This window comes from Oncorhynchus mykiss, chromosome 6 (assembly GCF_057628025.1).
Source record: "Oncorhynchus mykiss isolate SJ-2025 chromosome 6, ASM5762802v1, whole genome shotgun sequence".
Lineage (NCBI taxonomy): Eukaryota > Metazoa > Chordata > Actinopteri > Salmoniformes > Salmonidae > Oncorhynchus > Oncorhynchus mykiss.
Window position 1 is genome coordinate 52,340,238 of NC_143027.1, and position 247,549 is coordinate 52,587,786.

The 247,549-nt window shown below is 42.0% G+C and overlaps 2 protein-coding genes across 3 annotated transcripts; both read left to right on the forward strand.

The window, feature by feature from the left end:
- Nucleotides 1–125,288: 125,288 nt before the first annotated feature.
- On the forward strand, nucleotides 125,289–243,440 carry mapk8ip1b (mitogen-activated protein kinase 8 interacting protein 1b). Of its 2 annotated transcripts, XM_021606791.3 has the most exons (13): nucleotides 125,289–125,879; nucleotides 147,639–147,700; nucleotides 170,899–171,010; nucleotides 184,734–184,988; nucleotides 213,967–214,048; nucleotides 215,356–216,450; nucleotides 221,458–221,533; nucleotides 224,121–224,293; nucleotides 231,034–231,137; nucleotides 232,978–233,094; nucleotides 234,023–234,093; nucleotides 234,357–234,455; nucleotides 239,196–243,440. In XM_021606791.3, exons 1-13 carry the CDS (start codon nucleotides 125,760–125,762, stop codon nucleotides 239,266–239,268), a joined length of 2,439 nt encoding a protein of 812 aa, XP_021462466.1. In that variant the 5' UTR covers nucleotides 125,289–125,759; the 3' UTR covers nucleotides 239,269–243,440. The 2 variants fall into 2 exon arrangements, with proteins under 2 accessions (XP_021462466.1, XP_021462468.1); XM_021606793.3 differs by lacking the exon at nucleotides 147,639–147,700.
- LOC110502468 (uncharacterized) lies at nucleotides 161,187–163,661 on the forward strand. Its single transcript, XM_036980420.2, has 3 exons — nucleotides 161,187–161,344; nucleotides 161,946–162,955; nucleotides 163,091–163,661. The coding sequence occupies exons 2-3, from the start codon at nucleotides 162,031–162,033 to the stop codon at nucleotides 163,333–163,335; spliced, it is 1,170 nt and encodes a 389-aa protein (XP_036836315.1). The 5' UTR covers nucleotides 161,187–161,344; nucleotides 161,946–162,030; the 3' UTR covers nucleotides 163,336–163,661.
- Nucleotides 243,441–247,549: the final 4,109 nt, after the last annotated feature.

The following is a 247,549-nucleotide window of genomic DNA, read 5'->3' on the forward strand; positions in this document are numbered from 1 at the left end:
AATTTCTGGAGCATTTGTAAAGATGTAATCAATACATGTTGATGATTTCATTCCTGTGCTGTTTGTAACTACCCTGGTAGGTTGACTGAGAACTTAAACAAGGTAGCAGGCACAGGTCACACTTTGACACTTTTTCTTGAGTAGACAGCTTGATGAAAGCCATTCAATATATAAATCACCCAGAAAATATACCTCTCTGTTAATATCACATACATTATCAAGCATTTCACAAATGTTACCCAGATACTGACTGTTAGCACTTGGGTGGTCTATAGCAGCTTTCCACAAGAATGGGCTTTAGGTGAGGCAGATGAGCCTGTAGCCATATTACTTAAACACTATTTCAATTAAGATGAGATCCTCTCTAATCTTTACAGGAATGTGGTTCTGAATATGAACAGCAACACCTAATGGTATTTTCTGTAAAGGTTATAACCTTGTATTGCTACCACTGTATCAAAGATTTTATCTAAGTGAGTTTCAGAGATAGTCAGAATATGAATGTCATCTGTTACTAGCAAATTATTGATTTCATGAACCTTGTTTCTTAAACTACAAATGTTAATGTGGTCTACTTGTAGCACTTTTCTGATATGAGTATTTGTTTTCATTGCTTTACTGGGAAGCTAGCAGAAGTAGATGTTTTCATGTCATTTTTGTTAGTGCAGGGTGAGCTGCACACAGTAGACTTCCTACTAGGGTACACCACCTCAGTGCTAACAATATAAATCCGGTTCATAGGCACATGATTACTGCATACAATAGTAGTAGGATCAGCAGAGACATTCAGGTCAGTGAGAGTGACATAAATTAGGTTACTTACATTGTGTCTACCAACACCCCTGGGATAATGTACATTTGCTGAAGCATTTTGAAAACAGCGTCACAATGGTAGGGATTAACTGAGCTGGGCTTGGGTCATTGATAAGTCATTGTCTCAACGCTGCCTTATAATGCTGTGAAAGGATCCAGGAACCCAAATGATTTGGGTGGATCCCATCCTCCTTATAAAACGTGTTTTGTTCTCAAAGGTATCAAAATTGTCAACAAAAGTTAATACATTGAGCTGCAATAATCGCGTAGCAAGTTGTGAAGAGAAAGAATCATTCTAAAGTGTTCAATGCCATGATTCAGAGAGGGCACAGGGCCAGATATTATGCGTCTTTTGTTAGTGTCTAGCAGAGAGTCAATCAGCTCTTTAAAACCCAGTTTCAACTGTTCAGAGCTGCCCTTCATAATGTCATTAAAACCCACATGGACTACGATAGAATCGATTTCAATGTCCTGACATAGTACATCCGGGTGCAGCTTAGTAATGTCATTTACTCGAGCTCTGGGATAGGACATTGTTTTTGCACCAAGAACGGTCACATTTCTTACCATGGAGCTGCCTAAAATCACAGCTGGTGAGAAGGATGAGGAAATCCGCCCACTCACACGCTTCACAAGATTCAGAGAACCCTTTATGGATGGGCGCGAGCCCGTTGCTCCCAATGCCTGGTGCAGGCCTCCGACAGATGGAGAAACCCCCCTCAAGCCAGAGCAGGGATGGAAGGTTGCCGATGTCGACTTTGTAATTGTAGGAGTAGGCACTGCGGCCGCAGACACAGGTACCCCCAGTGACAAAGGTGCAGGAAGATCACTCTCAAGGATGGCAAAACTATTAGTTGTTTCTATCCACTCTGGGCCTCTTTTTGGGAGTGTAGACAGCTTTGTGGGCGACCACTGTCTTCGGCTTCCAAGGCTCGTGATATGCGGCCATCGATGACTGCCATGCTCCTCTTGCTGTGCTCCATCAACTACTCTATCAGATGGGGGAGCTCCATGTAACACTGGCTAGTTGGATAACGACAAACCACATGGCGGAGATGCATCCAACAAGCGTGAACGCCATCCAGCCACTGGTGTAGAAAAGGTAAACATTCCACTCTGTGTTTTCCCCAGTTTCTTATGTAGGCTGGCGACCTGCGTGATCAAGGAAGCCAACTGAAGGCTTTAATCCTCGGCAAGCAAACAATTGCCACATTGGAACTCTGAGTGATCCGGTTTGTCCCAAAAGAAAGCATAGTAGATACAGCTCCTACAGCCCTGGAACCATTGATTTATTTCTCCAGACAATGAGGGCTCCATTGCAAACCTCATCTGGGACTAACTTCACTAGCTTGATGGCTAGCAGCTTAGCGGCTCAGTCAAGCAGGCTTCAACCTGTCTGTTAAGCGGGATTCCGGGACAAGAAATAGCGGTCCTAGCTGTTAAAAGCTAACTGCGTCGTGGAATCCATGCAAAAACAAGTTTGGTATTTATATTTTACAAATACTGGTTATGTTTTAGTAAAAAATAATAAACCAAGTGTTTCCAGCATACAGTGTTCAGTTACACTCTGACGTCACTTGTGTCATTCAATGATTTGTTTTACTGCTCTTAAATCCAGTGTGCTAAATTTGATTTAGTCTAAACTAGTTCAAATTCAAATGTAAATTAATTGTTTTAACCTTTTAGACCCCAGTAGAATTCTAGAATGCTGCTGTAGATTAGTTTTATCTTGACAAATTCTCAGTGATTTCCTCACACATTTCAAACAAACAGACTCAAAACAAAGAACAAATTACAATTACAAGTTAACTCAGTTTTAAAAAGCACAAACTCTTCTTTAATATGATACCACATTCATTTCAATAGGAATAACCCTATTTGTTTCCCATTGGGTAAAGACACTCAATATAAAAAAAAAAGATTAACAATCTGTAATGGATTACATTTACTTTGTGCATCTTCTCTTTGGTGTCATAAACAATCTTTGGTTCCTGTCTATCTGATCGAGAGAGGAGAGGGAGGGCCCCCTCCGGAGGAACATCTGGCAGAATGCCCAGAATATGTTCTTTAAGTCAAGATAGACGGAGCCAGTCACATGTGTGAACCGGTCCAATGAATCATGTTGATGTAGGTTTAGATAGCAGTATATAAAGCTCTATGTAAGGAACACCCTTTTAGAGCGCACTTCAGACCGGTACTTATGCATATAAGTTTGACTGTGACCTCTCCAGCTTGCTGACAATAAAGAGTGATTCATTTAATATTGACTTTGAGTGTCCTATGTAAGAATTTCCATACACAACAAACAACTTTAGTATTTAAGTATTTAAATTGTAGTACATTTCACCAAATTACTCAATCAAAATGTACCAACTACAATATATTATACTTATAAATATTATTTACATATACTGTACATATTCAAATAATATATATCAAAAAGTTGACCAGGGGACAATATTTAGAAATGTTTTCAAAACCCACACAAAGTACTCTATTGAATTGTCAGAGATTATTGTTACAATGTTAAAATGGAAACAACATTTCAAAATGTAGGCAACCTCTCCCAATACCATTTATTAGAAACCAGGCCTGACACAAAATGTAGAAATAGTACTTAGACAACAATTTTGTGAATGCAACTAGTATTACATAGAGAAAGATTCAGATAAAAAGCACACAATTTCCCTAAAAGATTTGTAGTAAAAAGGAACGTCACACAGTCACACGAGTGTTTGCAATTAGCCTACAACATGTCATGGAACTTGTTGAAGCATGGCCCCATTCTACAAAGTGGCACAACATTTTTAAGTAATACCAACAACAATTCAGTAAATGCAACAAGTATTAGAGACAGATAAAGAGAGAAGGTAAAAAACACAAAATGTTTTTTTTTTTTTTAGTTCAGATTTTCATTGTTCATATTTCACATTGTCACTTTAGTGTTTGAATTTAGCCTACAACATGTTTTGGAGCTTCTGGAAGCACGGCCCCATCTTGCAAAGTGGGATAGAACACAGAGAACCCAAAGGATTCTACACATCTCCCACTCTTTGCTCAGCGTTCACTCCGGAGGCACACCTTCAAACTTCACCAGGGAGTGGCCTGCTTTCATCATGAGTTACAACTCGATCCACACCCCCTGGTGTCACACTCTTGGCTCCCACTTCCTGCCACTGTATCCATCACAAAGCGAATGCACAAGTTGCATTTTGAATGCCTTCAGGGACACACACTTGCGGTTTCTGGGAAGGGGCCTTTGCAGGGTCCCCCACACAATGTAAGCATTGATAAATGCAATGTTGATTATCCCCCAAAACACATACTTCCAATATTTCCTTCCTGTGCATCCAACATTACAGTAGCCCCTAAATTGGCCAAGATGGCCATTTTCTTGTTGTAATCCAGGACCAGCTCTGGAACATATATGAGTTCGTTCTGCCTGTATTTTGATACTGGTTTTAGGGTGTCATTCCCTGATCTGTTAGAACATAGAATGTACGCATCTCGTTTGTCCCTCAAGTGGCACGCCATAACATTATCCGCAGACCATTTTAGACTCTGACCTCTGTGGCACTTGCCCTCCATAATGATCTCCGGGAAATTCTTCCTATTGGGATTTAATGTGTCACAATAGTTGTGTGTCAGTGTGTGTCAGCAATAGTGTGTGTCAGTGTGTGACAACTCTGTAGGCTAAGGGCAGGCACACTCCACGGAAACGTAGGCTGGGCTGTTGTCCCCATAGATACCCCTCTCTGGTGTGCTCTCCTTCCTCCTCCACTCCCCCCTCTAATCATCTCCAACTCCTCCTCCCTGCCATCTGGTGCTGATCCCTGACTCTTCCCATCTCTCCTGTCACACACAGAGAGAGAGAGAGGCGGAGCAAATATGATATAACTGTGGTCAAGAACATCATCTTTCTCTCTCTCTTCTTCCTCTCTCTTTTTTCTCAACCATACACATACTCTCTTCCTAACAATCACATCTTAGGGATTTCTGTAAACAATTGTGTGGTACAGTTACGCCTCCCATTCCACTCACTCACTCAAAACAGTATCATCATGATACTATACACTCACACACACGCACAGTAAACAGTATCATCATTATGCTATACAGCACTTTCAATCAACATTATTTTATGAACCCCTTAGTGGCCAAATTGTTTCTCAGTTCATGGTGTGCACATGTACTATATGTCAGACTTACGGATAACGAGACAGGATAGAGTACACAAAAATACATTAATGAATACAGTATGTTCATGGAGGTCCAGCGGGGTCAGATTATAACCGTAAAGGCTATACAGTATAGGGTACACACACTTCAAGACCAATGGTCAGTTGGCTTTTTATAGATGGTAGGAGTATGTGGCACAAAGTACTTGGCACAACTGTCAAAGTATTTATGTGGCACAACTGTTTACAGATTCAACGCATCATCAACTATTGTTTATTTATTTAGGATTTTGAAAGTAAAAGATTACAAAGATGACACTATGTGCCATTTAGCCAAACAGGTTAAGAATAACTCTTCATGTATTTAAATGGGCAAAGTTAGCCGGATGTCTAGGGAGGGAGTGAGACTATGAAGAGACAGCGTCACTAGCAAAGCACAATTTTTGCCTCCAGTCAGCTCTTGTTTTCTTGACTAACAGACTAACTACAGGGTTCGCCAATATTAGCTGATTAGTTACGAAGCTGGGACAGTTTCCAAATGAATAGCATCCGTAGAAACAGGACAAAACAAGCAACTTGTCAGCTTACTGTGCAAACAAATATCACTGCAACTCAATATCATATGAGCTCCACTGTGCAGGCTTCTACCATAACACGACAGCTAAGATGTCAAATTATAGGAAAATTAGGCAATGTATAGCCTATGAATATCTGTACCTAGCAAATATGACAAACCTTAGCCTAAGCCCAACAGCATAAATTGTCAATCAAATGTACATTTTGGCAGCTAGTTAGCTGGTTTTCTGCTTGAAAGTTACAGCTGAGGTTGACGATTTGTAGGCCCAGCCCAAATGTACCACCACAAACTTTTCTGACCTGACAGATAAACTAGCTAGCTAGCTAGCTATAGCATTCAGCTTGGGCCATTTCCATAGTAATTACATTGGTAATCAGTTGACTATATAAAGCTAAACACTACAACTATTTCCATGAGACAGAGAGCAATCATCCGAGCTCCACCGTTGATGTGTTCGCCTTTACCAACCAAGCGATCATGACAGGATTTGCTAATCTGAGCACTATTCCCCAAGTTTCACAGCATCAAACATCGACAACACCAAACATGTATCTGCTATTTACTTATTTCACTCACCTCCAAATCATCATCACTTTCAAAGTCCAAGGACGTGTCCGAATCTGTTTCACCAAGCAATACAATACCAAATACAAATACCAAATACAGCCTCTTCCAAAGTGAAGTCATGAGTGCTTCCGTTCAAATGATGGCATACCCTGCTTCCGGTTTCTAGTTGAAGACAACAGCCATGCGAATATGACAACAGGTTATTAGCAAGTTCATTTTGCGATACCATTTGCAGCCACTTACGTCATTTCAAGAAAGGCCGTCAACTGCTTCTATGGGTTCTAAAGGAATATTCTTAATTTAAAGAAGTTCTTGTTTTAACCCTATCCAAAACCTAAACCTGCAACTTCGAAATTTGAAGTTTGGAGAAACCTGGATAAATGTCTAATTCTGCATTGAAACTGTGAGAGCATGTTGCATAATTTCCTGTTCGTTTCAAGTGATTCACTTTGCTCCATATCATTGCAGACAGTACATTTAAAAAAAGTTTTTGCTGATACTCAATCACTCCCCTATATTCACAGTTCTTAGGCCTTTCAGAACATTATGCATTATATAATTTCAACATAATTATTGTCAGTCGTATTGTATCATATCGTAAATGATTGAAATAAAATTGCTATTATATACTTACCATGGTATTTATCCACTTGAACCCATGAGCTCTGTTCCAATATCCACAGCAGGGTGGGGCTCAACTGAAATGGAAGGCAGTCAATTCAGGAAATAAACTACAATTACAATTCAATAATGCTGTGGGACTATTTAAGATACTCTTTGAAGAGCTAGGGTTTCAGATGTTTTCAGAAGATGGGCAGGGACTCTGCTGTCCTAGCTTCAGGGGGAAGCTGGTTCCACCACCCTTACAAAAATGAAATTGTTGCTGCAAACTTCCCGCAAGTTTGTGCACATTTTCTGCAAACTAAATAGTGCGCAAACAAAATGTTGCTAGAAGTTTGCAAATGTTTGCCACTAGTGATGAATCTGCGGGCAAAAATATTTATTTCCACTAGTGGCATATGGTTTTCCAGAAGCCGTTTCTGGTGAACACTTGAGTTCCAAGACCAGTAACTGTTGATGACCAATCAAGGGGATTAGAAACATCTGTTGTAAAATGGAAACCAAGCTATGTAGCTAGCTACTGTACCTACCTAAGTTGTCTGGTGAGTGTATAACTTATTAATTAAACTTCCTAATAAACTTTAACATTGTTTAATTTAATTAAATGATGCCTAGTTAGCAAGGTCATGTTTTATGGGAGAGAGTGAAACACATTTTCTTGATATCAGTTTCAATATGTCAATGCCACTGACTGGCTAGCAACTAGCTAGATAACATTAGCTATCATATTTTTGCACAATTCATGTGACAGGTAGCTAGCTAACAAATTATTTGCCTAATCACACATTTTTAGGTGAATATGTTTTTTAATATCAATATGCTAGTGTCACAGTTCAGTAGCAGTTGACCAAGTGTGATGTCATACATTTTTTTGATATATCTATGTAAAGGTTAAGTTGTCTATTGTTTAAAAAAAAAGAGGTAATGTGTGCTTTACTACAGATCGCTCAGGACTTCCACATTTTACACCTGAGTGTATTGTCTTCAAGATTGATAAGGTAAGTAAATGCATGTTTTATCCTCGTAAATATAGTCCATACATTAATTCTTTGTAACAATTATATATTTCACTGCTTTAAACTATTAGCTAGCTCATCTTGATCATGTGTTGTTCATTCTCTCTTTCTAGAAGAAATCAGTTACAAGACAAAAATACAGATTGAGGCCTTCAATATAAGTGATGACAGAGAAATATGTTAGCTGGCTAGCCATTTTCTGTGCTAATATCTTTGGCTGTGGTAACACTAGCTAGCTATGCTTGTGATGCTAGCTTACTGAAGTGATTTTGCAGAATTGAACTCAATGTATATTTTTTGTCAACATTTGGCTAGCTAGCTAGCTAACTATGTCAATGTCTGTAATGATAGCTAGGTTAAAGTTAGCTAGCTAGCTACCTTAGCTAGCTTAGTCTGACACTTCTTCTGGACTCTCTCGGACACTGTTTCACTTGTTAGCTAATCTTGGCCAAATTGGCTGTCTGGTTAAATTACCATAGCTAGATTAGATTTAGTCTCCATTTGGGTTAATTTAACCAAGCTGGATGGATGCAAATTGGATGGATGCAAATTGTGTTAGTTAGCTAACATTAGAGTTTACCTTAACTTTGATGTAGTCAAGTTAGTTTAGCTAGCTAGCTATGTTTCTAACATTTCTTTATTTCTGTACTTAAATGTAGAGGTCAATTCCAATGAATAGACAGCTTTGTAAAGATACACTGGAAACTTGAAAGACTTAACTTCACCAGAGCCACTTTAAACCATGCAGCCACTTTGGGACTAGATACATTACATGGACAGGGAAAAATAGATTGTCTGGCCTTCATTTGACCATACTTGCTTTATTGGTCATTTGCACAGATATTCTCACAGTGACTAACCTGACAGAGAACACACACATCACAGGCAAAGATGCACACTTAGGGGTAAAGTGCCTTGCTCAAGGGCACAACAGCAGTAGGTAGTATACAGAGATATTGTAGCTGGTAACCCTCTGGCTGACGGATAACTCCCTACAGATTTCCCCGCAGGCAGCTTGGGGATTCGAATATTGGCCTGCATTTCTAACCTCGAAGCTACTGCCGCCCCTATTCATTTAGCTCTTTCTTCACTCCTTTGCCTTTGTTCAACCATTTGACCTGGCTTATCAACCCTTCCTTCAAAGTATTTAATAAAATAAAATAAAATGTGAATGAAAATATCAAATTAAATCAAGCTTTATTTATTCAACACATTTCAGACATAGAATGCAACACAATGTGCTTCACAGGAAAAAACGAATAAAAACAATGAAAATAAAATGAATTTATTTACTGCACAACAGAAGAGGACACAATAACAACTGAACGACTAAAAAGCACCCTAAAACGGAACCCAAACCGGCTGTCCCCCCACAACAGACGCAATCATGACATGCAGGTTAAAATATTCAGATCTCAACCCCATAGAAAATCTTTGGAGGGAGTTGAAAGTCCGTGCTGCCCAGCAACAGCCCCAAAACATCACTGCTCTAGAGGAGATCTGCATGGAGGAATGGGCCAAAATACCAGCAACAGTGTGTGAAAACCTTGTGAAGACTTACAGAAAACGTTTGACCTCTGTCATTGCCAACAAAGGGTATATAACAAAGTATTGAGATAAACTTTTGTTATTGACCAAATACTTATTTTCCACCATAATTTGCAAATAAATTCATTAACAATCCTACAATGTGATTTTCTGGATTTTTTTCCCTCATTTTGTCTGTCATAGTTGAAGTGTACCTATCAACCACACATAGAACGGTCAACCAATTGTTTCTAGTCATCTCTCCTCCTTCCAGGCTTTTTCATCTTTGAACTTATATGGTGACTGGCATCTAAACTTTCATTGTATTTCCACGATGACCGGCAAAACAGTTCATCTTTCAATCACCCACGTGGGTATAACCAATGAGGAGATGGGAGAGGCAGGACTTTCAGCACGATCTGTGTCAGAAATAGGAATTACTTCTATTTTAGCCCTTGGCAATGCAGACTCTCGTTGGCGCGCGTGCAAAATTTGAATAACATGGATTTCTACATTTATTTTGCAACACTCGCGCACGCGACGTGTCCGTTCTGATCAGCATGTAAGGGAAAGCATAGCTAAAATGTGTTTTAAGATATTTTTTTAATACAGTATATCCACAGTTTTGGCCCCCCTCAGGTTCTCTGGCTGGCCATTCCAGAGGCTGGGGGCATAATAACTAAAGGCTGCCTCACCCTGAAAGAGCTGACCAAGTAGGCCACACAAGCTCACAGAATGGGACTGCCAAGTGCAGAAGCGCATAGAGCGTAAATATCATCTGTCCTCGATTACAACACCCACTACCAAGCTCCAAACTGCCTCTGGAATCAAAATCAGCACAAAAACTGTTCGTCAGGAGCTTCATGAAATGGGTTTCCATGGCCGAGCAGCCGCACAAAAGCCTACTATCACCATGCACAATGCCAAGTCCCGGCTGGAGTGATGTACAGCTCGCCGCTATTGGACTCTAGAGCAGTGGAAATGCCTTTTCTGGAGATGAATCACGCTTCACCATCTGGCGGTCTGACAGACTAATCTGGGTTTGGTGGATGCCAGCAGAACACTACCTGCCCCAATGCATAGTGCCAACTATAAAGTTTAGTGGAGGAGGAATAATGGTCTGGGGCTGTTTTTCATGGGTAGGGCTAGGCCCCTTAGTTCCAGTGAAGGGAAATCTTACTATAGTATACAATGGCATTCTAGACAATTATGTGCTTTCAACTTTGTGCCAGCAGTTTGGGAAAGGCCTTTTCCTGTTTCAGCATGACTATGCCGCCATGCACAAAATGAGGTCCATACAGAAATGGTTTCTCGAGATCAGTGTGGAAGAACTTGACTGGCCTGCACAGAGCCCTGACCTAAACTCCATCGAATACCTTTGGGATGAATTGGAACGCCGAGCCAGGCCTAATCGCCCAACATCAGTGCCTGACCTCACTAATGCTCTTGTGGCTGAATGAAAGCAAGTCCCTGCAGCAATGTTCCAACATCTAAGTGGGAAGTCTTCAGAGAAGGGTGGAGGCTGTTATAGCAGCAAAGAGGGGACCAAATCAATATTAATGGAATGAGATATTCGACAAGCAGGTGTCCACATACTTTTAGTGTAATGCAAAAGCATGTCTGACATGTATTGGGGTGCACAATTGTGGATTACTTTAAATGCCAACAAGTAAAAGCAAAGCCCCTTCCTTATTGACACATTGTGCTGACAACATCAGAGTCATTCCAGACTCTGAATAGTTTGAGAATTATGTGTTAGCCAGACCAGTGATTAACTGCAATGGAAAATGAATTGTTTGTCTAGCTACAACATATAATTTCAAGTCATATGTGGCAGTCTCACAAGCATTAGAAACCAAATTGTGTGTGGGAACATGAGGATCTGACAAAGTGTGATGTCATATATTTTGGGGGGATATCTATGTAAATGTTATGTTGTCTATTGTTTTTCTCAATCTATGTTTTATTTTACAAAAAGTAAAATAAAATATTCCAGAAAAGGTCATTGTCTGCTTTACTACAGATTGCTCATCACTTCCACATTTTAAACCCAGACTGCTCGGTGAAACTCACTGGACCACGGTCTTCAAAGACAAATAAACTTTGCTTCGCCAGCCCAGAGAGAAGCAGGCCCAAGATCTTCTCTTCGAAGTGCAGGTATAGTTTGAAATTACCCTGCTGGTGGTGCCTCAGATGCTCATTTATTTTTAGCCTGAAACAATCAAGTTATTCACAAAACATTCTTCTCTCCAGATACACAAGCTGATTTGTCTTTAAGAATTCTGCCAGTGGTTCTCCCAACACCAGTCTACAAGATAGGCAGGAAGACATTCTGACCCAGCTTCAATGAGACCAGAAAGTCCTTCATTGATTTGCAGACTGTAAGTTTAATAAATAGTGGATAGGCTTAGGGAGATAGATAGGGAAATTAAATGATGGCAATTTGTAAACCTTGAATGAAGGGATCAGCATTCCAATATCAATTATGCATAACTGCACACTCCAAGACATTAGAGAAGGTTTCCATCCAATTTGCAACAGATTTTCATGTGAATATTCTAAAATCTGCATAAAACATTATGCTCATTTTCCCACTGGAGATGTTTCCACCAAATCTACCAAAATTACAAAAATTATGTGTGATGACGTAGTGCAAATAAAAAATGCACATACAGTGGGGGTAGGCTATCTACATTATGAGATTATTATAGATAAGAGCGATATTATTTGTATTTGTCAAACGGCAGCCAAGCATCGATCACCAAGTTTCTATGTGACTCCAGGTTTACTTCGATATGATGGTTATTATATCAACATTTGTGCATAAAGGAGTTTCCACTCGCATATTACATTTTATTAATGACAAAAAAAGATCCCACCATTGTTACACAAACAAATTGTCTGTCGGCATTTATAAAATTGTACCATAATTTTGTTTCCATCAGCCGGGTCTAAGCTTTTTTCATACATCAGGTAATTCATCCTGTCATATCTACTCCAGCTCCTCCCCTCCAGCGTTCAACGTCACCGGTCTACTAACCACCAGTCCTGGCAACTCATCTTCACGCACACCTGTCAACTACCATTACTCACAGCTGCATCTCATCATCAGTCACACCAGGACTTCATTACTCCCTGATTACTTACCCTTCATAGAGCACTCTTTTGTTACTAGTCATAAGGTTTGTGTTTCCATGTCAGACGCTTCTCTTGTTTGGTATCGTTCCATGTTTGTTGTTGTTAAACCCACTAACTGCACCTGCTTCCTGACACCCTGTGTCTATGTTACAGAACACTACCTCACCAAATGGAAGCAGCAGTTAATCACGGCATCTCCCAGATGGTCAGTGAACAGAGACACCTACTTCACCAACACCACAAACAACTGGGGACGGCTATGGAAGAGGTCCTCCGCGTTCTTCAACGTCTCAACATTCCGAGAGGGGCGTCGACTCCAACAAGCTGAGGATTCTCCACCACAAGTCGACCCAGCACCCCAGCCCACCCAACAGTTCACCCAGGTCAGCGATGCCCGTTTGTTCCTCTCTGACAAATATGACAGGTCTCCATCAAAATTCTGTGGCTTCCTAATCCAGTGCTCCCTCTATTTCCCTCATCGGATTGGAGCCCCCACCACCGAGAGATCCAAGGTAGCCACGGTTATTTCATTGCTGACCAAACGGGTGTTGGAGTGGGTTACGGCTGTCTGGAGAGAGAGGAGAGGTGGAGCTGGTTTCCTATGAGGGGTTTATGGCTCTGGTCAGGGGAGTCTTTGACCATTCTCTGGAGGGCAGAGAGGGGATTAGCTCCTACTCCAACTTCGGCAGGATGGCCAGACTGCGGCGGAGTACGCGCTCAGATTTCGCACTCTGCACCCTATTCAGAAGACAATTGCAAGAAATTGTCCAGACTGAGTTGGCGCGCCGAGATAACAATCTAACCTTTAACTCATTCATAATGATGGCCATGCATCTGGATAACCTTATTCAGGCGTGTTGGCCCCCCCATCGCCTCTCTCCCTCCTTCGTTGACCGTTCTGAATAAGAGCCTGAACCCATGGATGTAGGGGTCACCATGGCAGAGCGGTGTCGCCAGAGACAGCTGGGGCTCTGTCCCTATTGCGGCAAGGAGGGGCATCAGCTTCAGTGGTGTCCGGTATTCCCTAACCTGGGTTCCACTAGAGCAGAGGGGCCGGCCCCGTGACCTTCCATATCCCAGGGTAGGCACCAGTATCCCATTTTAATCGTTTTCCACCACCACCCTTTATGGTTCCTATTTCACTGGCTGGCTGTTCCGCAAGTGTTGTCTCTACAGCTCTAGTGGACTTCGGTGGTGCTCGGAACTTCATCGACCAGGCTCTCACCTCCTCCCTGAACTTAATTTCATACCCACTCTCCTCTCCTTTTCCTATCCAAGCTTTGGTCACATGACTATTGAGATCCGATACAGTGACGTACATCAATCACCACACCACTCAGCCTCACCTTGGGACCCATACACCAGGGTAGCCTTCACTTCTTAATCACCTCTGCACCTGTACACAAGGAAATCCTCGGCCTCCTGTGGCTCCAACGTCACAATCGCACATCACATGGTTGAGTATGAAAATAACCGCCTAGGGACCGGGATGTCGGAGGACCAGCTTTCCCATACCCTGTGGTTCCACGTCGGTTGAGGGCCCTGTGAGTGTCCACCAACCCATCAATCGGTCCTGCCGTGTGTTGGGATGTAGATGTGGACATCCGCCATGCTCTTGTGCCGGAACCTGCTCCTGCCCTCCAGAGTGCATCTATGTTCCCACAGGGATGAGAGATTCACAGTTGACCTGTGCACACACATTCCTCGCCACTGGACACCCAGGTTAAACCCACACCATCAAATCCCTTTCTGATAAATACTGGTGGCCCACTTTGGCACAGGACATAGCCCACCATGTCAATTCATGTTCGGTTGGTACTCAATCCAAATGCCCTGGAACGCTCCAGCAGAAAAACTCCTTCACGTGTCTCAGCGTCCCTGGTCCCATCTGTCTATCAACTTTGTCACTGATATCCCCTCTTCTGATGGTTTTACCACCATTTTGGTGATAGTGGACAGATTCTCTAAATCATGCCATTTCATCCCTCTCTCTGGGCTCCTTACCACTCTCCAGGTCGCTGAGGCACTGTTCTATCAGGTCTTTTGGCCTTATGGCCTTCCGGAGGATATGTGCTCAGACCGTCACAACCGATTCACGTCACAGGTATGGAAACCTTCATGGAGAAGCTGGGATCATGGTCAGCCTCATTTCCAGGGACTGGCCTCAGTCTAACGGGCAGGTGGAGAGGATGAACCAGTTGCTGAGGAGTCACTGTCTTCCTTAGGTGGAATATGCCCAAAATTCATTGCGTCTTTCCTCCTGCGGGCTGACCCAGTGTGTTCTGGGTTACTAGCCAGCCCTGGCTCCGTGGACTCCAAGCCAGACCGAAGCTCCTGCAGTGGACGAGTGGTTCAGGCGCACAGAAGAGATGTGGAACAATGCTCACGTGAGGCTCCAGTGCTCCGTCCACGTCAGAAGGAACTGTCACGTCTACTTCCGCTCCTCGAGTCTTGGGGTATACCGAGATGACCAGTTTACAGAGGAGTATAGAGTGCAGTGTTGTGTCCTACAAGGAGCATTGGTGGCAAATCTGATGGCTGAATGGTAAAGTACATCTAGTCACTAAAGCACCATTATCTGCCGATCTATAAATTATGTCTCCGTAATCTAGCATGGGCAGGATGGTCATCTGAATCAGGGTTTGTTTGGCAGCTGGGGTGAAAGAGGAGCGATTATGATAGAGGAAACAAAGTCTAGAATTAACCTGTAGCTTGGATATGTACTGAGAGAAGGACAGTGTATCATCTAGCCATACTCCCAAGTACTTGTATGAGGTGACTACCTCAAGCTCTAAACCCTCAGAGGTAGAAATCTCAGCAGTTGGGAGGGGCATTCTTCTTACTGAACCACAAAACCTTGTTGTTTTGAAGGTGTTCAGAGCAAGGTTAAGAGCAGAGAATGCTTGGACACTAAGAAATCTTTGTTGTAGAGCATTTGACACAAAATCCAGGTAGTGGTCAACTGAGTATAACACTGTATCATCTGCATATACATGGACGAGAGGGCTTCCTTCTGCTTGAGCTATGTTGTTGATGTAAATTGAGAAGAGCATGGGGCCTAAGATCGAGCCTTGGGGTACTCCCTTGGTGACAGGCAGTGGCTGAGAAAGCAGATGATCTGACTTTATACGCTGCACTCTTTGAGATAGGTAGTTAGCAAACCAGGCCAAAGACCCCTCAGAGACACCAATACTTCTTAGCCGGCCCACAAGAATGGATGTCTACCGCAGGCCTGGGCAATTCCAGTCCTCGGCGGCCTGATTGGTGTCACATTTTTCCCCATCCCTAGAAAACACAGCTGATTTAACTTGTTATGGCAGCAATCCAACTAACGGGATAAGTGTCATCAACAGCCGCTGAATAGCATAGCGCTACATTCAATAAATATTACTAAAAATATTTATATTGATGAAATCACAAGTGCAATATAGGAAAACACAGCTTAGCCTTTTGTTAATCCACCTGCCGTCTCAGATTTTGAAATGATGCTTTATGATGATGCAGGTTTATCGATCACACGACAAAACATTAAGTACACTTAGCATCAGGTAGCTTGGTCATGAAGATCAGAAAAGCAATGAAATTAATTGTTTACCTTTGATCTTCGGATGTTTTCACTCACGAGACTCCCAGTTACAAAACAAATGTTTATTTTGTTCCATAAAGATTATTCTTATATCCAAAATACCTCCGTTTGTTTGGCTCGTTATGTTCAGAAATCCACAGGAAAGAGCGGTCACGACAACGCAGACGAAAATTCCAAATAGTTTCCATAATGTCCACAGAAACATGTCAAAAGTTTTTTATAATCAATCCTCAGGTTGTTTTTAAAATATATAATTGCTAATATATCAACCGCAAATGTCTTTCACAGTAGGAGAGGGAAAAGCAATACCTATCCAAGCTCTGTTGCGTGAGCAAAGCTCATGTGACCACTTGACGCGATGTTATCGTTCTGGCTCATTTTTCAAAATAAAAGCCTGAAACTATGTCTGAAGACTGTTGACACCTTGAGGAAGCGATAGGAAAAGGAATCTGGTTCATATCCCTTTAAATCCAGCAAAGGGAGGCTATGGAACATGGAGTTTTCCAAATAGTAGCCACTTCCTGGTTTGATTTTCCTCAGGGTTTCGCCTGCAATATCAGTTCTGTTATACTCACAGACAAAATTTGGACAGTTTTGAAACTTTAGAGTTTTCTATCCTAATCTGTCAATTATATGCACAGTCTAGCATCTGGTCCTGAGAAATAGGCCATTTACTTTGGGAACGTTATTTTTCCAAACATAAAAATAGTGCCCCCTAGCTTCAAGAGGTTTTAATGTGCAGAAAACCCAGGCTTTTACGAGAGCAGAAATCAGTGAAGCAGAAATCAGAGCACAAGTCAGAATTGGGGCTAGCAACAGTAGATCAGCCAGGTTGTACATGCACATTTCCCGATATCATCAGCAGTAATACAATCAGGGCACAGCAGAGGACAGAGAGCTCTGCAGTGCAGATTTTTTTATGACATTTGAATGTGCATCAGATGGTAACAAGATCATATTGTACAGCAATTTCATCACGTAACATACATATGAAGCCGGCGAGAGGTGGTTAGAATAGGATGGGAAGCCAAGCGTCTGTGTAACTAAGAGAGAGTCAGAGTCACAAGTGTGGGAACAAACATTGTCTGTTCTATGGTAGGGTAAACGAGTAAGTTCATAGTCAACATAGCACGCAGGAGTCATGGGGCAAAGCACAAGAAAAAATGTTTATGACTTGGGGCTAGCCATTGTAAGTTCAAAGAGTCACTCGCCTCAACAAGAGGTACTATCTGAAGTTCTATCTATGAGTCCAGTAGGCCTACACTAGGTAATTAAAGTGTTTCTGAGGAAACTCACATAATAAGCGTCACAAGTTAATTAGCCTACATAAAATTCTGATCAGTCCAAAGTCTGTGGTGTGTATATGTGCATGTGTGCTGGAGGCGAGCGAAAGCTCGGGAGAGAGGGGGAGTGTGGAGGGGTACCTGTACCAGACAGGGGGAGACAGGCCAGGGCAGACGGGGAACAGAACGCCAGGTGGGATCAGCAGTATTTGTTTTTATTATGGATCCCCATTTGCTGCTGCTAAAGCAGCAGCTACTCTTCTTGGGGTCCAGCAAAATTAAGGCAGCAGGCAATGGGATTAGGTGTCACACCCGCTTGGGATAAGCTTTATTCGGGAGGCTGAGTAGGAGAGGAAGCATTCAAACTTACCCGACAGGTGCATGGTAGAGCAGATAAAAATGTTCAAAAAGAAAAGCTTGTTGAAAAACCGTGGTAAAATTGGCATGACTTTCAGGCCATTAAATATCAATAGCTCGCAAACGATTTCCTGAGATGTGAACATACTACATGCAATAGACCGGAAGGTGTATCAGACCCAGTAGAGGGTCTCCACATCTATTTATTTTAAATACAAATGTTACATTGTGGGGGTTGTGAAAAGTGCTTTATGAATGAAATACAGTTATTAAGAAATTAGTTATTAGTCCATGTCCTTAATAGAGTGACCTTCAAATATTTTACACTTCTTTACACAATGTTTTAACTCGACCCAAATGTAGACTATTATTGTATGGCAAAACAGCATGGTATGTGTATGTGTGTGTGTGCTGTCACCTAAGATAGCCGAAGTGTGCAGTGAATGTGAATATATATTGATTAGCTCTGGCACTATCTGAAAGACACATCTATGGTAATACCGCGTTTGACAGACAGTGTCACACGCACAGATGCTTTGTTTTTCTGAGATTGCAATTTGAGTGTGCACATCAAGTTCAACTGGTTTTAGTCTGTTTGGACTGTTTGGTTCATATGAATACATTCTAATAATCAATCATATCTAATGAAATCTTACCTTGTGAAATAATACATATGTAAACAATAGGGTTTTGTTTCAAAATGCTACTTAAAAATATGTTTTCTTGTACATTCTCTGACGTCATGTACAGTACCAGTCAAAAGTTTGGAAACACCTACTCATTCCAGGGTTTTTCTTTATTTTTTACTATTTTCTACATTGTAGAAGAATAGTGAAGACATCAAAACTATTAAATAACACATATGGAATCATGTAGTAACCAAAATAGTGTTAAAAAAATGAATATATATTATACATTTTAGATTCTTCAAAGTAGCCACCCTTTGCCTTGATGACAGCTTTGCACACCTTTGGCATTATCTCAACCAGCTTCACCTGGAATGCTTTTCCAACAGTTTTGAAGGAGTTTCCACATATCCTGAACACTTGTTGGCTGCTTTTCTGCAGTCTAACTCATCCCTAACCATCTCAATTGGGTTGAGGTTGGGTGATTGTAGAGGCCAGGTCATCTGATGCAGCACTCCATTATTGGTCAAATAGCCCTTACACAGCCTGGAGGTGTGTTGGGTCATTGTACTGTTGAAAACAAATGATAGTCCCACTAAACGCAAACCAAATGGGATGGCGTGTCACTGCATAATTCTGTGGTTGTGATGCTGGTTAACTTCTTATGGCTGGTAGGCAGTATTGAGTAGCTTGGATGTATAAGTTGGCCAAAGTAAATGGCCTGCTCCTCAGTCTCAGTTGCTAATATATGCATATTATTGTTAGTAATGGATAGAAAACACACAAAATCCTGAAGAGAAATCAAAACAGGAAGTGAGAAATCTGAGCTTGGTATGTATTCACCAAGGTTCCCATTGAAATACCCTTGAGATATTAATGATGTTGCACTTCCTAGGGCTTCCACTAGATGTCAACCGTCTATAGAAATTTTAATGAAACTTCTACTGTGTTGTGGGACTGAATGAGAGCCGAATATATCAGGTGACTGGCAGTCAGCCATTTTCTGATCACGCGCATTCCCACTTGCGTTCCATTGCTCATCAAGACATAAAGGAATACTCCGGTTGGAACTTTTATTGAAGCTATATGTTAAAAACATCCTAATGATTGATTCTGTACTTAGTTTGAAATGTTTCTTCGACCTGTAATATAACCTTTTGAAGTTTTTGTCCGATCTAACGCTGACCAGAATGAGCGTTTGGAAATGTATACCAAACGCGCTAACAAATGGAGGTATTTGGACATAAATAACGGACATTATCGAACAAAACAAACATTTATTGTGGACCTGGGATTCCTGGAGTGCTTTCTGATGAAGATCATCAAAGGTAAGGGAATGTTTATCATGTAATTTTTTGTTTATGTTGACGCCAACATGGCGGCAATTGTGACTATTTCTTCTGAGCGCTGTCTCAGATTATTGCATGGTTTGCTTATTCCATAAAGTTTTTTTGAAATCAGACACAGCGGTTGCATTAAAGAGAGGTATATCTATAATTCCATGTGTATAATTTGTATTATCATCTACATTTATGATGAGTATTTCTGTTGAATGATGTGGCTATGCAAAATCACTGGATTTTTTTGGAACTAGTGAATGTAATGCGCCAATGTAAACTCATATTTTGATAAATATGTACTTTATCAAACAAAACATACATGTATTGTGTAACATGAAGTCCTATGAATGACATCTGATGAAGATCATCAAAGGTTAGTGATTCATTTTATCTCTATTTGTGCTTTTTGTGACTCCTCTTTTGCTAGGAAAATGGCTGTGTTTTTATTGTGGTTTGGTGGTCACCTAACATAATCGTTTGTGGTGCTTTCGCCGTAAAGCCTATTTGAAATCGGACACTGTGGTGGGATTGACAATGAGACTACCTTTAAAGCGGTATAAGATACATGTATGTTTGAACACTTTTAATTATTTGAATTAATTCTTTGAATTTGGCGCCCTGTACTTTCACTGGCTGTTGTCATATCATCCCGTTAACGGGATTGCAGCCATAATAAGTTGTTTAAGTGTGCCTTGAATTCTAAATAAATCACTGACAGTGTCACCAACAAAGCACCCCATACCATCACACCTCCTCTTCCATGTTGTACGGAGGGAACCACACATGCGGAGATCATCCATTCACCTACTCTGTGTTTCACAAACACATGGCGGTTGGAACAAAAAATCTCACATTTGGACTCATCAGACCAAAGGACAGAATTCCACCAGTCTAATGTCCATTGCTCTTGTTTCTTTGCCCAAGCAAGTCTCTTTTTATTATTGGTGTCCTTTAATAGTGGTTTCTTTGCAGCAATTCAACCATGAAGGCCGAGTCAAGCAGTCTCCTCTGAATGGTTGATTTTGAAATGTCTGTTACTTGAACTCTGTGAAGAATTTATTTGGGCTGATATTTCTGAGGTGCAGGTAACTCTAATGAACTTAACCTCTGCAGCAGAAGGAACTCTGGGTATTAATTGTCTGTGGTGGTCCTCATGAGAGACAGTTTCATCATAGCGCTTCATGTTTTTTGTGGCTGCACTTGAAGAAACGTTCAAAGTTCTTGACATTTTCCGTATTGACTGACCTTCATGTTTTAAAGTAATGATGGACTGTCATTTTTCTTATTTGAGCTGGTATTTTGCAAAATAAGGCTAGCTTCTGTATACCAACCCTACCTTGTCACAACAAAACTGATTTCAAACGCATTAAAATGGAAAGAAGTTCCACAAATTAACTTAATGCATACCTGTTAATTGAAATGAATTCCAGTTGACTACCTCATGTCAAGAGTGTTCAAAGCTGTCATCAAGGAAAAGGGTGGCTACTTTGAAGAATCTAAAGTATAATATAATATATATTTGTTTAACACTTTTTTGGTTACTACATGATTCCATATGTTTTAGTTCATAGTTTTGATGTCTTCACTATTATTCTACAATGTAGAAAATAATAAAAATAATGAGTAGGTGTGTCCGAACTTTTGACTGGTACTGTATATGCAGACTGTTTAGTGACACAAATAAAGGGTTAAATACATGTTTAAAATAAGTTTCCAGATCATTCTTCCTGATCATTATTATATCTCTCAGATAAAGGATAGACACTTAAGAAAAAACTTATTTTAGATTTATTTCTATTGGGACTATCTGTTGTTCCATGTAGTGAATCTGTTATTCAATGCGTTTGTATAGGCTAATAAGCCAAATATAATTTTTAACATCTACAGGATCGGTGTGCCCGAGCGGGACGGTTGAGCTAACGAAGGCAAATGTGATTAGCATGAGGTTGTAAGTAACAAGAAAATGTCCCAGTACATAGACATGCCTGATACGGGCAGAAAGTGTCACGGTTTTCTGTATGTGAAGCAGAGTCGGACCAAAATGCGGCGTGTAGATTGCGATCCATGTTTAATAAACAAACGTAAAACACGAATCGATACAAACACTACAAAACAAAGAACGTAACGAAAACCGAAACAGCCCTTTCTGGTGAAAACACAGAGACAGGAACAATCACCCACAAACACACAGTGAAACCCAGGCTACCTAAATATGGTTCCCAATCAGAGACAATGACTAACACCTGCCTCTGATTGAGAACCATATCAGGCCAGACATAGAAATAGACAAACTAGACAATGAAACATAGAATGCCCACGCAGCTCACACCCTGACCAACCAAAACATAGAAATATACAAAGTAAACTATGGTCAGGGTGTGACAGAAAGCCTACATTATTGTTCATCTAACTGCACTGTCCAATTTACAGTAGCTATTACAGTGAAAGAATATCGTGTAATTGTTTGAGAAGAGTGCAGTTATGAACTTGAACATTTATTCATAAACCAATAAGCACGTTTGGGCAGTCTTGATACAACATTTGGAACAGAAATGCAATGGTTCATTGAATAAATCAAAAACTTTGCACATACACTGCTGCCATCTAGTGGTCAAAATCTAAATTGTCTAAATTCCTAAGTCATAAACTCAGCAAAAAAAGAAACGTCCCTTTTTTCAGGACCCTATCTTTCGAAGACAATTTGTAAAATTCCAAATAACTTCACAGATCTTCATTGTAAAGGGTTGAAACACTGTTTCCCAAGACTCCGGGATGCTGGCCTTCTAGGCAGAGTTCCTCTGTCCAGTGTCTGTGTTCTTTTGCCAATCTTAAACTTTTATTTGCCAGTCTGAGTTGTGGCTTTTTCTTTGCAGCTGTCTAGAAGGGCAGCATCCCAGAGTCACCTCTTCACTGTTGACATAGAGAATTTAATGAAGCTGCAAGTTGAGGACTTGTGCGGCATCTGTTTCTCAAACTAGACACTGATGTACTTGTCCTTTTGCTCGGTTGTGCACCGGAACCTCCTACTCCTCTTTCTATTCTGGTTAGAGACAGTATGCGCAGTTCTGTGAAGGGAGTTGTATACAGCGTTACACCAGATCTTCAGTTTCTTGGCAATTTCTCGCATGGAATAGCCTTCATTTCTCAGAACAAGAATAGACTGAAGAGGTTCAGAATAAAGTTCTTTGTTTCTGGCCATTTTGAGCCTGTAATCGAACCCACAAATGCTAATGCTCCAGATACTCAACTAGTCTATAGAAGGCCAGTTTTTATTGCCTCTTTAATCAGCATGACAGTTTTCAGCTGTGCTAACATAATTGCAAAAGGGTTTTCAATTGATCAATTAGCCATTTAAAAGGATAAACTTGGATTAGCTAAACAACATGCCATTAGAACATACAGTACTGGTGATGGTTGCTGAATGGGCCTCTGTACGCCTACGTAGATATTCCATTAAATCAGACGTTTCCAGCAACAATAGTCATTTACAACATTAACAATGTCTACATTATATTTCTGATCAATTTGATGTTATTTTAATGGACAAAAAAATTGCTTTTCTTTCAAAAACAAGGACATTTCTAAGTGGCCCCAAACCTTTGAACGGTAGTGTATATTTGTTATACTTGAAAGAGTCTTAATTATAAATCAAATTGCAAATGGATCATTGGTGTGACCATTTTAAAACAATTCCATATAGTTCAGTCGTACTTTGAAAACATTCACGTCAAACAAGTGTACACTTTAAATTACACAACATACATGAAATTTACCTAAAGCAGAATTTAATTTTTTTTCCACAAATACCTTGTCTTACTGTATGACTTCACATGAAAACCAAAATGTATTTCACATTCATACAATAGAAATACGTATGTGTGACTCACCACCTGGATTCAGTCAGATGTAGCAACATTTACATTTCTGTTTTTTTACACTGGATATAAAGTAGAGACTCAGAGCTACAAAATGGTATATCATACACTGCATTTGAGGAAACAATGGGAAACTAATTCTGCTTTGAAAGTTGATCAACTTGTAAACTCACTTTTGAGAACTGTCTTTCAATGTTTTGGTACTACTATTGGAGAGCCCTTCTTTGTTTTCACCCATTCAACATTGTTCAAGCAATCAAATGTATTTATGAAGCCCATTTTACATCAGCCAATGTCACAAAGTGCTATACAGATACCCAGCCTAAAACCCCAAACAGCAAGCAATGCAGATGTAGAAGCACAGTTGATAGGAAAAACTAGAATGGCTGGAACCTAGGAAGAAACCTAGAGAGGAACCAGGCTCTGAGGGGTGGCCGGTCCCCTTCTGGCTGTGCCGGGTGGAGATTATAACAGTACATGGCCAAGATGTTCAAACGTTCATAGATGACCAGCAGGGTCAAATAATAATAATCACAGTGATTGTAGAGAGTGCAACCGGTCAGCACCTCAGGAGGAAGTGTCAGTTGGCTTTCATAGCTGATCATTCAGAGTTAGCGAGAGAGAGTCGAAAACAGCATGTCCGGGACAAGGTAGCATGTCTGATGAAGTTGCAGGCAGAACAGTTGAAACTGGAGCAGCAGCACGACCAGGTGGACTGGGGACAGCAACGAGTCATCAGGCCAGGTAATCCTGAGGCATAGTCCTTGGGCTCAGGTCCTCCGAGAGAAGAGAAAGAGAGAGAAAGAGAGAAAGAATACTTCAATTCACACAGGACACCGGATAAGACAGGAGAAATACTCCAGATATAACATACTGACCCTAGTCCCCCGACACAAACTATTGCAGCATAATTACTGGAGGCTGAGACAGGAAGGGTTGGGAGACACTGTGTCCCCGTCCGACTATACCCCCAGACAGGGCCAACCAGGCAGGATATAACCCCACCCACTTTGCCAAAGCACAGCCCCCACAACACTAGAGGGATATCTTCAACCACCAACTTACTACCCTGAGACAAGGCTGAGTATAGCCCACAAAGATTTCCCCCACAGCACAAACCTAACCAGCTGTTCATACACTCTTAAGCCTTAGCCCCACCCATCTCTTTAACTTCTTATGGCTGCAATCCCGTTAACGGGAGCGATATGACAACAGCCAGTCAAAGTGTCGGCCGCCATTTTCAAAACATCAAAAATCTCATAATTAAAATTCCTCAAACATACATGTATCTCATACCATTTTAAAGCTATTCTCGTTGGTAGTCCCACCACAGTGTCCAATTTCAAATTTGCTTCACAGCAAAAGCAGCACGACAAACGATTATGTTAGGTCACCACATAGCCACAGAAAAACACAGCCATTATTTTCCAGCCAAAGAGAGGGGTTTCAAAAAGCACAAATAGAGATAAAATTAATCACTAACCTCGGATGATCTTCATCAGATGACACTAATAGGACTTCATGTTACACAATACATGTATGTTTTGTTTGACAGTTTGATAAAGTTCATATTTATCAAAATATGAGTTTACATTGGCAGTTACATTCACTAGTTCCAAAAACATCCAGTGATTTTGCATAGCCACATCATTCAACAGAAATACTCATCATAAATGTAGATGATAATACAAGTTATACACATGGAATTACAGATATACCTCTCCTTAATGCTTTATGGAATAAGCCAGCCACGGAATAATCTGAGACGGCGCTAAGACAACTTTGTCACAATAGCCGCCATGTTGGCGTCAACATAAACAAGAAATTACATGATAAATATTCCCTTACCTTTGATGATCTACATCAGAAAGCACTCCAGGAATTCCAGGTCCACAATAAATGTTTGTTTTGTTCGATAATGTCCATTATTTATGTTCAAATACCTTCTTTTGTTACCGCGTTTGGTATACATTTCCAAATGCTCATTCTGGTCAGCGTTACATCAGACAACAATTTCAAAAAGTTATATTACAGGTCGAAGAAACATTTCAAACTAAGTACAGAATCAATCATTAGGATGTTTTTAACACATAGCTTCAATAAATTCCAGCCAGAGTATTCCTTTGTGTCTTCATGAGCAATGGAACGCGAAGTGAATACCATGAGGAATGCGCATGATCTGAAAATGGCTGACTGCCAGACATCTTATAGATTCTGCTATCATTCACTCCCACAACACCATAGAAGTCTCATTAAAATGTATATTGATGGTTGACATCTAGTGGAACCCGTAGGCAGTGCAACATCATTAATATCTCAAGGGGATTTCATTGGGGACTCTGGTGAATACATACAAAGCTCGGATTTCTCCTCAGGATTCTGCCTGCCATATGAGTTATGTTATACTCACAGACATCATTCAAACAGTTTTAGAAACTTTAGAGTATTTTCTATCCAACACTGCTAATAATATGCGTATATTAGCAACTGAGACTGAGGAGCAGGCCGATTACTTTGTGCAACTTATTCATCCAAGCTACTCAATACTGCCCCCCAGCCATAAGAAGTTAAGGGTTGATCCGACGATTCTGTACTAACTTGCCAGCTACTTCCAGACATCTAAGAGAGAACAGCTTACAGAACATTACTCGCCCTAGCAGAGATGGTTAGGCTGTTCTGTTATCCAGAGCGTTGGTGACTGTAACTGTGCTGCTGGCAGCAATTGAATTACGCTTTGTTGCCGACTGACATTTCCTGACACCGGAAATTTTCAACAGGTGTTGAGCGTTCAGAAATTCATCAGTTATTCTGCGCTCTGGCACACTAAGATGAGGGTCTTTTGTTGAGAAATGTAGCTAGGTAAACAATGAATCCCATCGTATGATATTTGCAAGACAGCCAGCTAACACTAGCAAGCTAGCTAGATAGTTAAAAGTACACTTTAACTTTTGTTGGGTATATTGAGTTTCGCCCCCTTTTTGCCCTAAGATCCATCTCAATTCGTCGGGGCATGGACTCTACAAGGTGTTGAAAGCGTTCCACACTGATGCTGGCCCATGTTGACTCCGGGGCGGCAGGGTAGCCTAGTGGTTAGAGCATTGGGCTAGTAACCGGAAGGTTGCAAGTTCAAATCCCAGAGCTGACAAGGTACAAATCTGTCGTTCTGCCCCTGAACAGGCAGTTAACCCACTGTTCCTAGGCCGTCATTGAAAATAAGAATTTGTTCTTAACTGACTTGCCTGGTTAAATAAAGGTAAAATAAAATAAATAAAAAATGCTTCTCACAGTTGTGTCAGTTGGCAGGTAGTGGATCTCTGACTAGCTCGTTCCATCTCATCTCACAGCTCATTGAGATATAATGACTGATCAGGCCACTAAGCTGAATTAACTGTTTATGGAACCACTCCTGGACAATCCCCTTGTGGCATGGGGCATTATCCTGCTGAAAACATCCATTTGCAGATGGATACACTGCTGCCAAGAAGGGATGCACCTGATTTGCTGTGTTGCTCCACTTTTATAATGGCCCAATGTGTACCATGAAAACACAACCCAACTGCAAGGTTTACACGAGGCATGATGGATGGTACTCATGGTTTTGTCCATACCCTAGTCCTCCCATTAACGCGAAACAGCAGGAACCAAGATTCATCAGATCAGGCAATGTTTTTCCAATTCTCCTGTGATCAGGGTTTCCATTCCTTAGCCCACTGCAACTGAAGTTTCTTGTTTTTGCTGAAAGAAGTGGAACTCTGCAAGGTTGTCGGCTGCCATAGCCCATTCGTGTCAAGGTACGACGAGTTGTGCATTCTTAGGCACCAATGTTGTACTGGACTGTCAGTTGACTAACAGTAGCCAGTCTGTTGCTCTGCACAATTCGTGTCAGTCTCCTTTGTCCTCTTTCATCAATGACCAATTTTCCACCACTAGCCTGCCGTTGGCTGGATGTAGTTTGGGTGATGGACCATTCTTGATACAGTGGTTGCTCCACTAAAAGTTTTGCGATTATGCTGTGGTACTTAGAGGTAATTTGTGGTTTAGTATGGTACCCTGCGTCACCACTTCATTGCTCCAGACCAACGCAAGGGGAAGTTCGAGCACAGATTATGCTTTTGGGTCCTACTATGTCCCTAATTGACAATGAATGGGCGACATAAACCTAAATAGAAACTGATAATTGTGCACGACTTCAGTATTACTTACTAAAACGGTTGTTACAGTAAGGTTTATATATATTTTTTTGTTAGGATTATTTTGCTCTTACTGTATTAGTGTTGCCCACTCCCGAACAATCACTTTGTACAGTGCCTGAGTGGTGCAACGGTCTAAGACACACCATAGCAGTGCATAATTTGTTGCTTCAGATGCTGGTTCTATACCTGTGCCAGCCTCAACTGGGAGACCCATGAGATGACTGTAGGTTTGTGGTTTCTCACCCTATAAAAACATAAATAAATAATTCTAAATAACAAACTGGCTTTATTTACAAATTAGAAAAAATGTCTCACCCCATTTTCAAGATTGGCCTTTTTCTCGCTGATTTTATGTTATTTGAAAAGGAAATCATCCCCAAAATATTGTTATTTTTAAACAAAGCGATTATTCTTATTAATTTAGAATTATATAAAAGCCCCATGGATAATCTCACAGATATATTATTAACCCTGTTATTAGGAGGACAATACAGTATATATTGGTCATGGCTCCCGAGTGGCGCACAATGGTGTTGCCTTGCAGTTCTCCAGCTGTATCCGCTGAAAGCGTGCGAGGTTCAAGGTACGAGGACAGGGGGCACGTGATGGGCCGTAGAGCCACACACAGAAGACAGACCTAGCCCATGGAGGAGGAAGGGAGACTAAAACAATATAACTAATAATTGCATATTTATGCTTTCGTTAATAAAATAATGATAAAAAAGTATTTCAAAATGCCGATGTTTATTTAGTTATGGATCCATAACGAATTACTATGAAATAAAATATCACTGAAGTACAGAAATATCCTCCAATCCTCTATACATACAGTGGGGAGAACAAGTATTTGGTATATGCTGCCGATTTTGCAGGTTTTACAAAGCATGTAGAGGTCTGTAATATGTATCATAGGTACACTTCAATTGTGAGAGATGGAATCTAAAACAAAAATCCAGAAAATCACATTTTTAAGTAATTCATTTGCATTTTTTTGCATGACATAAGTATTTGATACATCAGAAAAGCAGAACTTAATATTTGGTACAGTAACCTTTGTTTGCAATTACAGAGAGCATATGTTTCCTGTAGTTCTTGACCAGGTTTGCACACACTGCAGCAGGGATTTTGGCCCACTCCTCCATACAGACCTTCTCCAGATCCTTCAGGTTTCGGGGCTGTCGCTGGGTAATATGGACTTTCAGCTCCCTCCAAAGATGTTCTATTGGGTTCAGGTCTGGAGACTGGCTAGGCCACTCCAGGACATTGAGATGCTTCTTACGGAGCCACTCCTTAGTTGCCCTGGCTGTGTGTTTTGGGTCGTTGTCATGCTGGAAGACCCAGCCATGACCCATCTTCAATGCTCTTACTGAGGGAAGGAGGTTGTTGGCCAAGATCTCGCGATACATGGCCCCATACATCCTACCCTCAATACGGTGCAGTCCCCTTTGCAGAAAAGTATCCCCAAAGAATGATGTTTCCACCTCCATGCTTCACGGTTGGGATGGTGTTCTTGGGGTTGTACTCATCCTTCTTCTTCCTCCAAGCACGGCGAGTGGAGTTTAGACCAAAAAGCTCTATTTTTGTCTCATCAGACCACATTACCTTCTCCCATTCCTCCTCTGGATCATCCAGATGGTCATTGGCAAACTTCAGACGGGCCTGGACATGCGCTGGCTTGAGCAGGGGACCTTGCGTGCGCTGCAGGATTTTAATCCATGACGGCATAGTGTGTTACTAATGGTTTTCTTTGAGACTGTGGTCCCAGCTCTCTTCAGGTCATTGACCAGGTCCTGCCGTGTAGTTCTGGGCTGATCCCTCACCTTCCTCATGATCATTGATGCCCCACGAGGTGAGATCTTGCATGGAGCCCCAGACCGAGGGTGATTGACCGTCATCTTGAACTTCTTCCATTTTCTAAAAATTGCGCCAACAGTTGTTGCCTTCTCACCAAGCTGCTTGGCTATTGTCCTGTAGCCCATCCCAGCCTTGTGCAGGTCTACAATTTGATCCATAATGTCTTTACACAGCTCTCTGGTCTTGTTCATTGTGTAGAGGTTGGAGTCTGTTTGATTGAGTGTGTGGACAGGTGTCTTTTATACAGGTAATGAGTTCAAACAGGTGCAGTTAATACAGGTAATGAGTGGAGAACAGGAGGGCTTCTTAAAGAAAAACTAACAGGTCTGTGAGAGTCAGAATTCTTACTAGTTGGTAGTTGATCAAATACTTATGTCATGCAATAAAATGCAAATGAATTACTTAAAAATCATACAATGTGATTTTCTGGATTTTTGTTTTAGATTCCGTCTCTCACCGTTGAAGTGTACCTATGATACAAATTACAGACCTCTACATGCTTTGTAAGTAGGAAAACCTGCAAAATTGGCAGTGTATCAAATACTTGTTCTCCCCACTGTAATTATTGACGATGAGTCACGTCATATGTTTTGATATACTGTAGGCCTACCGTAGACGACATGAGTCTCACTAGTGTTGAGTAATGTTCTGTTAAGGTGTTTAAGCCAATCAGTCGTGTTGTATTGTGACAAGGTAGGGTTGGTATACAGAAGATAGCTCTATTTGATAAACAATCAAATCCATATTATGGCAAGAACAGCTCAAATAAGCAAAGAGAAACAACAGTCCATCATAACTTTAAGACATGCAGTTCAGTCAACGCGGATAATTTCAAGAACTTTGAAAGTTTCTTCAAGTGCAGTCACAAAAACTATTAAGTGCTATGATGAAACTGGCTCTCATGAGGACCACCACAGGAAAGGAAGACCCAGAGTTACCTCATTAGAGTTACCAGCCTCAGGCCAAATAAAGGCTTCTCGGAGTTCAAATAACATACACATCTCAACATCAACTGTTCAGAGGACACTGCATGAATCAGGCTTTCATTGTCAAATTGCTGCAAAGAAAACACTACTAAAAATACCAATAATAAGAAGAGACTTGCTTGGCCCAAGAAACACGAGCAATGGATATTAGACCGGTGGAAATATGTCCTTTGGACTTATGAGTTCAAATGTGAGACTTCCAACTGCCAGGTCTTTGTGAGATGCAGAGTAGGTGAACGGATGATCTCCATCCGTGGTTCCCAACGTGAAGCATGGAAGAGGAGGGGTGATGGTGTGGGGGTGCTTTGCTGGTGACACTGTCTGTGATTTATCTAGATTTCAAGGCACACTTAACCAGCATGGTTACAGCAGCATTCTGCAGTGAAACGCCATCACATCTGGTTTGCGCTTAGTCGAACTGTAACAAATCTCTTCTTCATCTGAGGAAGAGTAGGAAGGATCGGACCAATAAGCAGCGTGGTAAGTGTCCATGTTACTTTATTAGCACTGAACACACACAACAAAATAATAAAGTGAATGGAAGAAACTAAACAGTTCTGTAAGGTGACATACACTAAACAGAAAACAACTACCCACAATCATAGTGGGAACACAGGCTACCTAAGTATGGTTCTCAATCAGTGACAACGATTGACAGCTGCCTCTGATAGGGAACCATACCAGGCCAAAAGCAGAAATACAACACGTAGAACAAAAAATTGACTGCCCACCCCAACTCACGCCCTGGCCAAGCTAAAACAGAGACATAAAAAATAAACTAAGGTCAGGACGTGACAGTACCCCCCCCACCCCCCAAAGGTGCGGACTCCGGCCGCAAAACCTAACCCCATAGGGGAGGGTCTGGGTGGGCAACTGTCCACGGTGGCGGCTCTGGCAAGGGACGTGGACCCCACTCCACCATAGTCTTGGGCCACTTAAGTGGCACCTTTGGAGCGGCGACCCTCGCCGCCGACCTCGGACTGGGGACCCTTACAGCGGGCCCCGAATAGACGGGAGATTCCGGCAGCGCTGGACAGGCGGGAGACTCCGGGAGGGCCGGCGTGAAGGGCGACTCCGGCGGCGCCGGAGTGACGGCCGATTCTGGCAGCACCTGACTGACGGGCGGCTCTGGCAGCTCCTGACTGACGGGCGGCTCTGGCAGCTCTTGACTGACGGGCGGCTCTGGCAGCTCCTGACTGACGGGCGGCTCTGGCAGCGCTGGACAGGAGGGAAACTCTGGCAGCGCTGGACAGGAGGGAGACTCTGGAAGCGCTGGACAGGAGGGAGACTGGAAGTGTTGGACAGGCGGGAGCACCTGGAGGGAGGAGACGGAGAGACAGCCTGGTGCGTGGGGCTGCCACAGGAGGCCTGGTGCGTGGAGGAGGCACCGGATGGACCGGACCGTGGAGGCGCACTGGAGGTCTTGAGATCCAAGCCTGCACAACCTGTCCTGGCTGGATACTCCCCGTAGCCCGGCAAGTGCGGTGGGGTGGAACAGACCGCACTGGGCTGTGCTGGCGAACCGGGGACACCGTGCGTAGGGCTGGTGCCATATACCCCGGGCCGAGGAGAAGTACTGGAGACCAGATGCGCTGAGCCGGCTTCATTTCTCCTGGCTCGATGCCCACTCTAGCCTGGCTGATACGAAGCGCTGCGATATAGCGCACCGGGCTATGCCTGCACGCTGGGGACATCGTGCGCCTCACGGCATAACACGGTGCCTGCCCGGTCCACCTCTCGCCACGGTAAGCACGGAGAGTTGACTCAGGTCTCCTACCTGACTTAGCCACACTCCCCGTGTGCCTCCTCCCAATAAATGTTTGGTGCTGCCTCTCGTTGCTGTTGCGCTGCCGTGCTAACTCCTCATAATGCTGCCGCTCTGCTTTTTACATTTTTTAATTTTTTAATTTTTTTTTACCTTTATTTGACTAGGCAAGTCAGTTAAGAACAAATTCTTATTTTCAATGACGGCCTAGGAACAGTGGGTTAACTGCCTGTTCAGGGGCAGCAAAGTGAATCGAAGAAACTAAACAGTTCTGTAAGGTGACATACACTAAACAGAAAACAACTACCCACAATCATAGTGGGAACACAGGCTACCTAAGTATGGTTCTCAATCAGAGACAATGATTGACAGCTGCCTCTGATTGGGAACCATACCAGGCCAAAGCAGAAATTCAACACCTAGAACAAAACATTGAATGCCCATCCCAAATCACGCCCTGACCAAGCTAAAACAGAGACATAAAAAGGAACTAAGGTCAGGACGTGACAGGAACTATCATTTATTTTTCATCGGACAATGATCCAACACACCTCCAGGCTGTGTAAGGGCTATTTGACCAAGAAGGAGAGTGATGGAGTGCTGCATCAGATGACCTGGCCTCCACAATCACACGACCTCAACCCAATTGAGATAGTTTGGAATGAGTTGGACCGCAGAGTGAAGGAAAAGCAGCCAACAATTGCTCAGCATATGTGGGAACTCCTTCAAGACTGTTGGAAAAGCATTCCAGGTGAAGCTGGTTGAGAGAATGTGCAAAGCTGTCATTAAAATAAAGGGTGTCTACTTTGAATAATCTAAAATCTAAAATATACACACTTTTTTTGGTTACTACATGATTCCATATGTGTTATTTCATAGTTTTGATGTCTTTACTATTATTCTACCATGTCGAAAATAGTACAAATAAAGAAAAACCCTTAAATAATTAGGTGTGTCCAAACTTTTGAATGGTACTGTTTCTGATTATGAACTTTGTAGCACCAATGTTGTCACTCATCTCAAGTTATTCAGTTATTTTCTTATTTTCTACACATGCATGTACATATTTGTACAGACTTTAGAAAAGGCATGATGTACTGCAGATTGTCTACTTAGGAATGCTTCTAAAAAAGACTGGGTTGTTTGGATGACCCATATGCTGGGTTGCAGATATTGGGTCACTTAGTTGTTGTTAAAAAAAAGTATATCAAGTTTGGGTTGTTGATGCTGCGTTATTGAGTGGGTCAGATCAGAAGACTGGTGGCACAGCTTAGTAGGGCTGTGGCTTTCAGATAGTTATTTTTGGCCACCCATGAGAGTAAATGTAATTCCAGTTAATCTGTTCTGTGTTGTTATCACATGAACACTGACATATTTGTAGTTTTAATGAGGCTTACATAAGTTTATGAGTTCCTCAAGAGCCTATGCATATCCCAATGTTGGGGTAGTTTGTCTCTTACCTAACTTACCTCTCTTTGTTACAAGTGAGCAATTGTAATCTGAATAAAGGCCAAAATAATTTTTGTAAAGGCCAAAACATTTATTTATTGTTTTAGAAGAAGAAGAACGCTGGGCCAATTGTGCGCCACCCTATGGGACTCCCAATGTGATACATAATAATAATAATAATACTTTTTGTTGTATTATTTGTTTGGTCTTTTCTGGTGGATTAAACTGAAATTGCAACCAATCATGGCCAACCTAACTAATAAATACATTTGACGATAGAATTCTCCCCCTACCCTCCTTCTAGGCAAGTCTATTGTCCAGCTACCTGATAATAGCCATAATGGCGCTTTACAACATGACCGTGTGTGTTAAAAAGTATTTTCACGTAAGCAACAATTTGTTTGTCTTCATTAGACAACTTTGTTCCAATTTTTCTGTAATTCAATGATATTTATTCCCATAGTAATTCATTATGGATCCATAACTAAATAAACATCGGCAATTTGAAAGAGTATTTTTATCATTATCTTATTAACGAAAGCATAAAAATGCTGATGAAGAAATACAGTACTGTACAGTATATGCTTTTACACTTGGATAAAAACGCATTTTGAAGATATAAGCCACCTGCATTTGTTTATTAGGCTATAGCAGACCAGCATAACAGTCCGGACAGCCCTTGCGGTGTCTGGTGAGCAGTTGGTCAAGTTCTGTTCTCAGAAGAGGAACGGAAATGTCAGGGTGAACTGACAACCTGATGAACCCGCCAGGTATATTGACTCTGCCTGTCGGAGGTGAAGTTCCAGAGCTCACATGTGTGCCTGACAGGGATTGTGATTCCATCGCGTTCCTCTCCCTCTTCAACGCATAATTCTCCGCCTGACTCTCTGCCAATGCCGCCTGGCTCTGAACCAATGCATCAGCTGTCGCCCATATCTCTGCCCTCAGATAATGTTTCTCTTTCTGCTGGTCTGCCTTCAATGACTCGATCTCGGTCTTCAAAGTTTGAATCTGATCCATGTGCACCTTCATCAGATGAGCAGAATGGTACCGCCCTGATCCCCCATCGATTACAGTGGCCAATGAACAGGTACAGTAGGCGACAATACTGTAAAGTAGCCCTAATAATGCTACTTTGCTAATAATGCTAATAATGCTGCTGGTCTTTACTGTATGCTGCACATTTTTAGATTGTATTCCATTTCCAGCGAGACAATTCAAGCCATCGACTCGCTGATTGATGGTTGAAGATTGCCTTTCACAATCTGGAATCTGCTGGTATCACAGCACAACATCAACATCACTCTAATTTTTTATTGTTTTTATTTCACCTTTATTTAACCAGGAAGGCTAGTTGAGAACAAGTTCTCATTTACAACTGGGGCCTGGCCAAGATAAAGCAAAGCAGTTCGACACATACAACAACACAGAGTTACACATGGAATAAACAAACAGAGTCAATAATGCAGTAGAAAAAGTCTAGAAATAGGCCATGGTAGCGAAGTAATTACAATACAGCAATTAAACACTGGAGTGATAGATGTGCAGAAGATGAATGTGCAAGTAGAGATACTGGGGTGCAAAAGAGCAAGCTAAATACATAAAAACAGTATGGGGATGAGGTAGTTGGATGGGCTATTTACAGATGGGCTATGTACAGCTCTGACAGCTGGTGCTTAAAGCTAGTGAGGGAGATATGAGTCTCCAGCTTCAGTGATTTTTGCATTTCGTTCCAGTCATTGGCAGTAGAGAACTGGAAGGAAAGGCGGCCAGAGGAGGAATTGGATTTGGGGGTGACCCATGAGATATACCTGCTGGAGTGCGTGCTATGGGTGGGATGCTGCTATGGTGACCAGTGAGCTGAGATAAGACGGGGCTTTACCTAGCAAAGACTTGTAGATGACCTGGAGCCAGTGGGTTTGGCGATGAGTATGAAGCGAGGGCCAGCCAACAAGAGCGTACAGGTCGTAGTGGTGGGTAGTATATGAGGCTTTGGTGACAAAACGGATGGCACTGTGATAGACTGCATCTAATTTATTGAGGGGAGTGTTGGAGGCTATTTTGTAAATGACATCGCCGAAGTCGAGGATCGTCAGGATGGTCAGTTTTATGAGGGTATGTTTGGCAGCATGAGTGAAGGATGCTTTGTTGTGAAATAGGAAGCCAATTCTAGATTTAATTTTGGATTGGAGTCTAACCAGACACCTATTTGACACGTATTTGTAGTTGTCCACATATTTTAAGTCGGAGCCGTCCAGGGTATTGACGTGTGCAGGTGCAGGCAGCGATCGGTTGAAGAGCATGCGTTTAGTTGTACTTGCATTTAAGAGCAGTTGGAGGCCACGGAAAGAGAGTTGTATGGCATTGAAGCTCATCTGCAGGTTAGTTTACACAGTGTCCAAAGAAGGGCCATAAGTATACAGAATGGTGTCGTCTGCATAGAGGTGGATCAGAGAATCACCAGCAGCAAGAGCGACATCATTGATGTATACAGAGTCGGCCCGAGAATTGAACCCCCATAGAGACTGCAAGAGGTCCGGACAACAGGCCCTGCTATTTGACATGCTGAACTCTATCAGAGAAGTAGTTGGTGAACCAGGCGAGGCAGTCATTTGAGAAACCAAGGCTGTTGAGTCTGCCAATAAGAATGTGGTGATTGACAGAGTCGAAATCCTTGGCCAGGTCGATGAATACGGCTGCACAGTATTGTCTCTTATCGATGGCGGTTATGATATCGTTTATGACCTTGAGCGTGGCTGAGGATCCCCCATGACCAGCTCTGAAACCAGATTGCATAGCGGAGAAGGTACGGTGGGATTTGAAATGGTCGGTAATCTGTTTGTTAACTTGGCTTTTGAAGACCTTAGAAAGGCAGGGTAGGATAGATATAGGTCTGTAGCAGTTTGGGTCTAGAGTGTCTCCCCCTTTGAAAAGGGGGATGGTCGCGGCAGCTTTCCAATCTTTTGGAATCTCAGATGATACGAAAGAGAGGTTGAACAGGCTAGTGATAGGGGTTGCAACAAGGGTGCAGATTGTCTAGCCCGGATGATTTGTAGGGGTCCAGATTTTGCAGCTCTTTCAGAACATCAGCTATCTGGATTTGGGTGAAGGAAAAATGGGGAGGCTTGGGCGAGTTGCTGTGGGGGGTGCAGGGCAGTTGACCGGGGTAGGGGTAGCCAGGAGGAAAGCATTGCTAGCCGTAAAAAAATGCTTATTGAAATTCTCAATTATAATGGATTCATCAGGGGTGACAGTGTTTCCTAGCCTCAGTGCAGTCGGCAGCTGGGAGTAGGTGCTCTTTTTCTCCATGGACTTTACAGTGTCCCATAACATTTTTGAGTTTGTGCTACAGGATGCACATTTCTGTTTGAAAAAGCTAATCACAGTCAGAAGACAGTTGAAGAAACTTGCGTGGACTTATGGAGAGGCTCGGTTAGACATGTTTTATATATATTCATATATTTCTTCAGAACATTAACCATCTGTGTTCGCTTGTTTTGTACTCTTCTGTAGTTTCGACCCGATGATTCGTCTGACAAACAAAGACCTTCACGTCATGCAGGCCCAGGCATGGATCAAAGCTGGAGAGACATTCATCGATGCCATCTTCACAGACGAATCAACCATGGCCCTTGATCAATTTGATCAAAATTGCTACAGAAAAAAAGGAAGAAGATCAAGTATCTGCTCAAACTCCATGTGTGGGGGCAATTTCTCATCAGGGACCAGGCCCATATTTGTAATTTGATGGTAAGTTTTGCTTTTTACAAATCAAAAGGTACATAAAATATTGTAGCCTACACCACACAGACTGCAATGTGTTCCACAATAGTTCATTTTTCAGGCATCATGGCTAGAGATTTCTTTGAGGAAGAAATCATCAAGAAATATGCTGGACCCTATGTCAGAGAGGTGTTTCTAGGTAGGATTATAGCAATATTTTGTTATGTTTAGGCCTATGTACATGTATATTTCTAATATTGTACCTAATGTTGGCCTAAGGTTAAATAAATATAAATTAATAAAAGACCTACAACACCTGTAGGACAACCTACACTATATCTAAAAATGTTTTTTTAATCTCTACATGTAGGTCTCCAGATTTAAACCCGATCAAACTTGTTTGGCATCAACTGAAAACATCCATCCGTATCTCTGCCAAGCCTACAAGCAAAGATGAGCTGGTCAAGACCATCAAGACGTTCTGGTTAGAGAAATTGACAATACTACAGTGCAACAAATACAATGATCATCTCAGCAAGATTTTACCTGTGGTCGTGGAGCTGGGTGGAAGTACAACTAAAATATAGGTTAAATAACCATCTGCATTTTGAATGTCTTTTTTTCTAATTATTGTATTAACAAAAGCATAAACATGTTGATGAAGAAGTACTGTACTGCTGTTTTGATTTAGAAATGTAACACTACAGAGTACTTAAGCATCGAAGAGATTGCAGGTAGGGGGATGTTCATACCTAGAGTAGCTAGGCTATAAAGAGTCTATTGTCCTGTTAATTGTGCTACAAGTGTTTGAACCTCTCTAGTGTACGTGGGACGGTAGCGTCCCAGAAATCCGTCCCAGAAATCCCATTATTAAAATTCCTCAAACATACATGTATTTTACACTATTTTAAAGATACTCATTGTAAATCCAGCCACAGTGTCCGATTTCAAAAAGGCATTACGACGAAAACAAACCAAACGATTATGTTAGGTCAGAGCCAAGTCACAGAAAAACTCATTTTTCCAGCCAAAGAGAGGAGTCACAAAAAGCAGAAATATAGATGAAATTAATAACCTTTGATGATCTTCATCAGATGACACTCATAGGACTTCATGTTACACAATACATGTATGTAAGTTCATATTTATATCCCAAAATCTGAGTTTAAATTGGCACGTTATGTTCAGAGGTTGCACAACATGTGGTGATTTTGCAGAGAGCCACATCAATTTACAGAAATACTTATAATAAACATTGATAAACGATACAAGTGTTATTCACAGAATTAAATATATACTTCTCCTTAATGCAACCGCTGTGTCAGATTTTAAAAAACTTTACAGAAAAAGCAAACCATGTAATAATCTGAGTACAGCGCTCAGACGACAAATCAAGCCAATTTGATATCCGCCATGTTGGAGTCAACAGAAGATGGAAATAGCATTATAAATATTCACTTACCTTTGATGATCTTCATCAGAATGCACTCCCAGTAATCTCAGTTCCACAATAAATGTTTGTTTTGCTCGATAATGTCCATAATTTATACCCAAATTCCTCCTTGTTGTTAGCGTGTTCAGCCCAGTAATCCAACTTCATGACGCACGAGCAGACAAAGTCCAAAAGTTCCGTTACAGTTCGTAGAAACATGTCAAACGATGTATAGAATCAATCTTTAGGCTGTTTTTAACATAAATCTTCAATAATGTTCCAACCGGAGAATTCCTGTGTCTGTAGAAAACAATGGAACGCAGGTCGCTCTCATGTGAACGCACGAGACTGAGCTCGTGGCTGCTGGCAGACCTCTGACTCATTCTCCTCTCATTCGGCCCCACTTCACAGTAGAAGCCACAAACAAAGTTCTAAAGAATGTAACATCTAGTGGAAGCCTTAGGAAATGTAACATGATCCCATAGACACTGTGTATTCGATAGGGCAAGAGTCGAAAATCTACAAACCTCAGATTTCCCACAGACATCATTCAAACAGTTTTAGAAACTTCAGAGATTTTTCTATCCAAATCTACTAATTACATGCATATTCTAGCTTTTATGGCTGAGTAGCAAGTAGTTTAATTTGGGCACGCTTTTCATCCAAAATTCCCAATGCTAGAGAAGTTAAAATATGTTTTCATAATGCCAGCAGCTATCCATCACTACTGTAAAAAAAAACACAGTATCTTGTTTACATCTGTTTACATTCTTTATTGTAACCACAATGTTACAAATATTTTGTATCTACCTTTCCAAATACTTTTAGAGTTTGGGATTAATTTGATTGATATTATGGTGTTTTTATTCCAAGAAAAACGAAAAACCCTATGGGTTTCCTTTAGGATGGAACGGAAAATATGGCGCTGTACAACGTGATGGTCGGGAGTAGGCTACAGTACTGGGCTATTTAGCTAAAGAATCCCTGTGTTGTGCTGCCATGTGAGAGACCTGTGATCAACTCCCTGATGGGGAGGAAGGAGTAGAATGTCCTTGTAAATAAGAATTTGACTTGTCTAGTTAAATAAAGTTTACACTAAGAACATAACATTTCTACACCCTAATTGTATATTAGTAGTCTAACCAATACTCACATGGAGATTCAGTCAAAATAGAAATCTCATTGAAAAATCAAGACCAGTCCCCATGCACGTCTCAGGGCAGCTTGAAATGGGGCTAAAATAGTTGTAAGCTGTGCTTCAAATCCTATTGCTTCTTACTTCAATATTCTCTTTAAAGAAATAAGACCTCACAACTTTTAACCTCTAGCGACTCCCAAACCCGCATGCGGGAGCGTAATCATCGCCTGAAACTAATTAGCATAACGCAGCGGACATAAACATCCCTAGAAAATGTTCCTATTCATGAAAATCACAAATTAAATATATTGAGACACAGCTTAGCCTTTTGTTAATCACCCTGTCATCTCAGATTTTCAAAATATGCTTTACAGCCAACGCTAGACAAGCATTTGTGTAAGTTTATAATAGCCTAGCATAGCATTATGCCTTGCTAGCAGCAGGCAACCTTGTCACGGAAATCAGAAAAGCAATCAAATTAAATAGTTTACCTTTGATGAACTTCGGATGTTTTCACTTACGAGACTCCCAGGTAGATAGCCAAAGTTCATTTTTTCCAAAAGGCGAAACAGCTCCGTTTGTTCTTCACGTTTGGCTGAGAAATCGCCCGGAAATTGCGGTCACCACAACGCCTACATTTTTTCAAAATTAGCTCCATAATATCGACAGAAACATGGCAAACGTTGTTTAGAATCCATCCTCAAGGTGTTTTTCTAATATCTGTTAGATAATATATCCGTCGGGACAATTCCTTTTTCTCTAGGACCGATTGGAGTAATGGCTACCTCTGTACTTTACGCGAGAATCTCTCTTGGAGCCACCATGTGACCACTTACGCAATGTTCCCCATACGGCTATTCTTCAACAGAAATGCGTAAAAAGACGTCACAATGCTGTAGACACCTTGGGGAATACGTAGAAAGCGTAAGTTTGTTGATGGTACATTCACAGCCATATAGGTAGTCATTGGAACGCAGCGCTTTCAAAACCTGGGGCACTTCCGGATTGGATTTTTCTCAGGCTTTCGCCTGCAACATCAGTTCGGTTATACTCACAGACAATATCTTACAGTTTTGGAAACGTTAGAGTGTTTTCTATCCTAAGCTGTCAATTATATGCATATTCTAGCATCTTGTCCTGACAAAATATCCCGTTTAAAACGGGAACGTTTTTTTTCCAAAAATGAAAAACCTCCTCTAGAGTCGCAACAGGTTTTAAAGAAGGAAAGAAATTCCACAAATTAACTTTAACAATGTTCATTGAAATGCATTCCAGGTGACTACCTCATGAAGCTGGTTAAGAGAATTTCAAGAGTGTGCAATGGTGTCATAAAATATGTTTTGATTTGTTTAACACTTTTTTGGTTACTACATGATTCCATGTGTTATTTCAAAGTTTTGATGTCTTCACTATTATTCTACAATGTAGAAAATAATAAAAATGAAGAAAAACCCTTGAATGAGTACGTGTGTCCAAACATTTGACTGGCACTGTATTTATGTTTAAATTATGTTTTATCAGTGGGTGCTGCTGCACCCCTAATTCCTGTGCTGCAGTAACAGATGTGAAATCACATTACCAAAGTGCTGCAATTAGTCTCACTCGCTCACGGGTTAATGAGTTTGTGGAAATGGGTGACCCATTCCTCATTAGATAGTTTCTCACGCACTGATGAGAGAGAGAGAAACAAGGGTATGTGGTAACTACCCAAAGTAAATAGTAGGCTACTCTATGCATGGGGAAATGGTAATCTACTACTGGGGATATGGTAACCTTCTCAAATACTCTCACATTCTCACTGCAGAATTCAACGTTCATCCACGTTCTCCAAACATCAAACTTTGAAGTGTTTTTGTTGCTCATGCTGCTCTGTGCCATTCCATCTTTCCAAACATCAAATTGAAAAGTTAATGGTTAAGTTCCGGCACTTATTCTGAATGGTTAAGGTAAGGGTTAAGGTTTGGGATAGAGTTAAAACAAAACAAAAATAAAAAAACTGTGTCCACAACTGGGATTGAACACAACCTTCTTATCCAGAGTCATGGGATTATGCCTATCTGCCACCCACATCCACAACGCTTTAGCAAAACCCAAGACTACTTGATGGTACTAGTGCCCACTGTTGTCCCTAATGGCTGGTTTTGAAGGCATTTACCAACATCCTCAGGACATGGACAGAGGTCCAATTTTGACATCAACCTTGAACGACCTGGATGAACCTGATCTAAGCGGACACAGTAATCTACAATATAAATACATTTTAATTGTACAGTATGGTAACCTACTATAGGGAATATGGTTTCCCAGAAAATGAGGATATGGCAATATGCCTGACAAAGATCTTCCAGTCAAAATGTTGCAAAATAAAATCACATGAGTAACTGAAAAAAAGGAGGGAGTATATATTATATATATATTATTTTTTAGAGACATGGCTTGATGCAGAGGTCAGAGATTGGCAGCAAATAGATAGCCCGGGGAGTAAGTCTTCTAGGGCACAATGGAGGACATTAAAGCAACCAATTAGCAATCAATTACTGACATGTCTCTCTTCTGTACCTTTTGTTTAGTTAGTGTAGAGCAGGCTACTGCTGGGGAAACCCCATTCAGATACCAGGCACCTGCTCTGTGTGTGTGTGTGTGTGTGTGTGTGTGTGTGTGTGTGTGTGTGTGTGTGTGTGTGTGTGTGTGTGTGTGTGTGTGTGTGTGTGTGTGTGTGTGTATGGGGGGGGGGGGGTTATGTGGTATCTCAGTGATATGTGGCTCCTGCCTGAGAATGTTACTGTCTTAAATGAGAGTTAAGGGAGAAGAATGTTGTAATTACTGGGGTTGGGTTTAGAGAGACTGATGGACAGACAAACAAGACACTTCCATGTGTTTCTTTGAACCAACACTCACTTACTTACATCCTCTTCTCACTGTGTGAGAAAGAGAGAGAATAAAGTAAGCGAGAAAAGTAGGGCTGTATATTTGGAGCTATGTTTTGACAAATGGTGTTGAAGGATGTTGAGTACACGCACACACACACACGATTCACACCTAGGGAGAAATGGCGTGTGTGGAAGCTCAGGGTGACTATCATATTAACTCTACATCCCAACAGCCAGTATCTATCATCATCAACACTAACGTCTGCTCTGAGCCTCAGCACTAATTTCTCTCTAGCATTGGTTTACACCGGGCGCTAACATGCGTCCTTTGTCATGATCTTGTCCACATTCTGATTGTGCCCACATTTTCAGAAACATGTCTATACATGGTATTAAAATGTGTGTCATATCCGCCACTGTGTCTGCATTGTGACCAGATGTCCTGGTCCATCCCTGTATGCTAATTATTTGACAGCTATTTTTTCAAAATAATATTTATTAATTTTAAGACAAATATTGATGCCATAACTCAATGGTGCCTGTCAATAATTTTAGAAGGTGGGATGGATAATGAGTGGTCTAAGGCACTGCAGTGGTCTAAGGCACTGCATCTCAGTGCTAGAGGTGTCACTAATGGCTCTGTTTCGATTCTGGGCTGTATCACAACCGGACTGATTCCCATACGGGTGTGCACAATTGGCCCAGTGTCATCCGGGTTAGGGGAGAGTTTGGCTAAGGTAGGCAGTCATTGTAAAATAAGATTTTAACTGCCTCGTTAAATAAAAAAAAATAAAAAAAGTCTACACTTAGATATACAAGATATCCAGAGCTAATGCGTACCTGACTATTTCCGGAGGTGGCCAGGAAGATCAGATCATAATGTGTCTTTTGATCATCTACACCCGTGTGAAAATTTGGTCACAATCAGAACGTAGACAAGATCATGACGAAGGATGCATGTTAGAACCAGGTATTTACACGGGACTTCTCTCTCTCTCCCTCCTCCTGTTTGTCTCTGGCTCTCTCCATGTTTTCCCTCTGCCTGTATCTCCAATCCCTTCCCTGTCCTTCCCTGTCCTTCCCTGTCCATTTCTATGTTTCTCTTCCTCTCTCTTTCCCTCGCTTTGTCTCCAGCACTGTTTATCTCAAATCAAATAAAATCACATTTTATTTGTCACGTGCCGAATACAACAGGTGTATTACAGTGAAATGCTTACTGACAAGCCCTTAAACAACAATGCAGTTTTAAGAAAAATACCTGAAAAATAATAAATAAAGTTACAAATAATTAAGTAAAATAACAATAGTGAGGCTATAAACAAGGGGTACTGGTACATAGTCTATGTGCGGGGGAACCGGTTAGTCGAGAAATTGAGGCAATATATACATAGGTAGGTAGGTAGGTAGGTAGAGTTATTAAAGTGACTTATGCATAGATACTAACAGAGAGTAGCAGCAGCGTAAAAGAGGGGGGGGGGGCAATGCAGTAGTATGGGTAGCCATTTGATTAGATGTCCAGTATTCTTATGGCTTGGGGGTAGAATCTGCTTAGAAGCCTCTTGGAGGCTTCACGGCAAGCGGAAGCCTCTAATAGGCTTCTAAGCAGAGAGAACCGTCTATGACTGGGGTGGCTAGAGTATTTGACAAATCTTTACGCCAACCTTTCCAGCAAGTCAGTTCGTCAAAATTCTGCACTTCTAGAAATTTCCCCAGTCAACTGTAAGTGCTTTTATTGTGGAAACTGCTAGGAGTAACAATGGCTCACCTGTGAACTGGTACAGCCACAGAAGCTCACAGAATGGGACCGTCGAGTGCTGAAGCGTGTAAAAATGGTCTGCCCTCGGTTGCAACACCCACTACCAAGCTTCCTCTGGAAGCAATGTCAGCACAATAACTTCATCAGGAGCTTCATGAACTGGGTTTCCATGGCCGAGCAGCTGCACACAAGCCCAAGACCACTATGCACAATGCCATGCATAGGCTGGAGTGGTGTAAAGCTCACCACCATTGGACTCTAGAGCAGTGGAAACGCGTTTTCTGGCGTGATGAATCATGCTTCACCGTCTGGTAGTCTGACGGAAGAATCTGGGTTTGGAGGATGCCAGGAGAATGCTACCTGCCCGAATGCATAGTGCCAACTGTAAAGTTTGGTGTAGGAGGAATAATGGTCTGGGGCTGTTTTTCACAGTTCAGGCTAAGCCCCTTAGCCCCTTAGTTCCAGTGAAGAGAAATCTTAATGCTAGCATACAATGACATTCTAGACAATTCTGTGCTACCAACTTTGTGGCAACAGTTTGGGGAAGACCCTTTCATGTTTCAACATGGCAATGCCCCCATACACAAAGCGAGGTCCATACAGAAATCGTTTGTCGAGATCGGTCGAGAACTTGAGCCCTGACCACAACCCCATCGAACACCTATGGGATGCATTGAAATGCCAACTGCGAGCCAGGCCAAATCACCCAACATCAGTGCCCGACCTCACTAATGCTCGTGGCTGAATGGAAGCAAGTCCCTGCAGCAATGTTCCAACATCTAGTGGAAAGCCATCCCAGAAGAGTGGAGGCTGTTACAGCAGCAACGGGGGGATCAACTCCATATTGCTGCCAATGATTTTGGAATGAGATGTTTAACGAGCAGTTGTCCACATACTTTTGTCAATATAGTGTATCTAGTCTCAAAGTGACTGCATGGTTCTAAGCTCTGGTCTCTTAGTTTCCATTAACCTCTCTGAACCACCCTTCCCGGATCCGGTATAATTGTCATCAGCAACGCTGAATAGCATAGCGCCACAATCAAATAATATTACTAGAAAATATTCATATTCATGAAATCACAAGTGCAATATTGAAAAACACAGCTTAGCCTTTTGTTAATCCACCTGTCGTCTCAGATTTTGAAATTATGCTTTACAGCGAATGCAATATAAGCGTTTGTGTAAGTTTATCGATTGCTCGACAAAACAATAAGTACACTTAGCATCAGGTAACTTGGTCACGAAAATCAGAAAAGCAATCAAATTAATCGCTTACCTTTGATGATCTTCGGATATTTTCACTCACGGGACTCACAGTTAGACAACAAATGTTCCTTTTGTTCCATAACGTTATTTTTTATATCCAAATACCTCTGTTTGGTGCGTTATGCCCAGGAATCCACCAGGAAAGAGCGGTCATGACAATGCAGACAAAAGTTTCTAATTATATCCATAATCTCCACAGAAACATGTCAAATGTTTTTTATAATCAATTCTCAGGGTGTTTTTCAAATATCTATTCGATAATATATCAACTGGGACAGTTGGCTTTTCACTAGGACCGGGAGTAACAATGGCCGCCTTTCTCTTTTGCGCACAACTCACTCTGAGAGCCCCGACCTATCCACTTACGCAATGTGTTCGTTCACGCTCATTCTTCAAAATAAAAGCCCAAAACTATGTCTGAAGACTGTCAACACCTTGAGGAAGCGATAGGAAAAGGAATCTGGTTGATATCCCTTTAAATGGAGCAATGGGAGGCTATGGAACATGGAATTTTCAAAATAGAAGCCACTTCCTGGTTTGATTTTTCTCATGGTTTCGCCTGCAATATCAGCTCTGTTTAACTCACAGACAAAATTTTGACAGTTTTGGAAACTTTAGAGTGTTTTCTATCCCAATCTGTCAATTATATGCATATTCTAGCATCTGGTCCTGAGAAATAGGACGTTTACTTTGGGAATATTATTTTTCCAAACATAAAAATAGTGCCCCCTAGCTTCAAGAGTTTAAGGTTGCGCTACTGGTTATCAAGGACAATGATGAAGACGTAGATGTTGTTTTACACAGAGTCAATCAAAATCTGTACATTTTCCCCACAAAGCTGTCGCCTCAATCTCAAAAAGGAATTTCTTAGTTTTAATTACCCTCAAACTTTGGAATCAAATAGGCAAGGTTCCCTTCATTCAACATATCATTTTCAAAATTGTCCATTGGCCTTGACCTCTGAATTTATTTACAGAAATAAAGAAATGTTAGAAAAATAGCTATCTATGCTAACTTAACTACATAAAATGTAAGGTAAACTGTAACCACAGAACAATGCTTTGCTCTGACATTAGTTAGAGTGCCTTGCGAAAGTGTTCACCCCCCTTGGCATTTTTCCTATGTTGTTGCCTTACAACCTGGAATTAAAATTGATTTTTGTATCATTTGATTTACACAACATGCACACCACTTTGAAGAAGCAAACTATTTTTTATTGTGAAACAAACAAGAAAAAAGACCAAAAAAAGAGAACTTGAGAGTGCATAACTCTTTCCCCCCAAAGTCAATAGTTTGTAGAGCCAACTTTTGCAGCAATTATAGCTACAAGTCTCTTGGCACATCTAGCCACTGGGATTTTTTCCCATTCTTCAAGGCAAAACTGCTCCAGCTCCTTCAAGTTGGATGAGTTCCGCTGGTGTACAGCAATCTTTAAGTCATACTACAGATTCTCAATTGGATTGAGGTCTGGCTTTGACTAAGCCATTCCAATACATTTAAATGTTTCCTCTTAAACCACTTGAGTGTTGCTATAGCAGTAGGCTTAGGGTCATTGTCCTGCTGGAAGGGGAACCTCCGTCCCAGTCGCAAATCTCTAGAAGGCTTTGCAGCTCCTTCAGTGTTAACTTTGGTCGCTTTGTTGCCTCTCTGATTAATGCCCTTGTCTGGTCCTTGAATTTTGGTGGGCAGCCCTCTCTTGGCAGGTTTGTTGTGGTGCCATATTCTTTCCATTTTTTTAATAATGGATTTAATTGTGCTCTGTGGAATGTTCAAAGTTTCCAAAGTAATCCAACCCTGATCTGTACGTCACATTTAGATTGCACACAGGTGGACTTTATTTAACTAATTATGTTACTTCTGAAGGCAATTGGTTGCACCAGGTCTTTTTTTAGGTGCTTCATAGCAAAGGGGGAGAATAACATATGCATGTACCATTTTTCCGTTTGTTATTTTTTTGAATTTTTTAAAACAAGTTTTTTTTCATTTCACTTCACCAATTTGGACTATTTTTTGTATGTCCATTACATGACATCCAAATAAAAATAAATTTAATTTATAGGTTGTGAAGCATTAAAATAGGAAAAATGCAAAGGGGGGGTGAATACTTTTGCAAGGCACTGGATGTGTGTCCGTGTATGTGTATTTGAATGAGAGTGTGTGTATATGCATGTATAAAAACACCTGCAAGGCATCAGCCTCAGGCCTCAGGCAAACCGGCATTAGCAAACATACTTTTTATTTTGACTTTATTTTTTTAACTTTATCTTTGACCATCATTCTATGCAACTCCACTCCCACTTCTCCAAAACACCAGTCTCAACATCAACAGTGAAGAGATGATTCTGGGATGCTGGCCTTCTAGGCAGAGCTGCAAAGAAAAAGCCATATCTCAGACTGGCCAATAAAAATAAAAGATTAAGATGGGCAAAACAACAGACACTGGGCAGAGAAACTCTGCCTAGAAGGCCAGCATCACGGAGTCGCCTCTTCACTGTTGACGTTGAGACTGGTGTTTTGCGGGGTACTATTTAATGAAGCTGCAAGTTGAGTACTTGTGAGGCATCTGTTTCTCAAACTAGACACTCTAATGTACTTGCCCTCTTACTCAGTTGTGCACCGGGGCCTCCCACTCCTCTTTCTATTCTGGTTAGAGCCAGTTTGCACTGTTCTGTGAAGGGAGTAGTACACATCGTTGTACGAGATCTTCAGTTTCTTGGCAAATTCTCAGAATAAGAATAGACTGATTTTAAGAAGAAAGTTCTTTGTTTCTGGCTATTTTGAGCCTATAATCAAAACCACAAATGCTGACGCTCCAGATACTCAACTAGTCTAAAGACCAGTTTTATTATGTGATAACATAATTGCAAAATAATTTTCTAATGATCAATTAGCCTTTTAAAATTATAAACTTTGATTAGCTAACACAACGTGCCATTGGACACAGGTGTGATGGTTGCTGATAATGGGCCTCTGTACGCCTATGTAGACATTACATAAATCAATCTGCCATTTCCAGCTACAATAGTACACTGTATTAATGATCAATTTGATGTTATTTTAATGGACAAAAAAATGTGTTTTAATTAAAAAAAACAAGGACATTTCTAAGTGACCACAAAACTTTTGAACGGTACCCCATATCTTTCAACTATGCAGTGATGTTTAACATACAATTTCTATATAATCGAATAGAATACACAGATTGCGAGTTGAAGATACAGCTGAAGTCAGAAGTTTACATACACCTTAGCCAAGTACATTTAAACTCAATTTTTCACAATTTCTGACATTTAGTCAGAGTAAGAATTCCCTGTCTTAGGTCAGTTAGGATCACCACTTTATTTTAAGCATGTGAAATGTAAGAATAATAGTAGAGAGAATTATTTTTTTCAGCACGTTCCCAGTGAATCAGACGTTTACATACACTCAATTAGCATTTGGTAGCATTGCCTTTAAATTGTTAACTTCGGTCAAACGTGTTGGGTAGCCTTCCACAAGCTTCCCGCAATAACTTGGATGACTTTTGGCCCATTTCTCCTGACAGAGCTGGTGTAACATAGTCAGGTTTGTAGGCCCCCTTGCTCGCACACGCTTTTCAGTTCTGCCTACAAATGTTCTATGGGATTGAGGCCTCTTGTGATGGCCACTCCAATACCTTGACTTTGTTGTCCTTAAGCCATTTTGCCACAACTTTGGAAGTATGCTTGGGGTCATTGTTCATTTGGAAGACCCATTTGCGACCAAGCTTTAACTTCCTGACTGACGTCTTGAGATGTTGCTTCAAAATATCCACATAATTTTCCTTCTCATGATGCCATCTATTTTGTGAAGTTCGCCAGTCCCTCCTGCAGCAAAGCACCCCCACAACATGATGCTGCCACTCACGTGCTTCACGGTTGGGATGGTGTTCTATGACTTGCAAGCCTCCCCCTTTTTTCCTCCAAACACAATGATGGTAATTATGGCCTACAGTTCTTTTTGTGTTTTATCAGACCAGAGGACATTTTTCCAAAAAGTGTGATCTTTGTTCCCATGTGCAGTTGCAAACCGTAGTCTGGCTTTTTAATGGCGTTTTTTGGAGCAGTGGCTTCTTCCTTGCTGAGCGTCCTTTAAGGTTACGACGATATAGGACTCGTTTAACTGTGTATAAAGATAATTTTGTACCTGTTTCCTCCAGCATCATCACAAGGTCCTTTGCTGTTGTTCTGGGATTGATTTGCACTTTTCGCACCAAAGTACGTTCATCTCTAGGAGACAGAACGCGACTCCTTCCTGAGCGGTATGATGGCTGCGTTGTCTCATGGTGTTTATACTTGCGTACTATGGTTTGTACAGATGAACGTGGTACCTTCAGGCGTTTGGAAATTACTCCCAAGGATGAACCAGACTTGTGGAGGTCTACAATTATTTTCTGAGGTCTTGGCTGATTTCTGTTGATTTTCCCATGATGTCAAGCAAAGAGGCACTGAGTTTGAAGTTAGCCCTTGAAATACATCCACAGGTACACCTCCAATTAACTCAAATGATGTCAGTTAGCGTATCAGAAGCTTCTAAAGCCATGACATCATTTTCTGGAATTTTCTTCTGACCCACTGGAATTGTGATACAGTGAATTATAACTGAAACAATCTGTCTGTAAACAATTGTTGGAAAAATGACTTGTGTCACGCACAAAGTAGATGTCCTTACCGCCAAAACTATAGTTTGTTATCATGTAATATGTGGTGTGGTTGAAAAACGAGTTTCATTGACTCCAATCTAAGTGTATGTAAACTTCCGACTTCAACTGTACATTTTAAACCTGGACCCTAAACCTGTACGGTTTACAACGACTTGGTTCAAATTAAAGGTACACCAAATTTAAAGAGATGGCTTTAGATAAATGTATTGAAAACCCTATTGAATGAAAACTCCATGATAAAACATTTTGGCCAGCAAGTGGGAGGGTTTTCAGTGGTTGAATTAAATGTATTCAGTGTGCGCAAGGAAGCCACACCTGCAAAGCCCTTTACACACCTGCATACGGTAGCTAAGTCTGAATATCAACAACAAACACATAGAAAACAAATAGATTTGAGTCAGGCCCAATGTGTTTCAGAGTAGGAATGATGATCTAGGATCAGTTGTGTCTTTTATATTGTAATTAATAAGAAGGGGGAACTTATTCTAAAATCGTCACTCTTACTATGAGATGCAATGTCTCCCACCTCTCCTGTCTCAGCCTCCAGTATCTATGCTGCAATAGTTTATATGTCGGGGGGCTAGGGTCAGTCTGCTATATCTGGTGTAATGTGTGAATTTAAGCATCCCTCTAATTCTCTCCCTCTCCCTCCCCTCCCGGAGGACCTGAGCCCTAGGACCATCTCCCAGGACTACCTAGCCTGATGATTCCTTGCTGTCCCCTGTTCACCTGTTCGTACTGCTTCTCCAGTTTCAACTGTTCTGCCTGCAGCTATGGAACTCTGACCTGTTTACTGGACGTGCTACCTTGTCCTGGACCTGAGGTTCGACTCTCTCTCTCTCTACCATACCTGCTGTCTCGAATTCTGAATGCTCAGCTATTAAAAGCCAATCTACATTTACTCCTGAGCGGCTGACCTGTTGCACCCTATACAATCTCTGTGATTATTATTATTTTACCCTGCTGGTCATCTATGAATGTTTGAACATCTTGGCCATGTAGTGTTGTAATCTCCACCTGGCACAGCCAGAAGATGACTGGCCACCCCTCAGAGCCTGGTTCCTCTCTAGGTTTCTTCCTAGGTTCCTGCCTTTCTAACAAGTTTATCCTAGCCACCATGCTTCTACATCTGCAATGCTTGCTGTTTGGGGTTTTAGGATGGGTCTCTATATAGCATTTTGTGACATTGGCTGATGTAAAAAGGGCTTTACAAATACATTTGATTGATTGATAATGAATACGGTTACAGACCTCTGATCCTATTCCAATAAAAAGTCATTTTAATCAAATTATCTTCATTAATGTGTGATGCATGAATACAGTATTGCTCCAGGGACATAGTAAGGAATATGCAGCACATTACTTCAGACAATCAATATTGGATTTCTCTCTGAGCAGCTGTGTTGGCTCCTCTGACATTTTCTACCAGCGCAAAGTGATCTGTCATGATTAAACGGGTCTTTGTAGTTTATCAACATTCATTATTAGCCCTGTTGATGCATGGATTGGGACTTGGTGGCAATCAACTAAGCAAACCTAAAATAGTTTTTGTTTCTGTTCTCTACAAATAGGAAAGAGGGTGTTATTTAAATCTAAACCAAAACACAAAACGTGTGAATGCAGCTTCTGATAAATACATATATCAGTCACACTTTATTTGGATAGTCCATCTGTAGATGCTGCTTGCTAAGGTTATGGTTAGGTGTAGAATAAGGGTTAGGGTAAGGGTTAAGTTTAGGGTTAGGATAAGGGCTAACATTAGTGTTAGTAGATATTTAGTTGAAATGATACTGATGGAGCATCTACAGATGGACTATTGTTTTAAAGAGATTGTTTGTGTCTGTAACAACCAAATAGTAGTGGTATGTCTGTGGGGTACATGCTTGTCTGTGCGGCAAACATTTCTTCTCTCAACAAAAGAAGGATGAGGAGAGAGGGGTGTGTGTGTGTGAGAGAGAGAGAGAGAGAGAGCGAGAGAGAGAGTAGGAGAGAGAGAGAAAATGAGTCTATGTGCTATTCAGTACAAGTGTGTTTGTGCGTCTGTGCAAGCTTGAGTGTACACTAAAAGATCTGTGAATGTTACAGGCATCAATGGCTGCTGTCTCTTTTGGACAGAGAAAACACTAAAATCGTAATATTTAATTATCTGTCCTGGTTTGTCTGTATAGATGTTGATATATTTAGGACTGTGTCTGTGAAAACTCACATGGTAGTTTTGTATATAAAGATATGTATCACTTTTAGTATGTCTATTTGTGTACACATGATCATTGCGTTACCATGTTACATTTTTTAGAAGATTGTGTGTGTTATCTGATGAGGCTATGCAGGATACGTAATCTTCCCACTAGATTGTAAATGGTGGTGTTTCTTTTATATACATGTGCATGTTTAAATTGAACTATGTATTATGCAATAAATCTATCTATAATTGCCGACGGGTATGTGTTGATTTACCGCTAGACCAAGCTCCTCAACATTGGGAATGGGAGTAGATAGGTAAATACTGTCATCTGCTGGTAACAGGTAGGAACTGACGTCTACTGCTGGTGAGTTCACAGCTACACAGTAGGCCTACTCTCCTCAGAAGTGACAATCAATTGATATTTCAACAGTTCTCTCGCACTAACCTCATTGTCTGTGCAGCCTATAAGCATCAGAATTCTGAATGATTGTTTGCTTAAAATTTTATCCCAATAAAATATTGAAAATACATAAAACATGATTGTTACCAAGTGTGTTTGAATGTAATCAATAATTTTATGCAGTGTGCTAAATCATTGTCATTGTGTGCATAGATGGTGTACCATATAAGGCTCTCAGAACATCTCTCTCTGTCTGGCTGGTCCAAACGGGGAGGTGCCGCTCATTACAGCCACCACAGGAGATTAATGGTTCAGTCAGAGTGGGAGGGAGAACCAGGCTGAAAGAGGTAGAGGTCCAACTGATGATGCGTTGCGATTTTCAAGTCTAAAGTAGCCTGCCCTCCTTGTCTCCTCCTGTAATCTGAGCTAACGTGAAGTGACAGGTGAAAGCTAAATTCTCAGTAGGTGTCTACCATTTTGCTTTCAGTGCAGTTCAAGGACAAGAGGGGAAGCTAATTTAGACTATTGAGCCCAAAACTCTGCTGCTCCCCTCCCTCTGACCCATAGGCATTAGACCTGGACTTTCAGGGTTTCAGTCCCAAAGCCATAATTCACTTTCATCTCACACACCGTCATGATATGCATTACATTAATTTACAGAGATACATATAACCATTCAAAATAGGAGAGCATTGTTATCCATAGAGGATCATTAGCTTCTTTTTTTAATCACAAGCGCATTCAGAAGGGAGGACCATTTAACTTTTATAAACAGCTGATTATTGAGTTGCAGCTGTCAGTGAGCAGCAGCTAAAATAGACCTTTTGCAACACTCCAAATTACAATTGCTGGAAAACAGTTTGGAAAGCAATTGGCTAGGCCTACTGAAAGAGGAGAATCTCATCTTTCCAAAACTATCTCAACTCCCTATATTGTGCAAACAGCACCTTTTTACAACCGGAGAAGCCTATCAAGTATGGTTTTGAAGGGGAGCTTGTTGGGTCATCTCTGGTGACTGCGCATATTCACTATTTATCGTTGGGGGGGTTAGTGCTACTGGCAATTTTTTTTAAAGACAATTTTTTTTCCCAGTCCAGGCCAGTAAGATGCAGTTGGATAATTCACCTGAATATTGAGCATGCATTGAAAGCCCATCAATTAAGTCCTAGATGGTACTTGTCAATTTCTGTACTGAGCCAGGCAGTGCATGATTTCGAATAAGCTCCCAAAAAAACACGTGAAAATTTTTTTGGGGCCAAGACAGTGTGTGATTATGTGGTCCAGTGTTGTTTTTTGGCAAAAATAGCAAGTCATGGCTGAGGGTCTGATGGTCTGGCTTCTTCTATTTTGGTTCAAATGAGGAAAAGGAAAACAAGCCTTCAGATGGATGTCATAGGCTACTGTTCAATCTGTGTCTACCCTCTTTGTTTCGTATTGGTTGCATACAAGACAAGGGGTTGGGTTGTCAGAGTAGCTGGGTTGGGATGTCAAGTAATTGTTGGTCTATTAATGGAGTGGACTGTAAAGGAGCCGGCTGGTTCATAGGTGTAACTGCTTGACACTACCTTGTTGACACCTATCCAACCAGATTTTTGAGAGTCAGTGAGGTGAGGTGTGCTTCTAGGATTTGCCTACATTTGGGGCTCAGCCTCACTGACTCACCCTCGAAGATCTGGTTTGATGGGTGTCAGCAAGGTGGTTTAAAACAGTTCCACCTACAGTATGAGCCAGACCACTCCATTACAGAGGACAACACCGACACACGAAGACTGTAATCAGACATGATTGTGTGTGTGTGCTTGTGTGCATGTGCGCATGTGTCTGTGTGCGTGAGTGCTATCTGGGAGCAGGTGTGAGAAGGTGGCCTGCATGCTGGGATTTAAAATGGTTACGAAGTGTGAACTCAACACATGCTCTGAGTTAGCTATGACCACAGAAGGGATTTTAGGTTTCACGCCTGGCAACCAGTGGTAATCCTCACCATTATAGAGAGCTCTCTCCGAATGGCTTCTCTTGTCTCTTTCACTGCTCAGCTAACGCAGGGATTATGGAGCACTTTCCCTAGTTTGGTTTCGTGAACTGAATATATTCTCCGACAACCTCCATGAGTATTCCATTTTACTGTGTACTGTTTTTCTGTCCTACATTATTTATTTATTTTATATCAAGGTTTCGGACCATAGCTGCTGGAGCAATGGGTGTGAAAGGTGTCATGACTATCCTGTGAGGATCCAAATAGGTCAGATCAGGTTTGCAATGAATAACTTCTACCAGAACCCCTCTCACCCGCAGAGGGTTATAAAGGAAATACTGTAACTTGGAAAGTATACCCACTACATGTGTGAAGTGTCCATCCTATGCGTTGTGCATGAAATATGAAACATTTGTGTTTTTGTTAAGGGACATGATTTTAGGAGCCATAAGAGATCATTGTTTTATGTCAACTTTGCACATTGACAAGTGACACCCCTGAGGGAGGTCAGAGAGTGTGTCAGCCTGACGGAACCACCCTTCACGTTACCCTCATCATCCCACTGGGAACCATCGACACGGCTGGCTAGCCTATCTTCAAAGAAGCATCTTCCAGAGCGAAAGGAAGGAGAATAAACTCTGTAGTTCTGTTCAGGACTACACAACAAGTCACAGAATACTAGACAACTACAGAGAAGAACAACAGTAGAAGACTTGTTGGAACCATTTTGGACAATCAGAGCCTAACCTCCTTTTCAAGGCCCTATCCACGAAAGAGAGATACACAGTGAACCAAGGCATTTCACATAAATACATTCATGATTTCTTACTCCAAGCAGGCGGTGGTTTGTGTGCAAAGTATAGCAGTCCTATAAGTGAGAGTAGTTTCTAAATGTACCAACGCTAAGTGTCTCTGTCCCTCTCGCCCTCTCCATGTCTTTTGTAGCAAGCAGCCATATTGTTGTCAGTCCGATATGGACCTGTTTTAAAGTATTAAGTGTGTATGTTTATCCTGTGTTCCCATTTAATTAGCTAGTAAATAAATAATTAAACCAATTTGTATAGTACTGAATCATAAGTAAGGCTTTGGTCTTTGCACAACGATGACATGATAAGAGGTTATGATTAATAAGGTGACTGTTTATCCAGTTGGATTTAGGGGGCGCTATTTTAATTTTTGGATGAAAAACGTTCCCGTTTTAAACAAGATATTTTGTCACAAAAAGATGCTTGACTATGCATATAATTGACAGCTTTGGAAAGAAGCCACTCTGACGTTTCCAAAACTGCAAAGATATTGCCTGTGAGTGCCACAGAACTGATGTTACAGGCAAAACCCAGATAAAAATCCAACCAGGAAGTGCCGCATTTTTTGAAACCGCCTCATGCCAATGACTCCTTATATGGCTGTGAATGAGCTACGAATGAGCTTACGTTTTCCACGTTTTCCCCAAGGTGTCTACAGCATTGTGACGTCTTTTTAGGCATTTCCCTTGAAGAATGGCTGTAAGGGACCATATATGGCATGTGGTCACATGGTGTCTCCCGCAGAAAACCTTGCGTAAAATACTGAGGTAGCCATTTTTCCAATCGCTTCTTATGAGAAACCAACTGCCTCGAAGGATATATTATCGAATATATTTGTTAAAAACACCTTGAGGATGGATCCTAAACAACGTTTGCCGTGTTTCTGTCGATATTATGTAGCTAATTTTGAAAAAAGTTTGGCTTCATAGTTGTAGCATTTTTCGGTCGATTTCTCAGCCAAGCATGGTGAAGAAACGGGAGCTTTTTCACCTACAAAAATAATATTTTTGGAAAAAAGGAACATTTGCTATCTAACTGGGTGTCTCCTGAGTGAAAGAATCCAAAGTTCTTCAAAGGTAAATGATTTAATTTGGTTGCTTTTCTTATTTTTGTGAAAATGTTGCCTGCTGCCAGCAGAGCCTAGCATAGCATTATGCCATGATAAACTTACACAAATGCTTGTCTAGCGTTGGCTGTAACGCATATTTTGAAAATCTGAGATGACAGTGTTGTTAACAAAAGGCTAAGCTTGTGTTTGAATATATTTATTTCATTTCATTTGTGATTTTCATGAATAGGAAAAGTTTAAAGGGGTATTTATGTCCATTGCGTTATGCTAATGCGTTTGAGGCTATGATTACGCTCCCGGATACGGGTTTGAGTGTCGCAAAAGGTTAAAGATGTGATTGGTAAAGACCTTCAGAGTTTAATTCGGGAGATGGTAAATCTTTAACCTTTTTGGGATAGGGGGTAGCATTTTCACTTTTGGATGAATAGCGTGCCCAGAGTGAACTGCCTCCTACTCTGTCGCAGATGCTAATATATGCATATTATTATTAGTATTGGAGAGAAAACACTCTGAAGTTTCTAAAACTGTTTGAATGATGTCTGTGAGTATAACAGTACTCATATGGCAGGAGAAAACCTGAGAAAAATCCAACCAGGAAGTGGGACATCTGAGGTTTGTAGTTTTTCAAAGCTTTGAGTGTTTTCTATCCTAATCTGACAATTATATGCATATTCTAGTTGCTGGGCCTGGAAATTAGGCAGTTTCAAATGGGCGATAGTGATTGCATCATCTGTGGATCTGTTTGGGTGGTATGCAAATTGGAGTGGGTCTAGGGTTTCTGGGATAATGGTGTTGTTGTGAGCCATTACCAACCTTTCAAAGCACTTCATGGCTAAAATTATGTATGTGAATATAACAGAACTCATATGGCAGGTAAACCTCCAAACAGGAATTGGAAAATCAGGCGCTGGTTGATTTTTCAACTCATCGTCTATTCACATCCCAGTAAGATATGGATCTGTTCGCACTTCCTACACCTTCCACTAGATGTCAACAGTCAGTAGAAACTGGAATGAAGCCTCTAGTGTGATGTGGGGCCGGATGGCAGCTATTTGAGTCAGTGGTCTGGCATAATGCCAGTTCCTTGTCAGGCACATTTCTCGTGATATCGCCGTGCATTCCTTTACTCTGTAGACAAAAACGAATGCTCCGGTTGGAACGTTATTGGATATATGATAACAACATCCTGAAGATTGATTCTCTACTTAATTTGACCAGTTTATTCGACTTGGAATATAACTTGTTTAAGTTTTTGTCTGAGTTTGCCTGGACTGGCGCCAGCATTTGGACATGTGAACTAAACGTGCTAGCAAAAGTAGCTCAATTGGACACTAGTAATGGACATTATCGAATAAAACAACGATTTATTGCGGAACTAGGATTCCTGGCACTGCATTCTGATGAAAGATCATCAAAGGTAAGGGAATATTTATGATGTAATTTCGTATTTCTGTTGACTCCATCATGGCGGAGAAATGTTATGTACCTCTGAGCGCCGTCTCAGATTATTGCATAGTATGCTTTTTCCGTAAAGTTTTTAAAAATCTGACACAGCGGTTTCATTAAAAACAAGTGTTTCTTTAATCATATGTAAAACATGTATCTTTCATCAAAGTTATGATGAATATTTCTGTTATATGACGTGGCTCTCTGTAATTACTCCAGATATTTTGGAGGCATTTCTGAACATGGCACCAATGTAAACCGAGATTTGTGGATATAAATATGCACATTATCGAACAAAACATAAATGTATTGTGTAACGATGTCCTATGAGTGTCATCTGATGAAGATTATCAAAGGTTGGGGATTCGTGCTGCCTTTTCAGTGGAATGTTCGGGGGGGTTCCGCTAGCGCAGTCCTTCTCAAATAGTGGGGCATGCCCCCCTGGGGGGTCTCGGAGCGATGCCAGGGGGGCACGTGTGACCCCGGGGAACATGCTTTTTTAACCGCAGAGAGTAGGTTTTTTTTGCACCGAACAAGAGGACACAGCACAGAGCAGGATATATGAAGTGCAGATAACAAATCCTTAAGAGACACCATGGAAAAATATTTAACATGGATGAAAAGAAAGGCGGAGAGAGACGGAGATAATGAGACAAACGTAAGTCTCCCGAAAGCTAAGACGAGGAAATATGACGAAGCGTATGTAGCGCTTGGCTTCACTGTGACTACGGTGGGAGACGAGGAAAGACCGGTATGTTTACTGTGTCTACAAATGTTGGCAGCGGACAGCATGAAGCCAAATAAATTAAGGCATCACTTAAAGACATTACACCCCAATCACGTTGATAAGCCGCTTGAGTTTTTTCAGCGAAAACGTGCCGAATATTGCCAACAATCGTCCCGCTTTGTGAATGCTACTTCAGTAAACCAGCAAGCACTGTTAGCATCATATAAGGTGGCGTACCAAATTGCTCAGTGCAAAAACCCCACTCCATAGCAGAGGAGCTGATACTGCCTGCAGCATTAGACATGGTCTCTGTCATGCTGGATGACACAAGTGCTGCAAAAAATAAAAACTCTCCCTCTGTCCAACAATCTTAAAGAACAGCTGGTAGATAAACTCAAAGACAAACGTTTTGCCTTACAGTTCAATGAAGCAACTGACAGCTTATGTACGTTTTGACATGACAAACTCCGTGTGAGGATCTACTTTTTTGAAAATATGTCAGAGACAGAGCCACAGCTGAAGAGCTATTCAAAATGTTGGACTGCTTTCTAACTGAGAATGGGCTAAAGTGGGAGAACTGCATTGGTGTTTGAGGTGATGGTGCACAGACCATGGCAGGGATGAGAAAAGGACTTAGGGCACTCATCAAGAAGGCCTCACCTAATGCTGAGTGGACACGCTGTGTTATAAACAGAGAAGCACTGGCATCAAGGCACCTTTCCTCTGAATTAAGTGAGGTTATGACTGACATTGTAGGTGTAGTCAATTTTATAAAGACCAGACCACTAAAAACAATCTGTGAGATGGGAGCTGAACATCAAGCTGTGCTGTTTCACAGTGAAGCAAGGAGGCTGTCATGAGGAAAAGTCTTGTCCCGAGTTTGAGCTCAGAGAGCAGATAAGAATGTTTTCGGAGCAGGAGCACAAGTATGACCTCACAGAAAAATTTAGTGATGAGAACTTCCTGGCAAAACTGGCCTACCTGAGTGACATATTTGGAAAGCTAAATGAACTAAATCTACAGCTTCAAGGGAAAGATAAACACCTCCCTCAGGTCACAGACAAGATCAGCTCTTTCACTCGAAAGCTTGCAATGTGGGACAGGCGACTTGATGAAGGAAATACTGATTCATTCGACAACCTGCATGAATTTGTTGACACTACTGACTATGATGCCACCTCAGTGATTTCATATATTAAGGAGCATATTTCATCACTGATAGGATTCTTTAAAAAGTACTTCCCTGAAAACAGTTCCCAATATGACTGAGTGAGAGATCCTTTCAATGCACCAGCTCCAACTGGTTTCAGCTCTGCAGAGGACGACCAGTTCATTGATATGATGTCTGACTCCACATTGAGACTGAGGTTCACATCACAGACACTGAGTGAATTCTGTCTGAGTGTAGAGAGGCAGTATCCACTCTTAGGGCAGAGGGCCATGGGCATTCTTCTTCCTTTTGCAACATCTTATCTTTGTGAGACTGGCTTCTCTGCTGTTGTTGCACTGAAGACCAAGGACAGGTCCCAGCTAAACATTGAGCAGGAGCTGAGAGTTGCAGTATCATGCTTCAAACCCCGCTTCGAAAAGCCGTGCTCTGCAAAATGTGCTCATTGTAGCCATTAATCCTGACTTCCTCATTTTGGTTTTAAAAAATCTGCACAAATTGTTTTATTCATTTTTGTTTTATAGGTCAAAGTGTTTCATCAATTGTGCTCCAGAGTTAATGTTGCTGATCAGTTCGAATTTATTATTATTTATTGATTATATTTTATTTTATTTTTCAGTATCAAATGGTCAAAAAATGTTTACAGTTTAAATAAGTTTTGAATTTTTTATTTTTTAAATTTCAGGCAAATTGATGCACTTTAAGTATTTTCTGTTACAGACTAAATAACAATGTTAGTAAAGTTATTCTTTGTTGTAAGTTGATCTATATTTATAAAATAATTGCGAAGCACTGCGCTAGCGGAACGTGTGTCCTGGACTCCCCGTCCTATCTCATACACCTATTTATATCCCTTGCTAATAACCTCTCGGCCATTCCTCAAACAACCTTTTGGCCATTCCTCACAGACCTAAATTATTAAGCTAGTTTTATTTATGATAGTAGTTTATTTATGATAGGTCATTGCGGACCTGCTCCTCTCTCAATCGATTCCTTGCTAATACATGAAGTAAAAGTCTCCTATCCCCCAAATTTGTGAATAAAGATTACTGACCTTGTCTTGAAGACTGTGAAAAGCAATATGGGTTGGATCTCGTCACCACCTATGTCGTGTACCAGTTCACCACTGGCCTGAAATATTCCCTCAATTCAGAGGTCAGGTCTATGTCTTATGGATCCTGGATCCGCCCGTGCACGGTTTTCAGACGTTCCTTGGGACGACAGAGGCAGGTATTGAGATCCGGCTCGAAGGACCAATTCACGAGAATTATGTTCTCAATGTTCATAAACTCAATTGAATTAATTACTCAGCCTGAAACGCAGAAATTGTAAGAAACTGGTTGAAATGAATCATACGGAGGCCCAGCTACAATAGTCAGAAAATGTATGCGCTGCTCTATTGTACAAAACAATTCATTTTATACTGGCTTCTCACGCACACATTCACACAAACATACGCACACACATTCACACTAACATAGCATACAATGTCCTGCTACCCGGCCGACAAAGATAAGGGGATTCCGTGAGACTTACTCCCCCTCCTCCCTTAAGATATGGAGACTGGGAAGTACTCTCTGTGGCCGCAGCCAAGGTTGGCACTGAATCTTGCTCAGACAGTCTGTTATTCAAATAAGGTTTATAGACATATTGTACAGACTATGGTCATGCATCATTTTAATCAATTTCATATGCATACGATTATATGGCTTCAGGGTTCAGAGTGGATTATTCTAGACATTCATATAAATTCCATCAACAACCAAAACGTGATGTAGCATAGCAATGTAAAACAACATTAATTCAGACTGTACATTTTTTTCCCCTCAAGGTCGCTAGAATGTCACAGTACCTGTGCTGACCTTCACATCCTGTCTTAGCACATTGACGGCAAACTTGATAGATCTGATAGAGTGGGTACTGGTCTTCCACTGTCAACTGTGACACCATATACCAGGTTGATCTGTTCAGCTCTTTTGAGGAGCTGAAAGTGTCAGCCCCAGGAATGTCCCGTTGGGTGTTGTGTGGATTTTGGAGCAGCGAACTGACTTCTTTTGGCAGGGTAACAATAAATTATACTCCACTCTACCAATGTATGACTTCAGTTTCCAGTACATCAACTATGTTCAAACTTTAGGTCCCTCGCTACTGTATGGGTTAGCCTCCTGCACCACTGTCCTGCCATGCCTCCCTTGCATCCAATATTTCCTGCTCTTTACAACATAAGTACTTTTCTACTTTTGCGTTGGCTTTCACCTGCTTTGCTGGCAACACTATGCACTGGCCCTACTTTAACTCAAACATAGTCAGCCATAGTGAATAGAGTAGAGTATGTTTTGTTTATAGTATTGTTGTAAGTTATTTCATATCTTCCCCATATGTATTTTTCTCTTACCAGAACAGAATGATCTGTCGGGACACTTTTATAAAAAGCTTCTTTGAGTGGACGTACTGCTGCTCTGAAATTGATCAGGTCTGCGATATACAGTACTTTGACACCCCAGCCTGTTCCCCCGGCATGCTTGTAGTGTCAGTGGATGGGAACAAGAAGCTGTATTGACTCAAAAAAGGGTATGTAAAACTATTCCTAATTGATCAAATAACACCATACTCTATACAATTTAAACAATCCAAACAGGCTTTGCCTTTTCTCTGTCCAGTCTTCAAATGCAGTTGAGCTAATTTTTAGCTTAAATGTTTTAAGTTAGTAATTCAATTATTTATCAATATTGTCCCACAATCAGTTACTGAGATTGATTGATATTTCATGTCATATACAATGCATTTTATGTATCCTTTCAAGGGCTAATGACAAATTATTATTTGATGGCGTATTTATCTGCAAGGATGAGGATGTGTCCGACTTTGTGAACTATGTCCATACAACGACTAAACATGTACATTTGATGCATATCTTCTAATCTGTCAAATAGGACTAGCCTTGGGCCATCTGACTCAAAGGCGGACTCGTTATACATTGTTCCAATAAGAACGTGATTTTGGGGAGATAGTAATCCTCTCTTCAAGTCCAGGGTTGTTACACCACTCCCTCAGTTCAGAATGCTTCACTGTCCCAAATGCAACACACTTTACAAGTGCTTCTATTTGACAGTCAATCTCCCACTTCTGATCTCCATTGTAGCGAACACAGGTGGTAGCGCAGTGCTATCTAGATTTGAAAAACCTAGCCGCGTTAAGGCTTTCTCCCAAAAATGTTCAACCTATACACTTCTACTTCCATGTCTAGGGTTATGGAAAAGTGGTATATGGAGCATCCCAGTGGACAGCAGCTAAAGAGTTGTCAAGGAAAACAAACAAACCTGATGAAGAGGGACTCGAGATTGCCGTCTGCCACCATGGAATACTTCTGAGGAGCATCAACATGATGCGTAGACAGACCTTAGCATACCCACTGTTCTTGCAGAAGGAATTGTCTGGCAGCAGGAACATACAATTCAGGTGTATGGATGTGATCTGCAAATTTTGGCCATACCTGACCGAAGTTGCCCTTCATTGTCCAGAGCTCGCCAATCTTCTAGACATGAAGCCACTTCTTTCTGTCATGCATGCAAAGGCACATCGTTTGAAATGCAATACGTTTTTCTTTATTTAACCGTTGAAAGAGAATTTTCAACATCAGTCCTTTACAAGGCTTCCTATTTAGATTTGTGTTATTCACATAATTGCTATATTAAGTCAATATTATTTCTGAATTAAGATGAAGTGGGGAAGATGGAATCAGGAAGGAGCTGGCACAACTCTGAGGGAGGAGGTGTTTTTTTTCCCTAACCCTAACTGGTTTGTTCTTTATCAATATCTTTTCCAATATCATTCTAATTGATGTGTAGAATGATATGTAAATTCATTAGGACATACATAACGCTGTACTGAATCAGCACATGTCAATTCAATGTCTGAAGTGGTGCACTTTTTGAAATGTGTTTTTCATCATAACTATTTAAGAGATAGCAATATACACACCAATAGTGAGACACATAGGAGTAATTAAAGAGCCACACACAGATTGTGATATCAACTATAGTGATTGGATAACGGTAAAAAGAGCACATACATAGATCATAGAAATACATACACATAGATTGTGAGAAATATCATAGTAACTACAAGGTTTTCTTAAACACGGGTAGTATATCCTCAAAGGAGGAATTAACGGGAAATTAGAAATATATGCAGGGAAAAGATAAGAGGAACACCTATTTTGGCCCGAAATGGAGGAAAAAGTACGGATTTGAATATAGAAAAACTGGAATCAATGATTAAACAAATAATAGGGTTTGTGGAGACAAGGCAGCTAAACAACGGGCAGAGGGGCAAGACACAGCGAGGGTATGGTTAGCCGAGGCGAGGAAGAGAGCTGAGGGAGAAAAGAAAAAGAAGGAAGATGTAAGTTGCCGGCAACAGAGAGCAATCACTCCCACGGCTCCTCTGAAGGTCCCTCATCAGCCTAAATTATGCCCCACCCGGTTAGACCAGGCGCGGAGAGATAATCCTGATGATGCAGAGGGAGGGGTAGAGTCAGATGAGGATAGGGCAGGCACCTACACCCAGACTCGGAGGAGGAATAGAAAAAAAGGAGATCAGTACCTAATGGTCACTATCAGAGTATCTGTAGATTAGCATAAAGGAAGATCAGACAGGAACGGATTATTTCATCTTCGGGAAAGAGCAGGAAAGATTTTAAACAGAAGGGGAAAAACAGAGAAACGCGATGATAGATACGGAGAGTTTCCTAGGAACGCGAAGCGAGGCGGCCATCTCTGTCGGCGCGGCGGCCATCTCTGTCGGTGCCGGAAGTTACAGACAGAAGCTAAAACAAGAAGCTCCCACGCTGAGGTCTGTTCAACGCTGGTCCGACCTATCTGATTCCACGCTCCAAGACTGCTTCCATCACGTGGACTGGGATATGTTTCGTATTGCGTCAAACAACAACATTGACGAATACGCTGATTCGGTGAGCGAGTTCATTAGAATGTGCGTTGAAGATGTCGTTCCCATAGCAACGATTAAAACATTCCCAAACCAGAAACCGTGGATTGATGGCAGCATTCGCGTGAAACTGAAAGCACGAACCACTGCTTTTAATCAGGGCAAGGTGACCGGAAACATGACCGAATACAAACAGTGTAGCTATTCACTCCGCAAGGCAATCAAACAAGCTAAGCGTCAGTATAGAGACAAAGTAGAATCGCAATTCAACGGCTCAGACACAAGAGGTATGTGGCAGGGTCTACAGTCAATCACGGGTTACAAAAAGAAAACCAGCCCAGTCACGGACCAGGATGCCTTGCTCCCAGGCAGACTAAATAACTTTTCTGCCCGCTTTGAGGACAATAGAGTGCCACTGACATGGCCCGCAACCAAAACATGCGGACTCTCCTTCACTGCAGCCAAGGTGAGTAAAACATTTAAACGTGTTAACCCTCGCAAGGCCACAGACGATGCAATCTCAACCACACTGCACACTGCCCTAACCCATCTGGACAAGAGGAATACCTATGTGAGAATGCTGTTCATTGACTACAGCTCGGCATTCAACACCATAGTACCCTCCAAGCTCGTCAACAAGCTCGAGACCCTGGGTCTCGACCCCGCCCTGTGCAACTGGGTACTGGACTTCCTGACGGGCCGCCCCCAGGTGGTGAGGGTAGGCAACAACATCTCCTCCCCGCTGATCCTCAACACTGGGGCCCCACAAGGGTGCGTTCTGAGCCCTCTCCTGTACTCCCTGTTCACCCACGACTGCGTGGTCACGCACGCCTCCAACTCAATCATCAAGTTTGCGGACGACACAACAGTGGTAGGCTTGATTACCAACAACGACGAGACGGCCTACAGGGAGGAGGTGAGGGCCCTCGGAATGTGGTGTCAGGAAAATAACCTCACACTCAACGTCAACAAAACTAAGGAGATGATTGTGGACTTCAGGAAACAGCAGAGGGAACACCCCCCTATCCACATCGATGGAACAGTAGTGGAGAGGGTAGCAAGTTTTAAGTTCCTCGGCATACACATCACAGACAAACTGAATTGGTCCACTCACACAGACAGCATTGTGAAGAAGGCGCAGCAGCGCCTCTTCAACCTCAGGAGGCTGAAGAAATTCGGCTTGTCACCAAAAGCACTCACAAACTTCTACAAATGCACAATCGAGAGCATCCTGGCGGGCTGTATCACCACCTGGTATGGCAACTGCTCCGCCCTCAACCGTAAGGCTCTCCAGAGGGTAGTGAGGTCTGCACAACGCATCACCGGGGGCAAACTACCTGCCCTCCAGGACACCTACACCACCCGATGTCACAGGAAGGCCATAAAGATCATCAAGGACATCAACCACCCGAGCCACTGCCTGTTCACCCCGCTATCATCCAGAAGGCGAGGTCAGTACAGGTGCATCAAAGCTGGGACCGAGAGACTGAAAAACAGCTTCTATCTCAAGGCCATCAGACTTTTAAACAGCCACCACTAACACTGAGTGGCTGCTGCCAACACACTGACACTGACTCAACTCCAGCCACTTTAATAATGGGAATTGATGGGAAATTATGTAAATATATCACTAGCCACTTTAAACAATGCTACCTTATATAATGTTACTTACCCTACATTATTCATCTCATATGCATACGTATATACTGTCCTCTATATCATCGACAGTATCCTTATGTAATACATGTATCACTAGCCACTTTAACTATGCCACTTTGTTTACATACCCATCTCATATGTATATACTGTACTCGATACCATCTACTGTATCTTGCCTATGCTGCTCTGTACCATCACTCATTCATATATCCTTATGTACATATTCTTTATCCCCTTACACTGTGTACAAGACAGTAGTTTTGGAATTGTTAGTTAGATTACTTGTTATTACTGCATTGTCGGAACTAGAAGCACAAGCATTTCGCTACACTCGCATTAACATCTGCTAACCATGTGTATGTGACAAATAAAATTTGATTTAATTTGATTTGAAGGCTGCAGGCCCAGACGGCATCCCCAGCCGCGCCCTCAGAGCATGCGCAGACCTGCTGGCTGGTGTGTTTATGGACATAATCAATCGATCCCTATCCCAGTCTGCTGTTCCCACATGCTTCAAGAGGGCCACCATTGTTCCTGTTCCCAAGAAAGCTAAGGTAACAGAGCTAAACGACTACCGCCCCGTAGCACTCACCTCCGTCATCATGAAGTGCTTTGAGAGACTAGTCAAGGACCATATCACCTCCACCCTACCTGACACCCTAGACCCACTCCAATTTGCTTACTGCCCAAATAGGTCCACAGACGATGCAATCTCAACCACACTGCACACTGCCCTAACCCATCTGGACAAGAGGAATACCTATGTGAGAATGCTGTTCATCGACTACAGCTCAGCATTTAACACCATAGTACCCTCCAAACTCGTCATCAAGCTCGAGACCCTGGGTCTCGACCCCGCCCTGTGCAACTGGGTACTGGACTTCCTGACGGGCCGCCCCCATGTGGTGAGGGTAGGTAACAACATCTCCACCCTGCTGATCCTCAACACTGGGGCCCCACAAGGGTGCGTTCTGAGCCCTCTCCTGTACTCCCTGTTCACCCACGACTGCGTGGCCACGCACGCCTCCAACTCAATCATCAAGTTTGCGGACGACACAACAGTGGTAGGCTTGATTACCAACAACGACGAGACGGCCTACAGGGAAGAGGTTAGGGCCCTCGGAGTGTGGTATCAGGAAAATAACCTCACACTCAACGTCAACAAAACTAAGGAGATGATTGTGGACTTCAGGAAACAGCAGAGGGAACACCCCCCTATCCACATCGATGGAACAGTAGTGGAGAGGGTAGCAAGTTTTAAGTTCCTCGGCATACACATCACAGACAAACTGAATTGGTCCACTCACACAGACAGCATCGTGAAGAAGGCGCAGCAGCGCCTCTTCAACCTCAGGAGGCTGAAGAAATTTGGTTTGTCACCAAAAGCACTCACAAACTTCTACAGATGCACAATCGAGAGCATCCTGGCGGGCTGTATCACCGCCTGGTACGGCAACTGCTCCGCCCACAACCGTAAGGCTCTCCAGAGGGTAGTGAGGTCTGCACAACGCATCACCGGGGGCAAACTACCTGCCCTCCAGGACACCTACACCACCCGATGTTACAGGAAGGCCATTAAGATCATCAAGGACATCAACCACCCGAGCCACTGCCTGTTCACCCCGCTATCATCCAGAAGGCGAGGTCAGTACAGGTGCATCAAAGCTGGGACCGAGAGACTGAAAAACAGCTTCTATCTCAAGGCCATCAGACTTTTAAACAGCCACCACTAACACTGAGTGGCTGCTGCCAACACACTGACACTGACTCAACTCCAGCCACTTTAATAATGGGAATTGATGGGAAATTATGTAAATATATCACTAGCCACTTTAAACAATGCTACCTTATATAATTTTACTTACCCTACATTATTCATTTCATATGCATACGTATATACTGTACTCTATATCATCGACAGTATCCTTATGTAATACATGTATCACTAGCCACTTTAACTATGCCACTTTGTTTACATACTCATCTCATATGTATATACTGTACTCGATACCATCTACTGTATCTTGCCTATGCTGCTCTGTACCATCACTCATTCATATATCCTTATGTACATATTCTTTATCCCCTTACACTGTGTACAAGACAGTAGTTTTGGAATTGTTAGTTAGATTACTTGTTATTACTGCATTGTCGGAACTAGAAGCACAAGCATTTCGCTACACTCGCATTAACATCTGCTAACCATGTGTATGTGACAAATAAAATTTGATTTAATTTGATTTGAAGGCTGCAGGCCCAGACGGCATCCCCAGCCGCGCCCTCAGAGCATGCGCAGACCTGCTGGCTGGTGTGTTTATGGACATAATCAATCGATCCCTATCCCAGTCTGCTGTTCCCACATGCTTCAAGAGGGCCACCATTGTTCCTGTTCCCAAGAAAGCTAAGGTAACTGAGCTAAACGACTACCGCCCCGTAGCACTCACCTCCGTCATCATGAAGTGCTTTGAGAGACTAGTCAAGGACCATATCACCTCCACCCTACCTGACACCCTAGACCCACTCCAATTTGCTTACCGCCCAAATAGGTCCACAGACGATGCAATCTCAACCACACTGCACACTGCCCTAACCCATCTGGACAAGAGGAATACCTATGTGAGAATGCTGTTCATCGACTACAGCTCAGCATTTAACACCATAGTAACCTCCAAACTCGTCATCAAGCTCGAGACCCTGGGTCTCGACCCCGCCCTGTGCAACTGGGTACTGGACTTCCTGACGGGCCGCCCCCATGTGGTGAGGGTAGGTAACAACATCTCCACCCTGCTGATCCTCAACACTGGGGCCCCACAAGGGTGCGTTCTGAGCCCTCTCCTGTACTCCCTGTTCACCCACGACTGCGTGGCCACGCACGCCTCCAACTCAATCATCAAGTTTGCGGACGACACAACAGTGGTAGGCTTGATTACCAACAACGACGAGACGGCCTACAGGGAGGAGGTTAGGGCCCTCGGAGTGTGGTATCAGGAAAATAACCTCACACTCAACGTCAACAAAACTAAGGAGACGATTGTGGACTTCAGGAAACAGCAGAGGGAACACCCCCCTATCCACATCGATGGAACAGTAGTGGAGAGGGTAGTAAGTCAAGTTCCTCGGCGTACACATCACAGACAAACTGAATTGGTCCACCCACACAGAGAGCATCGTGAAGAAGGCGCAGCAGCGCCTCTTCAACCTCAGGAGGCTGAAGAAATTTGGCTTGTCACCAAAAGCACTCACAGACTTCTACAGATGCACAATCGAGAGCATCCTGTCGGGCTGTATCACCGCCTGGTACGGCAACTGCTCCGCCCACAACCGTAAGGCTCTCCAGAGGTTAGTGAGGTCTGCACAACGCATCACCAGGGGCAAACTACCTGCCCTCCAGGACACCTACACCACCCGATGTCACAGGAAGGCCATAAAGATCATCAAGGACAACAACCACCCGAGCCACTGCCTGTTCACCCCGCTATCATCCAGAAGGCGAGGTCAGTACAGGTGCATCAAAGCTGGGACCGAGAGACTGAAAAACAGCTTCTATCTCAAGGCCATCAGACTGTTAAACAGCCACCACTAACATTGAGTGGCTGCTGCCAACACACTGACTCAACTCCAGCCACTTTAATAATGGGAATTGATGTAAAATATACCACTAGCCACTTTAAATAATGCTACTTAATATAATGTTTACATACCCTACATTATTTATCTCATATGTATACGTATATATTGTACTCTATATCATCTACTGCATCTTTATGTAATACATGTATCACTAGCCACTTTAAACTATGCCACTTTGTTTACATACTCATATGTACAGTATATACTGTACTCGATACCATCTACTGCATCTTGCCTATGCCGCTCTGTACCATCACTCATTCATATATCTTTATGTACATATTCTTTATCCCTTTACACTTGTGTGTATAAGGTAGTAGGTTTGGAATTGTTAGCTAGATTACTCGTTGGTTATTACTGCATTGTCGGAACTTGAAGCACAAGCATGCGCTACACTCGCATTAACATCTGCTAACCATGTGTATGTGACAAATAAAATTTGATTTGATTTGTTTCAATTGCAATGAGACAGGACATTTCACCCGGGAGTGTAAGGCTCCCTGTAAACATTGTGTCCAGGTAGGACACAACCACCGAAGTCGTAATTCAACAAAGGGGAAGGACAGGCGTGACAATCGGGAGAGAATAAGAAAGGCAGAGACAAGGAGATCGAGATTAATGAGAATCCTCGATGGGGAGACGCTTGGACCTTTAAATTAGGGCTATTTTCTGGGAATGGTTTCGGTAGTGCGTGCCGGAGATTGTGATTACAGACAAATATAATAATAGGGTTGTTTGCGGGGTTGCTCCGTCATTGCAATAGTGATGGTGGTTCAGCATGCGGGAGACTCGGGTTTGTATCTTAGCCTTGGCACCGATAGACTAAAATAATTGATATGTTTTGCCGGGAGAGATGCGGTCAGTTAGTGTTTGTTTAGGATATAAACTGAACATTTTAATATCTTGTTTAGGTTAAATTGAAAGACCAATCCATTCTAAATAATAGCAGGGTGATTTTTATGGAATGCGTGGTCTTCCCTAAATTGTCCGCTGGAATAACGTATTGGGAATGGAGTCGTATTTAAAATGCTGAATCATAGAAGAGACAGTTACCTAAAGCTAATGAATTTTAAATAATTAAGGAGAGATAATTACTATAGAGTTGTGCCCATCGAAATGTGTTTTTATTCTTATGGATTGATGGGTGTAGGTTATAAATCTTGGCGATTTACATGTTACTTTTCAGGCTGGAACAATTCATAAAAGTGAAGCCGAAAGAAGGGCCAGTTGTAAAGTTTGGTTTAATCGTACGATGGCAGTAAGGTAGAACGTTGTTGGAGGGGAGGTTATATTTTTGTCCACTGGTAAGAAGAGGACAGTTAGTAGCGCTCAATGGGCTATATTTAGCTGTAAGAGATTCAGGTCTGAATAGTTGAATCGTAAAAGTTTTGTGATGGTTTCTGGTTATTGATTTTTGGTTTGAAACTAATGATTGGAGGGAGCACAATGGAATTATCATTATTATTAGGTTTTGTTTGTAGTCAACATTTGGATTTCTGAATCGGGGTAGTCTGACAAAGCGTTTTTTCTGGGAAAAGAAATGCTTCATTGTATTTCTGTGGAAATGTTTTCCGGGGCTGTAATCTTGAAGGGAGCAAGTGAGGCATGTTTATACCAAAATTGAAGAGGCCTGGAAATGTTTTGTTTACTTTTAGCCTTTGGGTTTAAGGAGATTTCCAGTTTCCCAGAGACACGATATCTTAAAGGGGTACACTCACATTTGAAATATTGGAAGTTTTATTTACTGAGTTTTAATTAAAACACGTGAATTCTTTAGATAAAGGGAATGTTCTGGCAACCTGGGATACAACATGTAGAAAACATGTTTGATGGTTTTTCTTTAATTTGTCTAATATAGTATGGAACCCGACTCTAAAAGGGTGGTATGACCTTTGACCTCTCTCATGGCTTTCCGTTGTGGTCTGATCAGCTTCATGGTAGGGCCATTTGGATAATGAATTTAAGGTAATTTGTGATACTGATTTTAAGGTAATTGATAATTATGAACGAGTTTTAGAGTTCTTTGACATAGTTGTAATTTGAACCAATGAGAAGAAAGAAGAGACAAAGCCCTGGGCTAATGGTAGACTTACAGATTACTACCATAGACATGTTTTTTCTAAAATCCATGAGTTCAGATAATGCCAAACAGCGAGACACTTAGTCGAGATTTGGAAACAACCCATATTTGATACTGACTGTTATGAGAAAGAGCACCAGACAGATAGGAGAAAGGGCAGACGGAGGAGCCCTCCCTGCACTGCGGAGACTTTGAAGGTTTGGGAGCAGAGAGGAGAAGGTGGGGAATGGGTCAAGGAAATGAGCAAGATAGGAGTGACACAGAATGGGTAGATAACAGTTACTGAGTGGAGACAAAAGGGGAATGAAAGCTTAGTTGGTTTCAGAAACTATGGTGTTAAACATGTAAACATTGCCCCAAAATAATAGCATTGACTAGTGCCTTAGACAAGTACATAGACATCTAAGACCATACAGAGCAGCACAAATAGCTATTAAAGTAGATAAGACACTTGACAGAGAATGGTCAATGATGGCCATGACGGAATGCCCCGGGGAGAATTGAACATGTAGAGAATGAAAGGGGCACTCCTACAACATAATGGTAAACAACTCTTACCTAAGTCATCGTTTAGATATGCGGCAATGTTGATACTTGGGCGGAGCCAGGTATAAAAGTGGGGATAGGTAGTTGAGGCCTAGGATAGGACGGGGTCTAGGATAGGACACTGTCGTGACGTTGTGTTAGTTAATGTGACGACTGTTGTTCATCGAATGATTAGAAGTTTCCAATTGCGTGATTAAATGAATCAAGCAATTATTAACTCATTAACCTGGGGCACCATGGGAAAACGAGTTTTTATTAAGTTTCTATTTCCCAAATTAACTCAAAGAATATCAGAATAACGATTTTACAACAGCCGCTAATTAACCAGTTACCTCTACCAATCTCGTTCTGAACGTCGTATAGCCCGTGAATCTACAATGTATAAACATCAAACATATACTAGGAAAACTCTTCACATTACAATGTTTTCGTAATAACGTCATCTATTAACCTTTAATAACAAAACAAAAATTACATTTTCATATTCCATCTATAGTCATGACCACCATTGTGGCTGACGGAAACCATTGTTCCAAAGTCCCTTTATTTCATGTTTAATGTTCTGAGGCTGGTTGTCCATAGTAACAGGACAAATTAATTTGTCTGTGGCCTGAGATTTACCAAGGGCGTTAGGGGTCATAAAACCCACACATCTTCAGACCCCTAAATCTCTCCTCCTCTGTTGGGGTTGAGAGATAATCTGTATGGTTGTGGTCTCCTGTAACCTGACCTGGTCAGGACAGTCATGACAACACTGTGGCCAATTGGATAATAAACTAATAAAAAAATGTTAAGCTATAATATTAGGTCAAGATAGAGTTGGTTTACTAGGATCTATTTATTTAAATATGGATGACATTCTAGCTAATCAGATAGAACAAATAAAATGACAGAGTTAGGAACCAGAACAAGTAAACATAGAAGTTGAAAATATACAGGCAGAACACATGAGAAGACTGTTTGTTAACCAAAACCGTATGTCCAAGATTTTATGCTCTACAGGTGAATTACAGGAGAAGGTGATTCACTCAATCCAGTCCCTGAGGAGAATAGACAGGAAACAGCCCCGTTGAGATGGGCCATACCAAGTACACCTGGTGACAGCCTTCACGGTGAGAATAGCTGAAAGAGCCACCTGGTTTCATATCACACATCGCAGGAGGGTAAGACGCGCTGACACTGTTGAACAATCACCGAGTTAGGAGAAGAACCGAATACCAATAGGGTCCGGGAGTTACCTCTCTAACGAAGATTCCCTGACCCCACCCTATCCTCCCTGTGTGCATTCATAGAAGTGAAAGTGTGGGCTGGCCTCTAGCTGAGGATATGTTTTCCAGGGAAAGGGTGGGGCTTTACAGGAGTGCTGATTGGTCTGAGCTGTCTTATTGTGGGAGCAATATTCCTAAATACACCATGACCCATCCTGAGAAAGCAGGTGGTGGTAACTTGACCCATAGTTAGACAAGGAGGATTTTGTATTAACCAACAATATGAGATCACATGATCTGGGTAAACAGGAAGTGAGAGTGGAGATCGGGAAGGATGTCTCAGTGGAGTTCTATGTAGACCAAATGTGGTCTCTGACTCCTTGCAGTCTAGGACTATGAGCCATTATGGAAGATACAGTGCCTTGCGAAAGTATTCGGCCCCCTTGAACTTTGCGACCTTTTGCCACATTTCAGGCTTCAAACATAAAGATATAAAACTGTACTTTTTTGTGAAGAATCAACAACAAGTGGGACACAATCATGAAGTGGAACAACATTTATTGGATATTTCAAACTTTTTTAACAAATCAAAAACTGAAAAATTGGGGGCCGAATACTTTCGCAAGGCACTGTATCTGTGCAGGTCCCCGTGTAGTTCATGGAAGCAGGTCATAGCCCACACAGAGAGAGAGGGCTATATGAATCTACTTACCCAGTATGGAAGGAGGTGGAGTATAGTGAAGGTGAGGGTTTTTGACTGCAATCCGGAGCGAGAGAAGAATTGCATAAAGGTACAAATTACTATTGAAAACGTAAAGAAGGAGGATATAGGGTTATGGTATGTTGGTTTTTGATCAGGTTTCGTTTGACACCATAGTACCCATTCCGGGTAGAAGTTAGGGCAGGTGAGAGCTATATAGTCAGCAAGAATACAAGCAGAGCCCCTGACAAAACAGATACTGACAGCAGAGTTGTCCAGAGCCAAGGGCCGTTGCGGATGGTGCAGACGAAAGATCTTAACCTGTCGGCGGAACCCCGCCGCAACAGTCAGTGAATTTGGTACCAAATCCAAAACAACAAAAATCTCCTAATTTAAATTCCTCAAGTATATTACACCATTTTAAATATAACATTTCGTTAATCCAGCCACAGTGTCTGATTTCAAAAAGGATTTACAGCGAAAGCACCACAAACGATTATGTTAGGTCACCACCAAGCACAGAAAAACACAGCAATTTTTCCAGCCAAAGAGAGGAGTCACAAAAAGCAGAAATAGAGATCAAATTAATCTCTAACCTTTGATGATCTTCATCAGATGACACTCATAGGACTTCATGTTACACAATACATGTATGTTTTGTTTGATAAAGTTCATATTTATATAAAAAAATCGGAGTTTATATTGGCGCGTTACGTGCAGTAGTTCTAAAACATGCGGTGATTGTGCAGAGAGCCACATCAATTTATAGAAATACTTATAATAAACATTGATAAAGATAGGACTATTATACATGGAACTTTAGATAAACTTCTCCTTAATGCAACCGCTTTGTCAGATTTCAAAAATACTTTACGGAGAACGCAAACCATGCAATAATCTGAGTACAGCCTTTAGACAACAAAGCAGCCAAAAAGATACTGGGTAGTCAACATTACTCAGAAATAGCATTTTAAATATTCACTTACCTTTGATGATCTTCATCAGAATGCACTCCCAGGAATCCCAGTTCCACCATAAATGTTTGATTTGTTCAACAATGTCCATCAGTTATGACCAAATATCTTCTTTTGTTAGGGCTTGTGGTAAACAAATCCAAAAGCGCGTTCAGGTTGCACCGAACGTCAGACAAAAAGTTCAAAAAGTTCTGTTACAGCCCGTAGAAACATGCCAAACTAAGTATGGAATCAATCTTTAGGATGTTTTTAACATAAAACTTCATTAATGTTCCAACCTGACAATTCCTTTGTCTGTACAAAAGAAGTGGAATGTAGCTACCTTTCACGTGAGCGCGCCAGACCGAGGCTGTGGCACTCTGCCAGACCACTCACTCAAAGAGCTCTTATAAGCCCCTCCTTTAGAGTAGAATCCTCAAAACAGGTTCTAAATACTTTTGACATCTAGTGGAAGCCTTGGGAAGTGAAAGATAACTAATGTCTACCTGTATTTTCAATTGGGGCTGAGTTGAAAAACTACAAACCTCAGATTTCCCACTTCAGGTTTTTGCCTTCCATATGAGTTCTGTTATACTCACAGACATCATTCAAACAGTTTTAGAAACTTCGGAGTGTTTTCTATCCAAATGTACAATTATATGCATATTCTAGCTTTTACGGCTGAGTAGCAGGCAGCTTAATTTGGGCACATTTTTCATCCAATCTACCCAATACTGCCCCCTACCCCAAATAAGTTAAGAAAGTGATTGAGGTGGAAACTGGTCATGGCGATTCTAACCTATGGTTAGAATGGATTCAGTATACAGCCAGATCAGTAGCGAAAGAACAATGTTATGCCTGCGCCACAGCAAAACCTTAGTTGACAACCATTCCCTTTCCATTTAATGGAATTGATACACCCAGAGGAATGACCTGTATGGTAAAGCTGTTCATGAAGGCAGGGAAGCAAGACAATGACAGTTGCATTGATCTGCATTATCTATATCCCCATGTTCCCGTTACATCCAGATTTCCCCCTTTTGCAGGAGGACATTATTATTGTATGGCTCCCTACATCACACACGGATGGGACTTAGGGGAAGTAAGAACTTGCAATAGGACAGAGAATGTTACCATAGACAAGGCAATGAGGGACCTGACTAGATGGTTGAGTTCTGAGGACTTTAGTAAGATAAAAAGGCCTAGAGCGGATGTCTGGTGGTTTGTGGAGGTGTGAGGCTGTGGCCCAACCGGCCTACCAATTGGACCGGTAGTTGTGCACTAGTGCAGTTAGGAATGCCTTTTACCCTTATCAAACACAAAGACCTAGAGCCAGGTAGAAGAGAGAGAAGGAGTACTCCGTCAGGATCTTTTGACGATAGAGTTTACATTGATAGCTTTGGAGTACAAAGGAGATGATGAGTTCTGGATTGGAATCATGCATCTTCTGGTGGTAACAGCTGCAACTAGGTTGATGGGATGTCAGAATTGAATAGCCTTGGATATGTTACTGGCTGAAAAGGTGGGGGGTGTATGAGGTTCGGAGCAGAATGTTGTACTTTCATCCCCGATAACACAGCTCCAGATGGATCAGTGACCAAGGCTCTGAGGTAAATAATGCTCTAACAAATTGGTTTAATAGTGTGTTTGGGAAATTGAAAAATGTCATAATCACTGTGTTGTGGGCAACTTTCACCTGTATGAGTGTTTTGGTATTGTGTGGATGTTGTTTGGTCCCCTGTGTGAAAGGTTTGCTCACCAGGACTCTGGAGAGGTCAATGACGCAACAGGTGGTGAGGTACAGACCGATTTCGAGCTCCGGCCAGGTGATGACGAAGACGGGCCTCCAAGCCTAGGAACTCCGTTTCTTTTAACTACGAGGAGCCCATGTTGGATGAGACTGTTTTTGAGGGTTGAGAGATTTATATGAATGACTAGAATAATCCACTCTGAACCCCGAAGCCGAATATTCGTATGAGTATGAAATTGATTAGAATTATGTATGACCATAGTCTGTACAATATGTCTATAAACCTTATTTGAATAACAGACAGACTCTCTGAGCAAGATTCAGTGCCGACCTTGGCTGTGGCCACAGAGTACATCCCAGTCTCCATATCTTAAGGGAGGAGGGGGAGTAAGTCTCACGGAATCCCCTTATCTTCGTCGGCTGGGTAGCAGGACACTATGTTACTGTGAATGTGTGTGCGTATGTTTGTGTGAATGTGTGTGTGCGTGAGAAGCCAGTATAAAATTAATTGTTTTGTACAATAGAGCAGCGCGCTCTCGTAAATACATTTTCTGACTATTGTAGCTGGGCCTCCGTCTGATTCATTTCAACCAGTTTCTTACAATTTCTAGGTTTCAGGCTGAGGAATTAATTAAATTGGGTTTATGAACATTGAGAACATAATTCACTATGGCTGACTATGTTTGAGTTAAAGTAGGGATAGTGCATACTGTTGCCAGCAAAGCAGGTGAAAGCCAACGCAAAATTAGAAAGAGTACTTATGTTGTAAAGAGCAGGAAATATTGGATGCAAGGGGGGCATGGCAGGACAGTGGTGCAGGAGGCTAACCCATACAGTAGCGAGGGACCTAAAGTTTTAACATAGTTGATGTACTGGAAACTGAAGTCATACATTGGTAGAGTGGAGTATAATTTATTGTTACCCTGCCAAAAGAAGTCAGTTCGCTGCTCCAAAATCCACATAATCCACATTCCTGGGGCTGACACTTTCAGCACCTCAAAAGAGCTGAACAGATCTACCTGGTATATGGTGTCACAGTTGACAGTGGAAGACCAGTACCCACTCTATCAGATCGATCAAGTTTGCCGTCAATGTGCTAAGACAGGTTGTGCAGGTCAGCACAGGTACTGTGACATTCTATTCTAGCGACCTTGTTGTTTTACATTGCTTTGCTACATCACTGGTTCTTGTAGATATTGCACGTGGCATTTATTCCTACAAGGATGATATGTTTCCCAGGGCCAACATGGCTTGTGCTTGTTGGGCAACCACATATCACCTCTGGTACGCCCAATGGTAAGAAACAATCTAGGGACAATATTGTATACAACAATAAACAAGAATACATTTGAACATTAATATAATTATTTCAGCTGCAAAAAAAAAATGTAAAAACACAACCTGTTCACAAAGTGCATATTTGCCTTCACTTTGGAGAGATATGACTTCTGTTGGAGGAAGGGGCATGTAAAATCCCTCTTAAGTCAGCTAGGAGGATGTTAATTCCGCTATGAAGTATTGCTTTTTTGAAAACACAATAAAAACATTATATAATTAATCTATTAAATCGCACATAGGGCTGTAGGTGACAGCAAATATATCTCTGCACAATCTATGGTTTGACAAGCCAAAAACCTCAACTTTGATTCTACAGTAAATTAAATTGCAGGGCAGACCAAAATATTGAGTATTAAGTATAAAATGGAATATCACACAATAGAACTTGATCCCTGAGGAAAGGCACCTGCAGTAGACCCACTTTCTGGCTCACTCACACAGCTAACATGTGTAGAAGTTCACAAGGATACTAACAAGTGCACCCTTGTGCCTCATGCTCAATATCATTGATGCCCATGATCATATCTCCATATAAATACACATTTGTGCCATGTGGGCTCTACTTTAACAAGCAAAATGCAATGATAAATCGTAACGCTTTGTTGCTGGGTGTGGTTTGGGAATATTTGTGCATGTATGGGAGGTCAGGGATGCAAACTGCTGAGGGCCCAAAAAGGTGACACTTTTTTGGCTTCTCGCCTAACGTTACCACTTCGTTATCGTTCAGGGGACGTGCTGTAGTAACTGGCAAGCTGACTTTCCAGACTGCGCGGTGATACTGTAACTAATAAATTGGTTGTCTATATGGAAGGCCAAGAGTTTCAAATCGTCTTGAGTCTCTTCTTTCTTCAGTCACCTGCTGCGCTGTATTCTGTTATTATGTAAACAATTGGCTGAGCCTTGGATACAGCCAGTATTGCTCCAAACGTGCATAACTTGCTGTAAGCGAACAAGTGGTGAACAAGTGTTGTGTTTTGTAGTGTAGTTTCTTTGCCCTACCAAGATTTACATGCTAACATCTCCACTGGCTCTAACACAGACTGGACCCCAACCAAACCAACGTGTAAATTGTAGCTGTAACTCCATACATTTTTCATTGATACATACTTGTTATTAAATACAGAAAAATCTTCCATTAAATTACACAAATCTCAAAAATGTTATTATTTCTCTAAATTAGGCTAAATCACATTTGATTTTCTGCACTTCCACCATCACAGTATATATTTGAACAGTAGTTTCACCTGAACATTTTCCAACCAACAGTATTATAATGGCTATCTGTCACGGCCATCCTCCTCTTCATCTGAAGAGGAGAGGCGAGATGGATCTGAGGACCAATACGCGGCGTGGTAAGTGTCCATGGTCAATCTTTAATAAAGAAAGTAGTGAACACTGAAAACTATACAAAACCAGTAAACAAAATAACAACCGTGAAGCTAATCATATGGACTGTGCTGAAACAAGCCATCAACATAGACAATCACCCACAAACAAACAGTGCAACCCAGGCTACCTAAGTATGATTCTCAATCAGAGACAACTAATGACACCTGCCTCTGATTGAGAACCATACTAGGCCGAAAACATAGAAATGCCCCAAAACATAGAAAAACAAACATAGACTGCCCACCCAACTCACGCCCTGACCATACTAAATAAATACAAAACAATGGAAATAAAGGTCAGAACGTGACACTATCTTGCTTGGTTAAGAGTGACATAATCCAGAGAGTAAAGGTGAATTACGGTGACCAAATGAAAAGCCTCACAACAACTAAAACAATTTGTGGAGTATTCCGAATGTCCATCTTTTTCCCGAAGTGTGCACTACTTCTCATCACGGATTTGAAAGTTTAGGATTGGTATAAGCATTGGCTGGATTAAGTTTTATCCATTATTAAATCCATGCAAGAAAATATGTATCCCTTTAAGAGAAGGGTGGAGAATCAGGACACATACCTAGAGCAGGGGAGTTACTACTCCCTAGAGAGGGTGTACAGATGAGTCCTAGGGGTCAGCCTGGAGTGACAGTCCCTCAGTCTCCGTCCCCATACTGAGGTTGTCCAGCAAGGCCACAAAGGGTTGGTCCAAGCTGTATTCCATGGCAGCGTAGATGAGGTAGAAGAGGCAAGTCAAGATGAGGAAGACCAGGATCTAGACCAACAGAGGCACCAGGCGGCGCTCCAATGCCCGTCTCTGTAGGGTCATGAGACTGGCAGGGAGATCTGGGAATTTAAACTGGACTGGTCGCCCCGCTGCACCCTTGATAGGCCTCCGATGGGTGGCACTGGAAGAAAGAGGAAAATGTGCCACATAAAAATGTAGACAAATAGTATGAGAATACAGAATCTAAGTAGCCTCAGTAAGCAGAAACCAAAAAGTCTCTGGGACAAAGCCTTATTTAACCTGAGAGGGGCTACCTTACAAATGGTGACTATTCCCTAATTGTTAGTCTTCTGTATGTGTAGTGTTGTTTTATGGGAAACTGGATTTACGCAATGCCAGTGCGTGTAGGTTCTGTCTCTGGGAACATCTCCATCAGGACATCTGTGACCTGCTCCTGAAGAAGTAAAACATATAGAGGAACAAAATCAGACTGTCTGACCCAAACCAAAAGAAATGAGAGGAAAGAGATAAAAGGTTAGGGGAAAGTCATAAAGCCACTTGTGGTTATTGTGCAAGACCTTAGGTTCAAAGTCCTGAAGTGAAAGTACAGTGAACCAAGACATTTTCCCCAAACCATTTCTCTGTAAAACATTAATTTAGGTATGAATGAACACTTTGATTAATGCAGTAGCTTGGTTGTACACATGAACAACCCAATCAAACTTACAGTGATGGTAAAACCATTAACAGGATAATAAAGTATACAGTGTAGACCTGCATATACACCGTAGCTCTAGTGTATGAACTGTTGAAAGAGTGAAAAGATAGGAATGAATCTGAAAGACAACTAAACAAGCTAATGTAAGTGTATTGTTATGCTGTTTGAAAAAGGAGGTCTTTGGGGTGACGCAAGGTGATCAGTTAGTCATGGTGTACCTGTCCACGATCGCCATGTCCTGAAGGAAGAAGTGAGAAACAACTCATTAAATGTACACTACTGGCCAAAAGTTTTAGAACACAGACACATTCAAGTTATTTTTTTTATTTGACTATTTTCTAGATTGTAGAATAATAGTGAAGACATCCAAACTATGAAATAACACATGTAATCATGTAGTAACCAAAAAAAGTGTTAACAAATCTAAATATATTTTATATTTGAGATTCGTAAAATAGCCACCCTTTGCCTTGATGACAGCTTTGCACACTCTTGGCATTCTCTCAACTAGTTTCACGTGGAAAGCTTTTCCAACAGTCTTGAAGGAGTTCCCACATATGCAGAGCACTTGTTGGCTGCTTTTCCTTCACTCTGCAGTTCGACTCATCCCAAACCATCTCAATTTGATTGAGGTTGGGGAATTGTGGAGGCAAAGTCATCTGATGCAGTACTCCATCACTCTCCGGGGGTCAAACATCCCTTACACAGGCTGTCCTGTTGAAAAACAAATGATAGTCCCACTAAGCGCAAACCAGATGGGATGGCGTATCGCTGCAGAATGCTGTGGTAGCCATGCTGGTTAAGTGTGCCTTGAATTCTAAATAAATCATAGACAGTGTTACCAGCAAAGCAGCCCCACCACGCTTTACGGTGGGAAATACATATGTGGAGATCAGTTCACCCACACCGCCTCTCACAAAGACACAGCAGTTGGAACTAAAAATCAAAAATTTTGACTCCAGATCAAAATGACAAATTTCCACCGGTCTAATGTCCATTGCTCGTGTTTCTTGGCCCAAGCAAGTCTTCTTATTGGTGTCCTTTAGAAGTGGTTTCTTTGCAGCAATTCAACCATGAAGGACTGATTCACTGTCTCCTCAGAGGACTGTCTCCTCTGAACAGTTGATGTTGAGATGTGTGTTACTTGAACTCTATGAAGCATTTATTTGGGCTGCAATTTCAGAGGCTGGTAACTCTAATTAACTTATCCTCTGCAGCAGAGGGAACTCTGGGTCTTCCAATCCAGTGGCAGTCCTCATGAGTGCCAGTTTCATCATAGCACTTGATGGTTTTTGCGACTGCTCTTGAAGAAACTTTCAAAGTTCTTGAAATATTCCTGATTGACTGACCTTCATGTCTTAAAATAATCATGGGCAGTCGTTTATCTTTGCTTATCTGAGCTCTTCTTGCCATAATATGGACTTGGTCTTTAACCAATTAGGGGTATCTTCTGTACACCCCCCCCCCTACCCTGTCACAACTCAATTGATTGGCTTAAACGTATTAAGGAAAGAAATTCCACAAGTTAACTTTTAAGAAGGCACACCTGTTAACTCAAATGCATTCCAGGTGACTACCTCATGAAGCTGGTTGAGAGAATGCCAAGAGTGTGCAAAGCTGTCATCAAGTCAAAGGGTGGCTATTTGAAGAATTTCAAATATATTTTGATTTGTTTAACACTTTTTTGGTTACTACATAATTCCATGTGTTATTTCATAGTTTTGATGTCTTCACTATTATTCTACAATGTAGAAAATAGTAAAAATAAAGAAAAAACCCTTGAAGGAGTAGGTGTTCTAAAACTTTTGACCGGTAGTGTATATTCCACATCCCCTCAACTTAACCACAGCCCAGTGAATCACATTGATGGGTTCTGACTTCTAAACTTGAAATATCCTTGTTCATGTTACTGAGGGGGCGAGGGGGGAATGCAGGACGAATACATTGCCAGAACATGTTACTGTTAGACATCAGGTATCCTATGGAAAGGAGAATGGCCACAGTCTTGTACAAGTTAACAGAACAGCCATGATTTGGGGAGGAGTGAGGAATTTGGGCCAAGGTCAGGTCACATGAAGTGGCTTGGCTGTCCAGGTGTGTAAGGAGGAGACTCAGAAGGTTTAAATACCAGTACTTGGTCTGTTCAGCTGTCTGACCCATTTGGTGAATACACTTGGTTTGAGCTTTTCATAGTTGTCTGTGAGTTTTTACTCTGTTTATTTAGAACCTAACAACATCCACCCTGTAACCACCAACAACAACAGCGTGTCACTGATAAGATTAATGTTATGCTAAGCTATCAATAAACTTAGACAAATGCTTGTCTTCCTTTGGCTGTAAAGCATCATTTCAAAATCTGAGATGACAGGGTGATTAACACAAGGCTAAGCTGTGTTTCAATATATTTCACTTGTGATTTCATGAATATGAATATTTTCTAGTAATATTTTTTGTCCATGGCGTTATGCTAATTAGTGTCAGTTGACAATTCTCCCTGATCCGGGAGCGGTAGTTCCAAGAGGTTTTAACCATTAACATTAACATTAATACAGGTAACAAGTGGAGGACAGAAGAGCCTCTTAAAGAAGAAGTTACAGGTCTGTGAGAGCCAGAAATCTTGCTTGTTTGTAGGTGACCAAATATTTATTTTCCACCATAATTTGCAAATAAATTCATAAAAAATCCTACAATGTGATTTTCTGGATTTGTTTTCTCATTTTGTCTGTCATAGTTGAAGTGTACCTATGATGAAAATTACAGGCCTCTCTCATCTTTTTAAGTGGGAGAACTTGCACAATTGGTGACTGACTAAATACTTTTTTGCCCCACTGTATCTCCCTTGCATATCACATCATTTATGCAGCGGCATACAAGACATTTTTAGACTCATCTTGGCGCAGCGGTCCTTTGTGGTCAAATTTTGTTGTCAAACTTTTTCATTAAAGTCTGGCATTCTCTGGATTTGAACTCTGAAAAAAAAACACACAGCCATTCCATTGAATAGCAGGCTAACGTTAGTAGTTGCTTTGCAATGCTTGCAGTTAGGCACGGATTCCTTCCAAATGACTCATGGTTGAATTTGCGATTTCCAACTTGTGTAATCTTTATGTCCGATGATACATTTTATCTATAATTTCTCGTCCAGGTGTGTAAGGAGGAGACTCAGCATGGGAGGAAGGTTTAAATACCAGTGCTTGTGTGAATATGTCTTGGTCTGTTCAGCTGTCTGACTCATTTGGTGAATACACTTGGTTTGAGCTTTTCATAGTTGTCCGTGAGTTTTTACTCTGTTTATTTAGAACCTAACAACATCCACCCTGTAACCACCAACAACAACAGCGTGTCACTGATAAGATTACTGAAGTGTTTGTGAGTACTACTGACCTGGTGGGGCCTTGGCCAAGAAACCAGAATTTTACTCCTATTGTGCTTCTGTGTTCTACTACTGGAGAGAGGGATTTGACTCTCAATTTGTGGTTCCAGAGGAAAATGTTAATACAGCATATCACTCATTGGTCAAAACTTTAGTGGGGATTAGATATTTAGGTTGTTGATGTGATCGTCAAGATTAGATAACAAAAACCTGATAAAAACAAACTTCCCTCCTCTACCATCTCAGTAATGCTGAAGCTCTGTGAAGAGGAATAGGAGGAATCATCACCACCACCTCCCAGAGATACAGACGGAGGCTGCATCTGCATGGGTTTAAAGTAAGACGGTTGTTCAGAGCCACAGCCGATAACAGGTTATCCAAAAATATGCTCCAACAGCTTGCTTGATCCCTTAAGTTGTCCCTTAAAACCCCAAATACGCACCAGCTTTAGAGTGTGAGATGTAAAAAATAGCAAGTAGAAGAGCAGAGATCCCATTCCCATTGAAGAGTTACTGAGTGAGTTTTTCTAGAAGGGTTACCACTGATCCTGTGGTATGCCTTAGCAGAGAGGATGTTCTGCTCAGTCCAGCTCCGTACCCAGGAGTAACAGGCGATGGGGGCATAATAATTCATAAGTAAGGGTGCTGGTGGTCAAAGTAGTTGCCAGATTTACCATTCTCGACGATGGCATAAAACACTGATGTTGTTATTATTCCGAGAGTGCCATACCATCTGCTAAAAGTAAGAAATAACTGAGCTGAGAACCAATCCTAAAATGTAACAACTTCTTTTGACATTGAGACCCAACAGTTAGAACCCAGGCACAGAAATACCTATCTACTGTCACAAGGTGGCACTGCAGGCAACATTTTACATGTAGTCAGTTACTCCCCAGCCCTGCTAGTGTGCCAAAGAACACCTTTGTGTAAGCTAACTGTGCAGGAAGAGTAGTTCATCAACTGGAGGCACACACAGTGTAATGGATCTGTGCAAAATTGCTTCAGTAAGTGTATCTTTTTTAATTAAAATATTATTTCTCGCTGACTTGAAAGATAAGGGACATATCAGCATATGTTTCGAAACCGTTTTGTAAGCAACGATTATTGACGTTTCTAAACGTTAAAACCCAGGGTCAGAATTGTAGTTTACACAGAGCCAAATGTGGGTGACTGTAATGGCTGAAAACCCTATATACGGAAAAGTGTTTTCAAAAGCTACAGAGTCATGTGCTCACCAAAATATGTTCAAATGGTTTTAGCTTAGCTACTACTATACTTTACTGTACTATACTAAAATGTTGTATGCATTGTTTAAATAATTATTTCATGGTGCATGGGGCAGATCTTCTGGTAAATGAAGTTAAACATGTTATTGATACTGTCCCGAGGTGACTGCCTAAAGTGAAGGGAGAACACAGGGTGGCATGCAGTTGTTGTAGCCCCATATCAACTGATACCCTGAACTCTGCAAGGTCAGCTATATAGTTGGCCTTACTGACTAGACTGCAGAGGAGGGCAGGGAGGAGCCCATGGAGGGGGTGAGGGGATTGGGGGTGAGGGGGAGTGGCTGTCTTCCAGAACTGGGTTGCCAATGGCATGCCATCATTCAGTATGGTTTCACACTTAGTTAGTTTCTATATTTACATTTGAGAATGTGTTGCAAAGAAGGATAGCGAACTGGCACATTAGAGTCATGCTGATCTCTTCTTCTCACACCTGTTTATATACACTCACTGATCAGTTTATTAGGTACACCCACCCAACTAGTACCTGGTAGGACCTCCCTTTGCCTTCAGAACAGCCTGAATTATTTGGGGCATTCTACAAGGTGTTGGAAATGTTCCATAGTGACATTGGTCCATGCTGACGCGATGGCATCACACAGTTGCTGCTGATTGGATGGCGGTACATTCATTCTTCGAACAGCCTGTTCCTTCTCATCTCAAAGATGCTATACTGGGTTGAGGTCTGAGGACTGCGCAGGCCACTCAAGTAAACTGAACTCGATGTCATGTTCTTGGCAATGTTTTTCCACTCCTCAATTGTCCAGTGTTGGTGATCGAATGCCCATTGGAGCTGCTTCTTGTTTTTAGCTGAACACCGGTTTGGTCGTCTGCTGCAATAGCCCATCCATGACAAGGATCAACAAGTTGTGCGTTCCGATGTGCCGTTCTGCACACCACTATTGTACTGTGACGTTATTTGTCTGTTTGTGGCCCCCCTGTTAGCTTGCACGATTCTTGCAATTTTCCGACGACCTCTCTCATCAACAAGGAGTTTTCGCTCACAGGACTGCCGGTGACTGGATGTTTTGTTTGTTGCACCATTCTCTGTTAACCCTAGACACTGCTGTACGTGAAAAGCACAGGAGGGCGGCTATTTCTGAGACACTGGATCCAGCGTGCCTGGCACCGACGATCATACCACACTCAGTCGCTTAGGTCACTCGTTTTTGCCCATCGTTCAATCGAACATTAACTGAATGCCTCGATGCCCGTCTACCTGCTTTATATAGCAAGCCACGGCCATGTGACTCACTGTCTGTAAGAGCAATCCATTGTTTTGTGAACGGGATGGTGTACCTAATAAACTGTCTGTGTATATGGGCTCTGTTCTGCTCAAACACATGCTTGATGCTTTCAAAGGATGCACCTGATGTTGTCTTCTTTTCAACTTACAAGACGTCAGCTAGCCTGTCAATGAGGGTATATGAACACTGAATTATTTCCTGAATAAGGGCTAGCACCAAGCCTTATGTATAAGTTGCATTGCAGACAAAACAGGGTGTCTTCTATAGAAGCTGTATAGGAGGTGGCATTTGAAATGCTGTAAACCCAGCACTTTGTGCAACTTGCTCTTATATTGATTATTAATGTTTTGCTGAAACAGCTAGCTTATTATCTTGACGTTTTAATCAGCATTCAATTGTCCTTATTTTCATTATAGTAGTCATGATTGTGTCTAGCATTATAATCAACATGACTGTGTTTACCCTGTCCAGTTAGTCATGCTCCGTGTTCTGAAATTTGTTTTTAAAAGACACTTCTCAGTTATGGTAAAAGTTGTGTCAAGGGATTTCAGTGAGTTTCAATCATACCTGGTCATTTCCTGTCCCCACAGGAAGAAGAAAATAAGGAAGATCCAGAGCTGACTGACCCATGTGGACTTACGGATGATGAACTGAAGGCCACACTGCTCAAATATTTAGTCGAAGCTAGACCCATTGTAGGTGAGACTACTGAAGACTACACTTATTAAAGATGTTACATTAAAGCGGCAATCAGCAGTTGAGACAGAAAAGCTAAAAAGCTGAGTGCTCGGGCTGGAGAAATGGCACCACTCTCAAATTCATAGACCACGCTATGGATGCAAGGACTGGCCATCCAGGATATCAAAATCGTAGTTTTAACCATGTTTTGAGGCTATGCAAGTGTTTGTTTTCATTTGCTTTGATTACAAACATCGGAGTAAAACAAGCTTATTTTGGGTTCTGATGGGGTACGACAGTTGAACTAAACTCATGAGGAATTTATACGTTTATATGTATTCTTCAAGAATCAACGGGTTCATATCTTAAATCTATGTCCAAAAATGGATGGAGCTACTGATGATTGTCCCTTTTAATCTCTGTATTTAATCTGTCTGTACTTGCTAATACAACATTTCCACATGGTACTTTGTACAATGTCTTTAATTTGAAATGGATCTCTTCATGTGTGTATGTTTGTGATAGCCACCACCAGGTCTATCTATGAGAGGAAGCTAAAAGGCTACTAGAACCTACCCAGCCCAGACAGAATGGTGGCACAGGATATGCAAACCAGTACTATGGCAGTGAAGAAGAGGAGGAAGAGTGGGGTATAATCATTAAGATTTGTTACTGCCATTTGTGATATACAGACGCAGATGTGGATTCTGTTTGCTAAAATGGATGACAAAATGGTGTCCTCAAACAAGGATGTGTTTACCTCTGATTCTATAGGTTCAGAACAAGGAAGACCAGAGCAGTGGAGGAATATCAGCATGCTAATGATCAGGTGAGTGAGTTCATACTAGGATCTTATTTTGAGACTTGACCAATGAATAGTGAATTTCTTATGCAGCTATGTCATTCTCCTCAAGTAAGGAAAAATGTTGCCTGCAGTGCCACCTTGTGACAGTAGATAGGTATTTATGTGTCTGGGTTCTAACTGTTGGGTCTCAATGTCAAAAGAAGTTGTTACATTTTAGGATTGGTTCTCAGCTCAGTTATTTCTTACTTTTAGCAGATGGTATGGCACTCTCGGAATAATAAAAACATCAGTGTTTTATGCCATCGTCGAGAATGGTAAATCTGGCAACTACTTTGACCACCAGCACCCTTACTTATGAATTATTATGCCCCCATCGCCTGTTACTCCTGGGTACGGAGCTGGACTGAGCAGAACATCCTCTCTGCTAAGGCATACCACAGGATCAGTGGTAACCCTTCTAGAAAAACTCACTCAGTAACTCTTCAATGGGAATGGGATCTCTGCTCTTCTACTAGCAATTTTTTACATCTCACACTCTAAAGCTGGTGCATATTTGGGGTTTTAAGGGTCAACTTAAAGTATCAAGCAAGCTGTTGGAGCATATTTTTGGATAACCTGTTATCGGCTGTGGCTCTGAACAACCGTCTTACTTTAAACCCATGCAGATGCAGCCTCCGTCTGTATCTCTGGGAGGTGGTGGTGATGATTCCTCCTATTCCTCTTCACAGAGCTTCAGCATTACTGAGATGGTAGAGGAGGGAAGTTTGTTTTTATCAGGTTTTTGTTATCTAATCTTGACGATCACATCAACAACCTAAATATCTAATCCCCACTAAAGTTTTGACCAATGAGTGATATGCTGTATTAACATTTTCCTCTGGAACCACAAATTGAGAGTCAAAGCCCTCTCTCCAGTAGTAGAACACAGAAGCACAATAGGAGTAAAATTCTGGTTTCTTGGCCAAGGCCCCACCAGGTCAGTAGTACTCACAAACACTTCAGTAATCTTATCAGTGACACGCTGTTGTTGATGGTGGTTACAGGGTGGATGTTGTTAGGTTCTAAATAAACAGAGTAAAAACTCACGGACAACTATGAAAAGCTCAAACCAAGTGTATTCACCAAATGGGTCAGACAGCTGAAAAGACCAAGACATATTCACACAAGCACTGGTATTTAAACCTTCCTCCCATGCTGAGTCTCCTCCTTACACACCTGGACGAGAAATTATAGATAAAATGTATCATCGGACATAAAGATTACACAAGTTGGAAATCGCAAATTCAACCATGGATCATTTGGAAGGAATCCGTGCCTAACTGCAAGCAATGCAAAGCAACAACTAACGTTAGCCTGCTATTCAATGGAGTGTCTGTGTGTTTTTTTTTTCAGAGTTCAAATCCAGAGAATGCCAGACTTTAATGAAAAAGTTTGACAACAAAATTTGACCACAAAGGACCGCTGCGCCAAGAAGAGTCTAAAAATGTCTTGTATGCCGCTGCATGAATGATGTGATATGCAAGGGAGATACAGTGGGGCAAAAAAGTATTTAGTCAGCCACCAATTGTGCAAGTTCTCCCACTTAAAAAGATGAGAGAGGCCTGTAATTTTCATCATAGGTACACTTCAACTATGACAGACAAAATTAGAAATAAAATCCAGAAAATCACATTGTAGGATTTTTAATGAATTTATTTGCAAATTATGGTGGAAAATAAATATTTGGTCACCTACAAACAAGCAAGATTTCTGGCTCTCACAGACCTGTAACTTCTTCTTTAAGAGGCTCTTCTGTCCTCCACTCGTTACCTGTATTAATGTTAATGTTAATGGTTAACCTCTTGGAACTACCGCTCCCGGATCAGGGAGAATTGTCAACTGACACTAATTAGCATAACGCCACAGACAAAAAATATTACTAGAAAATATTCATATTCATGAAATCACAAGTAAAATATATTGAAAAACAGCTTAGCAGCCAAAGGAAGACAAGCATTTGTCTAAGTTTATCGATAGCTTAGCATAACATTATTTCTTGCTAGCAGCAGGCAGCTTGGTCACAAAAATCAGAAAAGCAATCAAATTAAATAGTTTGCCTTTGATGATCTTTGGATGTTTTCACTCACGAGACTCCCAGTTAGATAGCAAATGTTCCTTTTTTCCATGAAGATTATTTTTGTAGCCGAAAAAGCTCCATTTGTTCTTCACGTTTGGCTGAGAAATCGACCGGAAATTGCGGTCACGACAACGGCAAAAAGATTTCAAATTAGATCCATAATATCGACAGAAACATGGCAAACGTTTTTTATAGTCAATCCTCAAAGTGTTTTTCAAATATCTATTCGATATTATATCAACCGGGTCGGTTGGCTTCTTAGTAGGAGCGAGAGAAACAATGGCCGCATTTGTCTATTAAACACATATCACTCTGAGAGCCACCAGCTGACCACTGACGCAATGTTGTCGCTCACGCTCATTTTTCAAAATAAAAGCCTGAAACTATGTCTTGTCACACTAGACACATTAGGGAAGCCATAGAAAAAGGAATCTGGTTGATATCCCTTTCACTGCTCAATAGGGACCCATAGGAACGCAGAGTTTTCTAAATAAGAGTCACTTCCTGATTGGATTTTTCTCAGGCTTTCGCCTGCAATATCAGTTCTGTTATACTCACTGTCAATTATATGCATATTCTATTATCTGGTCCTCAAAAATAGCCCGTTTCCTTTGGGAACATTATTTTTCCTAAAATATAAATAGTGCCGACTAGTTTCAAGAGGTTTTCACCTGTCCAGGACTAGCGGACCCCCCCCCCCCCCCCCCCCCCTGCAACAGCCAGTAAAATTGCAGGGCGCCAAATTCAATACAACAAAAATCTCATAATTTACATTCCTCAAGCATACAAGTATTTTACACCATTTTAAAGATAACAATCTAGTTAATCCAGCCACAGCTTCTGATTTCAAAAAGGATTTACAGCAAAAGCACCACAAACAATTATGTTAGGTCACCACCAAGCCACAGAAAAACACAGCCATTTTTCCAGCCAAAGAGAGGAGTCACAAAAAGCAGAAATAGAGATAAAATGAATCACTAACCTTTGATGATCTTCATCAAATGACACCCATAGGACTTCATGTTACACAATACATGTATGTTTTGTTTGATAAAGTTCATATTTATATAAAAAAAATCTGAGTTTACATTGTGGCGTTACATTCAGTAGCTCTAAAACATGCAGTGATTGTGCAGAGAGCCACATCAATTTATAGAAATACTCATAATGAACATTGATAAAGATACGACTATTATACATGGAACTTTAGATAAACTTCTCCTTAATGCAACCGTTGTGTCAGATTTCAAAAACTTTACGGAGAAAGCAAACCATGCAATAATTTGAGTACAGCCTTTAGACAACAAAGCAGCCAAAAAGATACCCGCCATATTGGGTAGTCAAAATTACTCAGAAATAGCATTTTAAATATTCAATTCATCAGAATGCACTCCCAGGAATCCCAGTTCCACCATAAATGTTTGATTTGTTCGATAATGTCCATCAGTTATGTCCAAATGTCTTCTTTTGTTAGGGCTTGTGGTAAACAAATCCAAAAGCGCGCTCAGGTCGCGCCGAACGTCGGACAAAAATTTCCAAAAGTTCAGATTCAGCCCGTAGAAACATGCCAAACTAAGTATGGAATCAATCTTTAGGATGTTTTTAACATAACAATTCATTAATGTTCCAACCGGACAATTCCTTTGTCTGTACAAATTAAGTGGAACGTGAGCGCGCCAGACCGAGACTGTGTTTTTTTTTTTTTTACCTTTATTTAACCAGGCAAGTCAGTTAAGAACAAATTCTTATTTTCAATGACGGCCTGGGAACAGTGAGTTAACTGCCTGTTCAGGGGCAGAACGACAGATTTGTAACTTGTCAGCTCGGGGGTTTGAACTCGCAACCTTCCGGTTACTAGTCCAACGCTCTAACCACTCGGCTACCCTGCCGCCCCACTCTGCCAGAACACTCACTCAAAGAGCTCTTATGAGCCCCTCCTTTAGAGTAGAATCCTCAAAACAGGTTCTAAATACTGTTGACATCTAATGGAAGCCTTGGGAAGTGAAACATAACTAATATCCCACTGTATCTTCAATGGGGGCTGAGTTGAAAAACTACAAACCTCAGATTTCCCACTTCCTGGTTGGATTTTTGCCTGCCATATGAGTCCTGTTATACTCACAGACCTCATTCAAACAGTTTTAGAAACCTCAGAGTTGTTTCTATCCAAATCCGTAGCCTGGGTGAGGTACCGCATTTTACCAGTCACGTTACTGTTAATTACTGTGAACGCCTACCAAAGTCAAGCACTGTTACTGCCCTACCAATACCTACTGTCATTGATTTGCCCTGGACATTAGGGAATTGGCTAATAAAAGCAATTCAATTCAAATGCATTATGATGTCTACATTAGATAGCTACCTGATTTAACCTGTTGCGATTCTAGGGGCAGAATTTTCATTTTTTGATAAAAAACGTTCCAGTTTTAAACAAGATATTTTGTCACGAAAAGATGCTCGACTATGCATTTAACTTCTCATGACTCTCAAACCCGTATCCGGGAGCGTAACCATAGCCTCAAACTAATTAGCATAACGCAGCGGACATAAATCTTCCTAGAAAATATAACTATTCATGAAAATCACAAATGAAATATATTGAGACACAGCTTAGCCTTTTGTTAATCACACTGTCATCTCAGATTTTCAAAACATGCTTTACAGCCAACGCTAGACAAGCATTTGTGTAAGTTTATCATGGCATAATGCTATGCTAGGCTCTGCTACCAGCGGGCAACATTTTCACGAAATTAAGAAAAGCAATCAAATTAAATCATTTACCTTTGAAGAACTTCGGATGTTTTCACACAGGATACTCCCAGTTAGATAGCAAATGTTCCTTTTTTCCAAAAATATAATTTTTTGTAGGCGAAATAGTTCCGTTTGTTCTTCACGTTTGGCTGAGAAATCGACCGGAAAACGCAGTCACTACAACGCCAAACTTTTTTCCAAATTAGCTCCATAATATCGACAGAAACATGGCAAACGTTGTTTAGAATCAATCCTCAAGGTGTTTTTCACATATCTATTCGATAAAATATCCACCGGGACAATTGGTTTCTCGCTCAAGAAGCGATTGGAAAAATGGCTACTTGTGTACTTTACACAAGATTTTCTGCGGAAGCCATCATGTGACCACTTGCTCAATGTGGTCCCTTACGGCTATTCTTCAACATAAATGCGTAAAAAGACGGCACAATGCTGTAAACACCTTGGGGAATACGTAGAGAACGTAAGCTCATCCGTAGCCCATTCACAGCCATATAAGGAGTCATTGGCATGAAGCGGTTTCAAAAAATGCGGCACTTCCTGATTGGATTTTTATCTGGGTTTCGCCTGTAACATCAGTTCTGTTGTACTCACATACAATATCTAAGCAGTTTTGGAAACGTCAGAGTGCTTTCTATCCACAGTTGTCAATTATATGCATAGTCGAGCATCTTTTCTTGACAAAATATCTTGTTTAAAACGGGAACGTTTTTTATCCAAAAATGAAAATACTGCCCCTAGGTTTTAATTTAAGTTCATGTTCACATTTATCACACAATTTTGAAAATACAATATGTTTTGATATTTTAGTTGGTTGTGAAATAAACATACAACTAACCTATTCATGCATCATCAGCCGTACCTGCTTTAAAAAACAAGTGACACAGCAGTTAGATACAGTATCAGAAATTCTTATTGAGACACAATGGGAGTCACTCATTTAAAATTAAAATGAGCTTGATAGAAGATAAGCAGGTACAGAAAGTGCTTGATAATGTTAAGTCTACCCCCTCCTTTTTCGAACATTCTGTTAAAAATCGCGCAACATTTCAGCGTCCTGCTACTCATGCCAGGAATATAGTATATGCATATGATTAGTATGTGCGGATAGAAAACACTCTGAAGTTTCTAAAACTGGTTAAATCACAGCTGTGACTATAACAGAGCGTGTGTTTCATCGAAAAGCGCAAGAAAAACTGGTCACTGAAAACTGAAAAAAATATCCATGCGCCACTTGCATGTATTGTTTAAGGGGCACCAAAGTAAATAGGGCCGAGATTGCAATTCCTACAGCTTCCACACAATGTAGCCAAAAACGTCATTTTCATTGACAAAAATCCTTTGTGTCATGACAAATAAATCCTTCATTCCGTCCAGCGTACAGCAATCGATTTTGGAAAAGAGAAAAAGGGACATTATTTTCTTGAGTAGCTGCTATTGAATACAGATCGCCCAGTGATCAATTTGATAGCTTATTAACGTTTACAAATACCTAAAGTTGGGTTACAAAAGTAGGTTGAAGTGTTTTGTCAAAGAATATAGGCAACTTATATAATTTTTAAAAATGACGTTGCGTGTTGGAAGATAACTTTTTTACTGAACCAGACAGGCTATACAAATGGATATTTTGGGCATACATGGACGGATTTAATCGGGAAAAAGACCCAGCTGTGATGTTTATGGAACATATAGGAGTGCCAACAAAGAATATCATCAAAGGTAATGAATGTTTTATATTTTATTTCTGCATTTAGGTAGCGCCGGCTACGCTAATTATTTTGTTTACGTCCCCTTCAGGTATATTGGGGTGTTGCATGCTATCAGATAATAGATTCTCATGCTTTCGACGAAAGACATTTTAAAAATCTGACTTGTTGGCTAGATTCACAACGAGTGTAGCTTTAATTCAATACCCTGCATGTGTGTTTTAATGAACGTTTGAGTTTTAACGAGTACATTTAGCATTTAGCGTAGCGCATTTGCATTTCCAGGTGCCTAGTTGAGACGTCTGCGTCTCAAGTAGGATCAACAGGTTAATCAATTTACTAACATGACTTATACAGTTGAAGTCGGAAGTTTACATACACCTTAGCCAAATACATTTAAACTCAGTTTTTCACAAATCCTGACATTTAATCCAAGTAACAATTCCCTGTCTTAGGTCAGTTAGGAACACCACTTTATTTTAAGAATGTGAAATGTCAGAATAATAGTACAGAGAATGATTTATTTCAGCTTTTATTTCTTTCATCACATTCACAGTGGGTCAGAAGTTTACAAACACTCAATTCGTATTTGGTAGCATTGCTTTCAAATGTTTTGACTTGGGTCAACTGTTTCGGGTAGCCTTCCACAAGCTTCCCACAATAAGTTGGTTGAATTTTGGCCAATTCCTCCTGACAGAGCTAATGTAACTGAGTCAGATTTGTAGGCCTCCTTGCTCGCACATGCTTTTTCAGTTCTGCTCACAAATCTATAGGATTGAGGTCAGGACTTTGTGATGACCACTCCAATACCTTGACTTTGTTGTCCTAAAGCCATTTTTCCACAACTTCGGAAATATGCTTGGGGTCATTGTCCATTTGGAAGACCCATTTGTGACCAAGCTTTAACTTCCTGACTGATGTCTTGAGATGTTGCTTCAATATATCCACAACATTTTCCTGCCTCATGATGCCATCTATTTTGTGAAGTGCACCAGTCCCTACTGCAGCAAAGCACCCCCACAACATGATAATGCCACCCCTGTGCTTCAAATCAAATTTTATTGGTCACATACACGTGGTACATGTTAATGCGGGTGTAGCAAAATGCTTGTGCTTCTAGTTCCCGACCGTGCAGTAATATCTAACAATTTCACAACAACTACCTTATACACACAAGTGTGAAGGAATTAATAAGATTATGTATATATGGATGAGTGATGGCCAAACGTCATAGGCAAGATGCAGTAGATGGTATAGAGTACAGTATATACATATGAGATGAGTAATGTAAGGTATGTAAACATTATATAAAGTGGCATTGTTGAATGTGTACATTTATTACATTAAATTTCTTATTATTAAAGTGGCTAGAGATTTGAGTCAGTATGTTGGCAGCATCCACTTAAGGTTAGTGATGGCTATTTAACAGTCTGATGGCCTTGAGATAGCAGGGTGAAGAGGCAGTGGCTCAGGTGGTTGTTGTCCTTCATGATCTTTTTGGCCTTCCTGTGACATCGAGTGGTGTAGGAGGACAGGTAGTTTGCCCCCGGTGAAGCATTGGGCAGACCTCACTACCCTCTGGAAAGCCTTAAAGCTGTGGGCGGACCAGTGGCCATACCAGGCGGTGATACAGCCAGACAAGATGCTCTCGATTGTATATCTGTAAAAGTTTGTTTTTGGTGACAAGCCAAATTTCTTCAGCCTCCTGAGGTTGAAGAGGTTCTGTTTTCCTGACACCACACTCCAAGGGCTCTCACCTCCTCCCTGTAGATCGTCTCGTCATTGTTGGTAATCAAACCTACCACTATAGTGTCGTCTGCAAACTTGATGATTGAGTTGGAGGCGGGCATGGCCAATGCAGTCATTAGTGAACAGGGAGTACAGGAGAGGGCTGAGAACACACCCTTGTGGGGTGCCAGTGTTGAGGATCAGCAGGGTGGACCGTCACCTGGGGGCGGCCCGTCAGGAAGTCCAGGACCCAGTTGCACAGGCAGGGTCGACCCAGGGTCTAAATGACGAGTTTTGAGGGTACTATGGTGTTAACTGCTGAGCTGTAATTGATGAACAGCATTCTTACATAGGTATTAATCTTGTCCAGATGGGTTAGGGGAGTGTGCAGTGTGATTGCGTTGTCTGTGGATCTATAAGGGCGGTAAGCAATTGGAGTGGGTCTATGGTGTCAGGTAGGATGGAGGTGATATGATCCTTGACTAGTCTCTCAAAGCACTTCATGATGACGGAAGTAAGTGCTACGGGGAGATAGTAATTTAGCTCAGTTACCTTAGCTTTCTTGGGAACAGGTACAATGGTGGCCCTCTTGATGCATGTGCGAACAGCAGTCTGGGATATGGATTGATTGAATATGTCCTTTAACACACCAGCCAGCTGGTCTGCATGCTCTGAGGACGCGGCTAGGGATGCCGTCTTGGCCGGCAGCCTTGCGAGGGTTAACGTGTTTAAATGTTTTACTCGTGTTGGCTGCGGTGATGGAGAGCCTGCAGGCTTTGGTAGCGGACCGTGTCAGTGGCACTGTATTGTCCTCAAAGCAAGCAAAGAAGTTGTTCAGTTTGTCTGGGAGCAAGACATCGGTGTTTGCGCTGGGGCTGGTTTTCTTTTTGTAGTCCGTGATGGATGATCCTCATGGTTGGGATGGTGTTCTTCGGCTTGCAAGCCTCCCCCTTTTTCCTCCAAACATAACGATGGTCATAATGGCCAAACAATTATATTTTTTGTTTCATCAGACCAGAGGACATTTCTCCAAAAAGTTAAATCTTTGTCCCCATTTCCAGTTGCAAACTGTAGTCTGGCTTTTTTATGGTGGTTTTGGAGTAGTTTTACTGTGGATATAGATACTTTTGTACCTGTTTCCTCCAGCATCTCCACAAGGTACTTTGCTGTTGTTCTGGGATTGATTTGCACTTTTCGCACCAAAGTATGTTCATTTCTAGGAGACAGAGCGCGTATCTTACCTGAGAGGTATGACGGCTTCGTAGTCCCATGGTGTTTATACTTGTGTATTATTGTTTGTACAGATGAACGTGGTACCTTCGGGCATTTTGAAATTGCTCCAAGGATGAACCAGAGGTCTAAAAAAATCTTGGCTCATTTCTTTTGATTTTTCCCATGATGTCAAGCAAAGAGGCACTGACTTTGAAAGTAGCCCTTGAAATACATCCACAGGTACACCTACAATTGACTCAAATGATGTCAATTAGCCTATCAGAAGCTTCTAAAGCCATTACGTAATTTTCTGGAATTTTCCAAGCTGTTTTAAGGCACAGTCAACTTAGTGTATGTAAACTTCTGACCCACTGGAATTGTGATACAGTGAAATAATATGTCTGTAAACAATTACTTGCATCATGCACAAAGCAGATGTCCTAACCGACTTGCCAAAACTATTGTTTGTTTGACAAGAAATTTGTAGAGAGGTAGCAAAACGAGTTTTTATGACTCCAGCCACGCTGTCAGACCAGCTGAGTTTACTAAAACAGTATCTCCATCACATGGTGATGACCTAAGTCACATAATTCACACATTAATCTACTGTGAAACTCATTACAAATTGTGTTAAATTTCATGTCTTTTCACTAGCTCCCTCAACACCTGTGAAGCTCTCTGTGCCCATTCCACCCTAGATGCTCTCCTTGGTCCAACTGCCTATGGCAAAGCAGCAATACACTGCCGTTTTAGCTGAAAGTATGTATTACTATCATGGTTTGAATTGTACTGCATCTACAGTAAAACAGTACATATCACATAAGGCACATACGAATGAGTACTGTAGCATGGTCAAGACAAAGATAAATATGTCAATGTAGATCTGTTATGTACTTACACATGGTTTAATAACTATGTGTTCTTGTGTTCTTTATGTTTTTTAAAGCACACAACAGAGCACACAGCAAATCAACAGCTGTCTCCATCGCAACAGCCGTGGGTGCTGCAAATACACCTTCCACTCTCTCTAATGGTAATCCAAATCGAATTACATAAACTGTTGCCACTTAATTTACTGTGGATGTATACCTCTATAAACTATACGTCCTCAGTTCATTGTTTAATTATCTGTGTTTGCATTATCCTAAATATTACATCACTGAGTGAAAGACCCCCTGCCCCTACCAGAGCAGAGTAGGAAAGAGTGTTTGCTCAAGGTAGGTCAACATTTATTGTGGGATTATATTTAACAAGTGATTCGTCAACAGAATATATTTTTGGTTTATTCATATGTTTCATGCTCTGCCACACACTACCATTTCTCCAGTATGCCCTGCAGTCCCTCTCCATCCTCCCCCCAACTACGACCAAGATATCAGCCGCTGGAACTGTTCTCTCAATCAGAGAATTTGTATGAAGACAGAGCTGGAGGCCATTGGACTGTGGCCAGGGTCCCGACCAGTGTGGCACCTCATGAACATGGTCTCCTTGTGGCGTTGTCCACCTCAACCCGAACTCATAGAGACCTCGTCTGAGCCGCCATCACCAAAGTACTTCCAGCTCCACCCATTCATCTGAAAGCCTGAGCATGACATCATGGAGAGGCTAAGGAACAACTACATCCTTCCTTGTATACACAATTGCCTCAAACCTCACTTTGCCTCTTCTGGTGTGGGAAGACCTCAGGTGATTGTTGGCATCAGTGGCCAGTACTACCTGCTAGCTTCCTGTTTGGTTTGCAAGGTATGTAGGAAGCACTGGTTTGTTGACAATCCCCAGTAGCTGGACAAGCTACAGAGGCGCTTTGTCAACATCTTGCCAGCGTTCCTTACCTACAAGAAGGCCATCTGTAAGACGCTTATGGATGAACTCTGGCGCAGTGGCAAGTCATTCACATTCATCGCAAACAGTACATTAATCAATCTTAAGTATACACTACCGGTCCAAAGTTTTAGAACACCTACTCATTCAAGCATTTTTTTTTTTTTTTACTATTTTCTACATTGTACAGTAATGTGGGGTATCAGAACTATGAAATACCACATATGGAATCATGTAGTAACCAAAAAAGTATTATTTAAAACTTCTTAGGGCTAGGGTCCCGCTAGCAGGACAACGTCCTGTGAAACTGGAGGGCGCGCAATTCAAGTAAATAATCATAAATAATATGGACTTTAAACATTTATGTACATATGTGTGTTATATCGGCTGAAAGCTTAAATTCTTGTTAATCTAACTGCACTGTCCGATTTACAGTAGCTATTACAGTGAAAACATGCCATGCGATTGTTTGAGGACGGCGCCCCACATCAAAATATTTTTCCACCGGAACAGGTTTCATACATTCACATATAAAGATTAAATATTCACTTACCTTTTGAAAATCATCCTCTGATTTGTCATCCAAAGGGTCCAAAGGGTCATTTTGTTAGATAAAATCTTTCTTTATATCCCAAAATATCTGTTTAGTTGGTGCCATCGATTTGAATAATCCACTCGTTCAACTTGACAAAATAGGAATCCGAAAATCTACCCCTAAACTCTATTTCTATTTACTCCTCAGATACCCTAAAATGTAATCAAGCTATAATATTTCTTACGGAAAGAAGTGTGTTCAATAGGAAACCGATTTTAGCAGGTGCGTAATGTCTTCATAGTCTTGGAAATGTCCTTCTGCTAAAACTGATATTTCTTATTTGTTTTTGAAGTTACAAGCCTGAAACCTTGAACATAAACTGCTGACATCCTGTGGAAGCCATGACCTTTCTCTTGAATTTCTAAGAGGATGGTCTCTCACTCAAAATACTTCTGGTTGGATTTGCTTTGGATTATATGGATTATGTTATACGCATATCCTGGCTTCAGGGCCTGAGCTACAGGCAGTTAACTTGGGCACGTCATTGAGACAGGAAGTGGAGAAAAAGGGGCCTAGCCCTAAGAAGTTTTAAACAAAAATAAATATATTTTATATTTGAGATTCTTCAACTGTCCACTCTTTGCCTTGACAGCTTTGCACACTCTTGGCATTCTCTCAACCAGCTTCACCTGGAATGCTTTTCCAACAATCTTGAAGGAGTTCCCACATATGCTGAGCACTTGTTGGCTGCTTTTCCTTCACTCTGCAGTCCAACTCATCCCAAACAATCTCAATTGGATTGAGGTTGGGTGATTTGTGAAGGCCATTTCATCTGATAGCACTCCATCACTCTTCTTCTTGGTTTAATAGCCCTTACACAGCCTGGAGATGTGTTCATTGTCCTGTTGAAAAACAAATGATAGTCGCACTAAGCGCAAACCAGATGGGATGGCGTATCACTGCAGAATGTTGTGGTAGCCATACTGGTTAAGTATGCCTTGAATTCTAAATAAATCACATGCAGTGTCACTAGCAAAGCACCCCCACACTATCACACCTCCTCCATGCTTCACAGTGGGAACCACACATGCAGAAATCATCCGTTCACCTACTCTGTGTCTCACAAACACACAGCGGTTGGAACCAAAAATCTCAAGTTTGGACTCAATGGTCTAATGTCCATTGCTCGAGATTCTTGGCCCAAGCATGTGTCTTCTTCTTATTGGTGTCCTGGGTTAGCCGTTTTCTTAGCAGCAATCCGACCATGAAGGCCTGATTCATGCAGTCTCCTCTGAACAGTTGATGTTGAGATGTGTCTGTTACTTGAATTCAGTGAAGCATTTATTTGGGCTGCAATTTCTGAGGCTGGTAACTCCAACTAACTTATCCTCTGCAGCCGAGGGAACTCTGGGTCTTCCATTCCTGTGGCGGTCCTCATGAGTACCAGTTTCATCATAGCGCTTGATGGTTTTTGCGACTGCTCTTGAAGAAACTTTCCAAGTCCCTGATTGACTGACCTTCATGTCTTAACCTGTTAGAGCTCTAGGGGCGCTATTTCATTTTTGGATAAAAAACGTTCCCGTTTTAAGCGCGATATTTTGTCACGAAAAGATGCTCGACTATGCATATTCTGGAAAGAAAACACTCTGAAGTTTCAGAATCTGCAAAGATTTTGTCTGTAAGTGCCCCAGAACTCATTCTACAGGCGAAACCAAGATGATGCATCACCCAGGAATTAGCAGAATTTCTGAAGCTCTGTTTTCCATTCTCTCCTTATATGGCTGTGATTGCGCAACGAATGAGCCTACACTTTCTGTCGTTCGCCCAAGGTCTTAGCAGCATTGTGACGTATTTGTAGGCATATCATTGGAAGATTGACCATAAGAGACTACATTTTCCAAGTGTCCGCCTGGTGTCCTGCGTCGAATTCGGTGCGCAATTGCCAGCTGCTTCTACTTTACCATTTGATTCAGGGGAGAAAGCATGTGTCCAAGAACGATGTATCAATGAAGAGATATGTGAAAAACACCTTGATGATTGATTCTAAACAACGTTTGCCATGTTTTCAGTCGATATTATGGAGTTAATTTGGAAAAAAGTTCGCGTTTTGAGGACTGAATTTTCAGATTTTTTTTGGTAACCAAATGTGATGTATAAAACGGAGCTATTTCTAATACACAAGGAATCTTTTTGGAAAAACTGAGCATCTGCTATCTAACTGAGAGTATCCTCATTGAAAACATCAGAAGTTCTTCAAAGGTAAATGATTTTATTTGAAGGCTTTTATGTTTTTGTTAATGTTGCGTGCTGGATGCTAACGCTAATGCTAACGCTAAATGCTAACGCAAAATGCTAACGCTAGCTAGCTACTTTTACACAAATGATTGTTTTCCTATGGTTGAGAAGCATATTTTGAAAATCTGAGATGACAGTGTTGTTTACAAAAGGCTAAGCTTGAGAGATGGCATATTTATTTCATTTCATTTGCGATTTTCATAAATAGTTAACGTTGTGTTATGCTAATGAGCTTGCTGATAGATTTACACAATCCTGGATACAGGGGTTTTTTCATAGCTAAACGTGACGCAGAAAACGGAGCGATTTGTCCTAAACAAATAATCTTTCAGGAAAAACTGAACATTTGCTATCTGAGAGTCTCCTCATTGAAAACATCTGAAGTTCTTCAAAGGTAAATGATTTTATTTGAATGCTTTTCTGTTTTTTTGTGTAAATGTTGCCAGCTGAATGCTAATGCTAAATGCTACGTTAGCCTGCAATACTGTTACACAAATGCTTGTTTTGCAATGGTTGAGAAGCATATTTTGAAAATCTGAGATGACAGTGTTGTTAACAAAAGGCTAAGCTTGAGAGCTAGCATATTTATTTCATTTCATTTGCGATTTTCATGAATAGTTAACGTTGCGTTATGGTAATGAGCTTGAGTCTGTATTCACGATCCCGGATCCGGGATGGGGAGATCAGAAAGGTTAAAGTAATGATGGACTGTCATTTCTATTTGGTTATTTGAAGTGTTCCTGCCGTAATATTGACTTGGTATTTGACCAAATAGGGCTAATGGCGGCGGAGGAGATGGCTAACCAAGTCCCGTAACCAATTGTGCTATTTTGTGGAGTTTTTTGCATTATTTGTAACTTATTTTGGATATAATGTTTCTGCCACCATCTCTTATGACCGAAAATAGCTTCTAGATATCAGGACAGAGATTACTCACCCCGTACTGTAAGAATATTTATTCTTTAACAATTTGGACGCGAAGGATGTACTCCAGACACCCGACAGTGCCGTCATCCCCGTCATTCGCATGCGAAAGAGACCGAGATAGGGGACGTAGGTCTGAGTGCCTTGTAAGGATCCGACGGCGAGTGGATAATCTGCCTTTACCATTGGTCCTATTAGACAAAATATAATCAATGGATAATAAAATAGATGAACTACGATCACATATGTCCTACCGATGGGACATTAAAAAGGAATATCTTATGTTTCACGAGTCGTGGCTGAACGACGACATGAATGACATACACCTGGCGGGTTTTACGCTATTTCGGCATGATGGAACAGGAGCGTCTGATAAGACAAGGGGTGACGGTCTATGTCTACTTGTAAACAAGCTGGTGCACGAAGTCTTGGTTTCTTTCGCCTGAGGTAGAGTATCTCATGATAACCTGAAGACCACACTATTTACAAGAGTTTTCATCTATGTCCTTCGACGCTGTCTATTTACCAACACAAACCCGATGCTGGCATTAAGACTCCACTCAATGAGCTGTATACGGCCATAAGCCAACAGGAACATTCTCATCCATTGGCGGCACACTTAGTGGCCGGGGACTTTAATGCAGGGAAACTTAAATCTGTTTTACCTAATTTTTACCAGCATGTTAAATGTGCAACCAAAGGTGGGAAAAAACTCCACACACAAAGACGCATACAAAGCTCTCCCTCGCCCTCCATTTGGGAGATCTGAACACAATTCTATCCTTAGAAACAAAAACTAAAGCAGGAAGCACCAGTGACTCGGTCAATAAAAAAGTGGTCAGATGAAGCAGATGCTAAATTACAGGACTGTTTTGCTATCACAGACTGGGATATGTTCCGGGATTCTTCCGATTGCATTGTACACCACATCAATCACTGGCTTCATCAATAAGTGAATCGATGACGTCGTCCACACAGTGACTGTAATTACATACCCCAACCAGGAGCCATGGATTACAGGCAACATCAGCAATGAGCAAAAGGGTAAAGCTGCAGCTTTCAAGAAGCAGGACTCTAACCCGGAAGCCTATAAGAAATCCCGCTGTGCCCTCCGAACCATCAAACAGGCAAAGCATCAATACAGGACTTAGATTGAACCGTACTACACTGGCTCCGACGCTCCTCGAATGTGGCAGTGCTTGCAAACTATTACAGACTACAAAGGGAAGCACAGCCGTGAGCCGCCCAGTGACACACAAGCCAACCAGATAAGCTAAATTACTTCTATGCTCGCTTCGAGGCTAGTAACACTGAAGCATACAAGAGTGCACGAGATGTTCTAGACGACTGTGCGATCATGCTCTCCGTAGCTGACGTGAGTAAGACCTTTAAACAGGTCAACATTCACAAGGCCACGGGCCAGCTGGATTACCAGGACGTGTACTCCGAGCATCCGCTGACCAACTGGCAAGTGTCTTCACACTTTCCAACTGTCCCTGACTGAGTCTAATACCAACATGTTTCAAGCAGACCACCATAGTCCCTGTACCCAAGGTAACCTGACTAAATGACTAACAACCCGTAGCCCTCACATCTGTAGCCATTAAATGCTTTGAAATGCTGGTCATGGCTCACATCAACACCATTATCCCAGAAACCCTAGACACTTCAATTTGCATACCACCCCAACAGATCCACATTTCTGACCTGGACAAAAGGAACACCAATGTGAGAATGCTATTCAATCAATCAATCAATCAATCAATCAACTGTTTTTATGAAGCCCTATTTACATCAGCTGATGTCACAAAGTGCAATACAACAACCCAGCCTAAAACCCCAAACAGCAAGCAATACAGATGTAGAATCATGGTGGCTAGGAAAAAAGGAAAGGCAGGAATCTAGGAAGAAACCTAGAGAGGAACCAGGCTCTGGGCTGGCCAGTCCTCTTCTGGCTGTTCTGGGTTGATATTATAACAGTACATGGCCAAGATAATCAAACGTTCATAGATGACCTGCAGGGTTTTATTTATTAATTATTATTATCATCAGTGGTTGTAGAGTGTGCAACAGGTCAGCATCTCAGGAGTAAATGTCAGCTGGATTTTCATAGCCAAGCATTTAGAGTCCGAGACAGCAGGTGCGGTAGAGAGAGTCAAAAACAACAAGTCCGGGACAAGGTAGCATGTCCGGTGAACAGGTCAGGGTTCCATAGCCGCAGGCAGAACAGTTGAAACTGGAGCAGCAGCACGACCAGGTGGACTGGGGACAGCAAGGAGTCATCAGGCCCAGGGCTCAGGTCCTCAGGGAGGAGAAAGAGAGAGAGAATTAGAGGGAGCGTACTTAAATTCACACATGACACCGGATAAGACAGAATAAATACTCCAGTCATAACAGATTGACCCTAGCCCCCCGACACAAACTATTGCCAAATAAATACTGGAGGCTGGGAGACACTGTGGCCCCGTCCCCGGACAGGGCCAACCAGGCAGGATATAACCCCACCCACTTTGCCAAAGCACAGCCCCTACACCACTAGAGGGATATCTTCAAACCACCAACTTACTACCATGAGACGAGGCTGAGTATAGCCCACTAAGATCTCCACCACGGCACGAACCTGAGGGGGGCGCCAAATCAGCATGGGAAGATCACGCCAGTGACTCAACCCACTCAAGTGACACACACCTCCTAGGGACGGCATGGAAGAGCGCCAGTGACTCAGCGCCCATAAGAGGGTAAGAGGCAGAGAATTACGGTGGAGAGAGGGGAACCGGCCAGGCAGTGACAGCAAGGGTGATAATTACTCTAGTGCCTTTCCCTTCATCTTCACACCCCTGGGCCAGACTATACTCAATCATAGGACCTACTGGAGAGATGAGTCTTCAATAAAGAAGGCTCCAGACCTAGTATGCGTCTCTCACATGGATAGGCAGACCATTCCATATAAAGGGAGCTCTATAGGAGAAAGCCCTGCCTCCAGCCGTTTGCTTAGAAATTCTAAGGACAATAAGGAGACCTGCATCTTGTGACTGTAGGGTACGTGTAGGTATGTACGGCAGCACCAAATCGGAGAGATGGGTTGGAGCAAGCCCATGTAATGCTTTGTAAGTTAGCAATAAAACCTTGAAATCAGCCCTCGCCTTTACAGGAAGCCAGTGTAGAGAAGCTAGCACTGGAGTAACATGATCACATTTTTTGGTTCTAGTCAAGATTCTATCAGCTGTTTAGCACTAACTCAAGTTTATTTTGTGCTTTCTCCGGGTAAAGTAGAGGATTGCAGTAGTCTAATCTAGAAGTGACAAAAACATGGATACATTTTTCTGCATCATTTTTGGACAAAGTTTCTGATTAGACTTATTTTTGCAATGTTACGAAGGTGGAAAAAAGCTGTCCTTGAAACAGTCTTGGTATTTTTGTCAAAAGGGCGATCAGGGACCAGAGTAATGCTGAGGTCCTTCAGTTATATTTGGGAGGCTGGGAAACACTGCGCCATTGCTTTTTATTTAGCGCTGCGGCGGTATCAAAAATACATTTTGGTCTTATTCTCAATAAATTGTAAAAATGGAATGATCGAGCTCTTCAATATTGTACGGTACTGTCTTTCCAACCTTGTCGGACAACTTCCAGTTTGGTGGAGTGCCATTTCCGTTCCAATTTTCTGGAAGCTTTTTTCAACGTTCTTGCTTAGGTGTAGGGAGTCTGGAAGTTCATCTAGGAATCTTTGGGTTGTCCTGGAATTTATAGCACGGCTTTTGATGATCCGGGGTTGGTGTCCAAGCAGATTATTTGTTGTGATAGCAAACGTAATAAATTGTTGGTCCAATAGTCCAGGATTATGAGGAAAAACATTAAGATCCATAACACTTATTCCACGGGACAAAACTACGACCAGATTATGACTGTGGCAGTGATTAGGTCCAGAGATATGTTGGACAAAAGCCACTGAGTCGATGATGGCTCCGAAAGCCTTTTGGAGTGGGTCTGTGACTCTTCCATGTGATTATTAACCTCTAGTGTCGAGCAATCCCGTATCCAGGAGCGTAATCATAGCCTCAAGCTCATTACCATAACGCAACGTTTCCTATTCATGAAAATCGCAAATGAAATGAAATAAATATATTCAAACACAAGCTTAGCCTTTTGTTAACAACACTGTCATCTCAGATTTTCAAAATATGCTTTTCAACCAAAGCTACACAAGCATTTGTGTAAGAGTATTGATAGCCTAGCATATTATTAAGCATAGCATTCAGCAGGCAACATTTTCACAAAAACAAGAAAAGCATTCAAATAAAATAATTTACCTTTGAAGAACTTCGGATGTTTTCAATGACGAGACTCTTAGTTAGATAGCAAATGTTCATTTTTTCCAAAAATACTATTTGTGTAGACGAAACAGCTCCGTTTTGTTCATCACGTTTGGCTAAGAAAAACATCGGAAAATGCAGTCACTTACAACACCAGACTTTTTTTCCAAATTAGCTCCATAATATCGACAGAAACATGGCAAACGTTGTTTAGAATCAATCCTCAAGGTGTTTTTCACATATCTATTCGATAATCTATCAGTGGTGGCAGTTGCCTTCTCATCAGAAGAAAACAGAAAAATACTGCAGCTGGAGATTACAACGGAGGACACCAAGCGACCACCTGGTAGATGTAGTCTCTTATGGTCAACCTTCCAATGATATGCCTACAAATACGTCACACAGACACCTTGGGGAAAATGTGGAAAACGTAAGCTGACTCCTAGCTCCTTCACAGCCATATAAGGAGTCATTGCCATGAGGCAGTTTAAAAAAATGCGGCATTCCTGATTGGATTTTTGTCTGGGTTTTTTCTGTAACATCAGTTCTGTGGCACTCACAGACAATATCTTTGCAGTTTTGGAAACGTCAGAGTGTTTTCTTTCCAAAGCTGTCAATTATATGCATAGTCGAGCATCTTTTCATGACAAAATATCTTGTTTAATACGGGAACGTTTTTCATCCAAAAATTTAAATAGAGCCCCCTATATCCAAGAAGTTAAAGTCACCAAAAATTTGAATATTATCTGCCATGACTACAAGGTCCGATAGGAATTCAGGGAAGAGTGAGGAACACTGTACACGACCCAGGAGGCCTGTAAACAGTAGCTACGAGGAGATTACCTTTCTAACAAGTGATTGAGTAGGCTCAATAGATTTCATGACTAGAAGCTCAAAAGGCGAAAGCAGTATTTTTATTTTTGATTTTTGATTTGCTATCGTAAATGTTAGCAACATCTCCACCTTTATGGGATGCGCGGGGGATATGGTCACTAGTGTAACCAGGAGGAGAGGCCTCATTTAACACTGTAAATGGGTACGGGACTTCCTGACGGGCCGCCCCCAGGTGGTGAGGGTAGGCAACAACATCTCCACCCCGCTGATCCTCAACACTGGGGCCCCACAAGGGTGCGTTCTGAGCCCTCTCCTGTACTCCCTGTTCACCCACGACTGCGTGGCCACGCACGCCTCCAACTCAATCATCAAGTTTGCGGACGACATAACAGTGGTAGGCTTGATTACCAACAACGACGAGACGGCCTACAGAGAGGAGGTGAGGGCCCTCGGAGTGTGGTGTCAGGAAAATAACCTCACACTCAACGTCAACAAAACTAAGGAGATGATTGTGGACTTCAGGAAACAGCAGAGGGAACACCCCCCTATCCACATCGATGGAACAGTAGTGGAGAGGGTAGCAAGTTTTAAGTTCCTCGGCATACACATCACAGACAAACTGAATTGGTCCACTCACACAGACAGCATCGTGAAGAAGGCGCAGCAGCGCCTCTTCAACCTCAGGAGGCTGAAGAAATTCGGTTTGTCACCAAAAGCACTCACAAACTTCTACAGATGCACAATCGAGAGCATCCTGGCGGGCTGTATCACCGCCTGGTACGGCAACTGCTCCGCCCACAACCGTAAGGCTCTCCAGAGGGTAGTGAGGTCTGCACAACGCATCACCGGGGGCAAACTACCTGCCCTCCAGGACACCTACACCACCCGATGTTACAGGAAGGCCATAAAGATCATCAAGGACATCAACCACCCGAGCCACTGCCTGTTCACCCCGCTATCATCCAGAAGGCGAGGTCAGTACAGGTGCATCAAAGCTGGGACCGAGAGACTGAAAAACAGCTTCTATCTCAAGGCCATCAGACTGTTAAACAGCCACCACTAACATTGAGTGGCTGCTGCCAACACACTGACACTGACTCAACTCCAGCCACTTTAATATTGGGAATTGATGGGAAATGATGTAAATATATCACTAGCCACTTTAAACAATGCTACCTTATATAATGTTACTTACCCTACATTATTCATCTCATATGCATACGTATATACTGTACTCTATATCATCGACTGCATCCTTATGTAATACATGTATCACTAGCCACTTTAACTATGCCACTTTGTTTACATACTCACCTCATGTATATACTGTACCCGATACCATCTACTGTATCCTGCCTATGCTGCTCTGTACCATCACTCATTCATATATCCTTATGTACATATTCTTTATCCCCTTACACTATGTATAAGACAGTAGTTTTGGTATTGTTAGTTAGATTACTTGTTGGTTATTACTGCATTGTCGGAACTAGAAGCACAAGCATTTCGCTACACTCGCATTAACATCTGCTAACCATGTGTATGTGACAAATACAATTTGATTTGATTTGAAATTCATCAGGCTTAAGCCATGTTTCAGTCAGGCCAATCACATCACGATTATGATCAGTGATTAGTTCATTGACTATAACTGTCTTCGAAGTGAGGGATCTAACATTAAGTAGGCCGATTTTGAGATGTGAGATATCACAATATCTCTCAATAATGACAGGAATGGAGGAAATCTTTATTCCAGTAAGATTGATAAAGCGAACACTGCCATGTTTAGTTTTGCCCAACCTAGATTGAGGCACCGACACTATCTCAATGGGGATAGCTGAGCTGACTATATTCACTGTGCTAGTGGCAGACTCCTCTCAGCCTGTTCTGCACCCTATCTTATTGTGGAGCTAGAGGAGTTAAAGCCCTATGTTCATAGATTAGATGAGAGCACCCCTAGCTAGGATGGAGTCCGTCACTCCTCAGCAAGCCAGGCTTTGTTCTGTTTGTGTGTGAGTCCCAGAAAGAGGGCCAATTATATACAAATTCTATCTTTTGGGAGGGGCAGAAAACAGTTTTCAACCAGCGATTGAGTTGTGAGACTCTGCTGTAGAGCTCATCACTCCCCCTATCTGGGAGTCAGCCAGAGACAATTACTCGATACCGACACATCTTTCTAGCTGATTTACACACTGAAGCTATGTTGCGCTTGATGACGTGACTGCTTCATGCTTACATCGTTGGTGCCGACGTGGATGACAATATCCCTATACTCTCTACAAGCTCCAGTTTTAGCCTTAGCCAGCACCATCTACAGATTAGCCTTTACGTCGGTATCCCTGCCCCCTTATAAACAGTGTATGATCGCTGCATGATTCTTTAGAAGTCTAATACAGCAAGTAATGGAGTCAAAGACTCCAGCCACCCTAGTCTCATAGACTGTTCTCTCTGCTACTGCACGGCAAGCGTTACAGGAACACCAAGTCTATGTCCAAAAGACTTAACCGCTTCTACCCAAAGCCATAAAACTCCTGAACAGCTAATGTTCAGAAATGCCTCCAAAATATCCAGAGTAATTACAGAGAGCCATATAACAGAAATACTCATCATAAACTTTGATGAAAGATACATATACATATACATTTACATATAATTAAAGATACACTTGTTCTTAATGCAAACACTGTGTCAGATTTTTAAAAAGCTTTACGAAAAAAGCATACCATGCAATAATCTGAGACGCGCTCAGAAATACACAACATTTCTCCGCCATGTTGGAATCAACAGAAATACAAAATTACATCATAAATATTCCCTTACCTTTGATGATCTTTCATCAGAATATATCCTAGTTCTGCAATAAATCGTTGTTTTGTTCGATAATGTCCATTACTAGTGTCCAATTAACTACTTTTGCTAGCACGTTTAGTTCACATGTCCAAAAGCTGGCGCCGGTCCAGGCGAACTCGGACGAAAAGTTCAAAAAGTTATATTCCAGGTCGAATAAACTGGTCAAACTAAGTAGAGAATCAATCTTCAGGGTGTTATCATATATATCCAATAACGTTCCAACCGGAGCGTTCGTTTTTGTCTACAGAGTAATGGAATGCATGCTGATATCATGAGAAATGCGCCTGACCAGGAACTGGCATTCTGCCAGACCACTGACTCAAATAGCTGCCATCCGGCCCGACATCACACTAGATGCTTCATTCCACATTCTACTGACTGTTGACATCTAGTGGACGGCATAGGAAGTGCGAACAGATCCATATCTTACTGGGATGTGAATAGGCGATGAGTTGAAAATCAACCAGCCCCAGAATTTCCACTTTGTGTTAGGTAGTTTGCCTGCCATATGAGTTCTGTTAAACTCAAATACATAATTCAAACAGTTTTAGAAACTTTGGCGTGTTTTCTATCCAATAGTAATAATAATATGCATATAATATGCATATATTAGCATCTGGGACAGAGAAGGAGGCAGTTCACTATGGGCACGCAATTCATCCAAAGTGAAAATGCTGCCCCCTATCCCTAAAAAGTTACCTGTTTTGTTGGTTAAGGGCTCGTAAGTTAGCACTGTGTCATGGCATTGGCCTGTGGGTAAGGTTTATGACCCCCCCATAAATACCTCTCTCCCCTCTCTCTCGACTCTACTGAAGGACTCTTGAATAGCCTTTGTTAAACATAGAGAGTCTGGGAACATCAAACAAGTGGGGGAAAGGAACCATATTTCGGAAATAGGACCAGTTGAAGCTACTTTTTTCAATTTTTGCCTGAAGCCATACCCAAATCTAACTGCCTGGAGCTCAGGCACAGAACCAAGGATATGCATATTCTTGGTACCATTTGAAAGAAAACATTCTGAAGTTTGCGTAAATGTGAATTGAATGTAGGAGAATAACAATAGATCTGGTTTAGATAATATAATGAAAAAAACATACATTTTGTTTTTCATTGTTGTATCATCATCTTTAAAATGAACAAGATAAAACAAACATTCAGATAGGATGATGGGGACAATTTCAGCGAAAACATAAGAGGGCAACAGTACTTGTGCAAAGTTTCAGAATGATAACTTCTAAAATGAGTGTGCTACATGACATGTATCATGAAGTCACCCAGGTGTCCCACACAAGTAGCCCAAATGTACCCAAGTGGCCAAATTGGTGAAGTTATACATTTTGAATGGAATACCTATATACAAAATACCAAAATGGTATTCTAACACACCCCCCCCCCCCCAAAATGGAGAAAAAACATGAAAAAAATATATACACATTTACAAAATAACACTTTCAATATTTGGAAGACCCTCAGTCCTCTACACAATATTATGCTGCTGATGCCAGGTGCCATAGCACATCCATGCCTGCAGAAATACATTTGGGCAGATGAACACCACTTGTGGCAGGAGCTGGATGAACCAGATTCAGTGGGGGATGGACACCTTGGCACTGGGGGCTCCCATTCAGAGTCAGTGTCACTGTGAAAGAAAATGTTCAGTTAGAATAGTTTCACATATGAGCCCTGTATCAACAGGTATACTAAACATAAAAATATAGTGGGGCAAAAAAGTATTTAGTCAGCCACCAATTGTGCAAGTTCTCCCACTTAAAAAGATGAGAGAGGCCTGTAATATTCATCATAGGTACACGTCAACTATGACAGACAAAATGAGAAAAAAAATCCAGGAAATCACATTGTAGGACTTTTAATGAATTTATTTGCAAATTATGGTGGAAAATAAGTATTTGGTCAATTGCAAAAGTTTCTCAATACTTTGTTATATACCCTTGTTGGCAATGACAGAGGTCAAACGTTTTCTGTAAGTCTTCACAAGGTTTTCACACACTGTTGCTGGTATTTTGGCCCATTCCTCCATGCAGATCTCCTCTAGAGCAGTGATGTTTTGGGGCTGTTGCTGGGCAACACGGACTTTCAACTCCCTCCAAAGATTTTCTATGGGGTTGAGATCTGGAGACTGCATAGGCCACTCCAGGACCTTGAAATGCTTCTTACGAAGCCACTCCTTCGTTGCCCTGGCTGTGTGTTTTGGATCATTGTCATGCTGAAAGACCCAGCCACGTTTCATCTTCAATGCCCTTGCTGATGGAAGGAGGTTTTCACTCAAAATCTCACGATACATGGCCCCATTCATTCTTTCCTTTACATGGATCAGTCGTCCTGGTCCCTTTGCAGAAAAACAGCCCCAAAGCATGATGTTTCCACCCCCATGCTTCACAGTAGGTATGGTGTTCTTTGGATGCAACTCAGCATTCTTTGTCCTCCAAACACGACGAGTTGAGTTTTTACCAAAAAGTTATATTTTGGTTTCATCTGACCATATGATATTCTCCCAATCTTCTTCTGGATCATCCAAATGCTCTCTAGCAAACTTCAGACGTGCCTGGACATGTACTGGCTTAAGCAGGGGGACACGTCTGGCACTGCAGGATTTGAGTCCCTGGCGGCGTAGTGTGTTACTGATGGTAGGCTTTGTTACTTTGGTCCCAGCTCTCTGCAGGTCATTCACTAGGTCATTCACTAAATGTTATCATTTTGACCCCACGGGGTGAGATCTTGCATGGAGCCCCAGATCGAGAGAGATTATCAGTGGTCTTGTATGTCTTCCATTTCCTAATAATTGCTCCCACAGTTGATTTCTTCAAACCAAGCTGCTTACTGATTGCAGATTCAGTCTTCCCAGCCCGGTGCAGGTCTACAATTTTGTTTCTGGTGTCCTTTGACAGCTCTTTGGTCTTGGCCATAGTGGAGTTTGGAGTGTGACTGTTTGAGGTTGTGGACAGGTGTATTTTATACTGATAACAAGTTCAAACAGGTGCCATTAATACAGGTAACGAGTGGAGTACAGAGGAGCCTCTTAAAGAAGAAGTTACAGGTCTGTGAGAGCCAGACATCTTGCTTGTTTGTAGATGACCAAATACTTATTTTCCACCATAATTTGCAAATAAATTCATTAAAAATCCTACAATGTGATTTTTTTGATTTTCTTATCTCATTTTGTCTGTCACAGGCCTCTCTCATCTTTTTAAGTGGGAGAACTTGCACAATTAGTGGCTGACTAAATACTTTTTTGCCCCACTGTATATAGAGTACAGGGAACATCAGGTTGAATATATTATTATAGACCTGCTAGATCTGCTGTCTCTAGTAAATGATGACAGACCAGCTAGATCTACTGTCTTTATTATATTACAACAGACCAGCTGTATCTACTGTCTCCATTTCACTTTGGCCATTGTTGTGGGCCTGCCCTCCCCTCAACAGCCTCAAATAGGCTATTTCATTTCACAAATAATATTTTATATTATTAATTTTAAATAATGTCCTCTCCGTTCAAAAAATATTCCTCTATTTGGGAATCGCTAAATGAATCGTCCTTGATCAATTTCTTTTAAAATTGTGTGTACATCTGTATATCTAGACTTAGATTTAGCTTTCCCTGACTTAGTCGCCATACTGAATAATATATAAACAACTGAATATGCGCTTTACCAAAACAATGCTGTGCGCAACATGCGTTGCTCCTTCCGGTATGAATCGTCAATGGCGAATGAACCTCTTTACGCCGGGGGTTTACTACATGGGTTGGTCTTCCAACACATAAACATTACATATTGCCATTTACCTCAGCTCATTGGCTATCTACCCAGCTAGATTTCAAGACGATCAGTGGTCATTGGGTTACAATACAGTCAATCAACGAAACAGCGGGCAAATCATTGGTGCACAATGATTACTTGTCATTACTTGTTGTCTTCAAATCCGTTTCTTTCAGTCAATGCGTCCAGTGAAATGACCCACCAGGTTTGGTTGTGTTAAAAAGAAACCAGTTGATTGCAATGAAACCAAACATGACTGGAAATGTCACGTTCTGTGTGTGTATTTACCTCGAATGTGTCGTCGAAAATGGAATGAGACGGAATCACGACACAAGCGGTTCACAAAATGTTTCGTGTTAGGCTATAAAAATAGATTTTTATCAAACAATAGACCATTCATTGTGTAACAATGAGTATTGGGATTGCAAACAGGAAGATCGTCAAAGGTAAATTATTTATTTTATTGCAATTTGTGATTTTGTTACGCCTGTGGTAGTTGAAATAGTTGTTTTTTTATGGGGCTCTATCCTCAGATAATCATATTGTATTCTGTCGCAGTAAATCCTTTTTTAAATCTGACAACACAGTTGGATTAGCAAGATTGTAGGCTTTCGAAACATGTGAGACACTTGTATTTTCATGAATGTTTAATATGACTATTTATGTAGCGATCACCGTATGTTGTCGAATTTCAGCCCGCTACCGGGTTCCGTGCGCAGAGAGGTTAATGAATATGATGTCAGTTCGGTTATCATCTGAGACATTATGACTGATGACAGGACGACAAACTGTATCTGGGAAAGTCTACACATTCTAGTTATCAGATTCACATGGACATGTTGTGCAATTTAAATGTTTAAATATGACACTATTTGTGAAAAGATTAAATGTAATTTTAGCTTCCAAATGAGAGATTTGGGTTTTCATAAAGTTAGAGCTCTGTTCAATCAGTGGCCCGCCCCTGTGAAGAGATATGGGTTATAAACTATGAAACACACCCTTCTCTCCCTCCACTATATAAGCCCTTGATGAAAATGTAACCTCCTGTTCCAAGGACGATAGCACGACGGTCCATATGTTGAAAAGGACTGACATGTCAACTACAGAACTAAGCCAACCTCAGCGTGAGCTTTGGTTGTGAATGGTATGAACTTTGAACTCTTATTCACTACAGAATTGATACCTCCTAGCCTTTGAGTTAACAGTGGCCGCTGAAAAGATGGGCTAGGAAAGGACGGACAGAGTATCAAATCTACAACACAACGACGACACTACAACGTATTCGTTCACCACCAGAGACACTCTTCAAAGGCCAAAGACTATGTTGGGCATCACGGCCTTCCATCTACCACCAACCTATTGAAGCGCAGCTCAGGGTAAATATGTATTGCATTTTCCTTTTCCAAATGGGCGATAATTTAGAATGCATAAGATTCTGTATTTACGATAGAGTATCTGCCTACAGCCCGATAGAGACATTCTCCCTTTGTTCTTCAAGTCTTCCCTCTCTTTCACTCAAACCCAACCCCCATTCTTTGTGTAACCAGCTGTCATATCTGTTCCATCCGCATGGGACGTTTTCCTTTATGACATAATTTGTAATCAATGTATGATTCATTCTGTGTATATGTAATTCTGTCTGATTAGTTAGGTATTTAGTAAATACATTATTAAACCCCATTTTGTATTGCTGATTCAACTTGTTAGCCAGGGTTCGTGAAGATAACCAAGAATTTACAACTTTCGGATGAGACTGAAATGAGGTGACGATTAATATTGACTGCTATTGATGTAAAATATTACTAGGTCTTTTACTAGTTTATTCGGAAGATAGCTCTATAAATATTATTTTGTTGTGCCCACTGCTCCCATATAGTGGACAAAATCTAAATTGCGCCAAACTGCAATATTAAATTATGGCCTTTCTCTTGCATTTCAAAGTTGATGGGGGGGAGAAAAAACACATGTTTTTATTATCTTTTACCAGATCTAATGTGTTATTCTCCTACATTAATTGAACATTTACACAACTTCAAAGTATTTCCTTTCAAATGGAATCAATAATATTCATATCCTTGCTTCAGTTCCTGAGCAGTAATTATAGGCGAAAATTTAAATAAAGTGTCCGATGCTGCACTATTCCTGCCATCTCTCCCCATCTCTCTATTTTTCAGCTCCTGATGACAAAACGTGCACACACTCCAAGGGTTGCAGGTCTGACGACTTCCTTTTGGTCATTCATTTGTAATCAGAGAAATATTTAACAAACCAAACTGTTTTAACTGTGTTTGTATTTTATTGAACACAATCCTCAAATAAAATGGATCACACATAAAATAAACAATGTATTTACATAGGGTCTAGTGTGTGTGAAAGGAGGCATGTTTTTCAACCCAGAAAAAAGCACTCAGAATTTTCTCAAACTGTACAAATTACGCAATAGTTGTATGCAATATTATCGATCACACTTTGATTGGATATATATTTAGAGTAATTAGATAGATATTGATAATGGATATGTAGGTGTAGATATCTCCAGTCCTTAAATAAAATGGAGCATTCATAAAATAAACAAGTAATTACAATTGATCTACATTGGGGATGATTAGAGGGACTGTTTGCATGTTGTGTTTATTTTTCCTTGTCAGCCACCCATCTCTGCTTTGTCAGTATTGATAGGCCCAGTGCATGCACTTCTGGGTGAGACTGTCGGGCAGTGGTGGAGTGCATGGCAGATCTAAAAGAGAGCTGCACAAAGTGACAGTAAGTATACAGTTCCACAACATGTTTGTGTGCACATCTGTTGGTTCGAGTGAGCATATGTGTATGTAATATAATTCTGAATTACCTGTATCCATCTGGGAATCCTCAAAAGTAACTCCCTTCACGGCCAGTGTAGTAGGAACTGGTGCAGCCAGTGAATTAAATACAACAGCAGAGGACTACTATGACTGCAGCTGAACTGCTGGGGGTGGCAGATCTAAAAGAGAGAGGCACACTTTTCTTAACTGACAATAATCATACAACTAAACATACTGAATGAGTGTCTTCAGGCTTAAAAAATATTATTTGATGTGTCTCTACCCCTTCATCTACACTGATTGAAGTGGATTTAACATGTGACATCGATAAGGGATCATAGCTTTCACCTGGTCAGTCTTTCTCATGGATAGAGTAGGTGTTCTTAAAGGTTTTTACAATCAGTGTAGACTTATTTAGGTAAAGTTAAGAATGGAGGGGGGCATGACTTAAAGAATGGCAGAGTAATTAATTTTTTAAAATTCATGTGCAGTCCAAATGACTGCTTTAGAGGTTCTAGTGTTAAAATGAACAAATGGCTTTGTCACTGTGTGTCACGCCCTGGTCTTAGTATTTTGTGTTTTCTTTATTATTTTGGTCAGGCCAGGGTGTGACATGGGTTATTTATGTGGTGTGTTTTTTCTTGGGTTTTTTGTAGGTCATGAGATTGTGGTTAGTGGGGTAGTCTAGAATAGTCTATGGCTGCCTGGAGTGGTTCTCAATCAGAGGCAGGTGTTTATCGTTGTCTCTGATTGGGAACCATATTTAGGCAGCCGTATTCTTTGAGTGTTTCGTGGGTGATTGTTCCTGTCTCAGTGTTTGTTTGCACCAGATAAGGCTGTTTAGGGTTTCACGGTATGTTTATTGTTTTGGTTGTGTTTATCTTTATCTTTTATTAAACATGTATCGCAATAACCACGCTGCATTTTGGTCCGCCTCTCCTTCACCGGAAGAAAACCTTAACACTGTGGTGGTACCCTAAAAGGCAAATTAGTATCTCATCCAAACAAAAGGTATGCTTTTGTACCTGTACTATCTTGTCCTCTAAGGTATACTATTGGCTCTTTTAAGGTACAAACTGCAAGGGTACAATTATGTACCTATAACTACAATGAACAAGATATAAAAGCAACATGTAAAGTGTTGGTCCCATGTTTCATAAGCTGAAATAAAAGGTCCAAGAAATGTTCATTATTTCTCTCAAATGTTTTCCATCCCTGTTAGTGAGTATTTCTCATTTGCCACAATAATCCATCCTGACAGATGTGGCATAATCAAGTAGCTGATTAAACAGCATGATCATTACACAGTTTCACCTTGTGCTGGGGACAAAAGCCCACTCTAAAAACACAATGCCACAGATTACTCAGGTTTTGAGGGACTTTGCAATTGTCATGCTGACACCAGAGCTGTTGCCAGAGAATTGACTGTTAATTTCAATTGAATTGATTACTCAGCCTGATACACAGAATTTATAGGAAACTGGTTGGAATGAATCAGACGGAGGCCTAGCTACAATTGTCAGGAATTTTTTTTTAGAGAGCTCTGCCTTTCATTTCCTGTACATTGGTCTATATACCTCACATTTCGTCACAAATGTCCCTCTCAGATTTAATCTGAGAGGAGTATGGAATTATGGTATGGGCAGGCATAAACTGCGGATAACAAAGACTTGCATTTTAAAGATGGCAATTTGAGTGCTTCTACACTTGCATTGCTTGCTGTTTGGGGTTTTATGCTGGGTTTCTGTACAGCACTTTGATATATCAGCTGATGTATTAAGGGCTATATAAATACATTTGATTTGATTTGAATGCACAGAGATACTGTGACGAAATCCTGAGGCCCATTGTCACGCCATTTATCTGCCGCCATCACCTCATGTTTCAGCATGATAATGCATGGCCCCATGTCGCAAGGATCTGTACACTATTCCTGGAAGCTGACAATGTCCCAGTTCTTCCATGGCCTGCATACTCAGCAGACGTCACCCATTGAGCATGTTTGGGAAGCTCTGGATCAACGCAAACGACAGTGTGTTCGAGTTTCCACCAATATCCAGCAACTTCACTCAGCCATTGAAGAGGAGGCTAAAATCAACAGCCTGATCAACTTTATGCAAAGGAGATGTGGAGCACTGCATGAGGCAAATGGTGGGCACAACAGATACGGACGGACTGGTTCCAGGAACTCTAAATGATCGGCTATGAAAAGCCAGCTGACATTTACTCCAGAGGTGCTGACCTGTTGCACCCTCGACAACCACTGTGATTATTATTATTTGACCCTGCTGGTCATCTATGAACATTTGAACATATTGGCCATGTTCTGTTATAAACTCCACCTGGCACAGCCAGAAGAGGACTGGCCACCCCTCATAGCCTGGCTAGGTTAGGTTCTAGGTTTTTTCCTAGGTTCTGGCCTTTCTATGGAGTTTTTCCTAGCCACTGTGCTTCTACACCAGCATTGCTTGCTGTCTGGAGTTTTAGGCTGGGTTTCTGTACAGCACTTTTTGACATCAGCTGATCTAAGAAGAGCTTTATAAGTACATTTGATTGATTTTCTGATCCCTGCCCCTACCTTTTTTTTTAAAGATACAGTGCCCTCGGGAAAGTATTCAGAACCCTTGACTCTTTCCACAGCTCTACGGACAATTCCTTCAACCTCATGGCTTGGATTTTGCTCTGACATGCACCTTCAACTGTGGGACCTTTTATAGACAGTTGTGTGCCTTTCCAAATCATGTCCAATCGATTGAATTTACCACAGGTGGACTCCAAGTTGTAGAAACATCTCAAGGATGAACAATGGAAACAGGATGCACCTGAGCTCAATTTCGAGTCTCATTACAAAGTGTCTGAATACTTTTGTAAATAAGCTATTTCTGTTAGTTTTTTTTAAATACATTTGCTAAAAAAAAATGTAAACCTGTTTTTGCTTTGTCATTATGGGGTATTGTGTGTAGATTTCTGAGGAAAATGTATTATTTAATACATTTTCAAATAAGTCTGTACCGTAACAGAATTTGGAAAGCACTTTACGAAAGCACTTTATCTGTGACCAGCAGATGCCTATCTGTATTCCCAGTCTTTTTAAATACATTTATTTAAATTGACTGATTTCCTTATATGAACTGTAACTCATTAAAATCATTGAAATTGTTTTGAGTTGCATTTATGGTTTTGTTCAGTATAAATTAGTGGTGGTCAGTGCTGTTTAAGATGAGGGAGGACAATTTATTTTTCATGAGCATGGCCTTATTTCTATTACAGCATATTGGATGACTCATTCATATTCCATTCACCAAGTTCAATTTATGAGCTATAGGTTTAGGCTACTCCATGATACTCAAGTTTTCACTATACCCATCACGAGGTTGCTACAACCTAGTCTATAAATGAAAGTTTACAACGTATGTCAGGTTGAGCGACAAATTTGAGGTCACAGACAGTGACTTTCAATACTGCCTTGCACACTCTTGCCTGCATCTAGCTGATATAGGGTGTAATCATTTTTCCAACAGTTGCAAGCGAGAGTTTCTATTGGACAAATTCAGGCATGTTTATCCCCGTTTTGTTCCATTTGCTTCCATTTAAGAAACGTTTTTCAACAGAAAAGGCAGAAAGAATACACCTTTGATCATGCGTAAACAGAGGTCACTCTCATAACAGCCACGTTGTATTCCTTCCCTTCTCTTCGCTTGTGGACATCAGCTGTATGTGACCAAACGAAAAACCTTTCCAAAACAAACCGCTACACACAGCCTACATCGTTGACACCATATTATTTAAAGTAAGGTCATAGTCAGCATAGCTAATAGAACTAACACATTAGTAAACCCCTACAATCATGCAGTAACGTTAGTGCACAGTCAGTAAGCAGTGACACCGGCGGTCCCCAGTCGCAAAAAAATCGTAATACCAAAAGCTTACCTTGACTTGAAAGAGTTCCAGTGTTGTGTTGGAAAGTCATAGCCAGCTAGCTAACATAGCTTCCCTCTGTTTGAGTGTGGGGGTGTTCCAGTAGGCTAAACTAGATGGCTGTATTTGCTTGCTTCTCCTTCATTTTGGAATAAATGAATTTGTCTTTATCTCTGAGTCAATTACTCACCACATTTCATACATTGCAGTTCTAGCTACCTATAGCTTATGCTTTCAGTACTAGATTAATTCTCTGCTCCTTTGATGTGGTGGACAACATGTCAGTTCATGCTGCAAGAGCTCTGATAGCCTGCTGTGTAAGTCCATGGAAGGGGGTGAGAACCATGAGCCTCCAAGGTTTTGTATTGAAGTCAATGTACCCAGAGGAGGACGGAAGCTAGCTGTCCTCCGGCTATACCATGGTGCTACCCTACAGAGTGCTGTTGAGGCTACTGTAGACCTTCTTTGCAAAATAGTGTGTTTTAATCAGCTATTAGGCAATGTGATTATATTTAATACAGTTTTATCTAAAAACCTTTTAAAATGTTTTACAATTACATTTGTATGTATTTCACTGAGGAGGATGGTCCTCCCCTTCCTCCTCCGAGGAGCCTACACTGGTATAAATGTACAAACCTTACAGGGAACCATGACAGTGGCAAGCGTTTGTACCATGTTAGGAACAAATCGAAACCTTCATTTTCTGAGACTGTATGGTGAGATCTGAAAACAGCAGTTGGTGGAGGGCATCCCTAAAACATTGAAAAGTTAGTCACGTTTGCTGCTGAAAAGTGGGCCAAATTGCCAGCAGAAAGGTGCAGCAAGCTCAATGATGGCTACAAAAAGATTTTGTCGGCAGTTATCTTGGCCAAAGGCTGTGAAACCCAGTACTAGCAGCAGGCTGACAATAATGTTGTCCATGCCATTTGCCTTTATTTTATAAATAAAGTCTTCATAATGCCTTCATGAGCACTACATAAATGTGCTACAAAGCATCTATAACTGTATGTCATGCTTTTTGAAGGGTTCATAAATGTGGCCTAACTGTGTGACATAATCACCAATGTCAAGTGTGACATAATCCACTATGTCGAATATGATAAAAATGTATTTTTCACATTTACAAGCCCTTAACCAAAAAGAGTTTAAAAGTAGTTTTTAAAAAGTAAGTAAGAAATATTTTCTAAATAAACTAAAGGAAAAATAGTAACAAAATAAAATAACAATAACGAGGCTATATACAAGGGGTACCCCGTAGTCAATGTGCAGGGCTACGGGTTAGTCAAGGTAATTGGGGTAATACTGTATGTAGGTTGGCAAGTAGCCTAGTGGTTAGAGCGTTGGGCCAATAACCGAAGGTTGCTAGATCGAATCCTCAAGCTGCCAAGGTAAAAAATCTGTTGTTTTGCCCCTGAACAACCCACTGTTCCTAGGCCGTCATTGTAAATAAGAATTTGTTCTTAACTGACTTGCCTAGTTAAATAAAGGTTAAAGACCTTATGCATTGCTAATAATACCTATTCAAGACTCGTTGCTCACCACTGTCTCTCTGCTGGTTCAGGCTCTGTCTCACTCTCTGGCCTTCTCCTTCTCAAGAACTTCTGCCTGAGTCTCAGTGACTGGCTCACTAGTACTAACAGTTCATTTTCCAAACATAATATATTACATAGATTGTATAAAGCAGTTACGGGGTTATTAGAATGAAGTAGACGTTTAGAAAGACATTATATTCACAAATGTATTCATGGTCACCTTACTGTAGCTTCCAATCATGGCATCTTGCATTAAGAGGTAAATAATTCAATGATTTTGCCTTTGTCCTTGGTTTCTCTGTCAAAATATGAACAAGAGCTAACTAAGTCCCATGTAAGGTCTACTGAGAGCATTGTCTGCTGAAGTGATGTACCTCAAAGCTCTTAGACTTGTCCAACAACTAAAAGAGAATCAAATCACATTTTATTTGTCACATGCGCTGAATACAACAGGTGATTTTCTTCCTTTAAATAACCAAACCAAAGTATTCTCTGATTAACTTAGATCATACAATAGATTATGTGAAATTATATTGTCAAAATAATATGCTGCTCCTGCTTCTAGCTAGGAAGCAGGTACATATACACAACATATAATATTTCAACAATATACATGGTGCTTGGTATTCCTTTGTTCAATAAAATATGACTAACACACACACACATACACAGAGTTTTGTAGAAGGCATGAAGGTGGCATGAAAGTCAGGGTTAATGGAGTGTATACCCCCCCCCCCCCCCATCAGGAGATGAAGCAGATCCTCCTGTCTCCTTTCATCCATCTTGTTTAGAGCAAAAGGGAGAGAGGAGGAAAAGAGGAAAGGGAGAGAAGATGAGAATAACCCAAGCATGATCGATCTGCTCCATGAATAATTGAAGAGGGATGTGTTTTGGAGAGTTCTGTTCTCAGCACAGCCAAGCCCAGCTCTCCTACAATGATTTCTCTTTCTACTCCTGCTTGTGACACAGGGCAGCAGTTTCCTGCAGTGCACCTCTCGCATAGTAAATCTGATGTACATCCGGGACAGTGTAAACACTGATGACTCGAAAAAGGCTCTCAGTGGGAGAGGGGTAGAGAGGAGTCGGTTATCTAATAGAACTTTGCGCTGGCTGCTCCTGCCGCTGCTAACGACGATACTCCTATATTCCCTTTCTGGGCTCAGGAACATTTAGGGCGACAGGAGGAAGGAATAACCAGAGCAGGGCTTTGAATCATATGCCTAACCTATCGACCCAGCTGAGCACACCTCCTCTCCTCTGTGAATGCACTCACTTGCAGCATGGACTCCGCAGGGGAAAGAGAGGAAGGGTGGATGGAAGACCAGTGGGAGAAATGGTAGGGCAACACAACATCTCTCTTTCCTATCCTAGGTCCTTACCACACTGGCAGAAACCTAGTAGAGAGCTGGCTGATCTTGTGTGTGTATGCAACTGCTGAAAATCTGTCGCTCCCTATGCTTCGCTCAGTGTTGCAGCATAGGACAGGGATGCCCTTGAAGTAGAGCGGATGCATAGGAGAGAGGTGAGATGCATAGGAGAGAGAGAAGACAGCTAGAGAGTGGAGGTTGCACTATAGGTAGATGTAGTAGCTTTTATCATATAAGACACATGTAATTTAACTCTTGGGAGAATAAGAATACAGAATATGATGATATCACCAGGATGCTGGTATGTTGAAAGCGCAGACTTGCTGACTCTGTTTGTTGTTGTACGGTGTTGGATGTAAAGGTGACCCATTAGATGGGACTGTCCTTACGATGCACACCAAATGTAAGCAGCAAAGGTTTATGAATGAACGGTATGCCTGATTTGGAATTAAGATGTAAATTAGCAGGAGAGAGAGGCAGGCTGATGTGGCTGTATTAATGAATCAATCATGTGTCTAATGCTTAAGATGGAGAAGCCATAAGTGGGATAATTTAATCAGCAAATGAAGGAAGACTCACAGCCATATACAGTATGATGTCAGTAATTGGGTATTTCAATAAATCACCCTAAGCAGATTCACTGATCCTCTGACTGTGTTATGGTTTATTATAAATCTTACAGGCTTAGGGGTTTTGCTTGATTTCGTGTTCGATTAAATTTTCCATTTCGAGGTTGGTTCTGTTTGGGCGTGGCTGGCCCTGATTGGAATTATCTTCATTGGTCAGGATGTGTTCACATCAGAATAATATGCTGCTCCTGCTTCTAGCACAATATTTACACAACATTTAATATTTAAACAATATGCATGGTGCTTGGTACGCCTTCTGTGTTCAGTAGAATATGACTAACAAACACACACAGTTTTGTAGGTGGCATGAAGGTCAGGGTTAATGGCGTGTACACCTTACCGTGAAATGCTTACTACAAGCCCTTAACCAACAATGCAGTTCACGAAATAAGCATTTCGCAACACCCGCAATAACATCTGCTAAACATGTGTCTGTGACAAATACAATTTGATTTGATTTGAATACAGTTAAGAAAACATTTACTAAATAAACTAAAGAGAAAAAAGGTATTAACTTCTTGCTCCTACCTGTGACGCAGATGTCTCAACTAGACACCTGGAAATGCAAATGCGCTACGCTAAATGTACTCGTTAAAACTCAAACGTTCATTAAAACACACATGCAGGGTAATGAATTAAAGCTACACTCGTTGTGAATCTAGCCAACAAGTCAGATTTTTAAAATGCTTTTCGGCGAAAGCATGAGAAGCTATTATCTGATAGCATGCAACACCCCGAAATACCTGAAGGCGACGTAAACAAAATAATTAGCGTAGCCGGCGCTACACAAATAGCAGAAAAAAATTATATAAAACATTCATTACCTTTGACGAGCTTCTTTGTTGGCACTCCTATATGCCCCATAAACATCACTATTGGGTCTTTTTTTTCGATTAAATCGGTCCATAAATACCCAAAATATCCATCTATGGAAACTGTGTGATTCAGAAAAAAACACAGTTTCAAAACGCAGCGTCATTTTTTTAAATTAAAAAAGTCGATGATAAACTTTCACAAAACACTTCTAAATACTTTTGTAATCCAACTTTAGGTATTAGTAAACGTTAATAATCTATCAAATTGAACACGGGGCGATGTGTATTCAATAGCTCCACGTCTTCAAATCATGTTTGGGAAATCTCTCTTCCAAGACGTCCTGTCGGAGACCGGATGGAATGGAATCTCTCTCCTTTGTTTGACCAAGAAATAACTCCCAGGAAAATGACAAGACTGGCGACATCGTGTGGAAGCTGTAGGAATTGCATTCTCGGCCCCTTTTAATTTGGTGTCCCTTAAACAATACATGCAAGTGGCGCATGGATATTTGTTTCAGTTTTCAGTGACCAGTTTTTCTTGCGCTTTTCGATGAAACACACGCTCTTTTATGGTCACAGCCGTGATTTAACCAGTTTTAGAAACTTCAGAGTGTTTTCTATCCACACATACTAATCATATGCATATACTATATTCCTGGCATGAGTAGCAGGACGCTGAAATGTTGCGTGATTTTTAACAGAATGTTCGAAAAAGGAGGGGGTAAGACAATAATACAAAAGTAACAAGAAAATTACATAGCAATAACGAGGATATATACAGTACCGAGTACAATGTGCGGGGGTACAGGTTAGTCAAGGTAATTTGTAAAGTGACTATAAACAGTGAGTGGCAGCATTGTAAAAACAAAAAGGTGGGAGGAGGAGTCAATGTAAATAATCCGGGGTGGCCATTTTATTAATTGTTTAGCAGTCTTATTGCTTGGGGGTAGAAGCTGTTAAAGAGCCATTTGGTCCTAGACTTGGCGCTCTGGTACAGCTTGCGGTGTGATAGCAGAGAGAACAGTCTATGACCTGGGTGACTAGAGTCTTTGACAATTTTTGGAGCCTTCCTCTGACACACCTAGTATATAGGTCCTGGATGTCAGGAAGCTTGGCCCCAGTGATGTACTGGGCTGTACGCACTACCCTCTGCAGCGCCTTATGGTCAGATGCCGATCTGTTACCATACCAGGCGGTGATGCAACCGGTCTGGATGGTCTCGATGGTGCAGTTGTAGAACTTTTAGAAGATCTGGGGACCCATGACAAATCTTTTGGGGACCCATGACAAGTCTCCTGGGGGGGAAAAGGTGTTGTCGTGCCCTCTTCACAACTGTCTTGGTGTGTTTGGGCCATGATAGTTAGTTGGTGATGTGGACACCAAGGAACTTGAAACAGTCGACAAGATCTACTTCAACCCCGTCAATGTTAATGGGGGACTGTTCGGCCCTCCTTTTCCTATAGTCCATAATCGGATCCTTTGTCTTAATCACATTGAGAGAGTTTGTTGTCCTGCCACCACACAGCCAGGTCTCCGACCTCCTCCCTATAGGCTGTCTCATCACTGTCGGTGATCAGACATACCACTGTTGTGTCATCAGCAAACTTAATGATGGTGCTGGAGTCGTGCTAGGCCACGCAGTCGTGGTTGAACAGAGAGTATAGAAGGGAATAAACCATGCACAACTGAGAGGCCCCAGTGTTGAGGATCAGCTTGGCAGATGTGTTGTTGGCTGCCCTTACCACCTGGGGGCGGCCCGTCAGAAAGTCCGGGATCCAGTTGCAGAGGGAGATGTTTAGTCCCAGGGTCCTTAGCTTCATGTGGGCACTATAGTGTTGAACACTGATCTGTAGTCAATGAACAGCATTCTCACATAGGTTTTCAATTTGTCCAGGTGGGAAACGGCAGTGTGGACTGTAATTGAGATTGCGTCATCTGTGAATCTGTAAGGGCGGTATGCGAATTGGAGTGGGTCTAGGGTTTCTGGCATGATGGTGTTGATGTGAGCCAGGACCAGCCTTTCAAAGCAATTCATGGCTACCGACATAACTGTTACGGGTCGGTAGTCATTTAGTCAGGTTACCTCCGCTTTCTTGGGCACAAGGACTATGGTGGCCTTTTTGAAAAATGTAGGTATTACAGAATCGGTCAGAGAGAGGTTGAAAATGTCATTAAAGACACTTGCCAGTTGGTCCACGCATGCTTTGATTTGAGTACACATCCTGGTAATCCGTCTGGCCCGTGACCTGTTTAAAGGTCTTGCTCACATCATCTGGAACAGCTGGTGCTCTCATGCATGTTTCAGTGTTGCTTGCCTCAATGCGAGCATAAAAGGTATTTAGCTTGTCTGTTAGGCTCACGTCACTGGGCAGCTTGCGGCTGGGTTTCCCTTCGCAGTCTGTAACATTTGTCAAACCCTGCCACAGGGTTACACAAAGCCAGTGGCATGTCATTAGTAAAGATTGAAAAAAGTAAAGGGCCTAGACAGCTGCCCTGGGGAATGTCTGATTCTACCTGGATTATGTTGGAGAGGCGTTCATTAAAGAACAACCTCTGTACTCTGTTAGACATGTAACTCTTTATCCACAATATAGCAGGGGGTGTAAAACCATAACACAAACGTTTTTCCAGCAGCAGACGATGTCAAAACCTCATTGAAGACTAACAAAACAGCTCCCACAATCGTTTTATCATCAATATCTCTCATCCAATCATCAGTAATTTGTGTAAGTGCCATTCATGTTGAACGCTCTTCCCTATAAGCGTGCTGAGAGTCTGTTGTCAATTTGTTTACTGTAAAATAGATTTGTATCTGGTCAAACTATTTATTTTCCAAAAGTTTACTAAGGGTTGGTAACAGGCTGATTGGTTGGCTATTTGAGCCATTAAAGGGGGCTTTACTATTCTTGGGTAGTAGAATGACTTTTGCTTCCCTCCAGGCCTGAGGGCACACACTGTCTTGTAGGCTTAGATAGAAGGTGGAGGGGCAATATCCTCTGTAATTTTCCATCCAACTTGTCAAACCCAGGGGGCTTGTCAATAATCACATATAATTAAATAAACACACACACAGGATAGATTAAACATTGGTTACTAACATGATGCAATGAAAAGTCCCTAGTGGACTAACCCGATATGACGGCTTGTTAAACAATGAAATGGGGGGAGAAAGAGCGGGAGAAGAAGAGACAAAGGAATTATCGTGCATACAGTTGAATAATACGCTCATCATATATATGGATATTTAGCACCCTGACAACCACTCAGTCAGATTTATAAATGCCACACATATTTACGCGTGTATGTCTTTGTTGTCTCGCTCTCTTGACAACACTAGATCCATCTATGTGGAGTAATTCGAACAGAAAATCTCTGGTTGTGTAAGTCTCTGGTTGTCCACCAGAGGTCACCATGTCCTTTGCAGTTGTAGTAGGTTGGTCTCAGAGTGTCAGAACGGTTCTTCCCGAGGTGTACTGATGGGGGGTCACCTTGGGGTCATGATAGGGGCTGCACCAGATGATTGATGTATTATAATAATTTATTATGATTATGTTGTATTAATAAAAGGGGAAGGGCTATAAGACCCCTACCCCACTACATTTATAGGGTCCTGGACTACAGATTAGCAATATATATGCATTATAAGGTGTAATATTGTTCACAGTTCTTTTCTAGTCTTTGCTTCTTATAAGAAACAGTCTGAGAGATGTGTGAGTTATTGCAGTCAAAACAGGGTGTCTGTGAGAAAGCGCCTCAAGGCTAAAAGAGATTAATAGACAAAGAACCCTGCAGGGAGTGAAAAAGATAAGAGACTAGTCAGACATACCACTATAAAGCAACATGGGCAGTGGAAAATTACTGCTGAGCCTTTAGAAAACACTGGAACTATTGTCACTTCTGCAAGTTTGTATAACTGTATATGCATGGGATTGGTCTGATGAGTAGAAGGTATTGACGTAGGCAGTTACATCACTAGGGGTTGACTGCAAGCAACTTGGACTCTTTTCTATTTTGCAGAACTTACTCGGAAACATGCGAGCTATGTTCCCATTGTCAACTTCTGTCTGCAATTGCATTAATAAAGGTTTTTGATTGATTTATTGAAAGATATTGTCTGATTGCTGATTTCACCAATAAGCAGTGACTGACAAGGAACACGAACCTACACAAACATTTGGCGAGCTTGTCGGGAGTGAGTGTCCACCCTGGTTGGAGGAGATTCTACACCATGGTGCCAGAGCTCCAAATTAAACAAGCTAAGCAGACACCTGTTTAATCTAAGTCTGTAATTAATTGACATTCACTTGTGTGGTTTCCCTCTAACAAGTAAATGGCAGCTCACTCACTCTAAAATATACACTTTGAAAATGACATAGTCAAATTCTAGATTGGAGAAATTACATAACGGCTATTGGTGAAATGCATGATTTGAATGATTGATGATTTTAATTTTAATTTTGTGTGGTAATGCAGCTACCATTACTGAATACTAGTTATTTTATTTTTTGAGAGGTGATTCAGTAATAATCATCTATTTTATTTTGAGTAGTACTGCGGAGACCAATACTGAATACTAGTTATTTTGGTTTTGGAGAGGTGGTTCAGTAATATTCATCTCTTCTATTTTATTTTTGGTGGTAATACAGGCGACCATTACTGAATGCTAGTTATTTTATTTTGGAGACGTGGTGCAGTGACCATTGCTGAGTACTAGTTAGTTTTGCAGAGGTGATTCAGCAAGAATAATCTATTTTTACTTTGGGTTGTGATGCAGCGACCATTACTGAATACTAGTTATTTTTTAGGTAATTCAGCGACAATTACACAGGCCACCTTGACCTATAGGAGGGTGGTTTATTTTTTATTTTTGTAGAAGTAATTCTGTGTGACATTTACCCAGTGAATGAGATGAGTTCTTTATGAACTGTTGTAATTCTGTGTGAAATTTACCCAGTGACTGAGTTGAGTTGTTTATGAAAAGTGCGTATGTTTCATGTGTTTGTTTGTCTGTGGATTATGGCAGGGTTTATTGGGTAATGGCCCAATGGTGGAATAAAAAGTTAGGAGTAGGACCGAAGTTATTTGAATAAAAGGTTGAACGTATTTGTTAGTGACACTTTCCTATCATGGGACATTATAGGAAATGTACAACCCTTAGTATACCAGTAAAATTATTACAAGGAAGTTCTGTAGAGATTTTCATAGAAAATGACTTTGTGATTCTATCACCAGGGGGCAAAAAAAAATGAATAGCTTGCCTTTGATGATCTTCGGATGTTTTCACTCACGAGACTCCCAGTTACACAATAAATGTTCCTTTTGTTCCATAAAGATTATTTTTATGTCCAAAATACCTCTGTTTGCTTGGCGCGTTATGTTCAGAAATCCACAGGCTTGAGCTGTCACGACAACTCAGACGAAAATTCCAAATAGTATCCGTAATGTCCACAGAAACATGTCAAACATTTTTTTATAATCAATCCTCAGGTTGTTTTTAAAATATATAATCGATAATATATCAACCGGCACTGTCTATTTTTCAGTAGGAGAGGGAGAATGAATGGCTGCCCCACTGTGTTACGCAAGCAAAACTCATGGGAACACCCAGCTATCCACCGACGCGATGTTATCTCTCTCGCTCATTTTTCAAAATAAAAGCCTGAAACTATGTCTAAAGACTAAAGACCTTGAGGAAGCGATAGAAAAAGGAATCTGGTTGATAACCTTTTAAATAGAGCGAAGGCAGGCTATGGAACATGGAGCTTTCAAAATAGAAGCCACTTCATGGTTTGATTTTCCTCAGGTTTCACCTGCAATATCAGTTATGTTATACTCACAGACAATATTTGGACCGTTTTGGAAACTTTAGAGTGTTTTCTATCCTAATCTGTCAATTATGTGCATATTCTAGCATATAGGCCTAATAAATAGTCTGTTTACATTGGGAACGTTATTTTTCTAAACATAAAAGTACTGCCCCCTAGCTGAAAGAGGTGGATGGTTCATTCAACAAGACTAGTTTGGATTTAGTCAAGGAGATAATTCAGACAAGAAAAATGGACAAGGAGAAGGGGATGAAGAAAAGTATCCTTGTATCAGAAACTGTGAAACTGTGACCCAGAGGTCCCCCGGGTGACTATACATAGATCTACCCTCTAATACCACTGACAGAAGAAAATGGAGAAGCAACCACAATTATCCTCAAGGGGATTTTGATGAAGGAGGTGGATGACACAACAGCAGCAACAAGCAGCATGAGAACAATAGAATTGGATGAAAAAAGGAGGCACAGTTCCTGGAGGGAGTTTCCCTCGGCACTCCAACTCACTCCACAAAAAGGAACAGACTGGAAGACCCTAGACATATGGCCGCCTGTAGAAAACAAACTAACTACTAAAGAAGTAAAAGAAAAGTAGAAATTGTTACCATCTATGGGTGACCTATTCAGAGACCAGAGAGAAAGGGAAGAAAGTGAGAGCGAAGGAAAATAATAAGTTGTATACATTACGAAAAGAGAAGAGAAAGTTGATCGAAGATCTGCAGGTGCTAATTGGTAATAAGATTAAGGAGACAATGGACAAAGATGATGTGGACGAAAGTAAGAAGCTAAAATAGGAGGTCAGACAAGCCACGGATATGGTAATGACAATACCAGAGTGAGATAGAATAGTGTGAAAGGAGGACTAGACACTGCACTGAAGAAGGCCCAGCTTGCACAGATCGAGAAAGAAAGTGGTGATTTTACTCACAATATGATGGCTGCTCAAGTTGTTTCTACTGGCTCACCACAACCACAGTCTGCAGCTCCCTCAGAGTCACATCAGTCACACCTGTGAACCCGGTGCCTGCAGGGTATGTGCTTTTCACCACTCAGCATTATGGTGACCCACAAACATGGACAGGAAGAGGAGGTGGCCCCGCCAGAGCCCTTCGTGACTGGAACAACACTCAATGCTGGACCTGTGGGCAGAGGACAAGTTAATGACAGAGGACAGCCATGGCCAATGGGAAATCAGAACACCAACAGTTCTTATTTCCCTCTGAGTCAACATTGAAGGCGCCCGACTCCCCTGCTCCAGTGTTCCCAGTATGAATTCAATGATGAAAGAGAAGAACCAATGGTTACTCTTATTGTTAATGGACATCACCTACCATTTCTAATAGACACTGGAGCTCACTGTTCCAGGCAAACCTGGACAAGTTGTTCGGGTTTCCCTGAGCAAATCATCAGTAACAATAACAGGGGCATCAGGACAGCCCAGGAATGTGTATCGGACAAAGACTTGTTTGATGAACCTTTGCTAGACTCTGACATGATGCTGTTTGTTGATGGTCCTGCTTATATAGATCAAAGCACAGGGAAGAAACATATAGGATTTGCTGTAGTTGATGTGGAAGGTGATATTGAGATTATACAGCCCCTACCAGAACATTTATCAGAGCAACAGGCAGATTTATTAGCTCTGAAAACAGCTTGTGAAATGGGGAAAAGGAAGACCCTTACTGTCTACTCAGACTCAGCATATGCTATTGGGGTTTGTATGTCCAGGTGTGGGGTTTGGAGAGCAAGAGGGTTTACTAATACCACAGCCATACCTATTAAAAACAGACCTTAGTTTAAATCAACTGTTCAACATATGCGTAAACCTAACAAATTGGCTATTGTTAAGGTTGAGGCACACACAGGTAGGAGTGATTATGCTAGTATCAGTAACAGCATAGCTAATGAGGCGGACAAATTGGCTGCTTCCCGTTGCCACACACATGCATTCTATTTTTAGTTGTTTGTGTCATCTGAAGCTGCTGATCTTGAGAAACAGGAGCAGGCTGATATTCTCAATCACCAAGTGTGAGGGTGTGCTCTCTGTCCTAGGTCTGGCTTATGGCTACATCTTTTGTCTGGCATGCCCTGTTTACCGTCAACCATGATTTCTACTGTTTGTCGATTGGCTCATGGAGTGAGCCATTCGTCAAGGGGGGATATGGTGGAGGAGAAGATTTATATGGTGGAGGAGAAGATTTATATGGTGGAGAAGAAGATTTCGGCCCAATGGTTTTTCCCAAATTTGAATCAGCACGTTAATCTTGTAACTACCCATCCCGGATCCGGGAGCGTTGTCATCAACTACAGTAATTAGCAACTATTGTTAATTACCTTAACAAAGGTATTGGATGTACGCCTCACGAGATGTTAACAAGACGACCCATGAACACACCAGGTGTTCGAGACCTATGACTGACCGACAGATAGACATAACTGAGACACAGTGTGATCATATAGAGAACATGAAATAACTAACCTCTATTGTCAGTTTTTTCCACTCTCGCACTAGGAAAGCAACAGAACCAAACCAAGGTGAGGATCCAGATGCTCTGACCATCTGTGTATGAGACTGAGTGGAACTTCAAGTCCATAAAAGAAAATGGAACCAGCCAAGATAGATGGGACCCTTCCAGGTGACCATGGCAACACCAACTGCAATCCGGGTAGGGGAGAGGTCCGGCTGGCATCATCTCTCCCACTGCAACCACCTCCCAGAGTGGAAGCCATGGATGAGCGACTGGAGGGAGGGAGAGCAGGGCCCCGAGAACATCTGAAGAAGGAAGAAGGTCCAAGCCAAAGAACAGAAGCAGAGGGCCCAGACCAAAAGGCCGGAAAGAAAGATGAAAAAGAAGGCTCTAGCCAACGAGCAGAAGAAGGAGACATAATTTCACACTCACACTCAGGTTCTATAACTGGGAAACATAGACTACACTGGGTCTAGTGGTTTGTTTTCCCCATCATCCTTCCCATGGGTCTCCTTACTGGTGTAGCCACAGGACCCCCTGCGGGATCTGAGGAAAACAACAAATAGATACAAACAGTGAAAATATTTTGGGATATCAGAATAACAGGCCAGGAACCCAGATTTTAGTATTTAGAAAGTATACATCAACCACTGAGTTGTCAGTTTGAGCCTATGAGAAGGACGGAGTTTGAATGTGGGTTTTTTATACTTTATACAGAGAGGTAATGACAAACAACATAATAGGCGAAGGGAGACCAAAGGACTGCTCTTTGGGAGTAGAACTGAGAGGTTAGCCAGGTATCATGGGACACATGTATGTTGGGGTGGTCACAAGAAGGGAGCAAACATACTTAATGTGGTAGAAAGAAGCAGGCAGATCCCTCTATGGCCTACAACTCACCTCAGGTGAGGTGAGTCAGGTTTCACGGTAAGAACTATCCACTCTGTACGGTGTAATTATCCCAGCACCCACCTGTGTATAGAAATGTTAGGAAATGGAAGCTTGAGCATCAATCCCATACTGACCTCCCTAAGCTCGATGTCAACCCTTGCCCTGTGTCTTTGTAATGATGGGAAGGAAGATATGGAAGATACTAGAGTTTGTCATGAATATATGGGTCAACTGAGAGAAGAGTATAGTGATAGGAGAAACTATGCTAAAGTGGATTTTAGTATGTTAGACTTACAGCAACAGGTGACAGGTGTAAACCTTTCCAGGGTTGAGGAAGGCATGGAGCACCTTTTGGATAGATGTGGGTATGCAGTGACAAGGGGTACCTCACTTTACCTCCTGGATGGGGGGATGTTGTTATTTGGGGAGAACAGAAATGTACATGTTAAGAATTCCGGTCACTGATCTTTTCAATGAGACAGGTAAAACCAACTCTGGGGAACTGAAGCGCGCCAAACAACTCATCCCAGACAATCAGGAAGCCTATGGTTATGTCCTACACCCGTGTGAGATTTTTGGTATGTCAGTCATACCCTCCTGGGGTGTGACTGTCCAAGGAAAGTTACAGGCCCATGTGAATTTAACGATCCAAGGATTTAGCCAACTCTCATTAGATGTCCAAAATCTGAAAGCAGTGGTCAGCTGCCATAAATTGGCTTTAGAGGAGGACACTGCAATGTACTAGGTATTGTTGATTCTGATAATAGTGTTATGTTCCTCCCTGATTCCTCTGAGAATATGACTACAATAATTGATAAGATTGCTGATCTTTGTAAAACTCTCTCAAAATCTGAAAAATCTGTTTTTGACAAAATTGGTGACTGGTTTAATGCTAAATTTGGAAATGTAATGGAGAAAGTTATGTTGACTTTGTTTTCAGTGTTTACTCCTACACTTGTAGGAGGTTTGGTGATTTGGGCTACTGTTTAGATTTGTAAGAAATTGACTAACTGCTCTTGAACATGCTAGAGTGATGGTGTTGGTGGAAGCTGATACAAATCGTACTGAAGGTGAGACTGGTGTATTTCTGGTTTCTCTTAATCTCATTGTCTATCCAACTCGTGTGGTTCTTCCCAGGACTCAGGAGGAATGGGAGTATAGACAGACTCACCCCACCCTAACAGCATTCCACAAACCTCAGGAGTTGTTTCTCCCTTTACAGGCCATCCCTGTGATCAAATGGATCCAGGGGATTTGCCAAATCTGTTTGATTTCAGAGGAGAATATTATGATTGAAGGTGTGAGACTAATTAGTCAAAGGGGAGAATGATGGGGGGTCACCTTGGTGCCATGACAGGGGCTGCACAAAATGATTGATGTATTATAATAATTGATTATGATTATGTTGTATTAATAGAAGGGGAAGGGCTATAAGACCCCTCCCCCACTACATTTATAGGTTCCTGGACTACAGATTAGCAATATATATGCATTATAAGGTTTAATATTGTTCCACAGTTATTTTCTAGTCTCTGCTTCTTATAAGAAACAGTCTGAGAGATGTGCGAGTTATTGCAGTCAAAACAGGGTGTATGTGAGAAAGATCCTCAAGGCAAAAATATATGAATAGACACAGAACCCTGCAGGGGAGTGAAAGAGATAAGAGACTAGTCAGACATAAAGCAATTTGGGGAGTGGAAAATTACTGCTGAGCCCTTAGAAAACACTGGAACTATTGTCTCTTCTGCAAGTTTGTATAACTGTATATGCATGGGATTGGTCTGATGAGTAGAAGGTGTTGACGTAGGCAGTTACATCACTAGGGGTTGACTGCAAGCAACTTGGACCCTTTTCTATTTTGCAGAACTTACTCGGAAACATGCGAGCTATGTTCCCATTGTCAACTTCTGTCTGCAATTGCATTAATAAAGGTTTTTGATTGATATACTTAAAGATATTGTCTTAATGCTGATTTCACCAATAAGCAAATGATTGACAAGGAACAAGGAACCTACCCCAACAATACCACGCGGTGTTCAGCGGGCCTTATCCTTCACTCAGTTTGTTTAGACTAGATACCCTAGAGGTATCTATAGGGGTGAAAGGAAATTGTTCTTTGTCTCTCGTCTTCTGTCAAGTTTCCTAGGCTAACAGTGCATAAACAACTGCAGACTGAATGTTCCTGTGTAGTCTTTTTCTTCTTCGAGAGAGTTTCAGAGTTGCTAACCATTTCGTACCTTTTAGCTCACGCTGTCGGTCACGCTGGTCTTTAGTTTAAAACCATTTCCCATCCGTGTAGCGACCGCTTCACACTGTCTGGTCTTGTAGAGTCTAACCATTTCAACGTGTGGATGTTTTCTGGTCTAATATGTTAATTCTTCAGCAAGTTCTTTTAAGCACTCGCCTTGGAGGGCGGTTCCATCCTGTTGTCACAATGTCTGTGCTCACGTGGGCGTGGTTACTGACTTGGCAAAAGTATTTTGATGTTACGGTATCATCTAATTTAGAAGGATAAAATCACATTTCATCTTCTCACAAACAGTTTCATATTTAAATATATAAGTTCCACAACATTTAGATGCACACTACTGTTCAAAAGTTTGGGATCACCTAGAAATGTCCATTGAAAAAACATCAAATTGATCAGAAATACAGTGTTGCAAAGAAAGAAGGCAGAGTTGCAAAGAGAAAGCCATATCTCAGACTGCCAGAAAAAAAAAAAACATTAAGATGGGCAAAAGAGAACAGACACTGGACAGAGGAACACTGCCTAGAAGGCCAGCATCCCGGAATCGCCTCTTCACTGTTGACTTGAGACTGGTGTTTTGAGGGTACTATTTAATGAAGCTGCCATTTCAGGACTTGTTAGGCATTTGTTTCTCAAACTAGACACTCTAATGTACTTTTCCTCTTGCTCAGTTGTGCACCGGGGCCTCCCACTCTTTCTATTCTGGTTAGGCCAGTTTGAGCTGTTCTGTGAAGGGAGTAGTACACAGCGTTGTACGAGATTTTCAGTTTCTTGGCATTTTCTCGCATGGAATAGCCTTCATTTCTCAGAACAAGAATAGACTGATGAAAAGTCTTTGTTTCTGGTCTTTTTGAGCCTGTAATCGAACCCACAAATGCTGATGCTCCAGATACAGAACTAGTCTAAAGGCCAGTTGTATTGCTTCTTTAATCAGAACAACAGTTTTCAGCTGTGCTAACATAATTGCAAAATGGTTTTCTAATGATCAATTAGCCTTTTAAAATGATAAACTTGGATTAGCTAACATAACGTGCCATTGGAACACAGGAGTGATGGTTGTTGATAATGGGCCTCTGTACTTCTATGTAGATATTCTATAACAAATCAGCCATTTCCAGCTACAATAGTCATTTACAACATGAACAATGTCTACACTGCATTTCTGATCAATTTTATGTTATGTTAATGGACAAAAAATAGCTTTTCTTTCAAAAACAAGGTCATTTCTAAGTGAACCCAAACTTTTGAACGGTAGTGTAAATCTGATAACTGGGACATATACATTTGTGGAGTTACCATTATTTGGTTATACCATCCTTAATGATATCATAAACAACGACTTATTGTCTCGAGCCCCACGAACCATTTACCACATTATTTACGTTAGAAATGTCCAACCTTTTTATGTTACAGTATTGCAAAGTATCTCTTTGTGGTAACAAAGGGATTTTTAACTTCCATTTCTGCAGCGTGGGAGAGAGAGTTGTTAAGTCATAAAACTCTGGTGGAAGAGAGAGAGAGAGAGGGGGGGCTGATCTGGAGCCTATGATCCTCACCCAAGAGGGACAGTAGGGTAGGCGCTTGTTGGTGGAATGTTATGCCTAAAGTTTGCTAACCTTGCCAATGAAAATATGATTACAATAGTTTGCAATATTACTGGTTTTTGTGATGTATTAGCCATCTGACTCAATGAATGGTGGAGCTGAGTTGGCCTTTTTGTTTTTACTATAATTCTTTATATAATTTCTCTTTTTTAATAGCATAGTTTTGTTTTATTCAGTTTAGTCACATGATTTCTCAATTTGCAGTATGTTTGCCAATCGGTTGTGCAGCCTCATCCCGCTCAACCATACAATTTTTCAATTCCTCATCAATCAATGAGGATTTAACATTTTGTGTAGTCTTTTTCTAATGGGTGCATGCTTATTAGTAACTGGAAGAAGCAATTTCATAAATGTGTCAAGTGCAGTGTCTGGTTGCTTCTCATTACACACCACATACAAACAAATGTTCTTTACATCATCAACTTAGGAATCATTGCAAAACGTCTTGTATGACCTCTCATACACTATATTAGAACTAGCCTTTGGAACTTTCATTTTTCTAGATATGGCTACTGCATTGTGATCACTACATCCAATTGGTTTTGGATACTGCTTTAAAACAGATTTATGCAGCGTTAGTAAAGATGTGATCAGTACATGTGCATGACTTCATTCTTTTGGTGTTTTTAAATACCCTGATATGTTGACTGCTAACCTGAACCAGGATGCAGGCTCTGGTTACCGTTTTGAGCTTTTTCTTGAGTGGCAACACATACATTATCAAGCATTTCACACATATTATCCAGATATTGACTGTTAGCACTTGGGCAGATGAACCTGTAGCCAACAGTATCTCACATGAGATCCTCTCTAAGCTTTACAGGAATATGGTTCTGAATATAGACTGCAACAATCAATCAAATGTATTTATAAAGCCCTTCTTACATCAGCTGATGACCCCAAACAGCAAGCAATGCAGGTGTAGAAGTATGGTGGATAGGAAAAACTCCCTAGAAAAGCCAGAACCCAGGAAAAAACCTGGAGAGGAACCATGCTCTGAGGGGTGGCCAATCCTCTTGTAACGGGTTTCTTCTTCCTCCTCTGAGAAGGAGTAGTGGGAAGGATCGGAGGACCAAAATGCAGCGTGGTATGTATCCATAATGTGATTTAATGGAAAATGAATACAAATTACAAAAGAACAAGAGAATCAAAATGAAAACCAAAACAGACCCGAATGGTGCAAACACTGAAACGGAAAAATAATCACCCACAACTCAAAGGTGAAAGCAGGCTACCTAAATATGGTTCTCAATCAGGGACAACGATTGACAGCTGCCTCTGCCCACCCCAACTCACGCCCTGACCATACTAAAACAAAGACAAAACAAAAGGAACTAAGGTCAGAACGTGACAGTACCCCCCCCCCCCCCCCAAAGGTGCGGACTCTGGCCGCAACACCTGAACCTATAGGAGAGGGTCTGGGTCGGCGTCTGTCTGCGGTGGCGACTCTGGTGCGGGACATGGACCCCACTCCACCATAGTCTTTGTCCTCCTCTTAACCCGCCTCCGTGGCCTCTTTAGAGCGGCGACCCTCGCCGCCGACTTCGGACTGGGGACCCTAGCCACGGGTCCCGAATGGACGGGAGACTCCGGCAGTACCGGACGGACAGGAAACTCCGGCAGCTCCGGAGTGAAGGGCGATTCTGGCAGCGTCGGAGTGACGTGCGATTCCGGCTGCTCCGGAGTGAAGGGCGATTCCGGCAGCACCGGAGTAACGGACGGCTCGGGCAGCTCCTGATTGGCGGGCGACTCTGGCAGCTCAGGACAGACGGGCGACTCTGGCAGCTCAGGACAGACGGGCGACTCTGGCAGCTCAGGACAGACGGGCGACTCTGGCAGCTCAGGACAGACGGGCGACTCTGGCAGCTCAGGACAGACGGGCGACTCTGGCAGCTCAGGACAGACGGGCGACTCTGGCAGCTCAGGACAGACGGGCGACTCTGGCAGCTCAGGACAGACGGGCGACTCTGGCAGCTCAGGACAGACGGGCGACTCTGGCAGCTCAGGACAGACGGGCGACTCTGGCAGCTCAGGACAGACGGGCGACTCTGTAGGGAGAAGACGGAGAGACAGCCTGGTGCGGGGGGCTGCCACCGGAGGCCTGGTGTGTGTAGGAGGCACCGGATGGACCGGACCGTGGAGGCGCACTGGAGGTCTCGAGCACCAAGCCTACCCAACCCTACCTGGCTGGACGCTCCCCATAGCCAGCCCAGTGCGGCGAGGTGGAATCGACTGCACTGGGCTGTGCTGGCAAACCGGGGACGCCATGTACCCCGGCCCGAGGAGACACACTGGAGACCAGATGCGCTGAGCCGGCTTCATGGCACCTTGCTCGATGCCCACCCTAGCCCGGGCCGATACGAGGCGCTGCTATGTAACACACCGGGCTATGCCTGTGCACCGGGGAGACCGTGCACCTCACGGCATAACACTGTGCCTACCCGGTCCACCTCTCTCCACGGTAAGCACGGGGAGTTGGCTCAGGTCTCCTACCTGACTTAGCCACACTCCCTGTGTGCCACCCCCAATACATTTTTGGGGCTGCCTCTCATCCCAGCCGCACTGCCGTGCTGCCTCCTCATATCGCCGCCTCTCCGCTTTCGCTGCCTCCAGCTCTGCCTTGGTGCGGCGATATTCCCTAGCCTGTACCCAGGGTCCTTTGCCATCCAAAATCTCCTCCCATGTCCAGGAGTCTGGAGATCGCTGCTGCTGCCCGTTACCTCGCTGCTTGGTCCTTGGTTGGTGGGTGATTCTGTAACGGGTTTCTTCTTCCTCCTCTGAGGAGGAGTAGTAGGAAGGATCGGAGGACCAAAATGCAGCTTGGTATGTATCCATAATGTGATTTAATGGAAAATGAATACAAAATACAAAAGAACAAGGGAATCAAAATGAAACCGAAACAGTCCCGAATGGTGCAAACACTGAAATGGAAAAATAATCACCCACAACTCAAAGGTAAAACCAGGCTACCTAAATATGGTTCTCAATCAGGGACAACGATTGACAGCTGCCTCTGATTGAGAACCATACCAGGCCAAACACAGAAATCTCAAATTATAGAAAAAGGAACATAGACTGCCCACCCCAACTCAAGCCCTGACCATACTAAAACAAAGACAAAACAAAGGAACTAAGTTCAGAACGTGACACCTCTTCTGGCTGTGCCAGGCGGAGATTATAACAAAACATGGCCAAGATATTCAAATGTTCATAGATGATCAGCAGGGTCAAATAATAATAATCCCAGTCAGAACAAAATCAAATCAAATCACATTTTATTTGTCACATGTGCTGAATACAACATGTGTAGACCTTGCAATGAAAGCCCCAACCAACAATGCAGTTAAAAAAATAAAATAAAAAAAAGAAGAATAAGAAATTAAAGTAACAAATAATTAAAGAGCAGCAGTAAAATAACAGTAGCGAGGCTATGTACAGGAGGTAACTTAACAGAGATAAAGTGTGGGGGCACCGGTTAGTCGAGGTAATTTAGGTAATATGTGAGGGGGGGCAATGCAAATAGTCTGGGTAGCCATTTGATTAGATGTTCAGGAATCTAATGGCTTGGGGGTAGACGCTGCTTAGAAGCCTCTTGGATCTAGACTTGGCGCTCCATTACTGCTTGAAATGCGGTAGCAGAGAGAACAATCTATAACTAGGGTGGCTGGAGTCTGACAATTTATAGGGCCTTCCTGACACCGCCTGGTATAGAGGTCCTAGATGGCATGAAGCTTGGCCCAAGTGATGTACTGGGCTGCACGCACTACCCTCTGTAGTACCTTGTGGTCGGAGGCCGAGCAGTTGCCATACTTGGCAGTGACGCACCCTCTCGATGGTGCAGCTGTAGAACATTTTGAGGATCTGAAGACCCATGCCATATATGTTCTGTCTCCTGAGGGGGAATACGTTTTGTCCTACCCTCTTCACGACTGTCTTGGCGTGCTTGGACCATGTTTGTTGGTGATGTGGACACCAAAGAACTTGAAGCTCTCAACCTGCTCCACTACAGCCCCGTCAATGAGAATGGGGGCATGCTAGGTCATCCTTTTCCTGTAGTCCACAATCATCTCCTTTGTCTTGATCACGTTGAGGGAGAGGTTGCTGTCCTGGCACCACACTACCAGGTCTCTGACCTCCTCCCTATAGGCAGTCTCGTCGTTGTCGGTGATCAGGCCTACCACTGTTGTGTCATTGGCAAACTTAATGATGGTGTTGGAGTCGTGCCTGGCCATGCAGTCATGAGTGAACAGAGAGTACAGGAGAGGACTGAGCACACAACCCTGAGAGGCCTCTGTGTTGAGGATCAGCGTGCCAGATGTGTTGTTACCTATCCTTACCACCTGGGGGTGGCCCATCAGGAAGTCCAGGATCCAGTTGCAGAGGGAGATGTTTAGTCCCAGGGTCCTTAGCTTAGTGATGAGCTTTGAGGGCACTATGGGGTTGAACGCTGAGCTGCAGTCAATGAATAGCATTCTCACATAGGTGTTCCTTTTGTCCAGGTGGGAAAGGGCAGTGTGGAGTGGAATAGATATTGCATCATTTGTGGATCTGTTAGGGTGGTATGCAAATTGGATTGGGTCAAGTGTTTCTGGGATAATGGTGTTGATGTGAGCCATGAACAGCCTTTCAAAGCACTTCATGGATAAAGACATGAGTGCTACGGGTTGGTAGACATTTAGGCAGGTGACCTTAGTGTTGTTTGGCACAGGGACTATGGTGGTCTGCTTGAAACATGTTATGACAGGCAGAGGTTGAAAATGTCAGTGAAGACACTTGCCAGTTGGTCAGCACATGCTCGGAGTACACGTCTTTGTAATCCGTCTGGGCCGTCGTTGGTTACCTGTTAAAAGGTCTTGCTCACATCGGCTGCAAAGAGCGTGATCACACAGTCGTCCGGAACAGCTGATGCTCTCGTGCATGATTCAGTGTTACATTCCTCAAAGCGAGCATAGAGGTTATTTAGCTCGTCTGTTATGCTCGTGTCACTGGGCAGCTCTCGGTTGCTTCCCTTTGCAGGCATTGCCACATCTGACGAGCGTTGGAGCCGGTGTAGTTCGATACAATCTTAGTCCTGTATTGGCGCTTTGCCTGATTGATGGTTCGTAGGAGGGCATATCGGGATTTCTTATAAGCTTCCGGGTTTGAGTCCTGCTCCTTGAAAGCGGCAGCTCTACCCTTTAGCTCAGTGGGGATGTTGCCTGTAATCCATGGGATCTGGTTGGGGTATGTACGTTCAGTCACTGTGGGGACGACGTCATCAATGCACTTATTAATGAAGCCAGTGACTGATGTGGTGTACGCCTCAATGCTATCGGAAGAATCCTGGAACTTATTCCAGTCTGTGCTAGCAAAACATCTACAAAAAATACAGATGAAAACTCTCTAGGTAGATAGTGTGGTCTACAGCTTATCATGAGATACTCTACCTCAAGCGAACAAAACCTTGAGACTTCCTTTGACATCGTGCACCAGCTGTTGATTACAAATATACATAGACTGTCGCCCGTTGTCTTGCCAGAGGCTGCTGTTCTGTACTGCTTAGTTTACATAAACAGTGAATGTCAAAAGTTTACATACACCTTAGCCAAATACATTTAAACTCAGGTTAAATGGGAAGACGCATTTGCAACCAACTTCCTGACTGATGTCTTGAGATGTTGCTTCAATATATCTACATAATTGTCCTTCCTTGTGAAGTGCACCAGTCCCTCCTGCAGCAAAGCACCCACACAACATGATGCTGCCACCCCCATGCTTCATGGTTGGGATGGTGTACTTTGGCTTGCAAGCCTCCCCCTTTTTCCTCCAAACATAACAATGGTCATTATGGCCAAGCAGTTCTATTTTTGTTTCATCAGACCAGAGGACATTTCTCCAAAAAGTACGATCTTTGTCCCATGTGCAGTTGCAAACCGTAGTCTGGCTTTTTTATGGCGGTTTTGGAGCAGTGTCTTCTTCCTTGCTGAGCGGCCTTTCAGGTTATGTCGATATAGGACTCGTTTTACTGTGGATATAGATACTTTTGTACCTGTTTCCTCCAGAATCTTCCCAAGGTCCATTGCTGTTGCTCTGGGATTGATTTGCACTTTTCGCACCTAAGTATGTTCATCTCCAGGAGACAGAACGAGTCTCCTTCCTGAGAGGTATGATGGCTGCGTGGACCCATGGTGTTCATGCTTGCGTACTATTGTTTGTACAGATGAACATGGTAACTTCAGGCGTTTGGAAATTGCTCCCAAAGATGAACCAGACTTGTGGAGGTCTAGAATTTATTTTCTGAGGTCTTGGCTGTTTTCTTTTGATTTTCCCATGATGTCAAGCAAAGAGGGACTGAGTTTGAAGGTAGGCCTTGAAATACATCCTTAGGTACACTTCCAATTGGTCAATTAGCCTATCAGAAGCTCTTAAAGCCATGACATCATTTTCTGGAATTTTCCAAGCTATTTAGAGTCACGGTCAACTTAGTTTAAGTAAACATCTGACCCACTGTAATTGTGATACAGTGAATTATAAGTGAAATAATCTGTCTGTAAACAATTGGGGAAAAATGTCTTGTGTCATGCACAAAGTAGATGTCCTAACCAACTTTCCAAAACTATAATTTGTTAACAAGACATTTGTGGAGTGGGTTAAAAACAAGTTTTAATGACTCCAACCTAAGTGTATGTAAACTTACAACTTCAAATGTATTTGACTAAGGTGTATGTTGACTTCCAACTTCAACTGTATACACTAGGCGGTGTCAGAGGATGGCCCAAAAGATTAAGGACTCCAGTCCACCAAGTCATAGACTGTTCCCTCTGCTACCGCACGGCAAGCGGTACCAGAGTCAAGGACCAAAAGGCTCCTTAACAGCTTCAACCCCCAAGCCATATGATTGCTGAACAATTAATCAAACGGCCATCCTGATTATTCACAATGACACTTTATTTTTACACTGCTGCTACTCGCTGTTTATAATCTACGCATAGTCACTTTACAAATGACCTCGACTATCCTGTACCCCCACACATTGACTCGCTACCGGTACCCCCTGTGTATAGCCTTGTTATTGTTATGTAGTTTTGTTGTGTTACTTTAATTTACTTTAATTCACTTTAGTTTTTTGGTAAATATTTTCTTAAAATTTCTTGAACTGCATTGTTGGTTAAGGGCTTGTAAATATGCATTTCACTGTATTCGGCGCATGTGGCAAATAACATGTGATTTGATTTTGATTTGAAATCTTATTTTTCAACTTGTTTTCTTTCAGGGACTAAACAGGGCAATTGATGCTTTGGCAGGACAAATCCCTCTTTCCCGATTGGTGTGGAGGTAAGAATTTGTATCATTATCTGTTTATTTTTTTTGTTGAAATTCAGCTAGCTGTTTTTTGCTCCATTTAGGCTTGCTTGCTAGCTATCCAAGAAATTTGTTGTGCAGGGTGCTGAGATCTAAGCAGGGCATGAGACTGCAGACCTGCAGATGGGGCTAACAAGCTAACTATTGGCCTAGCATCGCAGTGGGCTCTAAGCCTGGCAGGCTAGGATGCTGCGTACCCAATAAGGAGCGGGTCTGCGGTCCATGCAGGGCAGGATATATTAGACCTACTTGAGGGTCATGACATACTTGGCTTACTTGGAAGGCAGGGAACTCAAAACATGACCCTACTTGAAAGGAAGGGAACTCTGACCCTACAAGGAAGGAAGGGAACTCTGACCTTACCGGGAAGGAGTGGAACTCTGACCCTACCCGGGAAGGAAGGGAACTGTAACCCTAACTGGAAGGATGGGAACTCTAAACCTACCATGGAGTCAGGATAAACTGGACCTACATGAGGGGCAGGACACTCAAAGCCTAGACACTTTACATCTGCCAGGTAGGCCCAAAACTGTAACTCTAACCCTACCGGGAAGGAAGGTAAGGGGATCCACTATGAAATTGACAAAATTAATGGCATATTATTGGCATTGGGCCAACCATATACACAATCGCAAATACCATTCAATTGGGCGGCAGTTGGTCAAAACCATATAGAAAATGGAACATGTCAGATGCTCGGTGTTATAAACCAAAAGTCCAAAAGGGGGCGAGCGCACTCCACTGTAGGATTTCATATGTGAAATGGTCTGAAAGTCAGGTCTCAAGTGTGAAATCTTAAAAATGTTTCAAAATGTTAAAACCTCGTAAAACATGTGTTTTGGACCGTTTTTTAAATACATTTTTTTGTCAATTATACATATGTAGGAACGGCATGAACATAGATTTGTCTTATTTTATGCGAGTTTGTCATAAGGCCTATGTTTTGTCCATTTGCCATATATGATCAAAGGAAGTCGGGTTCTGAACCCAAAAGTCACAGAACTATGTCCAACTGGCATAGGAAATGTCCAAATGGCATATATAAATTGTGGCAGACCAGGGGGTTGGGTCAAAATGTTTACACAGATTAGACACGGACAGATTAAGATTAGCTCAGTTTCAAAGGTGTTTATTAAACTAATGGTTAAAAAGAAAATAATAGGTCTCCCCCATGAGACCCTCTCTGGGATACCATCTTCTGGGCTCGGGGTCTTGCCGTATCCTGTGGGGATCAAAAACTGAACTCACTCCTGTTATGTCTGTAATCATCCCCAACTTTACGGGAGTCCTTTCTTCCCCCAGTCTCTCCCCTGTGCACTGCCCTTTTGGCAGCTTTATGGGACTCGTACAGCTGGTGAGAAATCCGCCCTTGATTACTCACCAACCGCAAATAGCCTTGGTTGGAGAGCCCGTCGAGACTTGGCATGTCCAGCAGAGGGAGCCATTGCCTAGTGATGTATACTCTGTCTGTCACCAGGCCTTGATGAGTCTCCCCCTGGTGGCTGACCTGCTGTATGCCTGAAAGTATTGAAAGTACTAAATCATGGTGTTATGTCCATTTGCCATGTATGATCATAGGAACTCAGGTTCCTAACAGAAAAGTAACAGAACTATGTCCAAATGGCATGTGAATTGTCCAAAAGGCTTATATAAGTATTGAACGTACTAAATCAGGATGTTATGTCCATTTGCCATATATGATCATCAGAAGTTGGCTTCCAAACCCTAAAGTCAGTGAACCATGTGCAAATGGCATGTATCCTGCCCTACAAAAAGTGTTGGGGCATTGTAAAGTCGATGGAGAATAAAAGTACCTCCTCCCAGCTGCCCACTGCACTGAGGATAGGAAACACTGATAAATGTATGATAATCGATAATTTCAATAAGTATTTTTCTACGGCTGGCCGTGTTTTCCACCTGGCCACCCCTACCCCGGCCAACATGTCAGCACCCTCTGCCACAACTTTCCAAGCCCCCCCCCCCCCCCAACCTTCTCTTTTCACCCTAATCTAGACAGCAGATGTTCTAAAAGAGCTGCAAAATCTGGATCCCTACAAATCAGCTCTCTTTCTAAAATGATCTGCCGAAATTGTTGCAACCCCTATTACTAGCCTATTCAACCTTTCTTTTGTATCGTCTGAGATCCGCAACGATTGGAAAGCTGCCATGGTCATCCCCCTCTTCAAAGGGGGAGACAATCTAGACCCAAACTGTTACAGACCTATATCCATCCTGCACTGCCTTTCTAACATCTTTGAAAGCCAAGTTAACAAACAGATCACTGACCATTTCAAATCCCACCGTCCCTTCTCCACTATGCAATCTGGTTTCCGAGCTGGTTATGGGTGCACCTCAGCCACTCTCAAGGTCCTAAACTATTTCATAACCACCATCGATAAAAGACAGTACTGCGCAGGCGTCTTCATCGACCTGGTTAAGGCTTTCTACTCTGTCAATCACCACATTCTTATCGGCAGACTCAATAGCCTTGGCTTCTCAAATGACTGCCTCGCCTGGTTCACCAACTACTTCTCAGATAGAGTTAAGTGTGTCAAACTGGAGGGCCTGTTGTCTGGACCTCTGGCAGTCTCGAAGGGGGAGCCACAGGGTTCAATTCTTGGGACGACTCTTTTCGCTGTATATATCAATGATGTCGCACTTGCTGCTGGTGATTCTCTGATCCACTTCTAAGCAGACGACACCATTCTGTACACATCTGGCCCTTCTTCGGACACTGTGCCAACAAACCTCCAAACAAGCTTTAATGCCATACACCACTCCTTCCATGGCCTCCAACTTCTTTTAAATGCAATTTTTTTTAATATATTTTTTTACCCGTTATTTTACCAGGTAAGTTGACTGAGAACACGTTCTCATTTACAGCAACAACCTGGGGAATAGTTACAGGGGAGAGGAGGGGGATGAATGAGCCAATTGTAAACTGGGGATTATAAGGTGACCATGATGGTACGAGGGCCAGATTGGGAATTTAGCCAGGACACCGGGGTTAACACCCCTACTCTTACGGTAAGTTAAACTAAGTGGTCTTTTGCTCTTCAACCGATTGCTGCCCGCACCCTCCCGTCCGACTAGCATCACTGCTCTGGACGGTTCTGACATAGAATATGTGGACAACTACAAATACCTAGGTGTCTGGTTAGCCTTTTAAGGTATAGGGGGCAGCATTTTCACTTTTGGATAAATAGCGTGCCCAATTTCAACTTCCTGCTACTCATGCCAGGAATATAAGATATGCATATTATTAGTAGATGTGGATAGAAAACACTCTGAAGTTTCTAAAACTGTTTGAATCATGTCTGTGAGTATAACAGAACTTATGTAGCAGGCAAAACCCTGAGGACTAACTGTTCAGAATTATTTTTATTTTTTTTGCCTCTGACTGCTCCCTCAGTTGTCTTTGCCAAGGGATATTTGATAGGAACCATTTGTGCAACGAAGAAGAAGCACACCCTGGAACAACGTTACACTATTGAGAGTTGCGCAAGACGTAAAAAGGAGCATGGTTTGTTTACTTGCTGTATTGAATACAGATTGCCCCATCTACAATTTGATAGCCTATTAACGTTTTAAAATACCTAAAGTTGTATTACAAAAGTAGTTTGAAATATTTTGGCAAAGTTTATAGGCATCTTTTGAAATGTTTTTGTAAGCTGTTTTTTTCTGGATCAAACGCGCTTTATAAATGGACATTTTGGGTATATATGGACGGAATTAATCGAAAAAAGGACCAATTGTGATGTTTATGGGACATATTGGAGTGCCAACAAAAGAAGCTCGTCAAAGGTAATGCATGTTTTATATTTTATTTCAGCGTTTTGTGTAGCGCCTGCAGGTTTGAAATATGCTACGCTCGTTATTGACATTGAGCTATCATCAGATAATAGCTTCATAATGCTTTCACCGAAAAGCTTTTTAAAATCTGACATGTTGGCTGGATTCACAATGAGTGTAGCTTTAATTGAGTATCTTACATGTGTGATTTAATGAATGTTTGATTTTATCATTATTTGAATTTGCCGCACTGCATTTTCCCTGTTTATTTTCCAAGTGGGACGCAAGCGTCCCTATATCATAAGAAGTTAAACTGTAGACTCTCCTTCCAGACTCATATTAAGCATTTCCAATCCAAAATTAAATCTAAAATCGGCATTCCTATTTCGCAACAACGCCTCCTTCACTCATGCTGCCAAACATACCCTCGTAAAATTGACTATCCTACCGATCCTTGACTTCGGCGATGTCATTTACAAAATAGCCTCCAACACTCTAGTCAGCAAATTGGATGTAGTCTATCACAGTGCCATCCATTTTGTAACCAAAGCCCCATATACTACCCACCACAGCGACCTGTATGCTCTCGTTGTCTGACCCTCACTACATATTTGTCACCAAACCCACTGGCTCCAGGTCATCTATAAGTATATGCTAGGTAAAGCCCCGCCTTATCTCAGCTCTCATGGTCACCATAGCAACACCCACCGGTATCACGCGCTCCTGCAGGTACAGTGCCTTGCGAAAGTATTCGGCCCCCTTGAACTGTGCCACTGTGCCACAAACATAAAGATATAAAACTGTATTTTTTTGTGAAGAATCAACAACAAGTGGGACACAATCATGAAGTGGAACGACATTTATTGGATATTTCAAACTTTTTTAACAAATCAAAAACTGAAAAATTGGGCGTGCAAAATTATTCAGCCCCTTTACTTTCAGTGCAGCAAACTCTCTCCAGAAGTTCAGTGAGGATCTCTGAATAATCCAATGTTGACCTAAATGACTAATGATGATAAATACAATGCACCTGTGTGTAATCAAGTCTCCGTATAAATGCACCTGCACTGTGATAGTCTCAGAGGACCGTTAAAAGCGCGGAGAGCATCATGAAGAACAAGGAACACACCAGGCAGGTCCGAGATACTGTTGTGAAGAAGTTTAAAGCCGGATTTGGATACAAAAAGATTTCCCAAGCTTTAAACATCCCAAGGAGCACTGTGCAAGCGATAATATTGAAATGGAAGGAGTATCAGACTACTGCAAATCTACCAAGACCTGGCCGTCCCTCTAAACTTTCAGCTCATACAAGGAGAAGACTGATCAGAGATACAGCCAAGAGGCCCATGATCACTCTGGATGAACTGCAGAGATCTACAGCTGAGGTGGGAGACTCTGTCCATAGGACAACATTCAGTCGTATATTTCACAAATCTGGCCTTTATGGGAGAGTGGCAAGAAGAAAGCCATTTCTTAAAGATATCCATAAAAAGTGTTGTTTAAAGTTTGCCACAAGCCACCTGGGAGACACACCAAACATGTGGAAGAAGGTGCTCTGGTCAGATGAAACCAAAATTGAACTTTTTGGCAACATTGCAAAACGTTATGTTTGGCGTAAAAGCAACACAGCTGAACACACCATCCCCACTGTCAAACATGGTGGTGGCAGCATCATGGTTTGGGCCTGCTTTTCTTCAGCAGGGACAGGGAAGATGGTTAAAATTGATGGGAAGATGGATGGAGCCAAATACAGGACCATTCTGGAAGAAAACCTGATGGAGTCTGCAAAAGACCTGAGACTGGGACGAAGATTTGTCTTCCAACAAGACAATGATCCAAAACATAAAGCAAAATCTACAATGGAATCGTTCAAAAATAAACATATCCAGGTGTTAGAATGGCCAAGTCAAAGTCCAGACCTGAATCCAATCGAGAATCTGTGGAAAGAACTTTAAACTGCTGTTCACAAATGCTCCCCATCCAACCTCACTGAGCTCGAGCTGTTTTGCAAGGAGGAATGGGAAAAAAATTCAGTCTCTCGATGTGCAAAACTGATAGAGACATACCCCAAGCGACTTACAGCTGTAATCGCAGCAAAAGGTGGCGCTACAAAGTATTAACTTAAGGGGGCTGAATAATTTTATACGCCCAATTTTTCAGTTTTTGATTTGTTAAAAAAGTTTGAAATATCCAATAAATGTTGTTCCACTTCATGATTGTGTCCCACTTGTTGTTGATTCTTCACAAAAAAAGACAGTTTTATATCTTTATGTTTGAAGCCTGAAATGTGGCAAAAGGTCGCAAAGTTCAAGGGGGCTGAATACTTTCGCAAGGCACTGTATATTTCACTGGTCATCCCCAAAGCCAACAATTACTTTGGCCTCCTTTCCTTCCAGTTTTCTGCTGCCAGTGACTGGAACTAATTGCAAATATCACTGAAGCTGGAGTCTTATATCTCCCTCTCTAACTTTAAGCATCAGCTGACAGAGCAGCTTACCAATCACTGTACCTGTACACAGCCAATCTATAAAAAGCACACCCAACTACCTCATCCCCATATTGTTACTTATCCTCTTGGTCTTTTGCACCCCAGTATCTCTACTTGCACATCATCATCTGCACATCTATCACTCCAGTGTTAATGCTAAATTGATTTTTTTTGCCTCTATGGCCTATTTACTGCCTTACCTCTCTACTCTTCTACATTTGCACACACTGTACATGGATTTTTCTATTGTGTTATTTGACTGTGCGTTTGTTTATAAGTAACTGTGTTGTTGTTTTTGTCACATTTCTTTGCTTTATCTTGGCCAGGTCGTAGTTGTAAATGAGAACTTGTTCTCAACTGGCCTACCTGGTTAAATAAAGGTGAAATAAAAATGTAAAAAATAATGTAGAGATGGCCTGAATCAACCAACTGAATCAAAGGAGGTATTTTTGTCATGTTTGATCATAGGAAGTCAGAATTTCGCGTTGGTGTTGATTCAACCTGTCAATTTCATAATGGGAAGTGCTAATGGATATGTATTGGCATTGGACACTGTCAACTTGCAGAAGAGCATGGTCACACTGACAATATAGCAAATGTGTAATGGACACTGTCCAAAAGGAATATTTTGGCAACATGTTAAGACTGGCAATGTATTATTAATATCGGACAATGTCCATTAGCAATACATTTCAATGGGCATTTACCATCACGAATTGGACATGCTCCAATATATTGCTGAAATTCCCAATTGACTTGCTCATTGAACTCGGTACTGCCGAGCAGTGATAGTGGTTCCTCTCCTTTGCTCGTTGGTGTTTATTTCAGCCTGCCCATTAGGTGTTGGTAAATCCCTAGTTAAATGTATTGTAAATGTACACTGTCCATTAGCAATACTTTACAATTGGCATTTACCATCACGATTTGGACATGCTCTAATATATTGCTGAAATTCCCAATTGACTTGCTCATTGTTTTCGGGATGGCCGAGCAGTGATAGTGGTTCCTCTCCATCGCTCGTTGGTGTTGATTTCGGCCTGTCCATTTGGTGACGTTAAATCAATGTTTAAACTTATTGGAAATAGACACTGCCGCTATGACCCAGGTTGTCACAGGAAGCTCAGAGTAAACAAATATCCTCCTTGGGACACCCTTATACAGAATCCTGAGTTTCAAGTCTTTACATTAAGAACTGACTGATTAACAGATGGTTGAATGCAATGTTTTTCACTAACTGTAGAGAGTGAAATCCCAAAAATGTTTGGGTCAATTTAACCACTTCCGGTTACTCCAGGAATTAAAATCAACACAGGTCATCCTTACAGGTCTGTACCCAAACAATTTGAACTTCTACTTTTAAAAATCCACCTTTCTAAAAACAAGTCTCTCACCGTTGCCGCCTGCTATAGACCACCCTCTGCCCCCAGCTGTGCTCTGGACACCATATGTGAACTGATTGCCCCCCATCTATCTTCAGAGCTCGTGCTGCTAGGCGACCTAAACTGGAACATGCTTAACACCCCAGCCATCCTACAATCTAAACTTGATGCCCTCAATCTCACACAAATTATCAATGAACCTACCAGGTACCTCCCCAAAGCCTTAAACACGGGCACCCTCATAGATATCATCCTAACCAACTTCCCCTCTAAATACACCTCTGCTGTCTTCAACCAAGATCTCAGCGATCACTGCCTCATTGCCTGCATCCGTAATGGGTCAGCGGTCAAACGACCTCCTCTCATCACTGTAAAACGCTCCCTGAAACACTTCAGCGAGCAGGCCTTTCTAATCGACCTGGCCGGGGTATCCTGGAAGGATATTGACCTCATCCCGTCAGTAGAGGATGCCTGGATATTTTTTAAAAATGCCTTCCTAACCATCTTAAATAAACATGCCCCATTCAAGAAATTTAGAACCAGGAACAGATATAGCCCTTGGTTCTCCCCAGACCTGACTGCCCTTAATCAACACAAAAACGTCCTATGGCGTTCTGCATTAGCATCGAACAGCCCCCGTGATATGCAGCTGTTCAGGGAAGCTAGAAACCATTATACACAGGCAGTTAGAAAAGCCAAGGCTAGCTTTTTCAAGCAGAAATTTGCTTCTTGCAACACTAACTCAAAAAAGTTCTGGGACACTGTAAAGTCCATGGAGAATAAGAACACCTCCTCCCAGCTGCCCACTGCACTGAAGATAGGAAACACTGTCACCACTGATAAATCCACCATAATTGAAAATTTCAATAAGCATTTTTCTACTGCTGGCCATGCTTTCCACCTGGCTACTCCTACCCCTGTCAACAGCACTGCACCCCCAACAGCAACTCGCCCAAGCCTTCCCCATTTCTCCTTCTCCCAAATCCATTCAGCTGATGTTCTGAAAGAGCTGCAAAATCTGGACCCCTACAAATCAGCCGGGCTAGACAATCTGGACCCTTTCTTTCTAAAATTATCTGCCGAAATTGTTGCCACCCCTATTACTAGCCTGTTCAACCTCTCTTTCGTGTCGTCTGAGATTCCCAAAGATTGGAAAGCAGCTGCGGTCATCCCCCTCTTCAAAGGGGGGGACACTCTTGACCCAAACTGCTACAGACCTATATCTATCCTACCATGCCTTTCTAAGGTCTTCGAAAGCCAAGTCAACAAACAGATTACCGACCATTTTGAATCTCACCATACCTTCTCTGCTATGCAATCTGGTTTCAGAGCTGGTCATGGGTGCACCTCAGCCACGCTCAAGGTCCTAAACGATATCTTAACCGCCATCGATAAGAAACATTACTGTGCAGCCGTATTCATTGATCTGGCCAAGGCTTTCGACTCTGTCAATCACCACATCCTCATCGGCAGACTCAACAGCCTTGGTTTCTCAAATGATTGCCTCGCCTGGTTCACCAACTACTTCTCTGATAGAGTTCAGTGTGTCAAATCTGAGGGTCTGTTGTCCGGACCTCTGGCAGTCTCTATGGGGGTGCCACAGGGTTCAATTCTTGGACCGACACTCTTCTCTGTATACATCAATGAGGTCGCTCTTGCTGCTGGTGAGTCTCTGATCCACCTCTACGCAGACGACACCATTCTGTATACTTCCGGCCCTTCTTTGGACACTGTGTTAACAACCCTCCAGGCAAGCTTCAATGCCATACAACTCTCCTTCCGTGGCCTCCAACTGCTCTTAAATACAAGTAAAACTAAATGCATGCTCTTCAACCGATCACTACCTGCACCTACCCGCCTGTCCAACATCACTACTCTGGACGGCTCTGACTTAGAATACGTGGACAACTACAAATACTTAGGTGTCTGGTTAGACTGTAAACTCTCCTTCCAGACCCATATCAAACATCTCCAATCCAAAGTTAAATCTAGAATTGGCTTCCTATTTCGCAACAAAGCATCCTTCACTCATGCTGCCAAACATACCCTTGTAAAACTGACCATCCTACCAATCCTCGACTTTGGCGATGTAATTTACAAAATAGCCTCCAATACCCTACTCAACAAACTGGATGCAGTCTATCACAGTGCAATCCGTTTTGTCACCAAAGCCCCATACACTACCCACCATTGCGACCTGTACGCTCTCGTTGGCTGGCCCTCGCTTCATACTCGTCGCCAAACCCACTGGCTCCATGTCATCTACAAGACCCTGCTAGGTAAAGTCCCCCCTTATCTCAGCTCGCTGGTCACCATAGCATCTCCCACCTGTAGCACACGCTCCAGCAGGTATATCTCTCTAGTCACCCCCAAAACCAATTCTTTCTTTGGCCGCCTCTCTTTCCAGTTCTCTGCTGCCAATGACTGGAACGAACTACAAAAATCTCTGAAACTGGAAACACTTATCTCCCTCACTAGCTTTAAGCACCAACTGTCAGAGCAGCTCACAGATTACTGCACCTGTACATAGCCCACATATAATTTAGCCCTATCAACTACCTCTTTCCCAACTGTATTTAATTTATTTATTTATTTTGCTCCTTTGCACCCCATTATTTTTATTTCTACTTTGCACATTCTTCCATTGCAAAACTACCATTCCAGTGTTTTACTTGCTATATTGTATTTACCTTGCCACCAAGGCCTTTTTTTTGCCTTTACCTCCCTTCTCACCTCATTTGCTCACATTGTATATAGACTTGTTTATACTTTATTATTGACTGTATGTTTGTTTTACTCCATGTGTAACTCTGTGTTGTTGTATCTGTCGAACTGCTTTGCTTTATCTTGGCCAGGTCGCAATTGTAAATGAGAACTTGTTCTCAACTTGCCTACCTGGTTAAATAAAGGTAAAATAAAATAAATAAATAAATAGTGGCCTGATTAATTGTTATTGAAGACGATTGATATGGCAATCATAATCCACATAGGCATCAGGTTGAAGTTATGGCAGCAGGCAATGTTTTCCTATGGAGAGAGATGTCAATGTCTACTGTTAGAAGAAATACTCACTGTTTTCACTGTTAAGGGTTAGTTCAACATGGTCAAGGGTAGGCTTGCACAGACCGGAAAGACCTTAGGAACGTTCCTGGGATTGAATTGTGTTTCTAGCCTCAACGGTTTTGCCGCTGTCACCCAAAACCATCTCAAATTTAGGTCAGGCTTCATTTTGGGCCTACTTTTTTGCACTCTTGCTGCGGTGCTAAAAGAGTTGCAGGCCATTGCTTCAAATCCTATTGCTTCTAACTTCAATATGTGCTTTAAATAAATAATACCTACACCACTTTTAACATCACATTTCTCAACACTAGTAAGAATACAGTAGGCCTACAGTATATCGAAAAATATGACATGACTCTCCACCAATAATTACATATAGAGGCCGGCACGGGTATCGAACCTGCATCTGTTTGCACTGCGGGAGCTCCCATCCACTCCGGAGCCCCCATCCACAAAGTCACAAAGTATCAAAATACAGTGAGGTGTTGGTAAAGGTATATTGTCCTGCTAATAGCCCATAATGTCCCAGTCAGGATAACCAAAACATGTATTTATTTAAGACTATCAGAAAGAATGTTGGTACTTATTTATTTAGATCCAAAGCCATGAATGAATGAGTCACTCAGCTTTATGTAGGTGCCAGCTATATGACTGTGCCATCAACTTGATAATATATAATAATGCTTTTTGTGGTATTATTTGTTTTGTCTTTTCTGGTGGATGAAAATGAAATTGCAAACAATCACGTGATACAGCCAACCTAACTTAGAAAGACAGTTGACGATAGAATTCTCCCCATACCCTCCTTCTAGGCAAGTCTATTGTCTAGCTACCTGCTAATAGCCATAATTGCACAGTACAACGTGACCGTGTGTGTTTGAAAGAGTATTTCGTGAAAATTATATCCTGGTGATGGTTTTTATGTAGGGTTCAAATGAGAGGGAACTTTCCAGGGTGACACAGAGGCTTTTAACTTGTGTTGACAGAGGTACTGGGAAACCATCTATGGTGATGCTGAGGTTGTACTGTTTTGAGAGGTTGGATTTGGAGCAGATGAGCATGACCTCTTCTGTTAAGTTTTAGGAGGTTCATTCTCATCCAGCTCTGGATGTCTTGAAGGCAGCTGATGAGGGAGGTGGGAGGGAGGGGAGTGGTGGGTTTGTTGGGAGGTGTCATCTTGGTGTCATCTGCATTGCAATGGAAGTGAACTTTGATGTTGCATCTTTCACAGGGGTAGGTCACGCACCCTGATCTGTGATTTTTCAGTTGCACAAACTGTTGATGGTCAGTGAGGTAGGAGGAAAACCAGGAGAGTGCAACACCCTTAACACCAAATAGATGAGGAGTGGGTAGGAGATGGTATGAAAGGCTGCATTCAGGTCGAGGAGGATGAGGATGGATAGCAGCCCTGAGTCAGCTGCATGGAGGGAGTTGATTGATTTTGACCAGGGCTGTTTCAGTGTTATGTTTGGAGCGGAAACCAGACTGGAATGGTTCGTGAAGGTTATGTGATTGAGTGATATCTCATCTTAACATCGTTGGCTACCTGGACTATTTGCATTTTACGCTGCTGCTACTCTCTGTTTATTATCTATGCATAGGTACTTTACCTATACCTACATGTACATAATACTTTAATTACATTGACTAACCTGTGCCCACGCACGTTGACTCTGTACCGGTACCCCCTGTATATAGCCTCGCTACTGTTATTTTTATTTATTTTTTATTTGAATCCTACAGACGAAGAACCATATATGTGACATTTTTTTTTTAAATGAGATATACATGAAAAATCATTATTGGACACCATTTTTCTATAGTGAACCGGTTTCACAAGCTTTCCATGCGCTAATTAACAATCATTTTAAATTTAAAGATAGGCTCTCGTGGAATAACCGTTTATGTGCACCACTCAGAATGGACGGACAACCGCACAACATTTCTGTTGCTGATGAAAATCGCAGAAATGTGGGAAAGAAACGTAAAACAAAACTAAAAGAATGGAAAGACAGGCAAATGAAGATCTTACGGGATGCGGGAAAACCCTATACAAATCGTAAGGGTCAAGAAAAAACTGGGAAAAGCTGTCCAAAAGAGGTATGTGGAAGAACCGTATATCAAACAATCAAGCTAGCTAGCTATAGAGTACAGTAACTAACATGTATGTTCTGGGTTGTCTAATTTGTAACTATAGAGAAAACATATTAACTAAAGTTTGTTGGCTACTAACTCATACATTATCGTTACAAATGTTATTGCTAGATTATAGAAGAAACATAGCTAGCTACTTTTTCTCCGTCCACCGGATGATTCGACATGGCTACAGTAGCTAGCTAGTTACACTGTATCCTGCAGGGAAGAGCGTGTTCCACGACGTGCAGAAAGGATTGTGGAAAGTTGACTGATGAACGCAAGCTGCATCTGTTCAACAGGTTCTATACTGTCCCATACGAGAAACAACAAGCGTTGATTCTCTCCGGCTTAGAACAGGTTAGAAATAAGACAAAACGCCTATTATTATAATAGCTATATTGAACACTTGCATAGTTTAACTTTGACAGAAATGATACGTACATTAACGTTAACTCTAAAAGTGCTGTGTTACACAATGGTGCAATACAAACTCATTCTGTGTATAGATTGGGAGTGTGTGAAAGATGGAGGTCCTGATCAAGCAATATCCTGAATGTGCTACAGTATATTAAATTCTGAATTCATCATTGTCAATTTTTATTGCAGCATGAGGTGAAACGGAGACGTAAACCTGAGGATACAAAGGAGAACAAACGACGGAAACAAACCATCAAATACCATGTACAGCAAGCAGGCCAGAGATTGAATGTGTGCAAGGTTACTTTCATGTCTGTGTTCCAGCTAACCAACAGCCGTCTTCAGGCAAGTGAAAATATGAATTAATGTCTATATGAATATCAATTACAAACATATTGTATTCTCTGTACTAGTTTTTAATAACCTGCTAATTGAAATGTAATTGTTTTGGTCAGGTTATTCAGGAAAAGTTAGCTGAGGCAGGTGAGGTTGCAGGGTCTCCAGATCAGGCTACTGAGGCTAGGTCTCCTTTAGAAGATGGAAGAGGGAAGCATAGCAATAGGTAATGCGCTATGGATTCCAGCCTGGATTATTTCACTATAGCAGTGCTCTAAACAATCTTCTAAACATTAACATAGAGTATCGAATGGATGAATAGCGAATTCTGAAACAAAAATATAAAAATGTTTATTACTTTTAAACAAAATGATGGTAACTAAGCTGTCCAACTACCACCTGAGCATTGAGGACTGAGTGCCGATTACCTTCCCCTCCCACCGGACAGCACTGGCCTAATTCTCGCCGCCCTACAGGACCCCCGGCCACAAACGGCAATGGCGTGACCGGGATTTGTACCCCGGTTATAGCGACACAGTTGCACTCTAAGGCAGGTCCCTAGACCATTGAGAGAATACAAGTTTAACAACACCTTGTTGTCTCTTTACAGGCCACATCGGATACATGCTACAGTGAAAGAGGGCATCAAGGAGCACATTCTATCTTTCCCAAGAACCCAGAACCACTACTCACGGATGAAGGGGGATGTACACAGAGAATATCTCAGCCCTGATCTGAATTTGTTGCGAATGTACCGACTCTACAAAGAGAATAATACCACATCATCTGCAAAATTCTGGGTTTATAGGGACATTTTCAAACAGCAGAGTCTCAATTTCGGCCAATCCAGGAGTGACACCTGTGGCAAATGTGACGCATTCTTCACTAAGATGTCAGCAGCAACATCTGAAGAGGAGAAGAGGAAGATTGCAGTTGAAAGTGAGTTACACCATCGAAAAGCCGAAAAGGCCTACACACAGCTTCAAAGTGACACTGAGTGGGCTAAAGCCAATGCTGACTGCCATGTCATTTCTGTGGATCTACAGGGGGTGATGTACACCCCTAATCTGACCCACTCCAATGTCTACTACCAGCGGCAGCTGTCAAATTTTAACTTTTGCATCCAGGAACTTGGAAAAGAAGATCCTGCATACATGTGTGTTTGGCATGAGGGGATTGCACACCGAGGGTCCATTGAGGTGGCAAGCTGCATAATGAAGTGGGTGAAGACAAAATTCACGCCACTCACCAAACCAGAGGTGCGCAAGTTGGTCATATTCAGTGACAGATGCTGTGGGCAGAATAACAACTGGCGGATGCTCAATCTGATGTCGATGCTCGTCTCTATGGGTTACTTTACCCAAGTTGAGCAGAAGTTCATGGTCTCTGGTCATTCTTTTCTTCCTTGTGATCGATCTTTTGCCACCATCGAGAAGAGGCGCAAGGTGTCAGTCCTTCATACACCTGATGATGTTTCAAAGATGATACTTGAAGCACAACCAGCAAAACCATTCAAGGTGATGAGGATGCAATGTGAAGACTTCAGGCACCTCCCAGATTCTGTCCTCAAGCGACCAGCTGGACTACAGATCACCTCAGTGAGGTGGTTAAAAGTCACAGGTATTGCACAGAGAATAGTTTACTAACATCCCATCAACATGCAACATGTTGTTCTAACAATAAAATATCCTAATGCTTGACTGTGAAAGTTGTTATTGATGTCAGGAACTTAAAATGTTTCTGTTCTAATTTCAGTTGAGGATCCTTGGAATCTGTACGCCAAACAGAGCCACAGTCTATTTGAGGGATGGAAGTCATGGCTGATCTCCAAACCAAAACAAGGAGCTACACCTCAACCTCCCTATTTTGCGAGCCACTACCCTAGAGCATATGAGAGTCCTCTGCCCATCAAAAAAAACAAGTACCAAGATCTGATGACCATGCTCAACTACTTGCCAGCTGCTGCACGCTCTTTTTATGAATCACTGCAGAGTGAATAATTTGTTGTTAAAGCAAGCTACATAATTAAACGTTTTTTCTGTGAGTTTATGATCCCCTGAACCTGTATACTGTAGTATGTTGAATCTGTATACATTTCAGAAGACATGTCACCCCTATTGTAGGAAATTAAATGTATCGTAGGTGTTTTCTATGTGAATCAATTTGTGTATGATTTGAACCAGCACAATATATTGAATTAATTTAATTTTAAGATGTTGTTCCTAGTGTAGAAAATGTTATGTACAATGTGTTCTGTTGATAATTATTTTGTTTGATCATTTGAACCTTTTTTAATCTGAATTAATTAAAAACAAATAAGTCATCACATACAGTATGTGAGTATTCATTTGATCTTGATTCCCTTTTTTTATTCATTACAATATACACTGTCTCTCTGTCACCACATTTAGCATTAACTCTAAGCAGTTAATACTTATTTACTGCTGTCACCTCAGTGCAGAAGGACATGTCTTGCCTTTAGCATGGGTTTAACGCAATTCACAACTTAATTGCTGATCATTGTGTTAAACACAAAGAGAATGGTTTTCTGAACGTTTTGTAATATTGACCTTCGGGACCTGCATAATGGACATGCATATTGGCACATCACATTTATCCCTATTTGATATTTACAAGTTGTGCTTGTTTTGATTGAATTAATTTAATTGTATTCTATTTTGGTAGTTCTATGGTATGTTCACTTTGAGGGCTTCATTTTAAATGAGACTAAGATTTCATGACTCAACTTTTAAGAAAAGTCATCATTGCTAAAGTTGATAGACCACCTTTAAATGAACCTCCATACAAATGAATTAACTACATATTGCATTTAAGTTATTTACATGAAGGGCATCTGTACTTGAAAGTACTTAAAACATCATATCAGGTGTTAAAAAAGGACATCTTACAAGAGTCATGCAAAATGTCACATATACTGTTCTTCCACAAACTGAAATCATCACTGGAGATATACTGTTCTTCCACATTCTAAAAATTAAAACGGTAATTAAAAAAAGTATTATTTGAAATATCCAAAAAATATAAATTGTTGTTGGAAGATATGGGTATGGTGAATTATTTCTCAACCATAAAACACCTAATGTGGTACACACAATTAATAATATAAAAATAACTGATTATCTCAAAATGGAAAAATTGTCACATATATGGTTCTTCGTCTGTAGGGTTCATTTATTTTTTGTAAAAACTTTCTTAACACTTATTTTTCTTAAGACTACATTGTTGGTTAAGGGCATGTTAGTAAGCATGTCACTGTTGTATTCAGCGTGTGTAACAAATAAAATGTAATTTGATTTAATATCCAGGGCAGAGCAAAGGCAGTCATTGATTTGAGTGATGAGGTCAGAAGGGGACTGGGAATCAGGACTGGGGTATGTATTAATAAGGCTCATGAGATCAATGGGTTTTCTGTTTTAAAAATGTCTAAAGGAAATGGTGAGATGGACATTTTGCTTGGAAAGGGGGGCTTTGTGATGAGAGATGGGGAGCTCAACATCAGTTATATTGCAAGGAGCAATATATACCAGCGGAGCAGACTAAATCGAAATGTGACCTGTAACATTTTGAAAGATATCAAGACCATAGATTGATATAAAGACAGCAGCAAAAGTGCATTTTCCAATAGCATCAACGTGGATATTAAAATCATCTAAGAGTACATTGGGAGACATGGCACAGACATCGTTAATTTAATATTTTTTATTTTACCAGGCAAGCCAGTTGAGAACAAATTCTTATTTACAAGTATGGCCTACACCGGCCAAACCCGGACGACGCTGGGCCAATTGTCCGCCACCCTATGGAACATCAAATCAATGCCGTTTGTAATAGAGCCTGGAATCAAACCAGGGTGTCTGTAGTGCTGTCTCTAGCACTGAGATGCAGTGCCTTAGAACGCTGCGCCTCTCGGGAGCCCATTAATGAGGACAGTTCAGATAAAAACAGCTCAGATGGCTTAAATAGTCTATAAATGGTTACAATTATCAGCTGCTTTTGGACCCTACTGCAAATCCACACTAATCAAACTCCTGTTTCTTTCAGGCCTTTCCTGAGTTGGAGATAGGAGTTAAAAGAGTGTTTGTACTGGTTTGTCTTGAAAGTGGGGAATCCTCCTTTCTGACTGTGCCCACCCTTCACACAATGAGCAAAACATCCCTGAAAGTTATATGCTGAACCACCATATTTTTTAGATCAGCGATTCCAAAACTCGATTCTGGGGACGCCAAAGGGGTGCAGTTTTTTTTTTACTTCAATACACAGCTAATTTAAACAATCAAAGCTTGATTATGAGTTGATTATCTGAATCAGCTGTGTAGTCGTGCTAGGGTATAACCCCAAAAAGTCCAACCCTTGTGGTCCCCAGGACCGAGTTTGGGAAACATTGGTAGACTCAGCAGCCAGATCAAACAAGGGCCTGAAATAAACAGGAGCTTGACTAGTGGGGAGTTGCAGTAGGGTCCAAAAGAAGCTGGCCAGTGGTAGAACAGGCCAAGTGAGGTCATGGTTCTACAGTGCATTAGGAAAGTATTCAGACCTCTTGACTTTTTCCAAATATTGTTAAGTTACAGCCTATTCCAAAATTGATCAAATCGTTTTTTCCCCTCATCAATCTACACACAATACCCCATAATGACAAAGCAAAAACAAGTTTAGAGAAATTCTTGCTCAAGGACACATCAACAGATTTTTCCCTTTGTCAGCTCAGAAGTTGAACTAGCAACCTTGCAGCTACTGGCCCAACGTGTTAACCGCTAGGCTACATGCCACCCAAGGAGCTTCAACTTTCAAGGAACACGACCATTTTGAATAGATACCACTGTATTCTTATGGTCCTAATTCAAACCAATGTTATTTTATGCATATTTAGAATTCTTATAAACTCAGAAAAAAACGTTATCTCACTGTCAGCTGCGTTTATTTTCAGCAAATGTAAATATTTGTTTGAACATAACAAGATTGTATGAACATAAACATTAGTAAATATTTTTATGAACATAAGATTCAAAAACTGAGACATAAACTGAACAAATCCCACAGACATGTGACTAACAGAAATTAAATAATGCGTCCCTGAACAAAGGGGGGATCAAAATCTAAAGTAACAGTCAGTATCTGGTGTGGCCACCAGCTGCATTAAGTCCTGCAGTGCATCTCCTCCTCATGCACTGCACCAGACTTGCCAGTTCTTGCTGTGATATGTTACTCCACTCTACCACCAAGGCACCTGCAAGTTCCCTGACATTTCTGGGGGGAATGGCCCTAGCCCTCACCTTCCGATTCCAACAGGTCCCAGATAGGCTCAATGGGATTGAGATCGGGGCTCTTCGCTGCCATGGCGGAACAAGGACTTTTCTGTCCTCCTCATGCACTGCACCAGACTTGCCAGTTTTTGCTGTGAGATGTTACTCCACTCTACCACAAAGGCACCTGCAAGTTCCCTGACATTTCTGGGGGGAATGGCCTTAGCCCTCACCCCCCGATTCCAACAGGTCCCAAACAGGCTCAAAGGGATTAAGATCGGGGCTCTTCGCTGCCAAGGCGGAACAAGGACTTTCCTGTCTCACAGGAAATCATGCACAGAACGGGCAGTATGGCTGGTGGCATTGTCATGCTAGAGGGTCATGTCAGGATGAGCCTGCAGGAAGGGTACCACATGAGGGAGGAGGATGTCTTCCTGCAATGACACCAAGCTCAGTCCGATGATACTGTGACAAACCGGCCCAGACCATGACAGAACCTCCACCTCCAAATCGATCCCACTCCAGAGGACAGGCCTCGGTGTAACGCTCATTCCTTCGACGATAAACGTGAATCGGACCATCCCCCCTGGTGAGACAAAACCGGGACTCGTCAGTGAAGAGCACTTTTTTCCAGTCCTGTCTGGTCCAGCGATGGTGGGTTTGTGCCCATAGGTAATGTTGTTGCCGGTGATGTCTGGTGAGAACCTGCCTTTATAACAGGCCTACAAGCCCTCAGTCCAGCCTCTCTCAGCCTATGGCGGACAGTCTGAGCATGGATGGAGGGATTGTGCATTCCTGGTGTAACTCAGGCAGTTTTTGTTATCATTGTGTACCTGTCCCGCAAGTGTGATGTTCGGATGTACCGATCCTGTGCAGGTGTTGTTATACGTGGTCTGCCACTGTGAGGACGATCAGCTGTCCGTTCTGTCTCCCTGTTGCTCTGTCTTAGGCGTCTCACTGTACGGACATTGCAATATATTGCCCTGGCCACATCTGCACCCTTATGCTTCCTTGCAGCATGCCTAAGGCACATTCACGCAGATGAACAGGGACCCTGGGCATCTTTATTTTTGTATTTTTCAGAGTCAGTAGAAAGGCCTCTTTAGTGTCCTAAGTTTTCAGAACTGTGACCTTAATTGCCTACCATCTGTAAGCTGTTAGTGTCTTAATGACCATTCCACAGGTGCATGTTCATTCATTGTTTATGTTTCATTGAACATGCATGGGAAACAGTGTTTAAACTCTGAAGACCTGTGAAGATATTTTGATTTTTATGAATTATCTTTGAAAGACATGGTCCTGAAAAAGGAATGTTTCTTTTTTTGCTTAGTTTAGTTCATAATTAATAGTATAACACATCTGAATGCAAGCACAATAAGTTGGGTCCATCTGCACACTTCAGCCTTAGTTTGGAATTGATAGCATAAACGGTTAAAGCATAGTACCGTCTAGAATTTGATGATGTTTAACCATTCTAGTCTTTGGACTTTGAAATGAATGGTTTTCTGCAAATGTGGTTGTCATATAAAAAGTATAAATAATATAAAAAATAATGAATCTAAGTTAGGGCAGAATGCACATTTGAAAGTTGGTTTATGTTGATAGCTGAAACTGTTTAAGCACTAGAGCCAGCAGAAGAAGTCAAATAATATGAGTATGGAAGAGTTCTAGACAGGTCTCGCTTTCAGCAAGCACATTCATTGCATGGGATTGGTGCATGCAGGTTGGCTGCTATACATTGGGTCTTTAGCCTGGTTTGCTAACTTCCTCTCTCAAAGAGTGCAGTGTATAAAGTCAGAAAATCTGCTGTCTCAGTCACTGCCTGTCACTAAGGGATTACCCCAAGGCTAGATCCTAGGCCCTCAGTTTACGTCAACAACATAGCTCAGGCAGTAGGAAGCTCTCTCATCCATTTATATGCAGATGATAGTCTTATACTCAGCTGGCCCCTCCCCAGATTGTGTGTTAAATGCTCTACAACAAAGCTTTCTTAGTGTCCAACAAGCTTTCTCTACCCTTAACCCTGTTCTGAACACCTCCAAAACAAAGATCATGTGGTTTGGTAAGAAGAATGTCCCTCTTCCCACAGGTGTTATTACTACCTCTGAGGGTTTAGAGCTTGAGGTAGTCACCTCATACAAGTTCTTGGGAGTATGGCTAGACGGTGCACTGTCTTTCTCTAAGTAACATATCAAAGCTGCAGGCTAAATTAAATCTAGACTTGGTTTCCTCTATCGTAATCGCTCCTCTTTCACCCCAGCTGCCAAACTAACCCTGATTCAGATCACCGTCCTACCCATGCTAGATTACGGAGACATAATTTGTAGGTCGGCAGGTAAGGGTGCTCTCGAGCGGCTAGATGTTCTTTACCATTCGGCCATCAGATTTGCCACCAATGCTCCGTATAGGACACATCACTGCACTCTATACTCCTCTGTAAACTGGTCATCTCTGTATACCCGTCACAAGACCCACTGGTTGTTCAAATTTATAAAACCCTCTTAGGCCTCACTCCCCCCTACCTGAGATATCTACTGTAGCCCTCATTCTCCACATACAACACTAGTTCTGCCAGTCACATTCTGTTCAAGGTCCCCAAAGCACACACATCCCTGGGTCGCTCCTCTTTTCAGTTCGCTGCAGCTAGCAACTGGAACGAGCTGCAACAAACACCTCAAACTGGACAGTTTTATCGCAATCTCTTCATTCAAAGACGCAATCATGGACACTCTTACTGACAGTTGTGGCTGCTTTGTATGATGCATTGCTGTCTCCACCTTCTTGACCTTTGTGCTGTTGACTTTGGCCAATAATTCTTGTACCATGTTTTTGTGCTGCTACCATGTTGCGTTGCTACCGTATTGTTGTCACGTTGTGTTGCTACCATGCTGTGTTGTCATGTGTTGCTGCCTTGTTATGTTGTTGTCTTTGGTCTCTCTTTATGTAGTGTTGTGTCTCTCCTGTTGTGATGTGTGTTAAAAATGGCTCTAAATACTTTTCTGTACTTGATATAAAAATTTGGATAAATAAGCACGTCAGTGGACGTTGGCCTATGGCGGTTCTAGTAATGACGTCATTCACAAGGCAAGAGGGGGTGCGCCCTGAGTAACTTTCCTGAGGAAATAGATTATTTGTGGGAGAGACATGAGATAGAGACTGATTAAGTGAATGCCACTAAAACTATATTCAATCAGCATATTTTGCGTTATGGTTTGCATATTATTAGAAACATAGTAGCTGGTTAGTGAATTGATTATAGCTTCAGCTGTAAGCCAGCAAGAACAGTTAGCCTACAAAGCTGGAAGCTACCGGTATCTTCTTGCATTGTAAAGTGTCCTAGCCTGTATGAGCATAGTTTTGCGAACAGTTTCAACATGTCTACATGCCGTGTCGCATTATTCAAGTGTGTTAACTTCTGTGCAGCATTATAGGGGGGACATCGGCTGCGCAGATAGACAGAGTTAATCTGTGAGACACATTTGACAGATGTAACAAAATTTCTAGTACCAACTGGGCTTAATCTGTGCTTTATGAAATAGCCATTTGGCAACATATAGACTATCAACACAAATTCTCCCAAACTGACTGTGCATATTTTCCACAGACCACTTGCCTAAATGTTTCAGAAGTTTCCTGAGTTACAGTATGTTTGGCTATAAGAATGGGCAAAAACACGAGTTTACTGGATACGTTCCTTGTTATTATCCAGCACATCCAAGCCAAACATTCTCACATTGTATGATGTCATGTTAAAACATGTTTTACAATATTAAAATGTAATATGAACATGTTGCTGACTGTATACATGTGCCATTCACAATGTTGCATTATAGTGCCCAAAATGAACTGGATAAAAGTGTGAATTATTTTGTTTCTAACAATGTCCCACATTTAGAAAACGTCACTGAGTGAGAACCACCTCGTTTCTTTGCCAACAGTAATATATTTTTTAATAGTGTCAATGGTCAAAATTACCTTTGCGACGGTTTTAGTAATAATATTTGAAAAATATTCCAACACGCTCTGCACTTTATTTGATTTATTTTAATCTTATGTTAACTCTCAGTTGTTGTCATAGACATCATAGATGGCAATTGTTTTTAAACAACATCGTCCATCATGGGGGTTAGCGACAGTTGCTGTCAATGAAGATGTCAAAGTTCAGTTAGATTGATCAGACAGATTGTACAGAAATATATTGCGCTTTGGAGGGTTCATAGAGTTTAACATTTCCTCTCCCTGTGTCTTCTTACTCTATCTCACCCCCTTCCCAATCTCCTTCCACTCTCCTTCTCTCCCCAGGTTGACCCATGACATCAGCCTGAATGAGTTTGAAGATGACGACTTGTCTGAGATCACTGAGATCACAGATGAGTGTGGGATGAGTCTCAACTACATGGGCCTAGAGATTAAGGTAAAGTAGCACTTCAAACCTGCAGTTGCTTAATGACAGTCACACACACACACACACACACACACAAACACACACACATACACACACATATAATGGTCTAGAGAGTTAAAACACCACTTTAAAATAGCAGTTTAAATACTTCCCGCTAATAAAAACAACTCCACACAACAATATTGTCCAGGTAATCTGTGCGCACCTCAGAATTTGTTTTACCCAGTTGATTGGCTTGAAGTTTTTGAAATAGCCGAATTGGTCTGCGTCAGCAGTCCTGGATAAGAAAACATGTAGCCCTTTCCTGCTGTCAAATGGTTATAGTTTCATAGTTATTAATCAACATTATATAAAATAACTGCTGAAAATCTGGTGTTTCTATGTCAAAATCCCCTTTAGCTGACACCAATTGCTCATTCTAGGGCAATGTGTCCTGATGGTGGCACAGTGGGCACACAGCTGAACATCGGCAACGCTGCTTGCAGCTTTAATTATTATTATTATTATTATTATTATTATTATTTATACTGCAGGAGGCTATAAATCTGCCACAGCAAGTTGATCCCTGCGATGCAAGGATTTATTTTGCAGCCTGTCCACCAAATCCATTCACTGCGCATGGTTCTCAGTCTCCAGTGACCCTTTTCGAGGATGCTTTCAAATATATTTTTTGTTGTTGCTTTGGCTTAAAATTACTAGGTTGCGATCATCGGTGCTATTGGAAATAGGATATCTAAGGGGCCTAGCCCGAACCATGAAAAACAGCCCCAGACCATTATTCTTCCACCAAACTTTATAGTTGGCACTATTCATTCAGGCAGGTAGCGTTCTCCTGGCATCCGACAAACCCAGATTAGTCCATCGGACTGCCAGATGGTGAAGCGTGAGTCATCACTCCAGAGAATATGTTTCCACTGCTCCAGAGTCCAGTTGCGGCGAGCTTTACACCACTCCAGCTGACGCTTGGCATGGTGATCTTAGGCTTGTACAGTGGGGCAAAAAAGTATTTAGTCAGCCACCAATTGTGCAAGTTCTCCCGCTTAAAAAGATGAGAGACGCTTGTAATTTTCATCATAGGTACACTTCCACTTTGAGCTCTTCAGTACGAGCATTTCTACTGCCAATGTTTGTCTATGGAGATGCATGGCTGTGTGCTCAATTTTATACACCTGTCAGTGACGGGTGTGGTTGAAATAGCTGAATCCACTTATTTGTATGTGTCCACATACTTTTGTATATACAGTGTATGGAGACTGTTTAGTGCCCAAAATTTGGGGTTAAATACAAAACAACATTTCCTGATCTTTCTTATATCTCTCAGATAGAGGACAGACACGTCAGAACAATCTTAATTTCGATTTTTTGGGGGAGGAGATTCTCTGTTATTCTACAGTGCATTCAGACATTATTCAGACCCCTTGACTTTTTCCACTTTTTGTTGAGTTACAGCCTTATTGTAAATTGATTATTGCCTTTTTTTCCGCATCAATCTACACACAATACCCCATAATGACAAAACGAAAACAGTTTTTTTATTTATTCAGACCCATTTGCAAAATGGAGAAAAAGTCAAGGGGTGTGAATACTTACCGAATGCACTGCATGTAAGTGCATCTGTTATTCAATGCATTTGTATTGGCTAATAGCATTAAGGTCAAATACACTTAAAAAAAACGAATTATGTTTTCATATTTTTATTTTTTATACTTCAAGGGGGTCTTAAAATTCTAAATGAAATAGCAAAATTATACTTGATTTGACCTTCTTAAAAATTATTTAAATCTTAGTAGACTCCCCAGTTTAGGCAAGGCTTCGACTGTAATGGGTTAAGTCGCTCAAATGAGATAATAAGTAGTTCAAACGACATACTAAGTCATTCAAACAAGATACAAAAAAATAAAAATCGTTCAAACGAGAAAATTCCAAGAGTGTACGTTTTTGAACTTTTTTTTTGCCTTGGGTGTCAGGGCTTCTGTAGAAAGTGGAAATGTATTGTGTGAATAAGTATATGAACCCTTTGCTATATGGCAAGATAGGTTCAAGGAACAGAAATGACTTAATAAGTCACACAATATGTTGAATGGACTTCATCTGTGTGTATTTACAGTATAGAGATTCACATGATTTTAGAATGAATTAAGTTCCTCTGAGTACACATCATGGACAAACTGAAATGGTCCACTCACACAGACAGTGTGGTGAAGAAGGCACAACAGCGTCTCTTCAACCTCAGGAGGCTGAAGAAATTTGGCTTGTTACCTAAAACATTCCCAAACTTTTACAGATGCACAATATTGAGAGAATTCTGTCAGGCTTTATCACCCACCGCCTTGTATGGCAACTGCCCCGCCCACAACTGCAGGGCTCTCCAGAGGGTGGTGCGGTCTGCACAACGCATCACCAGGGGCATACTACATGCCCTCCAGGACACCAACAGCACCCAATGTCACAGGAAGGCCAAAAAGATCATCAAGAAAAACAACCACCCGAGCCACTGCCTGTTCACCCCGCTACCATCCAGAAGGCGAGGTCTGTACAGGTGTATCAAAGTTGGGACCGAGAGACTGAAAATAGCTTCCATCTCAAGGCCATCAGACTGTTAAACAGCCATCACTAACACAGAGCGGCTGCTGCCTACATACAGACTTGATATTCATGACGACTCTAACAAATGAATCACAAGTCACTTTATTAATGCCACTTTAATAATGATGTTTACATATCTTGCATTACTCATCCCATATGTATATAGTGTATTTTATTCCATCTATTGCATTGTGCCGAGGCCTCTCGTTCATTGCTCATACATATATTTATATGTGCATATTCTTATTCCATCCCTTTACTTAGATTTGTGTGTATTAGATAGTTGTTGTGGAAATTTTAGATCACTTGTTGATATTGCTGCAATGTCAGAACTACTGTAGAAGCACAAGGATTTCGCTACACTCGCAATAACATCTGCATGTGACCAATAACATTTTATTTAATTTGATTTGATTTAAACGAAAGAGTCAGGTCTGCAGCCTTGCGAGGGTTAACACGTTTAAATGTTTTACCCATGTTGGCTGCAGTGAAGAAGAGCTTGCAGGTTTTGATAGCGGATTGTTTAGTTTGTCTGGGAGCAAGACATCGTTTTCCGCAACGGGGCTGGTTTTCTTTTTGTAGTCCGTGATTGACTGTAGACCCTGCCACATACCTCTCGTGTCTGAGCCGTTGAATTGCGAATCTACTTTGTCTCTATACTGACACTTAGCTTGTTTGATTGCCTTGCGGAGGGAGTAGCTACACTGTTGGTATTCGGTCATGTTTCTGGTCACCTTGCTCTGATTAAATGCAGTGCTTTTCGCTTTCAGTTTTGCGTGAATGCTGCCATCAATTCACGGTTTCTGGTTGGGGAAGGTTTTAATAGTTGCTATGGGTACAACATCACGGATGCACTTGCTAATACTCGCTCACCGAATCAGCGTATTCATCAATGTTATTGTCCGATACTATGCGGAACAAATCCAGTCTACATGATTGAAGCATAGAAGCGTAGAATTCGATTGCTAGGACCAGTGTTGAACAGATCAATACCATTAGTGGGGAGGTTCAATTGTGTACTGATGTGTGTTTTCTTGTTGGTGGTACGTAATCTGATTCTACCAGCATGTGCTAACGACCCCTTGCTCTGCACAAGTTGAAGGAAAGTTGGCAAAAATATTTACAATTTGACGGCTAAGATATCTACATTTACAGTAATAATGGCATAAACATGATTTTGGTAGTGTAACGATATTATTTGTCCTCCTCTGAAGAGGAGTAAGAAATGTCGGACCAATGTGCAGCGTGGTATGTGTTCATGATGTTTACTGACTGAACACTGAAAATACAAAATAACAACGTGAAATAAACGAAAACCGAAACAGTCCTGAAAGGTGTCGAAAACACTAGACAGACAATAATCACCCACAAGACACAGGTGGGAAAAGGCTACCTAAGTATGATTCTCAATCAGAGACAACGAACGACACCTGCCTCTGATTGCGAACCATACCAGGCCAAACACATAAACACAACATAGAAAAAAGAACATAGACTACCCTCCCCAACTCACTCCCTGACCAAACTAAAACAAAGACATAACAAAGGAACTAAGGTCAGAACGTGACAGGTAGTGTTTGTATGGGTTTGTGTAATGCAGTTACAGGTGGGTAGATGTAGCCTGAGGACCACAGAGTACCTTCCAGACCATGTAAGCAATTTAATCTACTCCTTTTCACTTTGTAAACTCACAGTGCCCTGCTGAAAAATACCCCACAACAGCATTTTGTGTACATGAGCATGAGGGAGGGGACAAACCTTACTGTTATATTCTTATGGTATAGGGGACGCTTGCCAAAAGCCAGGGAAAATGCAGTGCGGCAAATTCAAATAAAATGATATAAAAATCTAACTTTCATTCAATCACACATGTAAGATACTAAATTAAAGCTACGCTCGTTGTGAATCCAGCCAATGTGTCAGATTTTAAAAAGGCTTTTCGGCGAAAGCATATGAAGCTATTATCTGATGATAGCACAACAGTAAACAAAGAGAGTAGCATATTTCAACCCTGCAGGCGCTACACAAAACGCAGAAATAAAATATAAAACATGCCTTACCTTTGACAAGCTTCTTTTTTTGGCACTCCAATATGTCCCATAAACATCACAATTGGTCCTTTTGTTAGATTAACAGCTTCCAAATTGCGCAATGTCACTACAAAATATTTAAAAAGTTGCCTGTAAACTTTGCCAAAACATTTCAAACTACTTTTGTAATACAACTTTAGGTATTTTTAAGCGCTAATAATCGATGGAATTGAAGACGGGTCTATCTGTTTTCAATAGAGGACGAGAGGAAACTAACGCTACTTTTCAAGTCTTGCACAACTCTCAACAGTGTTACCCACTTCCTAGATGGACGTACTTCTTCATTGCACAAAGGAATAACCTCAACCAAATTCAAAAGACTGGTGACATCCAGTGGAAGCTGCAGGAACTGAAAACAGGTGCCTACGAAATATAGTTTCCCAATGAGAACTCACTGAACAGACAGAGAACTACAACAACAACAAAAAATCTGAATGGTTAGTCCTCTGGGTTTTGCCTGTTACATAAGTTCTGTTATACTCACAGGCATGATTCAAACAGTTTTATAAACTTAAGAGTGTTTTCTATCCAAATCTTCTAAAATATGCATATCTTATATTCTTGGCATGAGTAGCAGGAAGTTGAAATTGGGCACGCTATTTATCCAAAAGTGAAAATGCTGCCCCCTATAACTTAAGAAGTTAAACAACCTAACTGTGGGACAGAAACTAGCAAGGGAAACTGAAATATATCAAATCAAGACTACAACAGTAGACAATCACCTCATTCTTCTCTCTGCAGATTCTCCAAACACAATACAAATACACACCTAGAAAAATCTACCACCAAGGGCTACTCTTGACGAGAATGATCTGTCAAAGTCAAAAGGCTGGGGGAGATGTACAGATGGGTCTTTGAGATGAGGAAGGGGTTTGTTTGTACAGGGTTGTGATTAGAGATGGTTTTGTATGAGAACGATTGAAAGGTGCCTTTTCTCCTCAATTGAGATGTTTGATTGGGCTCAAGTCCGGGTTCTGGCTGGGCCACTCAAGGACACTCAGAGACTTGTACTGAAGACACTCCTGCGTTGTCTTGGCTGTGTGCTTGGGGTCGTTGTCCTGTTGGAAGGTGAACTTTCACCCCAGTCTGAGGACCTGAGCGCTCTCAAGCAAGTTTTCAGCAAGGTTCTGTACTTTGCTCCGTTCATCTTTCCCTCGATCATGACTAGTCTCCCAGTCCTGCAGCTGAAAAACATCCCCACAGCATGATGCTGCCACCACCATTCTTCACCGTGCAGATGGTGTCAGATTTACTCCAGACGTGAAGCTTGGCATTCAGGGTAAAGAGTTCAATCTTGGTTTCATCAGACCAGAGAGTCTTGTTTCTCGTGCTCTGAGAATCGTTTAGATACCTTTTGGCAAACTTCAAGCTGGCTCTCATGGGCCTTTTATTAGGAGTGGCTTCCGTTTGGCCACTACAATAAAGGCTTGATTAGTGGAGTGCTGCAGAGATGGGTGAACCTTCCAGAAGGACAACCATCTCCACAAATAAAAAATAAAAAATTATGATAATAAAATTTGACAAAAGTATATTCATACAGTTCTTATACATGTGTAATTAAGAAAAAATCAAAATAATTTCGAAAAACTGTCCAGAATGCACTTTTTTAAGGGGGTGATACGTTTTTGAAAAAATTTTCAAATTTTCAAAATGTTACTTTTGGGTCTTTACATTTGCAATATGAAAAGTTACGGTGGAGCGCACTCGCCATCTATTGGATTTTTGCAGTTTTACACTTGGCATTTGCAATCAACTTTGAATGAAACAACGTCCAATTGAGTGGTATTGGACACCGTGTATATGGTTCGTACGGTGCCAATATGTTCCCATTAATTTTTGTCCATTTCAGGGGGGTGTTCCCTAACATGCCTAAATAAACACATAAACATATAAGATGTAAATTGGCAACATTTCATTCCAAATTCTGAGTTTATTTCCTCTCTTCAGCTCGATAACGGATGCCATCGATTCATTCTTCAAAGTGTGTAGAAATTATGTACTCATCCAAGAAGTGCCCTCCGTGCTCAGTCTTGCATAATTTGATTTGGATTCATACTCCAACCATTTGCATGCTATAATTTTCATGCTTGGAGCATCGTAGTATGCATTTTGAGAAACACCAACTGTATCACACACGAAGAAGTGAAGACTGCTGGATAATCATATTATTTCATTATAGTATCTACACTATTATAGGAACACAGGCCACATGGACATGACTGGACGATAAACTATACCCTGACTATGTAAAGGATAACCTGTATAAATAAAGCAATAAAGGGTCTGAATGCTTATGTAAATAAGCTATTTCTGTTTGTAATTTTTTATAAATTTGCAAAAAGGTGGGGTATTGTGCATAGACTGATGAGTTTTTTTTGTCCATTTTAGAATAAGGTTGTAACGTAACAGAATGTGGAAAAAATGAAGGGTTCAGAATACTTTCCGAATGCACTGTATATACAGTATAAACACTACTGGTCAAAAGTTTTAGAACACCTACTCATTCAAGGGCTTTTCTTTATTTGTACTATTTTCTACATTGTAGAATAATAGTGAAGACATCAATACTAGGAAATAACACATATGAAATCATGTAGTGACCAAAAAAAGTGTTAAACAAATCTAAATATATTTTATATTTGAGATTCTTCAAATAGCCACCCTTTGACTTGATGACTGCTTTGCACACTCTTGGCATTCTCTCAACCAGCTTCACCTGGAATGCTTTTCCAACAATCTTGAAGGAGTTCCCACATATGCTGAGCTGCTTTTCCTTCACTCTGCGGTCCGACTCATCCCAAACCATCTCAATTGGGTTGAGTTGGAGGATGCAGCACTCCATCACTCTCCTTCTTGGTCAAATAGCCCTTACACAGCCTGGAGGTGTGTTGGGTCATTGTCCTGTTGAAAAACAAATTATAGTCCCAATAAGCTGAAACCAGATGCGATGGCGTATCGCTGCATACTTACTGCTAATATTGGCTGCTTAATTAATTATATCAGACAGACTCAACAAAAGCCCTACTTACAGTTACAAATGTGGTAGCCTGCTGTCTCTGGGAGAGAAATGTGTCACTATTTGTAAAATGCTTTGCCACTATTTGTAAAATGCTTTGCATTCAATCTAGCCATTTGAACTATTCGGCCTAGAAAAATAAGAAACAAAATGCATTCTTGTTTTAGGCTCCTTCTTTCAAATAGTTTTACTTGTCATATATATCCTGCTACAATAACTGAGTATTTTCTTATTGTCTCATAAAACAGAGTTTTTGTCTTCATCTACTGGATATATCACACAGGTAGGGGCTAATATTAGCAGTGTAGCAAAAAGTTGCCTACACAACAAATGAGAGCTTGCATTTGTTATGGAGTTCATCATTCTTCTTTGTGCTTAACTTATTTGTGCATAAATTCTTGTTTGATAAGTTGGAGTGAGAAAGTGTCCAAAGAAATGAGTACCACTGAAATAAAGGATAAATATATATATTTTTAATTGAAACACATCCAACCAACACAAAGAAACATGCGCACACACACTCATCATTGTCCCCGATGCTATGTCTGTGAAGAGTGAGAGATGACTTGTGTGCATGCATGCTTTTGCAGAAAGTTGCAGGAAATTAGAATCACTGTTGCGTTCTTTTAATATCTTACGTGAATTAAGTTTAAAACATTTAATTAACTTTCTACTAAGTTCAATACATTTGTTAATTATGTTTTATTATTGTGCATGCATGTACGTGTGGTTGTGTAGGTAAACCTTTACTCATTAGAGTGCAGGGCAATTGGATTTGATTTGCGGTCATTTGTTTGGATGTAGTAAAATACAAAATGTTAGGGCTGAATTGGGCTATTATTCCTTATTCCTATGCATTATTCCTGAACACGCACGCACGCACGCGCGCACACACACACACACACACACACACACACACACACACACACTGCTGAGAGGACAAACAGCTGACTTTTTATTCCTCAAAGAGACCTCTTTGTTTTAGAAGAAACAGCAAAATGAAGGGAGGGGAGATGAGCGAGGGAGGATGGAGGGAGCAGAGAAAATGAAGAGAAGGAGGGACATGGGAGGGGGTGATGGAGGAGAGAGGGAGGGGGCATATCGGTGGAGTGTGGGTGTGCATGAGCCAACGAAAACATGGACAAGGAGGAAAAGGAAACCTATCTCCATGGCAACAGTTTTATCTCAACTACTGCAAGATTCATTGCTGAAAATATATGCAGCGTTGGAACACGCTTCTTATGTACGACGTAACGCGGAGTGCCTGGATACAGCCCTTGGCCACATACCACAAACCCCCAAGATGCCTAATTGCTATTATAAACTGGTTACCAACGCAATTACAGCAGTACAAAAAAATGTTTTGTCATACACTTGGTATACGGTCTGATATACCACGGCTGTCAGCCAATCAGCATTCAGGAATCAAACCACCCAGCTCATAATAGAACTGGTATCTTCTATTTCAAAAACCTTCTAGCATTATGAAGGTAAACCATCCTTTTGTAGCTTGTGTTTGGTCATACACATACAGGATACATTATATGGACAAAAGTATGTGGACCCCCCCCCCCCCCCCGTCTGTCCGTCCGTCAAATTAGTGGATTCGGCTATTCCAGCCACACCCGTTGCTGACAGGTGTATCAAATTGGGCACACAGCCATGCAATCTCCATAGGAAACATTGGGGCTGTTTTCATGGTTCGGGCTAGGCCCCTTACTTCCAGTGAAAGGAAATCTTAACGCTACATCATAAAATGACATTCTAGACGATTCTGTGCTTCCAACTTTGTGGCAACAGTTTGGGGAAGGCCCTTTCCTGTTTCAGAATGACAATGCCCCCGTGCACAAAGCGAGGCCCATACAGAAATGGTTTGTCAAGATCAGTGTGGAACAACTTGACTGGACTGCACAGAGCCCTGACCTCAACCCCATCAAACACCTTTGGGATGAATTGGAACGGCGACTGCGAGCCAGGCCTAATCGCCCAACATCAGTGCCCGACCAAGTCCCCGCAGCAAAGTTCCAACATCTAGTGAAAAGCATTCCCAGAAGAGTGGAGGCTGTTATAGCAGCAAGGGGGGGACCAGCTCCATATTAATGCCCATGATTTTGGAATGAGATGTGCGACGAGCAGGTGTCAACATACTTTTGTGCATAGAAATTTTATGTTCATGTCTAGTATGCCTGTGTCAAAAAAATTGTGATTGGCCAATGCAATGCCAGGCATCAGGATCCTCAGGTTGTGGTGGTGTTCCTGCCCAACTACATTGCAAACGCATGCCAGACAGTCGGGAAGAACTACTGAATATAAGTGCAACGTCAAGTCACCATCAGTACAACCAGGAATATGACTTTCGCGAAGCGGATCCTGTGTTCTGCCTTCCACCCAGGACAACGGAATGGATCCCAGCCTGTGACCCAAAACAACGACGTCGTAAAAGAGGCAAACGAAGCGGTCTACTGGTCAGGCTCCAGAGACGGGCACATCGCACACCACTGCCTAGCATACTACTCGCCAATGTCCAGTCTCTTTACAACAAGGTTGATGAAATCCGAGCAAGGGAAGCATTCCAGAGAGACATCAGAGACTGTAACGTTCTTTGCTTCATGGAAACATGGCTCACTCGAGAGACGCTAACAGAATCGGTGCAGCCAGCTTGTTTCTTCACGCATCGCGCCGACAGAAACAAACATCTTTCTGGTAAGAAGAGGGGCAGGGTGTATGCCTTATGATTAACGAGACGTGGTGTGATCACAACAACATACAGGAACTCAAGTCCTTCTATTCACATGACTTAAAATTCCTCACAATCAAATGTCGACCGCATTATCTACCAAGGGAATTCTCTTCGATTATAATCACAGCCGTATATATTCCCCCCCAAGCAGACACATCGATGGCCCTGAACTAACTTTATTTGATTCTTTGCTAACTGGAAACCACATATCCTGAGGCTGCATTCATTGTAACTGGGGATTTTAACAAGGCTAATCTGAAAACAAGACTCCCAAAATTGTATCAGCAAATCGATTGCGCAACCAGGTCTGGTAAAACCTTGGATCATTGCTATTCTAACTTCCGCGACACATATAAGGCCCTCCCCCGCCCTCCTTTCGGAAAAGCTGACCACGACTCCATTTTGTTGCTCCCTGCCTACAGACAGAAACTAAAACAAGAAGATCCTGCGCTCAGGTCTGTTCAACGCTGGTCCGACCAATCTGATTCCACGCTTCAGGACTGCTTTGATCACGTGGACTGGGATATGTTTTGCATTGCTTCCAACAACAACATTGACGAATATGCTGATTTGGGGAGCGAGTTCATTAGAAAGTGTATTGACAATGTTGTTCCCATAGCAACGATTAAAACATTCCCAAACCAGAAACCGTGGATTGATGGCAACATTCGCGTGAAACTGAAAGCGCGAACCACTGCTTTTAACCAGGGCAAGGTGACCGGAAACATGACCGAATACAAACAGTGTAGCTATTCCCTCCGCAAGGCAATCAAACAAGCTAAGCGTCAGTATAGAGACAAAGTAGAGTCACAATTCAATGGCTCAGACACAAGAGGTATGTGGCAGGGACCAGGATGTCTTGCTCCCAGGCAGACTAATTAACTTTTTTGCCCGCTTTGAGGACAATACAGTGCCACTGACACGGCCCGCAACCAAAACCTGCGGACTCTCCTTCACTGCAGCCGACATGAGTAAAACATTTAAACGTGTTAACCCTCGCAAGGCTGCAGGCCCAGACGGCATCCCCAGTCGCGTCCTCAGAGCATGCGCAGACCAGCTGGCTGGTGTGTTTACAGACATATTCAATCAAGCCTTATCCCAGTCTGCTGTTCCCACATGCTTCAAGAGGGCCACCATTGTCCCTGTTCCCAAGAAAGCTAAGGTAACTGAGCTAAACGACTACCGCCCCGCCCCGTAGCACTCACTCGACCCCGCCCTGTGCAACTGGGTACTGGACTTCCTGACCGGCCGCCCCCAGGTGGTGAGGGTAGGTAACAATATCTCCACCCCGCTGATCCTTAACACTGGGGCCCCACAAGGGTGCGTTCTGAGCCCTCTCCTGTACTCCTTGTTCACCCACGATTGCGTGGCCATGCACGCCTCCAACTCAATCATCAAGTTTGCGGACGGCACTACAGTGCTAAGCTTGATTACCAACAACGACGAGACGGCCTACAGGGAGGAGGTGAGGGCCCTCGAATGTGGTGTCAGGAAATTAACCTCACACTCAACTTCAACAAAACAAGGAGATGATTGTGGACTTCAGGAAACCGCAGAGGGAACACCCCCCATCCACACCGATGGGACAGTAGTGGAGAGGGTAGTAAGTTTTAAGTTCCTCAGCGTACACATCACGGACAAACAGAATTGGTCCACCCACACTGACAGCGCAGCAGCGCCTCTTACACCTCAGGAGGCTGAAGAAATTTGGCGTGTCACCAAAAGTATTCACAAACTTCTACAGATGCACAATCGAGAGCATCCTGTTGGACTGTATCACTGCCTGGTACGGCAACTGCTCCGCCCACAACCGTAAGGCTCTCCAGAGGGTAGTGAGGTCTGCACAACGCATCACCGGGGGCAAACTACCTGCCCTCCAGGACACCTACACCACCCGATGTCACAGGAAGGCCACAAAGATCATCAAGGACAACAACCACCTGAGCCACTGCCTGTTCACCCCGCTATCATCCAGAAGGCGAGGTCAGTACAGGTGCATCAAAGCAGGGACCGAGAGACTGAAAAACAGCTTCTATCTCAAGGCCATCAGACTGTTAAACAGCCACCACTAACATTGAGTGGCTGCTGCCAACACACTGACTCAACTCCAGCCACAATGGGAATTGGTGGAAATTGATGTAAAATATATTACTAGCCACTTTAAACAATGCTACTTAATATAGTGTTTACATACCCTACATTACTCATCTCATATGTATATACTGTACACTATATTATCTACTGTAATCTTTATGTAATACATGTATCACTAGCCACTTTAAACTATGCCACTTTGTTTACATACCTACATTACTAATCTCAAAAGGAATATACTGTACTAAATACCATCTACTGCAACTTCCCTATGCCGTTCTGTACCATCACTCATTCATATATCTTTATGTACATATTCTTTATCCCTTTACACTTGTGTGTATAAGGTAGTAGTTTTGAAATTGTTAGGTAAGATTACTCGTTCGTTATTACTGCATTGTCGGAACTAGAAGCACAAGCATTTCACTACACTCGCATTAACATCTGCTAACCATGTGTTTGTGACAAATACATTTGATTTAAATTTGGTTTTAAAGGACTATGTTCAGATTTTTTGGAAGATGTAGGTGGCTTTCAGAAGCACCACATATGTGTATATAGTTTATATAGCTCTGAGATAGGAGTATGTATTGTAGGTGCAGAATAGTGTCCACATCATAACATATTACACCTGCCCTGGGTGTCTCTTTCTGGTATCATTAGAGCTACAGTCTGGGAATTGAGAAGCTGTTCAGTCATCATTTCAATTCTTAATATTTTCCCATTCATTATTGAAGAATATAACCTATTAATGCCTCATGAGGTTACCCTAATGACTGTCTTTATCATAACCCAGAATATAAGGCTTTATAACTTCATTGTTTACAAATAACAATAATTAAATGAACATTATATATCTTAAGGTAGATACAGTCAGTAAACAAACTGCTGCAATGAATAGTCTCTCTGCCTTGATCTCTCCATTTGGCTCTTTCCCTCTCTCTCTTTCTCTCCCTGTTATAAGTGGCTCAGCATTGGCAGTGACAGTGTGCAGGCTGATGTCAGATCAGCCTCTAATTGGCCAACTAAATCCCCCTTCCCCCCTATTTTCTCCTTCCTCCATCCTTTGCTCTCTCTCTACCTTCTCATCTTGTTCCATTTCCTCTGTCTCTCTCAATCTCTATCTCCCTTTGTGTGTCTCTGCTTGTAGCTCCCATTGCCTTTCTCTCTCTCTGGACTGACGTGAGTATCTTCCAATCCCTGCAGGGCTGTGTGAGGCAGGGGACCAATAGTGGGGTGGGGAAGGAGGAGCTGGGTGCTGTCGGCCAGCTCCAGGCCGAGATACTCCATTTGGATCTGATCGACGGGGCCGATGGTTACCGCGATGACAAGGAGTCATCTAAGCCATCTTCCACAGCACCCCTGCCAGTAACCGAGGACCACCCTCTAGTAACCATGAATATATACCGGCCAAAGAGACCCACGACCCTTAACCTTTTCCCCATGGTGCCACGCACTCAGGTGAGTCCAAATGAACCCTCCGTTATCCCTTTATTACTCTTCCCATCCTTTCACCCACCTCCCTCCTTCTGCTGGCTGACCCCACTCGCTGTCCCCTTTTCTTTCTTCCTCGTTAACCTCTGTGACAACTGAATGAATATTGATAGCTGGAAGGATGGAGGGGTGGATGAATGAAATTATAGAGTAAAATGTACGAGAATGTGAGGACAAAGCTGATATTCTGTACTGTATCTAGTCTATATGTGTGTAGAAAATCAGTGGGGACAAAGCTGTGATGATATCACCCCCCTAGACACCATGTCTGTTTTTCTCTGAGTGTTATGCTGGTTGAAACAATGGGTGGGATTGTCAGGAGAGAGAGTGTTCTTTTGGTACACATCTCCTTTTGTGTGTGACAACTGTGTATGTGTGTGACTGGGGCATGTGACTGTATCAGTGGTGGTCGGTGCCATTTAAGATGAGGGAGGAATTATATTTTTTTAATGAACATGGCCTTATTTCTATTACAGCATATTGGATGACTGTCATTCATATTCCATTCCCCCAGCTCAATGTAACATCGATAGGTTTAGGCTACTACATGATACAACATGTTTCCCTATGCCCATCATGAGGTTGCTACAATCTAGCCTAGTGGTTCCCAACCTTTTTTGGGTACTGGAGTGATTCCTATATTATATTGGACAAAAATGTATTTTAAAATCAATATTATTTAACTGTCATTTAACTGCAAATAAGGATAATGTGTTACTATAATAAACACTCATGTACTCAACATGCAAGCAGTAAAATTAGATTAAAAAAAACGATAAAAATACATCTTATGGAACAGCGGAGACTGTGAAGCAACACAAACATAGGCACAGACACATAAATACAAACACACAATAACATACACACTATACACACATATTTTGTATTGTGGATATGTGGTAGTGCCTGAGGGCACACACGTAATATGTTGTAAAATCTTGTGTGAATGTATTGTAATGTTTAAAAAAATGTATACTGCCTTAATTTTGCTTGACCCCAGGAAGAGTAATGGGAATCGATAATAAATACATCAGTTTAATCTTTTTTATAGGATTTATTCACATCTTGAAGTGTCCAGAAAATTATACAAAAACAAAGATCAAATGTTACACACATTCTCCCAGTAAATGTAACCCATATTTCTAGACTTGTGTATGACACATGTTGACTCACCAATCAGTGAGAAACTTGATCATGTCTTTCACTCATACTCTGTCAGTATTTTGGGACAGCAGTGATCAGGCTTTTCTCCAAGTCCAGTCTGTTCCTGTGCTTGGTCTTGATTAGAGTCATGGATGAAAATGTCACTTCACATAAGTATGTTCAGGCCCCTTGACTTTTTCCACGTTGTTATGTTACAGACTTATTCTAAAATTGATAACATTTTTGCAAATGTATAAAAAAAAAAAAAATATCACATTTAGATAAGTATTCCGACCCTTTACTCAGTACTTTGTTGAAGCACCTATGGCAGCGACTAAAGCGTTGAGTCTTCTTGTTTATGATGCTACAAGCTTGCACACCTGTATTTGGGGAGTTTCTCACATTCTTCTTTGCAGATCCTCTCAAGCTTTGTCAGATTGGATGAAGAGCGTCGTTGCACAGATATATTCCAGGTCTCTCCAGAGATGTTTGTCTGGATGGTCCAGAGGCCAGAATTGAACCCGATCCCTAAGCCATCCCTAAGCCACTCCTGTCTTGGCTGTGTGGTTAGGGTCGTTGTCCTGTTGGAAGGTGAAAATTCACCCCAGTCTGAGGACCTGTTCGCTCTGGAACAGGTTTTCATCAATGATCTTGCTGTACTTTGCTCTGTTTATCTTTCCCTCAATCCTGGCTAGACTCCCAGTCCCTGCCGCTGAAAAACATCCCCACAGCATGATCCTGACACCACCATGCTTCACCGTAGAACTGGTGCCAGGTCTCCTCCAGAAGTGACGCTTGGCATTCAGGCCAAAGAGTTCAATCTTGGTTTTCATCAGACCAGAGAGTCTTGTTTCTCATTGTCTGAGAGTCCTTTAGGTGCCTTTTGGCATACTCCAAGAAGGCGTACATGTGCCTTTTACTGAGGAGTGGCTTCCGTCAGGCCACTCTAACATGAACACCTGATCGTGGAGTGCTGCAGAGATGGTTGTCCTTCTAGAAGGTTCTCCCATCTGCACAGAGGAACTCTGGAGCTCTGTCAGAGTGACCATCAGGTTTTTGTTCACCTCCCTGACCAAGGCCCTTCTCCCCCGATTGCTCAGTTTGGCCTGGCGGCCAGCTCTAGGATGAGTCTTTGCGGTTCCAAACTTCTTCCATTTAAGAATGATGGAGGAAACTGTGTTCTTGGGGACATTAAATGCTGCGTAATTTTGGTGCCCTTCCTCAGATCTGTTTCTTGACACAATCCTGTCTCGGAGCTCTACGGACAATTGCTTCGACCTCATAGCTTGGTTTTTGGCTGACATGCACTGTCAAATGTGGGACCTTACATAGACAGGTGTGTGCCTTTTCAAATCATGTCCAATCAATTTAATTTACCACAGGTGGACTCCAATCAAGTTGTAGAAACATCTCAAGGATGATCAATGGAAAGAGGATGCACCTCAATTTCAAGACTTATAGCAAAGGGTCTGGTTACTTACTTAAATAAGGTATTTGCGTTTTTATTTTGAATACATTTGCAAAAAAAGATAAGAAGCTGTTTTTGCTTTTTCATTATGGGGTATTGTGTTTAGATTGATCAGAAATGTTTTATTTAATCAATTGTAGAATAAGGCTGTAACGTATAATAATGTGGAAAAAGTAAAGTGGTCTGGAGTCACGTAATGTTGCAAAGCAAGATGGTTGTCTTAAAGGAGCCTTCCGATAAAATCCTCCGAAGTTTGATAGAATAGAACATTTAGTATCATTTTTTTTGAGGGGAAAGTTAATTTAATTTGTTTTATCAACGTTTTTCAACAATGTCTGCGTTGAATTCAGCCTCAACACGTACACGTAGCGCAATTACAGGCGCAGCGGTTAACAAGGCTAGCTCTGTTGCAAGGCTAACAAGGCTAGCTCTGTTAAAAGAAGGTTTGCTGTGTCTGTCAGCGTAGTGTCCAGAGCATGTCCAGAGCATGGAGGCGCAACCAGGAGACAGGCCAGTACATCAGGAGACGTGGAGGGCAACAACCCAGCAGCAGGACCGCCTTTGTGCAAGGAGGAGCAGGAAGAGCACTGCCAGAGCCCTGCAAAATGACCTCCAGCAGGCCACAAATGTGCATGTGTCTGCTTAAACGGTAAGAAGCAGACTCCATGAGGGTGGTATGAGGGCCCGACGTCCACAGGTGGGGGTTGTGCTTACAGCCCAACACCGTGCAGGACGTTTGGCATTTGCCAGAGAACACCAAAATTGGCAAATTCGCCACTGGCGCCCTGTGGTCTTCACAGATGGAAGCAGGTTCGCACTGAGCACATGTGACATACGTGACAGAGTCTGGAGACGCCATGGAGAACGTTCTGCTGCCTGCAACATCCTCCAGCCTGACCGGTTTGGCGGTGGTTCAGTCATGGTGTGGGGTGGCATTTATTTGGGGGGCCACACAGCCCTCCATGTGCTCGCCAGAGTTAGCCTGACTGCCATTAGGTACCGAGATGAGATCCTCAGACCCCTTGTGAGACCATATGCTGGTGCGGTTGGCCCTGGGTTCCTCCTAATGCAAGACAATGCTAGACCTCATGTGGCTGGAGTGTGTCAGCAGTTCCTGCAAGAGGAAGGCATTGATGCTATGGACTGGCCCGCCCGTTCCCCAGACCTGAATCCAATTGAGCACATCTGGGACATCATGTCTCGCTCCATCCACCAATGCCACGCCACACCACAGACTGTCCAGGAGTTGGCGGATGCTTTAGTCCAGGTCTGGGAGGAGATCCCTCAGGAGACCATCCGCCACCTCATCAGGAGCATGCCCAGGCGTTGTAGGGAGGTCATACAGGCACGTGGAGGCCACACACACTACTGAGCCTAATTTTGACTTGTTTTAAGGACATTACATCGAAGTTGGATCAGCCTGTAGTGTGGTTTTCCACTTTAATCTTGAGTGTGACTCCAAATCCAGACCTCCTTGGGTTGATAAATTTGATTTCCATTGATAATTTTTGTGTGATTTTGTGGTCAGCACATTCAACTATGTAAAGAAAAAAGTATTTAATAAGAATATTTTATTCATTCAGATCTAGGATGTCATTTAGTGTTCCCTTTATTTTTTTGAGCAGTGTATTTTACCACCAGGTATTAGCAAAGAAGAGTTTGGTCTTGCCTCAGTGGGTTTTCTTATTGCGGCTAGACTCATACTATATATCTGGAAGAGCGCAGAAATCAACAGATTGGCTGAATGAGCATAATCTTGTCTGCAAATCAACTTGCAGACAAGAATATGCTCATTCATTTCCAAAATGTCTTTGAATCACACAAACGCAATCAACTGGGCTACCTCACTGACATCAGTGGCTTCATCCAATAGCAGAGAAAATGGACCAGATTTTTTTTTAACATTTTCCACCACTTGATCTACGATATCAACGCCCATGTCATCGATCCTACAGTACATCATGTGATTTGAAAATGGTACCATCTTCAGTGCGTCCGCTGTTGTCTTATCAATGATTGGTCTAGATCTGGATAGTTTCTGTTAGAATAACAGCAGCAGGCACTCTAGTGCACAGAGCAAAGGATCACGTGCACTTTGTGCGAGCAGAGGATCAACCATTGAGCGAACAGAGGCCAGGTAGACAGAGAAATGCACACACACCCAAAGTAAAAAAACTGGCCTATTAATATAAAGTAGCTACATTTCACACCAGTGACCTCAGTAAATGTTTTCCTACCTATAAAGACTGAAATAACTTGAACATATTTTGGGGAATAATATTTTTCCAAATATATATATATATATATTTTTTTCTTCACAATTTTGAAAATCCACCAGTGTACCCCCAGGGCACTGCCCATGTACCCCTAGGGGTATGCCTACCCTCGGTTGGGAAACCCTGACCTAGCCTATGAATGAAAGTTTACAACGTAGGTGCACAGATCGAGTTTTTCAATCAAGGTGACACAGTGACACACTCAACACCACCTTGCCTGCATCTAGCTGATCTAGGGAGTAATCATTAGTCAGTTAGTTACACAATCATGAAGTGGAACGACATTTATTGGATATTTCAAACTTTTTTAACAAATCAAAAACTGAAAACTTGGGCGTGCAAAATGATTCAGCCCCCTTAAGTTAATACTTTGTAGCGCCACCTTTTGCTGCGATTACAGCTGTAAGTCGCTTGGGGTATGTCTCTATCAGTTTTGCACATCGAGAGACTGAAATTATTCCCCATTCCTCCTTGCAAAACAGCTCGAGTTCAGTGAGGTTGGATGGAGAGCATTTGTGAACAGCAGTTTTCAGTTCTTTCCACAGATTCTCGATTGACTTGGCCATTCTAACACCTGGATATGTTTATTTTTGAACCATTCCATTGTAGATTTTGCTTTATGTTTTGGATCATTGTCTTGTTGGAAGACAAATCTCCATCCCAGTCTCAGGTCTTTTGCAGACTCCATCAGGTTTTCTTCCAGAATGGTCCTGTATATATATTGCATTTAGGACAAATCATTCACTAAACCTTCAACTAAATCTTGTAATGATTAATGTGGAAATTGAGCAAGTTGTGGAAATTAATGTGGAAATTGAATAAATTGCTTGGAGGAACCCTGGATTGTAAACTGTCACTGTAAACATATTGATACAAGAGTAGCTAAGATGGGGCGAAGTCTGTCCATAATAAAGCATTTCTCTGCCTTCTTAACAACACTATCAACAAGGCAGGTCCAACAGGCCCAAGTTTTGTCGCACCTGGACAGTAGTTCAGTAGTGTGGTCAGGTGCCACAAAGAGAAATTACAATCGGCTCAGAACAGGGCAGCACGGCTGGCCCTTAAAAGTACATGGGGAGCTAACATTAATGATATGCATGTCTATCTCTTATGGCTCAAAGTGGAAGAGAGATTGACTTCATCACTACTTGTTTTTGTGAGAAGTGTAAATCATGCAGCGCCTTATGTCAAGATCGCAAATTTTAGAGAAACAACAAATGTCGGTACATACAGTACAGGTGTCTTATATCGGCTGAAAGCCGTTGTTAATATAACTGAACTGTTCAATTTACAGTAGCTATTACTGCGAAAAAAATGTCATGCTATTGTTTGAAGAGAGCTCCTAACAATAAAACACTTTTTTTCACCGCGATAGGTTTGATAAATTCACCTCTGAAGGTGAAATGTGTTCTTACATTCTGAAATCTTGCCCTGACTCATCATGCAAAGGGTCCCAGAGATAACATTAAGTGTTGTTTTGTTAGATAGAATATTTTTCATATCCTAAATATGTCCATATAGCATGCACGATCCATTTTCCACTCGTTCAATTTGCAAAGAAAGGAATCTGTAAAAAATATCACCCTAAACGTTGTTTCAACGAGTCAAATCACATTTGTATATATTCCTCAGAGATCCTAGAACGCAACAAGACTTCACTATATCATTAGGGGTGTAGTATATCCTATAGGACACCATATTTGGTCAGAGAGCGACGCCTTCATGGCACACCCGTGACGCGGGCCGTCTTCACTTGAACGACTGTATTTTGTCAAATTAGCACCAATCGGGGTCGAACAAAGCTAGCTCGATAGCCAATGAGCTGGGCTTTACGGGAGTATCCGGAAACCATGTGTCTGTTGCTAAATGTAGGTGCTAACCATGCGACAGCATGCCTCTTCCTTTTGGCAGTTATGAAAGTTATGAAAACTGGTTGTTTTGCAAATGTTGAACTTATATGGCTACTAATACTGTAGAAAAATGTCATATGAATGCAAATGTCTCTCATGATTTGCCCATACGTACCTGGGTGACTTCACACTAAATGTCCTGTAGTTCGCTAATACTTTAACCCTCCCGTTGTCCTGGTATTGTGTCTAGTCCCCGCGTCCTCCGGGTCACCCTGTCCCGTCCTGGCTAAAGGCCCAATGTGCGCAAGTGTGACAGTAGGCGTGTGAACAGCCTTTGCAGATGTATTTCTTACACCTGCAGCACACCGTGTGTGTCTTGGAGTCCTTCTTGGCTGGGCAGAGCTGACACCTCTTCCTCTTACTTGCCCCGGTGGCCGGGGCAACGAGCGGGGCAGAGGCCGTGCCAGCGGCGGGGCCCTCGCGCTGTTGATCACGAGGCGCCGCCGCCGCCGTAGCACTCTGTAGTACTTTGACAAGCACTGACGCCACTTCGGTGCGGGGCAGATGCTGCCTTCTTTGGATCAGCGGCTTCATTGCGCTTGTTCCGCTTGCCAGGCATCCAGTCAGGCTTGATCTCTCGCCATATGACAAAGGCGTTGTAGGAGGACACGTCGAGGATGTTGTGGAATGCCCACCACCTTGTCTAGGTTGTCCACGCCGCCCTTGTTGCAGTTATAGTCTAGGATGAGGGCCGGCTTCCTGTCGCGGCGATCGCTAATGTGGCCCTCTGTGTGCAGCGTGCTCAAAAGTAGCACGTTCTTGTTTCTCTTTGCCAGGTAGGACACCAGAGTGGCGGTGGGCATGAAGGCGAACCTGGAGGACAGGACCTGTCTGCCCCTGGACTCGAGCAGCGTGGGCGGGAGCTCGGCCTTGTTCTTTCTCACCGTGCCCACCATGGTGAGGTTCCTCTCGAGGAGCCGCTGGCCCAGGTCGTAGGAGGTGAAGATGTTGTCGCAGGTGACGTTGCGACAGCTCAGACCCGTTGTCAGATCGAGGACGACGCGCATCCCCTGGTTCTTCTCGGGGCCTCCGCCGGCCGCCTTGCCGGTGTACACTTGCATCTTCCAAGCGTAGCTGGACTTGGCGTCGCAGGCCACCCACGACTTGATGCCGTATTTGGCCGGCTTGCTGGGGATGTACTGACGGAAAGGACAGCGGCCTTTTGGAAAGGGGACAAGACATTAGTGTGGTTACTGTGTCACGGGGCCAAGGGCCAAATTTTGTGTTACACACGCTGCCAGTGCTGCTACAGCCGCTGCTTGTACCGCTGCTACGGCAGCACTGCCTCTCTGTATAGACATATAAGCAAATGCGCGCACACACGCGCACGCGCACGCACAGTACCTCTGAACGGGACCAGTTGCTCGTCCACCGTCACGTTGGGCCCCGGGTTGTAGAGGGCCGACAGCCGCGCCTCCCACAGGTCCCAGACCTCCCGTATGGCTGCGAGTTTGTCCGTGGCGAGTCTGGCGGGTCTCGACTGGAGGTCGTCGAATCGCAGCAGCCTCGAGTACCTGTGAAAGACCTTGAGCGGCATGGTGGCTCGGAACACGGTCCTGCCTCTCTCGGCGTCCCACAGGCTTGCCGCGGCCTCGCCCTGGGACCTGTAGACGCCCGCTAGGATCAGCAGCCCTACGTAGGCGCGCAGGTTCGTGGCGTCCATGGGTCGCCAGCCGTCACCGTATTTTCTGGCCCCGTGCAGGTTCGTCATTTCCACAATTATCCTTTCTATCGCCGGTGTGACAAACAGGTGGAAGGCGGACGCGATGTCGCGGGCCTGTGTCGCGGCATAGGCCGTGGGGCCTGGAGTCTGGTTCGGCCCGGCGGATCGCGAGGGGCCCGCGGCGGCGGCCGTAGGCCATGGGGGACCACTCGATTTTGCTGTTTTTCGACAGCAACGGCGGCTTCCGTTGGTCCGGGGCCGAGGAGATCTCTTCCTCGCCGCGGTCCTCGCGCTCGTCCTCGTGCTCGTCCTCGGGAGGCTCTTCCTCAGGCTGCTCTTCCTCAGAAGAGGGAGAAGAGGCATCGTCGACCTCAAGGGCGCTCAGGGTTGTATTCCTCCCCGACTTCGTCTTCCGAAACCTCTTCCTCCTCCTCCTCCTGGCAATCCGAGTAGTCTTCTTGGTCCACGCTGGACAAGATCTGTTCTAGAACCTGCGCGGCCGTAAAACGCGCGGCCATGGCCGCTCGGCTCCACTGATCGGGTCCGCTGAGCTGCGGGCAAGAGCGCACTTGGCACGGGTGGGGCGCCGGTCACTTTGTGTGTGTGTGTGTGTGTGGGTGTGGGTGGGTGCCGCTGACAATATTAGTATCCTCTCTACGTAGGGCTGGCCGGGCCGGCTTACACGGGAGACCGAGACCAGAAAATGCTCGAGGCTCGCTTGCGCGCTCGTGAGTAGCCGTGTGCAGTCGACCCACCCCAGCCGAGCAACAAGAATACTCGGCTGCTCTCTAGCACACAACGGAGCACGCCTGGACCTGTGCAGCGGCTGGCTGGGTCGCTCTGAGCCACGAGCGCAACAAGAACACTCGGTTGCTCTCTAGCACACAGCGGAGCACGTCAGGACCTGTGCAGCGGCTGGCTGGGTCGCTCTGACCCGCGAGCGCACAACCTCGCCACACTCGCAGACACTCTAGTACGCTCCACGGCATACGCCTCGCCAGTGGCTGACAGGGTCGCTCTGACTCGCAGAGCACAGAGCGCAGAGCGCCGGCCCTGGAAACACAGGGCCTGGGTCGCACTGACCCACGAGCGCAGAGCACAACAAGAACACTCGGCTGCTCTCTAGCACACAGCGGAGCACGTCTGGACCTGTGCAGCGGCTGGCTGGGTCGCTCTGACCCACTAGCGCAGAGCGGTGAGCCCAGAGCGCAGAGCACAGAGCGGGGAGCCGGGCACAGCCTCGCCACACTCGCAGACACTCTACTACGCTCGACGGCATACGCCTCGCCAGTGGCTGGCAGGGTCGCTCTGAGCCACGAGCGCGACTCTAACACTCGGCTGCTCTCTAGCACACAGCGAGAAACGTCCGGACCTGTGTAGCGGCTGGCTGAGTCACTCTGACCCAAGAGCGCAGAGCACAGAGCCCAGAGCGCAGAGCGCAGAGCGGGGAGCCGGGCACAGCCTCGCCACACTCGCAGACTCTCTACTCCGCTCAAAGGCACACGCCTCGCCAATGGCTGGCACGGTCGCTCTGACCCGCCAGCGCAAGAGCGCCAGCCCTCCACACACAGGGCCTGGGTCACTCTGACCCGCGAGCACAGAGCACAGAAAGGGGAGCCCTCCACACACAGGGCCTGGGTCACTCTGACCTCAGGACCACGGGAGGGTTAAGTTATTAGTCTGAAACTTTGCACATACGTTGCTGCCATCTTATGGACACCATCGGAATTACAGCCAGAGTGATGGCTGGAACTGGAACCTTTCTCTTGCATTTCAAAGATTGTGTTAGAAAAAAACATTTGTTTTTTTCTTTGTATTTTCTACCAGATCTATGGTGTTATATTCTCCTACATTCAATTCACATTTCCACAAACTTCAAAGTGTTCCCGTTTAAATTGTACCAAGAATATGCATATCCTTGCTACAGGCAGTTAGATTTTGAAATGTAATTTAAGTGAAAATTGAAAAAAAGGGGGCTATCCCTATTAAACTACTAGCACACAGCTCGGACACCCATATATACCCCACAAGACATGCCACCAGAGGTATCTTCACAATCCCCAGAACAGACTATGGGAGGCGCAGAATGCTAAATAGAGCCATGACTACCTTAAACTCTATTCCACATCAGGTAACTAATGCAAGCAGTAGAATCCGATTTTAAAAAACTGGTGAAAATATACCTTATTGAACAGTGGGGACTGTGAAGAGACACACACAAAGGTACAGACACACACAAGCGCTAGCACACACGCTTTACACACATTCGTTGTAATATTGTTGTGTGATGGTGATGATGATTCATTTTGTCCATATATATCGAAAATGTCCATTTATAAAGCCCGTTTGATCCATTAAAAAAACAGCTTAGAAAAACGCAACGTCACTACTAAATATTTCAAAAGTTGCATATAAACTTTGCCAAAATATTTCAAACTACTTTTGTAATACAACGTTAGGTATTTTTAAACGTTAATAATCGATCAAATTGTAGACGGGGCAATCTGTATTCAATACATGAATGAAAAGAAACCAACTCTGCTCATCACGTCTTGTGCAACTCACAAAAGGGTCCCCCGTTCCGAGTTGGCCTACTTCCTGCAAAGAAAGACAAAGAAATAACCTCAGGCATATTCCAAATACTGGCGACATCGTGTGGAAGATGTAGGAACTAAAAGTATATTTCTATTAAATTTCCAATGGCAAAGACAATATATAAACAATTCTGAACAGTTAGTCCTCGGGGTTTGCCTGCTAAATAAGTTCTGTTATATTCACAGACATGATTCAAACAGTTTTAGAAACTTCAGAGTGTTTTCTATCTATGAATAATATGCATATCTTATATTCTTGGCATGAGTAGCAGGAAATTGAAACTGGGCACGCTATTCATCCAAAAGTGAAAATTCTGCCCCCTAGCTTTAAGAGGTTGTTTGGACTCCAGGAAGAGTGGCTGCTGTCTTTGCAGCAGCTAATGGGGATCCGTAATAAATACAAAATTCAAGGCTTTAATATGTGGCACTGTGCAGACATAGCAAAGAAAATACTGGTTGATGAGCTAAGTTAGCTAGCAAGATAGCTATGAACAGACTGCCTCTGAGTCAGGACTGCTCAATCTAGCTAGATAGTACAGGGGTACAAAAACACTGGTACACAGATGCATAGCTCATACAATTATATTTTGTTCTAGTCAATGACAATACATGCTGCAATGTAAATATCTGCGTGAAATACATCTCATTCCATGCGAGTGCATAAAATATGGAATTGTGTTTTTTTTGCTTAGGAAAGGGGACTCACCCATCATCAAGCTTGTGAAGGAGACACACATTTATGATAGCTAGTGATTGAGGATGAAAAACCTGGTGACCACGAGATGTCCTCGTATACCCATATTTAGATCAAATGCACTTGATTTTCCATGTCTGTGTGAATGACAAGCCCATTCAGTCTATTTTGGGGTATTTATTAAAACCATAATGTTTTATACTCAGCGGGTAGGGGCTTACATACTTAAGATAATTTGTCTTCATGAATGGTTGTATCCCCCATTTTAAAGTGTGAGAAAATAAGGCATTTGATTTCACAAAGTATACGGTATTTCCATCTCTCCAGGATTGCCATTTCTCATTTCGTTACCCCACCTCAGAAATGTTTACATGTGTCAAACAGATCCATAAGTCTTCTCCAAAATGTCCCAGATATGTTAATATACAAATCATATGTAAATTAACATTACACCAGTGCAGCAAGCTGGTGGACTCCATCAAGTACTATTGATCTGTGGGAATACGTTGACACCTAGGGGTCGTATGTTTGATTTCTTCCCAATCATAGTGTTTATCTCTCCCTCGCAGTTCTGGTAGGTCCTTGAAAATTGTATCCACTTCTTTCATGCACAAGAACTAACTACAAGCCAAATGTCAGAACATTTTTGGACTAATATGAAATGTATTGAGAGATTTTGTTGTATGCATTTTTTATGCGATAGCAAAATGTATAGCTAATGGAGATGATGAAACATCTAGTTAACTACTTTACAGTTTACAACATGCTCACTCATAGCTATTTTATGTGTACAGACTGTTATTAACTACAGATTGCATGAGATCTGCATCTGTGTATACAGTGCCTTGCAAAAGTATTCACCCCCTTGGCATTTTTCCTATTTTGTTGTATTACAACCTGTAATTTAAATCGATTTTTATTTGGATTCCATGTAATGGACATACAGAAAATAGTCAAAATTGGTGAAGTGAAATGAAAAAAGATCTGGTGCAACCAATTACCTTCAGAAGTCACATAATTCGTTCAATATAGTCCACCTGTGTGCAATCTGCAAAAGTGTCACATGATCTGTCACATCATGCTGTGGGGATGTTTTTCATCGGCAGGGACTGAGAAACTGGTGAGAATTGAAGAAATGATGGATGGAATTATGGATGGCGCTAAATCTTGAGGGAAACCTGTTTCAGTCTTCCAGAGATTTCAGTCTTCCAGAGGCAGGACAATTTATTTATTTTTACCTTTATTTAACTAGGCAAGTCAGTTAAGAACAAATTATTTTTTTCAATGACAGCCTAGAAACAGTGGGTTAACTGCCTTGTTCAGGGGTAGAATGACAGATTCTTACCTTGTCAACTCAGGGATTCGATCTTGCAACCTTTTGGTAACTTGTCAAACACTCTAACCACTAGGCTACCTGCCTATATATATTGCTAACAACAGCTGCTAGCCTTCTACTAGCTAGCTGCTACTGTTGCGAAGCAACCAAGTTGTTTGACCGGAATAGAACACTGAGATTTGGCTGAAAATATGTTCAAATTGTCAGAAATGCTACAAAAAGGTAGCACATCATTGGGTTTTATTGGGCAGAAATGCGAGAGCGATAAATTGTGAATTTAATCAAAACTGTTGCACCTTCAAACTTGTTCTGTCCAAATGGATCTCAGTCTAATGGTCAGTCACCCTATGGACTCTGTAGCCTGGGTTCAATCGCTTTAAGCCTAATGGTTAAAATCATTTATTCAGTAACCAGAAGGTAGCTGGTTCGAATTCCCATTCTGCCCTTGAGCAAGGCAGTTAACCCCCAACAATAACTCCTCCCTGGGTGCCAATGACATGGACGTTGATTAAGGCAGCCCCCACACCTGACTGATTCAGAGGGTTTGGGTTAAATGCTGAAAACACATTTCGGTTGAATGTTTTGCAACTGACTAGGTATCCGTTTTCCCTTAATCTGACATCTAGAATTTGAGCCAGATTTGGGGGAAAAATGGTCTGACAAGCCTAAAGAAAAAAATCAGGTATCGTGGTTCTCGTTAATGGCCGAATGGATCATTGTGAGAGGCAGGGAGTGTGTTTTATACCTTGAAGTTGATTTGCGAATTTTCATTGGCTTGATGATGGTAAGGAGATTTTAATTTAAAATTGCCCTTCAATCAATACACACTACAGTTGCGCCAACCAGCACAACTATAATAAAATAATACCTCCCACTAACCAGGTGATGGCTGCATGGTGTAGTTGGTGAGAAGCAACGGCAACATCTAGAAGACGACTTCATCAAACACTGCGTTAACTTTGATCACATGGTTTTTGTACAGTTCCTGCTGTCGACATGTAGATGCAAGTCAGAGCTTTTTATCCCAATAATGCAACACACTATTGATCCTCTAGAAAGCGCCCATTGTTAACGTGTCAAGCAAGTTTGATTCAGACAGCTGTTTGAAACAATCAAATAAAATACACTAGGCAGTAGCAGGCACTGCAAGAAGCCACTGGAGTGACGCGGTGCCTGCTAATATTGGTTGAGATTTCACAAAGCAGGGCACCGCCAGTTAGATGTCAATGTCGTCACTCAGTCAGTCTACAGCATAGCACAGAGCAAATATGCATATTCGAAACTTCCTCCGAAAGAGAGGCAAAAAAAGCGAGCAGGTTTAATAGGTTAAACACGAGCAGTGAATGAGGAAGAGAGGGCAGAACAGCCAGAAAGTCAAAGTGCAGCAGCAGAGTTAGCCACAGGTTTGTGCAGGGTTGGTGGTAGCTAACTAGCTAGTCTCCCTCAGCATTAATGGTTGGCTAACATGCTTACTACACCAACCACGAGTGTGCGTGCGCCTTCATGCGCATGTTGATTTTGTCCATCCACACCAGACATTATCATGACGCACAGGTCATTATATCAAAACCAACTGTGAAACAACTATATTAATTTGTGGACAGGTCAAAACACATGAAACATTCATGGACATTTAGCTAGCTAGCTGTTGGGCTGTAAATGTACCTGACATGCATATGGTCCTCTTTGTAGCTGGTTCTTTGTCAAATTTTGACTTTGATTGCTGCTGGCTTGTTAGCTAGCTGAGAGCGAAAGAGATGAGAGAACATTTTTCTGACTGAAGCACATGTCTTCTAACAATGACAAAGTGCCCCCTGTGGACTGAAGCTGAACATTACTACAACTAGATATTTAACCAGGGAAGAATGACTGCCGCCCTCTTATTGAAGCCATGGAAGTTCAAGGCCTATCACGGTGCTGCAGGCATAGTTTGCAAAAAAACAGGATCTCCAAAATAGTGAACCAAAAATCTCCATCTTCATGGTCACTCTTTGTGTCATTAATTTTATATCGCTCAACGAAGAAGTTATAAAGATAATTTGGTTGCTAATGGCAGCCTGCAGTATCAGGGTCGTCCTTCAACTTGATTTACTCAATGAGAAGGGGCAGCACTGAGCTAGCTTGCAACGTCACTTCCTGGAGTAGCTCAAACTGCACATATTATATCTCCATGAGATGCCATCTTAACCCACTCCATTTGGCTTCAATGCGCTATTGAGTCATGTGGTGTCATGTGATCGATGGCTTTGTCGATTCATATATAGTTATAGTATTTAACCCTGCTTAAAATGGGCAATGTTGAGGTGGTAGAACTGACAATGAAGTCAATCTTATAACCTATTTCATTCTAGGTAAACATGTTTGGCTTATGTATGTTATTTCCATATAGGCTATGTAACATTTGTAAAATATATATTAGGTTTTATATATATATATATATATATTAGGTTTTTGCAGGGTTATTGAAATTATTTCATTGAGCTTCATATTCATTTAGCTACTTATTTGTTCTATTGTTGTTGCATTGTCAAGAGGTGAACCTGCAGGTTAGAATTATATTCCACTGTGTACTCCATCTACTGTATGTCATGTGTATATGACAAGTACACAAGCTTGAACATAGAAGGGAAGAGGGCGGGCAGCCAGAAAGATAAGGAAAAGATGTCCAACGTTGTGATTAGATTGAATGTGAACAAAATATAGAACATATTTAGGCCCTTAAGGAAAAGTCCAATCAATGACTATCTTATGGTATTTTCTCCATTAGTCCACTGTTGATACAGTCTCAAAATGTTTTGCATATCAACAGTAAAGATTTCAAGACATAGGATTTATATTGTGCATCATCATGATTATGTGACACTGCTTCTTAAAAACATTATACCACTTTTACATCATGGGGTATTGTGAATAGGCCACTTACACAAAATCTAGAGTTGGAAAAATTCAAGTGTGTGAATACTTTTTGAAGGCAATGTTTGTCTGCCTGTATCTATAAGATTGAAAATATATCATGTATAAATAAAGACTTAGCAAAACAAATATATGTTCTTATTGAAAGCAAATCTGATAAGATCCTTTCTATGTCCAATATTTCTGCAGCTTTAGTTTTTCTTCCTTGTTACCTTTGGTTTTGTAAAGACAGCTGAGAATACAACCATTACCTTGCTTGTTGTGTTACAAACTGAATACTTGTCGCCAAACCCACTGGCTCCAGGTTATCTACAAGTCTCTGCTAGGTAAAGCCCCGCCTTATCTCAGCTCACTGGTCACTATAGCAGCACCCACCTGTAGCACACGCTCCAGCAGGTATATCTCACTGGTCACCCCCAAAGCCACTTCTTCATTTGGCCGCCTCTCCTTCCAGTTCTCTGCTGCCAATGACTGGATCAAACTGCAAAACTCTCTGAAGCTGGAGAGACTTAACCTCCCTCACTAACTTTAAGCACCAGCTGTCAGAGCAGCTCACAAATCATTGCACCTGTACATACCTCATCTGTAAATAGCCCATCCAATCTACCTCATCCCCATACTGTATTTATATATTTATTTCTCTTGCTGCTTTGCACCCAAGTATCTCAACTTGCACATTCATCCGCTGCACATCCTACCATTCCAGTGTTTTTAATTGCTATAGTGTAATTACTTTGCCACCATGGCCTATTTATTGCCTTACCTCTCTTAATTAAAACCTGTTAGAGATCATGGTTCCCAGCTGGGAACCTACCCTCCCACGTTCAGCTAGAACGGTGGCGCATGGAACGCAAAAATATTCTTAGAAATATTTAACCTCCACACATTAACAAGTCCAATAGCTCAAATGAAAGATAAACACCTTGTTCATCTAGCCAGCAAGTCAGATTTCTAAAATGTTGTACGGCGAAAACATAGCACATATATATGTCAAACCACCACCAGACACAGCTCATTTGAATAGCCAAAACATGCAATCAACAAACGCAGGATTAAAAAATAAATCATTCACTAACCTTTTGAAAATCTTCATCAGATGACAGTAATAGGACATGTTACACAGTACATTTTTTTTTCTCAATAATATGCCATTTATATCCATAAATGTCCATTTACATTGAATTCATGTTCAGAAAATACTCAAAAATGTCCTCAGGAAATCTAGGTAGCGCGGCAAGATAACGTAAATAGACATCATAAACTTTGACTAAATATACATGTTCTACATATAGTTAGAAAGATACACTGCTTCTTTATGCAATCGCTTTGTTACATTTATTTTTAACGTTACAGAAATCGCACACTATTCAATATTCTGAGACGGCGCTCAGATATAAGCTACATTTCTCCGTAATGTTGGAGTCAACAGAAACACAGATTTCAGCATAAATATTCCCTTACCTTCGATGGTCTTCGTTCAGAATGTTCTGGAAGGGTTCATACTTACCCAATACATCGTTTGGTTTCAAGTCTTGGGTCTTTGTATTAGCTACTGCTAATAACATCAGCTGAAATGCACCCAAAATGTCCTCTGGTCCGGAAAAGTTGCGCATCAAAACTTCAAAATGACATATTATATGTCGACTAAACAGATCAAAATAAGTGCAGAAGCAAGCTTTATGATGTTTTAAACACACAAAACAAATTTCTATTCAACCGGTCATCGTTAGCTCTTCCCAGGAGTGCTGGAACAAAGGAATGGCCGGGACCAATTCGCGCCCCAACGCACAAGGTATTTTCTCCTGGCACACACTAATTTCACTCCCATAGGGCCAATTCTCGCGGGATTTGAACGATTAAAAGCTCTACTGAATGAGGACATCTAGTGGAAGACATAGAAAGTCTCCCCAGATCCATAACTGGTTGGGAAGGGTGGGGGCGATGACAACTTTCATGACCACAAAAACTAGTTTGGAAGAATGCCTGCCCTGTGAGTTCTGCTATACTTACAGACATAATTCCAACGGTTTTAGAAGCTTTAGAGTGTTTTCTATCCAATAATAATTATTATATGCATATATTAGCAATTCTTGACAGATTTTTTTTCAGTTTACTATGGGTACCCAATTCCTCCAAAAGGGGCAGAAGTCAGCCCTATCTCTATGAAGTTTTAACCTACCTCATTTGCACATGCTGTATATAGATTTTCCTACTGTATTATTGATTGTATGTTTGTTTATTCAATGTGTAACTCTGTGTTCTTGTATGTGTCGAACTGCTTTTCTTCATCATGGCATTGTCGCAGTTGCAAATGAGAACTTGTTCTCAACTAGCCCACCTGGTTAAAAAAAGGTAAAATAAAAAAATCAATTTTAGACATTTTGGAAACCATAAAATTGCATATCTAAATTTTACAAAGTGGGTCTTTAATCTAGTGATTATGTTGATTCATTATACAGTTGAAGTCGGAAGTTTACATACATCTTAGCCAAATCAATTTAAACTCTGTTTTCACAATTCCTGAATTTAATCCTAGTAAGAATTACCTGTCTTAGGTCAGTTAGGATCACCACTTTATTTTAAGAATGTGAAATGTCAGAATAATAGTAGAGAGAATTATATATTTCAGATTCTATTTCTTTCATCACATTCCCAGTGGGTCAGAAGTTTACATACACTCAATTAGCATTTGGTAGCATTGCCTTTAAATTGTTTAACTTGGGTGAAATGTTTTAGGTAGCCTTTCACAAGCTTCCCACAATAAGTTGGGTGAAATTTGGCCCATTCCTCCTGACAGAGCTGGTGTAACTGAGTCAGGTTTGTAGGTCTCCTTTGCTCGCACATATTTTTTCAGTTCTGCCCACACATTTTCTATGGGATTGAGGTCAGGGCTTTGTGATGGGCACTACAATACCTTGACTTTGTTGTCCTTAACCTTTCTGATCTCCCCATCCCGGATCCGGGATCGTGAATACAGACTCAAGCTCATTACCATAACGCAACGTTAACTATTCATGAAAATCGCAAATGAAATGAAATAAATATGCTAGCTCTCAAGCTTAGCCTTTTGTTAACAACACTGTCATCTCAGATTTTCAAAATATGCTTCTCAACCATTGCAAAACAAGCATTTGTGTAACAGTATTGATGGCTAACGTAGCATTTAGCGTAGCATTTAGCATTAGCATTCAGCTGGCAACATTTACACAAAAAAACAGAAAAGCATTCAAATAAAATAATTTACCTTTGAAGAACTTCAGATGTTTTCAATGAGGAGACTCTCAGATAGCAAATGTTCAGTTTTTCCTGAAAGATTATTTGTTTAGGACAAATCGCTCGGTTTTCTGCGTCACGTTTAGCTATGAAAAAAAACCTATATCCAGGATTGTGTAAATCTATCAGCAAGCTCATTACCATAACACAACGTTAAGCCATTTTGCCACAACTTTGGAAGTATGTTTGGGGTCATTGTCCATTTGGAAGACCCATTTGTGACTAAGCTTTAACTTCCTGACTGATGTCTTGAGATGTTGCTTCAATATATCCACATAATTGTCCTGCCTCATGATGCCATCTATTTTGTGAAGTGCACCAGTCCCTCCTGCAGCAAAGCACCCCCACAACATGATGCTTCCACCCCCGTGCTTCACGGTTGGGATGTTATTCTTTGGCTTGCAAGCCTCCCCCTTTTTCCTCCAAACATAATCCTGGTCAAACAATTCTATTTTTGTTTCATCACACCAGAGGACATTTCTCCAAAAAGTACAATCTTTGTCCCCATGTGCAGTTGCAAACCGTAGTCTGTCTTTTTTACAACGATTTTGGAGCAGTGGCTTCTTCCTTGTTGAGCGGCCTTTCAGGTTATGTCGATATAGGACTCGTTTTAGTGTGGATATAGATACTTTTGTACCTGTTTCCTCCAGCATATTCACACGTTCCTTTGCTGTTCTTCTGGGATTGATTTGCACTTTTCGCACCAAAGTGCATTCATCTCTAGGAGACAGAAAGCGTCTCCTTCCTAAGCGGTATGACGGCTGTGTGGTCCCATTGTATTTATACTTGCGTACTATTGTTTGTACAGATGAACGTGGTTCCTTCAGGCGTTTGGAAATTGCTTCCAAGGATGAACCAGACTTGTGCAGGTCTACAGCTGATTTTTTGGGGGGATTTTCCCATGATGTCAAGCGAGGAGGTACTGAGTTTGAAGGTAGCCCTTGACATACATCCACAGGCACACCTCTAATGGACTCAAATGATATAAATTAGCCAATCAGAAGCTTCTAAAGCCATGACATCATTCTCTGGAATTTTCCAAGCTGTTTAAAGGCACAGTCAACTTAGGGTTTGTAACGTCTCACCCACTGAAATGGTGGGTAATTAGACAATTACCCACCTCCGACACCTCAAAAACAACTGTTATGCGGATGTCGGCTAGCACGGATCTGATAGAATATAGCCCAAGCTGGCCATCCTATGGTTAGTCATCAAGGTTTATGACACACACATACATACCATGCACACCTGACCTGCTACATTTCTGATAGGGGTACCATGGTGACACACCATTTCTGCCTGATGTGTTAATGAGAGTCAGCAAGGAGAGGAAGAAGGGGTGGGTGCCCAATGTTTCAATGTAATTTGTCAACATATTGTGACTTGGAAAATACATTGTTTTGATGGAAAAAAATGTTACACCAGGATTATGTCATCATGGTAACCCTTTTTCAACATATTTTATAAAAGGAATTTCTACCTTTGAAACAACATCAGATATTCAACATTATATTAGCTATCACGAAAAAACTATAGGTTGGGCAGCATATATCTATATATACACTGCTCAAAAACATAAAGGGAACACTTAAACAACACAATGTAACTCCAAGTCAATCACACTTCTGTGAAATCAAAACTGTCCACTTAGGAAGCAACACTGATTGACAATAAATTTCACATGCTGTTGTGCAAATGGAATAGACAACAGGTGGAAATTATAGGCAATTAGCAAAACACCCCCAATAAAGGAGTGGTTCTGCAGGTGGTGACCACAGACCACCAGTTCCTATGCTTCCTAGCTGATGTTTTGGTCACTTTTGAATGCTGGCGGTGCTTTCACTCTAGTGGTAGCATGAGACGGAGTCTACAACCCACACAAGTGGCTCAGGTAGTGCAGCTCATCCAGGATGGCACATCAATGTGAGCTGTGGCAAGAAGGTTTGCTGTGTCTGTCAGCGTAGTGTCCAGAGCATGGAGGCGCTACCAGGAGACAGGCCAGTACATCAGGAGACGTGGAGGAGGCCGTAGGAGGGCAACAACCCAGCAGCAGGACCGCTACCTCTGCCTTTGTGCCAGGAGGAGAAGGAGGAGCACTGCCAGAGCCCTGCAAAATGACCTCCAGCAGGCCCCAAATGTGCATGTGTTGGCTCAAACGGTCAGAAACAGACTCCATGAGGGTGGTATGAGGGCCCGACGTCCACAGGTGGGGGTTGTGCTTACAGTCCAACACCGTGCAGGACATTTGGCATTTGCCACAGAACACCAAGATTGGCAAATTCTCCAGATGAAAGCAGGTTCACACTGAGCACATGTGACAGACTTGACAGTCTGGAGACGCCGTGGAGAACGTTCTGCTGCCTGCAACATCCTCCAGCTTGACCGGTTTGGCGGTGGGTCAGTCATGGTGTGGGGTGGCATTTCTTTGGGGGGCCGCATAGCCCTCCATGTGCTCGCAAGAGGTAGCCTGACTGTCATTAGGTACCGAGATGAGATCCTCAGACCCCTTGTGAGACCATATGCTGGTGCGTTTGGCCCTGGGTTCCTCCTAATGCAAGACAATGCTAGACCTCATGTGGCTGGAGTGTGTCAGCAGTTCCTGCAAGAGGAAGGCATTGATGCTATGGACTGGCCCGCCCGTTCCCCAGACCTGAATCCAATTGAGCACATCTGGGACATCATGTCTCGCTCCATCCACCAACGCCACGTTGACAGTCAGACTGTCCAGGAGTTGGCGGATGCTTTAGTCCAGGTCTGGGAGGAGATCCCTCAGGAGACCATCCGCACCTCATCAGGAGCATGCCCAGGCGTTGTAGGGAGGTCATACAGGCACGTGGAGGCCACACACACTACTGAGCTTCATTTTGACTTTTTGTAAGGACATTACATCAAAGTTGGATCAGCCTGTAGTGTGGTTTTCCACTTTAATTTTGAGTGTGACTCCAAATCCAGACCTCCATGGGTTGATACATTTGATTTCCATTGATAATGTTTGTGTGATTTTGTTGTCAGCACATTCAACTATGTAAAGAAAAAAGTATTTAATAAAAATATTTCATTCATTCAGTTCTAGGATGTGTTATTTTAGTGTTCCCTTTATTTTTTTGAGCAGTGTATATCTACAGCTATCCATTTGGTTTTAACCAGGCCCAGCAATGCTTGGCTTTGTTATTTGTTACTGAACACTACCAATATGCTATCATAAGGAAGATTATTGAGAGATTGCTTAATAACTAGAAAGATTCACTGTTGCTGTCAAAGTCATTTCAAAGGGTAGGTTTAACAGAGCAAATGAAATGTATCAATACTTTATAAGTCATCACTAGAAACTTATACTTATATTTTTGGTGATGGAGATATGAATCCAACATATAAATTATGTGTTCGTAGACAAACTGGATATTAAATTGTGCTTTGTCAGTCCAACCAAATATCAACATTTGAAGTAGATGTACAAAAATATTATGTTTGGATAGTTCTATCTCTCCCACTGACTTAGTCTGTCTTTAATTCCAGTTTGTCTACCAATGTATAATTGATATGTTGGACTCAATTATACTTTAAGTGCACTTTAAATAAATATACTGATATTTGCATTGTTATTACTTTAGTAATACAGAAAATAGCCTATCTTCAAATATAACAGTATTTATTCAACCTTAAAATTATCAACACATCCATTGCCACATTGAGGTTACTGTAACTATAATGTCTTTGTATGTAATCATAGAAAGCATGCATGTTCAAGATAACATGCAAAGGTCGCAGGTCTGTGGAGATCTTCACAATTGCTATATTAATCTGCGTAGAATCTCGAATAGCGTTTATCACTTGCACTATGTACTTTTATTGTACTCTCAACTGCAATCCAGGTAATCTGGCTGTGCTATTAGATCAGTGATAACACAGTATCCCTTCCCACTCACAGCCCCTGTATCCGTATCCCGGTTGAAAATGGCAGATTTTGTGATTGAGCGCTTAAATTGGAATGCAGTGGCCGTACAGTAACATTCTATCAGAGCTCAGGTTCTCCGCTTCACAGCGCTGTATGGGTTTTGACTGACATTCATTATAAATTGAGCAGCATGCACAACAAGAAGATGTCCCCAACCCGTCTGCTACTTGGGAAACTTTTGCACATTTGTTGTACTCTGAGTGAGGGGAATGCTGTAAAGCGAGAGGAGTGTATGTGTTCTGAAAGAGGATGAGGATTATAATAAATACTGCTTTGATGTTATACAAGCAAACTACAAACCCATGAGTCCAAATGTGCACTTCATACTCACACTTGAATGTACTCATGACTCCATTAAATGCGCACCAAAATTACAATATGTTTGCCTTTTGAAAGCCTAACGCTATAAAATATTACTTTATAACTTGTTGTCATGTTGGCAATAGAATAACCTGTCAAGATTGCAATTTATAATGAAACTTTTTTTGATTGTATGATGGTGGGGATGCAGGGCTGTGTTCCAAAAAAAAAATACAGGTGTACTTGCTTCAGTTCGTCAATGGCAAAGCTAGGAGAGCAACTTTATTTTCTTTGAGTTTTAAAGTGCATTGAAATTACTTAGGAACTATGCACAGTTTGGAGAGGTGTGTGGCCACACGTAGACACCGTTTAGACCTCTAACTCAAACTGTAAATGTTTTTATCTTGCACCTACTCCAAAATGTAAATTAATATTCTTATTATGTTACTGAATGTATCCAGAGTATTTTCAAATTGGAATCAGGAAGTAGGTGCAGAAGGTGAGTTTAATAAACATGAACAAGGCATATAAACAAATATGGACAATGTTGGGGTCCAGGATGTGGCCCACTGGAACCCAACAGCGCTTCTCTGAACCGTTCCCCTCCCAGTCCACCAGGAAATGAAGCCAACCCCCACGATGCCAGGAGTAGAATAGGGACCTGACGGCATAGGCGGGGGTCCCATCTACAGTGGGGAGAACAAGTATTTGATACACTGCCGACTTTGCAGATTTTCATACTTACAAAGCATGTAGAGGTCTGTAATTTTTTTATCATAGGTACACTTCAACTGTGAGAGACGGAATGTAAAACAAAACTACAGAAAATCACATTGTATGATTTTTAAGAATATAATTAGCATTTTATTGCATGACATATGTATTTGATCACCTACCAACCTGTTAGATTTTCTTTAAGAAGCCCTCCTGTTCTCCACTCATTACCTGTATTAACTCCAAAAATTCAGAAAATCACATTGTATGATTTTTAAGTAATTAATTTGCATTTTATTGCACGACATAAGTATTTGATCCATCAGAAAAGCAGAACTTAATATTTGGTACAGAAACCTTTGTTTGCAATTACAGAGATCATACGTTTCCTGTAGTTCTTGACCGGGTTTGCACACACTGCAGCAGGGATTTTGGCCCACTCCTCCATTACAGACCTTCTCCAGATCCTTCAGGTTTCGGGGCTGTCGCTGGGCAATAAGGACTTTCAGCTACCTCCAAACATTTTCTATTGGGTTCAGGTCTGGACACTGGCTAGGCCACTCCAGGACCTCGAGATGCTCCTTACGGAGCCACTCCTTACTTGCCCTGGCTGTGTGTTCCGGGTCGTTGCCATGCTGGAAGACCCAGCCACGACCCATCTTCAATGCTCATACTGAGGGAAGGAGGTTGTTGGCCAAGATCTCGCGATTCATGGCCCCATCCATCCTCCCCTCAATATGGTGCAGTCGTCCTGTCCCCTTTGCAGAAAAGCATCCCCAAAGAATGATGTTTCCACCTCCATGCTTCACGGGTGGGATGGTGTTCTTTGGGTTGTACTCATCCTTCTTCTTCCTCCAAACACGGCGAGTGGAGTTTAGACCAAAAAGCTCTATTTTTGTCTCATCAGACCACATGACCTTCTCCCATTCCTCCTCTGGATCATCCAGATGGTCATTGGCAAACTTCAGATGGGCCTGGACATGCGCTGGCTTGAGCAGGGGGACCTTGCGTGCACTGTAGGATTTTAATCCATGACGGCGTAGTGTGTTACTAATGGTTTTCTTTGAGACTGTGGTCCCAGCTCTCTTCAGGTCGTTGACCAGGTCCTGCCGTGTAGTTCTGGGCTGATCCCTCACCTTCCTCATGATCATTGATGCCCCACGAGGTGAGATCTTGCATGGAGCCCCAGACCGAGGGTGATTGACCGTCATCTTGAACTTCTTCCATTTTCTAATAATTGCGCCAAGGGTTGTTGCCTTCTCACCAAGCTGCTTGCCTATTGTCCTATAGCCCATCCCAGCCTTGTGCAGGTCTACAATTTTAGCCCTGATGTCCTTACACAGCTCTCTGGTCTTGACCATTGTGGAGAGGTTGGAGTCTGTTTGATTGAGTGTGTGGACAGGTGTCTTTTATACAGGTAACGAGTTCAAACAGGTGCAGTTAATACAGGTAAAGAGTGGAGAACAGGAGGGCTTCTTAAAGAAAAACTAACAGGCCCGCTGATATCCCAGGATGTACTGGAAGGGAGTCAGCCCAGTGGAGGAGTGACAAAGTGAGTTCTGGGCATACTCCGCCCAGGGAAGGAACTGGGCACACTCCCCCTGCCTGTCCTGGCAGTGACTTCTAAGGAACCTCCCCAGCTCCTGGTTGGTCCTCTCCACCTGCCCGTTGGACTGAGGCCAGTACCTGGATGTGAGGCTGGCCATGGCCCCCAGCTTCTCCATGAAGGCTCTCCATTCCCGCAACGAGAATTGGTGACCATGGTCAGAGATCAAGTCCTCCGGAAGGCCATAGTACCAGAAGACCTTCTGGAACAGTGCCTCAGCGACCTGGAGGGTGGTAAGGAGACCAGAGAGGATAAAATGGTTGTCCACAACAACCATGGTGAAACCATCCAGATGGATGGAGATCAGTAAGAAATCTATGGACAGAAGGGACCAAGGCCGAGTTTTCCTGCTGAAGCATGCCGGGAGATTTGGTTTGGGCATATACAGAGTAGGAGTTGAAAAAGCGGGCGATGACCTGCGCCATGGTGAGCCACCAGTACTTTGCAGAGATGGATTGAATGGTACAGGTGAAAGCTGGATGTCCAGCGGCGAGGGATGTGTGTGCCCAGGTCTCTTACCACCTGTGGGGACATAGATGTGCTCAGGAGAGCATGTAGCAGGTGCGGGTTCCTCCTCCAGAGCATGGCATATGTTTACATCTACATCCCAAAACATGGGGCCAACGATACAGGAGGACAAAATTATGGGCTGGAGGGCACTTACAGGACTCTCAAATGACATGGAACCTAGGATGGGTTTGGCCCTCTTCCCCAGTGGACCCTGGGTTGGGAAGCATCGGACACAGCTGAAGCTGGTGCCACTCCTGGCTGTTTGGACCTCCTTGTGTAGTCCTCTATACAAAATAGGGTGCAGAGCACCGGTTCATTCCATCCGCTGGAGGCTGCCACGTACCGGAAGGTGAGGGTGTACTCAGTAGCAGTCTGGGCTCCCTGTTGGAGTTGGAATAGTTGCTCACCTCCCTCTCTGACCTCTGGTGGATTGTTGAAGACTGCACTGAACATAGCCATGAACCTCTCGTAGAAACCCAGCTCTTTCTCGCCTCTCTCCCAGATGGCTGTAGCTCACTCCAACGCCTGCCTGGTCAGCAGGGAAATGACTGTGGCAACCTTGGACCTCTCGTGGTGGGGGCTCCCATCTTAAGGCCGAAATAGAGGGAGTACTGGAGTAGGAAGCCACGGCATTTGGATGTAGTCCCGGAGTCCCATCATACTTGTCCGGGAGGGACAGCAGGGCATTGCCTCCCTGGGCGGACTGCTGGGTAGGTTGGGTGGCTGGCTTACTGAGACGACTCGTGGTAGGAGGCCCTCCACTAGTTGGAGGTGAAACCTCTCGAGTGGCGTCGAGGCGGTGTAGGACACCGAGGACCTCATCCGGAGGTCATGGCGGAGTAGGTATGCCTGTTCACGGCTCTTTTCTGGATTTTGATAATTAGTGAGAATTGGACAAATTATTCTGTACATGCATTAAATGAACAATGAGATGAACTTGGAGAAGAGTGCCCTAAGGAAGCTGGTCCTGGGATTCTGTTCACAAACACAAACAGACCCCCAAGACAGAAACACAATTACATGTAGACTCAACTAATTCATATGAAAACTAAAAGATAATTACTTGACACATTGGAAAATCATTATCAAAAAAGGAGAAGACAGATATGTGCACACTACCCACATAATGAGGTGGAAACTGAGCTGCACTTCCTAACCTCCTGCTAAATGTTTGACTATATTAGACACATATTTCCCTCAGATTACACAGACGTTACAAAGAATTTGAAAACAAATCTAATTTCGATAAACTACTGGGTGAGATCTCAATTCATTAAAACGAGGAAATCACCACCGCCCGACCTCTCTGCTTTCTCTCCCCCAACTCCATCTAATCCAGATATTCTGTGCATCCACAAATCAACGGCCCTACAGATCATCACTGGCCAATTAAGTCATTAATATGTATATAGTATGAAACGTAATTATTATTTCCTAAATTGATTAATTGATTGAATAATTGATACCTTATCAATTTATTTGCATTCTCATGATTATGATGAACCCTTATGATCCTAAATGACTCAATCATGCTTCATATTGAATTCCTATTGAACTGAATTGCTGAATTGCCTAATTATGTTAGTAATGAGAATGATTGTTATGATTTCACTTTTGTGAATATTAATTTTATTTGATACATGTTATTCTGTTTCCTTTGTTATGCAGCACACACAAAATATCCAGGAAAATATACTATCCAGTAAATTCCTGCCTCAGTCTCCTCCATTCCTCTCAGTCACCTGACCCATGACCGCCTGTTTACCTTCACTATTGTCAGTCATCCTACCTGTCCGGCTACACACAGAGATTCCATTAATCTTTCAGTATATAGCTATCACGGCTCAGGAAAAGACCCAGATGCAGACCGTTCGAATAACGGACGTTTACTATGTAAACAGGGGGCAGGCAAAGGGCAGGCAAGGGGACCGTAGGCCAGGGCAGAGCCCGAAAGGTACAGAGTGGCAGGCAGGCTCAGGGCAGGCAGATTGATCAAATAACGGGAAAACTAGAAAACTCAAGGAAATAGGAGTAATAAAAAACACGCTGGTAGGCTTGACAAGACAAGACTAACTGGCAACAGACAAACTGAGAACACAGGTATAAATGCACCTGGGATAATGGGCAACGCCTTTTTTTTATTTATTTAACTCCCAGTTGGAGGGGAGTGGAGACAAGCACATATAGCCATAAAATTACATGTTTGAGAGAGAGAGAGAGAGAGATATTTTACCCCAAACCAGATGGGGGGAATCAGTGGGGGTTCTGGATGTAAGACAGGGGAGCTGTTGGCCCCCCAGCTTGTGTTTCACAAGCTTGGAAAAGGGACATTGGGTCCCTTTAAATGCACACCACGGAGCACAGACAAAAGACTCCCTGATCATTCAACAGAATAAAAGCTTTGTCCGTGTGAAAGTGAGTGAGTCAGTGAATGAGAGAGAGGCAGGGTAGAGAAAGAGATTGTGTACATTGACTTTGTGCATCCAAATCTCTCTCGCTCACAATCTCTCCATTCCCTCTCTTTTGCCGTGTCATTCTCTCTCGCTTCATCTCTCTGTCTTTTTTTTACCGTTCTATCTTGCCCTCTCAGGACACATTAAACAACAACTCATTTGGTAAGAAGTACAGCTGGCAGGAGAAGGTCTCGCTCTCATCCTCCCCCCTCAAAACAGGTGAGCTGTTCCACCACCACTTCACTTTACATGAGAATGCTGGCTCGTACCACCAGTTTTAATCTTTTGGGGGGTTGCTGATTTTGCTGATTTAGTAGATTTTAACAAAGCAGTGACTGCAGAATCAACCACTGCCCCTAGAACTATAAACATATTTCCTTTCATCCATTGTAACATTGTCCAAAATCTGTCTGTGGATGAATTAGAATGGCCTCTCTGAACTACAGTATATGTAAAACTAGCAGAGAGTATTTTGAGTTACCGACTAGCACCGCCGACTCAGATGTTAAAAAGATGCTGCACTATGAAGCTTCTATTACCCTAGCTGTCACTAAATGTGTATGGACAGAAAGGATAGCAAAATCAAATATAAAATGGTTGACTTTTTATTCTTGACGCACATACACATAAACCGTTCTTTTGAAGTTACATCTGTCTCTCTAATATATAACCGTGTCATCTTTAGGTCCACTAGCACCAATTTGGTTTGATGCTTTATATTGCTGTTTTCTTGATCAGATATCTCTTGAAAAATATAGTTATCCATTCCAATGGCACTTCCTGGTACAATTTTCTGTATTGGCCAAACTACATGCTCTCCGGGATACATGTGTCTCCTTATAATGACAATATCTGACTCTCTTCATTGCTTCACACCCCCAATCATTAGTAATGGTTGTAATTATAACTTAATTTATAAAAATATTTTTATACATTGCTCTCAAAGCATGTATTAGTGTCCTCTGATAGCAGTGACAGCATCCCTGCAAGGCTCTAATAGTTTTTGACAGTGGATTATGACGTATTAGGTCAATCACATTCTATTTGCTGCCCACTGAATATGATGAGTAACGTGGATTAAGAGTGTAATCCCAGTGTTACCTAACCAACTAGACATTTCTGATATTTGTGTGTGTTTGTCTGTGCATGTTGATCTGTATTTGCACTGTCTGTGTGTACTGTATGTGAACTGCTGCATAAGTTTCCATCTGTTCTATTTTTAATTTAACTAGGCAAGTCAGTTAAGAAAAAAATATTACTTACAATGACGGCCTAGGAACAGTGGGTTAACTGTCTTGCTCAGGGGCAGAACGACAGATTTTTACCATGTCAGCTCAGGGATTCGATTCTAGCAACATTTTGGTTACTGGCCCAACACTCTAACCACTAGGATATATGTTATGTGCCCTTGTTTGTGTTTGTGTATTTTCTATGTTAATGTGTACATGTGTGGATATGTCTGTCTTTGTGTCTTCTTGTATGTCTGTCTGTGAATGCTTGGGTCTCTGTCTGTCTCCCTCCCCCAGGCGGGCTGATCTCTCCCCATGAGCACAGCTGTCTAAGTGACGAGGACAAGCTGCAGCACGGAGGTGGGACGCAGACCAAGGACCGCGGCACATCCACTGACACTCCCTGCAGATACAAACACACCTCTGGACACACCGAGAGCTCCACAGCGGGGACACGCTCCAAACTGCCGGAGAAGCCCCCAGCACCCCCGCCTCCCCAAAACTACACACTCGCACCTCTGGGCCCCCCAGGGACACACAGAGAGAAGATCCGCTATCACACAGATGTACGCCTAGAACCCACCGAGGAGATCTATCTGACTCCAGTGCACCGTTCCGAGCAGGACCACCCATTCCTGTCCCAGCAGCCAGAGCACGGACGCATGTCAATCAGCTCTGACAACGAGGGCCCGCCCCCTTACCAGCCTCTGCCCGACCGGACCAACCCTTCCATTTGTGAGGAGGACGAGGTTTACATGCCCCCTCCCTCCTACGCCTCCTATGTGGAGGCTCTCTTCACCCCTCCCTCTACCGCCCCCCCCATGGAACCCCCAGGCTTAGCCCTGAACCTCGGCCTGAGGGAAGGAGGAGCAGGGGCGATGGTGAGAGCAGGGGCAGGGGTGGAGTATGTAGATGCCCAAGATGAGACATTTGGGGTAGAGGGTGAGGATGAGAGGGTAAGGGTTGTGGGAGGCAGGCAGTATTTGGGACGTGGTGGCTGTGGTGCCCCCACGAGTACTTTGATGAGCTCGGAAGCGAGTGGTCTGTCTTACGACTCTGTGAAGTACACACTCGTTGTGGACGAGCATGCGCAGCTCGAACTGGTAAGTCTGAGGCAGTGTTACCAATGTTACAGCGACGACAGCAACTCTGCGACCGTCTACGACAACTGCGTCTCGTCTCCGTATGAGTCGGCCATAGGGGAGAAGTATAAGGAGGAAGAGGAAGAAGAGAAAGAGGATGAGGAGGATGAGGAGGAGGAGGAGGAGAGAGTGAGAAGGGTGAGGAGAGAAGCCCCCGCCTGTCTGTCAGAGGACTCCACCCCGGAGGCGAACTTGCACTTCTCTAAGAAGTTCCTCAACATCTTCATGAACGGACGGTCACGATCATCCAGTAGGTACCACCACTGAACCACAATGACACCATCTTGTGTTCAGACACTGCAGTTTCTTACGTTAAGCTTAAAGGGCAACTCAATCACTTTTTAACCTCATATTCATTAACACCAGCACAAAACCAGTGTCAACATATGTGAAAACGGAGCATTTCTAAGTTTTGTAGAAACAAATATAAAGTTCAAAAGTTCTGTCCGATGACGCATTTTAATCCTCAGTCTATTGACTCACCCATGCATCAATCTAAGTAACATAATAAAACAAATTCCCATGAAAATCCAGTTTAACTTAAGCTAGAGATACTTTTTGTGTCTCAATCAGTGGAGGTCGGTACAGTTTAAGATGAGGGACGATGATACATTTTTTCATGAACATCACCTTATTTCTATTGGACATAGCATACTGGATGACTGCCATTCATATTCCAGTGACCCAGCTCAATGTAACATCGATAGGTTTAGGCTACTACATCATACTGTACTTGAATTTTTGCCTGTACCCATTATGAGGTTGCAACAACCTAGCCTATGAATTAAAATTTACCATGTAGGTGCACAGGTCGATATAATGTTTAGTAATCAACCTTTACCTAGCTGATCTAGGGTGTAATAATTAGTCCAACAGTGGCAAACAACAGTTTCTATTGGACAAATTCTGGTACGTTTATCCCCGTTTTGTTCTGTTTGCTTCTGTTTAAGAAACATTATTCAACAGAATCTGCGCAATGAATACACCCCTAATCGCGCTCAAACAAAGTTCAATTTCATAGTAGCATACAAACAGCTCGTTGTATACAGCATATAATTCCTCGCATCGATCTACTCTCTCTCCTCCTCTCACCTTTTCCCTAAGTGTGTGGACTTCAGTGCACAACACATCAGCTGTCTGTGACCAGGCAACAAAACTTTTCCAAGCCAAACCTTTATATCATGACCGCTAACTGCTTCACACAGCCTATAACGTTGTCGCATCATAGATAACATAGCTACTAGAACTAATGTGTTAGTAAACCCACTACAATCATGCAGTACAGTGTACAATCATCAGCAGTTACACCGGCAGGCCCCAGTGTCAATAAATTAATACAACCAGAAGCTTACTTTGACTTGTAATATTTCCAGTGTTGGATAGCTATAGCCAGCTTTCTAATATAGCATCCCTCTCTGTTTGAGCCGGGTGTTTGAGTAGGCTAAACTAGCTAGCTACGTTACACTCTAGCTAAGTAAGTGAAAGTGAAAAAATATATATTACGAAATATAGCTAGCTCTCTTTCTCTCAAAACTGTTAAACTATTGTCTTTTTCTCTCTTTGAGTCAACTACTCACCACATTTTATGCACTGCAGTGCTAGCTAGCTGTAGTTTATGCTATCAGTATTAGATTAATTATCTGTTCCTTCGATTGGGTGGGCAACATGTCAGTGCAATGCTGCAAGAGCTCTGATAGGTTGGAGGATGTCCTGGGCGTCCTCCGGAAGTTGTCATAATTATGGTGTAAACCTATGGAAGGTGTTGAGAACCATGAGCCTCCTTGGTTGTGTGTTGAAGTCAATGTACCCAGAGGAGGACAGAAGCTAGCTGTGACCGGGTATGGTATCTCGTACTTCTTTAGGTTAGTAATAATTTGAGTAATGCTGGAGTTTTTGCGAAGGAGCTTGATAAATGAACAGCATGTAATGTTTCGACCTATTCGACGTCAGAGGCCCAGCCTACTTTTTCATAGAGAAAATCTGTCACCCTTGATAAAAGGAAGTCTGCTATCAAATCAAATGTATTGTCACATACACGTGTTTAGCAGATGTTATTGCGGGTGTAATGAAGTTCTTGTTTCTAGCTCCGACAGTGCAGTAATATCTAACAAGTAATATCTAACAATTTCACAACATATTCCCAATTCACACAAATCTAAGTAAAGGAATGGAATTAAGAATATATAAACAGATGGACGAGCAATGTCAAAACAGCATAGACTAAGATACAGTAGAATAGAATACAGTATATACATATGAAATGAGTAATGCAAGATGTGTAAACATTATTAAAGTGACCAGTGTTCCATTTATAAAAGTGGCCAGTGATTTCAAGTCTATATACAGTGCCTTGCAAAAGTATTCATCCCCTTGGCGTTTTTCCTATTTTGTTGCATTAAAACCTGTAATTTAAATGTATTTTTATTTGGATTTCATGTAATGGACATACACAAAATAGTCAAAATTGGTGAAGTGAAATGAAAAAAAATTACTTGTTTCAAAAAATGTAAAATAACAGAAAAGTGGCACATGCATATGTATTCACCCCCTTTGCTATGAAGCCCCTAAATAAGATCTGGTGCAACCAATTACCTTCAGAAGTCACATAATTAGTTAAATGATTTCCACCTGTGTGCAATCTAAGTGTCACATGATCTTAGTATATACAGTTGTAGTTGGAAGTTTACATACACCTTAGCCAAATACATTTAAACTCAGTTTTTCACAATTCCTGACATTTAATCCTAGTAAAACTTCCCTGTCTTAGTTCAGTTAGGATCACCACTTTATTTTAAGAATGTGAAATGTCAGAAAAATAGTAGAGAATTATTTATTTCAGCTTTTATTTCTTTAATCACATTCCCAGTGGGTCAGAAGTTTACATACACTCAATTACTATTTGGTAGCATTACCTTTAAATTGTTCAACTTGGGTCAAACATTTTGGGTAGCCTTCCACAAGCTTCCCACAATTTCGGGTGAATCTTGTCCATTCCTCCTGACAGAGCTGGTGTAACTGAGTCAGGTTTGTAGGTCTCCTTGCTCGCACACACTTTTTCAGTTCTACCCACACATTTTCTATAGGATTGAGGTCAGGGCTTTGTGATGGCCACTCCAACACCTTGACTTTGTTGTCCTTAAGCCATTTTGCCACAACTTTGGAAGTATGCTTGGGGTCATTGTCCATTTGGAAGACCCATTTGTGACCAAGCTTGATGTCTTGAGATATTGCTTCAATATATCCACATAATTGTCCTGCCTCATGATGCCATCTATTTTGTGAAGTGCACCAGCCCCTCCTGCAGCAAAGCACCCCCATGCTGCCACCCCCGTGCTTCACGGTTTGGATCGTGTTCTTCGGCTTGCGAGCCTCCCCCCTTTTCATCCAAACATAACGCTGGTCATTATGGCCAAACAGTTCTATTTTTGTTTCATCAGACCAGAGAACATTTCACCAACAATTACAATCTTTGTCCAAATGTGTAGTTGCAAACCGTAGTCTGTTTTTTTTTATGGCAGTTTTAGGACTCGTTTTACTGTGGATATAGATACTTTTGTACCTGTTTCCTCCAGCATCATCACAATATCCTTTGCTGTTGTTCTGGGATTGATTTGCACTTTTCGCACCAAAGTACGTTCATCTCTAAGAGACAGAACACATCTCCTTCCTGAGCGGTATGACGGCTGTGTGGTCCCATGATGTTTATACTTGCGTATTATTGTTTGTACAGATGAATGTGGTACCTTCAGTCATTTGTAAATTGCTCCCAAGGATGAACCAGACTTGTGGAGGTCTACAAATATTTTTCTGAGGTCTTGGTTGATTTATTTTTATTTTCCCATGATGTCAAGCAAATAGGCACTGAGTTTGAAGGTAGGCCTTGAAATACATCCACAGGAACAACTCAAATGATGTCAATTAGCCTACCAGAAGCTCCTAAAGCCATAACATAATTTCTGGAATTTTCCAAGTTGTTTAAAGGCACAGTCAACTTAGTGTATGTAAACTTCTCACCCACTGGAATTGTGATACAGTGAATTATAAGTGAAATAATATGTCTGTAAACAAAAATAATTTGTGTCATGAATTAAGTAGATGTCCTGACAGACTTGCCAAAACTATAGTTTGTTAACAAGAAATTTGTGGAGTGGTTGAAAAACAAGTTTTAATGACTCCAACCTAAGTGTATTTAAACTTCTGACTTCAAGTGTATACACCTGTTCTGAAAGGCCCCAGTCTGCAACACCACTAAGTACCACCAAGCAAGTGGCACCATGTGAAGACCAATGAGCTCTCCAAACAGGTCAGGGACAAAGTTGTGGAAAAGTACAGATCAGGGTTGGGTTATTAAAAAATATCTGAAATTTTGAAGAACCCACAGAGCACCGTTAAATCCATTATTAAAAAATGGAAAGAATATGGCACCACAACAAACCTGCCAAGAGAGGGTCGCCCATCAAAACTCACGGACCAGGCAAGGAGGGCATTAATCAGAGAGGCAACAAAGAGACCAAAGATAACACTGAAGGAGCTGCAAAGCTCCACAGCTAAGATTGGAGTATCTGTCCATAGGACCACTTTAAGCCATACACTCCACAGAGCTGGGCTTTACGGAAGAGTGTCCAGAAAAAGAAAAAAAAATCTACACTGGAGTTGCATACCAAGGCGCCATTGAATGTATCAGAGTGGCCTAGTTACAGTTTTGATTTAAATTGGTTTGGAACTTTATGGCAAAACTGGAAAATGGCTGTGACCAATGACCAGAATTTTTAAAAGAATAATGGGCAAATATTGTACAATCCATGTGTGCAAAGCTCTTAGACTTAACCAAAAAGATTTACCGCTGCATTTGCCACCAAAGGTGCTTCTACAAAGTATTGACTCAGGGGTGTGAATACTTATGTATTCACAATATTTATGCATTTAATGTTCAATACATTTTCAAAAATGTCTTCAAATATTTTTCACTTTGTCATTATGGGGTATTATGAGTAGATGGAAGAGAACATCAATTTCATCCAGGCTGTACACACAACAGAATGTGGAATAAGTCAAGGGTATATGAATACTTTCTGAAGGCACTGTAGACATTAAAAAGTACTGAACCCAGAGTAGATGCTTGCGGGATACCTTTTATTAAATAAAGGATAAATAAAATAAGCGATTATTGTAAGTACAGTGTGTACTCTGTTAGGTATACTTTGGAAACAGTACTTCAGAATAAAAACAAAAACTATTTTCCTCCCGACTTCTCCAGGTGCAGAGCCGTTTGGTTTGTTCTCCTGCCTCATAAATGGGGAAGAGAGGGAACAGAGTCACAGAGCCGTCTACAGGTGAGATACACCTTTATTATCATCATCACATCATCATTGTCTTGGTCACCATCATCATTGTCGTTGACGTCACCTGCACTATTGCTAATGAAATTTGGCAAGTATTTATACAAAGATACTTATTAAACACATACTTTCAGTATATAGCTGATGTGGGTATTGAACCCATAACTATATCTTAACACTGATTAATAAGCAAAGACCTCTAACCCGTCATACTTACTCAGATGACTTAGGTAATCTTAACCACTAAAGTAGTTGACAATTTACACTTTGGCCTTGCTTTGTAGCATTTAGTAATGTGACTTATAAGTTATGCTCCATGACATATAGATTTGACAGGCCAAATGGGTCTCTTGGTATCAGTAGAGCAGAAAACCATATGCATAGTTGCATCGTTCTACAAATAGAGTACATTTTGCGTCCTTTTGATATGTTAAGTAGAAATTGTGCACAAATATTGCATTTTAAAAGACTATTACAGTATATTAAAATTAAGTTTTCTTTAATATAGACCATATGGACAAGTCTATGCATTGTTCATAAAGTGCCAAAATTCTGCATTTTGGAAGCCAGGTTTTTCCGACTTCTAGGAAGATTTCAACCCACTTAACCACAACATTTCTCATAACTTTACAATGATGGTGAAAACTAAGGTGTCATAATCAACCCCTGTTGAACTGAAATCTCGTTTTAATATGGTGAAACTATTCCTTTTTAAAGGGATACTGCGAGATTTGGGGATTTACAGTAGCTCTTTATTCTACTTACCTAGTCCGATGAATTCAACATCATTTTTGTGTCTCTGCATGCAGTTTGAAGGTAATTGACATTAGCTTATCGTTAGCATAGCTCAATTGCTGGAATTCTCCAGGTACAGTAACCAGCTCCTCTCAAAAGCAGGTAAATATACCTTCTAACTATTCCAAAGCTGGTTGGTTGGTAATTTATAGTCCCATATCGTAATTTATATTTTATAAATTCTCACAATACACTCACGAACTATATTGGACAGCTATCTAGCTCAGAACTGAAGCGCTGTCCTGTTGTCGCAGCTGGCTGGCTGTGTGGAGAGAGGTTGCACATAGCCTTTTCTTGCACCTACGGCAGATGAATGAAATGTGTATAATTGCATTTAAAACAACGAGAATGTCACGCCCTGACCTTAGTTATCTTTGTTTTCTTTATTATTTTGGTTAGGTCAGGGTGTGACAAGCGTGGTTTGTTTAGTTTTTGTATTGTCTATGTGTTTTTGAATATCTAGGGGTTTTGGTAGTCTAGGTGTTTATGTCTATGGTTGCCTAGATTGGTTCTCAATCAGAGGCAGCTGTTTATTTTTGTCTCTGATTGGGGACCCTATTTACGTAGCCATATTCCTTGGGTAGTTTGTGGGTTCTTATTCTATGTTTAATTGCCTGTGCACTAGCCATATTTGCTTCACGGTTCGTTTTGATAGTTTGTTCAGTGTTTTTTCTTAATTAAAGAAGAATGTATGCTTACCAAGCTGCACCTTGGTCTCCTATTTATGACGACCGTGACATAGAATAGAAATATTATAGTTTATATATACTGGTAAAAATCCATAGAAAGTGCCAAACGCCCAGCTTTGGAGTAGCTTGAAGGTATTTTTCCATGCTTTTGAGAGGAGCTGTCTAGTGTACCTGTAGACCTCCAGCCATTGTGCTAAGCTTATGATGATCTAATGTAAATTATCTTTAAAATAAGCATTGGGCGAGTAACCAAAAGGTTGCTGGTTTGAATCCCCAAGCCGGTAAGTTCTGGAGTCTGGAGTCATAAAAACAATTAAATAAATGTATGTTATTTGGTAGGTCAAGGATCTCCGGAAAATTCCCAGACCCCCTGAAAGTTAAAAAACAAAATAACATTTTCAATAAATATTGTGTGTTTGACTGATTTGGACACAGAATGTGCAAAACCAACGGGCTGCTCAATACAGGTTGTTTGGTGTATTGTTGGTCTGTGTTCAACAGACCAACAATACAGTGAAATTCATGGAAGTACTACCACAGAAATGTTTAAATTTGTTGAGCCTTTTACCATTACTTGTAACTTCATCATACATTTGAACAGTATAAGACAAGTGATCATTCATTACTGTCATGCAACCCTCTGTTTGCAAAACAATATATTAAAACGCGCTTATATTTTGGGTTATGATGGGGTATGACAGTTGAAATAAGCTCATGACGCAAGTTATATTCTTCAAGAATCAATGGGTATACAACTGCATAATTAATTCAAAAGTAAATAAATGTATGTAGCAACTGCAGATTGCCCCTTTAAGGAAGACAAATATTAAACAGTTTGATCCTGATTGATTCAAGCACATGACATTGTAAGTACAGGAATATTTCTTAACTATGGTGTTTGACCACTATAAGCAGTTCAGTAGAATATATGTGAATCTTCTAAGCTGAGTGCTCTGTATCTGCTACCAGCCAAAGTACACAGGTGTGGACTTGAACGTTACATCGTTAAAAAATTGCCTCTGTAAGCATGAACAGGTTCTAAAATCTGACTTGTTGTTATATCTGGCTGCTTGTCCCTGTTTCTGTGACGACAACAGGTTTGTCCCTCGCCATGATGATGAGCTGGAGTTGGAGGTGGATGACCCTGTACTGGTGGAGATACAAGCAGAGGATTACTGGTACGAAGGCTATAACATGCGTACAGGCATCTGCGGCATCTTCCCTGCTTACTACGCCATAGAGGTCGCCAAGGAGCCAGAGAGCTTCAAAGGTGCAGTGCTTTGATCCCTGCTTATTTACACAGTGCTAAATGAGTATTTGTATCTCTTTAAAGGGGCAATCTGTAGTTCAAACAATAACAAAGCCAACACCCAGCCACTGATTTGGTAAACAGGGATGGGACTGGAGAATATTTACAATTAAAATGTTTACACAGTGGAGTAAAACAAGCTGATAGTTAAAAACTAAGCTAATGAGAATGTATAAGTTATATTCTTCAATAATCAAGAATTGGCCTACAGTATATCATTAAATAAGAAGTCTAAAAAAAGATGTAACAACTTCATATTGCCTCTTTAAGGAACACAAATATTAAATAGTTTGATCCTCATAACCAAATGATTCAAGCACATGACATTGTAAGTAAGGTCATATTTTTTTTTAACCTTTACTTAACCAGAAGGGAATACCCCCATGAAATGGACAAAAATGAATGGCAACATATTGCCATTGGGCGAAACATATACACAATCGCAAATACCACAGCAGTTGATTCAAAGCTTATAGCAACTGGCATATGGCAAATGCCAAGTGTCATACAGAAAAATTCCCAAAGATGGCGAGTTCACACTACCATAAATGTTCATATTGCAAATGGACATGAAGTCAAGACCCAAGGGTCAAATTTTGAAAATGTTAAAATGTTTAAAAAAATACAACTCCTAAAAAAGTGCTTTCTGGACCGTTTTTCAAATAAATGTTTTTTTGTGTGTTAATAATACATATATAACAACGATATGAACATACCTTTGAATTATAAGGCCTATGTTTTGTCCATTTACAATATACGACCATAGGAAGTCAAACGTCAGTGAACCATGGCCAAAAGTCATAAGAAATGTCCAAATGCCATACATAAGTATTGAAAGTAACAAATCAGGATGTTATGTCCATTTGCCATATATGATCATAGGAAGTTGGTTTCCGAACCCAAAAGTCAGTGAACCATGTCCAAATGGCATAAGAAATGTCAAAATGCCATACATAAGTATTGAAAGTACCAAATAAGATGTTATGTCCATTTGCCATATATGATCATAGGAAGTCAGCTTCCGAACCCAAAAGTCTGTGAACCATGTCCAAATGGCATTTATACTGACCAAATGATATATCACTATGTTAAGCCCCGAATGAACCTAGAAGGTATATTTATCATATTTGAAAAGAGAGAAGTGGGACTGTTGTTTTTTTAAAGATTTTTTGAAAAACGTCCAAAATGACCCCTATTAGATGGGCACGGGTGGGGGGTGCTCCCTACCCAGTCGTGGACCCCTTGCACCCCTCTAAAGGCCCGTTCCGATCACCAGGTGCACTGCTGTCCACTTGCAATGTCTTAAAATGGGCATTTGCCACACAAATTTGATATGCAGAAATGCCCAATTGACAGGCCCGTTGAACTTGGGATGGCCGGGCAGTGATAGTGGTTCCTCTCCATCGCTTGTGTTGATTTCATCATGTCCATTTAGTGATGGTAAAGCCCTCATTAAAAGCATTGCAAATGTACTGTCCATTTGCAATGTCTTTCAATGGGCATTTACCATCACGAATGTGACATGCTCTAATATATTGCAGAAATGCCCAATTGACTGGCCCGTTGAACTTGGGTTGGCAGTGATAGTGGTTCCTCTCCATCGCTCGTTGGTGTTGATTTCAGCATGTCAATTTGGTGATGGTTCATCACTGTTTAAACTTATTGCAAACGGACAAAAGTCAGCCATCAAGTCAGCATCCATCAGTCAATAAGATATCATTTTGACACCAAACTGATACATACGGACACCAAACCCACTTAGTCCAACATGTTTAGAAGCCAACTATCACATATTTCATAGCAGGCCCAAAATTCACAGCGCCTTCTGTTTTAACCACAATAAAAATGTAAAACACGTTAAATTCTAGCTGTGGGTCCAGTTCTGACATTATGTGTAGGCCTACCCCGAATCCCAACTTTTGGCTTGATAGGTCATTCGGAGCCTGAGCAGCGACCTTAATTAGTGTTGAGAATTCACTTTATCTGGGCGTTGCTACGGGGTCCCTGACAGAGCACAGAAACTTTAGGGTCTCTATGGGCCAAGGCGGTTTCAATGCACCTAGTCTTGAGACTCTGGGACTTTTCTAAATGTCATAATTTTTGAGATAGTCAAAATGAATTGAAGTCATTGCAAATGTACAAGGCTGTTTCTCTGCCTGGGAACCTTCTAGAGCCACATAACTCACCGTGCACGGTCGACTTAAACGCTAGAACATGTATATAAAGTTTCAGAGCTCTAGGCTTGACAGTTCTTTGGTAGTTCGAACGCAGGTAACTATTGCAGGGTCGGTGTGTCTATTAGCCCCACATTGTGTCACTCCCCATTGAATGTGTGATTTCAGAAAATCACAAATCACGTAGAGCTCCAAAACCCATCTTAACTGATTCATCTGAACACGCTGCAACTGGATCTATGACGTTTTTGGGGGGGAAAAATGTTTTCTTTAACTATCCCCAATTGTACATTGTACGATTTCTCGTAAATTACGACAGATAACTCTCTGGTTCTTTTTTTAGTGACACCGTAGGCTCATGTACTTTGACGTGAAACGGTCAAATTAGCGCTCTATGACCGTTTACCTTTAATCCCAGAAAATGGGCCTTAACTCAGAAAGCGTTGAGGCCTCGACGCCATCTTGTTTCTGGGCTAAAAGCCCATTTGGCCAAACCTGTGCTCACTGAGTTTCGTCTTCAAAGTCTTTTCCGTTTAGGAGAAATGGCCATGTCACTTTGGGGATGTTTTGTGCATTTGCAATAAGCAGCCAATTACTATCTGGTGGAATTTTTCAGAACAGCGGAGACATTACCAAAAATTTAACATTTTATAAAACGGAGACCAAATGTCCGAGAGACTTCATTTGATGACTTCCCGGAAGATCTGTCCCTGGGGCAAAGGACTGAGGCCATTGGCCTATTTTACAAACATTTGCGGACGTCTAGTAAGGGACCGTACATTTGCAATATGGAGATCCTCATCAATCATACAGCAAATGCCATCGGCGTCTCTTATGTAGGAAAAGCCCATCGAGACCCAGAGTCTCTTTATCAAGGGAAACATGGCCAAGAGGCAGCAACAATCAATAGATGACATAATTACAACATACAACAATACAACACATCAACATGATTCAGCCATTTAAAAAAAGCATTTACACTCCTCTGTAACAGTCTCCCATCAATATTTTAAATTCATTCAGTGGCACTAACATATTTAGATTAAGCATGGGTTGTAGAATATTCCATGCATCTGGTGCACAAGAAGATAAAGCAGTCTTGCCTAACACTGTGAATTTCCTGGGGACTTTAATTAAACCTCTTAGAGCTACCCCCCTACATTTCCGCCTGAAGACATTCCCAAATCTAACTGCCTGTAGCTCAGGCACAGAACCAAGGATATGCATATTCTTGGTACCATTTGAAAGATAACACTCTGAAGTTTGTGTAAATGTGAATTGAATGTAGGAGAATATAACACAATAGATCTGGTTTAGATAATACAATGAAAAAAAACATATTTTTTTATTTTTATTGTTGTATCATCATCTTTAAAATGAACAAGATAAAACAAAAATTCAGATAGGATGATGGGGACAATTTCGGTGAAAAACATGAGGGCAACAGTACTTGTGCAAAGTTTCAGGATGATAACTTCGAAAATAAGTGTGCTACATGACATTTATCATGAAGTGACCCAGGTGTACCACACAAGTAGCCCAAATGTACCCAAGTTGCCAAATTGGTGAAGTTATACATTTTGAATGGAATAACTATTTACAAAATACCAAAATGGTATTCTAACACACCCCCTCATAAAATAGAGAGAAAACATGAAGAAAAATATATATATACATTTACAAAATAACACTTTCGATATTTGGAAGACCCTCAGTCCTCTACTCACAATATTATGCTGCTGATGCCTGGGCAGATGAACACCACTTGTGGCAGGAGCTGGATGAACCAGCTTCAGTGGGGGATGGACACCTTGGCACTGGGGGCTCCCATTCAGAGTCCGTGTCACTGTGAAAGAAAATGTTCAGTTAGAATAGTTTCACATATGAGCCCTGTATCAACAGGTATAATAAACAGATATGCAGTATATAGAGTACAGGGAACATAAGGTTAAATATATTATTATAGACCTGCTAGATCTACTGTCTCATTTATATTATGACATTTCAGCTAGATCTACTGTCTATTATATTATGACAGACCACCTAGATCTACTGTCTTTATGATATTACAACAGACCAGCTGTATCTACTGTCTCCATTTCACTTTGGCCATTGTTGTGGGCATGCCCTCCCCTCAACAGCCTCAAATAGGCTATTTCATTTCACAAAAAAAAATTATATTATTAATTTCAAACAACGGCATTGGCATGAGAAGAACCAGTCCAAAACGATGTCCTCTCCATTAAAAAAATATTCTTCCATTTGGGAATCGCTAACTGAATCGTCCTCGATCAATTCCTTCTAAAATGTTGTGTACATCTGTATATTTAGACTTAGAATTAGCTTTCCCTGACTTAGTCGCCATACTGATTGATATATAAACAGCTGAATATGCGCTTTACCAAAACAACGCTCCTTCCGGTATGAAACTTCAATGGCAAATGACCCTCTTTACGCCGGAGTTTACTACATGGGTTGGTCTTCCAACACATTACATATTGCCGTTTACCTCAGCTCATTGGCTATCTACCCAGCTAGATTTTAAGACGATCAGTGGTCATTGGGTTAAAATACAGTCAATCAACGAAACAGCGGGCAATCATTGGTGCACAATGATGTCATTACTCGTTGTCTTCAAATCGTTTTCTTTCAGTCAATTCGTCCCGTGAAATGACCCATCAGGTTTGGTTGTGTTACATATTGCCGTTTACCTCAGCTCATTGGCTATCTACCATGCTAGATTTCAAGACGATCAGTGGTCATTGGGTTAAAATACAGTCAATCAACGAAACAGCGGGCAAATCATAGGTGCACAATGATGTCATTACTTGTTGTCTTCAGATCGGTTTCTTTCGGTCAATACGTCCTGCGAAATGACCCACCGGGTTTGGTTGTGTTACAAACAAACCGGTTGATTGCAATGAATCCAAACATGAGTGAAAAATCACGTTCTGTGTGTGTATTTGCCTCGAGTGTGTCGTCAAAAATTTAATGAGACGGAATTCAAGACACAAGCGGTTCACAAAATGTTCCGTGTTAGGCTATAAAAATTGATTTTATCGAACAATAGACATTTCATTGTGTAACAATGAGCATTGGGATTGCAAACAGAGGAAGATCGTCAAAGGTAAACAATTTATTTTATTGCAGTTTGTGATTTTGATACGCCTGTGCTGGTTGAAATATTTCTTTTTTATGGGGCTCTATCTTCAGATAATCGCATTGTATTCTTTCGCAGTAAATCCTTTCTTAAATCTGACAACGTAGTTGGATTAGCAATATTCTAGGCTTTCGAAACATGTGAGACACTTGTATTTTCATGAATGTTTAATATGACTATTTATGTAGCGATCACTGTATGTTGTCGAATTTCATCCCGCTACCGGGTTCCGTGCGCAGAGGAGGTTAAGTAAAAACCACCTAGCAGACCAGGTATGGTAACTGCTGGTAGTGAAGTAGACCAGACTACAGAGGTAAAGAAGGAGTTTACCCAAAAGGGCTTTGTGGATGAACATATACAAATGTATCTTTCTGCGCATATAAAGTGAGGTCCAACCTACCATTTGGTGAGTATGATATAATCACATATATAGATAGATACATGTAGAATTGGATGTATCAAAGCTAAAAAGTAACACATAACATGTTGGGACAACAGCAGGAGAGAACAATGATATACAGGTCTCACAAGGTAGGTATAGGGTACAATAGTCCTTTGTAGATGGGGCAATTTACAGGGAGGTGAACAACCAGGATGAACCAAAATAGACCAAACTGGTAGGACACAGGTGAGCATACTAACACAAATAGACATTTGCATACACACACATCCATGCTGTTTAGCATGACAATTAAAGAGAGAAACATTAATAGCAATGAGGCTAGCTAACATCCAAGTTTAACACCATACATTTCAATGGGATCAACTGGTCCTGTTTTAGCAAGCGATCTTTTTAACATCATACAAAGTAAGAAATGGTGAAATAATAAGTACATAAACACACATTAACAAGGAATATGAATACTTACAGATGTCAAATGAGGGGCGACAGGGTAGCCTAGTGGTTAGAGCGTTGAACTAGTAACCGGAAGGTTGCGAGTTCAAACCCCCGAGCTGACAAGGTACAAATCTGTCGTTCTGCCCCTGAACAGGCAGTTAACCCACTGTTCCCAGGCCGTCATTGAAAATAAGAATTTGTTCTTAACTGACTTGCCTGGTTAAATAAAGGTAAAATAAAATAAAAAAATAAAAGTTACAGGATGGTGAAGGATGGAATGTTGCTTACCTCGAGGATAGTTAAGTGGTTGCTAGTTACTAAGCTGCAATATACAAAAACAGGTTAGGATAAATCTTTATGCGGTCCATGACAGTTATTGATGGTACAATTATTCTCTACATTATATATTGCATTTGTCATTAGAAACCAGGAAATGGCAGAGATATTTCTACATATTGCGCCTTTAAATGTACTGTAGCATCCATATTTCATATTTCTCTCTCTCTCCTTCCCCCCCTCCCCCACACAGTGAAGAGCAGTGACTGGGTAGACAGGTACCACATGAAATTCCTGGGCTCGGTCCAAGTACCCTACCACAAAGGCAACGATGTTCTGTGTGCAGCTATGCAGAAGGTATGGGCGGTGCTGTGCATTTTCTTGTGAAAGAAAGAGTGAGAGGGTAGAAAGAGTATGAGAGAGATGTCATCTGGCACATTACCAAAGAAGACCATAAACTTTAACTGAGAGGGGGGGGGGGGGGGAGACAGATGGATGAAGAGACAAATGGAGTGAGTAGGAAGTTGGGAAAGAATTGGGGAGAAAATATGATTGAAAATAGTGTTATTACACCAGGATTGGGGTTGGAATTCAGAATCTAATTCAAAGTCTATATCCTGTATGGGCAAATAAAACAAAATTCAAATTTAAGAATATAATTGGAATTAAAGAGCAATTCGCATCTCAATTCAGAATTGACCCCAACTCTGTATTACACAAACAAGCATTGACAGGAGAAGAATCTGAGATTGCAAATTAGAAAGGTTAGGAGAGGAAATCATTAAAACAAGGTAGAAAAGAAAAGAAGACAGAGGCAGGTTGAAAAGAGGTATTAGCCATTGCTCATAGCTACACTACATAACCAAACGTATGTGTACACCTGCTTGTCGAACATCCCATTCCAAAATCATGGGCATTAATATGGAGTTGGTCCCCCCTTGGCTGCTATAACAGCCTCCACTCTTCTGGGAAGGCTTTCCACTAGATGTTGGAACATTGCTGTGGGGACTTGCTTCCATTCAGCCACAAGAGCATTATTTATTTATTTAACCTTTATTTAACTAGGCATTAGTGAGGTTGGACAGTGATGTTGGGCGATAAGGCCTGGCTTGCAGTCGGCATTCTAATTCATCCCAAAGGTTTTTGATGGGGTTGAGGTTAGGTCTCTGTGAAGGCCATTCAAGTTCTTCCACACCGATCTCGACAAACAATTTCTGTATGGACCTTGCTTTGGGCACGGAGGCATTGTCATGCCGAAACAGGCAAGGGAAGGACATTCTCCGAAATGTTGCCACAAAGTTGGAAGCACAGAATCGTCTAGAATGTCAATGTTTGCTGTACCATTAAGATTTCCCTTCACTGGAACTATGGGGCCTAGCCTGAACCATGAAAAACAGCCAGAGATCATTATTTCTCCTCCATAAACCTTTACAGTTGGCACTATGCATTGGGGCAGGTAGCATTCTCCTGGCATCCAGGTAGCGTTCTCCTGAAGCGTCATTCATCACTCCAGAGAACACATTTCCACTGCTCCAGAGTCCAATGGTGGCGAGCTTCATTCCACTCCAGCTGATGCTTGGCATTGCGCATGGTGATCTTAGGCTTGTGTGCGGCTGCTCGCCCATGGAAACCCATTTCATGAAGCTCTTGTGCAGGCGTTGCTTCCAGAGGACAGACGATTTTTACACTCAACAGTCCCGTTCTGTGAGCTTGTGTGGCCTACCACTTCACGGCTGAGACGTTGTTGCTCCTAGATGTTCCCACTTTACAATAATAGCACTTACAGTTGACCGGGGCAGCCCTAGCAGGGCAGAAATTGAACAAACTGACTTGTTCGAAAGGTGGCATCCTATGATGGTGCCACGTTGAAAGTCACTGAGCTCTTCAGTAAGGCCATTCTACTGCCAACGTTTTGTTTATGGTCAGCAACGGGTGTGGCTCAAATAGCTGAATCCACAAATTCTAAGGGGTATTTTGTATATATAGTGTATACTTCTAGCTGAGATGCCACTAGAATTTTAAGACTAATAACCCACCTTTTTCCTATGTCTCCTTTCCCTGTTCACGTTTTAAATTCCAATTATAGAATAAGGGCGCAGAAGTTTTTTTTACATATACATTCAATATCTAAACCAGGCCTGACATTTCAGCTGCTGCTTTTTTCAAGGGATGCTGATGCTGTTTTGATTGCCACCAGATTGCCACCAATAGGAGGATGACAGTGCAGTATAACCCACCTTCGTCTTGTATCCTTGAGATCAACGTGAAAGGCGTGAAGCTCCTAGTCCAGGATGACTACTATGCCTCTGACAAAGTAAGACTTTCACACTAAAATACACACATTGTACACATACACACACACACCACACAAACAGGACAGGTACACAGACAGACACTCAGATTTATGCACACACACGTACACACTCTACACATGTATTTGCATCACACACACTTCTTCAGGCACACCTTCAGCGCATGTTAGAAAGACAGCAGTTGAGTTTGGACCAAAGTACGACGACAAGACTAGATACATGGAGGTTTTTTAATCAAACCTCTGACCAGCAAGATCACACTCGGGGAATATTCCCAGTAAAGAAGGTTAATAACACTCCAGTGTGGGCACTAAAGTGTATTGCAGTCCACACACAATAATCCAGTTGTATTGTATAGAGGAGAGTGAGAATTTAAATTTAAATCTGGCAATAGCGGTGCCCACCTAAACTGAAGTCAAGCTATGTCAGTGGGTTCTTTGTTGACATTAAGGCTATGATTTGTTTTAATATCTAATTGACCAATCATAAAGTTCACTAGCTACGGCTCCTGCAGATGATGTGGTGTAAGCAGATAGCTAATTCCATGACAAAACGCAGTTGTTGACATGGAGAGTAGATACTTTTTTTTACCCCCAACACCTGTTTTTCAGAGCCATAGAATTTGGTCAATGAGGTTTGTACCAAAGAATTAGGATGCATTCATACTGTATGTAGTGTGCATTTCATTGTGACATCACAGTTGCCCAATGTTACAGACCCCCCTTCAAAAAAAATGCAGTGGAATGGTCCCATGGTCCCAGACAATATGTTTATTTTGAGCCCAAAATGAAGAAAGTCAGTCCAAAATTTAAGGACGCAAATCCAGCACTAGTTTATAATATAATATAATATATCTCTCTGTCTGTCTCTGTCTGTCTGTCTGTCTGTCTGTCTCTCTGTCTCTCTGTCTCTCTGTCTGTCTCATCACAGAGTAACCAGTGCAGCCACTTCTTCCAGTTGAAGAATGTTTCCTTCTGTGGATATCACCCTAAGAACAGCAAGTAAGTACCTGCACCAGGATGACATTTTGTCAGTCATGCTCACCATATTCAAATAAAAATGTGCTTTTTGGGAGAGTCGTTATGCAGGCAGTGGAGGAAATTGAGAAAGAGAATCACTTTGGGAACCTTCCATTGTAAAATCTGGATTTATACATTTCAAAATTATTTTACTCCCGGAACCTGGTTCCCCCTTGGGGGAAACTCCTCTTACCTCTGTATTTTTATTTTTTTACCTATGTGTGGTTTGTATGTTTTCCCCTTAGGTACTTTGGCTTCATCACAAAACACCCAGCTGACCAGAGATTTGCCTGTCATGTGTTTGTGTCTGAAGATTCTACTAAACCCCTGGCAGAGTCTGTTGGGTGAGGGTTGAGAACTTTATATATATCATGTCACTCTTTTGCTCTTTGTCCTTCACTTTTATATTGTCAGAGGATTCAAGCGGTTCTTAGCCATAGTGGGCCAATTACAACCAACATTGAGTACTGTCTCAACATGAGGCGATCTCTCGTTAAACCACCAATATGCGCTAAATTCACCAGAACAACTGATCTCATTTGCAACCACAATTGGCCATTATATTATCGCTCCCTGATGTCAGTGTATAAAGGGCGATAGCACTTTGGGATTTGGCCCCGTTGATATAGGTCTTTCTTGGGTTTGTCTTTGTCATTCAATCACAACAAACAAGTGCAGTAATGAATATATCCAGTAAGCTAGCTTTGAAGTTGAGGACTTTAAAACAAATTGTATTGGTCACCTACACATATTTTGCAGATGTTATCACGGGTGTAGCAAAATGCTTATGTTCCTAGCTCTGACAGAATAGTAATGCCTAAAGATACAAAGCAATACCAGTAAAACTGAAACAGAAGAAGAAAGTAATATAGAAATATTATAGTGAGCAATGTCGGAATCCAGAATATAATTATATATGTACAGTGCATAGACTTTTTCCACATTTTTGTTACGCCACAGCCTTATTGTAAAATGTATTGAAAAAAAGATATCCTTATCAATCTACACACAATACCCCATAATGACAAAGCAAAAACAGGTAAAAAAAAAAAAATGTATATTAAAAAAATGAAGTATCAAATTTACATAAGTATTCAGACACTTTACTCAGTACTTTGTTGAAGCGCCTTAAGCAGCGATTACAGCCTTGAGTCTTCTTGTGTATGACGCTACAAGCTTGACACACCTGTATTTGGGGAGTTTCTCCCATTCTTCTCTGCAGATCCCCTCAAACTGTGTCAGGTTGGATGGGGAGTGTCGCTGCATAGCTATTTTCAGGTCTCTCCAGATATGTTTGTCTAGGCTCTGGCTGGGCCACTCAAGGACATTCAGATACTTGTCCCAAAACCACTCCTGCGTTGTCTTGGCTGTGTGCTTAGGGTTGTTGAGCTGCTGGAAGGTGAACCTTCGCCCCAGTCTGAGGTCCTGTACTTTGCTCCATTCCTCTATCCCTCAAACCTGACTAGTCTACCAGTCCTTGCCGCTGAAAAAACATCCCCACAGCATCCCCACAGCATCCCCACAACCACCACAAAGCTTAACTGTGGAGTTGGTGCCAGGTTTCCTCCAGATGTGACGCTTGGCATTCAGGCCAAAGAGTTCAATCTTGATTTCATCAGACCAGAGAATCTTGTTTCTCATGGTCGGAGAGTCGTTTAGGTGCCTTTTTGGCAAACTCCAAGCGGGCTGTCGTGCCTTTTACCGAGGAGTGGCTTCCATCTGGCCACTCTACCATAAAGGCCTGATTGGTGGAGTGCTGCAGAGATGGTTGTCCTTCTGGAAGGTTCTCCCATCTCCACAGAAGAACTCTGGAGCTCTGTCAAAGTGACCAACAGGTTCTTGTTCACCTCCCTGACAAAAACCTTCTCCCACGATTGCTCATTTTGGCCGGGTCGGACAGTCTAGGAAGAGTCCTGGTGGTTCCAAAGATTGATGGAGGCCACTGTGTTCTTGGCAACCTTCAATGCTGCATATATTTTTTGGTACACTTTCCCAGATATGTGCCTAAACACAATCCTGTCTCAGAGTTCTATGGACATTTCCCTCGACCTCATGGCTTGGTTGTTGCTCTGACATGCACTGTCAACTGTCTATACCTTATACAGTATAGACAGGTGTGTGCCTTTCCAAATCATGTCCATTCAATTGAATTTACCACAGGTTGACTCAAATCAAGGTGTAGAAACAAGTCTCATAGCAAAGGGAGGCTGAAGAAATTCGGCTTGGCCACTAAGATCCTCACAAACTTCTACAGACGCACCATTAAGAGCATTCTGCCGGCTATATCACCGTCTGGTAAGTTAACTGCACCATCCACAGCCACAGGGCTCTCCAAAGGGCAGTCAGCCCAACGCATCACCGGGGGCACAATACCTGCCCTCCATGACATCTACAGTAGCCGGTGTCACAGTAGGTCAAGTAGACCATCAAGGACCTCAGCCACCCCAGCCATGGCCTGTTCAACACGCTACCATCTAAAAGGAGGAGACAGTACAGGTGCATCAAACCTGGGACCGAGAGACTGAAAAAAACATTCTATCTCCAGGCCATCAGACTGTTAAATACTCACCACTAGCTGGCCTCTGCCCAGTACTCCACCATCTACACACAATACCCCATGATGACATGAAAAACAGGTTTTTGGACATTTTAGCAAATTTATTAAAAATAAAAACTGAAATGACTTACATATACTGTCGGTGTGGTTGGATCATTTCAGGTCCTCAGTGATGTGCACACTGAGGAACTTGTAGCTTTTGAACCTCTCCACTGTGGCTCGTTGATGTGGATGGAGGCTGCGGAGGACGCACCCCTATGGGGCCCCTGTGTTGAGGATCAGCGTGGCAAAGGTGTTAGTGAGCTTAGTGATGATCTTGGAGTGCACTATGGTGTTGGTGTACGTCACTGGGGCCGAGTTCCCTCCTATCCTAAAATAAAATTGTCAAAAACCTCAGCCACCCAAGCCATAGACTGTTCACTCTGCTACCACACGGCAAGTGGTACCGGGGAGCCATGTTTGGGCCCAAAAGGCTCCTGAACAGCTTCCACCCCCAAGCCATAAGACTGCTGAACAGTTAATCAAATGGCTACCCAGACTATTTGCATTGACCCTCTCTTGCACTGACTTTATGCACACTCACTGGACTCTACCCTAACATACTTACACTTATAGTCTAACAAACACATACTGTACACTCACACATGCACACACTTTCACAGTCTTCACATACACTGCTGCTACTCTGTTCATTATGTTTCCTGATTGCCTAGTCACTTTTACCTCTACATACATGTACATATTACCTCAACTACCTCATACTCCTGCACATTGACTTGGTACCGGTATGCCTCGTTATTGTTATTTATTGTTAGTATTTATTCGATTTTTTCACAGTAAAGTCTGCACCTGCTGTATTCAGCGCATGTGAAAAATACAATTTGATTTAAAGGCAGAGTTCAGTACAGCCTGTACTCTACTGTACTATAGCATACTGTACTCTACTGTACAGCAAACACGAGTAGAGTATAGTACAGTACAGGAAAGTAGAGAAGAGTTCAGGATAGTAGAGTTCAGTGCAGTACTCTACTGTACTCTAATGTACTGAACTATATTGCACTGTACTCTAATGTACTGAACTATACACTACCGTACTCTACTGTACAGTAAGCTCAAGTATAGTTCAGTACAGGAAAGTAGAGTTCAGTACAGTATAGTTCACTTCAGTACAGTACTGTATTCTACTGTACTGAACTATACTCTACTGTACTCTACTGAACTATACTCTACTTTCCTGAACTATACGCTGCTCGAGTTTACTGTACTCAAGTTTCTTAAAATTCATTGGGTCTATATTCTAACAATAAGTGTTTGTTATTAATTACCAGCCTTCCTATTTTCAATGTTCCTGATATTTCATTGGGCCAAGAGTAGAGAACCTAAACGCAACTGTCTGGCATCTAACTGAAACAGTAACAACATCATGTCAACTGATCTGCTAGTTTATCATAGTGTTTTTGGTTGCAAGTAAGTGTTTTAACACGCAGATTCATGTAATCTCCTGTTAGTAGTGTTTTAAGAAATCCAGAGCTAAATTCTGCCTGTTGGTTGCAATTGGCCCAGTACACTCAGAGGCCAGTTTATTAGGTACACCACCCCGTTCACGAAAATGGTTCGCACCTAGACAGTGAGTCACATGGCTTACTTTATAAAGCAGGCAGACAGGCATTGAGTCATTCAGTTACTGTTCAATTGAATGTTAGAATGGGAAAAACGAGTGACCTAAGCTACTTTGAGTGTGGTATGATCGTCGGTGCCAGGCGCGCCGGTTCCAGTATCTCAAAAACTGCGGGCCTCCTGGGCTTTTCACACACAACAGTGTCTATGCTTTACTGAGAATGGTGTGACAAAGATAAAACACCCAGTGAGTGGCAGTGCTATGGGCGAAAACTGCTCATTGATGAGAGAGGTTGAAGGAGAATGGCAAGAATCGTGCACGCTAACAGGAGGGCCACAGGCATATAACGGTGCAGTACAAGAGTGGTGTGCAGAACGGCATCTCGGTACGCACAAGTTGTCAGTCCTTGTCACGGATGGGTTATTGCAGCATACAACCATACCCTATCGGGTTCCAATCCTAACAGCTAAAAACAAGAGCACACGCGATCACCAACACTGGACAATTGAGGAATGGAAAAACATCACCTGGTGCAATGAATCCCGGTTCCTGTTGCATCATGCTGATGGCAGTCAGGATTTGGCATAAGCAGCATGAGTCCATGGCCTGCCTGGTGTCAACGGTACAGGCTGGTAGCAGTGGTACAATGGTGTGTGGAATGTTTTCGTGGCACAAGCTAGGTCCATTGATACCAATTGAGCAATGTTTCCATGTCTCAAAGAATTAAGGCTGTTCTGGAGGTAAAGGGGCTCCGACCCGGTACTAGATGGGTGAACCTAATAAACTGTATGTTTCTGTAGAGAGTTGTCATACCTGTCAGGTAAGGAACTGAGTGATTGAATAACCTTTATTTGTTATTTTTTATTAACTACCCCCCGGATCTTTTCTCCCCTCTTGTCTCTTCTACAGGAAAGCCTTCCAGTTGTACTATAAGGAATTTGTAGATTGCTCCTGTCCGACAGAGGATATTTACCTGGAATAGCACCCACCCCGCCTTCCACCACAACCCTGTACATTACAGTGTATCATAACATAATGTTGCATGACAGAGAAAACAATTCTAACAAATGTGAACTAATAAATTTGACAAAAAGATGAAGGAGAGAGAGAAAGAAGGAGAGGTACTGGTGTCTAACGTTTGTCCAAAGATTTTAAACAGTATGAAGATTGAACAAGTAATTGATCGAAACATAGTGGAGATGTTGAAGAGGGGGTCCCAAAATATATAAAATGGAGTCACTGATGAGGAAGTTAATGTGCCACTCAAGCACAATGCTCAGATCATAGTGACCATGGGCCTCATTTATAAACGTTGCGTAGGCACAAAATAAGGCGTACACCACTTTCTAAGCAAACTTTGGGATTTCTAAAAAACGGGAGAATGAGCGGTTCTCCATGGACACTTTGACACATACGTATGCACATAAACTGGAGAAATGAAAAACTGTGACTCCGATGGCAGAAACTCGAGAAATGCTTTGAAATTGATACCATTGTGTAAAATAAATTGAAATATTACCTCCCACGTGTTATATATGAAGAGTTCCCTGGAGTACACACAAAAAACATGATTTAGGATAATAAATACAAATAGAGATATCTGTTTTTGCAAAATAACCCCTCAAATATGTTGTACAGTTTAATCGGGAATCATATTTAATTGGATCTGTAATTATTAAACAATACTTGCATGTTATGAAATGTATTCTATTAAATAATAAGGTGAACAGTAGGACAAATTACGTTTAAACTGATGCCGTTTTCAATGCCTCAGTCGGGTAGATACCAGTGCACAGTTTCATATGTTCGTTGCACAGAACTGTCAATGTGATAATGGCCCTGTCATTGTCAGTTACAATCAGGGTAATTACCACACCTAAAGGTGTTACACAATTGGGTGGCTTTGACAATCAAATGGGTGGGTATAAAAAGGCATGCAATTACAATGCTTAATGACTCACAATGGCTGCTTTGGCACTGTTGGAAGATTTGACAAATGGAAGAATTCGGAGAGAGCGAACTTTCAGAGACCAGACAGATTTACTGGAAAATGATGAAGAGTGGCTTATTAGCCGGTTCCGATTACCGAGAGCTGTTCTCTTGGATCTCTGTGCTGTAGTAGGCCCAGCTTTACAGAGAAGCACTCGCAGAAACCAAGCCGTGCCTGTCCCACATCAACTCCTTGGCAACATCGTTAATAGCGTCGATGGTGTCTCTTCGCGTTTGCAGGACTGCATCATCTGTGAGGAAATGGGCACTGGAGGGTTGTGACGCATAAGGTACAGTGGAGGCTGGGCGCACTCAGCTCATGCTCAGCTGTAGCTCCACCGACCCCACAGGGACAAACGGCGACTAAAAACAATTGAAAATGTCACAATTGTTTGTGTAAATAAATGTTTAAACACAACTTGAATGCATTTTGGTTTACTCTTTTCAAACGAGGGAATAATATTTACATACAGTGGGGCAAAAAAGTATTTAGTCAGCCACCAATTGTGCAAGTTCTCCCACTTAAAAAGATGAGAGAGGCCTGTAATTTTCATCATAGGTACACTTCAACTATGACAGACAAAATGAGGGAAAAAAATCCAGAAAATCACATTGTAGGATTTTTAATGAATTTATTTGCAAATTATGGTGGAAAATAAGTATTTGGTCAATAATAAAAGTGTATCTCAATACTTTGTTATATACCCTTTGTTGGCAATGACAGAGGTCAAAAGTTTTCTGTAAGTCTTCACAAGGTTTTCACACACTGTTGCTGGTATTTTGGCCCATTCCTCCATGCAGATCTCCTCTAGAGCAGTGATGTTTTGGGGCTGTTGCTGGGCAACACAGACTTTCAACTCCCTCCAAAGATTTTCTATGGGGTTGAGATCTGGAGACTGGATAGGCCACTCCAGGACCTTGAAATGCTTCTTACGAAGCCACTCCTTCGTGGCCCGGGCGGTGTGTTTGGGATCATTGTCATGCTGAAAGACCCAGCCACGTTTCATCTTCATTGCCCTTGCTGATGGAAGGAGGTTTTCACTCAAAATCTCACGATACATGGCCCAATTCATTCTTTCCTTTACATGGATCAGTCGTCCTGGTCCCTTTGCAGAAAAACAGCCCCAAAGCATGATGTTTCCACCCCCGTGCTTCACAGTAGGTATGGTGTTCTTTGGATGCAACTCAGCATTCTTTGTCCTCCAAACACGACGAGTTGAGTTTTTACCAAAAAGTTATATTTTGGTTTCATCTGACCATATGCCATTCTCCCAATCTTCTTCTGGATCATCCAAATGCTCTCTAGCAAACTTCAGACGGGCCTGGACATGTACTGGACTAAGCAGGGGGACACGTCTGGCACTGCAGGATTTGAGTCCCTGGCGGCGTAGTGTGTTACTGATGGTAGGCTTTGTTACTTTGGTCCCAGCTCTCTGCAGGTCATTCACTAGGTCCCCCTATTGCAGATTCAGTCTTCCCAGCCTGGTGCAGGTCTACAATTTTGTTTCTGGTGTCCTTTGACAGCTCTTTGGTCTTGGCCATAGTGGAGTTTGGAGTGTGACTGTTTGAGATTGTGGACAGGTGTCTTTTATACTGATAACAAGTTCAAACAGGTGCCATTAATACAGGTAACGAGTGGAGGACAGAGGAGCCTCTTAAAGAAGAAGTTACAGGTCTGTGAGATCCAGAAATCTTGCTTGTTTGTAGGTGACCAAATACTTATTTTCCACATTATTTGCAAATAAATTCATTAAAAATCCTACAATGTGATTTTCTGGATTTTTCTTCCTCATTTTGTCTGTCATAGTTGAAGTGTACCTATGATGGAAATTACAGGCCTCTCTCATCTTTTTAAGTGGGGGAACTTGCACAATTGGTGGCTGACTAAATACTTTTTTGCCCCACTGTACCTGGATAATCCGGTGCGTCTTGCATGTCCGTGTCCCCCTCCGTCACTACTCCACTCAGGAGGGATATCCCTATAATACTGGCAAGTCGCTCATCAAGGAGCAAGGGGATTGGCCTCCACTTTTATGTCTGACCACTTATTTTTTTATTTCTGAGAAAGCCTGACCTTCTGAGCCAGCAGCATTCACAGCATCCGCCATATGCTGCCACTCTAACGCCTTTTTGGCATTTGTAATTCCCACACTGTGTCCACCAAACAATATATTTTTTCTTGCTTCAACCTCCCCTACAAGAACTTCCATTTCACACTGGATGAAATTTATTTTTTTAGCCTTTCTGTCAGGATTTGTTGTCAATGTTGTCATGCAGTCAGTATGGATGAATATTAATTAGGAACGTTTCACTGACTATTTATAGGCAACCATGGGCGTTAAAAGGGTGGGACAAGATGCTCGCTCACGTGTGCCAAATTTCGAGTTGATCGTGATATATACAGGGAAACAGGTGTGGGTCGTGCATGCGCATTGTGGTATAAATCTGAATATTTTTGCGCATAAGCACTTTCTGTGTTTCTCCGTACGCCACCTTTTGATGTGAATCATCCGCACAGTTTTATAAATGAGGCCCCTGAACTGGAGAATTCTAAGACTAATCTTTGTGGATTTAGAGCTTGAATCCCAGATAGAACACTGGGCTTTGTGGACTTGGTGAACTGAAAAACGACCAATAGTCGCTAAGGTAACAGCAAATGGAGGTCAGGGAAAATAAATCAATAAATGAATAAAGATCTTGTTAAATTACTAGTATTTGAGTATTCTAATCCCTAATTCTATGGAATCTCGAATGTTGGTGTGATACATTGTGTGAGGAAAACAGTGATTATCCATGAGCTAATGGTGCAGTGTGTTTGGAGAGGGTGATAAGGCCTCACTGGAGAGTCCTGTGGTCTAAGGTAACTAACGATCTAAAATCAGATTACCCCACCCTATCCTTTGCAATTAAGGGGATGACAAATTATCTGCCAAATTATCAGTGGCTCACACTGTTACTTATTTTCCATGTGTTTGTTCCCCCTACACCAAAAACAAGTAAGCATTAGGGTCACACTGTTAACCAGGAATAGTGTCTTTAACATGCTGCAAAGCCTTTTGTGTTCTCTCTGGTACACTGTCAGAACCCTCAAATATATTCACATTAAGGAATCAAGAGCAAACTTTTAAAACAGAGGTTCCTACCAATAAAAGCGCTCACACTGTTTTCTGTTTGAAAATGCTTCCGTTTGTTTGTGCTGAACATGACCCTAGATATTATTTGATTTGTGGGAAGACTGATTCTTGTTAAATCATTAAGGGTACACTCCTTAATTGAATTACAGTATTGTAATTATATTACCAGGAACAAGGAGATGGACGACAGAGTTTCCAGTCAACCGCTTTGGCTTGCTTTTAAGGTAGTTTTAGTCTTCTAATTTGCAGGAAGGGTCACTGTGGACTGCCTCATAGTTCTTCTCATGCTCAGTTTCAACATGAAATGAGAGTTCATATTGAGAGTTCAGATGGGGTTGCCATTCAGATAACTGGGTATAGGATAAGGATGCTTACTCAAGCTGTAGAGACAGCAGGAGTGGTAGAGATACTTTTAATTGTAATATTTGTGTTGTGGAGAAATGACCAGGCAGGAGACGGGAGTACAGTTAGTTTTCGTTTAGTCAAAACCCCTCATGCTCTACAGTTCCCGGCACCCTAGTGCGCATGTGCATTTCCTATTAGGTGTAGTAACGTAACACTGCCGTAATAAATTACTGCTTAGTAACAGCATGGTAACTAACCTAAACAGATGTAGATCCCAGATACTACACTCCTCCCCCATATTGTTTACCTCCCAGAGAACAAGGTAAATATGTTAGGGAACTACTAATACAATATCTGAACAATGCATTCTTAAAAAAAAATCAACTACTGTGTTGAAACATACTTTTCAGAGCCAAGCACAAATCCAGGGGATTATTCTGCCCCGAAGATGGAGTTTGTGTCCTAATAACTAACCCAGGTAATGTAATTTTCTTTCCTTTTATCTAGGACATATTAAAGTGTTTGTTTGTTTTACTGTCTGTTACCTCCTTAACCAGCTCAACTCACAGGTCAAGCTTTTGAGGTGCCCTTCGCTGTCGAATAGGATATCTCCACTCCTCCTGGGCTTCCGGTGGTGGGCCAGGTTCAGGTGGAAGGTCAGGCTCTGTCTCTCCCGTACGTCCACAGTCAGGAGAATAGTCCTAGGGGTTGTTATTGTTCTTGTTCTCTCGGCATGTCTCTGCTGGGACGTTGGACCATAGCAGATGATCCACATGAACGTTGACCTGGCGATGACCAATTTGGACTTGGTAAGTCAAAGGTCCTCTGCGTTGCAAGATCACACCTGAGTTCCACAGGCGCTTGGTGTGTCTGAAATCACGTACCATCACCCTCTCTCCCTCTTTGAATTCTATGACAGTCTTTGAGTGTCTGTCATGAGCTTTCTTCTGCTGTAGCTGGTGCTTTGCCACAGTGCTTGACAAGTCTGGTTTCAACATTGTCAGGCGGGTACGTGGTTGGCGTTTCAGAAACAGTTCAGCTGGTGTACATTCCGTTACTGTGTGTGGTGTGTTACGGTAAGTAAACGGGAACTGGGGAAGCCTTTGGTGGGTGGGCACAGACTGAACCTCGAGACTAGTCCAGGCCTTCTCTCCGCTGCTCCGTTTGATGCCGGATGGTAAGGTGGTGACAGGATGTGCCTTACTCCGTTGTTCTTGAGAAACATTTCAAAATTGTTTGATGTGAAAGGAGGGCCATTGTCCGATACGAGCTCGTTGACTTGTCCAAAGGATGCGAACAGGTATCTGAGAAGATTGATGGTCTTCTCAGCTGTGGTCAGTTGAGTAGGGAACACTTCCATCCACTTGGAATGGACATCGACGACAACAACTGCGAGCAAGTGCTTTCATTCGAGTGATCCCTGGATGTCCCTCATGCAGGTCAGATAGCAGTCTCCTCTGGAATTTGTGCGGTACCACCACCCTTGATCCCCACAGAACACATCCTTGATCAGTGGACAACTGGTCTTTCTTGTCGATGAATGGACGAAGGTTATCGTCATTTGTCAAGGTTGGCCAACCGCCTAATGTTAAGTCCAAGACTTTGGAAAGCACTGGGTCTTTCCTTGTTTCCTCTGCTATGTCTGAAGCAGATATGGGTAGTTTGTCAATGAGAGAGATCTGGAAGACTGCTCTATCTTCACTGTCGGAGTCAATATTGCACGGTAGTTTTGATAGTGCATCGCCATTTGCGTGATCACTGGATCGTCTGTACTCAATCTCGTAGTCGTAGGCTAACAATATCAGAGCCCAACTTTGCATTCGAAGTGCAGCAAGGGTTGGTATAGCTGATTTTGGTCCAAGGATGGCCAACAGAGGCTTGTGATCTGTCAGCAGTTGGAGCTTCCTTCCGTCGAGGTATTTGTGAAACTTCTTCACTCCGAATATTATGCTCAGGGCTTCCTTCTCAATTTGAGCATAATTTTTCTCACTTGGTGACAGCGTCTGTGATGCAAATGCAATAGGGTGTTCTTCACCTGACGGTAGAACATGTGAGATGGCGGCTCCTAATCCGTATGGAGATGCATCACACGCGAGTCTCAGCTTCATCTCTGTGTTGTAGTGGGCAAGCCACTTGCTCTTTAGCAGACACTGTTTGCAAGTCTTGAATGCTTCTTCGCATTGTGGGGACCAATTCCACTTTGTATCGGCCTGCAGCAGTTGGTGAAGCGGATGCAACAATGTGGACAAGTTTGCCACAAACTTTCCGTAATAGTTCAGGAGCCCAAAAAATGACCTCAGCTCTGAGATATTTGTGGGTGCTGGTGTGTTCACGATTGCTTCCACCTTGCTGTTGGTTGGGTGCAGGCCTTGTGCATCAATCTTGTATCCGAGATACTCCACTGAGTCCTGAAGGAACTCACACTTGCTGCGTTTCATTCTCACTCCCGTATTTCTCCAGTCTTGACATCACTTTGTCCAGCACTACAAGGTGCTCTCCAATGGTTGGTGCTGACACTAGGATGTCGTCCATGAAGCACACAACATTGTCTATACCGTCCAAGATCTGATCCATTGAATGTTGGAATATCGCTGGAGCTGTCGAGATTCCATTGGCCAAGCGATTGAATCTGAATAGTCCCTTGTGTGTATTGATGGTCAGACACTGTTCTGACTCCGGATCCAGCTTCAGTTGCTGATAAGCGAATGCCAGGTCCAGCTTACTGAAAACCTTCCCACCAGCTAGAGTGGCAAACAGATCTTCAGCGTTTGTTAGTGGATATTCCTCTGGTAGTATGCAGCGATTTACTGTGACCTTGTAGTCACCGCACATTCTGACGGTCTTGTCTTTCTTTGGGACTACAACAATCGGAGCGGCCGAGTCGCTCCTCGCTACTTTCGTGATTATGTTATTCTTCTGTAGGCGGTCCAGTTCCTTCTCTACTGCTTCCTTAAGAGCATAAGGAACTGGACGTGGTTGTGAAAGATAGGCTTGGTTCCTTCTTGCACTCAGACTTTTGCTGTGAAGTCTTGTATTTCACCGTAGGACAGGACTTTGAAAAGTTCTGTGTGCTTCTCCAGCATGTTAGCCATGTTAGCCTGACTCACTGGTTTGTCATTTCTCATACTGAAGATTTCTCCCCAGTTCAACTTGATCTTTTGTAGCCATGTTCTGCCTAGCAAGGCAGATTTTTCTCCTTTAACAATGACAAGCAGTAGCGTCCACTCCTTCCCCTAATTTCAATGGGTTCAATGACAGTTTTTTTTATTTAACCACCAGAGGGCAGTGTCGCTATTCTGGACTTCAGTAGTCTTGCTACTTGGCAGCTCCTGAATACTGTACCGACTAGCAGTGCTTAGCCTTCTCTACTGGCGAAAGAAAATAAAAAATAACTGACGAATTACATAATTATTTTGAGTTTCATTACTCACGCAACATTCTTCCCTTCAAGCAATGTCCGTTTATGTAGTTTAATCACCTCGTCGCCACTGTAATATTTGTGTTGTGGAGAAATGACCAGGCAGGAGACGGGAGTACAGTTAGTTTTTGTTTAGTCAAAACCCTTCGTGCTCTACAGTTCCCGGCATCCTAGTGCGCATGTGCATTTCCTATTAGGTGTAGTAAGGTAACACTGCTGTAATACATTACTGCTTAGTAACAGCATAGTAACTAATCTAAACAGATGTAGATCCCAGATACTACATTAATGATCGGCTATGAAAAGCCAACTGACATTTACTCTTGAGGTGCTGACTTGCTGCACCCTCAACAACTACTGTGATTATTATTATTTGA

Excerpts from the sequence above, each read along its gene's own strand:
- mapk8ip1b (XM_021606791.3), top strand. The coding sequence starts at position 125,760 with ATGCCTAACCTATCGACCCAGCTGAGCACACCTCCTCTCCTCTGTGAA. Across the intron at positions 216,451-221,457 it reads CGGACGGTCACGATCATCCA|GTGCAGAGCCGTTTGGTTTG; the intron begins GTAGGTACCACC and ends CGACTTCTCCAG. Across the intron at positions 234,094-234,356 it reads TATCACCCTAAGAACAGCAA|GTACTTTGGCTTCATCACAA; the intron begins GTAAGTACCTGC and ends TTTTCCCCTTAG.
- LOC110502468 (XM_036980420.2), top strand. The coding sequence starts at position 162,031 with ATGAAGGGGGATGTACACAGAGAATATCTCAGCCCTGATCTGAATTTG. Across the intron at positions 162,956-163,090 it reads GAGGTGGTTAAAAGTCACAG|TTGAGGATCCTTGGAATCTG; the intron begins GTATTGCACAGA and ends TTCTAATTTCAG.